This window comes from Phocoena phocoena, chromosome 19, assembly GCF_963924675.1.
Source record: "Phocoena phocoena chromosome 19, mPhoPho1.1, whole genome shotgun sequence".
NCBI lineage: Eukaryota > Metazoa > Chordata > Mammalia > Artiodactyla > Phocoenidae > Phocoena > Phocoena phocoena.
In genome coordinates, this window is record NC_089237.1 from 40157393 (window position 1) to 40443244 (window position 285852).

General features: G+C 46.0%; 8 protein-coding genes, 1 non-coding gene and 2 pseudogenes across 11 annotated transcripts; 3 read left to right on the plus strand and 8 right to left on the minus strand.

Moving 5' to 3' along the window:
* Positions 1-37029: 37029 nt before the first annotated feature.
* On the minus strand, positions 37030-48042 carry LOC136139128 (fibroblast growth factor 11-like). The gene is made up of 6 exons (XM_065898025.1): positions 47859-48042; positions 46072-46182; positions 45745-45866; positions 44941-45139; positions 41186-41218; positions 37030-37082 (listed from the first exon to the last, which is right to left on the minus strand). The coding sequence occupies exons 1-6, from the start codon at positions 48040-48042 to the stop codon at positions 37030-37032; spliced, it is 702 nt and encodes a 233-aa protein (XP_065754097.1).
* Positions 48043-50160: 2118 nt separating this feature from the next.
* Positions 50161-51798, minus strand: LOC136138191 (transmembrane protein 102-like). Its single transcript, XM_065896805.1, is given in 3 exon segments — positions 50161-50199; positions 50201-51483; positions 51585-51798. Coding segments are annotated over 3 exon segments (1536 nt in total).
* Positions 51799-61392: 9594 nt separating this feature from the next.
* On the minus strand, positions 61393-62773 carry LOC136139129 (spermatid maturation protein 1-like; annotated as a pseudogene).
* A 3513-nt stretch (positions 62774-66286) lies between these two features.
* On the minus strand, positions 66287-69890 carry LOC136139130 (neuroligin-2-like). Its single transcript, XM_065898026.1, is given in 8 exon segments — positions 66287-66504; positions 66507-66654; positions 66657-66887; positions 66889-67180; positions 67981-68577; positions 68946-69138; positions 69261-69446; positions 69620-69890. Coding segments are annotated over 8 exon segments (2136 nt in total).
* A 9954-nt stretch (positions 69891-79844) lies between these two features.
* On the plus strand, positions 79845-79941 carry LOC136139579 (Z30 small nucleolar RNA). The gene has a single exon (XR_010657100.1). It is a non-coding gene; the product is annotated as a Z30 small nucleolar RNA (small nucleolar RNA).
* Positions 79942-82104: 2163 nt separating this feature from the next.
* LOC136137979 (peroxisome assembly protein 12-like) lies at positions 82105-84301 on the minus strand (annotated as a pseudogene).
* An 11905-nt stretch (positions 84302-96206) lies between these two features.
* On the plus strand, positions 96207-142001 carry LOC136139131 (AP-2 complex subunit beta-like). The gene is given in 15 exon segments (XM_065898027.1): positions 96207-96243; positions 100385-100490; positions 103623-103758; positions 105665-105873; positions 105875-105908; positions 118429-118619; positions 120888-120990; positions 120992-121110; positions 121640-121760; positions 121893-121988; positions 129916-129994; positions 129997-130025; positions 132023-132178; positions 133714-133812; positions 141738-142001. Coding segments are annotated over 15 exon segments (1779 nt in total).
* Positions 142002-169307: 27306 nt separating this feature from the next.
* On the plus strand, positions 169308-171857 carry CCL1 (C-C motif chemokine ligand 1). Its single transcript, XM_065898029.1, has 3 exons — positions 169308-169383; positions 170543-170657; positions 171767-171857. The coding sequence occupies exons 1-3, from the start codon at positions 169308-169310 to the stop codon at positions 171855-171857; spliced, it is 282 nt and encodes a 93-aa protein (XP_065754101.1).
* Positions 171858-188620: 16763 nt separating this feature from the next.
* Positions 188621-190659, minus strand: LOC136138867 (C-C motif chemokine 8-like). Of its 2 annotated transcripts, none has more exons than XM_065897730.1 (3): positions 190514-190659; positions 189585-189702; positions 188621-189179 (listed from the first exon to the last, which is right to left on the minus strand). In XM_065897730.1, the coding sequence occupies exons 1-3, from the start codon at positions 190587-190589 to the stop codon at positions 189074-189076; spliced, it is 300 nt and encodes a 99-aa protein (XP_065753802.1). In that variant the 5' UTR covers positions 190590-190659; the 3' UTR covers positions 188621-189073. The 2 variants fall into 2 exon arrangements, with proteins under 2 accessions (XP_065753802.1, XP_065753803.1); XM_065897731.1 differs by having other exon boundaries at positions 189074-189179; positions 189585-189696; positions 190514-190589.
* Positions 190660-224934: 34275 nt separating this feature from the next.
* LOC136138868 (eotaxin-like) lies at positions 224935-226828 on the minus strand. Of its 2 annotated transcripts, none has more exons than XM_065897733.1 (3): positions 226753-226828; positions 225438-225549; positions 224935-225040 (listed from the first exon to the last, which is right to left on the minus strand). In XM_065897733.1, the coding sequence occupies exons 1-3, from the start codon at positions 226826-226828 to the stop codon at positions 224935-224937; spliced, it is 294 nt and encodes a 97-aa protein (XP_065753805.1). The 2 variants fall into 2 exon arrangements, with proteins under 2 accessions (XP_065753805.1, XP_065753804.1); XM_065897732.1 differs by having other exon boundaries at positions 225438-225555.
* A 25801-nt stretch (positions 226829-252629) lies between these two features.
* LOC136138040 (C-C motif chemokine 2) lies at positions 252630-254407 on the minus strand. The gene is made up of 3 exons (XM_065896557.1): positions 254256-254407; positions 253366-253483; positions 252630-252983 (listed from the first exon to the last, which is right to left on the minus strand). The coding sequence occupies exons 1-3, from the start codon at positions 254329-254331 to the stop codon at positions 252878-252880; spliced, it is 300 nt and encodes a 99-aa protein (XP_065752629.1). The 5' UTR covers positions 254332-254407; the 3' UTR covers positions 252630-252877.
* Between the last annotated feature and the right edge of the window lie 31445 nt (positions 254408-285852).

The following is a 285852-nucleotide window of genomic DNA, read 5'->3' on the forward strand; positions in this document are numbered from 1 at the left end:
CGCCACCGCGGCCATGGAAGCACCCGGTTTAGACAGAGCAGATTCATTTTCTCCCCAGAAGCAATCTAACAGGGTTTACTGGCCTGTGAAGAGCAGGGAAGGTCAGGCAGCTTCAACGCAGCATGAATGCAGCCTTCAAAAGGGGAAAGCAAGGCTAGTTCCAGCAGGCCGCCTTTTCCACAGGCACACTCAGCATGCACCGCTGTGCTTTCTAACAAGTCCAAAGAGACACAGGTTACCCTGTGTTTCCCTCCCTGAATCAGTTTCTCGAAGTAGGCTCTTCTGCATCAAGCACACTGCCTCAACCGAGGAACGCCGTTGGTGCTCCTCAGCGCCCGTGGCTATTCAAAAGCCCGCAGTGCCACAGGAAGAAAAGGACTTAAATTGCAGTAAGAACGCAAGCCGACTTCCTCCAGGAGGCACGGTGACTTCAGGCAGGAGGTTCTAGATGGAATGAGAAGCCGAGGGATTCTCTGACTGCGGCTCAGACTAGGGCAACGCGTAAGACTTCGACGCCATGTGGGACGTGCCAGGACGTTGTTCGTGAACGTGTGCGAGTGCTGAGGAAATTTAGCTGCTCCAGAAGAGAGTGCAGTGCGTTTCCCTACGCTCGGCATGCACAGAGGGGCTCTAAGGGTCTAAGGGACTGGATGTTGCTTACCAGACCCAGGTGCGTCTGGGGTTACTCAGTGTTCCTGCCGGGAACAGGGTGCCCACGCTAGCCTCCTAGGTGTCCGGAAAACTGTGCCGCCGTTAATGATACGCAGAGCAGAGACCACCGGCTCTTGGAAACTGCTGCACGCCTCCGCTTTTGCACGGCAAATCGGGGCCATACTTTCAGGCATGTGTGAATGCTGGGTGTGCCGGTAGCGACACCGCATAGTAAGATGCTGACCTTCTCCTCGAGCAGGGTGACTTCAGTTGTGAGGTCCTGGGAGTATTCAAAGTAGAGTGTCTTCTCATGGCAGCTCACACAAGGGCCGTGACAAAGTCCTCCTGGGCACTTCGGACTCACCAGCACTGTTGTCCTGAGGTCGTTCGAGGACTCTGGACATGTAGCTCTCCTCAAGGAACCTACACTGTGTTGCCCGTCACTCGGCACGCACAGAGGGCCTCTGAGGGATGAACAAATGGGCCTCGAATTTGCTTAGACGGCTAACAGGGGTGTCGAGGCACTCAGTGAACTGGACGGAAAATGATGCATTCCCGAGAGGCCTAGGAGTAGTCAGACGTGTACTTCCTTGAAAATGAAACATATAAGCGTCTAAGAGCTCATGGAGACAGCTGCATGCCTCCGTATCTACACGGCTACCAAGGGCGTACACTGGAGGCATGTTCCCACGTTGAGATTCCTTTTAGCTCTAGAGTTTGTCAGGCTGACCGCCACCGCGGCCATGGAAGCACCCGGTTTAGACAGAGCAGATTCATTTTCTCCCCAGAAGCAATCTAACAGGGTTTACTGGCCTGTGAAGAGCAGGGAAGGTCAGGCAGCTTCAACGCAGCATGAATGCAGCCTTCAAAAGGGGAAAGCAAGGCTAGTTCCAGCAGGCCGCCTTTTCCACAGGCACACTCAGCATGCACCGCTATGCTTTCTAACAAGTCCAAAGAGACACAGGTTACCCTGTGTTTCCCTCCCTGAATCAGTTTCTCGAAGTAGGCTCTTCTGCATCAAGCACACTGCCTCAACCGAGGAACGCCGTTGGTGCTCCTCAGCGCCCGTGGCTATTCAAAAGCCTGCAGTGCCACAGGAAGAAAAGGACTTAAATTGCAGTAAGAACGCAAGCCGACTTCCTCCAGGAGGCACGGTGACTTCAGGCAGGAGGTTCTAGATGGAATGAGAAGCCGACGGATTCTCTGACTGCGGCTCAGACTAGGGCAACGCGTAAGACTTCGACGCCATGTGGGACGTGCCAGGACGTTGTTCGTGAACGTGTGCGAGTGCTTAGGAAATTAAGCTGCTCCAAAAGAGAGTGCAGTGCGTTTCCCTACGCTCGGCATGCACAGAGGGGCTCTAAGGGTCTAAGGGACTGGATGTTGCTTACCAGACCCAGGTGCGTCTGGGGTTACTCAGTGTTCCTGCCGGGAACAGGGTGCCCACGCTAGCCTCCTAGGTGTCCAGAAAACTGTGCCGCCGTTAAAGGTACGCAGAACAGAGGCCACCGGCACTTGGAAACTGCTGCACGCTTCCGCTTCTGCAAGGCAAATCGGGGCCATACTTTCAGGCATGTGTGAATGCTGGGTGTGCCGGTAGCAACACCGCATAGTAAGATGCTGACTTTCTCCTCGAGCAGGGTGACGTCAGGTACGAGGGCCTCGGAATATTCAAAGCAGTGTGTTTTCTCAGGGCAGCTCACACAAGGGCCGTGACAAAGTCCTCCTGGGCACTTCGGACTCACCAGCAGTGTTGTCCTGAGGTCGTTCGAGGGCTCTGGACATGTAGCTCTCCTCAAGGAACCTACAGTGGGTTGCCCGTCACTCGGCACGCACAGAGGGCCTCTGAGGGATGAACAAATGGGCCTCGAATTTGCTTAGACGGCTAACAGGGGTGTCGAGGCACTCAGTGAACTGGACGGAAAATGATGCATTCCCGAGAGGCCTAGGAGTAGTCAGACGTGTACTTCCTTGAAAATGAAACATATAAGCGTCTAAGAGCTCATGGAGACAGCTGCATGCCTCCGTATCTACACGGCTACCAAGGGCGTACACTGGAGGCATGTTCCCACGTTGAGATTCCTTTTAGCTCTAGAGTTTGTCAGGCTGACCGCCACCGCGGCCATGGAAGCACCCGGTTTAGACAGAGCAGATTCATTTTCTCCCCAGAAGCAATCTAACAGGGTTTACTGGCCTGTGAAGAGCAGGGAAGGTCAGGCAGCTTCAACGCAGCATGAATGCAGCCTTCAAAAGGGGAAAGCAAGGCTAGTTCCAGCAGGCCGCCTTTTCCACAGGCACACTCAGCATGCACCGCCGTGCTTTCTAACAAGTCCAAAGAGACACAGGTTACTCTGTGTTTCCCTCCCTGAATCAGTTTCTCGAAGTAGGCTCTTCTGCATCAAGCACACTGCCTCAACCGAGGAACGCCGTTGGTGCTCCTCAGCGCCCGTGGCTATTCAAAAGCCCGCAGTGCCACAGGAAGAAAAGGACTTAAATTGCAGTAAGAACGCAAGCCGACTTCCTCCAGGAGGCACGGTGACTTCAGGCAGGAGGTTCTAGATGGAATGAGAAGCCGAGGGATTCTCTGACTGCGGCTCAGACTAGGGCAACGCGTAAGACTTCGACGCCATGTGGGACGTGCCAGGACGTTGTTCGTGAACGTGTGCGAGTGCTGAGGAAATTAAGCTGCTCCAGAAGAGAGTGCAGTGCGTTTCCCTACGCTCGGCATGCACAGAGGGGCTCTAAGGGTCTAAGGGACTGGATGTTGCTTACCAGACCCAGGTGCGTCTGGGGTTACTCAGTGTTCCTGCCGGGAACAGGGTGCCCACGCTAGCCTCCTAGGTGTCCAGAAAACTGTGCCGCCGTTAATGATACGCAGAGCAGAGACCACCGGCTCTTGGAAACTGCTGCACGCCTCCGCTTTTGCACGGCAAATCGGGGCCATACTTTCAGGCATGTGTGAATGCTGGGTGTGCCGGTAGCGACACCGCATAGTAAGATGCTGACCTTCTCCTCGAGCAGGGTGACTTCAGTTGTGAGGTCCTGGGAGTATTCAAAGTAGAGTGTCTTCTCATGGCAGCTCACACAAGGGCCGTGACAAAGTCCTCCTGGGCACTTCGGACTCACCAGCACTGTTGTCCTGAGGTCGTTCGAGGACTCTGGACATGTAGCTCTCCTCAAGGAACCTACACTGTGTTGCCCGTCACTCGGCACGCACAGAGGGCCTCTGAGGGATGAACAAATGGGCCTCGAATTTGCTTAGACGGCTAACAGGGGTGTCGAGGCACTCAGTGAACTGGACGGAAAATGATGCATTCCCGAGAGGCCTAGGAGTAGTCAGACGTGTACTTCCTTGAAAATGAAACATATAAGCGTCTAAGAGCTCATGGAGACAGCTGCATGCCTCCGTATCTACACGGCTACCAAGGGCGTACACTGGAGGCATGTTCCCACGTTGAGATTCCTTTTAGCTCTAGAGTTTGTCAGGCTGACCGCCACCGCGGCCATGGAAGCACCCGGTTTAGACAGAGCAGATTCATTTTCTCCCCAGAAGCAATCTAACAGGGTTTACTGGCCTGTCAAGAGCAGGGAAAGTCAGGCAGCTTCAACGCAGCATGAATGCAGCCTTCAAAAGGGGAAAGCATGGCTAGTTCCAGCAGGCCGCCGTTTCCACGGGCACACCCAGCATGCACCGCTGTGGTTTCTAACAAGTCCAAAGAGACACCGGTTACCCTGTGTTTCCCTCCCTGAATCAGCTTCTCGAAGTAGGCTCTTCTGCATCAAGCACACTGCCTCAACCGAGGAACGCCGTTGGTGCTCCTCAGCGCCCGTGGCTATTCAAAAGCCCGCAGTGCCACAGGAAGAATAGGACTTAAATTGCAGTGAGAACGCAAGCCGACTTCCTCCAGGAGGCACGGTGACTTCAGGCAGGAGGTTCTAGATGGAATGAGAAGCCGAGGGATTCTCTGACTGCGGCTCAGACTAGGGCAACGCGTAAGACTCCGACGCCATGTGGGACGTGCCAGAACGTTGTTCGTGAACGTGTGCGAGTGCTGAGGAAATTAAGCTGCTCCAGAAGAGAGTGCAGTGCGTTTCCCTACGCTCGGCATGCACAGAGGGGCTCTAAGGGTCTAAGGGACTGGATGTTGCTTACCAGACCCAGGTGCGTCTGGGGTTACTCAGTGTTCCTGCCGGGAACAGGGTGCCCACGCTAGCCTCCTAGGTGTCCGGAAAACTGTGCCGCCGTTAATGATACGCAGAGCAGAGACCACCGGCTCTTGGAAACTGCTGCACGCCTCCGCTTTTGCACGGCAAATCGGGGCCATACTTTCAGGCATGTGTGAATGCTGGGTGTGCCGGTAGCGACACCGCATAGTAAGATGCTGACCTTCTCCTCGAGCAGGGTGACTTCAGTTGTGAGGTCCTGGGAGTATTCAAAGTAGAGTGTCTTCTCATGGCAGCTCACACAAGGGCCGTGACAAAGTCCTCCTGGGCACTTCGGACTCACCAGCACTGTTGTCCTGAGGTCGTTCGAGGACTCTGGACATGTAGCTCTCCTCAAGGAACCTACACTGTGTTGCCCGTCACTCGGCACGCACAGAGGGCCTCTGAGGGATGAACAAATGGGCCTCGAATTTGCTTAGACGGCTAACAGGGGTGTCGAGGCACTCAGTGAACTGGACGGAAAATGATGCATTCCCGAGAGGCCTAGGAGTAGTCAGACGTGTACTTCCTTGAAAATGAAACATATAAGCGTCTAAGAGCTCATGGAGACAGCTGCATGCCTCCGTATCTACACGGCTACCAAGGGCGTACACTGGAGGCATGTTCCCACGTTGAGATTCCTTTTAGCTCTAGAGTTTGTCAGGCTGACCGCCACCGCGGCCATGGAAGCACCCGGTTTAGACAGAGCAGATTCATTTTCTCCCCAGAAGCAATCTAACAGGGTTTACTGGCCTGTGAAGAGCAGGGAAGGTCAGGCAGCTTCAACGCAGCATGAATGCAGCCTTCAAAAGGGGAAAGCAAGGCTAGTTCCAGCAGGCCGCCTTTTCCACAGGCACACTCAGCATGCACCGCTGTGCTTTCTAACAAGTCCAAAGAGACACAGGTTACCCTGTGTTTCCCTCCCTGAATCAGTTTCTCGAAGTAGGCTCTTCTGCATCAAGCACACTGCCTCAACCGAGGAACGCCGTTGGTGCTCCTCAGCGCCCGTGGCTATTCAAAAGCCTGCAGTGCCACAGGAAGAAAAGGACTTAAATTGCAGTAAGAACGCAAGCCGACTTCCTCCTGGAGGCACGGTGACTTCAGGCAGGAGGTTCTAGATGGAATGAGAAGCCGAGGGATTCTCTGACTGCGGCTCAGACTAGGGCAACGCGTAAGACTTCGACGCCATGTGGGACGTGCCAGGACGTTGTTCGTGAACGTGTGCGAGTGCTGAGGAAATTTAGCTGCTCCAGAAGAGAGTGCAGTGCGTTTCCCTACGCTCGGCATGCACAGAGGGGCTCTAAGGGTCTAAGGGACTGGATGTTGCTTACCAGACCCAGGTGCGTCTGGGGTTACTCAGCGTTCCTGCCGGGAACAGGGTGCCCACGCTAGCCTCCTAGGTGTCCGGAAAACTGTGCCGCCGTTAATGATACGCAGAGCAGAGACCACCGGCTCTTGGAAACTACTGCACGCCTCCGCTTTTGCACGGCAAATCGGGGCCATACTTTCAGGCATGTGTGAATGCTGGGTGTGCCGGTAGCGACACCGCATAGTAAGATGCTGACCTTCTCCTCGAGCAGGGTGACTTCAGTTGTGAGGTCCTGGGAGTATTCAAAGTAGAGTGTCTTCTCATGGCAGCTCACACAAGGGCCGTGACAAAGTCCTCCTGGGCACTTCGGACTCACCAGCACTGTTGTCCTGAGGTCGTTCGAGGACTCTGGACATGTAGCTCTCCTCAAGGAACCTACACTGTGTTGCCCGTCACTCGGCACGCACAGAGGGCCTCTGAGGGATGATCAAATGGGCCTCGAATTTGCTTAGACGGCTAACAGGGGTGTCGAGGCACTCAGTGAACTGGACGGAAAATGATGCATTCCCGAGAGGCCTAGGAGTAGTCAGACGTGTACTTCCTTGAAAATGAAACATATAAGCGTCTAAGAGCTCATGGAGACAGCTGCATGCCTCCGTATCTACACGGCTACCAAGGGCGTACACTGGAGGCATGTTCCCACGTTGAGATTCCTTTTAGCTCTAGAGTTTGTCAGGCTGACCGCCACCGCGGCCATGGAAGCACCCGGTTTAGACAGAGCAGATTCATTTTCTCCCCAGAAGCAATCTAACAGGGTTTACTGGCCTGTGAAGAGCAGGGAAGGTCAGGCAGCTTCAACGCAGCATGAATGCAGCCTTCAAAAGGGGAAAGCAAGGCTAGTTCCAGCAGGCCGCCTTTTCCACAGGCACACTCAGCATGCACCGCTGTGCTTTCTAACAAGTCCAAAGAGACACAGGTTACCCTGTGTCTCCCTCCCTGAATCAGTTTCTCGAAGTAGGCTCTTCTGCATCAAGCACACTGCCTCAACCGAGGAACGCCGTAGGTGCTCCTCAGCGCCCGTGGCTATTCAAAAGCCCGCAGTGCCACAGGAAGAACAGGACTTAAATTGCAGTGAGAACGCAAGCCGACTTCCTCCAGGAGGCACGGTGACTTCAGGCAAGAGGTCCTAGATGGAATGAGAAGCCGAGGGTTTCTCTGAGTGCAGCTCAGACTAGGGCAACGCGTAAGACTCCAACGCCATGTGGGACGTGCCAGGACGTTGTTCGTGAACGTGTGCGAGTGCTTAGGAAATTAAGCTGCTCCAAAAGAGAGTGCAGTGCGTTTCCCTACGCTCGGCATGCACAGAGGGGCTCTAAGGGTCTAAGGGACTGGATGTTGCTTACCAGACCCAGGTGCGTCTGGGGTTACTCAGTGTTCCTGCCGGGAACAGGGTGCCCACGCTAGCCTCCTAGGTGTCCGGAAAACTGTGCCGCCGTTAAAGGTACGCAGAACAGAGGCCACCGGCACTTGGAAACTGCTGCACGCTTCCGCTTCTGCAAGGCAAATCGGGGCCATACTTTCAGGCATGTGTGAATGCTGGGTGTGCCGGTAGCAACACCGCATAGTAAGATGCTGACTTTCTCCTCGAGCAGGGTGACGTCAGGTACGAGGGCCTCGGAATATTCAAAGCAGTGTGTTTTCTCAGGGCAGCTCACACAAGGGCCGTGACAAAGTCCTCCTGGGCACTTCGGACTCACCAGCACTGTTGTCCTGAGGTCGTTCGAGGGCTCTGGACATGTAGCTCTCCTCAAGGAACCTACAGTGTGTTGCCCGTCACTCGGCACGCACAGAGGGCCTCTGAGGGATGAACAAATGGGCCTCGAATTTGTTTAGACGGCTAACAGGGGTGTCGAGGCACTCAGTGAACTGGACGGAAAATGATGCATTCCCGAGAGGCCTAGGAGTAGTCAGACGTGTACTTCCTTGAAAATGAAACATATAAGCGTCTAAGAGCTCATGGAGACAGCTGCATGCCTCCGTATCTACACGGCTACCAAGGGCGTACACTGGAGGCACGTTCCCACGTTGAGATTCCTTTTAGCTCTAGAGTTTGTCAGGCTGACCGCCACCACGGCCATGGAAGCACCCGGTTTAGACAGAGCAGATTCATTTTCTCCCCAGAAGCAATCTAACAGGTTTTACTGGCTTGTGAAGAGCAGGGAAGGTCAGGCCGCTTCAACGCAGCATGAATGCAGCCTTCAAAAGGGGAAAGCAAGGCTAGTTCCAGCAGGCCGCCTTTTCCACGGGCACACTCAGCATGCACCGCTGTGCTTTCTAACAAGTCCAAAGAGACACAGGTTACCCTGTGTTTCCCTCCCTGAATCAGTTTCTCGAAGTAGGCTCTTCTGCATGAAGCACACTGCCTCAACCGAGGAACGCCGTAGGTGCTCCTCAGCGCCCGTGGCTATTCAAAAGCCCTCAGTGCCACAGGAAGAATAGGACTTAAATTGCAGTGAGAATGCAAGCCGACTTCCTCCAGGAGGCACGGTGACTTCAGGGAGGAGGTCCTAGATGGAATGAGAAGCCGAGGGTTTCTCTGAGTGCAGCTCAGACTAGGGCAACGCGTAAGACTTCGACGCCATGTGGGACGTGCCAGGACGTTGTTCGTGAACGTGTGCGAGTGCTGAGGAAATTAAGCTGCTCCCAAAGAGAGTGCAGTGCGTTTCCCTACGCTCGGCATGCACAGAGGGGCGCTAACGGTCTAAGGGACTGGATGTTGCTTACCAGACCCAGGTGCGTCTGGGGTTACTCAGTGTTCCTGCCGGGAACAGGGTGCCCACGCTAGCCTCCTAGGTGTCCGGAAAACTGTGCCGCCGTTAATGATACGCAGAGCAGAGACCACCGGCTCTTGGAAACTGCTGCACGCCTCCGCTTTTGCACGGCAAATCGGGGCCATACTTTCAGGCATGTGTGAATGCTGGGTGTGCCGGTAGCGACACCGCATAGTAAGATGCTGACCTTCTCCTCGAGCAGGGTGACTTCAGTTGTGAGGTCCTGGGAGTATTCAAAGTAGAGTGTCTTCTCATGGCAGCTCACACAAGGGCCGTGACAAAGTCCTCCTGGGCACTTCGGACTCACCAGCACTGTTGTCCTGAGGTCGTTCGAGGACTCTGGACATGTAGCTCTCCTCAAGGAACCTACACTGTGTTGTCCGTCACTCGGCACGCACAGAGGGCCTCTGAGGGATGAACAAATGGGCCTCGAATTTGCTTAGACGGCTAACAGGGGTGTCGAGGCACTCAGTGAACTGGACGGAAAATGATGCATTCCCGAGAGGCCTAGGAGTAGTCAGACGTGTACTTCCTTGAAAATGAAACATATAAGCGTCTAAGAGCTCATGGAGACAGCTGCATGCCTCCGTATCTACACGGCTACCAAGGGCGTACACTGGAGGCATGTTCCCACGTTGAGATTCCTTTTAGCTCTAGAGTTTGTCAGGCTGACCGCCACCGCGGCCATGGAAGCACCCGGTTTAGACAGAGCAGATTCATTTTCTCCCCAGAAGCAATCTAACAGGGTTTACTGGCCTGTGAAGAGCAGGGAAGGTCAGGCAGCTTCAACGCAGCATGAATGCAGCCTTCAAAAGGGGAAAGCAAGGCTAGTTCCAGCAGGCCGCCTTTTCCACAGGCACACTCAGCATGCACCGCTGTGCTTTCTAACAAGTCCAAAGAGACACAGGTTACCCTGTGTTTCCCTCCCTGAATCAGTTTCTCGAAGTAGGCTCTTCTGCATCAAGCACACTGCCTCAACCGAGGAACGCCGTAGGTGCTCCTCAGCGCCCGTGGCTATTCAAAAGCCCGCAGTGCCACAGGAAGAACAGGACTTAAATTGCAGTGAGAACGCAAGCCGACTTCCTCCAGGAGGCACGGTGACTTAAGGGAGGAGGTCCTAGATGGAATGAGAAGCCGAGGGTTTCTCTGAGTGCAGCTCAGACTAGGGCAACGCGTAAGACTTCGACGCCATGTGGGACGTGCCAGGACGTTGTTCGTGAACGTGTGCGAGTGCTGAGGAAATTAAGCTGCTTCCAAAGAGAGTGCAGTGCGTTTCCCTACGCTCGGCATGCACAGAGGGGCGCTAACGGTCTAAGGGACTGGATGTTGCTTACCAGACCCAGGTGCGTCTGGGGTTACTCAGTGTTCCTGCCGGGAACAGGGTGCCCACGCTAGCCTCCTAGGTGTCCGGAAAACTGTGCCGCCGTTAATGATACGCAGAGCAGAGACCACCGGCTCTTGGAAACTGCTGCACGCCTCCGCTTTTGCACGGCAAATCGGGGCCATACTTTCAGGCATGTGTGAATGCTGGGTGTGCCGGTAGCGACACCGCATAGTAAGATGCTGACCTTCTCCTCGAGCAGGGTGACTTCAGTTGTGAGGTCCTGGGAGTATTCAAAGTAGAGTGTCTTCTCATGGCAGCTCACACAAGGGCCGTGACAAAGTCCTCCTGGGCACTTCGGACTCACCAGCACTGTTGTCCTGAGGTCGTTCGAGGACTCTGGACATGTAGCTCTCCTCAAGGAACCTACACTGTGTTGCCCGTCACTCGGCACGCACAGAGGGCCTCTGAGGGATGAACAAATGGGCCTCGAATTTGCTTAGACGGCTAACAGGGGTGTCGAGGCACTCAGTGAACTGGACGGAAAATGATGCATTCCCGAGAGGCCTAGGAGTAGTCAGACGTGTACTTCCTTGAAAATGAAACATATAAGCGTCTAAGAGCTCATGGAGACAGCTGCATGCCTCCGTATCTACACGGCTACCAAGGGCGTACACTGGAGGCATGTTCCCACGTTGAGATTCCTTTTAGCTCTAGAGTTTGTCAGGCTGACCGCCACCGCGGCCATGGAAGCACCCGGTTTAGACAGAGCAGATTCATTTTCTCCCCAGAAGCAATCTAACAGGGTTTACTGGCCTGTGAAGAGCAGGGAAGGTCAGGCAGCTTCAACACAGCATGAATGCAGCCTTCAAAAGGGGAAAGCAAGGCTAGTTCCAGCAGGCCGCCTTTTCCACAGGCACACTCAGCATGCACCGCTGTGCTTTCTAACAAGTCCAAAGAGACACAGGTTACTCTGTGTTTCCCTCCCTGAATCAGTTTCTCGAAGTAGGCTCTTCTGCATCAAGCACACTGCCTCAACCGAGGAACGCCGTTGGTGCTCCTCAGCGCCCGTGGCTATTCAAAAGCCCGCAGTGCCACAGGAAGAAAAGGACTTAAATTGCAGTAAGAACGCAAGCCGAATTCCTCCAGGAGGCACGGTGACTTCAGGCAGGAGGTTCTAGATGGAATGAGAAGCCGAGGGATTCTCTGACTGCGGCTCAGACTAGGGCAACGCGTAAGACTTCGACGCCATGTGGGACGTGCCAGGACGTTGTTCGTGAACGTGTGCGAGTGCTGAGGAAATTAAGCTGCTCCAGAAGAGAGTGCAGTGCGTTTCCCTACGCTCGGCATGCACAGAGGGGCTCTAAGGGTCTAAGGGACTGGATGTTGCTTACCAGACCCAGGTGCGTCTGGGGTTACTCAGTGTTCCTGCCGGGAACAGGGTGCCCACGCTAGCCTCCTAGGTGTCCAGAAAACTGTGCCGCCGTTAAAGGTACGCAGAACAGAGGCCACCGGCCCTTGGAAACTGCTGCACGCCTCCGCTTCTGCACGGCAAATCGGGGCCATACTTTCAGGCATGTGTGAATGCTGGGTGGGCCGGTAGCGACACCGCATAGTAAGATGCTGACCTTCTCCTCGAGCAGGGTGACTTCAGTTGTGAGGTCCTGGGAGTATTCAAAGTAGAGTGTCTTCTCATGGCAGCTCAAACAAGGGCCGTGACAAAGTCCTCCTGGGCACTTCGGACTCACCAGCACTGTTGTCCTGAGGTCGTTCGAGGACTCTGGACATGTAGCTCTCCTCAAGGAACCTACACTGTGTTGCCCATCACTCGGCACGCACAGAGGGCCTCTGAGGGATGAACAAATGGGCCTCGAATTTGCTTAGATGGCCCACAGGGGTGTGGAGGTACTCAGTGAACTGGACGGAAAATGATGCATTCCCGAGAGGCCTAGGAGTCGTCAGACGTGTACTTCCTTGAAAATGAAACATATAAGCGTCTAAGAGCTCATGGAGACAGCTGCATGCCTCTGTATCTACACGGCTACCAAGGGCGTACACTGGAGGCATGTTCCCACGTTGAGATTCCTTTTAGCTCTAGAGTTTGTCAGGCTGATCGGCACCACGGCCATGGAAGTACCGGGTTTAGACAGAGCAGATTCATTTTCTCCCCAGAAGCAATCTAACAAGGTTTACTGGCCTGTCAAGAGCAGGGAAAGTCAGGCAGCTTCAACGCAGCATGAATGCAGCCTTCAAAAGGGGAAAGCATGGCTAGTTCCAGCAGGCCGCCGTTTCCACGGGCACACCCAGCATGCACCGCTGTGGTTTCTAACAAGTCCAAAGAGACACCGGTTACCCTGTGTTTCCCTCCCTGAATCAGCTTCTCGAAGTAGGCTCTTCTGCATCAAGCGCACTGCCTCAACCGAGGAACGCCGTAGGTGCTCCTCTGCTCCTGTGGCTATTCAAAAGCCCGCAGTGCCACAGGAAGAATAGGACTTAAATTGCAGTGAGAACGCAAGCCGACTTCCTCCAGGAGGCACGGTGACTTCAGGCAGGAGGTTCTAGATGGAATGAGAAGCCGAGGGATTCTCTGACTGCGGCTCAGACTAGGGCAACGCGTAAGACTTCGACGCCATGTGGGACGTGCCAGGACGTTGTTCGTGAACGTGTGCGAGTGCTGAGGAAATTAAGCTGCTCCAGAAGAGAGTGCAGTGCGTTTCCCTACGCTCGGCATGCACAGAGGGGCTCTAAGGGTCTAAGGGACTGGATGTTGCTTACCAGACCCAGGTGCGTCTGGGGTTACTCAGTGTTCCTGACGGGAACAGGGTGCCCACGCTAGCCTCATAGGTGTCCAGAAAACTGTGCCGCCGTTAAAGGTACGCAGATCAGAGGCCACCGGCACTTGGAAGCTGCTGCACGCCTCCGCTTCTGCACGGCAAATCGGGGCCATACTTTCAGGCATGTGTGAATGCTGGGTGTGCCGGTAGCGACACCGCATAGTAAGATGCTGACCTTCTCCTCGAGCAGGGTGACTTCACTTGTGAGGTCCTGGGAGTATTCAAAGTAGAGTGTCTTCTCATGGCAGCTCACACAAGGGCCGTGACAAAGTCCTCCTGGGCACTTCGTTCTCACCAGCACTGTTGTCCTGAGGTCGTTCGAGGACTCTGGACATGTAGCTCTCCTCAAGGAACCTACACTGTGTTGCCCGTCACTCGGCACGCACAGAGGGCCTCTGAGGGATGAACAAATGGGCCTCGAATTTGCTTAGATGGCCCACAGGGGTGTGGAGGTACTCAGTGAACTGGCCGGAAAATGATGCATTCCCGAGAGGCCTAGGAGTCGTCAGACGTGTACTTCCTTGAAAATGAAACATATAAGCGTCTAAGAGCTCATGGAGACAGCTGCATGCCTCTGTATCTACACGGCTACCAAGGGCGTACACTGGAGGCATGTTCCCACGTTGAGATTCCTTTTAGCTCTAGAGTTTGTCAGGCTGATCGGCACCACGGCCATGGAAGTACCGGGTTTAGACAGAGCAGATTCATTTTCTCCCCAGAAGCAATCTAACAAGGTTTACTGGCCTGTCAAGAGCAGGGAAAGTCAGGCAGCTTCAACGCAGCATGAATGCAGCCTTCAAAAGGGGAAAGCATGGCTAGTTCCAGCAGGCCGCCGTTTCCACGGGCACACCCAGCATGCACCGCTGTGGTTTCTAACAAGTCCAAAGAGACACCGGTTACCCTGTGTTTCCCTCCCTGAATCAGCTTCTCGAAGTAGGCTCTTCTGCATCAAGCGCACTGCCTCAACCGAGGAACGCCGTAGGTGCTCCTCTGCTCCTGTGGCTATTCAAAAGCCCGCAGTGCCACAGGAAGAATAGGACTTAAATTGCAGTGAGAACGCAAGCCGACTTCCTCCAGGAGGCACGGTGACTTCAGGCAGGAGGTTCTAGATGGAATGAGAAGCCGAGGGATTCTCTGACTGCGGCTCAGACTAGGGCAACGCGTAAGACTTCGACGCCATGTGGGACGTGCCAGGACGTTGTTCGTGAACGTGTGCGAGTGCTGAGGAAATTAAGCTGCTCCAGAAGAGAGTGCAGTGCGTTTCCCTACGCTCGGCATGCACAGAGGGGCTCTAAGGGTCTAAGGGACTGGATGTTGCTTACCAGACCCAGGTGCGTCTGGGGTTACTCAGTGTTCCTGACGGGAACAGGGTGCCCACGCTAGCCTCATAGGTGTCCAGAAAACTGTGCCGCCGTTAAAGGTACGCAGATCAGAGGCCACCGGCACTTGGAAGCTGCTGCACGCCTCCGCTTCTGCACGGCAAATCGGGGCCATACTTTCAGGCATGTGTGAATGCTGGGTGTGCCGGTAGCGACACCGCATAGTAAGATGCTGACCTTCTCCTCGAGCAGGGTGACTTCACTTGTGAGGTCCTGGGAGTATTCAAAGTAGAGTGTCTTCTCATGGCAGCTCACACAAGGGCCGTGACAAAGTCCTCCTGGGCACTTCGTTCTCACCAGCACTGTTGTCCTGAGGTCGTTCGAGGACTCTGGACATGTAGCTCTCCTCAAGGAACCTACACTGTGTTGCCCGTCACTCGGCACGCACAGAGGGCCTCTGAGGGATGAACAAATGGGCCTCGAATTTGCTTAGACGGCTAACAGGGGTGTCGAGGCACTCAGTGAACTGGACGGAAAATGATGCATTCCCGAGAGGCCTAGGAGTAGTCAGACGTGTACTTCCTTGAAAATGAAACATATAAGCGTCTAAGAGCTCATGGAGACAGCTGCATGCCTCCGTATCTACACGGCTACCAAGGGCGTACACTGGAGGCATGTTCCCACGTTGAGATTCCTTTTAGCTCTAGAGTTTGTCAGGCTGACCGCCACCGCGGCCATGGAAGCACCCGGTTTAGACAGAGCAGATTCATTTTCTCCCCAGAAGCAATCTAACAGGGTTTACTGGCCTGTGAAGAGCAGGGAAGGTCAGGCAGCTTCAACACAGCATGAATGCAGCCTTCAAAAGGGGAAAGCAAGGCTAGTTCCAGCAGGCCGCCTTTTCCACAGGCACACTCAGCATGCACCGCTGTGCTTTCTAACAAGTCCAAAGAGACACAGGTTACTCTGTGTTTCCCTCCCTGAATCAGTTTCTCGAAGTAGGCTCTTCTGCATCAAGCACACTGCCTCAACCGAGGAACGCCGTTGGTGCTCCTCAGCGCCCGTGGCTATTCAAAAGCCCGCAGTGCCACAGGAAGAAAAGGACTTAAATTGCAGTAAGAACGCAAGCCGACTTCCTCCAGGAGGCACGGTGACTTCAGGCAGGAGGTTCTAGATGGAATGAGAAGCCGAGGGATTCTCTGACTGCGGCTCAGACTAGGGCAACGCGTAAGACTTTGACGCCATGTGGGACGTGCCAGGACGTTGTTCGTGAACGTGTGCGAGTGCTGAGGAAATTAAGCTGCTCCAGAAGAGAGTGCAGTGCGTTTCCCTACGCTCGGCATGCACAGAGGGGCTCTAAGGGTCTAAGGGACTGGATGTTTCTTACCAGACCCAGGTGCGTCTGGGGTTACTCAGTGTTCCTGCCGGGAACAGGGTGCCCACGCTAGCCTCCTAGGTGTCCAGAAAACTGTGCCGCCGTTAATGATACGCAGAGCAGAGACCACCGGCTCTTGGAAACTGCTGCACGCCTCCGCTTTTGCACGGCAAATCGGGGCCATACTTTCAGGCATGTGTGAATGCTGGGTGTGCCGGTAGCGACACCGCATAGTAAGATGCTGACCTTCTCCTCGAGCAGGGTGACTTCAGTTGTGAGGTCCTGGGAGTATTCAAAGTAGAGTGTCTTCTCATGGCAGCTCACACAAGGGCCGTGACAAAGTCCTCCTGGGCACTTCGGACTCACCAGCACTGTTGTCCTGAGGTCGTTCGAGGACTCTGGACATGTAGCTCTCCTCAAGGAACCTACACTGTGTTGCCCGTCACTCGGCACGCACAGAGGGCCTCTGAGGGATGAACAAATGGGCCTCGAATTTGCTTAGACGGCTAACAGGGGTGTCGAGGCACTCAGTGAACTGGACGGAAAATGATGCATTCCCGAGAGGCCTAGGAGTAGTCAGACGTGTACTTCCTTGAAAATGAAACATATAAGCGTCTAAGAGCTCATGGAGACAGCTGCATGCCTCCGTATCTACACGGCTACCAAGGGCGTACACTGGAGGCATGTTCCCACGTTGAGATTCCTTTTAGCTCTAGAGTTTGTCAGGCTGACCGCCACCGCGGCCATGGAAGCACCCGGTTTAGACAGAGCAGATTCATTTTCTCCCCAGAAGCAATCTAACAGGGTTTACTGGCCTGTCAAGAGCAGGGAAAGTCAGGCAGCTTCAACGCAGCATGAATGCAGCCTTCAAAAGGGGAAAGCATGGCTAGTTCCAGCAGGCCGCCGTTTCCACGGGCACACCCAGCATGCACCGCTGTGGTTTCTAACAAGTCCAAAGAGACACCGGTTACCCTGTGTTTCCCTCCCTGAATCAGCTTCTCGAAGTAGGCTCCTCTGCATCAAGCGCACTGCCTCAACCGAAGAACGCCGTAGGTGCTCCTCTGCTCCTGTGGCTATTCAAAAGCCCGCAGTGCCACAGGAAGAATAGGACTTAAATTGCAGTGAGAACGCAAGCCGACTTCCTCCAGGAGGCACGGTGACTTCAGGCAGGAGGTTCTAGATGGAATGAGAAGCCGAGGGATTCTCTGACTGCGGCTCAGACTAGGGCAACGCGTAAGACTCCGACGCCATGTGGGACGTGCCAGAACGTTGTTCGTGAACGTGTGCGAGTGCTGAGGAAATTAAGCTGCTCCAGAAGAGAGTGCAGTGCGTTTCCCTACGCTCGGCATGCACAGAGGGGCTCTAAGGGTCTAAGGGACTGGATGTTGCTTACCAGACCCAGGTGCGTCTGGGGTTACTCAGTGTTCCTGACGGGAACAAGGTGCCCACGCTAGCCTCATAGGTGTCCAGAAAACTGTGCCGCCGTTAAAGGTACGCAGATCAGAGGCCACCGGCACTTGGAAGCTGCTGCACGCCTCCGCTTCTGCACGGCAAATCGGGGCCATACTTTCAGGCATGTGTGAATGCTGGGTGTGCCGGTAGCGACACCGCATAGTAAGATGCTGACCTTCTCCTCGAGCAGGGTGACTTCAGTTGTGAGGTCCTGGGAGTATTCAAAGTAGAGTGTCTTCTCATGGCAGCTCACACAAGGGCCGTGACAAAGTCCTCCTGGGCACTTCGGACTCACCAGCACTGTTGTCCTGAGGTCGTTCGAGGACTCTGGACATGTAGCTCTCCTCAAGGAACCTACACTGTGTTGCCCGTCACTCGGCACGCACAGAGGGCCTCTGAGGGATGAACAAATGGGCCTCGAATTTGCTTAGACGGCTAACAGGGGTGTCGAGGCACTCAGTGAACTGGACGGAAAATGATGCATTCCCGAGAGGCCTAGGAGTAGTCAGACGTGTACTTCCTTGAAAATGAAACATATAAGCGTCTAAGAGCTCATGGAGACAGCTGCATGCCTCCGTATCTACACGGCTACCAAGGGCGTACACTGGAGGCATGTTCCCACGTTGAGATTCCTTTTAGCTCTAGAGTTTGTCAGGCTGACCGCCACCGCGGCCATGGAAGCACCCGGTTTAGACAGAGCAGATTCATTTTCTCCCCAGAAGCAATCTAACAGGGTTTACTGGCCTGTGAAGAGCAGGGAAGGTCAGGCAGCTTCAACACAGCATGAATGCAGCCTTCAAAAGGGGAAAGCAAGGCTAGTTCCAGCAGGCCGCCTTTTCCACAGGCACACTCAGCATGCACCGCTGTGCTTTCTAACAAGTCCAAAGAGACACAGGTTACTCTGTGTTTCCCTCCCTGAATCAGTTTCTCGAAGTAGGCTCTTCTGCATCAAGCACACTGCCTCAACCGAGGAACGCCGTTGGTGCTCCTCAGCGCCCGTGGCTATTCAAAAGCCCGCAGTGCCACAGGAAGAAAAGGACTTAAATTGCAGTAAGAACGCAAGCCGACTTCCTCCAGGAGGCACGGTGACTTCAGGCAGGAGGTTCTAGATGGAATGAGAAGCCGAGGGATTCTCTGACTGCGGTTCAGACTAGGGCAACGCGTAAGACTTCGACGCCATGTGGGACATGCCAGGACGTTGTTCGTGAACGTGTGCGAGTGCTGAGGAAATTAAGCTGCTCCAGAAGAGAGTGCAGTGCGTTTCCCTACGCTCGGCATGCACAGAGGGGCTCTAAGGGTCTAAGGGACTGGATGTTGCTTACCAGACCCAGGTGCGTCTGGGGTTACTCAGTGTTCCTGCCGGGAACAGGGTGCCCACGCTAGCCTCCTAGGTGTCCAGAAAACTGTGCCGCCGTTAAAGGTACGCAGAACAGAGGCCACCGGCCCTTGGAAACTGCTGCACGCCTCCGCTTCTGCACGGCAAATCGGGGCCATACTTTCAGGCATGTGTGAATGCTGGGTGTGCCGGTAGCGACACCGCATAGTAAGATGCTGACCTTCTCCTCGAGCAGGGTGACTTCAGTTGTGAGGTCCTGGGAGTATTCAAAGTAGAGTGTCTTCTCATGGCAGCTCACACAAGGGCCGTGACAAAGTCCTCCTGGGCACTTCGGACTCACCAGCACTGTTGTCCTGAGGTCGTTCGAGGACTCTGGACATGTAGCTCTCCTCAAGGAACCTACACTGTGTTGCCCGTCACTCGGCACGCACAGAGGGCCTCTGAGGGATGAACAAATGGGCCTCGAATTTGCTTAGATGGCCCACAGGGGTGTGGAGGTACTCAGTGAACTGGACGGAAAATGATGCATTCCCGAGAGGCCTAGGAGTCGTCAGACGTGTACTTCCTTGAAAATGAAACATATAAGCGTCTAAGAGCTCATGGAGACAGCTGCATGCCTCTGTATCTACACGGCTACCAAGGGCGTACACTGGAGGCATGTTCCCACGTTGAGATTCCTTTTAGCTCTAGAGTTTGTCAGGCTGATCGGCACCACGGCCATGGAAGTACCGGGTTTAGACAGAGCAGATTCATTTTCTCCCCAGAAGCAATCTAACAGGGTTTACTGGCCTGTCAAGAGCAGGGAAATTCAGGCAGCTTCAACGCAGCATGAATGCAGCCTTCAAAAGGGGAAAGCATGGCTAGTTCCAGCAGGCCGCCGTTTCCACGGGCACACCCAGCATGCACCGCTGTGGTTTCTAACAAGTCCAAAGAGACACCGGTTACCCTGTGTTTCCCTCCCTGAATCAGCTTCTCGAAGTAGGCTCTTCTGCATCAAGCGCACTGCCTCAACCGAGGAACGCCGTAGGTGCTCCTCTGCTCCTGTGGCTATTCAAAAGCCCGCAGTGCCACAGGAAGAATAGGACTTAAATTGCAGTGAGAACGCAAGCCGACTTCCTGCAGGAGGCACGGTGACTTCAGGCAGGAGGTTCTAGATGGAATGAGAAGCCGAGGGATTCTCTGACTGCGGCTCAGACTAGGGCAACGCGTAAGACTCCGACGCCATGTGGGACGTGCCAGAACGTTGTTCGTGAACGTGTGCGAGTGCTGAGGAAATTAAGCTGCTCCAGAAGAGAGTGCAGTGCGTTTCCCTACGCTCGGCATGCACAGAGGGGCTCTAAGGGTCTAAGGGACTGGATGTTGCTTACCAGACCCAGGTGCGTCTGGGGTTACTCAGTGTTCCTGACGGGAACAGGGTGCCCACGCTAGCCTCATAGGTGTCCAGAAAACTGTGCCGCCGTTAAAGGTACGCAGATCAGAGGCCACCGGCACTTGGAAGCTGCTGCACGCCTCCGCTTCTGCACGGCAAATCGGGGCCATACTTTCAGGCATGTGTGAATGCTGGGTGTGCCGGTAGCGACACCGCATAGTAAGATGCTGACCTTCTCCTCGAGCAGGGTGACTTCACTTGTGAGGTCCTGGGAGTATTCAAAGTAGAGTGTCTTCTCATGGCAGCTCACACAAGGGCCGTGACAAAGTCCTCCTGGGCACTTCGTTCTCACCAGCACTGTTGTCCTGAGGTCGTTCGAGGACTCTGGACATGTAGCTCTCCTCAAGGAACCTACACTGTGTTGCCCGTCACTCGGCACGCACAGAGGGCCTCTGAGGGATGAACAAATGGGCCTCGAATTTGCTTAGACGGCTAACAGGGGTGTCGAGGCACTCAGTGAACTGGACGGAAAATGATGCATTCCCGAGAGGCCTAGGAGTAGTCAGACGTGTACTTCCTTGAAAATGAAACATATAAGCGTCTAAGAGCTCATGGAGACAGCTGCATGCCTCCGTATCTACACGGCTACCAAGGGCGTACACTGGAGGCATGTTCCCACGTTGAGATTCCTTTTAGCTCTAGAGTTTGTCAGGCTGACCGCCACCGCGGCCATGGAAGCACCCGGTTTAGACAGAGCAGATTCATTTTCTCCCCAGAAGCAATCTAACAGGGTTTACTGGCCTGTGAAGAGCAGGGAAGGTCAGGCAGCTTCAACACAGCATGAATGCAGCCTTCAAAAGGGGAAAGCAAGGCTAGTTCCAGCAGGCCGCCTTTTCCACAGGCACACTCAGCATGCACCGCTGTGCTTTCTAACAAGTCCAAAGAGACACAGGTTACTCTGTGTTTCCCTCCCTGAATCAGTTTCTCGAAGTAGGCTCTTCTGCATCAAGCACACTGCCTCAACCGAGGAACGCCGTTGGTGCTCCTCAGCGCCCGTGGCTATTCAAAAGCCCGCAGTGCCACAGGAAGAAAAGGACTTAAATTGCAGTAAGAACGCAAGCCGACTTCCTCCAGGAGGCACGGTGACTTCAGGCAGGAGGTTCTAGATGGAATGAGAAGCCGAGGGATTCTCTGACTGCGGCTCAGACTAGGGCAACGCGTAAGACTTCGACGCCATGTGGGACGTGCCAGGACGTTGTTCGTGAACGTGTGCGAGTGCTGAGGAAATTAAGCTGCTCCAGAAGAGAGTGCAGTGCGTTTCCCTACGCTCGGCATGCACAGAGGGGCTCTAAGGGTCTAAGGGACTGGATGTTGCTTACCAGACCCAGGTGCGTCTGGGGTTACTCAGTGTTCCTGCCGGGAACAGGGTGCCCACGCTAGCCTCCTAGGTGTCCAGAAAACTGTGCCGCCGTTAATGATGCGCAGAGCAGAGACCACCGGCTCTTGGAAACTGCTGCACGCCTCCGCTTTTGCACGGCAAATCGGGGCCATACTTTCAGGCATGTGTGAATGCTGGGTGTGCCGGTAGCGACACCGCATAGTAAGATGCTGACCTTCTCCTCGAGCAGGGTGACTTCAGTTGTGAGGTCCTGGGAGTATTCAAAGTAGAGTGTCTTCTCATGGCAGCTCACACAAGGGCCGTGACAAAGTCCTCCTGGGCACTTCGGACTCACCAGCACTGTTGTCCTGAGGTCGTTCGAGGACTCTGGACATGTAGCTCTCCTCAAGGAACCTACACTGTGTTGCCCGTCACTCGGCACGCACAGAGGGCCTCTGAGGGATGAACAAATGGGCCTCGAATTTGCTTAGATGGCCCACAGGGGTGTGGAGGTACTCAGTGAACTGGACGGAAAATGATGCATTCCCGAGAGGCCTAGGAGTCGTCAGACGTGTACTTCCTTGAAAATGAAACATATAAGCGTCTAAGAGCTCATGGAGACAGCTGCATGCCTCTGTATCTACACGGCTACCAAGGGCGTACACTGGAGGCATGTTCCCACGTTGAGATTCCTTTTAGCTCTAGAGTTTGTCAGGCTGATCGGCACCACGGCCATGGAAGTACCGGGTTTAGACAGAGCAGATTCATTTTCTCCCCAGAAGCAATCTAACAGGGTTTACTGGCCTGTCAAGAGCAGGGAAATTCAGGCAGCTTCAACGCAGCATGAATGCAGCCTTCAAAAGGGGAAAGCATGGCTAGTTCCAGCAGGCCGCCGTTTCCACGGGCACACCCAGCATGCACCGCTGTGGTTTCTAACAAGTCCAAAGAGACACCGGTTACCCTGTGTTTCCCTCCCTGAATCAGCTTCTCGAAGTAGGCTCTTCTGCATCAAGCGCACTGCCTCAACCGAGGAACGCCGTAGGTGCTCCTCTGCTCCTGTGGCTATTCAAAAGCCCGCAGTGCCACAGGAAGAATAGGACTTAAATTGCAGTGAGAACGCAAGCCGACTTCCTCCAGGAGGCACGGTGACTTCAGGCAGGAGGTTCTAGATGGAATGAGAAGCCGAGGGATTCTCTGACTGCGGCTCAGACTAGGGCAACGCGTAAGACTCCGACGCCATGTGGGACGTGCCAGAACGTTGTTCGTGAACGTGTGCGAGTGCTGAGGAAATTAAGCTGCTCCAGAAGAGAGTGCAGTGCGTTTCCCTACGCTCGGCATGCACAGAGGGGCTCTAAGGGTCTAAGGGACTGGATGTTGCTTACCAGACCCAGGTGCGTCTGGGGTTACTCAGTGTTCCTGACGGGAACAGGGTGCCCACGCTAGCCTCATAGGTGTCCAGAAAACTGTGCCGCCGTTAAAGGTACGCAGATCAGAGGCCACCGGCACTTGGAAGCTGCTGCACGCCTCCGCTTCTGCACGGCAAATCGGGGCCATACTTTCAGGCATGTGTGAATGCTGGGTGTGCCGGTAGCGACACCGCATAGTAAGATGCTGACCTTCTCCTCGAGCAGGGTGACTTCACTTGTGAGGTCCTGGGAGTATTCAAAGTAGAGTGTCTTCTCATGGCAGCTCACACAAGGGCCGTGACAAAGTCCTCCTGGGCACTTCGTTCTCACCAGCACTGTTGTCCTGAGGTCGTTCGAGGACTCTGGACATGTAGCTCTCCTCAAGGAACCTACACTGTGTTGCCCGTCACTCGGCACGCACAGAGGGCCTCTGAGGGATGAACAAATGGGCCTCGAATTTGCTTAGACGGCTAACAGGGGTGTCGAGGCACTCAGTGAACTGGACGGAAAATGATGCATTCCCGAGAGGCCTAGGAGTAGTCAGACGTGTACTTCCTTGAAAATGAAACATATAAGCGTCTAAGAGCTCATGGAGACAGCTGCATGCCTCCGTATCTACACGGCTACCAAGGGCGTACACTGGAGGCATGTTCCCACGTTGAGATTCCTTTTAGCTCTAGAGTTTGTCAGGCTGACCGCCACCGCGGCCATGGAAGCACCCGGTTTAGACAGAGCAGATTCATTTTCTCCCCAGAAGCAATCTAACAGGGTTTACTGGCCTGTGAAGAGCAGGGAAGGTCAGGCAGCTTCAACACAGCATGAATGCAGCCTTCAAAAGGGGAAAGCAAGGCTAGTTCCAGCAGGCCGCCTTTTCCACAGGCACACTCAGCATGCACCGCTGTGCTTTCTAACAAGTCCAAAGAGACACAGGTTACTCTGTGTTTCCCTCCCTGAATCAGTTTCTCGAAGTAGGCTCTTCTGCATCAAGCACACTGCCTCAACCGAGGAACGCCGTTGGTGCTCCTCAGCGCCCGTGGCTATTCAAAAGCCCGCAGTGCCACAGGAAGAAAAGGACTTAAATTGCAGTAAGAACGCAAGCCGACTTCCTCCAGGAGGCACGGTGACTTCAGGCAGGAGGTTCTAGATGGAATGAGAAGCCGAGGGATTCTCTGACTGCGGCTCAGACTAGGGCAACGCGTAAGACTTCGACGCCATGTGGGACGTGCCAGGACGTTGTTCGTGAACGTGTGCGAGTGCTGAGGAAATTAAGCTGCTCCAGAAGAGAGTGCAGTGCGTTTCCCTACGCTCGGCATGCACAGAGGGGCTCTAAGGGTCTAAGGGACTGGATGTTGCTTACCAGACCCAGGTGCGTCTGGGGTTACTCAGTGTTCCTGCCGGGAACAGGGTGCCCACGCTAGCCTCATAGGTGTCCAGAAAACTGTGCCGCCGTTAAAGGTACGCAGATCAGAGGCCACCGGCACTTGGAAGCTGCTGCACGCCTCCGCTTCTGCACGGCAAATCGGGGCCATACTTTCAGGCATGTGTGAATGCTGGGTGTGCCGGTAGCGACACCGCATAGTAAGATGCTGACCTTCTCCTCGAGCAGGGTGACTTCACTTGTGAGGTCCTCGGAGTATTCAAAGTAGAGTGTCTTCTCATGGCAGCTCACACAAGGGCCGTGACAAAGTCCTCCTGGGCACTTCGGACTCACCAGCACTGTTGTCCTGAGGTCGTTCGAGGACTCTGGACATGTAGCTCTCCTCAAGGAACCTACACTGTGTTGCCCGTCACTCGGCACGCACAGAGGGCCTCTGAGGGATGAACAAATGGGCCTCGAATTTGCTTAGACGGCTAACAGGGGTGTCGAGGCACTCAGTGAACTGGACGGAAAATGATGCATTCCCGAGAGGCCTAGGAGTAGTCAGACGTGTACTTCCTTGAAAATGAAACATATAAGCGTCTAAGAGCTCATGGAGACAGCTGCATGCCTCCGTATCTACACGGCTACCAAGGGCGTACACTGGAGGCATGTTCCCACGTTGAGATTCCTTTTAGCTCTAGAGTTTGTCAGGCTGACCGCCACCGCGGCCATGGAAGCACCCGGTTTAGACAGAGCAGATTCATTTTCTCCCCAGAAGCAATCTAACAGGGTTTACTGGCCTGTGAAGAGCAGGGAAGGTCAGGCAGCTTCAACGCAGCATGAATGCAGCCTTCAAAAGGGGAAAGCAAGGCTAGTTCCAGCAGGCCGCCGTTTCCACGGGCACACTCAGCATGCACCGCTGTGGTTTCTAACAAGTCCAAAGAGACACCGGTTACCCTGTGTTTCCCTCCCTGAATCAGCTTCTCGAAGTAGGCTCTTCTGCATCAAGCGCACTGCCTCAACCGAGGAACGCCGTAGGTGCTCCTCTGCTCCTGTGGCTATTCAAAAGCCCGCAGTGCCACAGGAAGAATAGGACTTAAATTGCAGTGAGAACGCAAGCCGACTTCCTCCAGGAGGCACGGTGACTTCAGGCAGGAGATCCTAGATGGAATGAGAAGCCGAGGGTTTCTCTCACTGCGGCTCAGACTAGGGCAACGCGTAAGACTTCGACGCCATGTGGGACGTGCCAGGACGTTGTTCATGAACGTGTGCGAGTGCTGAGGAAATTAAGCTGCTCCCAAAGAGAGTGCAGTGCGTTTCCCTACGCTCGGCATGCACAGAGGGGCTCTAAGGGTCTAAGGGACTGGATGTTGCTTACCAGACCCAGGTGCGTCTGGGGTTACTCAGTGTTCCTGCCGGGAACAGGGTGCCCACGCTAGCCTCCTAGGTGTCCAGAAAACTGTGCCGCCGTTAAAGGTCCGCAGATCAGAGGCCACCGGCACTTGGAAACTGCTGCACGCCTCCGCTTCTGCACGGCAAATCGGGGCCATACTTTCAGGCATGTGTGAATGCTGGGTGTGCCGGTAGCGACACCGCATAGTAAGATGCTGACCTTCTCCTCGAGCAGGGTGACTTCACTTGTGAGGTCCTCGGAGTATTCAAAGTAGAGTGTCTTCTCATGGCAGCTCACACAAGGGCCGTGACAAAGTCCTCCTGGGCACTTCGGACTCACCAGCACTGTTGTCCTGAGGTCGTTCGAGGACTCTGGACATGTAGCTCTCCTCAAGGAACCTACAGTGGGTTGCCCGTCACTCGGCACGCACAGAGGGCCTCTGAGGGATGAACAAATGGGCCTCGAATTTGCTTAGACGGCTAACAGGGGTGTCGAGGCACTCAGTGAACTGGACGGAAAATGATGCATTCCCGAGAGGCCTAGGAGTAGTCAGACGTGTACTTCCTTGAAAATGAAACATATAAGCGTCTAAGAGCTCATGGAGACAGCTGCATGCCTCCGTATCTACACGGCTACCAAGGGCGTACACTGGAGGCATGTTCCCACGTTGAGATTCCTTTTAGCTCTAGAGTTTGTCAGGCTGACCGCCACCGCGGCCATGCAAGCACCCGGTTTAGACAGAGCAGATTCATTTTCTCCCCAGAAGCAATCTAACAGGGTTTACTGGCCTGTGAAGAGCAGGGAAAGTCAGGCAGCTTCAACGCAGCATGAATGCAGCCTTCAAAAGGGGAAAGCAAGGCTAGTTCCAGCAGGCCGCCGTTTCCACGGGCACACTCAGCATGCACCGCTGTGGTTTCTAACAAGTCCAAAGAGACACCGGTTACCCTGTGTTTCCCTCCCTGAATCAGTTTCTCGAAGTAGGCTCTTCTGCATCAAGCACACTGCCTCAACCGAGGAACGCCGTAGGTGCTCCTCAGCGCCCGTGGCTATTCAAAAGCCCGCAGTGCCACAGGAAGAACAGGACTTAAATTGCAGTGAGAACGCAAGCCGACTTCCTCCAGGAGGCACGGTGACTTCAGGCAGGAGGTCCTAGATGGAATGAGAAGCCGAGGGTTTCTCTGAGTGCAGCTCAGACTAGGGCAACGCGTAAGACTCCGACGCCATGTGGGACGTGCCAGGACGTTGTTCGTGAACGTGTGCGAGTGCTGAGGAAATTAAGCTGCTCCAGAAGAGAGTGCAGTGCGTTTCCCTACGCTCGGCATGCACAGAGGGGCTCTAAGGGTCTAAGGGACTGGATGTTGCTTACCAGACCCAGGTGCGTCTGGGGTTACTCAGTGTTCCTGCCGGGAACAGGGTGCCCACGCTAGCCTCCTAGGTGTCCGGAAAACTGTGCCGCCGTTAATGATATGCAGAGCAGAGACCACCGGCTCTTGGAAACTGCTGCACGCCTCCGCTTTTGCACGGCAAATCGGGGCCATACTTTCAGGCATGTAGGCCAGAGAGAAGTTTCCCTGTTGGTCAGTCACCCTGATAGACCATGCGGGTAGACTTCCTATTTAAGAAGCAAAAGTAGCAAACCAAACTGGTTGTTATCTAAACAAGAAGAGAGATGACTGGGGGCGGGGGAAGGGATAAATTAGGAGACTGAGATTAACATATACACACAACTATATATAAAATATATAATCAATAAAGACCTAGTGTACAGCATAGGAAACTCTATTCAATATTTTTTATAATGTATATGGGAAAGGAATTTTAAAAAGAATGGATACATGTACGTATAACTGAATCACTTTGCTGTACACCTGAAACTAACACAACATTGTAAATCAACTATACTCCAGCATAAAATAAAAATTAAAAAACAAGAGAGGTGATTTATTACCTTTTACCCAAAGGACCGACTGTTAAAGGGAACATATAAGTGAGAATAACGGAAATAACAAGCAATCTTTATTGAGTACTAGGTAAGTGTCAGGAGCTGTTTAAACTCATTGTGCTCTTACCACAACAGGATGACTTAGGGGCACTTCTCATCCCTGTTCTTCAAAAGACGGAGTAGAAGTCAGAGAGGTTAAGTGACTGGGTCAAGTTCACACAACCAGGAAGTGACTTGAACCTGAACGTATAAGACCTCAGGTCTAGCTTAAAATCCCAGTGATATAATTTGTAAATTGGATGTCCTTCAGTAAGCCACTTGGCCACTCTGAGCCTCAGCTTCTCATGGTTAAGTGGTAGCCGCAAATCTTATTTCAAAGGATAGAGGTTAGCATTAAGCAAGATGATTTATGTAGCAGCTTATCTAGTACCTGCCACAAGATATGTGCTCAGTAACGGTACCAGCCCCTTTTCCTCCCCTTCCCACAATGCTGGGATCTCAGTCCCCTGCCCAGCCTTGGCCTCTGGTCCCAGAAAGACAACTCTATTTCCTATTGAAATATCTGTGTTTCTCAATTGTTTTGTTATTTTGGCTTCTGGGAATGTAGGCAACGCCTTTGGGCAATGCTTGTAGTGAGAGGCCAGACCGCTCTGTTCCAATTTCAATGAGTTCAACGTATAGGGGGAGGTGAGCCTTAGGGTTGGGAGCCCCAGGCATGAGAAAACAACCACCCCCCACCAACAGCTCCATGATGAGGTCTTAATGCTTTGCTGGCAGGAAGAGGCAGCTTTAGGGGGACACAATCCTTACAATGTAATTTCACAGCCCTGGAGGTTCAGACAGGGCAGGAGAGGAAGTAACTGCCAATAGTTGGTGGCTCCATCTTCTTGCCTCAGCCTCTCCTAAGCACAGGACTCCAGCAAAGCTCTGATTTTACTCCTGAGGATACCTAGATCAGAGGGTTGAGTCTCCATAGGTTTTTCCCAAAGCTATGACTGGGAAGAAGTAAGACCAGAATTCCTAATATTTCCCCCTCTCTTTTATATTTCCACTGCTGTGCTGGGCTGCCTTCTGCCCAGGCCAAAGACACTATGACCTTCTACCCTACCCACCAGTTCAAAATAGCACCCCGCCTCCAGAAGTTTCTCCTGGTTCTTAGTTTTTCCTTTCTAATTCCTTTGGGCTCCTTTGGAGATGATCTTGGGTAGGGGTTGAGCAGCTGGGTTTGTTCCAAATCTTGATTGGAACTGGAACCTCTATTGTTTCATCCCTTTTAGCTTTGACATCTCATATAACCATTCCACGAGGCCTTAACATTCCAAATGTGTGTGCACACACACACACACACACACGTGCACACACCCCAGGCCACTCCCCAGGCAGGGTCGGGGAGAGGTGTGTTAGGAGGAGCTGGTAGACCCAGTTTTTGCCCTTACTCTGTCGTGCACTCCTCCTTCTGGGATCGCCAGACCTGCCTATGATTTTTGATCTTCCCGGGCTTTGATGTCCAGGTTTCTCTTTGATGCTATGAGATGCCCCAGTATCTTTCTGATACATTTCCTGTTTTCTTAAGATACTCATTCATGCGTTTAACACATATTTATGGAGCTTCGACTATTCACCAAGCACTGTGCTAAGTGAAAAGTTGAACTGGCTTCTGTTTCTGTCATTTACAACCAAAACTGTCTTAGCTAAGACACCCAGGTATTATTAAGTTTATTTTACAGGTATAAATGTGGGGAACAAGAGGGCATGAATGAGCCTAAACTAAGAGCCTTAGCCAAGAAGGGTAGATATAGAAAATATACCCTTGCCTGGGCTCTTTCCACTGCACTTCACTGCCTCGGGGAGATACTTGTCAAACTTTCTCTGCATTCTACTAAGATCGGAAGGTGAATGTGTGTTATCCCAAGAGGGAGGCACTAACGACCTCCTGGGTAAAGCTGAAGAATTTGATGACATTCTTAACTTTTAAGGCAGTACAACATGATAATTATAAAAATGAATTTGCGGACCAATAAATCTGGGTTCAAATTCTCACCTTGCTGGGCAGATGACCTTGATTAACTTACTGGGTCTCAGTATCCTTCTCTGTAAAATGCGGATCACTGTAACTACCACCGTGTTTGTCATGAAGCTTCGCTGAGATAATGATGCCTGTAAGCACTGAATGCTGCATGCCTGGCATAGATCAGGCACTTGGTACCATTTGTTAAGATGGTGACGATGATGATGATGTTGATGCTGACCTACCAAATTATTCATCTTGGCAGAAGCACTGTGGCCCTCAGGTGGTTAATATTAAGCAATTCTATTCAACAGGTTAGCCTGTATAGTTTCCTAGCAGCTATATTTTAAGGCTGGTATTGGTGTGTGCTGTGGGGTCGGTGAGTCGTTGGCCCTGGGTGTCTTTACGTTATCCAGGTAAGGTTGCCTTTGCTATTGTTCATGCTGAAGACCTTTGGGGAGCTCCAGCCAGGTATGTCATCGGGCCCTGGAGAGCATCTAGAGTGGCTTTGCATTGGAATTTGTACAAGGTGTTCTGCCGCCCAGCTGAGTCAGAATTAGTGGTGTTCTAGATAAGGCAGAGACTCCGCTCAGACTCTTAGAGTCTCTTCAAAGCCTCTTTGCAAAAAGGTCATTGGTCTTCTTTCATCCAACAGCTCCCAGCCCACTGGGTTCATTTTGGAAGCTGTGGTGGGCTTGTCTGTCATGCAGTTGCTATTAAAATCTCAGTAACGGGGGAAAGTCATCTTCCCATGTTCCTTGGTGCTCGCTTGGCACTGAGGATGGTAGTACGAGGAGAGAGTCCCCACCCGAGGAATGAAGCAAAGCCCAAGCCCTGGAGGTAAATCCCTAGCAGGTCCCAGGGCAGGCAAATCATTAAATGTCTGTAAGGGGGCTGTGAATTAGAACCGTCCCTCAGGCTGGACCACAATGCCACAAACCCTTCAAGGACAGCTACAAAGGGAATTTTTAAAATCTCAAGGTTATTGTATAATTTTAGAAGTTTAAGGTCGTGTATAATAAAAATCATATATTATTTAAATGCCACTCTTTTATTTTCCCCTATAAAGTATCTGGGGGAGCAGAGAGAGAGAGAGAGAGAGAGAGAGAGAGAGAAGAGAGAGAAAGGGACAAAGATAGAGACCAAAGCAGAGTGACAGAGCTTTTAAATATCATTTAATGCCTAAATGTCATAGGCTTAAAAAATTCAACAGAATTCTCATGCATTCTTTCCCACAGGGGGCTACCCTTTAATCAATGACCTTTAAAAAAACCCAAGCAAAGAAACAGCCCTGATACTGATGACGTGTGTACATTCTGCTGTTGACAGGATGAATTTCATCAGCCCAAATGGTCAGTATTTGGGGTGGTAGATCTTAGGATCTAACAGATTTTTATGGCCCACATCTGTCTGGGGTGATTGAGTTCCTGGTTCTTTCAAGATGGGATGATTTAAATAATTGTTCTTTACTGCGGTTGTAAAAATTCCATTCTGCCTTTCTAGCTGCGGTGATTTATTTGAAGACCCCAGGGACAGGCAGGGTTGGAGCACAGAGTAAGCTATAGGTAAACATATCAATGACATTGCAGGTATTACTTCCCCAAAGATTTCAAAAAATGACTCAAAAAGCAGTGTTTCACAATGGAAAGGGCATGGTTCTTGAAGTCTGAAGGCCTGGGCTCATGCCTTGGCAACATTAATAAGCTCCCAGAGGGAGCTACAGTGCGGCTACACAGAGAAGCCTTTCCAGGTAATTGCAGATGTTTTGCAAGGCTACTGGAGACAGCAACTCTCTCGAGAAAATAATTAATAAGAACCCTGCTTAAAGTCAGCACTTTGAACAATTGCACACTGAGAGACTGATAAATCTCTATAATTAATATTAAACATGTTGATACGTGGAAGTGACCTTCCCAGCTCAGACCGGTGTGGAATGAGACCAGTCCGGTCAAGTTAAGCAGGTCCTGGGTGATACAGAATAGGGATCCAGGTAGGCTCTACACATAGAAATTCTTTTCCTAGCTAAGGGGTCCACTAACTGTTAGCGGGGAGGATTGGAAGTTGCGTCTGAATTTCGCTCTATGTAGTATGATTACGAATCTTCTCAGTCCTTTGCCAGTCCTCAAATACAGCAGCCCTTTCAGGCATTAAGAGAAAAGTAGGCTCTGTAAATAGTTGTCTATACTCACTGTCTTCAATTCTTTTCTTCCATCCTCTCTTGAATCCGTTGTAATAAGGCTTGTCAAGGTCCCCAGGGACCAATGATGAAGCTAGTTGTCAGTTATTCTCCTTGAACTCTCAAAAGCATTTGACTCGGTTGATCACCCCTTCCTTCCTGAAATACTTCCTTATTTTGGCTTCCAGGAGACCATAGTCTCCTGGTTTTCCTATTGTTCCTCCTTCACCACCACCCCTCCATTCCTTCTTAGTGTTCTTTCCTGACTTCTGTTAACCTTCCTGACATTCTAACCATAGAGAATGCCAGGGATCAGTCAATGAACCTTGCCTCCTCTTTGCCTACATCCAATCCTTGGTGATCGGATCCAATACGATGGTTTTAACAACCATCTCTAGGCTGATGCATAAGAAGTCACCATTTTATGGGTCCAAGGGGTTGACTATCAGTACTTTCATATGGTTAAACCTAATAACTCCCAAACATCATTGCCCATGAGCTCCAGGTACCTCCATCTACTTGTATATGGGGCTTGATATTTTCTCTGGGATGTCTAAGATGCATTACAAGCATAATATTTTTGCTTATTTCAGTTAATGACAAGTTCATTTTTCCAGTTGTTCAGCTAAAAATCCTTGAATCCTCTATTCCTCTGACAACCAACATCCAATCCATCTGCAAATCCTTTTGACTCTAACTTCAAAATATATCCAACCCTGACAACAGTTACCGTCCCCTCTACATGTTGGCTCCTGGTATTATAATCTCTCACCTGGCATATGCAATGCTTTCTAACTGGATCCTTGCTCTTTCCTTGCCCCATAAAGCAGCAGGGGAACTCCTGTTAAAACACAATTTAGATCATGTCAATTCTTTGCTTAAAATCTCTGACTTACTCTGAGTTAAAGTCAAAGGTCTTGCAATGGCTTCCCAGTCTCTGTAGAGATCTGGTTGCTGTTTCTTCCGTAGACTTAACACTGAACTTCTCCCTCTTGCCCACTCCAGGCACACTGACTCTTTGTTGTTCTTCTAGTCATGTTTCTGCCTCAGGACCTTTGCACTGGCTAGTTTTTCCGCCTGGAATTCTTCTCCCCTGGATAGCCTTATGGTTCAGTTTCTTATTGTTCTGCTTTGGAACCCACTATTTCCACTACCTGCCACTATGTGCCAGTCCGTGTGCCAAGTGCTATGGATACAGCGATGGCAAAACTATAGCTCCTTGTGGAGCTTCTATTTAGTGTCTGTGGGAGGACATATACTAACTGAATAATTGCACAAACTTGCAGAAGCGGAGCTCAGATGAGTGCTGTAAAAGAGAGATACTCCTGCAATGAGAGCTTAATGGAAGGATCTGGGGAGGCTTCTCAGAGGAGGTGATCTCTCGGTGCACTGATTAGTGCACACGTGGACCTGTGACTCTTGCTAGGTCAATGACTGTCACCAGGCCTCCATGCCCTGGGGGTTTTCTATCAGGATGTGGGAGAAAGTGATCCCTTTTTTCCAGGTAGCTGAGCTATTGGTTGTGAGCCCAGAGCTGCTGGTAGTTACATCTCCATAGTTGGAAGGATCTTACCTGATGGAAGAAAGAAACAAGACCGCATTAGGAAAAAATTAGATGGGCTGGATGGAGAGTTCTGACAGTAGGGGAGGCTCCTGATCCAGTGTCCCCAAATCCAATTCTTTCCCTGGGTTATATGAGCCATTAAACTATTTGGGCAGTTTTAGCAAGTTCAGTTTAGAGATTTCTGTCCCTTGGGATATGTGCATCCTGACCAATCTTCTTCCCTCCATAAGAGGAGCAGAAGGGTGCATCTCTGGGAGAAAGAGCTCAGCTTGACAAGACCCAGAGCCTCCTTCTCAGGTTCTCCCCTCTTCCCCAGCATCTTCAGTCTCTTCCTCACAAGAGCCGCATCAAAAGGGAGGAAGGTCATGGATTCTGGTGGATTTGAGGGCAGCCGTGACAATGATCATGGACAGAGCTGAACCAGGTGGGGCCTCAGCTGCTTTATCAAGTGTTCTCACCTTTTCTAAAAGTTAAGGTCTAGAGAAAAAAACTCTCTGAGCCCAAGATTAAATACTTATCATGAAATGTTTCCTTTCTCTTTCTTATCTCTTACGGTAGATGCTTCGTGGTGTAAAATGTAAGAAGCCCTTAGGGTTAAAAGTAAGCCTCTCTTTGTCTTCTCCAGTCATAAGTTCCTCTCCTGAGACAGCTTCTGGAGTATCCTTCCAGAGGAATTTTACACACAGACAAGGGAGTATGTAACTCTGAGTGCATATGGTTTCACACAAATGGTTTCCTGCTATGCATGCTGTTCTGTCTCTGGATCTTAGTACTTACTGTATTTTTGGTTATTGTTTCATATAAGCGCGCATAAAGTGATCTCTTATAAGTTCCAGAACATTCTATTGTGTAGAGGTATAAGCGCTTAACCAGCTCCCAATTAAATGATTGTTTCCAGTCTTTTGCCATTATCAAAACTTTCCCGAGTGCTCAAAAGATGATACACACATCTTTGGGTCTATGGACAGGGTTCTTGGTAGGGTAAATTGGGTGATGTTTTCCCTTTAATTTCATTTTGTCCTCCTCTGGATCTGAAATGCACTCTCTTTCTTAGTCCAGAGAGGGGGTATAATTAGAAGAAGATCATAGAATAAGTGATGAGCTAAGTCAGAATTAGAACTCGGATGCCGGGCCTCCTAATCCATCCAGCATTGCCTCTGCCCACCTCCACGTGGTCCCCTGGCTCACCAGAGAAGCAGGCAACAGCAGCTGAGCTGGGGAAGGTGCAAGAGTGGGGCTGGGGGAGGGAGGGTGATTATACCCCAAGCTGTTGATAAGGCAAGGCAACAAGGGAGGGCTCCATCCAGGGTGTTTAGGACCTGGGGAAGGAGAGGCTGAAGGTGCACGGCCCAGAAAATGAACTTAGAAGAGAAAACAAAAGGCAAGTATCCATTTCCCCCTTTTTCCATTGTCACAGAACTTTTAGCTGGGCTTATGGCCACCCAGAATAAAAATTATTTTCCAGGGCTTCCCTGGTGGCGCAGTGGTTGAGAGTCCTCCTGCCAATGCAGGGGACACGGGTTTGCACCCCGGTCCAGGAAGATCCCACATGCCGCGGAGCGGCTAGGCCCTTGAGCCATGGCCGCTGAGCCTGCGCATCCAGAGCCTGTGCTCCGCAACGGGAGAAGCCACAACAGTGAGAGGCCTGCATACTACACACACAAAAAAAGAAATTATTTTCCAGCCACCCACTGGAGGCTGTAAAGTGATGTGTCATGTGACAGCCTCCAGGAACCCTTGTTAAAAGACAAGGTCTGCCCCCTCTTCTTCCTCATCCTGCCCTGCTGCCTGGAGTGCAGGTGCCCTCACTCGAGGCTGTAGGACCAAGGCCATAACTTAGGGATGGAAAGAGGGTGCTGGAGTGAGCCTGGGTCCCTGGCAACCTTGTGGATCAGAGCTCTCTTATAGCCTGGACCTCAGGCCTCCAGACTTTCGCCTGAGAGATTAAAAACTAGGGTGCAAAAGCTCGGAATGTTTCGGGTTTCTTTGTGCAGCTGAATTGAATCTTACCTGAAGCTGAAGCCATGGTTGAGTATGTTGAGTTCTTACGGTTCTGACAATGGATTTGTCCTGGGCTGCCTGAGCTCCGTTTGCTAGATCACCTGTCAGCCTTGGTCAGGGGTGTAAATGGAACCATGATAGTGCTGGGGATGGGCCTGAGGAGTCAGGATACCTAGGTCCTCAGCTGGCTCTGCTGATGCCAGTACGTTACATGACTTCATGCAAAGAATGCCCTTTCCCCGGGTCTCAGTTTCCTAATCTGGAAACTGAGACGTTTGAATCAGAAAACCTCTAAGGTCCTTTCCAACTGTGATGCTCATAGCTCTGGCTCAGCTGGTTGACCTGGATCTCTCTCCCTTCCCAGCTGTCCTCTGAACTCCTCATGGCATTTCACTGGTCTCACCCTTGGACCATGGTCAGCTTCTGCCTTGCATCTCTCTTCTCCTTGAAGTTCTCTGAGGTCAGGCCCTTGGGCTTCTTCCTGTCATACCCTTGTCTAGCTTCTAGAATAGTGCCTTGGGTATAAAGAGTATTCAGTACACCTTTGTCAAGTAGACGATCTCACACAGACACAGCTGGAATATGATCCCGGATCTTTCATGCCCTACTCGCCCGGCCCGCCCCCCAGCCCCAGCCCATGCTGGTTCCACTTTGACCCTGTGGAAGCTGGGAGGGAACAGCAGTCCACACCCACCTTCCCCTGCTGGAGCTTTGCCTCCCTCAGAGCTGCACCCACACAGGGTTTCCCTGCCCCAACTTGTTGCTAATTTTGGTCTCTGTGGCTTGGTCCTCCTCTGCCACACCTTCCTGTGATGTCCTCAGGCCCCTATCTCCCAGCCAGGGAGCGAAGGAAGGGAGATACCACTGAATGCCCTGGCGGGGGTGGGGAGGGGTTCTTTGCTGAGGTCTTCTACCTCTTTCCTTTCCAGTAGTTTATTCCTCCTAATTCTCATCCCTCCCAATTACGAGCTTTGTGAACATCATTCTCCTATCGCAGACACCAAAAAAAGAAGGAACAGAGTGGGTGAGCAACTTCCCCTGGGTTACACAGCAGGAAGGTCTCTGTGGACAATAAGTTTCTTGGTGGCCACCGTCAGCAGAAGATGACAGAAAACGGTAAAGACCCCAGTCCTGTAATGTTCCCATCCATCTTTGCTCCGTGAATATCATAATCTCTCTCTGTGGCTGGGAAATGCCCACCTTGGTTTGGCAGTAGGGTTTGGATATTTTGGGGCATCTGAACCTTCCTCCATGTCCCTTCCCCTCTCTTTCTTACTCCCCACAGCTCATCAGTCTCCACCACAGGGCAATTCCAGTCCCTGCCTCCTGGTCTCTGCTCTCCTCTGGACCATGCTAGGGGCTGTCACCTACCCGGCGTGACACCATTGCCCTGCACAGTTGGTAGCCTCACTATCCTCGTTCTAGAGGTGAGGACACTGAAGTTCAGAGACGTCCAGTGACTTGTCCAAGGTAACACCCCAGGTAACGTGTAGGGCTGGGCTCTGATATCATGTCCTTAGCCCCCATGTCCAGGGCTCTCTCCTTTGCAGCCTACATGGAGTGGGGGCAGCCGTGCTTTCTTCCACTTTCCTGGGGAGTGGCTTTATTGGAGAAGAACACAAACTCCACAGTCGACATAAATGGAGCATTGACTCTGTACCAGGCTTGGCTTGAACTCCTTCAATCCTCACCACACCCTAAGCAGTGGGTACCACTACTCTCTTTGGTTTATAGCCAGGGAAACTGAGGCCCAGAGAGATGAGTGACTGATCCGAGTTAACATATCTAGTAGTTGACAGAAGTGTCAACTTGAACCCAGGACCGACAGCTTCAGTGCTGAAGAACGGTGCTGCCTTTCTGAAAGGAAAAGCACAGGTTTGAGAGAGCCATATAGGTCTGGGTTTGAAGCCCCGCTTTGCCACGTCTAGCTGGTGCCGTCTCTCTCACCTGGGCCCCTAGATATGCAACGGGGGTGCTGCCCTGCAGTGTTGGGTTGTGTGGACACAAGAGAAGCATCTAGAGATAAAGCTCATTATAAAGTTCTGGCCCTGGGCGCAGGGTAGGGGCTCAGTCAACCCGAGTTCCTTTCTTCTCTTTCTAGGCTTCAGCTAAGGTTCTCCGGTCTCAGCCCACGAAGGAAGGATCTTAGATTACAGGAAAGAGGGTGTCCTACTGAAGTTGGAGCCGGCTTCTTCCTGGTCCCAGGCAGCTTGCCCTTTTCATCTTCCTGGACCTCGCTCCGAGGGGCTGTGGGAGAGACTGTGCCCTGTGTCTCCCTCTCTGTTTTACAGCCTGAAGTTTAATCTTCTCCCCTCCCTCCCCACCCTGGTGTCCCCTTTCCACCTCCCTAGCACACTGCCCGTGGGTTTCTACCATGGAAAGGCCCTACTGCCTGAACTCCTATCTGCTTCCTGTGGTTAGTATTGGGGCAGGTTCTTTGAGTGGGAACATCTGTCTGAGTCACTGTGCCCTCCGCAGCTCCCACTGACTCAGCATTGGGCTTCCCTTCCTGTCCCCATCCCCCCCTCCCACAGGTGAGCTTCTCCCTGCTCCACTCTGACCACCGGCTCCTCCTTTACCAGCCGCTCAGAGCCTCTGAGAGAGGGCAGGGCTCAATTTCAAGGCTCCACTCCTTTTGAGCACCTGCTCTGAACCAAGCCCTGAGCTAAGCATTTTCTGTGCATTATCTTATTTGACTCTCAAAACGTCACTGTGTGGTCACGGTTAGTTACTAACTGTTTCCTCTTGGAGACTCAGGGAGGTTAAGGAGGTTAATTTACCCCAAATCGCAGAGCTAGGCAGAGCCATGACTCAAACCCATGTCTGGTGGACTCCAGATCCCAGGTTCTTAAACACACTGTCCTGTGTGATATTTGGTCCTGAAGCAGAGGGAAAGACAGACAAGCGTCCTTCTAGCTGGGAGTATTTGAATACCCCATCACAAGCTCAACTTTTGGGGAAAATTTGGCTCCTGGGCACCCACTTAGAAGTCAGAAGTTGCCCTGGGATTTCCCAGAGACCAAAGAAGGCCACCATGGGTGGGAGGGAGGAAGTGTGAATTTCCAGGGGCCGGAGGGGTTCTGAGTGCTTGGAGTCCAGTGGTGCTGGGCAGTCCAGTGGTGCTTTCCTGTAATCTAAGATCCTTCCTTCGTGGAGGGGTGGTTCTCATCTCCTCGGAGGTCTGGGTTACTTGGACTGGGCTGTTCATTCCCTAGCAGACCTTCACAGAGGGCCCTGTGTGTACTCACACTCTACCACCAAGGCTCTCTGGGTAGTAGAAGAGGCAGAAGTGGCAACAAGTATTGGCATGGCTGGTGACAAGGGCTGTGGTGGAAGCAGGCAAAGAAGGAAGGCTTTGAGGAAGGCTCTGAAGAAGGGCAAGGACCCACTCTCCCCAAGGTCTCGTGTAGAGTGATGAAAGGTCAGAGAGTGCTGGGTTCAAATCCAGGCTCTGACGCTTCTGACCTAGGGGATCTCCAGCAGATTTTCTCTGAGCTTCAGTTTTGCCATCATGAAATGGGGATGGTCCTGTCTACTTCACTGGAGTGTAGTGCCTGGTAAATAAGCCGGTTTTTTTTTTTTAATTGATTGATTGATTTGGGGCTGCGTTGGGTCTTCATTGCTGCATGCGAGCGGGGGCTACACTTCATTGAGTTCTGTGGACTTCTTATTGCAGTGGCTTCACTCGTTGCAGAGCATGGACTCTAGGCACATGGGCTTCAGTAGTTGCAGCACGTGGGCTCAGCAGTTTTGGCTCGCGGGCTCTAGAGCGTAGGCTCAGTAGTTGTGGTGCATGGGCTTAGTTGCTCCGTGGCATGTGGGATCTTCCCGGACCAGCTTGAAACCGTGTCCCCTACATTGGCAGGCGGATTCTTAACCACTGTGCCACCAGGGGAGTCCAATAAGGTGGGTTTTAAAGCCCTGAGAGGTATTGGATGCTAGTCTCTGTTTCCGTTCCCACCTTGTCCTGTCATCAAAAAATACTTGCAGGAAAAATCTTCCCAGCAGCCATGGTTGCTGTCAAAGTCAATGGCTTGATCCTCAAGTTAGACAGTAACTCTGAGCTCTACTCTTTTGGCCTGATCACAGAGGGTTTTAGATAAGAGATTGAGGTGAATTGGGGGTCACTCCCATACCTCTTCTTAAAAACAAAGCAAAAGAAAACAAAACAAGCAAACCAAAAAACCCCAAAACTAAAAATGTTGTTACAATGTCAGTTGATGGGGAATTGGGAACTTTAACTTGTAAAGATGCTACTTAACCCTCAAAACTGGGAGGCTTTACAGGCTGGGTTAAGAACACAGATTCGAGACCCAGACTATCTAGGTTTGCTTCTTGGCTCCATGATATTCAAGCTGAATGAACTTGGACACTTTTCTTATAATGCCCAGTATCCTTGCATCGGGCCTTATCTTCCTCAGCTGAGAATGGGGATCCTAAGAGTACTACTAGGGTCTTCCTCCTGGAGAACATGTGAGGCCAAAATAAGATAGCATGTGTCAGGAGCTAAGCACAGAACCTGGAGTATAGGAAGCTCTCAGAAAACATTAGCTGGTCTGTTACTGCTTGGAAACTGCAGTTTAGCCTTAGAGAGTGGCAGTGCTGGCCGGGACTCTGGGGTTATCTAGATGCATGGTTTTCACCTGGGGGGCTCCAGGGTGTGTGGATGTGCCACAGGAGCCCCTCGTCAGATTCCAGAGAGAAGTAGGCAGGCCCACATATCCTCTGCCTCTGCCCCTGCCCCCATCTCTTTCATAGCTTGGGGTTCCCTGTAAAAGTTGTTTGGATAAAAGTGTGTGTGTGTGTGTTGACAGGGTTGGGGGGTGGGTGGTTCTATTGGGATTTTTTAGAAGTTTGAAATCTACAGATTTGTGTCAGTGATTTCCAGCTCCCTCTACCCCATGTGGACCTTTGACAATCTTTTCATCATAAACCCCATGGTTTGAAGAATTTGGTCTACCTCCAAACTACATGTATTTAGCAATGATGTGTAAGATTTTTAGCTCTGGTTAAGGTGTTTTGGGAAGACCTTTGGCAACACTTACAATTAGGAATCGTCATTGTCTATTTCAGAGTCTGAGAAGAGACTGGGGCCCTAGGCCTGGGACTTGGGTCCCCTCCACTCCTTTTCCTACAGGGGACCACGTCTTCTGAGCACCTTCTATAGCATCATCTTATTTAACTTTCACAAGCATCCTTTGCTCCGATCTTCATTTTAGACTCAGAGAACAGAGCACGAAGGCATGTGTGGGCGTTGTTGTTGGTGGTATGTATCACTGCCCAGTATCACTCATTTGATAAATGGTTTTAAAAGTCCCAGCCCACTGAAGCTTTATTTATTTTCTGTATGAAAACTAGAGGCTTGTAGGATCTGTCCACTTTTTCCCAAATCGTCCCATCTCTTCTATACATTTCACTGTTATTTGGAATTCATTAATTGGTTCCCTATGTTAGCAGAGCTATGCAGGAAGGTACAGATGAGAGAACTGTGTTAAGCCACAAGTGGTCTGTGTTTGATTTCATTACTTGCATTTTCTCCACGATTCCACGCTACAGTTTATTCACACATACACATGAGCATACTCTAAGGAATACATGCTCAGAAACAAGGTGTCTGCAGCAGAACCCCAGACATATACACTCCACAACACGTCTGTTCTTTGAGGCATAAACATGGAAGCGGATGCACACACAGAGATGGTCAGATACTCGGACTCTTATATGTATCCAGATACAAAGAGCCATAGCTACACAGCATGCACACACATACACGTACACCCTAATTGAAATGAATTCTCTCTGAAGCCCGTTTGACCAGATGTCTTTGGAAGGAAGTAGGGATATAGGATTTACAAAAAGGAAAATTGCAACGATAACAGGGTAAACTTACATGCTCACTAAACTGGAAAAAGAAAAAGTTGGAGGGGAGTTGAATAATGACACCCAATGCTGAGGACTACTTTTTATAAAACAAGTGTCTTTATACATTGCCACTAACAAAGAAATGGTCGCTTTTTTGGGAAACATCTTTCTTATCGCTCCAGTAGTCAGATGTGTTTATACTCTCTTTTGCTGTAATTCCACTTCTAGGAAGTTAATCTAAAGAAGAACATCGACAAGAAGAAAATTTGACTTATAGAAAAGTAGCCACAACACTGTTACTTAGGAAATAGTGGTAGCCAGATAAATATCTACAATTAAATCCTGTCATCTCAGTTTGAGGCAATCTTTTCCAGCCACATCACAATGACAATTATGAAGACTAGGGAACATCACAGAAAATATTTATGATAAAGTCAGTGAAAAGAGCACAAAACTGGGAGTTCACTGTGGATGGGATGAGATGAAGATTTGTCTACAAAGAGCTAAACAATGGAAAGTGAGAAACGAACAGCTCTTTGAGAGAGATATGACTATTATTGATTTGGTTTTTTGTTTGTTTACTTTAATGTTGGTATAATAAAGATCTCTGTTCCCAAAGCTATCTGTAATATAAAAATCCCAATGTAAGCCAGCCTGACAGCTGCAGTAAAGATTTAACCCACTCGCGGATAATGGACCCTTAGCAACTCCTGTGTTCGAGGGGCTGTATACACAGACATGTACATCTCTAAGAATGCCATGCGTACATTGGACTTGGTCAGCCTCCCAGTCTCAACCTACAAGAGTCTTAAATGACAAGCTAAGAATTGTCCATGGTGCTTCACAAGCCTAAAGCTCACCTCTGTTATTCTTCCAAGTCCTAAACTTGAATATTTTCAGGTGATCTATTTAATACCAATATCTGACCTTGCAGCTCTTGATCCTTGGAGATAAGACTCCAGTTGGTGAAAAAAGTTATTCAGTAGGGCCAGAGACCAAATAAGGTCTAGCCTTTCCATGAACTAGCTCTGTGACCTTTGACCAAACTTGTTAGCATTCACTGAAAATTGACCGCTTTGGGTGCTGTGGTGGATGCCCTACACCAGAGGTCCTCAACCTTCAGGAGCGCCAGAATCACCTGGAGGGGGTTTCTTGTTGATACAGAGGTTACTGGGCCTCACACCCTGTGATAAGACTCAGTAGGACTGGAGTGGGGCCCAGGAATTTGCATTTCTAACAAGCTGCCAAGTGATGTTGAAGCTGCTGACCCAGTATGGAGGGCCACTTGCTCTACATATATTTTACTCAAAATAACCTTGCAAATGAAGTGCCTTAAATATTACTCCCATGAACTAAGAGGATAGAGAACTTGAGTGACTTGGAAAGTCATTTAATCTTCTTGGTAATGAGATTACCTCCTTCTCTTTCAAGAACTGAAATATGGAATTGATGAAACAATCCAGATACTAGTCATTTGCTCTGATGTGAATACCAATACACACACACACACACACACACACACACACACACACATCTTCCCCTCTATTATGGAGACCCACTGCCAGCCTGCCTTCTCAATATGAACTATCTCCAGGGGTCAGTTTCCTGTTTGTTTTTTGTTTTGTTTTTCAGTCAATGAGAATGAACTGACTTAGATGGTCAACTTAGAAACTTAGATGGTCAACTTAGAAACCTGCATGGTTTCTGCTGTCACCAGGGATCCTCAGCAAAGTGACAGCATGCACTGCTAGTGACTGCAGATGACCCAGGCTTTGTGGTCTCAGGCTTATCAGTGTATCCACTGTGCTGCCTGGGTGAGCTGGGTGCTGGGGCATGCAGAAGAGCTACTGCTTTGCAGCTGTGTGCCAGCAGTCCATCTCTGTGCATCTCAGCTGTAGTATGAGGAAAATAACACTGACCTTCATCAGGTAGTGGTGAGGGCTCAGTGAGCTGGCTGTGTAAAGAGCACAGACGGGTACCCAACAGAGATTTTCCTGGGACTTGATGAAATGGCTCCAGACTTGACATAAAAGAGTAAAAGGGTGAAAATAGCCAGAACACTTCTGGTTGAAACACAAAAAAACAACAAAAACAAGAGAGGGGAGCCTTACTTAACCAAATACCATGGCTCATTATGGCCAATGCAGTGATAAAGTAGGTGACCAATAAAAAGAAAGTCCATGAACAGAACCACGTATGTATGATGCTATGGTATGTGATATGGCTTGTATGTCACATCAATTCAAAAATTAGGCCTGGAAAAATGGCAGTCCATATGGAAGAAAAGATTAAATTGGATCCTTACGTTACACCATATGCAAGAATCAACTGCAGATGGTTAAATGTTAAAAATACGCCCCTGGGGCTTCCCTGGTGGCACAGTGGTTGAGAATCTGCCTGCTAATGCAGGGGACACGGGTTCGAGCCCTGGTCTGGGAGGATCCCACGTGCCGCGGAGCAACTAGGCCCGTGAGCCACAACTACTGAGCCTGTACGTGTGGAGCCTGTGCTCCGCAACAAGAGAGGCCGCGACAGTGAGAGGCCCGCACACTGCTGTGAAGAGTGGTCCCCGATTGCCCCAACTAGTGAAAGCCCTCGCACAGAAATGAAGACCCAACACAGCCAAAATAAATAAATTAATTAATAAACTCCTACCCCCATCATCTTCTTAAAAAAAATATGCCCCTGAAAATTTTAATAGAAAATTTTAATAGAAATATCTTTTGAACTTTGGAGAAGGGAAAGATTTCTTAAACAAGACACAAAAATGTTGACTCTAAAAGAAAAGAATGATACATTTTCTGTATTACAATTAAGAGTTTTCTTTCTTAAAAACACAACTTGAAAATAAGCTACAGGTACTTCCCTGGTGGTTCAGTGGTTAAGACTCCGTGCTCCCAGTGCAGGGGGCCTGGGCTCGATCCCTGGTCAGGGAACTAGATCCTGCATGCTGCAACTAAGACCGGCGCAGCCAAAGAAAGAAAGAAAGAAAAAAGAAAATAAGGTACAAATCGTAGAGTATATGGCAATCCACATCCTAACAAAGGATTATATAAGAATGTATCAAGAGCTCCTTGATATCTGTGAGAGACTCTGTTCTTCTTTAAAATGATTCAGAATATATTGCCCTACATCATTGGCTTTGTGCTTGGCCATGTAACTTCCTTGAGCCAACAGAATGTGAGCAGACAGGACATGTGTCATAGCTTAGCAGAAGCTTTAAAAGCATTGCAAGTTTCTTTTTCCTGGATGCTCTGCCAGGAGAATGACATATCCTAAACAAGAGCTGTTCCTTTAGCCTGAGCCCAGGAGTGGGAAGACGTGGGGCAAGGAGCTGACCCACAGGTTGGAGCAGAGATGCAACTGACCTGCAGACTTGAGAGCAAAAAGGAATGTTTCTTGTTATAAGCCACCGATTTGGAGGATGATGTGGGGGGGTTGTTATGGTAGCGAAAGCTGACCAATACGGAAACTAGTACCTAGCAGTGGGGTGCTGTGCTACCCAAAGAATAAAATGTGTGGTTTTGGTTTTGGGGCTGAGTGGCAGGCAGGGATGTAACTACTACAGGGGGCTGGAAAACCAGCAAGCTATGTAATGTAATAGGTAAACATTTGGAAAAACTCTCACATGTGATCATTCGGAAGGGCTCCCTTCCCCTACACTGCTCCTCTGGGAACCCACAGAAAGAGAGCTTCCCAAACCTCCAAAGACCAAAGCCTTCCTGGCTTGACCTGTCATAGCATGTGTCCTCTTAAAACACTTATAGTCCCTTAGCTGTGTGTCACTAAATGTCCATGTCAAGGTCAATACCGTCCAATGTGGTCCACCTCTTCCCTGGGGGTCCATACTCACCCTCCAGGAGCTTGGGCACAAAGTGGGCGGCTGCCTTGGTCTTCTTGACTCGATTTCCCTTCATGACTCGGCCCTCCTTGTCCAGGCCCATGTACCAGGCCCGGCCAGAACGACGCTGGCGATAGAGAGCACAGGCGTACAGGACGTAGTAATTCTCAAAGACGCACTCCTTAAAGTGACAGTCAGCTGTGAAATGTGGCTGAGGAGACAAAGACCCAGAAAGGCACACACAGACAGAAAGACAAAAAGACACATCACTGAACAGAAGGGAGCCCTGGGAAGAACAAGGCAGGATATAATCCATACGTTTGAGACTGGGGAGAGCCAACTTCTGAGTCCACGCAGGAACTGGGAGAAAGGGAGCATGAGGAAGAGTCTGATGGCCCCTCGAGGGCCGGGAACTAGACTTCTGGGGGCCTGGGATAAGAAGATAACTTCTCTCTGCTCTACTCCCAACCTCTCACCATCCAGGGCACCTGGAGGGAATTTCTGCTTGGAGGAGTTCCTGAATCCTTCCCCAGCATCCTGAATGACTCTGGGGAAGTGAGTAATAATGAGGTCTAGAGGAGGTTGGAGAAGACACAGGGGTCCTAAAAGGTTGAAAGAGTTGGACATTCAAAGAGCCTGGGTGTATTTAGGAGGCTATTGGAGGAGAAGGGATTGGAGGGACGCTAGAGGAGGTGCTTGGGAGCGGGCAGTGAGGACAGGGTGTCGCCAAGAGCTGGAGGGAGAGGAAGCCCTGAGCTGCAAAATATCTGTAGTTGGGAAGGCTGTAGCTAGGGGAGTTCCCTGACTCCAAGCCACTCTGCCCCCTTGTCTCAATGAGTTGTAGAGCAGCCCCTCAGCATTCATGGCCATGTAGTTACCCAGCTTGGCGCTCTCGATGGTGATTACACGGAGCCCCACAGGGATCAAGTTGAACTGGGCTAGGGGTGGGGAGAAGGGGTATCAGTACCCCAAGCATCCAATCCCCATCTGAGCCCCCCACTCAATTCTGATCCCAGTTCTACTTCTTCCTTTGCGGGGTCAAAGAGCCAGGCTGAAAACAACAGAACCTGAAGCCACAATAGGACTGTCATCTCCTATGCCTGCGCTCCCCCTTCCCACCCAGCAGCTGGATTCCCCTCTCACTGAAAGAGCTGGTGTCCTCTGGGGTGCCCTGGATGCTCCCGTCTGGATTCACCTGGAGGTAGAAACCCTGGCGGCAGAACAGTTTGGTGACGATGCCTTTGAGCTGAGGCTCTGGAGAGAGAGACATTCATCTTGGAACATGACATCTCTGTTCCCAGAAACATTGCTACACTTGGCGGGATCAGAGGAGAGAAAGAAAGGAGGATGGAGGGAAGGAAGAGGGTCCCAGGGCCCCAGCTCCCTGACCCTCTAAGCAAGCTCTCTCCCACCTCTCTTTGACTCCAGAGGAAGCTGGGGTGTGGGTCCCTTCTGCTTCCTCTTACCAGCTTTCAGTTTAATTGACTGAAATTTATTTAAAGGTTTAATTCCTACTCTACAGCTCAACCAGGATGGGGGGAGGGGAGAAGAAGGAAGAGGAAAGGGAGAGATACATGGAAACGCAGAGGACAGAGGGAGACAGGCAGAGCTGCTGAAAGTGCAGTGTGTTTGGGAATGTGGGGGGCATTAAGGTGACCCCAGGGTAGGGTCGCACCCTCAGGAGTGGGGGTGGGACTGGACCTGATGCTGATTCAGCACCTGCTGCTCCAGCTGCCGCTCGCTTCGCGCGGGCCTCGCCTTGGCCCACCGCCGGCCTGTCTGACACCGACCCATCTGTCTGTCTGTCTGTCTGTCAGTCTGCTGGCTCACGGGGGCCCAGCCCTCCCTGAGGCTCAGCCTCTCCCCTTCAGCCAGGTAACCCACCTGGGATGGGGGATATTCGGTACTAAACCAAGGAAATGGGGGAGGGGCCAGGGAGCTGGTGAGGCTGGCTGACTCACGTGGGGGCTGGGTCCCACTCAAAGGGTGGGCTGCTGACCATACCACTGCGGAGGGCCGGCGGCGGGGGGAGGAGGACGCCAGCGAGGGGGTGGGGGGTCTCCCCATAGGGGAGCTTAGAGTGGGCGGGAGCGAGGCCAGAGGGACTTCCCGCCTGTCGCACCGGGACGGGGACCACAGGCTAACCCTCACAACTCTCCCCACCTGGTGCTTGTGGCCAAGTTCCTGGTACCCCTTCGTAGACGGTACAACCCCCAGTTTCCGTGCGGGTATCCAGCCCTGTAGTGTGTCTGACTTCCTCGCGGCAGAGGGTCTCCTGAGCCTGTGGGGCCCGATTTCTGAGCCGTGTAGGCGGTCGTGGGGGATTGCCCATCTCCCTTCTTGAAGTGCAGGTCACGGGAGGGGTTCGCACAGAGGGAAGGACTGGCGAGGTAGTTGCAAGGACACCCAGGGGAGAGCTGGGGAGATTGGTACCGAGCCAGGCAAGCTCGACGAGGAGGAACGGATCCAAGGCTTGGAGGAGCGGGAGAACCGGGACAGGGATGGGGCTACCGGAGCCACAGAAACCCTTGGGGTGACCCAGGAGTCTGGAACCCCCAGGCCCCTCCACTGGGCATTGAAAGTATCGCGAGAGACGGCACATAGGCAGAGGATGGTGGGGGTGGGGACTCCTGTGTTGGGAGGGGTTGGCGAGCGGGAGCTTCCAGGCTTCGGGGCACCTGGCTTAGCCGCTCAAACCTTCCCCTTGTCCTCGAAAGCGAGGAGACTCGGAGTTATGGGCACGAGACAAGGGAAACTGAGGCATCGTCTGGCCGAGAGTTTGTGGTCCAGGCCCACCTCCTTAAACTTTCGGGGAGTCCCCGTCAGTCGGGCACTGCTATTCCGAGTCCCTGGCCTCAACCTCCTAGGCGGAGAGGCCCCCGGCCCAGAGACCCCTCCCCAGCCACTCACACGGGCAGTGGTTCGGTCACGTGGGCCGCCCCCCCCCCCCCCCCCGCACAGTCGCACCTTGGACAGCAGGATGAGGAGCTGCTTCTGGCAAAGGGACTTGGTGCTGCGGGGACACACGCGCCGCTGCGCCAACACGGGCCGGCTGCCCCCGGGCTCGTGGACCTCCCGCTTCTGCCGGATCAGGCTGCTGGCCAGTGCCGCCATGGCGCCCCGGGAGGAGACACCCCAAAACCGGCAGGCTCCCGGAGCACACTAGTCCCCCCCCCGGAGAAGCCCGCTAGCTCACCAGGACATGCTCTTGACTCTCCGGTCCGACTCGCCGCCTCACCCACGGGACCTGAGGATAAGCCCTAGACGACCCCATCCCAGGCACCAGCTCCCACCCTTGGGCCTCGTGGTAGCTTCGCCAGACCCAGCAGCCTATGTACCTCTCAGTTGACTCAACCCTCGACCTTTGCTCCCCACAGAAATCTCCCCCTTCTCTGATCTGCAATGTCCCTGTCCCCCACTAACACTATCCCAAAGCCAAGACCCTCAAATTTTCCAGGATGTGGTTCCAATATCCCCAGGCACCTTTCCACCCTATTTCCGGGCCCTGCACTCCTGCCAAAGCCATTCTTGTAATTTTAAGGGTGTGGGTCCTTAGCTTTGGGGATATTAGCTCACCCCACCCCTGCTGGGGTGCTGCCAGTGTCTAGGAAGAACCCAACCTTGGTGTCTTTTCTTTTGCCACCCTCGAAGTGAAGAATCCCCCACTGTTTTTCACTGAAATCCCCCAAAAACTATGCCTTGAAATATCCAGACTGTCGCCAATCAGCAAGAAGAGGTTCCCAGACCCTGTCTCTAGACGATACCGCTTTTTACCAGGTCACCCCCATTTCTAGTGGCACAGCATTCCAGCTGCTGAGCCCCTTTCCTCACCTTGTTACCATCCACTCCTTTTGAAGTCACCTCCAAATGCGCCCTTCCTAGTGGTTACACCAGGTGGTTGTCTGAAGGGCCCTGTGTCACCTCGGAATAAGGAGCATAGGTTTTTAGCTTTTTTCTTTTTTACTGGCAGCCCCTAATTTCCTCGGGGACAGCTGGTGCTGTTTAGATCCCACGCCCTCCAATCCAGCAAGCCCCCCGAGAGAGGAGGGCACCCACGTTGTCACAGGTCCCCAAATGTGAACAGACCCGCTATAAGTCAGAGCGCATCAGAGCTTTCTGTGACACGGTTTCCTTGTCCTCCCCGGGACTGCCTATAGCGCCCCCTCTTCCTTCCCCGACGCCCCTCAACCTGTCTGGTCTTGTCGATCCGGGCACGGCTGGCGCTGGCTCTGGTTCCAGGTTCCTCTCTCCCCGTAGCCCGCAAGCGGAGCTTCCCCCCACGCCCGGCTAGGCATCCCAGAACCCAGGAAGGAGTGAGGGTGCCTCCGCAGACCGCCCTCGTCTGACGAAGTGAGCGCTGGGCCTGGCGGCTGGACCAAGCGGAGCGGCGGCAGCGGCGGCAGCGGTAGCGGCTGTGGGAAGCTGAGGCGGCGGCGGCGGCGACAGCGGCTTCCCCCTCTCCCGAGAGCCGGTCCAGGGGCGGGGCAGGGGGCGGCGACGCCGGGAAAGAGGGGGAGGTGAAGCTGGGCCGGCAGAACCCCGGGGTTCCTTGGAGGCAGGGAGTGGAGATGGTCTTAGAGACAGGAGGAGCCGAGGCAAAGCCGCATATCTCGCATGTCTCCGGGTTCAGAGGAGGAGGGACAAGGAGGCGACTTCACTGAATGGAACTCTGGATGGGGAGAGAGGTTGGGCTTAGATAGATGGAATGGCGGATGCCCCGAGAATGGAGAAAGGGACCCTACTGCCCGGGATGGAGGACAGAACTGGATGAGGAAGGTGGGGGGAATAACTGAAGAGATAGAGGTGGTGGTGAGGTCTATCCTGGGGTGAAATCCGGCCTCCTTAATGTCTCTGCTTTTTGTGAGACAAGTTTGTCAGTCCCTGGTCTCCATACCTTTCTCCTTTACACGTTTTTTCAGCAAATATATTACCCCCACCCCTATTGACTCCTAAGAGAAAAGACCATAAGAACTGGAGGGAGATGGATGCCAGAGGCTGCACCGGAGTGGGAGGGGTGCTGGCCACAGATTTGGAAAGTGGAGAGGCCAGAATGGAACGACCTGTGCCAGGGATGGGGCGGGAGGAGGGTAGGAGGAACCGGCAAGGAGTCCTTCTAGAACGGGCTCTTTGCGCCCAAAGCGCTCAGCCGGTCTCCCAGGTGAGGGGAGAACAGTCCCCTCCACATCCCGCTGGCCAACAGAAGCACATTCCAGGTTAGTAGGAACAGCGTCTTTAATTGGCCCCGCCTCCCACGCCGGCTAAGCCACCCCTCCTTGCCTGCAGCCTTGGCCTCTTCCACAGCCGCGCGCAGGGCGCGGGCAGGGTCCCTGCGAAGCAGGGCCAACGCCCCGAGCAGCGAAGCGGCGCCGTCCCCCGCACGGAGCTTTTGGCCACTCAGAAAATAGTGGGGCAGCGCCCCGGCCTTGAGCACCCGGCCCGGCTCATCCAGCAGCCCTAGGCAGCAGGCGCCCGCATTCTCGGCTCGCACCAGATAGAGCGCGGGCAGCCGCTCACACGCCCAGTAGAGCAACGTCCACAGGAGGTAGGGCGCTGCGACCCTAGTCCTGGCCACCAGAGGGCGCAGCAGCGCCTGGGCCGCCGCGTGCGCTTGCAGCAGGGGAACGGATATGCGCGTCTTGAGCGCCAGCTCTTGGTGGGCGAAGCAGAACTGCCAGCCGGAGGCATACGGCTGTTCTGTGTCGCTCCCGCCGCCGCCGGGCACCAGGTAGAAGGAAGACGACGCTGAGGCCAGCGGGCCAGCCCACGAGTGGCTCTGAGCCCCCTGGGGCCAGCCGGCCATGGACACCACGGGGGTCAAGTCGAAAAGCAGGAGGCGGCGCGGGGGCCCGGGCGTAGCCAGGAGGATGGTGGTGACCCCCGCGTGGCGGGCTGCGTGGACCAAGCGCGGGGCACCCGGAACCGGAAACGGGGACTCAGTGACCGCAGCCAGCGAAGCAGAGAACCAGGCAGCCACCTGGGCGGGGCACAATGTGGGCCACGCCTCCGGAGCCTCCAATGGCTGTGGCACTGGGCTAACGTCGGTTGCTTTGGTGACGTCAACATTCGTTTTCTTCAGTGGTGAGGGAAAGTCAACATCGGTTACGTCTTGTTGAGGCAACTCTGGCACTGAAACATTACTAGGTGAGTTTTCCAAAGACTCGTGTGCTTCAGGCTCAGTGAGGTGTCGGTGGTCCATGGAGATTTGCGGATCCTTGGGAGATTCTTTGCTTCGGGCTGGGTGGATCGAATCACCTCCTCCTGGGACTGGGGGTCCTAGGCAGTCCTGCCATGCCTCCCCGACCAAGGTTCCACGTAGCTGCTCTGGGAGGAAGAGCCATGTGTAACAGGATCCCACGTCTGGTTGCAGCTCCTGCCCAGTGCTATCTAGACAAAGCACGGGCACCAGGAGTGTGAAGCCGGCCTCGTAATGAGGTCCCCGAGCATCAGGACCTAGAGGTGCAGGCCCCAGATCCAGGGAACCCTCGCGAAGCCCACAACGAAGCAGCAGGAGCTCTGCATGAGGAGGAAAGCAAAGGTCCCGGCGGTGAACGAGACGTAAGGAAAGTTAAGGGATCGTAAAGTCGTGATCCAGAGCCGGGGCGGGGTGAGGCGGAGCTGAGAGCTGCAAGTTCCCGAAGGTTGGGAGGGTGACTTACCAAGCAAAGAGAAAACAAAGTCCTTGGCCAGGAAGAGATTTGGTCCTGGCTTGAGACCTTCACTCCAGCTTGCCTGCACACCCAGCTCCTGGATCAGCTGGGTTAGTTCCTGCAGCTGTGCCCCAGAGCAGAAGTCGATGTCCGTGAGCGGCTGGGCTGGGGCTTGGGGCGGTGGGCCCCACCAGGGAGCACTCCCCCAGACCGCAGAAGCCATATGGCTCTGTCGATTGAGGGCTAGGAAATACACAGACGGGAGGAAGCCAAGACGGGCCGTACCTTTTGCTGCAGAAAACTGACCCCAGTTCTTTTCTCTCCCAGAGGCCAAGAGGGTTCCCAAGACACAGTCTACCAATGGGTCTGCATATGAAGGGCCCTAAATTTAGTCTTGAAAGAGAACAAATAAATACATCCTCCGTCCTTGCCCTTTTCTCATATGCTAGTCCCCACCCCCATGAAACGGTTCACCTGACTCAGCAGGTAGAAAGTAACGGTTTGGGTCCTCCTAACGAATGCAGTAACCTCCTTCGCTGCCCCTTGTCTACGTCCCCCTTACCGCTTTTCAGAAGAGGCTAGTGGTTTGCAACTTCCCTCTTAGGTTAGCTACAAAGGCTGGGAAGAGAATGGATAGGAAGATTGAACAGGTAACTACTTCCTGCTGCCTGTAAGGCCACGCTCCTAAATTATAACCACGCTGCTTTCTGGAGACTGTCTGGGTGGTTCTGGACCAGCCCGGCCTCCCGTCAGAGTTCAGTCACTCCTTTCGCTCTGCAGAGATCTCGCAGCTATCCTGGGAGTGGTAGTTTGTCTTCAAAGCTACCAGGGCATTGGGGCCACGCCCCCACATCCTTCCCTGTTCCCTTGAAGTAGTGCCTGATGGAAGTTGTAGTTTCTATGGAGATATGCTATTCTGTGTCTTTATGATAAACTATTCTGTGTCTGTACAAGGCCAGGTGAACCGCACAAACACTCCTTGGGGTTAGAACAGAGGCCTAATAGGATGGATCTGAATAGCAAACCATAATGAGGGACATACCCCCTAGGGCATGTGGAGAAATAAGGGACTCTATATCTCACTTGGGAGTAGAGGAGCCCTGGTCATTTAAATCTAGAATGGTTCTTGCATGCAATTATAACTTCACTTTAGAGATGAGACCGCAAGCCTAGAGAGGTTGCACATGACTTGTCCAAGGTCAGAGCTCAGCCAGAGAGCTGTTGGAAATGGGCTCTCCAGCTGGGACATAACTCCTTGGAAGGGGTGGTGGTAACGTTAGACAAGAACACACTGATAGTGTGCATGTAGTGACCCAGGGCTGAACATCTGACTCAGGGAAGGGACATGTTAGTGTTGCCGACCTCAGACACACAAGTGGTGGCAGGGAAATCACTTTGGAATCTCGTAGCTTACGTGTGTATACAGAAGAGTTATCAGGACTGAAAATCAAGTCCAGAGGAGAGACCAGATGGGCTAGGGCAGGGCAATGAAAAATTATCAGGGGAAGGAAATGGCTTTCAGCGACCAGTGCTATCATGGACACAGCTTACGTCCAGGATGAAACTAGGAGCCAGAATAATAGGACAGAAAGATAGGACACCAGAGACACGCTCACAGATTAGACCAATGCATACTGGACCAGGAATTCTTACATGCCTTTTCCCCAGGGGTCTGTCTCCACAGTGAACTAGGCCAAGTCCATGGGCAAGAAAATTTAGCGGAGACACCTGGAAAAATTGAGAGGCCTATGAAGGAGGGGACCCTCAGAATCCAGGGCTCAATTTGGGGAGCCTAAAACACAAGGTTTCCTAGTCTCTGACAAAGAGAGGTCTTCTCCCTCAGTAACCAAGAGCCCCAAACGCAGTCCAGAACGGGGGAGGCAAGTTTCCATACATCTGGTCGTGACCCAAGAGACCAGATGAGGAAAACTGAAGCCTGGACCGTTTCTCACATTCTGGGGAAATCAGGCATTGGCTGTCCAGCCCCACATCTTACCTCCTCCCCAGAGGGTGGCTTCTGAGCCACCCTAAAAAGAGCTAAGTTCTCTGGGCTCTGGGGGAGCTTTAAGATGCTGGGGGTGGGTGACAGGGAAAGGAAAACTGCTCTAAACTCTAAAGCACTGTTCTCCAATACCATGTTCCATGATGATGGAAATGTTCTAAATCTGTGCCGTCCAATGCAGTAGCCGCTAGCTCCATGTGCCTACTGAGCACTTAGAAGGTCGTGGCACTGAGGAACAGAATTTTTTTTTTTTTTTTTTTTGGCCAAACCATGAAGCTTGCGGGGTCTGAGTTCCCAGACCAGGGACTGAAACCCAGCCACAGCAGTGAAAGCGCTAGGTCCCAACACCTGGACCGCCAGGGAACAGAATTGGATGCCAGGGAAATTCCGTTCCCTGAGGAAGAGAATTTTTAACTTAATTTTTAACAGCATTAAATTTCCTTAAGTTTAACTAATTTACATTCTAATAGGCATTTGGCTAGCGGCTACTGTAATTGACAATGCAGCTCTAGGGCCTTGGGGATGACAGATTCAGCTAGACAGCGATGGACGGAAAGCAGGGATAGCTTAGGTCCTCATCAGGCCCTGTGGGATGGATGTCCTCAAACAACCGCAGAACACTTCTCTTGTCTCTTTATTCCTCATGCATATCTGTCCCCTCTTTTGCTAAGTTGCTCATCACACACTGATATCCCCACTCCTTGATGGTCTCCGGTGAGCTGTTGGATGTCTCTCGGTGAAGGCGCCTGGGAGACAGAGCTTCTCACTTGTCCCTGCCTGCTCTGAACTGTCTCTGGCGAGCGTCAAAGACCACATGCCCGAGCTGGGTGCCTGACCCAGGACAGTAGGGCTTCCAGCTGGTTTTGGGAGGCATAGACATCTGGCAATAATTCTGGCAGGCTGGAGGAACTGTATCCATGGGGTGGTACACCCGTTCTTGGCTGCCTACTTGCCGGGAGTGTGATTGCAGCGCAATCAGCACAGGTACCTCTGAGAAGGTTAGCAGGTCATTGTAGGCCACCTGAGTCTTGGGAGAGTAGGAGTTCTGACTGGGTGGAATAGAAGTCCATGGTATGTGCTGCCCTGCATCCTTGTGGAGGCCAGGATTTGGGATAAGGCATGAGTTGTTATGGAGGCCTGATCTCTGGGATAAGCCAGAGTATTGAGTAAGGGCTGGACTCTTATGGGGGCCAGGAAGCTTGTGGCGGCCTGGATGTTGAGCAAGGCCTGTGTTCTTGGGGAGGCCTGGGTCTTGGATGAGACCTGGACTGTTGTGGATGCCTGGGTTTGTGGTAAGGCTTGGGTTTCTGGAAACTATGCAGACTTTGGAAGGGCCTGGGGTCCTTGGGAGGACAGAGCCTTGGTTGAGGCCTAGACTCTCATGAAGTTCAGGGGGTTGGGCCTGGCTTGGGGTTTGGGAAGTAGTGGATAACTGGGGAGGGATGGGGCCCTGGGAAGACAGGTCAGACTGAGAAGACTTGGAGGTTGGGGGAAAGGTGGGGGATCGTATTAAGGTGGAGGGCTTCTGGTGGATGCTGTGTTGATGAAGGACCCAGCATCCGGGAGAAACAAGCGGTAGATAAACAGTGTATGGTGGAGGCATGTTGCATGGTGAGTTCTGGGCACTGTTTGGAGAATGGAAGCAAGGTTGAGAAGGTAAAGCTGGGTAGACTGGAGTCTGGTGGTCCGTGTTTCTCTTCTCAGACCTGCAAGCAAGGAAGCTGCAGTAAGGGACTGTCCTGGACTGTACAGATTTGTCTTTGGCATCATTTGAGATCTTCCATTCCATATTCCCCAACTCCAGGTAACCCAGTATGGATGCTGTGGAGGGCTAGTACATTTCTTGAGTGCTCAGCTGTACCAGAGCTCACCAGACCATGCCCCTCTTGGAGCCTGGAGAGGGTACCCAAGTCCTTTCTGGAATACCCAGAGTTCTGAGGGGGACACACATGGAATGAGTTCTGCTTTACCCTGCGGACATCGCAGACCACACGGCCGGAGGAGAGGCCTTGGCTGAAGGCAGACATGGTAGAGAGAATAGTATCTAGGATGTGGGTAGGGGTGGTGGAAGGGACTGGAGTGGTCCTGAGGACCATGACCAGCGCTGGGACAGAGGTTGTGGCAGAGGTCAGGACAGGGGCTGCTGTAGGGGCTAGGGCAGGAGTAGTAGCATGGGCAGAAGGTTGGGGAGGGACCAGAGTGCTGGCATGGGTAAAGGTCAGATGAGCATGGGTCAGGGTGCAGACAGATGTTTGGCCCAGGGACTGGGCTGAGGCATGTGAGGGGGCCTGGGCTTGGGCCTGGGCTGGGGTATGGGCTGAGGTATGCTCAGGGCCCTGGACCTGGGCAGGGCTGTGCTCAGGGGTGAGGGCTGGGGAGGGGGTCTGGGCCTGGGGGGGGTGTGCTCAGGGGGGTGGAATGTGGAGCAAGTCTGGGCCTGAGGTGGGGTGTGCTCAGAGTGGTGGGTGGAGGAGAAGGTGTGGGCTTTGGCAGGAGTGTTCCCAGTGGGGTGCACTAGGGAGAAGGCCTGGGCCCAGGCGTGGCCTCGGGAGCAGGTCTCTGACGGGGTGGGGGTGCTCAGTGGGGAGGGCTGAGGAGAAGGTCTGCGCCTTAGCAGGACCATGCGCAGTGGCCTGAACTGGGGGGCGGGTCTGGGCCCGGGCTGGGGCCTGGGCTGTGTCAGAGTGTGTGGTCTTTGTCTTGCTCTCTTGGGGCAGGTGGAGTGGAAGCACGTCCACCTTGCTCATCCTGCGGAGCTTGGAAGATGTCTCTTACCTGGTGTAAAAGTTGGCTTGGGACTTTAAGGCTGTGACAGGAGGGGCCTTCCCAGCTCCCACTACCCGCTCCTTCCACAGTCTCCGTGGAGCCTCCGTGGAAGCCCCAGCCCGTCCACACTGAGGCGGCATCCAGCAGCACTTAGAAGCCTTCTCATCTTTTTTGTCTGCTTTCCGGGAGTCAAGGTGGTTTGTGTGCCCGAGCGGGAAGCGTGGGCGATGGCGGAAGCGGGAAGAAACTCTTGAGCACAGGTTCTTGGGCTCCACGGGGCAGCGCCTGCGCGTGCGACGGCTGCCTGCACGGCTGGCTTGCTTGTCTGCGGGGAAAGGCGAGATGGGTCAGGTCCAGGGTTTCTGAGGGGCTGAGAATCAAGGCAGGGATAGAAGAAAGGGGACAGGCCCACATCCCCTGAGCTCACGCTGGCGCCCACTCACCTTTGGGGAAAAGATGATTGAAAAGTGCCCGCAAGAATCTCTTCAGATGCCTCCAGAGCTGAGGAAAGAAGGGGAGGGGGGAGGCCGGGAGCAGGGTGAGCCCTGAAATCCAACCCTTGTGCGGCCACACCCCAGCAGCCCTCCCACCTCAGCCCCTTCAAGGCCCCATGGCTCCCCCAACCCCGCTGCCCAGATCCTGCCCTTACCATAGTCACCACGTGGATCCCCACGATGAGGAAGATCAAGCTGACGAGGGGCAGAAGAACTGAGTCTTCTTGCTCCTGGCATTTCCTGGGGATGGGGCCAGGGCACGGCTCGGCTCCATAGTAGGTTCTCTCACCCATGGCCGGGGGTCCCAGGACTGCCTGGGGCCCCTGCCCTCCGCTTTTAACTCGGAGAGAGGCTGGGTCATAATGGGGCAGGTAGTGAGGTCACAGTGAGGGAGGGGCATTCCCTGGTAACCAGAGTGGCATTCCCTGGTAACCAGGGTCAGGTAAGCTGAGCCTGGACAGTCAAACAGGGCCCGAAGGCCGGCACACGTCCCCTCGAGCGGTCAATCATTCGCTCACCGCCCGCTGACTCACTTGTTCAAATGACACATTCCGTCTCTTGGCCCCTCTTTAGACTAGGAAGACCTTGGCCTCAGAGCCCTGCGGAAGGCCTGGCTGGAGTCCAGAGCCTCAGCCTTCTTCATGCCCTTCACTGGGCCTGGAGCTGGACCTGCCCAGATGTGGAACCTCCCAGTTTGGAAGCAGCTTCTTGTACGAGACTCTTTGGGGACAGGGCAAGCTGACACACAGAGGAGGTGCCCAGAGACCAGAGGTTTGGAGTCTGCAGCTGCAGATGTACTTAGTGCATGGTATAGGACCAGGAGGGGCCTGCTGGCAGAACTGTGGCCACTAAACCAAGGGGACCCTCAGGCCAAGAAGGGGACACTGGCTTCTTATTGCAGGAAGCCAGGGGCAGAGACCCAGGCTGGCAGAAGGAGTGGTGCTTCCAAGCCACAGACCACCAATGTTTCCTGGACTCTGGCGCTCTTTATTCCTCTCTCCATGCCCTTCCCCCCCCAACCCCCACGCCCGCCCCCATTTGCCGCCGGTCAGTTCATTTTCCCAGTCTGGCTCCTGTGCAGAGAGGGCCTCGAGGCCGAAGTGGAAGGTAGCAGCGAGTCGGCCCGTGCTTGGCTCTCCTGCGGTTGCCGCTTCAGCTCCAGGCCGTCATACACCTGGTAGTTGGCATTGCCCCCCGGGTTCCGGCTGAGTGGCATGAAGGTGGGCGGGGGTGGAGGGTGCTCGGTAGCCTGGACGTCGGGCAGGGGCTGGGAGGGGCGGAGGAGCAGCGCTGAGCTGGGAGCCGGGGCCCGCTTGTACGAGGCCTCGGCCAGCACCGTGAGGGAGGCGGACGTGGCCAGAGGGCGCCGCACGGGCAGCATCTCGGCCCATTCTGCCGCCCGGCGCCACACCTCGTGGGGATCCCGGGAGTAGTTCAAGTGTCCCGTGGAGGGCTGCGGGCTGCGGTTGGGCTGGCTGTGAGCACAGCTGGGGCGGCTCCGTCCTTGGACCGGGGGGCGGGAGTTGCACTGCCAGGTTTCGGGCCGGCAGCCCAGGAATTCTTACATTCCTTTTTCCCAGGAGTCTGTCTCCACAGTGAACTAGGCCATGTCCATGGGCAAGAAAATTTAGTGGAGACACCTGGAAAAATTGAGAGGCCTATGAAGGAGGGGACCCTCAGAATCCAGGGCTCAATTTGGGGAGCCTAAAACACAAGGTTTCCTAGTCTCTGACAAAGAGAGGTCTTCTCCCTCAGTAACCAAGAGCCCCAAACGCAGTCCAGAACGGGGGAGGCAAGTTTCCATACATCTGGTCGTGACCCAAGAGACCAGATGAGGAAAACTGAAGCCTGGACCGTTTCTCACATTCTGGGGAAATCAGGCATTGGCTGTCCAGCCCCACATCTTACCTCCTCCCCAGAGGGTGGCTTCTGAGCCACCCTAAAAAGAGCTAAGTTCTCTGGGCTCTGGGGGAGCTTTAAGATGCTGGGGGTGGGTGACAGGGAAAGGAAAACTGCTCTAAACTCTAAAGCACTGTTCTCCAATACCATGTTCCATGATGATGGAAATGTTCTAAATCTGTGCCGTCCAATGCAGTAGCCGCTAGCTCCATGTGCCTACTGAGCACTTAGAAGGTCGTGGCACTGAGGAACAGAATTTTTTTTTTTTTTTTGGCCAAACCATGAAGCTTGCGGGGTCTGAGTTCCCCGACCAGGGATTGAACCCCAGCCACAGCAGTGTAAATGCCAGGTCCCACAACTGGACTGCCCGGGAACAGAATTGAATGCCAGGAAATTCCGTTCCCTGAGGAAGAAAATTTTTTACTTAATTTTTAACAGAATTAAATTTCGTTAATTTTAAGTAATTTACATTCTAATAGGCATTTGGCTAGTGGCTACTGTAATTGACAATGCAGCTCTAGGGCCTTGGGTATAACGGATTTAACTAGACAGCGATGGAGGGAAAGCAGGGATAGTTTAGGTCCTCATCAGGCCCTGTGGGATGGGGCTGGGGTGAATGTCCTCAAACAACCGCAGAACACTTCTCTTGCCTCTTTATTCCTCATGCATATCTGTCCCCTCTTTTTTAAGTTGCTCATCACACACTGATATCCCCACTCCTTGATGGTCTCCGGTGAGTTGTTGGATGTCTCTCGGTGAAGGCGCCTGGGAGACAGAGCTTCTCACTTGTCCCTGCCTGCTCTGAACTGTCTCTGGTGGGCGTCAAAGACCACATGCCCGAGCCGGGTGCCTGACCCAGGACAGTAGGGCTTCCAGCTGGTTTTGGGAGGCGTAGACATCTGGCGATAGTTTTGGCAGGCTGGAGGAACTGTATCCATGGGGTGGTACACCCAGTCTTGGCTGCCTGCTCGCTGGGAGGATGATTGCAGCTCAATCAGTACAGGTACTTCTGAGAAGGTTTGCAGGTCATTGTAGGCCACCTGAGCCTTGGGAGAGCAGGAGTTCTGACTGGGTGGGACAGAAGTCCATGGTATGTGCTGCCCAGCACCCTCCTTTCGAGGAACTGCCTCAGATATAAATGACTTTCTGGTCTGATGTGGGCCCAAAACTTGGACAGATTCAGTTCCTAGAGGGTTCTGGTGGAGGCCAGGGTTTGGGATAAGGCATGAGTTGTTATGGAGGCCTGATCTCTTGGATAAGCCAGAGTCTTGAGTAAGGGCTGGACACTTATGGGGGCCAGGATCTCGATTACTTCCTGAGTACTTGTGGAAGTTAGGGTCATGGGTATGTTCTGAGCTCCTGTAATTTCCAGCATCTTGGGTAAGGCCACATCTCCTTTTGACTTCAGTGGCTTGGGTAAGGCCTGGATTCTTACGGAGGTCAGAATCTTGAGTAAGGCCTTGGCTCCTGCAGACTCCAGAATCTTGGGTAAGACCTGGATTCTTGTAGTCTCCTGAGTCTTGGATAAGGCTTGAGCCCTTATGGAGCCGAAGGGTTTCAACAAGGCCTGGGCTCTTCAGGTTCCTGGCAAAGGTCTGAGCTCTTGTTGACTCCAGAGTCTTGGGCAAGGTATGGATGCTTCTCTGGCCCAGAATCTTGGGTAAAGTCTGGACTCCTAGAGACTCCTGAATCTTGGGCATTACCTGTACTCTTGTAACATCCAGAATGTTGAGAAAGGTGTGGGCTATTATGGAAGCCAGTTTTTTGGGAGAGCTCTTGACTTTTATACAGTACAGTCTCTTGCTTTCGTTCCAGATTCCTATAGACTCGAGAACCATGCATAAAGCCTGAGCTCCTCTGAATGTCAGAAGTTTGGAGAAATGGTGTGTTTTTGTGGAGACCAGAGGGTTGGGTGAGATATGGGCGTGTAAAGAAATGTCTATCTTGAGTAGAACCTAAGCTCTTCTGGGAGCCAGAATCTTGGGTAATGACTGTATTCTTCTGAAGGTCAGAGTCGTGGGAAAGGCTTGGATTCTTGCAGAGGTAAGGGTCTTGGGTAAGGCCCGGAAGCTTGTGGAGGCCTGGATCTTGAGCAAGGCCTGGGTTCTTGGGGAGGCCTGGGTCTCCGTAAGGCCTGGGTTCTTGTGGAGGCCGTCCTGGGATCATTGCTGGGGTCTGTGAAAGTGGTACCTGGCGATCCTCAAGTCATTTTGTTTGCACAATGAACATCTCAACAGATATAGAGGAATATAGACCTCACCTTCCATACCAGCTGGGTTCCTGGAATGTGAGCAGATAGGTCTTTTATGAATCACCCTGCTTCTCTGTTCATTTTCATTTGACTAACGTTATCGATCATTTTAAGCTGATTCCATTAAGTGGGTCTATATTGAGCACCTGCTATGTGTTTGGAGTCTTGATGGAAAATGCCCACTGGCTGTTTCTATTTCTTTCTCTCCTTTTTTTCCTTTTTGGCCATGCAGTGTGGTTTGCAGGATCTTAGTTCCCCGACCAGGGATTGAACTGGGGCCGTCAGCAATGAAAGTGTGTAGTCCTAATCACTGGATATCCCGGGAATTCCCTGTGGCTATGTGGGCCCTGGCACCCCGCACACCACCACAAACCACCTCCTTTCTTCTTTTTATTCTTCTCCCAGTCACCTCTCTGTCAGGGAACGGTATACCTAGGCCTTTCCCGTCCCCTCAGCCATGCTGGATCCAGAGACTGGGAGGTAACAGTGGGACAGGGCCTCCACCTCCCTGGTCAGCTCCCGCAGCTGCCGTCTCACGTCTCTGGCATTATAGGCTACGCGCCCTGAGGAGTGGCGCCGGGGGATGTCTGGGACGTGGGCCGGGCCCAGGATGGGTGGCTGGGCTGGCGAGCACTGCTCCTGTTCTGCTTGGGGCACCCCCCCAACCGTTCTTGTGGCTCAGGGCCTGAGGGCTGTGGGGCGGGGGTTCACAGGGTACAGGTAGGCCTGTAGGCCCAGCTCTGACTGCCTCTCTTTTGAGCAGCCTTCCCTCTACAGTTTGCTGGAAGCAGATGGTCTGGGTAGGTGGCTCCACAGCATCCTGGGCCCAGGGAGTCCAGAACCCCTGGGTGGACTGAAAGCCTTCCTAGTCCTTGGGGCAGTTCCAGTTGTGGGAGCAGATTGTTGTGTGCTGACGTGGGGGCTTCTCGTCATTGCTGTCAGTTGTCAGGGGCCCAGGCTACGGGGCGGTGGGCGCGGCTTGCTGAAGAGTCTCGACGGCGATGCGGCGAGTGGGTGGGGGGGACACGATCATTTTCACAGGGTCCATGGTGCACCGAAGGCAGACTGCAGGGGTGCTCTGCTTCGGGGGCTGGGTCTGCTTCCCAGGTGAGCGTAACTTAGAAGCTTCTGTGGATCGGGGACAGGTGAGAGGCTGTGGATGGGGGACAGGTGGGGAGCCTGGCTCCTCCAGGGATGGAGAGGCAGGTTGCAGGAAGAGAAGCTGCATAGTTATGGTGTCTGAGCAGGGAGAGCGGGAGGGGAAGGGGCCCATTTAAGGTCAGGGCTAGAACACCTGGTTTCTGCCTTTCCTATTCCCCAACCTCCCCATCCTCCACTTACCTTTCTCACAAATAACACGAAACACTTGGTGTAAGAAGCCACAGAGTCTGCACCAGAGCTAGGTGGGGGAGGACACAGTGACTGAGTGGCCGTGGCCATGGGGGTCCCTAGGGCCCCAACCTACTGTGCCCACAGTACTACCGGCTGCCTTCCTGTCCCACAGGTTCCTGGGGGTAAGTGGGCCACAATGATGTGGGGCTTTCCCTCAGTGTGCCAAGAGGGAGAGTCCTGGGCCTGTGTTTGACCTTCCAGCCTGGGCCAGGGCTTAGCAGAGGCCAAACCCTTCACCTTGCATGTCTCTCCTGTAGCCAGCCACCTGCACCAGCCCATAGGCCCTCTGGCCTGTTTGGTGTCTGTCCCCATCAGGCCCTGCCTGGTCCTCTACGCCAGGCTCTGACCTCTGCACAATCACTGGTCCTGATCTTAACTCCCCGAACAACCCCATTACCAATGACCACCTCACCCCAGCACTCACTCCCCCTTTCTCTCTGACCTCAGAGCTGTTCACTGGAAAGGGCTGTGGGCTCGGACCCCCTCCTCCTCCCTCACTGGCAGAGTCACTTCTCCAGGGTTTGTTTCTTCAGAGCCCCACCCCTACCACCCAACATAACAGCAGGCAAAACCAACAGTTCAACTTTTATATTTACAATATTCCATCCTGGAGTCCCTGCGCAGTGACAAAGTCATGATGCAATCAAAGGCAGGACTGCAAAGCAGCACTGTGCCAGGACGGTGGACTACATCTCTATTGATTTGTTTGGTTGTGTTAAGCTTATATATGGAAACAGCACAAGGGGGATTTGCGCCCAGGGTTAGGAAAATGAGAAAAACTACTACCCCCGCTACTATTGTTATTACAAAATGGAAAGTACCTATTTCGGCCCCAGGAAACTGGGAATGCAATACACAAATGGAAATATAGGGATGTTCCTATGGAAAACACCCCCAATTGAACAACAGTGGCCCTACAAAGGGGTTGTTGATGATTTTGCTTTCATATGGGTCCACTATAAAGAAAGGTTAATACTCTGGCAACAATTGCCAGGTGATAAACAGGAGCGTAGGAGGTATTGTAAGTGCTACTAGTGGAGTCAGGTACACAGGAAATGTAGGATATATTGTAAATATTTTTAAGGCACTATTCAAAAAACTTGCCCATGCATTTAAGAAAAAAAAGTGTCATGAAGAACCTAGGGGTAAGAGAGGAATAAAGACACAGACCTGCTGGAGAACGGACTTGAGGATATGGGGAGGGGGAAGGGTGAGCTGTGACAAAGCGAGAGAGAGGCACGGACGTATATATATATATATATATATATATATATACGCTACCAAACGTAAGGAAGATAGCTAGTGGGAAGCATCCGCGTAGCACAGGGAGATCAGCTCCGTGCTTTGTGACCGCCTGGAGGGGTGGGAGGGAGGGAGACGCAACAGGGAAGAGATATGGGAACATATGTATATGTATAACTGATTCACTCTGTTATAAAGCAGAAACTAACCCACCATTGTAAAGCAATTATACCCCAATAAAGATGTTAAAAAAAAAAACTTGCCCATGCAGAAAGAACACGAAGATTGCACTTCTGTATTAAAGACTTACATAATAGCTTGGCTTAACTATTAGAAAATAACCTGCAACTAATGAGAACTTGGGGAATTATCTTGTTAGTACATCTAGAAACTGGGGACATTTTCAGAAAACTGACAAAAATATTTTGAGGTTAGAACATGTTGAGATGTTTTGATTTTGTACATGATGATGAAACCTGCCTATATATAAATACCCGCTCTGAAAAATAAATCTGTGCTTGACATGCTGACATCTACCAAGGGTGTCAGGTCTTGTTTCCTTCGCCGACGCCGTCCATCCCTCAGGTTTACCTGGACTCGTTGGAGCTGGACTCCGACAATTTACAATATTCTCTTCATCTTTCGCCAGGTTTAAAAATGTGTACAGAGCCACGAAGGGTTGGGGTGGGGACATGGGATTGTCAAGGAATTGTTCTGGGGACAGGGGCTGGGCATTGGAGTCCGTGGTTGAATCATGGGGTCCCCCAGCCCCACTCCCATGCCCCAGTTTGGGGGGCATCTGTCTACAGGGTTCAGGGCCCAGGTCCCTAGCATTTAGAAGGCAGGGCTGTTTGGAAAGGAGCTAGACCAGGCAGGGGAAGGGGTGGGAAAAGAACTAAGTTTCCATGGGTGGAGGTGGGGGCAGAAGGGACAGTCAGGAGGCAAAGTTCTGGGGAGTCAAGACAGGGATTTGGGGGTCAGTGGAAGACAGCACTCCACCCCTATTCAAATTTGGTGCTAATGAACCCACAAAATGCCAGCAGACGAGGATTGGCTCCTTCTCCGCTGGTGTCCCTTGAAACCCTTCCCGACATTGTTCCTTTCCCCAGAGGCCCAAACCGTTTCTCTTTGGGCAGTCCCCTTACACACATCCTTTCAAATCAAATTCTTCCTGCTGGTGTTTGCCCAAGCGCCGTCCCCCACTGCCCCCTCCATCTGTTCCTCAGTACAGCTGACCCCGTTCTCTCCCCCAACCTGTCCGGGGAAGACTTTCTCCCCTGCTCTCCCCCCCTCCCCCCTCCACTGCTCCTTTCCTTCAGCCCTGGGGGCGCAGGGGAGAGGGGGCAGGTCAAAGGAGGGGGTGGGCAGCTGAGGGGAGAAGCTGGCTTGAGACCAGGAAGGGATGGCTTCAGAGGGGGACGGTGAAGGGGGGAGGGAAAACGGGGGCAGAGAGGGAGGGATGAGACATGGCGAGAAGAGGGACGCAGGCAGCACCCTTTTAGCTGCCACCTCCCCCTCTCCTGTATCTTACCTGCCCTGGCCCAGGGCTGAGGAATCCTTGGCACGTTTTGGGGGGTCTTCGCCCCTCAAACCCACCTCACCAGTTTGGCACGGATGAGCGACGGTCTGAGGACTGAGGGAAGAAGGGCTGCCCTCAGACCGTGGTGAGGGCTTTGGTCAAACATGCACGGCCTCTGTGGGTGGCAGGTGCCACGCAGCCCCCCACCCCACGAACTCTAGGGAAAGGAAGGGCAGGGCTTAGGGTCTGTTCATCTCCTCAGGGTTTGTCCCTCCCCCTCAGCTTCTGTCAGTTTGAAGTCCTTTCACACCTGCTGTGTGAGAAGTTAAGTGCTGGGCCTGAGGCCCTAAGATGCAGGGCAGTGCTGCAGAGAAAGGGGTCGTCTGCATGGGAAAACGTACATCCACATGCAAGAACATGTTTCCACTCAGAAATGCATCCTGGACCCAGGGGAAGACAAGTTCCCAGGCAGCACAGGGATGCAAGATCTCCTCTCTTCCCCGTGGCAGGGAATGTGTGTCTGTCATCTGTGGAAGGCGAGGTCTGCCCCGGGGAGACCGTGCTTCACCTCACTTGTGCCACGGGGGATACACATGCTTCGCTAGGGCGGGAGGGCTGGGGGCAGGGCAGGGGGGCTGTGATTTCCTCGCTACTTCCCAGGCACCACCCTGCGTCGTCCGGTGGCCAAGAGTCGCTGTTTGTGAACACACCACTTCCAGGGTCTCCAGGGGGTGGGAGGAGGGAGGAGGTGGGGGCACAAATCCCCATAGAAATTCTTTGAGGGAGCCAACATGTGTCCAGGGCGGCAAAAAAAACCCTCACCCTGCACATGGTTTCTCACCCCCTCGTGAGAAAGCACACCTCCACGTGGGAAAATACTTCCACGTCTCCACACACCGAAGACGGGTGTCCAGACGACGGAGGGGAAAAAACACCCTCCTAGTTGTTCAAAGGCCCGGGTCCGGAGAAGAGAACGGGCCACTCCACGCGGGAGAAGCGCACACATCCCGGCGAGGAAACCCATGTCCACCTAAAGCTCCTCGATGTGTCACAGCTCCACACGACAAAAGCCTGTCGCCAAGTCCTCCTCCCTGCCTTCTGAGCTGGCCGGGAGGGCCGGGGAGGGGGGCATCCCCGAGCTGCCCCCTATACCCGAGTGGTGGAGTGGGGATGGGGGAGCGTGTTGCTGTGGCTGGTAGCGGTGGGGGGAGGCGGGGGGAAGGGCCCAAAGGGATGGAGGGAGGGGGACGGCGGGGGAGGGGGTGGCCCCAGGCCGCAGGGCAGCAGGGTCAGGGCCCCGGGGGCCAAGAGTGGCAAATCGTCCGGCGCCCGGCGCAGGGCCAGGGTGTAGTCGGGCGGGCAGGCGGGCGCAGGGCCTCCGCAGGTTCCGCCCCGACGTCCCCGCCCCGCTTCAGCTGCAGCGACACCAGCTCCTCCTCGGGTGGCAGCTCACGGCCGGCAGCAGGGAGCAGGGTGCCCCCGCCGGGCACGCCGGTGCCCGAGCCGCCGGGGCGGGGGCGGGGGTGGGGGGGAGGCTGAGCCGCCTTCACCGCAGCTCCTGCCGCCGGTCCCGCTTGTAGTAGAGGGCGGCGAAGGCAAGGATGCTGAGGAAGAGGAGGGAGGCGCCCACGGCCACGGTGACGCTGAGCTCCGTGGAGTAGTCTCGGGAGTCCCCGGGGAAGCGGTCGTAGGCCCGGGGGCCCGGCTCGGGCTTGGGCTCGGGCGGCAGGGTGGCCGGAGGCGGGGGGGCGGCGAGTGCCGGGGGCACCAGGGGGCGGGCGCGGCGGCCGGCGCGTGGCGTAGGGAGGGAGGCGCGTGCTGGTGGTGAAGAGCTCCGTGTGCAGGCTGTGCAGGTGCGGCACGAGCTCCAGCCAGAAGGCCACCTTGTTGGCGCGGTAGCTGGCGCGCACGCGCGGCTTCAAGCCGATGTGCAGGTACTGCTTCTCCTTGCTGTTGAACTCGCTCCACACCACCTCCTCGAAGCGGTTGCGCTTGGTGTGGATGAACTTGGTGTCCTGTGGCACCGGCTGGTTGGGGTCGCTGTGGACACAGCGGGGCAGGGAAAGGAGGAGTAAGGGTGAGGCTCCCATGAAAGGCAGGGGTGGGGGCGTGCTATGGGAGGAATGGGGAGAGAGATGGACAGAGATGCAGAGAGCTGGGGAGACGGGAAGAGAGACAGAGACGGATACGAAGAGACAGAGAAACTGCCAGAGAGGGACGGACAGACAGACAAATAGGGATGGAGCCAGACAGCCAGAGACAGTCTGAAATGAGGACAGAGGGGCAGAGAGGGAAGAGACAGACCACCAGTGACAGAGGCAGAGTCTGAGAATGAATGAGATAGAGACATATGGAAACAGAGACACAAAAGGACATGAGAGACATCCAGGGGGAAACCAGGGAGTACAGAGTAACCAGATCAAAGCAAGCAGAGATATCAATAGATTTCAAGAGAGAGAGGCAGAGACAGCAATAGACAGACAGACACAAACCCTCACACACACTCAGATACACAGATGGCAGCACTCAGACAGCGGGCCGAGCTCTGGGAGGAGAAGGAGAGAGCTGGGTGGGCAAGGGAGGGAAGGAGAGACAGACACGGAGCCAAAGGCACCAAGTGAGCCCGCCCCCCAGAAAAGACAGGGACCTCCCTGTCCAACTCTTCTGAGTCTTCAAAACACACAGAAGAGCTGTCCGGCAGGAGTCTGAGTCGAGAAGGCAAGAGTGCCTTGATGGAGGAATGATGGCCATGTGAAGGAGAGGGAGAGAAGGGGCTGAGGATGGAGGCGGTGTGTGCCCTGACCTGCAGGGATGCCCGACCCAGCCCCTCTGGCCCTCACCCGGTCTTGGCGAAGTTGGTCCAGTAGGTCATGACCACAGCGCTGAGCATGACATCATTCTTGGAGAAGTTGCAGGGGAAGAGGTTGGTGGCACCCACCATGGGCACACCAAAGACGTAGGGTAGCTCATCCCCGTGTGCTGCATCTGCCCACTCGGGCTGGCCCTCAGCCTGGCAGTGGTGGCAGAAGGTGTAAAAGTAGACAGGGGTCTGGTAGTCAGCGTGCAACTTGGCGGTGGCCACAGCCGGTGCCACCCACTGGTGGCCGGTAAAGAGCGCCAGCTGGGTCTTGTGCCACATCTCGCCATTGTCCCTGTCGGCCCAGTCCGTGTACATAAACTTGATGGTCTCCTGCAGCACATCCTTGCCCTCCGGGTAGCCATACAGGTTGTCCACAAAGTTGGAGACGGTGAAGTCGAAGGCTCTGGCGGACACGCTGTCCTCGCTCTCCGCCGAGTCCTCCACGAACTTGAGGCCCTCTCCCTGGTTGACACCGATGAGCATGTCGTAGTTGGGGAATTCTCCCTGCTGCATGAGGATCTCAGGGTCATCGGGGACTATGTCACCGTCCACCACGGGCCCAAAGGCGATATGGTAGCTGGGGAGAAGGGGTCAAGGTCGCATCACCTGTTCACCGGCCTCCTCTCAGCTCACAGCCTGCTGACTCCTCTGCTCAGAAGACCCCTCTCCCCTAGTTAAAACCTTCTGAGCCCTTCAGGGTACTTGACCTCTCAGGAGGAAGTCCTCCCTCAAGCACTTCATGGAGCCTCGTGCACACTGGCTCTCTTTAGGCACCTCCACCTAGGGAAGGCTTCTGGGAGAAGGCAGGGCCCCGGGAGGGCCTTGAAGTCCACCTCTCCTGGCTAAATGGAATGCTTGTGGCCTGTGGGCACCTCTCACCCTCAACCTCCTTGGAACCAGCAAGGAGAATGGAGGCCTGGACCTGGCCCTCTCCCACCCCCATACTGGGCGGGCTGTACGTCCTGGTCCACCAGCTCCCGAGAAGGCTTCCGGCACAGACACTCCACGGCCTCGGCGCTGTCCTCCCGGTCACAGCCCACCTTGGCCGCCAGCAATCGTGTGTACTTGAGCGGCTGGTAGTTGACAGACCAGCTAGAAATAGCAGTGCCACTCTGGGCGATGGCCTTCTGGAACAGCCCTGGTGGGACAGGCAGGCTTTAGGCTGGGCTGTATCAGCCTGAGGGAGGAGAAAGGGACCCTGGTGGGGTTGGGGGTGTGAGAAAGGGGAGAAGAGGGACAGGCTAAGGAGGTGGCTGGTACCTTCCGAATGGTGGGAGAGGATCAGAAGGTTGACACAGGAGACCCCTGCCCCAGATCCAAAGATGGTGATGCGCTCGGGGTCGCCCCCAAAGTGGGCAGTGTTCTCACTGAGCCAGCACAGGGCCTGGATCTGGTCCACGAGCCCGTAGTTGCCTTTTGCAGCCTGGTCCCCAGTGCTGAGAAAACCTGGGGGTAGAGGAAGAAAGGGGGCTTCCTTGGGGTGTCACAGCACGCTTGCCCTCTTTCTGGGCAGCTCAGTCCAACCCAGAAGCCATTCTGCTTCTGCTGGGTTTAGAGGAACCCTGCCAGCAGGCCCTCCTCCCAGACTCCAGCCCCTAGAGTTGGCTACCCACCCTCACCAGGCACCCCAAGCCGGTAGTTGAGTGTGGCTACAATGACGTTGCCGTAGGTGGCCAGGACAGAGCCATCCAACATGTTCCCCGTGCCCTCCATGTAGGAGCCACCATGCAGAAACAGCATCACCGGCTTCTTCCCAGAGTCCCGGATATCTGCGTGGGGAGGGGGCGGGTAGGTGGGCCGGGGGGTGGGGGACAAGGACACAGTCAGACCAGAAGCAGCACCGCCCAGCTCCCAGGCCTGCTGAGTTCCAGCCCAGAGCTCAGGGGACATGTCACTCCCATACCTGGGGGGCAAGACCGGATTCCCCTCCCTCCCTCCCCAGCTAGCCCTGGCGGAAGATCCCTCCCCACCTCCTGCCGGTGTGCCCTACAGCACTTCTCCCCATGCCTGGCAGACCTGCCAAGAAGCCTAGCAGAGGCAGGGCTGGGGGCTGGCCCTCCTCAGGGCATCTGCTGGACCCAGGGGAACCCCTCCCCCCACACACACAGCAAATCTCCTTCCTGCTCCTAGGAAGAGCGAGCTCCCAAGGCTGCCACTGGAGCTAGAGATCCTGGGAGGGTCCTGGCGTTTCCTTCGACTCAGGCCGTGGGCCTCAGCTCCACATGGTAGCCTGTTCTGTGGGTGAGGGGGTGCCAGGCCCTAGGGTCCCTGGGGGCTTGGTCTCCTCCCCAGTTACCATGGCAACCCCCAGCTTAATTACTGTGGCCGGAGGCAGCAGGGTGGGAAAGAGCCTGCCTAATGAAGCCAGGGTGCAGCTCTAGTCTCGGACCCCCCAAACTGGCCTAAGTCCTGAGCTCTGGACCCTTCTCTTGCCATGTCCCCAAAGGATCCCATGATCACTCCCATATGTAGAAGGCCCCTTGAGCGGTAATTCTGGCAGAGGGTGGGAGTCTGAGAGGGCTTGCCAGGGTCCCTGCCCCTGCAGCTCCTCCACGATGCAGCCACAGTGCCTGTGCTGGCGTCACCCCTGGCCTCCAGGCCCTCCTCTTTCTTGACACCTGCAATCTCTGACCAGCCTGGGCACTCGGGCAAATAAGATCCAGGCCTGGGCCTCCACAGCTGGTTCCCAGTGCCTCTGCCCGCCTCCCTCAGGCCGCTAGGAACTTCCCTCCTGGCAGAAGGTCAACCAACAGGTCACTGAGACACTCCCCTCCATCCCCCCACAGACAGCTTCCTGCCTCCTGTCTCTTAGGACCTTCTATGACACCTCCTTCCACCTGACTTTGGCCAGGAGCTCCTAGGTAGGCAGTGCCCTCTCTGTGTCCTCCCCCAATCCTATTCTTCCCTTTGTTCCTGAACCTCCAGTGGCCTTCCAACAGTTCAGGCTTGTCTCCTTCCCTCCGAGGTCCTGTCCGAAATGTCCTCACTCCTCCCCACTCCTCCCCACCCAGCACCTCCACTCCCAGTGAGGGGGGAGGGGGAGTCAGAAAGGGGAGGAGCAGGAAAGGGGGCTGGGGCAACAAGAATTCAAAACCAACAACAAAAAAGCGGATCGAGAAAGAAGAAAGAAAAAAACAACAACCAAAAAACAAGAAGCTCTCGGGGCAGATTCAACAAGAAAAGAAAAAAAACCCAAAAAAACAAGAAACCAAAAAGATCCGTTTTTGGAGAAAAAGAAAAAAAGAAAAAAGTTCTTTGCACTTTTTCAAAATTTTGTGGTGAAACTTCAAGATATTGGGCCCTGCTTTCAAAAATGTCCAAATTCTTTAATTTGCTTCAAATGTGCATTTTCTGCATCGGACAGGCTTTTTTTTGGAAACTGTAGCAGGTTTCTGCTGTCTCGATTGTGTCATCAATTTGCCAACTTAAACTTGTTTTTTTAAATGTTATTTTGCTCCAGATTAAAATTGTTTTTTCAAATGTTATATTACCCAAGTTTCAAAACAGTTCAAATGTTTTGGGCTTCCCTGGTGGTGCAGTGGTTGAGAGTCCACCTGCCGATGCAGGGGACTCAAGTTCGTGCCCCGGTCCGGGAAGATCCCACATGCCGCAGAGCTGCTGGGCCTGTGAGCCGTGGCCGTTGGGCCTGCGCGTCCGGAGCCTGTGCTCCACAACGGGATTGCGGGGCCACAGCAGTGAGAGGCCGGTGTACTGCAAAAAAAAGAAAGAAAGAAAGAAATAGCTTCCTTATTTTCAGCTATAATTTGTCTCCCTATAACTTCCACCTGCTGGGACTCACAAACAAATCTAATTGCTTTTGTACTAGCAGAACTATACTCTCATGACTCCCAAGGCTCATTGATGTTACTTGGTTGCTGATGACAACCACGATAGATACAAAGTTTTCTGAGAGTCTAGCTCCATATGAACATCTGCTCCACATTTCCCCAAACTTCTCACTCATTCTCCTTTACAAGTTGCTCCTGAGCTATGATTTTACTAAGCTCTTCATGCTCTCAGACATAAACTGAGAGGAATGAGATTTAAAAAAAATTTTTTTTTTTTTTTTTTACCTGATGCTCTTGCTTTTCCTCTTGTTGCTTCAGTTCCACATCTGGCTTTGGTCTGAATGTTTGCCTTCTGTCACAGCCCCTGTTGCCCTTTGATATCAGCCTGGGAGGAGCAGGAACTGTGCCAGACTCCCCTAGTCTTCATAACATTGACCCCTGAGGAAGGCTGATAAGGACTCAAGAAAAGCCTATGACAGGGCAGATTGGCAGGCCAGGGTCAGACCTCTGGGAGAGAATGAAGTATTAGTGGGGAAATTCAGGGGTTTTCAAGTGAGGGGCCAAAGCTAAAACGTCCCTCCTCTAAAGGGCTGAGTGTTATTTCTATATATCATACAAGCATCTCCTGTCACGGTTAATTTCATTTCAAAACTCTACGTTTATTTTAGATTAAGCTGTCCTGTACATATCTATTATGAGCAATATTAACCTATTCTATCACCTTCCAAATCGTTTGTCCTATTCTGTTCACTTTTATTCTCTTTTTCCTACTTTTCCTCTTTATTGGACACAAGACCCAGCCTAGAAAAATACTCTTTGGTGAAGATTTGGCTACCCCTGGGTGAGAGGATTACAGATGATTTTTCATTGAATTTCTTTTCCTTTCCTTTTTTTTCTTTAACTTTTCTGTATTTCCTAAATGGTCTACAATGAACATCAATTGTTTGCGTAATTAAAAGAAAACAATTAAGTGAAAAAAAAATAAACAGGTAAGAGACAATTATCTCTTGTGGAGATGCTGGTTAAACTGGAACAAGTGAATATTGGCCAGCAATTATTGATGATGATGATGATGATGAACCTATAAACGTTAACTTACAAGGACAAAGGGTCTTTGCAGATGTGATTAAGAAAGGATGTTGAGATGAGGAAATTATTCTGGATTATCCTTGTGGGTCCTAAATCCAATCACAAGTGTTCTCATAAGAATTCAGTAGAGGGACTTCCCTGGTGGCCCAGTGGTTAAGACTTCGCCTTCCAGTGCAGGGGGTGTGGGTTCGATCTCTGGTCAGGGAGCTAAGACCCCACATGCCTCGCGGCCAGAAAACCAAAAACATAAAACAGAAGCAATAGTGTAACAAATTCATAAAGACTTGAAAAAGTGGTCCACATCAAAAAAATCTTAAAAAAAAAGAGAATGAGGTAGAGAGAGATTTGATACCTACAAAAGAGGAGGGGGCAATGTGACCACAGAGGCAGAGACTGGAGTGATGTGGCCACAAGTGAGGGAATGCCGGCAGGCACAGGAAGCTGGAAGAGCACAAAATGGATTCTCCCCTGGAGCGTCTGAGGGGAGCACAGCCCATGCTGACACCTTGATTTCTGCCCTCATATGTCAAACTTCTGGCTGTGAGAGAATAAAGTGTTATTGTTTTAAACAACCAAAGTTGTGGCAATTTGTTACTGCAGCCACAGGAAACTAACATACTTCTCTCGAGTAACTCAAACCATCAAAAAACTCTTTGTTTCTACTCCAATTTGCTTATGCTGAAATGGCATTCTGAAATAGGTTTCTGAATACCCCCTCAGGTTTTTTGTTTTTTTTTTTAACTAAGGTTACTCTTCCTATGGAGTTCTGCTTTGTTGGCACGACACTTTGTACCTGTCTAGCTCAAAAGTTATTTCCAGGATAGGAGGCAGAATACATACCATGACGAATAATCAGCACAGCAACATAGTAAACTGCAGACGTCTGCTCTCAGCTTCAACTTTAACCCTTTTTCACTCACATCATTTCCAAATTCAGTCTCACTTTTATTTCATTTTAAAATTTATTGGCCATGCCACGCGGCATTTGGGATCCTGGTTCCCCAACCAGGGATCGAACCCGCGCCCCCTGTAGTGGAAGCACGGAGTCTCAACTACTGGACCGCCAGGGAAGTCCCCAGTCTCATTTTTAGTTCTACTACCTACCTTAATTCTCAGCTTCACTCTCACACTGAAATCCTTCTGATATCACTTACTTCTAGAAAGATAAAAAGGACTGTCATTTACTGCACATATGCATTTGGGCACAAGGGACCAAGCTGGGAGTGTGGCACATAATACGGAACCTGAGATTACATGGCCAGTTAAGTGGAAGAGATGGCATGCACAGCCAGGTCTGTTTAATACAAATGCCCCTATTCCTTCCACTGCCTTTCAAGTTTGGGATTCTGGATTGCTTCGGAGTCTTCAAAATCTGAAATCTACCTAAGTACCTCCTTTTTCCTTCCCAATCAACAGGAAGGACATTTTTTGGGCAGAAGAACTAGGAACTGTACTGTTTTCTCCTTCTTATTCTTTAATGCACTATTAGGGACCAAATCAGGAGAAGGAAGGATAATGTGAAAGATGAGCAAAGAGGGTTTCTCTTCCTTCTTCAGAGTTCCTTAGTTAAGTCCTCTGGCTATGAATAGTATGTTATCAGGCCAGCGAGGAGCTCACATTCTGGCTCTGATACCTCAAAGCAATTGTTCATGATAAAAAGCAACTTGAAATCAGTAGCTTGTACAGTGATTTTTTTCTAGGTCTTGGGAAAATGATCTGGACACACTGCTGACAGTTGGCGAAGAACTAGAGCTCCCAATTTATTTGTGTTTATTCACCGAGCACTTCAATTTATCAGCCGAGATAGGTGTAGCACAGCTTTCCTGGTCAGTAGACACAAACTGCCAAATACCAGCGTCCATCTCACTCTCAATTCATTTGTCAAGATGATTCGGCTGGAATAGCAGACTAGATAGCATGGTGACCAAGAGTAACAGTGCTGGTTCTACCACGCCACCACCTGACTCTGGGTAAGTCTCCTTTCATTCATTCTCTCATTCAGTCAGCTGTTTTTTAAAGCACCAAGGGCCTTGAAATCCTAGCTCTAGCACTTTTTAGCTTAGAAAGCCTTGTTAAGATAATCTAAACCTCACATTCCTTCTTTGTAAAGTGGAGATAATAATAGTGCCTTCTCCATACAGTTCTTGTGAGAATGAAGTGCGATGATGTATATAAAAAGGTTAGCATGGTGCCTGGCATATAACGTCAGCTTTTCATTCAATAATCAGTTACTAAGCATTTACTGTGTTCTGTACATGGTACTATGCCCTGGGGCCACCCATCATTTGCACCGTTTAGTGACTGCCTTCTTTGGGCCAGATCTGCAACTTTGATGATCTCAAATTGTCCTCGTAACAACTTATAAGACATGCATTATTTTCACTATCTTATAAATGAAGAAACTGAGTTCAGGGAAGTAAAGTTGAAGATCACACACCTAGTAAGTAGCAGAGCTGGGATTTGGACTCCTATCTATCTGATTCCAAAACCCATTTACTATCATTCTGCCATGCAGCCTTTACTGTTAGCAAGAAGAATGAGACACATGTCCTGTTCACAATCTAGAGGGGGAACACATGTATTAAAGAACTCATTGCAATACAACGTATGTGATAACACCAGGTGTTATTGCATTGTTCTCATTCAGTTCTCGTAACAGCTCTGTGAGGTAGGTACTGTCATTATTCCCTTTTCACAGATGGGGAAACTGAGGAACAGAGAGTTTATGGTGCTTGCAAATACTATAGTCCATATACATGACCACTACAGTCTAGTGCCATTCTGGAGAGCTAGAAACATATGAACAGTGTGCTTGGGGTGTTCTAAGGAGTGTCAGTGACTATGCTTGTGAGAACAAGATAAGATTTCATAAATGAGATGGTATGTGAGCTGAAACCTGCAAGTAATACACCAAGTTGAGGGCTTCTGTGGTGGCTCAGTGGTTAAGAATACGCCTGCCAATGCAGGGGACATGGGTTCAAGCCCTGGTCCGGGAAGATCCTAAATGCCGTGGAGCAACTAAGCCCGTGTGCCACGACTACTGAGCCTGCGCTCTAGAGCACGCAAGCCACAACTATTGAGCCCGCGTGCTGCAACTACTGAAGCCTGCGCGCCTAGAGCCCATGCTCCACAACAAGAGAAGCCACGACAATGAGAAGCCCGCGCACCGCAACGAAGAGTAGCCCCCACTCGTCGCAACTAGAAAGGCTGCGCATGGCAACGCAGCCAAAAATAAAATAAATAAAAAAACATAAAAAATGACTAACCTCATTTCCATAAAGACAAGCAAAAAAACTTACCTTAAAAAAAAAAAGAGGGCTTCCCTGGTGGCGCAGTGGTTGAGAGTCCGCCTGCCGATGCAGGGGACACGGGTTTGTGCCCTGGTCCGGGAAGATCCCACATGCCGCGGAGCGGCTGGGCCCATGAGCTATGGCCGCTGAGCCTGCGCGTCCGGAGCCTGTGCTCCGCAATGGGAGAGGCCACAGCAGTGAGAGGCCCGCGTGCCGGAAAAAAAAAAAAAAAAAGAATGCACCAGGTTGAGAAAGGGCGATGGAGAAGGAAGGGGAAAACCAGGCAGAGGAAACAGCACTTGCAAAGGCCCATTCTCTTCACTGTCTAAAGTCTATCCTTAAAGTACAATGGAGGTCCTTCATAGGCCTGGTACAGAGGACATTCCATTTCTCTCCATTTATTTCCTCATATCTTTCTCCCCATCCCTATCTGACACTCATCACATTCCTCCTGCTGTCCTTCATATACCTCTCCATTTCTTACTAGCTCTCACCTGGACCATTGCAATCACTTGGCAATAGCTTCCCCTTCTTTCACTCTGTCTTCCTTCAATCTATTTTTATTTTTATTTATTTATTTTTGCGGTATGCGGGCCTGTGTGATCACCCATCTCCTCAGACTCTGAAATCTTTAATTCTCCCACTTTCTCCAGAGTAGTCTAAACTACACAGCCAGCAAGCCACTATCTTTAACAAAGTCTTGCCCTGTCTTTCAAATCTCTTATCACCCCCTTTCTTTACGCTAACACTGGTCCTGAAACTTTGGTGTGAATCAGAATCTCCCCTGGGGTACTTATTAAAAATATAGACGCCTGGGTTCCAACTCCAGATTCAACCTTAACGATTCTGTAAGTCTGGATTGTGGGAGTTTGTCGTTTGGTTTTAATACTGGGGGACATCTATGTTGTTGTTTCCTCCTGGTATTTCCAACTCACTGAATTTTGGAAAACACTACACCAGTTTCAACTTTACCTAAATTTGGTAAGCTCCCCTATGCTTTCTCATTTAATTCGGGAGTTAAATTATTTTCTCCCAGGATCTCCAAATCCAACGCATCTTTCAAAACCCAGATCAAATGCCACCTCTCCCAGGAAGACTTTCTTGCTCTCTTTCGCAGTTCTTTGATATTTAGTGGCACCTCTTGCTTATTCAGGAAGCGTCCAAGCCCCTGACAAGCCAATGAGTTTCTCCTGGTCGGGGAGAGAGGGACACATTCATCGAAGTCCGCCCCAACCCCTAGCCCTCAGGCGGGAATTCGGCGCAAGTACTGTCGAACACTGAATCGATAGTTCTTCCTGGAAAGCCAGGGCACACACGCCCTCTACAGCCCGCCTCAGATGCCCTTCCCCAGTTGGGCACCAGCAAAACCACTCCGGATGTCAGTCTCCCCAAGGTCGGAGATCAGGGAATTGGAGGGCGGGCAGGGACAACTCAGGGTCTTGCTTTCAACTTTGAGCATGTAGCCCGCCACGCCAAGAAGAGACTGCAAAGACGCCTGCGCTTTCCGGCCCTCCCTCCCCACCCCAACCCCGGCGTTCGCCTAGCCCTCCGATTGGCAGCTCCTCGCACCAGCCGAGCCTCAGGGCTGCGGCTCACGTGGCCCACTGGTCGTCGCGGGATTGGTTGTCCGGATCGGGCTGCTACGGCAGCCGGCGGGGTAGCGAGGTGGAGCAATGTGGGAAGCCCCAAGCCCGTACTTCTGGGACTGAACGGCGGCGGGTGGGCTGCGGTCAGCCTCTGCAGGCCTGGGCAGGCCTCCTGAGAGTCTAGGGCGTAAGAGTTTTGGGGGGTTCGGAAAGCGGGCTGCGGACCCCCTGCCTGAGGCTTTGGTTTGAGCCCTGGATCCGGCCTTGTGTTTCCCCGGAAGGATGGCGTCTCAGTCTTTCCTGAAGTTGGTGGGGTTTGGATGTTATCATTATTATTATCAGCAGTAGTATTGTTATTGTTGTTATTATTATCGTTTTGAGGATACACCGTGTATAAGAATTGGTGATCCTGCGCAGGGTGCCATGCAGAATGCCATGAGTTAGAAGTTGGAGGTCGGAGGGCTTAGAGATGCTTGAGGGACGTCCTTAACCTACGTGAAATGTTGGAGCTAAGTCGGCTTTATAAACCGTGCTGATGCCTGTATAATCCAGGCGCTTAGGGTTTAGTAGGGAGGGTCGTTCACTGACTGAATTAAACCGTCGCTTATTGAGCCGCCTTCTGTGTCCCAGGCATCATTCTGAGTGTAATGGATGCAAAGGCCAGTAAGAGGAAGTCCTGGTTCTTTAGGAGCTCTGCGTAATGGGGCTGGTGGGAGAGACGGGAGGTGGGGGACGTGAATGGGTGAATAATTGGCGTGTGATGCGTACTGTGGTGGGAAAAAGTGCTGTGGGAGTCAGAGGAGGGGATGACTGAGGGAGTTAGGGACCACTTAACAGAGAAGGTGACGTTTGAACAAGGTTTTAGAACTACAGACTTTCTCCAGATTGAAAGGGGTAGGGAAGGCGCTCCAGACAGAGGAAAGCGTACTGAGGAAGAGAACAAGGAAAGTGTGCCCTCTGTGGCTGGAGCACACTTGGAGCTCTGCTCACAAGTTTCATGCTTTTAGACAAGGTTATTTAAGTTCTCTTAGCCTGTTTGCTTTTTGTAACGTGTACTTACTTCTGCACAGGTTGATGGGATAAAGGTTCGAGCCTCTAAACAGGCACTTTACTAGTTTCCCTCTCTTTGTGGAATTCAGTTGCTGAATGGAGAACACAGACCATAGCTGTACGTTTTTAACTATGGAGTATCAAGCTATTGACATTTATAAATGGCTGAAGGAGGCATGCTGTGTCTCCAGAATTGTTATTTAGATACAATGCTGAAAAGCTGGAGAGGTTGACATTGTTTGTGTTCCTAGTACTTTAGCATAGCATGTCAGCGACAGTAAACTATGAGAAGGTGTCATTTAGAATAAATAAAATGCAGGCAGCCTTCTCATTCAGAAATTGATCATCCATGTTGTGAATTACCCAGGCTTTGCATTGTTTCCTTTATCTTGCCCATGGCCTGGAGAAAAATGATATTAAACCTTGTATTTAGCTGGTAGTGGAAAAATATAAATCTGGTAATCAGATCTCAGTTTCTCTTTCCAGCATTGCTGTTATTTTGCTATGGACCTTTATCAAATCCTAGCCTCCCTGGGTCTTGGACTCTTTAGCAGATTCTTGTATAAAATTTTTTATGACTATACTTTTCATCTTTGTTGGCAGCAGAATTGTAAATCAAACTGTATGTCAAATGAACTGGAGTTTACTTTATAAAGGATTTTAGGAGAAAATCTTTTCTAAAGATTTTGCTTTAGAACTAGATTATAAATCCCTTCACAGACATATCTGAGATTTTATCATGCATGGTGTTTGGATTCACTAAAACAAGAAATGTTTTTTTGAACTGTAAATGCTTCTCCACTCTACTCTGTATTACAAAAATTTTTAAAAAGCACCTCCAAAACAAAACTTGTTCAAGTTTGCATTTTTGTACAGCAGAGTTGCTTGAGGTGAATAGTAGAAGATCAAATATTGAAAGCCCACGGTTGCAACTTACCTGAAAAGAAGTCTTTTTTTCTCATGGGTAAACCTAAGTTTTCTTGGATGTGAAAATAGGGTGTTGGGCTGCTCTTAGATAATACAAGGAGGTGAAAAGCAATGATGCAATGATGAGTGAAGTATAGTCTGACCTGGTATTGCCATTGCTTCAGTGTTGGCATTGACCAGGGTATGACCCCTTAATCTTCTCTCTGAGCTGATTCTGGTTGTGGTTTTTCCACATTGGTATGTTCTAGCCTATTTGGATACTGGTTTTATTATGTGTAAGAGTGTTTAATATTCTTTTGAATTACTGATACTTTCCTGTTTTTCTTTGTAGGTTGAGGTGAAAAATATGGCTTTGATATCTTCATGGAAAACTGCATTATTTCAGTCCTGAATCTGGTTCGGTTCCCTTATTGACTCATTACTATATTAAAAATGTTTATTTAGCAGTGATTATAAAATGAAAGTAACTAACATGTACATGTTTTTTGGGGGGAGACTAAGGGGAAACAGGTGTTCAGCCTAGAAAAACATTTCTCATTGGATTTCCTGTGAAGTCAGTGTGTCTTGGGTTTAACTTTGAAACAAATTAAAAAATTTTTAAATTAAAAAAAAAGTTTACTTAACTATGGTATTTGTTCTGGTAAAACCTTGTGGTTTAATAAGAATTTTTGCAAATATCCATTCTACTCTTCTCATGGTACATAAAAGTGTTAATATTTTAAAATCTATAGGATATTCTATTTCAAAATTTAGTTCTATTATCTTAGTGCTATCAGAAAATGTGCTTTGAATTGCTGAAATTAGTTGTATTGGACAACACCTGTCTCAGCAGAGGCACTTAAAAATAATTTTCATCCTTCCTCTTGTAGTAATGATTTTTTTTTTTTTAACCCGTATGTTTTTAACCTGTATGTTTAACCCTGCCAATCCGGTGGCAACTTAAGTGTTTGTGCAGTATTTCACTTGAGAAATAAGGTATTTCACTCAAGACTGAATTCTTGCTGTTGGAGGAGAGGATTTCTCTCCAATATTGGATTAGCAAAAAAAGCAAAATGTTAATACAGAATGCCTCAAAAAATCAAAGGTAGGGGCTTCCCTGGTGGCGCAGTGGTTGCGAGTCCGCCTGCCGATGCAGGGGACACGGGTTCGTGCCCCAGTCCGGGAAGATCCCACATGCCGCGGAGCGGCTGGGCCCATGAGCCATGGCCGCTGAACCTGCGCGTCCCGAGCCTGTGCTCCGCAACGGGAGAGGCCACAAACAGTGAGAGGCTCGCGTACCACAAAAAAAAAAAAAAAAAAAGACGCAAAGGTGGCCTGAATGAAAAATTTACTCTAAATACCTCGACTAATCTTTCAGTTTCCACATAATCATGACATGGAACAGCTCTTTGCCAAAAAACATTTATTCTTAAAATTTACTTAAGCGTTTCATAGAAACTTTAGTAATAGCCAGAATAATTCATGTCAGCTTAGCAAACTCTTAACAGCAAGCACAAAGAGCTTATGAAAAGATGACTGTCTTTACACAGTCATAGTTAGGGCAGTATTTTACTTCATCTCTTCATTAATAGCTTTGCTTTCACACTGAAGTCTTCAGACTATTCTGTATATACATTCAACCCCTATTTTCCTGTAACCAGTTTCCCAAGGAAGATATGTGTGGTTCACAAAGGGATCTTTAAAAGGTGATAAACTATAGCAAATGTTACTTAACAAATGAGTCTCAGCATATGGAAGGAGAAAGTGTTTCTAAGTATTTCTATAAAAAGCATGTCCGTGGGGGGGTGGTGGGGGGATGAACTGGGAGACTGGGATTGACTGTATACACTGATGTGTGTAAAAGTGATAATTAATAAGAACCTGCTGTATTAAAAAAAATAAATAAAATAAAAATTTAAAAAGCAGGTCCATATTTCATACTGTTTGCAAACCGATAAAACCTATTCCTCATAGGCAGATAAATGCTTTCCTTTCTCAAAAGGCCTGCTTCCCCTTCACTACCCACTCTACGAGGTCTAACTTGGGTTTTTCCTGAGAGCTTCTATACCTCTTGTCCTTTAAGGAAGGGGACAGGAAAAGCTTGTGTGCCGAGTACCCTCTTTGATCACCTTCTCTATGCTGACCCTCACATCCCCTGCCAGTCCTGATTCTCTCACTCTGACCAGCTCGGTCAACTCTAAGTAGAGGTGTCTAGGGAGCAAGCTAAAAGGTTAAGATCAACGAGTACATCCTTTTAAAGAAATCCATGTGGCTGTTTAAAGTTCATACAATTATTAATTGAGGATGATCAAACAATGCTATTTACCGTGCGGAAAACCAGCCCTCTGGCCTTATAGCGCAGTCATTTCGTTGTGAGACAAGGTGCTAATCCCTTTCAGTTCTCAGGGGAGTACAGTTTAATCAGATGCTGTACTTGTGTTGGATAACCTGTGATGGGACAAGCTCGGTGACTCCTCACGTAATTAAACACACAGCGATAACAAAACACATAGCCAGAGGTGGCGAGAACGGTGTCATTCACCCGGTTTTTACGACACAGTGGGCACACAGTCTTCATTTGGGGCAACAGGGGAGAATCAGAATTGTAGTCTAGAGGTACCGGTGGTGGTGGAGTAGGCAGGGCAGTCAATGACTTGATGGTTTCTTGGTTTCCGGATGAATACCACCACTCAAGGAACTGCAGGAAGAATACACCCACCGAAAGGCCAGTAGAGAGGCATGAGGTGGCACCTCCCACGGCTTGCTTCAGAGCTGACTTCATCTTCTCGCCAACGCCGTTTGGAGAACAGAACAAGGAGGCAAAAGGAGAAACTGTTTATTTAGGTACAATCACAGAACAACTAATACGCATGCAATTCTTACACTTTTCATTAGAATCGTTGATTCAGCTTGGGGATTGAATAGTTGCTGGACTGGCGTTTTCACTTGTAAGTGTCCATTCGAAACAATTCCCTCTTTCTGACCTACCGTAGTTTAGGAGTTCTAGGAGCTAAGCTTTGTTTTTAATGACTAGGGCTTTGTTTGCTTTGTGTTTTGAGAAAGAAATTAATGAGCCATTGATTATATAGACCTTTATGGGGGTGGAAGATAGTATATCCAGAAAAAGAAATAACTCACTTAAAAAACAACTCAGCATTACTGAGGAATATATTTGAACTTGTCAGAGAACAGAGACACTAGGAGCGGGATAGCACCATGGTTAAGAGCAGTCTTTAGAATTGTACTGATCTGGCTTGAATCTCAGCTCTGCCGCCTATTAGCTGTGTAGCCTTGGCAAGGTACTCAAATGTTAGAACTTAGTTTCCTCAACTGTTAAGTGGTGCTAATGCATTTATTTCATTGAGCTGTGATGAGGATTGAGATAATATACGTAAACACCTAGCAAAGGGCCTGGTACATAGCAAGTGTGTGCAAAAATGTAGCCAGTATGATGAGGAAGGTTACCAGGATGGCAATCCTTGTTTTATGGACACAAGAATTTTTCGATGATTTTATGAAATACCCCGAAGTGGACTGAGGTGGGTAAATTTCATAAAATTGGGATAAGATTTTAGGATTTATTAATCAAATATGTTGGGGAAATGTTAAGGCCTCACCTCCCAGCTGGTTGCTGCACCATGCTGGCTCCAGCTGGTTTGTGCTCCAGAGCTTGTATATCCTGAACTGTAAGTCGACCTAGCCGAACCCCAGCCGGACTCAGCAGTGGTGAGTGATGCTGAGCCTTTCCTAGGATGTATCGAAGCTGCTGTACAAGAAACCAGCCTTCCCAGGCCATGTTAACAAATGGGTAGGCTGCCAAAAAGGCTCTGTAAAATTGTTTCCAGCGGGAAGTAGGGGGATGGATGGAATATTCATCCTCTTCTCTCAGGCTAGAAATCAGCTTCTCCAGCTTCACTTTCAGACTGGGAAGAAGAACCAGGAAAATAACTGACTTCCAAAGCTGCTTCTTTGGGAGACCAGCACTGGCCAATCTCTGAAGCTTGTGTGTGTCTCCCATTACGATCCTCTTTAAGCCATAAAAGTTTTCAGAAAACGAGGCGCTGGTTTTAGACAGATAATGTTGCTGGAGCAGAAGACCTCGCAGGGTGAAGATTTCATCAAACCACTTCCACAAGAAGCCCTAGCGGGCAGGATTTGATTCTGCAAGAACCTAAAGCAAAATAAATAAATGAAATTCATTCCATTACACAGCTACTATGCCTTGTATTTATATTTCCTTTTTTTCCCTCTGAATTTCCACACTTTTCTTTCTGGGTCTACCTTAACCTCCCTTTAGTGCTGGGTATTCAGTACACATAACAAGAGACTCCATAACCATTAAATCATGTGATGTGCATTATATGCTAATTGGTTATTTCAAAACTTAGGCCAACAAATAAATTCAGATTATTGGCTTGGTTTTTACCCGGACGTTCCTAAAACTTTTCAGAGAATTAAATCCTTACCTTGACCACATGATGAAGAGCAGGTCTCACTGCTGTCATTAAACTCTCCTGTGCTACCACCTCAAAGATGGCTGGCTGGTCATCCACTGCAGAAGCAGTTGTGATGTGAGCCCCGTGCTCAGCCATAGTTTCGTGTGTGCACTGGGTTTTACTTTGCCCACAACCTCTCTAGTAAGCATGAACTTTCTGGGGGTGCCAGATGGGTGCTATTTTACAGGAACTGGGCAAAAAAGACCTCTTCCGGAGGCAGAGGGGAGGGGTCTCAAGGGAAGGTGAAGAATGAAGTAACGCGGACACCCACGTTAGGGAAGCAGTGTGTGGGAGAGGTGAGTTGATTAATGCTACACCTCACAGGGAAAAGCGTGACTATGGGGGGACAGGTACGGCGAAGGAGCGCTGGCCTCTCGAGCGGCAGTCCTGGAGGCGGCCAACCACGGACTCCCAATCCGGAGGGCTCAAAAGCCAGGCGGCTCTGAGGGATCGAAGGTGCCAGTGCAGGCCGGCCCCAACGGCCTGGCTCAGCTGTGGGCTGTGCAATCCCCCCGCCCGCGCCAGTCCTCGCGAGCTGACCCCAGGCGAGGGGCGAGGAACCCGCGACGCCGCGTTTAAAAGGAGGTCTCGGCTTTATGTCAGAAGCCGCAACCGGAAATAGAAGCCGCTTGGAGCCCGGTGGCCGTGGAGAGGCGCTCTAGCCCCGAACGCGGGCCCGCGACCGGAACTAGAGAACTCTATGATCTCACAGGGACTTCCGCTTCCGCCCCCAGCGGGCTCGTTTGGAGAGGTGTTTTCCGCTGCTAGGTTTTACTTTTCTTAAATGGTTTGGCATCGCTGTGTTGTTGGAAAGCCACGGCTCTGATATCTCTCTACAGAGTCTTTTTGGCAAGGTGTTGGGTCGCCGCACTGACGTCTGGCGCCCGGAGCCAGAGCTCGGCCTGTTGCTGAGGCCTTTGTTCCCTGGGGCGATAGAGAGAGGCGAGGGACCCAAGGGAACGTGGAGATGGAAGGCTCACTTTGCTTGCGGCGGGGGTGGTGGCTCACTATTTTTGCCGCCTTCGGGAAGGATTTGAAGCGACAAAGCCGAGATAGAAGGCTTAGCCTTATGGCTGCCAATTATTAACAACAAAAAAAATTTCCTGCTGTTGTTCAGAATTTGGGACGATTATTTTTCATTCAAGCTGGTACCTTAATTGTCTTCTAGGTTAGGTTACGTTCAAGCAGAACTCTGGGCACTTGCTACACTAAGTGAAAATGGTTCCTGCCCTCGAACACGGTAGGATGCGTCACATTAGCGATACGAATACAGTGCTAAAACGGAGTGATGCTGTTGAATTCTAACTAGCATGAATTGGGGAGGCTTGGCAGAGAAGGTACTTTTCATTGTATACCAAAGTTAATGTAATTAACTTGACCTTTTGCAAACTGCTTTTACATCGTATGCAGTTGCCTTGAGTAGCTGCAGGTTTACTGAATTTGGATAATAAAGTTCATCTCCTCTCTCTCCAACCTCTCCCCTCAACCCCTGGGCTAAATAGCTAGAAATAGAAGTTTGCTTACTTTATACCATAGAGGACGTTATGGTATAAAGATAGTTAATTGTTTCACATAATGAGAACGCTGGAACAAGGTTTGGGTTTAGTTGTTTCAATAGGAGAAATAAAATCTTGCAAATTAACCTTAATTGTGGTTCCAAAAAGTGTTTCAGGGAATTCCCTGGCGGTCCAGTGGTTAGGACACTGTGCTTCCACTGCAGGATGCATGGCTTGGATCCCTGGCCAGGGGAACTAAGATCCTGCATGCAGCGTGGCCAAAAAAAAAAAAAAAAAAAAAAAAAAAGGTTTTATAGTCTGATTGGATACCTGCTGGAGAAAGTCACATTGATGGAAGATTTTACCTTACAGAGTTTTAAGGAGTAGAGATAATGTATCTATATAAAACACCTAGCTTTAGGTTCTTGGTCAGTGGTAGCTCTTACAGAGAGGCTTTTCTTAAGTGAACAGCAAGAAGACAAAGTTGAGAAATAGCATCACCTAAGACGAGTGGGAAGTTAGTTAAACATTGGTATCAGTTAGGGTTCTTTGGTTACAAGCAACAGAAAACAGGCTAATTTAAACTAAAAAATTTATTAGAAAAATATGGAGTAGCTAACAAAATAAGGAAAACCAACTCTGAGGGAACAGGAATTACACAGTCCTACTGGATGTTTCTAGCAAGAATTAGCAAAGTGTCATACAGGCATCACTGTTGCAATGAACGAGCTTCAACAAATTTCTGTCACTGTACTTATGATTCAGATCCCTATTGACTGACCTTGGTTCAGATTTCATCTCCACTCGCTGTTTCACTCTTAGCCCGAAGAGTGCAAGACACCTTAATAGTCCTTTGAGAATATTCCAAAAGTAAACTGATGTTGTTATGTGAGAAAAAAGGCAGTCAAAAATAACAATGTCGGGCTTCCCTGGTGGCGCAGTGGTTGAGAGTCCGCCTGCCGATGCAGGGGACGCGGGTTCGTGCCCCGGTCTGGGAGGATCCCACATGCCGCGGAGCGGCTGGGCCCGTGAGCCATGGCCGCTGAGCCTGCGCGTCCGGAGCCTGTCCTCCGCAACGGGAGAGGCCACAACAGTGAGAGGCCCGCGTAACGCATAAAAAAAAAAAAAAAATAACTGTCAATTATTACAGCCAATAAATAATAAACACCTCATCACAAATCCCACTCCCAGGTTTATGGTGTAATAAGCAAGACACAGAAATTGATTGCACTTATGTTAAAAGGTGTGAAGAGCCATCAGATAGGTTAATATGGTGAGTTTAGAGGAAGAGACAATAAGAGCTGGGAGAAATGAGGCCGTTCAAACTAGCTTAAACAGAAGCTATATTGGCCTTTGTAACCAAGGAGAAGATCGTTTCTAACCTCACGTTTTATCTCAGCTTCTTTCTGCCAGTTGCTTTCTAATACAGCGATGTAACCTGGTATCTCCTGCATCTTATATCAGGACCAGATGTCCACTGAGAAAGTTTTGTGGATTAGGTGGACCTCAAAAGATGAGTACATTTGGGGAAAGGCACAGTCATGGTGACAGGGTTTTCCAGGCTAAGGGATCAACGTGGATTGTGTTTGAGGAGGAAATTGTTTGCTTTAAATATAGAGAGGAAAATAGACCAATAATACATAGTCTATACTGTTGACCATAGTATAGAGGCTCTTAAATGCTAGTTTTAGTACTTTGCTTGTGGACATTCATTCATTTATTCCTGAATAATTTACTTATTCATTTATTACTGAATACATGCTGTGCGCCAAGCATTATGCTAGGTGCTGGGTAGACAGTAGTAATAAAAACAGACTTGGTATCTGCCCTCATGGAATCTACAGTCTAGTTGGGGAGAGAAATAATAAGTAAAGAGACTAATATATAATTTACAAATGGAATAAGAGGGCTATGATGGGGGTGGCAGTGGGGCCTGGAAGAGAAGAACCTTTTAGACTGGGTAATCAGGGAGTGCCTTTATGAGATTACAATTAAAGTGAGACCTAAATTATAAGCCAGCCAGCCCTGTGTGGAGTTGGGGAAAATGAATATTAGGTAGGAGGAGTGGTAGTTGTGAAGGCCCTAGGATGGGAAAGAGCTTGGCCTATTTGAGAGCTGCAAAAGCTAGCAAGAGGTGAAATGAAGAGGAAATGAGGAGTGACTGAAAAGGATAAAATGATATTAAGAGAGGTAGACAGGAGCCTAACCACTCATAGGCCATGGGAAGGAAACTGGATTTTAGTCAAAGTATAATGGGAGGTCATTGAAGGATTTATACACCGGAGTCATGACCAGGTTTATATTTTTAAGATGACCCCATAGTGGTTATGTGGTTACATTTACTTTGTGAAAATTCATCAAGCTTTATATTTTTGGTGTGCACTTTTTGGAATGTTCGTTTATACTTCAAAAAAAAAGTGAAACAAAAATCTGGCTGCTGTATGAATAATGGTTGGGAGGAGAGTTGAGGTTTCTAGTAGTTGAGGCAAGAGGCGATGGTGGCTTGGAATAATGAGGTGAATAGAAGGGATTGGATGAATTTGAAATATATTTTGAAGGTAGGATTGACAACTTGGAGATGGAATGAATGTGGCAGTTAAGAGAGAGAGAAATCAAGAATGACCCCCAGATTTCTGGCTAGTAATTTCTGGCAGTGTAATTTGTTCAAATAATTGCAATCATAGCAAATATTTACATAGTCCATACTATGTGCAGGCATAGTTCTAAGTGCTTTACATACACGAATTCATTTCATCCTTGTAATAATATTATGATTGGATATTAGTATTTCTCCCATTTTGTAGATGAGAAAACTAAAGAGCAAAGAAATGGGGAAAACTGGGAGAAGGATAGGTTCTGTACAAATTAGGAAATGAGGAGCTGTTGAAAGGTTTTGAACCGGGGAGAGGTATGAATCAAAGATTTTTCTGGTTGCATCTCTTTACAAAATCCACCTCTGTCTTCTGTGAGTTGTACCTGGAACCACAGTTTTTAAACACCGCTCCCCCCCAATACTCTTATGATTTGCTTAATTTGGGTGGGCCATATGTGCAGACTTAACGATCAGTGTGGTTAGCAATTTGGTGGTGAAGTTTGGGGACTAGGTCAAGGCTAGAGATAGATATTTTGGAATCATATGGGTAGGAAAAATGATTGAACCCATGGTGTTGCTAAAGGGTTAGTGTAAAGAAAATGTATGAATATAGAACTTAAAAATAAAATGCTTGCTACTTTCTCCCTCAGACACCATCCTATATCTCTTCTCTTTCAGCTATACTTTCTTATGGAGTTATCTGTTTTCATTTCCTTACCTCCCATTTATCTTCAAACTTCTTCAGCATGGCTTTTGCCTTCATTATCTCTGCTGATGGTCTCAGCAATGACATCGAAGACCTTTGTGCTGCTAAATCCTTGGACACTTTTCGGCACTTCCTCCTTTTCTCTCTAGCAACTGTTGTTGTTGACCACTCACTCATACATTTATCCATTCAACAAATTTTGGGGAGGGGGCGGCTAGGCCTCAGAGATATAGTATATAGTTCCTATACTTTCTTAGAACTCTAAAAACGTCCTAATGATTATGACCACCTGCTTTTCCTTCTACTTCTCAGTCCCCTTTGCACTTTGGTTTCCCAACTTCTGCCTCAGGCTCTTATTCTTCACATTCCTCTTCTTTTCTTGGTTAAAGACTTTATTATTACTTAGAGCAGTTTTAAGTGGGAAGTCTTCGTTTTGAGGGGAAGGTACAGAGATATCTAGGTCTTGGTTTCTGAAAGGAACTTACTTTTGTGTAAGCACGCCTATTACATGCTGGGCGCCTTACCTACTTTAAGCTTCACAAGCTGGAGAGAGTTATATCACTGGATTTATTTCACAAGTAAGACCAAGGTTGAGGAGACGTTAAGTAACGTTCCTAATCACATTCAGGACAGGGATTCGATCTCAGATGGATTCAAACTCAGATCTGAGGCCATGTCAACCTCTTTTCCTTGCACCACTCTCCTCCAGTCCCACTGCCCTTGTATGGTCTTGGGCTGGCTCACCATTGTCCACATTCCTGAACTGGCCAGGGAAATTAGCTGGGTTTTTGTTTTTTTTTTTTTTTTAAGAAAACAGGATGTTTCACTATCCCTATGTGTAAGTTTTTAGAGAACTCCTGTGCGAGGAAACAAATCCAGGGAATGTCAGCTTGTTTAATAGATCCATTACGATAGTCAGTGAACTTCCTAGGAGGCCCGGACCTCAGGTCGCTTCCCGACTGCGCAAAATTTTTCCGTCTCCAAGGCTACCGAGATGACCGCCTTTCTGGTTCTCCGGCGCGCCTGGATGACGTCACACGGCGAGGCTATCTGACGTCAGAATTTCCTGTCCACCATGTTTGTCTCTGGCAAAGTGGGTTTTGCGCAGTGGCTTAGACCTGGAGAAGGAGTCATGGCGTGCAGGAAACCATTACAACACCGCTCGGGCCGTGCTCTCTGGCTGCTGTTGCCAGCCCTGCCCTTGCCTCCGGTGAGTTCAGGGCGGCTAACTTTGGGGTGTGTCCCTCTTTTGGGGAAGGGGGCCAGGCTTGGTTGGGGACGGGCGGAGGAGAGCAATCTTAGGAGCGTGACCGTTGAAGATGGAGTGAGCCGTCGGGTGTGACCGTTGTGAGGAAGAGGGTTGGAGAAAGGGACTCCACCGCTGGAGCGGGGTGAGGGAATCCGCGGGGTGGCAACTGGGAGTTGGGGGGCACTGGGGAAAAGATATGTTCGAAGTGGGGGGTTAGGCGGGCCAGAGGCCAGGGGTGTGGCCGGTAGAGACTGGAGGCCGAGGGGAGAACTTTCTTCCCGCTTTGGCGTCATTCACTGAGAGGCTGGGACGTGTCCAGGTACCAGAAGGGGAAAGGGGTTCCCCCAGAGTTTTGCTCATAGATGGGCAGACCTCACCCGTCTTCTGTAATTTGAGGTTGAGACACCTCTCCCTCACCTCGTAATGGAGGAACATATCCCTAGAATCTTGACCACCTGGGGAAAGAAGAGGAATTCCTGACATTGGAGAACGGGAAGAGAAACCTCCAGAATTGACCCGATGTGAGAGAGGGGGAAGCAGGTGGGAGTAAATCTTAGCCCGGAGTTTTTTCTTTCTGGTCTTAGAAGGAGCGGTCTGGTTTGAGGAAAGACTGTAGATTAAGACAGAGGTAAAGAAACTGGAACTTCCTGTTATTCCATATTCTTTGAATCCAAAGAATTGATTCATGCTCTTTGTTTTCAGAGCATGAAAACAGTGCCCATTTGCAGGGCAGACTTTTTTTCAACTCACCTGGCTGCTTCATTATGAAGCAGTGTGAATAAAGTGTGAATGCTTCATTAAGCTTTGACTTTTAAGAAGTGTTTTTTAAATGCCAAACACTGTTACAATCATGTGGTTTAAAAGAGAAAGTAAAGAAAACTCAGTAAGTTTAGAAAAGGAAGAGTGACAAAGGAAGTGGTCTCAGTGAGGAACGATTTAAATTATTAATCACCTCCCTGGTAGAATTCTGTCGCTTAGCCTCAGGGTACACTTACAGAGTCATAATAGAAAGCAGCAGATGAAGGAGATGCAGCTGTACAAGAAAACGTGTGACACATTCCAATGATGACTAAGCGTGGTGGTAAGATGAGAACTGTTTGCAGGTACCTTAGTAGTTTTAAACTCCCAAAGAAGCAGAAAGTATAGTGTGTTCTGAAATAGCCTCACTGAAAATTGGGTGGTAAAGGTAATACAAAGCTAACGTTCTGTGACTTAAGAGACTCAAGAAAGTCCAGTTCTTCCATCTTTTCTTTTTCTTCTTTGACACACCCATATTTTAAAATATTACGAACCAAGCTGAACAGGGAACGAATCAGGTAGGACGCATTTTCCTTTCTTCCTTCTTTTCTCTCCTTCCAGGCGTAAGTTTTCCAGAGTTTATTTCAGTTAAGAATTGGATGTAAAACTTTTGAGCTTTTTTCTTACCGGATAATATTAACATATTATTTTGTGGTCATTTTTAAATGGAAATTTCAGGTGTGTCTGTTGTAATGAGTTGTCTGCTGTCATTTCTTAGGCAATAAATGATACCTGAAGATGCCATTGTCTTTGCATTATTGAAATATCTGATTAGCACCTCTCACCCTTATAATGAAAGATTGCTGAGATGACCTTTCTGCTTTATAATTTGGTCAACTGTTCACTTTTTCCCTACTAGCACCAACTGTGTAAAGTCCTACTTTATGCGAAGAGGGGATTTAGTGGCCTCGCCAACTCTAATTTAGCTGCCATTTCCCAGAGAGCCATTTGAAATTAAGACCCTATTAATTTTTTTCTGGCCTTAGTCTCTTTACGGGCACCGGAAGGAGGGAGGAATAGTTGAGAAGGGACTTTTACAAGCTATATTTAGTAGAAACTAGGTTATGTTAAATCTAGATGTATAATCCTGTACAGGGAGACCTTTTCTGAAATGCAGTGACATCATAGTCTGGGCTAGGAAAGTTAGACTGATTGTGCTTTTGACTGTGGCAGCATTATTATTATTTTTTAACAATGTCCTGAGGTCATACCTCAGGTCCTCAGAACAGCCGATGACTTCTCTAGTTTGATCTGGTAAAAAGGTAGTGTGAATTCCAGCTCCATGATGGCTTGGCTTTGCCCTGGGACTCTCCTGAGGAATAAATTCCCCCCCAGCTCCCAGAAGGAACTTGATTTTTGAGGCTCCTTCAGCAAATACTTGACTTATTCTTTGAACTCTGTCTTGGCTGCTTTTTCTTTGGCTTCTAAAGCAGACGACAGGTTTTTTTTGTTTTTTTGGGTTTTTTTTGCGGTACACAGACCTCTCACTGTTGTGGCCTCTCCCGTTGCGGAGCACAGGCTCCGGATGTGCAGGCTCAGCGGCCATGGCTCACGGGCCCAGCCGCTCCGCGGCATGTGGGATCCTCCCGGACCGGGGCACGAACCCGTGTCCCCTGCATAGGCAGGCGGACTCTCAACCACTGCGCCACCAGGGAAGCCCCAGACAACAGTTTTCACCATCCTATGTTTTAGAGAATCTGACCATATTCATCTCTGGTGTGTGATTAAGAGTGTCTCATTAAAAAACAACAACAACAAAAACAAAGAAACAGTGTCTCATTTAAAAATATATACAGGGACTTCCCTGGTGGTGCAGTGGTTAAGAATCCGCCTGCCAGTGCAGGGGACATGGGGTTTGATCCCTGGTCTGGGAAGATTCCACATGCCACGGAGCAACTAAGCCCGTGCGCCACAACTACTGACCCCACGCGTTGCAGCTGTTGAAGCCCACGTGCTCTGGGGCCCATGTGCTGCAACTGCTGAGCCTGCATCCTGCAACTAATGAAGCCCACGCACAGCAACGCAGAGTAGCCCCCGCTCGCCACAACTGGAGAAAGCCCACGTGCAGCAATGAAGACTCAACGCAGCCAAAAAATGCATATACAATTTTTTGAGGTGAAATTCACATGACATAAAATTAACCATTTTAGAGTGAGCAGTTTGGTGGCGTTTGGTACATTCACAGTGTTGTGCAACCCCGACTCTTCTCATTTGTTTTTGTTTAGGCTGGTTTATTTTTATTTGGGGGGAGTTTCTTTTGGCTTAAGTCAGGAACTGACATGATAAAATGTTGCTCTGCCAATATGTATAAGGGATATTTCATTACTGTTGTGTAGGACAGTGCGAGATAAGAGAGTGGTGTGTTTCTCCTTTCTCTTGAAAAGCAGGGGTTCTTAATTTAGGGTCTAAGATCATGTACTTGACTCTCTCCTCTTCCCTGAAATTTTGTAGGCTGGTACATTATTCTCTAGTTAAGAACTTAGTGCTCACAATGTAAAAGGACAGAAATCTAGTCCTCGATGATGAAATTTGTTAGGGGAAGTAATGAAATGTGTGGGTCACTAATAAAGGTACGATTTAAGACGAGGTTAATTTAATGTTTAACAGATTGTGCTGAAATTTTCTGTTAAAAATTTAATATATGTGAATGTGTATGAGAGCTTTAGAAAACAGAACGATTTGGGGGCTCTTTTTCAAAGAAACAGTGAGAAATTCCAAGCAGCTTTTGTCTTTAAATGTTAAGCAAGTTTTAACTTTTGATGATCCCAAAGGATTAGAGTGGTGTAACAACATCCTGGATAGACCATAATGGCCTTGAGCTGTGGCCCTCCTGTCAGGCTCTAGTACTGTAATCATTTCTGTATACTGGTTTTCCTCTTTGTATATATAAGTTCTTAGATGATAACTTCACATTTATTCCAGGTCTTTTTTTTTTATTAATTAATTAATTAATTTATGGCTGTGTTGGGTCTTCGTTGTTGTGCGTGGGCTTTCTCTAGTTGCGGTGTGTGTGGGCTTCTCATTGCAGTGGCTTCTCTTGTTGCGGAGCACGGGCTCTAGGCTTGTGGGCTTCAGTAGTTGTGGCATGTGGGCTCAGTAGTTGTGGCTCACAGGCTCAGTAGTTGTGGCACACGGGCTTAATTGCTCCGTGGCATGTGGAATCTTCCTGGACCAGGGCTCAAACCCACATTCCCTGCATTGGCAGGCGGATCCTTAACCACTGCACCACCAGGGAAGTCCCTATTCCAGGTCTTTTATGTGAAGGACTCCTTTCTTCAGTTTGCCTACTTCACGTTTAGTTTACACTGTGAATGGATTAAGTGATGAAATGAATTAAAAGATTATAATTCTTTGAATTTTAGCTAGAAAAGACATTATGAAAATACTACATAAGACAAGCCTCTGTTACAGGCTCACTTTAAGTTATAACAAATAGTGTCAAATCAGAAATTTCTGTATTCTATAATGATTTGTGTGAGTTCTAGCTCACTTCTTCTAACAAGGTAAATTCAGTGAAATTCTTGTACAACCTAAAAGCACTATTGTATAAGGATCAGTACTATAAACATTAAGCAGCTCCTTGGAAAGATAACAGATGAGTCTAATTTCCCTTAAATAGTCCAAGTAGTACATTTTAGAGAACAAATTTGAGCCAACCTTTTTTCATTATTTTATGATTTTCTGGCTTTTTTCCTTAACTGCATTGATTTGTTGAGTGCTTAGGTCTTTTTTCTCAGATCCATAATTACCATTGTTTGTGGAGGTATTATCGCTCAAGTTTGCCAAATACATTATCACTCATGTTGTTTTGACCAGAAAATAATGAGTAGGTGCCAGGGCATCTGTCCAAAATTTGGTGATAAGTATTATTAATGATGGTGGTCAGTAAGAAGATAATCATTTTTTTAAAAATTTATTTATTTGGTTGTGTCAGGTCTTAGTTGTGGCAGGCGGGCTCCTTAGTTGAGGCTCGCTGGCTCCTTAGTTGTGTCATGCGAACTCTTAGTTGCGGCACACATGTGGGATCTAGTCAGACCAGGGATCGAACCTGGGCCACCTGCTTTGGGAGCGCAGAGTCTTAACCACTGTGCCACCAGGGAAATCCCAGAAGATACTCATTTTTGAGTGCAGCAGGAATATTATTAAAAGAAAGTTTTAATGTATTTAAAGAAGTCAAGTACATTGGACAAAATCTTAGGGTTTCTCAAATCAGAAAACATTGTCTCATTATTTGGGGAGAAATGTGATCAGTCCATGCTGTTTTCGTTTTACCAATGGAGCCTTATGTCAACTGGATTAATTCTGGAAATTGGAACAGAAAAGTTAAATTGAAGCTGGGATCCATGTTCTTTTAAGTTTTAACACCAGTTCTGATCCTCTTTAGCACTCAGTGTGACTGAACAAATAACTCAGTTTTTTGCATTGTTTTTAACTGTAAACTGATATTTTTTATTTTGGGGAATACTTGGGGGAATTGTAGGTTGTTGGAAATATGAAAACCATAATTAAAAAAAAATCCATGCATAACACCTCTCTAGATGTTTGCCTCTAGGTGTTTGTCATGAAAGAGTATTGTCCTACTAATCTAGGCTTTTCTCTTTTTTCTGAAAGAAATTCCTTTTATTGACAGTTGCATGTAATGGTGAAGAGGTTGATAAAATGTTTTTCTCTTTCAGTTTTACTCTGTTTCAGAATATATGTCTTAGAGTGACTCCCTCTTGAGGCAGGGAAGTAAATCAGATTTGCTTTAACGGAAAGTAATGGGGAGATCTTTTGAAACAAACTTTTCCTTATTTTAAATATTGGAGTGACTAACTGAAGACGTATTTGTAAAAAGATGTAGCTTTAGGTCTTGGAGGCTCTGAGGAGATAATTGTGGATAAAATCATAAAACTATGATAGGTTCAGATTATCACTCTATTCCATTAGGCCTTTGGATTTTGTTCCAATTAGCTTTTGAGGCAAGGATTACATTCTTAATTATCCTTGCGTCTCTTTGGATCACCAGTGATGGTGGTAAGGATGAAGATACTTTCTGAATGCAGAACTTCTTGTATATAAATGATCTTAAAATTAGTTGAATGCCTTGCTGGACATAAATAACTTGGTTAAAGGAATTGTCTTCTCTTGCTGTAGGTGCACATGAAAGATCCACAACCATGACTGCCTCCAAATACTTCACAACCAATAAAAAAGGTAAGTAAGAGAACCTGATCACAGCCCTTTTTGAAGATTCTTCAAAAGTTGTGGTGTAAGGTTGTTCCATAGAATGCTCCTGACCTCTTCAGACATGTATGTCTTGGGCCATCTCATTGGGGATATCCTACAGAAAAGTGTATTGAGTAAATTATTAAAGTATGGGTTTTTAAAGATACGGCTGTGGTGCACATCATTTTGACTTGAAGGTTTTAGTGAAAGGAAGAGATCCAAGATTGATCCATTGAAGATTGATAGATCTGAGGAGGGTAAAGGGAAGAAGCACATTTCTTTTCTCTTTTTTAAAAAAATCGAGTGTAATTGGTTTACAATGTTGTGTTCATTTCTGGTGCACAGCAAAGTGATTCACGTGTGTGTGTGTGTCTATATGTGTGTCTGTGTGTGTGTCTATGTATACATATATATATTCTTTTTCAGATTCTTTCCCATTATAGGTTATTACAAGATATTGAATATAGTTCCCTGTGCTATACAGTAGGACCTTGTCGTTTATTTAATACATACTAGTTTGTATCTGCTAATCCCAAGGTCCTGATTTATCCCTTCCTCCCCTCCTGTTTGGTAACCATAAGTTTATTTTCTGTGTCTGTGAGTGTTTCTGTTTTGTAAATAAGTCCATTTGTATCATTTTTTAGATTCCACGTATAAGTGATACCATATATTTGTCTTTCTTTGTCTGACTTACTTCACTTAGTATGGTAATCTCTGGGTCCATCCATGTTCCTGAAAATGGCAGTATTTCATTCTTTTTTATGGCTGAATAATACTCCATAGTATATGTAAACCATATCTTCTTTATCCATTCATCTGTGGATGGACAATTAGGTTGCTTCCATGTCCTGACTATTGTAAATAGTGCTGCTGTGAACGTTGGGGTGCATGTATCTTTTCGAATTAGAATTTTCTCTGGATATATACCCAAGAGTGGGTTTGTTGGATCATATGGTAACTCTAGTTTTTTAAGGAACCTCCATACTGTTTTCCATAGTAGTTGCGCCAAATTCTTTTATTTTTTACTTGGAAATAAACATTTTATTACAAGGAGTAATACTAAAGCAATACAGCAATAAAAAGTCAAAATGAAAGTTCCCTCCCTCCCTATTCCTGTTCCTGATGGGAACTCGGTATGTATCCTCAGTCTTTTCTATGCATGTATTAATACATGATTTTTAAAATTTTTAACAAAAAATGATTATGCAAAACAATGCATGGAAATTTGATATTTTCTTACCCTTCCACACACGATGATTTCATACCATCATTTCTGAATTATGGCTGCCAAAAGGCATAATCTCAGTGTAATCATGAGGGAACACCCATGACAGCTGAGGGTGTTCTATAAAATGACTGGCCTGTACTTTTAAAAAATGTCATTATCATGAAAGACAAAGGCTGAGCAGCTGTTTCAGATTAAAGGAGACTAAAGAGACATGACAGTAAGCGTAATGCATGATCCTGCATTGGATCCTGGCCCAAGGAGGATGGGGGTAAAAGTACTATAAAAGACTTTATCAAGATCTTTGAATAAGGTTTATAGATTAGATAATGACAGTATATCACTGTTAAACTTCCTGATTTTCATCATTGTATTATAGCTATGTAACATAATTCCTTGTTCTTAGAAGTTATACACTGACATATTTAGAGCTAAAGAGACATGATGTCTACAGTTTACTTCTTCGATGAATCAGAAAAAAATGTATAAATATATAAAAAGTACGATAAAGCAAATGTGGCATAATGTTAGCAGATGGGGAATTTTGCAACTTTTCTTTAAGATTAAAATGATTTCAAAAGGAAAAGAAAATGGGAGGGCACACATAGTGGCCTGGAGCACCAGAAAATTTTCTAGAAAGCACAAGCATATTTCTGTCGTTTGGAGTTATTTAAGGGTAAACTTCTATTATAATACAGAAAACACCATAGAGAGTTGCTTAATTACATTAGCTACTAGTCCATGGCTTTCAGCCTTGCCTGCACATTGGAATTGCCCAGTGAAGTAAAAGACAATAGGTGATGTCCAGTCCTACCCCTGCAGATATCCTGATTTCTTTGGTGTGGGATATGGCCTAGACGTGGGGTTTTTTTAAAAGCTCCCCAGAATTTTCTGATGTGTAGCCGAGATTGAGAACTCTTGCTAGCTGCTAGCAATGCTTGGTAGATTTGAGTCAGGGGAAAAGGAGGGGGAAAAGATAAGAATTTAATAAAGCTGTAGTATGTATGAGATACCTTGCCTCCGTGCTCCTCCTTGGCTCCACCCAACTTCTTGCTGTTTTTACTGCTTATAGCGTACAAAAGCATTTAGCCCCTTGTCATTCATTTTCAGCTTTTTTTCTTACTCTCTTATCATTCTGAAATGTATTTATTTCTTCTGTTAACATTTTGTGTTACAAACATCTTTGATGACCAAGATGTTTCTATAATAACACAAAAAGATGTAATTTTAAAACTCACCTGATTTTTCAAACCTTCACTTATAATGAGTCCTGGTAACCTTTTTTTAATTCAGGGATTTTTATAAAGGTTTGAGACTTACAGATGAATCATGGCTGGGTAAATACCACATTTTAAAAAATGGATAGACTGTGTTCCTTTTACTTCCTGTAACACCCACCAGAACTGCCACTGGTGCATATTCTTTAAATTTATGCTGTTGGAGTTGGAATAATTTCAGTTATATCCTGTTTTGATTCTTCAGCTCCTGCTGCTATGCACAATTCAGATTTTCTGAAACCGTGCTGCTTGTCCTTTACTGTTTTCAGAAGTAAATGATGGGAACCGTAAGAGCTGGATTTGGCAGCAGAGGACTTGGAGAAGAGGAGAGTGACTCTTTAAAGGGCCCAGCTTTTCTGTCTGTGCTATTTTTGCAGCTGTCAAATAAAAGGGTGATTTTTGTAACAGTTTGTTTGCTTTGTTAGCGATGGATTTTGATGTAACAGGCTTTTTTAGTGCTCAACTTCAGTGCTTCTTGCCAGTTCATCCTTCCCATTAGAGGCTTCAGCAGATCACCTAGTTTGCTGCCCCCAGTATTTCTATACTGGTGAACGAGGTTAAAGTGAACATCAAGAACAGTCATAAAGGTGGAAGAAAATGAGGCAGTTCTGTGGATTGAAAGTTGACGTGACAGTAGTCAACTTCTTTTTCGTGGTCTTATAGTATATTTTCTTCTTTCTTTTAAAACCAGTTGAGGGTGGTTAACCTTTTTTCTTATTTCAGCTACAGCTTTCTGAAGATAGGTGAGCCTGAGCCTTAAAATAGTGGTGACAGTCCTGGCATTTCACGGTGCAGGGCCTGAGCAGTCAGTCATTTAAGATTATACCTTTAGAAATGACTCTGGTTTGTACCATTCTTGAAGCTTCAGGATTATTATTTCTGTTCTTAGATTGATTGAACAGGATAGGGCCTTAAAGCCCATTATCATCTTAAAGTACTAATTAGAGCAGTGATTCTCAACCCTGATTATACATTAGAATCACTTGAGGAAACTTTAAAAAATATGAACGTAGGAGTTCTACTCCTTGACACTCTGATTTATTTGGTCCAGAGTGGAGCCTGAGCATTGGCATTTCTAGATACTTCCCGGGTAATAGTGTGTAGCCAACGTTGAGAAACACTGGATTAAAGAGTCGGGAGAAACAGTTCTAAGGCCAGCTCTGTCACTCGCTCACTTAGTGACCTTTGAGCCTCAGTTGTTTGTGGAGTTGAGAGTAGGTGAATGAGGAGTCTCTTCTGGTTTGAAAACATTGATTTGTGAACCTGTTTGCTGCCTGCATTTATTTTTTTCCCAGGACTTAGAAATTCTGACAGGAGATCATCCCTCAGATGCCGTTCTCTCCCCATCGTAGTAAGATATCATGAGATATCTTTCCTTTTTCCCACTTCTGTGCTTCCTGAGATCTGGCTTACACCTTCCTCTCTGGCGATAACCCCAAAATAGCATCCTTGTCAATGGGTTGGTTAATATTCTAGGGATTTGAACTGTACCTATCCTGTAATTTTTAAATAATCTTATTTCAGTTGCAGCCCTGCCACTGGTCATCTGTTGTGTTGCTTGCTATATAGTACAGTGTTCTGCTCTAGTTCTCTGATCCTGGGACCTCACCCGTTTGTTGTCTTTTAGGAGAAATCTTTGAATTAAAGGCTGAACTCAACAATGAAAAGAAAGAAAAGAGGAAGGAGGCTGTGAAGAAAGTGATTGCTGCTATGACTGTGGGGAAAGATGTTAGGTAAGGGTAATCTCTTCTGCTTTGCTCATTTTAGACTCTTACTCTATGGCTTTTACTGCCTTTTTTTTTTTTTTTTTTTAAAGCAGAGGTCTTCTTAGAAGCCCACATGATTTAAATCTATTTATTTATTTATGGCTGTGTTGGGTCTTCGTTTCTGTGCGAGGGCTTTCTCTAGTTGTGGCAAGCGGGGGCCACTCTTCACCACGGTGCGCGGGCCTCTCACTCTCACAGCCTTTCTTGTTGTGGAGCACAGGCTCCAGACGCGCAGGCTCAGTAGTTGTGACGCATGGGCCCAGTTGCTCCGCGACATGTGGGATCTTCCCAGACCAGGGCTCGAACCCGTGTCCCCTGCCTTGGCAGGCAGATTCTCAACCACTGCGCCACCAGGGAAGCCCTACTGCTTTTTATTTAAAGCTATTACAGTCAGAACGTATAAGAATGAGTTTGTCCCACTGGAAACATCGGGAAGTGTAGTTGCTTTTATATTAACTCTGTGACTTAGTTTTTTTTTTTTTGAGTGAAACGAGTTTGATTTCACTTGCATACAAATCTAGCATAAAACCTCCTGAGAGCTGACACAGTTACAAATCTGTTGCTGAGGTAGTTTTAGAAGATGATAAAAATATACTGAGAGGCAGAAGCCCATGTATACTTTAATTGGCTCAAGCCAGTGCCCTCAACTTTACAACTCTGCCTTTAACTGCCGAATTCAAGATGAAAATCAGTGGTAACAAAATCCAAAGGGTCTTTTTTGTTTTTCCTCCCTTTTTTCCTGTAATTTAGGAAGGCCATTTGGAAATAAATAAGGATTGTCTGCAGGCCCCTGAGGATTCCCGAGATCCTTTCCATGAAATCCATGAAGTCAAAGCTATTCTTGTAATAATACTTAGGTGTTGTTTACCCTTTTCACTGTGTTGACATTTGCATGGCTGGTGCCTTAGTGTGAATTAAGGCAGTGGTGCCAAACTGTAAAAGTAGTCATTGTATTCTTCACCGTCATGTGCTTGCAGGAAAAAAGGGCAGTTTCACTTAGGACTGTCCTGCATGAAGCACTAAAAATTTATTTCAGTAAACCTTGAACCTTGAGTTCAGGTCTTTTTAATATTCTGTGTGATGAAATAGGAATTAGGCATAAAGTACTTCTGCATAGCAAAGTGTGACGGTTGACTTGAAAAAAAAGCCCTTGCACAATTGTTTGACTTGGGAACACCATTTCTTTGTGAAAGAAAGATTGACAGACAGAACTATAGTTAATCAGACTTCAGTATTTGGGAGACATTTTATAAAAAATGAACAAAGTGAACCTGTCACTTCAAGGGAAAAAATTTGACAGTAGATAAATTCCGACTTTAAAGTAAAAATTAGAGTATTGGAAAACTTGTATCTCCCATCGTGAGCTTGATAGCTTCCCAATACTTAGAGATTTTTCTGATGAGATTGGTGGTGAAATTAATGACTGTGATTACTTGCTGCTGTATAATGAAATATGCCACCATAGAGAAGATCTGCATAACTCATTGAACCAATATTTTCCAAATGACCAGTGCATACATCACAAAATTATGCATGGGTAAAATATCCATTCAAAATAAGTGATAAATGAATGGATTTTAATGCAACCAAGTACAGAAAGTTTATTGATATGGTTTCAGATTCCATATTGTACCTAACTTTTAAGAAACTACCATTTGTGGACTAAAAACAAAAAGAAAAACAACCATTTGTCTAGCTTTAATGTATCAAAGAAGAACATCCAGTTATATGAAAAAGCTATTAAAATACTCCTCCATTTTCCAATTTATATACATGTATGCAAATGGATTTTCTTCTTACACTTCAGCTAAACAACATTCTACAACAGGTTGAATGCAGGAACATGTGTGAGAATCCAGCTGTTTTTGTTTAAAGTAGACATTAAAGAGATTGGCAAAAATTAAAACAATGTCATCTTAATTTAAGAAAATAAGTAAAATAGGTAGATTTTTACTTTAAAATATTTATGTTAATATGAAATGCATTGATTTTCCATTTATTAGTTGGGTCAAATGCTGCTGATAAGAAATGGATGAGTGCAAGAATGCCAAGTAAATTTCAGCATCTAGTGGTGGATGTAAGGTGTAGGAACTCAAACATCTGAGAAGGTCCTAAGGCTAATGATGACCTTCCTAATGTCATTAAGAAAAGGGAAGTTTAAATTTAAGTGCACTCTGTGTCAGGCACAGGGACAGATGCTTTTACTTACAATGATTTTTATAGTCCTCATATCTTCTGAACTAGAGGTTATTCTGAATCAGAAGTTATTTCATGTTAGAGATCAAGCAGTGTATACTTGGAGAGGCTAAAGAATAATCCCGAAGTCATACAGCTAGTGGTAATGTAGCCAGGATTCTAACCTAGGATCTGAGTCCCAATACCTGTTACTGGTCACTTCCTTCATGGGTGTATATATACAATAGAATCTAAATGTGTACATGGCACACACGTTTAGAACTGTTTCATTTTCTGAAAATGGTTAAAATTTTGAACAAAGGTCCTAATTATCTGAGAACTGTTTTAATAAGGAAACTAATCAAATAAGTTCCCACTGGTCAGGGATGGAAGAATATGTGCATTAAAAAGCATAACAACTGTAGTGCTTCGAACTGCAAAGAATTGATATGAAAAATTATGGTTAATTTTTTTGTGTGACAGTGATTTTTTAAAAAAGTTTGTAAAGATATACACTAAAATATTATATATGAAATCTATGTGCAGGATTTGTTTAGAAATTGTTTAGAGCAACTAGATGGGGTAGGGACTGGGGGAAGGCGAGTAGGTTGAGGTTGTGTATGAAACAAGATCGGGTATGTATCAATATTTGTTTGCAGCTGGGTGATGGATACATGGGTTCATTAAACTGCTGTCTCTAATCTGAAAATTTTCATAGTAAAATGTTTTTTTAAAATCTATTTTTAGACATCTTCTTGGGACTATTATTATAAATTCTTTAGTAATTCATTTCTGTGGTAAGTATTATCACTAGTGGACATTTGTGCTCACATCGAATCACTTTTTAAATTAAGGCTGTTTCTTTGTGTTCTGTCCAACAGCCTGGCACCAACATCTGTTCGCTTTCCCTTCCTCTTTTCTCAGCTGTCTCTTTCCAGATATAGTGAATTGTATGCAGACTGACAACCTGGAACTAAAGAAGCTCGTGTATCTCTACTTGATGAACTATGCCAAGAGTCAGCCAGACATGGCCATCATGGATGTCAGCAGCTTTGTGAAGGTAACTTTTTCCCAAGGACTCAAGAACAGTCTCTTCTACCTCAGAAAACCTTTTCAGAAGTGTCTCTTGATGTGGTTAGTGTCTGCATTGCAAATAAGCAACCTCTGTTCCAAAAGAGGGCCTCTAGAGAAGTATTGGCCATTGAGTAGGAATATTCATGATTTAAGCATTCTGTATGCCAGAGTTTGTCTTCCAGTTCAGACCATATGGTGAGCCTTCTGTCAGCTGGGCTTGGTGCATCCTTGCCATGTGGGAGAAGAAAGCCAGGTGAAACCTGTTTTATCTTCCAAGGCTGACAAAGGTTGGGCATATCATTGTAGTGTCAGTAACCTGGGGTTTTACCTCTTTTATCTTTGTAGAAATTATGCTTATGGTTCAGACGTGGTGGAAACTACAGGAGCTGCCTTTTAATTTTGTTTTATTGAATAGGTCTTACAATAGTTGATTAACTTTTTTGTTATTGTGGAAATTTTCAAACATTTTCAGGTTGAGGGAATAGTATAATAAATTCCTAAATATCTACCTTGTAGTTTCAGTAGTTACCAACCTATGGCCAGTTTTGTTTAATTTAACTCTCCATACATGCTTTCCTGACCCCCACCTCCTCTCCTCCTGGATGATTTTAAAGCAAATCCCAAACATCTTAAGAATGAAAAACTCATTTAATCAGCTGATCATTAAAGAAAGTCCTTAATATTATTGGATATCCAGTCAGAAATCTCCTATCATTAGATTTGATGAACACAGTAATAAGGTTGTTCTTATTAGGATTTTTGTTTTGTTTTGTTTACTTCTTTTTCCTCTGCCTGGAATTTAGTCTACATTAAAAGCAAAAATCAGACAGCATTTCTAAAATTAGCTTCTATTAAATTGTTTTGGAAAATAAACATGCTTTCTTCCTTCTCATGGAATTTTTGTTTTTTTCTGTGTTTAGCTACAATGTACAGGATCATTGTGACATTACATTCTTTCTGTCTGGTGATTCATAGATGGATGATATCATTGGAAAGAATTTAGTTTACATTTTTTGGAAGTTAGCATGTGCATAGGTTTATAATGTTTAAAGAAATTTTTTAATATAGGGCAACTTAAGGGGTGTTCTTTCTTGGTAAGTGTTCTATTTGTACTGTATTTGGAGGCACTTGCTAGGAAAGGAGAATGTATGTTAATCAGGATTTCAGAGGGCCCTCTCTGCTGCTTCGTGCAAGGAACTTACGTTGGGCCCAAACCAGCTTCTAGATTCTCCTTTGCTTTCTTGGCTGTAGGCCCCAGATATCCAGCCCTCTTTTCTCCCTGCTTAATATTTGTGGAGTGGGACGTATCTTTCCAATTCCTGATTTTTTGTGGTGGTTGTTGTTGTTTTTGCGGTACGCGGGCCTCTCATCTGTGGCCTCTCCCGTTGCGGAGCACAGGCTCCGGATGCGCAGGCTCAGCGGCCATGGCTCACGGGCCCAGCCGCTCCGCGGCATGTGGGATCTTCCCGGACCGGGGCACGAACCTGTGTCCCCTGCATCGGCAGGCGGACTCTCAACCACTGCGCCACCAGGGAAGCCCCAATTTCTGATTTTATCCTGTACCAGAATACAAGCCCAAAGCCCTTTTCTGCTTTTAATGCAGGTCCAACAACAGCCATGGGGATGGTAGCACCAGCTATCAGCTCTGGAATGAATCCTATAGGGCATTTCTTCATTGTGTATGTAAAGCAGTTAAATGAATTCCTAGCCTAAACTCTTAAATAGGCAACTGTTGTACTTAGGAAAGGAATCGTATGGGAGATGTGGGTTCTGATGTGAAATGAAACTGGAAGCCTACATTAATTAAATATTCTTTTGTTGCTTATATAAACCAGACTGTTTAGTTTTCTGGTTTATGTACACCTGTAGTTGTCAATGATTGTTTTTTATAGCACTGTGAAGATCCCAATCCTCTGATTCGGGCCTTGGCAGTCAGAACCATGGGTTGCATCCAGGTGGACAAGATTACAGAATATCTCTGTGAGTCCCTCCGCAAGTGCATAAAGGATGAAGATCCCTATGTTCGGAAGAGAGCAGCAGTCTGTGTGGCAAAACTCCATGACATCAATGCCCAAATGGTGGAAGATCAGGGATTTCTGGACTCTGCGGGATCTCATAGCAGATTCAAATCCAATGGTAATATGTTCCTGCGTTTGTAAGAGAGCAGTACTTAAAATGGGTCCCTTTAAAAAGCACGTTTGAAATAAATTTTATCTTTGGGACATTGAGCCATAGGTTAGCTATGTGAAGCATGACTTACGTGTGTCCCACAGATTGTCTGTCTCACACCCTACATGTTTCTGAGCTGAAAACCAAGTACTAAAATACAAGGGTGTTTTTTTTTTTAATTGAAGTATAGTTGATTTACAATATTGTGTTAGTTTCACATGCACAGCAAAGTGATTCTGTTTTTTATATATATGTATTTTCAGACTATTTTCCATTATAGATTATTACAAGATATTGAATATTGTCCCCGTGTTATACAGTAAATCCTGTTGCTTTTCTGTTTTATTTTTTAATTTTTCTAGGTTAATTTTTTTTTTTTGTGCGGTACGCGGGCCTCTCACTGTTGTGGCCTCTCCCGTTGCGGAGCACAGGCTCCAGACGCGTAGGCTCAGCGGCCATGGCTCACGGTCCCAGCCGCTCTGCGGCATGTGGAATCTTCCCGGACCGGGGCACAAACCCGTGTCCCCTGCATCGGCAGGCGGACTCTCAACCACTGCGCCACCAGGGAAGCCCAATATTTTTATTTTTTAATAAAAATTTTTTTAAATTCTTTTTCCTCATAGGTTATTATAAAATATTGAGTATAGTTCTCTGTGCTATACAGTAGGTCCTTGTTGGTTATCTCTCTTTTATATAGTAGCGTGTATATGTTAACTTTAGTTAAAACTGACTTTCCGTGAAATACTATTTGAAAGAGAAAAGATAGTTTGAAGTAAAAAAATTCTCACTGTTAAGTCCTAGGTTAACCTCCCTGAGTCTGTTTCCTCTTCTGTAGAGTGAGAGGTACCAACTTAGAGAGTCGTTAGGAGTATTAATTGAGCTCTTGCATAAAAAGCATCTGTGAAAGTGCCTGGCTTATGAGAGTTCATGAAGTGATGGCTGCTGCTGCCGTGATTATGAAGTAGACATTAGGAAAAGGTTAACATTATTGCTACAATATTAATTTAAAGGGTTCTGACCCCTTTGATAGCTATACAGGTTCATATGGTAAAATCTTTCTGAGGGAATGAAAGCTAAACTTATTTCCAGACACAGATTTATTAGTCCATTATTTTGAACGTAAACGTATTCTGAATGAGGAAGCACTTTGGCACGAGAGGAAAATAGCTATGATTTCTTCACAAATAATCAGAGTTTTGAAAATTCTGTCTCACTAAATTGACATTTGCAAGAAAGATACACTTTTGGGTGATAGTGATAATTCACTAGCTTTTGCCCATGCATTAGGATTTTCCCTCCTTACTGCAGTTTTCCTTTTCTCTCATAGAGGCATTTTGAGGTATTCCAACTTCAGTTAATGTTTACACCAGAATCTGCCACTCCAGAGACTCTCTTGACAGCCCCACCACACGTACCTTGCTTTTTGTTTGTGAGCTCAGGTCTCCTAAATCCTTTGGCTCAGTGCCTTAGCCCCTTTGATCTTGTCTTCTAAGCCTTCTGAGTTCTACCATCTCTCCGAGAACTGCCCCTGGGAATGCCCTTCTTCCATTGCTCTGTCCTGTCTGCCAAAGCACAGACTACTGAATTAGTTAAAAAAACAAAACAAAAAAAACCCCAGAAACATATTTCGTTTATTGAGGGTTTTTCTGCACAAGCAGCATGCTCTCAGAACTTGGCCCGGTGTGGCCTTTAGCAACGGTTCTAGTTACTGCCAGCTTCTTTTAATACGAACTTATTTTGGAGAGCTGTTTTATGAAAAGTAACATTTTTTTCTCAGAAAAAGTATGTATTTTTTTTTTAAAACATCTTTATTGGGGTATAATTGCTTTACAATGGTGTGTTAGTTTCTGCTTTATAACAAAGTGAATCAGCTATACATATACATATGTTCCCATATGTCTTCCCTCTTGCGTCTCCCTCCCTCCCACTCTCCCCATCCCACCCCTCCAGGCTGTCACAAAGCACCGAGCTAATATCCCTGTGCCTTGCGGCTGCTTCCCCCCAGCTATCTACCTTACTACGTTTGTTAGTGTGTATATGTCCATGACTCTCTCTCGCCCTGTCAAAACTCACCCTTCCCCCTCCCCATATCCTCAAGTCCGTTCTCCAGTAGGTCTGCGTCTTTATTCCTGTCTTACCCCTAGGTTCTTCATGACATTTTTTTTCCCTTAAATTCCATATATATGTGTTAGCATACGGTATTTGTCTTTTTCTTTCTGACTTACTTCACTCTGTATGACAGACTCTAGGTCTATCCGTCTCATTACAAATAGCTCAATTTCATTTCTTTTTAAGGCTGAGCAATATTCCATTGTGTATATGTGCCACATCTTCTTTATCCATTCATCCGATGATGGGCGCTTAGGTTGTTTCCATCTCCGGGCTATTGTAAATAGAGCTGCAATGAACATTTTGGTACATGACTCTTTTTGAATTTTGGTTTTCTCAGGGTATATGCCCAGTAGTGGGATTGCTGGGTCATATGGTAATTCTATTTGTAGTTTTTTAAGGAACCTCCATACTGTTCTCCATAGTGGCTGAACCAATTCACAAAAGTATGTATTTTATCCATGTGCTAGCCAGCATGTAGAAGCCACAGTGGTTCTCAACTGGGGGCGATTTTGCTTCCTGGGAGACAGTTGGCATTGTCAGGAAACACTTTTGGTTGTCACAACTGATGGGAAGGTTGCTACTGGCATCTAGTAGGTAGAGTTCAAGGATACTTTAAACATCCTGCAGTGCACAGGGAGCCCCCTACAACAACATGAAGGACTAATTTGTTTTAAAAACTTAAATAATGCCTGACATATAGTAAATGCTTAATAAATGACAGCTATTCTTGAGAAACAAATCTAACGTGACGTACTTTATGATTATTGTTATTTCTATTTAGGCTTTAGAAGGTTTGTGGTGGTTTGCTGTCAGTCTGAGATGATAAATGCTGGAAAACTGAAGTCTCTCTAGATCACTTTGTAAATTTGAGAAGGATTTTTGTCAGAATATGTTTGTTCTCGTGGGCAACGTTAGATCATCTATTAACGACTTCATTTAATTTAGTACTTTAATTATATGAATTCTGTTATCCCTAAATATATATCAGTAAATAGAAGAAGTTATAAAATTAAAATATTATACAGAAGTGAAATTAAAAATGCGTGATGTTCTTCATGCCCAGCGTCCGTAAAGGAGTACCAGAGCTGGTAGAATTTTAGGCATGTGTGAGAGTGTCAGTATGTGGTAGGCACTGGGTAAGAATGATGTAGGAGGTAACATGTTCACTCAGTCTGTGTCTGGTTGCCCCAAGTAAGTAATGTTGTATTTGGTACTAAAAGATGAGTTGCTGGTAATTTCTGCAGGATCAGAGTGTTGAGTAAGTGGAATCGTTGGAGGCTGCTCTGTTATAAGGGCAAGTGCCCATCTCAGTGCTTTTTGGTTTTTAAATTCTTGCAGAGGAAGGAAACAATTTTTGTTTTCCTTTATGATAAACTTTGTGGAGATCTTTTAATGTGTATTCTCACCTTAGGAATTTTAATCATCAGTTTTCATTTTATCAGTTATTACTAACTTAGGTGTTTTTTTTTTTTTTAATCTCATTTTGGGGGCGGGTTTTTAGATTTAGAGAAAAGTTGCACAAACCGTACAGAAAGTTCTCATATACCTATCTTCACACAGTTTTACTTGATGTTAACATCTTACATAACCATGGTACCTTTGTCAAAACTAAGAAATTGGCGTTGGTACATCACTATAAACTGAAGTACAGACTTTATTTCACCTGTTTCAACACAAATATCCTTTTGCTATTCCAGGATTCAATCCAGCATACCAAATTGCATTTAATCACTTCCTTTTATAAAGAGTTGACTCACTCTTTATGAAAGTATCTCAAAAACAGAAAAGCGCTTTGTAACTGTGAACTTTTTTTTTTTTTCACTCCAGTACTAACACATGAGGGTTAAAACTCAGGCTCTGAAACCAACCAGACTTGGATTTGTATCCTGGTCTGCCATTCTTAGCTTGGTGGTCTCCCTAAACGTCTCAGTATCCTCGTCTACAAAATGGAGATTATAAACAGTGCCTCTATCATTGGATCGTTGTGAAAAATAAAAGAGGGCTTGCAAAGCACTTAATAGTGAACCTGGTATAGAGTAAGCCCTTAATAATAACAAACGTTTCTTTATTGTATAGTGATCGTGGTGCTGGTTATTAATGATTTTAGAAGGGTTAATATTTCAACGGCAAATTTATTTTTTAAAAGTATTTAATTCTTTTTTAACTAAAGCTGTTTTTATTTTTTATAATTTTATTTATTTATTTTTCACTGTGTGTGTCTTCGTTGCTGTGTGCGGGCTCTCTCTAGTTGCGGTGAGCAGGGGCTACTCTTCCTTGCGGTGTGCGGGTTTCTCATTGCATTGGCTTCTCTTGTTGCAGAGCACGGGCTCTGGTCTCACGGGTTTCAGTAGTTATGGCACGCAGGCTCTAGAGCGTAGGCTCAGTAGTTGTGTCACACGGGCTTAGTTGCTCCGCGGCATGTGGGACCTTCCCGAACCAGGGGTCAAACCCATGTCCCCTGCATTGGCAGGCAGATTCTTAACCACTGTGTCACCAGGGAAGTCCCAAAGATATTTAATTCTTTTGTATACATTATTTAAAGCCAGACATTATTTTTTAGGGTGATTCTGAGGGCAGCTTATCTACAAATGAAGTAAATCTATTTACAATATTACTTAACACATCATTGCAGGATTACTTTTAAAAGAGAATTGTTCAAGGATATGCCTAAAGCAGTTTTCGTAGGCAACTTCCTGAAAACTGGACCTGTTGTACATAGTAATTCAGTAGTGTACCGAAAGATCACGGCTTATTCATTTCTTAGTGTCCCTTTTAAAATGATCTCAAGGCTCTAATCTGGCAGGGGATTACTTACTCTCAAAAGGGAGATAATGGTGTAATAATAAAATTTTTGTTTTGTTCATTTTGCAGCATGCTGTTGTGTGATTTTAGGGCTGGTGGGCCAAGTAACTCTTGGCTTCTTAGGAGTGCCTTTTGTCCATTTGTAGATATTTATTTGTAGTGTTTTAGCTTTGTGAATATTCGCATTTCATCAAAACATCTTAAGCTACTTATGTAAGCCCCTTAACTAAGTAATGAGTTTTATTGAGTCTAATTTTTAAATCTTACTTGTTACCAGATATTCAGACTCTCTTGCTGTTAACGGTATGTGTTGACTCCACTAGGTAGATGCGTTCACTTAGCTTCCTCATTCTGGGAAAGAAGATGGGGAAAAAAACGGAACATTACAGAATGTCGTATGTAGTCAGTATATTATTAGTTGGCAGTCTGGACAGTGTCTTGGATTAAAGCATGACTGTAAAATTAACTGGTACTGTATAGTCATTGTATTCTTTCTTTTTTTAACAATGCATTTTAAAATTTTTATTTATATATATTGGCTGCGTTAGGTCTTCGTTGCTGCACGCAGGCCTTCTCTAGTTGCGGTGAGCGGGGGCTACTCTTTGTTGCAGTGCGTGGGCTTCCCATTGCGGTGGCTTCTCTTTTTTTTTTTTTTATTAATTAATTTATTTTTGCTGTGTTGGGTCTTTGTTTCTGTGCGAGGGCTTTCTCTAGTTGTGGCAAGTGGGGGCCACTCTTCATCGCGGTGCGCGGGCCTCTCACCATCGTGGCCTCTCCTGTTGCAGAGCACAAGCTCCAGACGTGCAGGCTCAGTAGTTGTGGTTCACGGGCCCAGTTGCCCCGCGGCATGTGGGATCCTCCCAGACCAGGGCTCGAACCCGTGTCCCCTGCATTAGCAGGCAGACTCCCAACCACTGCGCCACCAGGGAAGCCCGCGGTGGCTTCTCTCGTTGCGGAGCATGGGCTCTAGGCACGGGGGCTTCAGCAGTTGTGGCATGTGGGCTCAGTAGTTGTGGTGTGTGGGCTTCAGTAGTTGCAGCACACGGGCTCAATAGTTGTGGCTCGAGGGCTCTAGAGCACAAGCTCAGTAGTTGTGGCGCATGGGCTTAGTTGCTCCGCGGCATGTGGAGTCTTCCTGGACCAGGGATCGAACCCGTGTCCCCTGCATTGGCAGGCGGATTCTTAACCACTGTGCCACCAGGGAAGTCCAGTCATTTTGTTCTTAAGGAGATGATAATGACTGAAACATGCTTAGAATAAATGCCCTGTGCTTTAACGTGTTATTTGAGGCAACTCCATAAAGAAGAAAGTGAGATTCTGAACTGTTGCTGATTTTCAAGAGGATGAAAGTATGCAAATCACCTTTATTTTCCATTATAAGAGTTTTGGTCAGTTATTCTACTGCATTCAATTTATTCAAGTCTTCAGGGGCAGCAGCCAAAAGGATTGTAAATTGAGCGGGAAAATTGAAGTGTTTGTTCAGAGTGTTTGACCTTGAAGGTCGTTGCTAGAAATGAAAGTCTTCTAAATATAGTTAATAGGAGGAAGTCACTATATTGGGAAGTGCTATCTTTCTTGGGTTCTGAGGCTATGAAAATGAGTGAAATTGGAGAGATCATTCAAAAGAACAGGGAAATGTGTGAGAGATTTCTCCTAAAGGAGCTTCTCTCTGTGATACTCCACTCCCAATGTATATCTAGATTTCCTTCTAGAGTTCTTTTTTTACAGGATCATTTTTATTTTTTTTTTATTTATTTTTTTTTTTTTGTGGTACGTGGGCCTCTCACTGTTGTGGCCTCTCCCGTTGCGGAGCACAGGCTCCGGACGCGCAGGCTCAGCGGCCATGGCTCACGGGCCCAGCCGCTCCGCGGCATGTGGGATCTTCCCAGACCGGGTCACGAACCCGTGTCCCCTGCATCGGCAGGCAGCCTCCCAACCACTGCGCCACCAAGGAAGCCCCGCAGGATCATTTTTTTTTTTTTTTTGGGTGTGTTGGGTCTTCGTTTCTGTGCGAGGGCTTTCTCTAGTTGCGGCAAGCGGGGGCCACTCTTCATCACGGTGCGCGGGCCTCTCACTATCACAGCCTCTCTTGTTGAGGAGCACAGGCTCCAGACACGCAGGCTCAGTAGTTGTGGCTCATGGGCCTAGTTGCTCCACGGCATGTGGGATCTTCCCAGACCAGGGCTCGAACCCGTGTCCCCTGCATTGGCAGACAGATTCTCAACCACTGCACCACTAGGGAAGCCCAGGATCATTTTTATTTTAATCATACCCACCACTCCAGCTTGCTCCTTAAAAAAAAAAAAAAAAAGAGGTCTGGGATGTCCCTGGTGGTCCAGTGGTTAAGACTCCACTTGCAGGGAAGAAGATCCCGCAAGCTGCAGGGCACAGCCAAAAAATAAAAAAAGTAATGTCAAATTTATGTCCTCAGAATTGCTGCATATGAGACGGGTAGCTTATAAATCAGATTTTGTAGCTGGATAGTAAATCTTGCCTCTTTGAAGTGCTGCTAGGATGTGATTATCTCTGAAATATATAAAGTAGGAGAATGCATTTTTCTCCTTGTATAAATCTGCCTAGAAATAATGTTTTGATTATATTATTCTCCCCAGCTCCGATTTTTCTTTCCCTTTCCCCCATTTGATGTTCACAACTCTTGGAACTTCTATAAATGCAGGGGGCAGAGTGATTAGCACTCAGACATTAGAATCAGATACAGGCCTTGAGTTTGTTTTTTTTTTTTTTTATTTTTTGCGGTACGCGAGCCTCTCACTGTTGTGGCCTCTCCCGTTGCAGTCCCGTTGCAGAGCACAGGCTCCGGACGCGCAGGCCCAGCGACCATGGCTCACTGGCCCAGCCACTCCGCGGCATGTGGGATCCTCCCGGACCGGGGCACGAACCCATGTCCCCTGCATCGGCAGGCGGACTCCCAACCACCGCGCCACCAGGGAAGCCCCAGGCCTTGAGTTTGTATTCAAGCATTTTCCCTTTCCAGCTTTGTTGGCTAAGCAAGTCACTGAATTTCTCTAATCCTATTTATAAATTCATTTTTAAAGCCTATTTCCTTATCTGTAATAGGTGGATTTTGATAGCAACTACCTTAGAGTTGCTGGGAAGGTAAATGGCATAGTAAGTGTTCAGTAAGTTTTAGCTATTATTCTCTTTTATCTCTTTGTCCAATTCTATTAGGTATAGTATAAAGTAAGCCAAAACACAAATTGCTTACGTTAAAAAAAAATTCAGCAGACTCCAAGGGTCCACAATGAACTGTCATATTGAAGGGAAATCTGTAGTTAAAGCAGAGAAAAATTTGTCTAGTATTGAGTGTGATTTTACACACACACGTGCACGCATACTTCTGTATGTATGTATATGTTTGTGTTTAATATCTGTATCTGTAAAGTATACATATTAGGTCTACAGGGGGTAGGGGTGGGATGGGGAGGAGGAATGTTTTATTGCAGTCTTCCAAAGAACAGAATTTACCATAATTGGGAGGCAAGATGAATTAAAAAAAAAATTTCTTTTGATGCTATGGGATATGTTCCTTTGTAGCTTAGATGCCAACTCTTTGTAAATCAACCAGTGTGCTGAGAAAACTCACTTAAACCCTATTTATAAATCCATTTTTAAAGCAGAACTTCCTTTAGAAACCCCTTTCTTTCTTGGGAACTCCAGTTTTTCTGAGATTATAATTAAAAGGCCATTGTTCTTTTCATGGCACTGTTTCCTAAAAGAACTGCCAGTTTTCTGGGGGGAAAATGTTATGCATGTTAGTCTTAGTTCACATTCAAAGTGATGGTACAAGAGAAAGAGACATAACCTTTGTTTTAATACACTAGTAAACCAGGGCAGTTACTGCAAGAGTCAGATTTTTTCTTTTGATAATGAATTATTGTATGGAGAAGGCTCTCTGGGAAGAGGAAGTAAATCATGTTTCAATCCATTATTTTTTTTTTTTTTTTTTTTTTTGCGGTACGCGGGCCTCTCACTGCTGTGGCCTCTCTCTTTGCGGAGCACAGGCTCCGGACGTGCAGGCTCAGCGGCCATGGCTCACGGGCCTAGCCGCTCCGCGGCATGTGGGATCCTCCCGGACCGGGGCACGAACCCGCGTCCCCTGCATCGGCAGGTGGACTCCCAACCACTGCGCCACCAGGGAAGCCCTCAATCCATTATTTTTAAAGTTTATTTTTACAAACAGATAATATATGTACTACATTCTATACAAAATTCCAAAGAAACACAGAGACACGGGAGTTGTCCTGTATACCCCAGCTACCCAGCTGCTGTCTTGAAGTCAGTCTTTGCCTGCTTGAGATTCGATGCTCATTTTAAGTTTCCATTAGAGTGAGAGAAGCATGGCTTGCTGACCAGGAGAACTCTGAGCAGCTCTTATGGGCCCACCTCAGTATATTTCTGAAAACTTAGCAGTATGAATGTGAAGATTAGGAGATGAAAGCGGAAAGGTAGAACAGAAAGAATTTTAGAGGAATAGCAGTAGAGTTTTGTTAATGGGGGTGTATCTCATCTGGTCAGTCATTGGCTCAGTGACCATTTGGCAGTGATCTTTTTTCGCCATGCAGGCTTTTCTAAACATAATCATATAATCTGATCTCTCTGGATCTTTTAATTAGATTTACGTTTCCCTGTTTCTTTTCTTGTTTTAATGTGATAATAAGTGAAAATTGCCTGTTTTACCACCAGAACATATACTTCATTAGCTGCATTATATACTTGGTTTAATTTCCAGTTACCTGTGATGGTAGCAGAGGAGTTCTAATTGTTCATTCTGTTCATTTCCTGTTAACAGACCTCATATTTAATTTTTTTTAACATTAAAAAAATTTGACTGGCAGAAATGGTAAGTTGTGACAGGACATTTGTTTTGGACGAACTGGTAACCAAGACTGGGCATGTGTTGGCAGCAAGAGAGGAAAACAGGCATTTGTTCTTCCAGTGTGACATTTTGATCCTTTATCCTGTAATCCAGTGTATTAAGTGTATTATACAGGGGAAACACAGTACCTTTTCCCTGCATGTAAAGCACTGAGATGATGGAGATTATTGTTTCCCTTTTCATGCTTTTAATTTTTACTAAAGGCCATGCTTGATGGTGTGGTTGGCAAACAAAAATTAAGTCAGGAAAGAACCTCATGCATGCCATCATGTGATAGGTGAACTAGATAATCCTTCTCGAGTTGTCTTAATAACAATAAAATATTACATCCATAATCATACTTACCAAGTGAACCTTTGAATTTTTTTCATCTTGGAATTTTTTGTCCTGATCACTAAGTTATAACTGAAGGTGATTCCATTTGTGGCATCATTATCTTAGTTAATGGATACTGTCATGAGTGTATTATTTGATTTAAAAAGCCATATTCTCTAGAATTTATCTTCTAGGTAAAATCATATACTGGGATAATCTGCAGAGTACCCAAGTGATATGGATATTAAAATCAATAGCTAAACTGTGACCATTATGTTTCTTCTCTTGCTAGCAAAAGGATAATCATACAACTCTTAGTTTCTCAAGCTTTTAACAGGGACTTCAGTCAGAACTAAAAACGAGTTGACATTTTTGAGAATCTTTTCAATATATGTAATTAATGAAGCTGCTACCTATTGCATCTCACTTATGCCTACAGAATATTTATATATAGCCTTACTGTGCTAATATTTAGCGACAGCTGAGAGCCTCACTGCAAAATGTTGTTTTAAATTCATTTTTACAGAGCTATAGTTTTTTGACTGTTTTGTTTATTTTGGGGTGTTTTTATAATCTTAAAATTACTTTAAACATTCATTGGTTGTAGATTTCTTAGTTAAATTAGACATACTCTGTAATTTTGATAAAATGTCCACTGTTTTTTCTTGCAGCTAGTATGGATTTCTGGGTCTGTTAAGTCAGGATACAAGTGTACTTTCTTAAATTTATTTATTTTATTTAGGGCTGCGTTGGGTCTTCGTTGCGGTGCGGGCTTCTCATTGTGGTGGCTTCTCCTGCTGCGGGGCACGGGCTCTAGGCGCACGGGCTTCCGTAGTTGTGACACACGGGCTCAGTAGTTGTGGCTTGAGGACTCTAGAGCGCAGGCTCAGTAGTTGTGGCGCACGGGCCTAGCTGCTCCCTGGCATGTGGGATCCTACCGATCCAGGGCTCGAACCCGTGTTCCCTGCATTTACAGGCGGATTTCTAACCACTGTGCCACCTGGGAAGCCCTCAACAGAAACTTTTTTTTTTTTTTTTTTTTTTTTTGCGGTACGTGGGCCTCTCACTGTTGTGGCCTCTCCCATTGCAGAGCACAGGCTCCGGACGCAACAAGTGTACTTTCTTATATTTGGTAGCAATTTTTCATTTATCATACTGCCTGAGTTAAGGATACATTTGAGGTACCATATTTCATTGATTCTAAGATGCATTATTATTTCCTGTATTACGTAGAAAGAAAAATACCTCCTATTAAACTGACATGCCGTTGATTATTAAATATATCCCAACTTCGGAGATGTTAATATGAAAAACTGTGCAACTTAGTCTTGATGAATTATGGTAATATTGCCACCTTAACTTTGTATAAGGCTTTGTAGAAAGCACTTATACATAAGCCATCTGATTTTATCCTCAAACTAAAGCTAATCTGTGAGGGGGATTAAATTATCCCATTTTCAGATGAGGAAATTGAATTTCACGGAGATTATGTGCTTTCCCAACATCATGTTACAGTGAACTATGGTTTCAGGGTCACATTTTCTTACTCTGAGACTTAAGGTGTGATTGACACCTGAAGTATCACCTCCCCACCCCCCAGTACATGCACGCCCATACACCTATAAAATTGTTTCGCCTAGATTTTTCTTTCCATTGCCTAATGTACACGTTTCATATTTAAACTTCACTGTTTTGTGTTTTTTTTTTTTTTTTTTGCGGTACGCGGGCCTCTCAGTGTTGTGGCCTCTCCCGTTGCAGAGCACAGGCTCCGGACACGCAGGCTCAGCGTCCATGGCTCACGGGCCCAGCCGCTCCGCGGCATGTGGGATCTTCCCAGACCGGGGCACGAACCCGTGTCCCCTGCATTGGCAGGCAGACTCTCAACCACTGCGCCACCAGGGAAGCCCTGTTTTGTGTTTTTTGTTTTGTTTTGGCTGCGAGGCATGTGGGATCTTAGTTCTCCAACCAGGGATCGAACCCATGCCCCCCTGCAGTGGAACCACGAGTCTTAACCACTGGACCGCCAGGGAAGTCCCTAACCTTCACTTCTTTTACAGCTGTTCATGTGTCTTAATTCTACTGATAGTGTTGACTACTATTAAAATTATTATTGTTTTAATAGTAAATCATGAGGGACTCTCTGCTAATATGTGAATTGTTTTAATTCTGTGTTGCCTGACCATGAGGAAGCTATATATGCCATCATTGGTGGTTTATTATACGTTTTGAAAGCAGTATATCTCTTTCTAGCTGACTGCGTAAAACGTTCAGGAACGGTTATGGGTTGAGATCTATGAAGTGATCCAGAGAAATAGTTGTACTGTTCTTGACAAATCAAGGTCATATCTGCTTCTTTCCCAGGTGGTGGCTAATGCTGTAGCAGCATTATCTGAAATCAGTGAATCTCACCCAAACAGCAACTTACTCGATCTGAATCCACAGAACATTAATAAGCTACTGACAGCCCTGAATGAGTGCACCGAACGGGGCCAGATTTTCATCCTGGACTGCCTGTCTAATTACAACCCTAAAGATGACCGGGAGGCTCAGAGGTCAGTCTGTTTTTCTGGATAGTATCTAGGAGTCTTGCCCGGTTCAATAATTTCTAGTAAGTCTGTATTAGAATAAGGGTCTGTTACGTGGGGAAAATCAGTGGCTTATGGGATATATATTGCTATCCTGTGGTATTTTCTCAGTGTATTTAGGAACATTTTAGGTGGTAGAGTAAACCATGCAAAAAATAGCTCTTCCTAAGAGGAGATGTGTATTTTTCATTTCTTCTTTGAACAGTATAGTTACAGTCCTCTGAAGAACTCTGCCTCATCATGGTCTCACATCTCCCATACAGCAATTCCTAGCCATTTGGCAAACAAAGGTTTTTTGAGCGTCTCTCACTGTAGTAACAAAATTTTCGTTCTTTTACATACATAGTAAGTGGCTTGGCTTGTTACTAGTTATTGAGCTGCCTTATACCTATAATTAATACTAGAGAAACTGTGTTGGAGCCAGCAAAATGTATGGTGTCTTCCGTTAGATACAGGAATCTCATGAGTCTGAATTTGGAGAAGATTTTGGAAGACACACCTGGATTGTTCTGCTCAGCTCTCTACCACTTTAGTGTTGCAGATTTTCTTTGACTATCAGATACTGACTACTAAATTTCATATACACATACATACATTTTAGTTTACAGAATTGGAGGTATCATCAGTTTTTATTGAGCATTTTGTGTATATAGGCACTGTACTAGGCAAAACAATTCTGAAGAATTGTTGGCTCTTCATTTTATTTTATTTATTATTATTATTTTCTTTTGCGGTACGTCGGCCTCCCATCGCTGTGGCCTCTCCCGTTGTGGAGCACAGGCTCCGGACGCGCAGGCTCAGCGGCCATAGCTCATGGGCCCAGCCGCTCCGCGGCATGTGGGATCTTCCCGGACCGGGGCACGAACCCATGTCCCCTGCGTCAGTAGGCGGACTCTCAACCACTGCGCCACCAGGGAAGCCCTGGCTCTTCATTTTAATTATTGTAGATAGGAACCTTCCTTGCCCGGCTAAAGCTTGAGCTACTATAATGTAAGTGCTCTTCACTTGTCTGGGAAATTGTTCCTTCTGGATTTAACCAAAGCTCACCCTGATAGTTTCTTTCCATCACTGAAAGTACAAATATCTTCTGGAAAGGACTTTACATACAATTTTATTTTCTCTTGGTCATTGACATCTCACACTTACTCATTCACTCAGCAAATATTTATTGAGCCCGTGCTGTATGCCAGGCATTGTTCTAGGCTCTGAGGATATAGCAGTGGACAGACAAAAATCATAGCTCTTATGGAACACTTATTCTGAGGGATAGGGCAGAAGTATATATAAAATGTATACGTAATACAGCATATAATAGGTCAGATGATGATAAGTGCTAACAAGAAAGATAAAGTAAGGAGGAGATCTAACAAATGCTGGGTGGTCAGGAAAGGTCTCCCTGAGAAGGTAGCATTTGTATAAATACCTAAAGGAGGTCAGGGAGTCAGCCAAGTAGATACAGGAGGAAGGGAGAAAAACACAGCTTACTTACCTTGTGTCCTTAATTGAGTCAGCTAGAAATCACGTTGCCTAAGAGCTATCAAAATTAGGTTAATTTCTGAAGAACCCTCAGTGGATAACTAAATATTCTATATTTCATGAGACATTTAAGTGTAGGTGGCAGGGACTAGGAGAAGGGGATGAGGTTGAGAGAGTATTGCAGTGGTGTCGTGTTGTTAAAAGCAAACAAACAAACAAACACCCTTCCCGAGATTCCCTTATTATGCTGAATGCAAGAGGTTGGGTGGTTTTCCCTGTCAGCCCATCTCCTTCCGCATCTTACAGTGAAACTTCAGCCACAGTTGGTTGATATCTCTCACTGTGAAATAACTCTCAGAATGCTTAATTTGACTTCCTATAGGCTGAGGAGAAATGGGCTGTGAGGCAGGGAGCCCTTACATAGTATGGGGAGACAGAGAGGACTATAAAATAGGAAGGTAAATGGTGTGAGCTTCAGGTGTTTGGGGTATTGGCTAGTTCCCTTCCAGTTTGAACATCCCTTATTGCTGGTTTCCTAAAGTCTTCTGATATCCCTGCTCTGTTTGTAGTTTGCTGGGATTGAGGTGTCCGCAGTGTTGGATCCCAAATTTACCTATGTATGGAGTTTTGACTTTTCTAACTGATTTTCTAATTTCTTTATACCTGGGCCATGGGAACCTCTGACAACATTACCCTTATAGATTGGATTGAGCAAAGAAATTATAATTTAAGGTACTAATTTTCATTTTCTGTCCTCAATATCTGTGAGCAGGTAACTCCTTGGCTATCTCACGCCAACTCAGCAGTGGTGCTTTCAGCAGTAAAAGTCCTAATGAAATTTCTAGAGTTGTTACCCAAGGACTCTTGACTACTACAATATGCTGCTGAAGAAGTTGGCCCCTCCACTTGTCACTTTGCTGTCTGGGGAGCCAGAGGTGCAGTACGTCGCCCTGAGGAACATCAACCTGATCGTCCAGAAAAGGTTGGGAAAAAATGAATTGGTGATTAAAGTGTTTGTAATTTTGAATTAAACTTATTTAATAACATCATTATTAAAGAGGACTGTGTTAAAACTCTGTTTAATGTATGGAAATGAAAATACTGTATGGTAGAGCAACTTGCCCAGGGTCAGGAGGCTAACAGTTGATTTTAGAGTGTTCCTACAATGAATGCCTGGTGTTGCTCTACAATTTAGTTTCTTTTCTGAAGGAACTCTTAGTTGTATGATAGCTAGTGTCTGCTTAATATGGTTCAGGCTGTAATTTAGATCAGGTGGTTGTCCTTCCAGTGGTTCTTCTTGGCAATATATACTTTACTCCTTAAAAGGATAAAAATAGTCTGCCAGATGGATCTGGTTAGAGGGATGTAGAGGAAGTTTGTGAGTTTTTTCCCCCTGGAGTGGAGTGTGTGAATGGAGAGCAGAGAAGCACAGGTTAGGTATTAATGCAGACTCAGAAGGATATATCAATATATGCCTCACCTTCCTTATCTTGTGTTTCTGTGTACCACAGGCCTGAAATCTTGAAGCAGGAGATCAGAGTTTTCTTTGTGAAGTACAATGATCCCATCTGTGTGAAACTAGAGAAATTGGACATCATGATTCGTTTGGCATCCCAAGCCAACATTGCTCAGGTCAGACTTAAAGTAGATTCAAGTTAAGATCTAATAACTTAGATCTTAAGATCTGGCCTTCAGAAAAACCTAGGCCATGAAATTGCTGTTGGAGAATCCTTAATGATTGTTCACTTCGTGGATTTTTAACAGGTTCTGGCAGAACTGAAGGAATATGCCACAGAGGTGGATATCGACTTTGTGCGCAAAGCTGTGCGGGCCATTGGACGGTGTGCCATCAGGGTGGAGGCAAGTGTCCCGTGGTAGTTGTGATCACGTTGTGGGACTCTGGGTATTCTCTTCACCTCTTTCCTTACATTTTTAAGTTTAAATTAAAAAATACATTTTTAAGTTTATCAAAATAATAAAGCACATTGTTAAAATATTAAAAAATTTTTAATGAAAAACAGCTGTCCCTGGTCCCTCTCTTTCCTGAGGGAATCATGTTTAACTGTTCCTAGTTTTAGTTATTTTGATTACTTCCATATCTCTAATATCCTTATGCTACTATTTATTGATTTACCAATTGTAGACATTGTCTGTTAACTTTCCACTATGAGAGAGGCAACTTGGTTCATATACTCCATCACTCCTACTTCTACCGTTCTGTATAGATCCCCTGTATAGTTATATCATGAGGTTTTTGTCCTATATTATCTTTGTAAATTGAGATAATATACTTTTGTTTCTTGTTCTATCAACTAGAGTCTTGCAAAGCTTGCTGTGCGTATTATGCCTGTAAATATGTAGAGCCTACACAATCAAATGATTGCGTTTTCTTTCTCATAAAGGCTTTTGTTTTTTCTGTAGTTTATAATGGCCTTTGTCTTTTTTTTTTAATTTCATTGTGCCTTCATTGCACTCCTATCTTCTTCCAGCTTTTCAAGCATAATATCAAATTAATAAAACTTTTCTTTTGTTCTAGACCCTTCTCTCTTCCAGTCCTCTGTCCTTGCAGTCCTTACTCCAGTCTGGGTGGTTGCTTTCTTGTCTTCTGCACAACTGTCTTTCCATACAGCCTCCCTTCATTGCTGTTTCTTGTTATGGGTACTTTTTCGTAGCATTCCTTTTTTTGTGGTTGCAGTAGTTTCTTAAATCTCTTGTGATGTGAATTACAGTTTTTGGTTTTGTTTCTGCAGTTTGAATTTAATTATCTGGAGTATTTTATGGTGATGGTTGCATGTCTATTTATGATTTTTTAATCGAAGTGTATACCATACTTACAGTAAATTGCTGCCTATTTATACTAAAAATGAGACGACAGAAAAGTTGTCAGGACTTCTGTGCACATAGGCAGGGCTGTTGACTAGCAGGTCTCTGCTTTAGGGAAGGGAGTTGATCTTTACTTGGAAGTCCTCTTGAAGAGCTTCTCTGTGGTCTTAGAGGGCAGATTGGTTCTAGCTTGGTTGCAGCCTTCCAGTAGGTATTAAGGGCTACAACTTACAATGCACTGCTTCATCAGTCACCAAGCCTCTGTTGTTTTTCCTCATTCAGAAGTTTGTTGCAATTAAGGATGGCTTCTGTGCACAACAGTATTGTGGATTCAGAGCTCCATATTTGTTCTTACTACTTGACTATGTGCAATTCTGCTTTTTTTCTCTTTTGACATTTTATTTAATTATTTATTTATTTATTGGCTGCGTTGGGTCTTCATTGCTGCGCGTGGGCTTTCTCTAGTCATGGCGAGTGGGGGCTACTCTTCGTTGAGGTGCATGGGGGCTTCTCATTTCGGTGGCTTCTCTTGTGGCAGAGCACGGGCTCTAGGCGCACAAGCCTCAGTAGTTGCAGCACGCGGCCTCAGTAGTTGTGGCTTGTGGGCTCTAGAGCACAGGCTCAGTAGTGGTGCACAGGCTTATTTGCTTCGCCGTATGTGGGATCTTCCTGGACCAGGGCTCCAACCCGTGTCCCCTGCATTGGCAGGCGGATTCTTAACCACTGTACCACCAGGGAAATCCCTACAGTTCTACTTTGAGTCAGATTGGACCATATGATTTCACAAGGATAGTTACTAAAATAATTTGTACAGTATGACCAGTGCTTCACAGGAACAGAAGGAAACAGATGCTGTGTCAGAGAAGTGTCTCTGAAAGCCAAATTCCTAATTGGCCTTCCTTGTTTTTATTTACTGAATGCTGCTTCATACAGTTACCACTGATAAGTCGTTTAGTAGACTAGTTGTTATACCAAGAAGTCAATTAATCCTGGTTTCTACTTCTGGTTCTGCCAGCTCAGTTGCTTCACATACTTAATATATACTTGTGTTGCTCCATTTGAGAAATGGGGAAATCTGTTTATTGGATCTTGATGTGTTACATCTTTTTTTTTTTTTTACTACCACACTTCTTAACTTACCACCACTACTTAACTTTTTTCTTTTTCTTTTCTCATTGTGGAATAGCCACCTGCTTGTGGTATTAATGCAGACAATTTTCAGAGCTATTTTGGGTAGCAGAAGAGTCATTTTGTGCTTTTCACTGCCAGAATGTCATTGTCTTACTAACCTCTCTGACAGTGCTCTTGCAAAGAGTTTCATTCCAAAGTTAAAGAGATTTTTCTATCCCTGGAATTACTAGAAAGTGTTCTCAAAGCATCTAGATTCCTAGCGGCTGTTAATACCGTCTATTGTGACTAAATGGAAAAGTTATCCATCATCTTCTGGAAGAGATGAACTTCTGGTGGCTCTCACTTCTTCCTTTGATTCAGGGTGCCCTGGTGGGAATATGAGTGTGTGAGGAATGAACTTCCTTTGGAAGCTTAAGATCAGCCTTCAAGAATTCCTGCCTTTTAGATAGTGTTCTCTTATTTCCAGTTACCTGGATTTGCCTAAGAACTTTTCTTAGAACTGGTTAAATCATGAAAGTTATTAGTTGGAAAGAGTTGCCTAGTCCAGACACAGTTGTTGGGGCAGGAGAGGCAGTGATTGCCTGTTTTTAACTAACCTATCCATGGGACAAGGGCAAGAACCAGTGAGGGAATTGTAATAGCCTTTCTCTGTAGCTTCCAGACTGAGCTGCTGCTTTTCTCTCAGGGCACCTGACCCTTTTTTAATGTGTAGTTGGTTTCAAAGATACGACAGATGAGAAAAAAAGAATTTTAGTTTAGTGCTTAGCTAAGATAACAGGGCCTGTTGTAAAATTTGGGTGTTAAGAGTTGGAGTTGTTTTTTAGCATGACTGTAAGTACAGGTGTTTCCTTGTTGCTTTAAGTACCCTGAGGTGAAAAAAATGTAGAATTTTATCATATTAAGTTGGTTAGGTTAAAGATTAAGCATAAGCCATTGAGTCAATAAATAACACTGAAAAAGCAATTTCATAGTACTGTTTTTTCAGTAACTTTTGCCTGTTCTTTTTTGTTTGGTTGTTTTTTTAAATAGATTTTACTCTCCACCCCACCTCCAGCTTTATTGAGGTATGATTGACAGATTTAAAGCTGTATATATTACAGTGTATACCTGTTTCTTTAAGGAGGAAATAAACCCCTGCCCTCCTTTTCTTACAAATAAAATGATTTTGTTTGCGAGATTTATTTATATGTTTGGTTTTGTTTGAGAGAGATTAAGTCACTAAGTTAAGGTATTCCTCACTTCCCACTCTTCTGTTCTTTGGTGTTTACCATTTCTTATTTTTGTAGCTCAAGATAAGGTACTGACTTACGTCTTATGCAAACAAAAAGCATATGTATTTACTACATAAAATCATAAAAAAAAGACAAGTTAAAAGTAGAACACTCTGCTTTCTCCTACCCCTGTTCTACCCTTCCAGAGATGATGTGGACATGATTTTAAGTCTTTGTTTACATAGTCCTCCATCAACAGGTGTGCTTTTTACAAAAACGAGATCATTCTACAAATGCTATTTATTTATGTTTTTGTAGTCTGCTTTTTTTGCTTATTATACATGGACATTTTCCCATGTTACTGATAATATTTTACATCATTTTTAGTGGTTTGTAGACATACTGTGTGATTGCTTCATAATTATTTAGCCTTTCCCTTCCTGTATGGACCTTAAAGTTGTTTCTGCTCTTTTTCCAAATAATGATTATAAGGAGGATCCTTGTAGCTAAATCTTTGATCTCTAGTTGAGGTGACATTTTTTTCATTATGCTTAGCCATTTGGAATTGCTTTTTCACGGCATGTGTATCTTGTTTCAATGTGTTATCTTTTCCACATTGATTTTTTAAAGTTTTTTATAATTAATTAAAGGTATTAATTCATTTAATACCCCTTCATTTCATTAATAGTTATTTTCCCAATTATTTTCCTTTTGATTTCATTTGACTTCTTGATGCATAGGCGTTTGCATTTCCTTACGTAGTGAGTTCTATCCATTTTCTCTCAATGGTATCTTTTTGTAAAAAATAATAAATTTATTTATTTTGGGCTGCATTGGATCTTTGTTGCTGTGTGTGGGCTTTCTCTAGTTGCGGAGAGCGGGGGCTACTCTTCGTCGCAGTGCACGGGCTTCTCCTTGCGGTGGCTTCTCTTGTTGCGGAGCATAGGCTCTAGGTGCTCGGGCTTCAGTAGTTGTGGCATGCAGGCTCAGTAGTTTTGGCTCGCGGGCTCTAGAGCACAGGCTCAGTAGTTGTGGTCACGGGCTTAGTTGCTCTGTGGCATGTGTTATCTTCCTGGAGCAGGGCTCGAACCCGTGTCCCCTGAATTGGCAGCCGGATTCTTAACCACTGAGCCACCAGGGAAGTCCCTCTCCCAATGATATCTTTAGTGGACCACCTAGAAAATTGTGCTTCACTTCAAAATTATATAAAATTCACTTTTATTTTCTACTTTAATGGCAATGGTTTGGTTAAAGATAAGAGTGTGGGGATCAAACACAAGAACAATTCATCCTTTCCTTACTGTTATGAAATGTTGCCTTTATCATGTACTAAATTTTATATGTCTGTATGCCTTTCTCTGTTTCTGGACTTACTTTGTATATACAATGATTGGATATTTACTTTTGTTCCTCTGCCATACTGCTTTAATGGTGTTTTTAAAATTTAATCAAAAGCAATATAGGTGAGATGACAATTTGCTTGAAAATTACTATCCTAGACTTAATTGTTTTTGAATATTGATGCATCATGGGAGATGACCTTTTGTTTATTATAATCATGAAACTAAGGATTCAGTAGACGTTAGCTTTCTATCAAGCCTTATGCTGAGTACTTTATTTGTACTATCTAATTTGATAATTTAACCCTTACATGCTTTATAATTTATCATAACTTTTATATTTAAAATTTCCCAACTGTTTTGCTGTTGTAATAACAGCACAGGAAATAACTAGTTGAAAATGAATAAAATAGAATTCAAAAATGGGAAAACTACAATAATAAAAGAGAACAGAATCATCATATATATGACCTCATATAAATAACCGCAAGATGCAATTTTGTTTTCGTTATGTTGCTTGGAATGGTTTAAATTATAGTACCTTTAAAAGATTTTATTACGGAAATTTTTAGGTATACACTAAGGTAAAATTGATTAATGAGCTCTCATATACCCACCATCCATCTTGAACAAATACCAACACATTGCTCTTCCCATTTGATCTTCTCCCTCTCCCTCCCCCTTCAAGGGAGTGGGTTACTGTTATATTTTAATGCAGATCTCAGATATGATCTTATTAGAGTAGTCCAATGTGTATATCTAATAGATAAGGTCCTCTAAAAAAAATTTGTAATGATATCGTTACCGTACTCAACAAACAGTAACTCTTAATCTCATTAAATACCTAGTCCATGTTCAGTTTTCCCTAATTGTGTCTAAGTGTCTTCTTACAGTTGCCTTGTTCAAATCAAAAGCTAAACGAGAGCTAGCTATACATTGCATTTGGTTAATATGTCTCTTAAGTCTTTACTTATTTATTTGGGTGCCATTTGTTGAAAGGACTAGATCATTAGGCTTGTAGAATTTTCCAGAGTCTAGATTCGGCTGATAGTATTTTAGTGATGTTGTTTATCTCATTCCTTCATCCCCTTTAGAAAATGAAATCTAGAGGCTTGGTAATATTCATATTCAGTGTTCTTGGCAAGAATACCTCTTAGATGCTGCTGTGAATTTCCTATTGCATCTTATCAGGAGGCATATAATGGAATGACCCATCATACTACATTGTAATATATGATACATCAGTCCTTGGTTTTTAGGATCTCTCTTCTGGAACCCTTCTTTTAAAAACTATGACTTATTGTTTAAATACATTAGTTTTGTCACTTGTATTCTTCCATATTCCCTTCATTAATAAAAGACTAATAGATTAAATTCTACTTTATAGATGAACCATAGGCTGTGGAAAATTGCAGTTTATCTAAGGCCATAGACTTGCAGTTATATAGCCCAGAAGATGGCAAATTTTTCTTAGAGTGTTTTGAGTCACAGAGAACTTTGAAAATATAATGAAAACTGTAAACCTTCTCCCAGGAAAATATGCTTGTGTGCACAAATGAAATTTGGCAGTTTCATTTCAAGAGGTTTAAAGATGCCTTCTGTCTGTGCTCATTCATGAACTGCAGATAAAGACCTCTTCGCTTGGCTTATTCTTTCATTCTTATTCTTTCCTTCTACCTTGACTTATGCTTTCTTCTCATTTCTGTCATCCTGGCTATCCAAGATGATTTTTTTCACTTGAACTGTTTCTTGTAATGAGTAAAATTTGGAGTATATCTAGAACTTCTGTGTATCTCCATCAGATAACCCAGCCTCTAGTATAGCGTGGTCAAATTAAATGCCTCATCTTTTTTTTATTTTTTATTTTTTTTTATTTTTTTAAACATCTTTATTGGGGTATAATTGCTTTACAATGGTGTGTTAGTTTCTGCTTTACAACAAAGTGAATCAGCTATACATATACATATGTTCCCATATGTCTTCCCTCTTGCGTCTCCCTCCCTCCCACTCTCCCCATCCCACCCCTCCAGGCTGTCACAAAGCACCGAGCTAATATCCCTGTGCCTTGCGGCTGCTTCCCCCCAGCTATCTACCTTACTACGTTTGTTAGTGTGTATATGTCCATGACTCTCTCTCGCCCTGTCAAAACTCACCCTTCCCCCTCCCCATATCCTCAAGTCCGTTCTCCAGTAGGTCTGCGTCTTTATTCCTGTCTTACCCCTAGGTTCTTCATGACATTTTTTTTCCCTTAAATTCCATATATATGTGTTAGCATACGGTATTTGTCTTTTTCTTTCTGACTTACTTCACTCTGTATGACAGACTCTAGGTCTATCCATCTCATTACAAATAGCTCAATTTCATTTCTTTTTAAGGCTGAGTAATATTCCATTGTGTATATGTGCCACATCTTCTTTATCCATTCATCCGATGATGGGCGCTTAGGTTGTTTCCATCTCCGGGCTATTGTAAATAGAGCTGCAATGAACATTTTGGTACATGACTCTTTTTGAATTTTGGTTTTCTCAGGGTATATGCCCAGTAGTGGGATTGCTGGATCATATGGCAATTCTATTTGTAGCTTTTTAAGGAACCTCCATACTGTTCTCCATAGTGGCTGAACCAATTGACATTCCCACCAGCAGTGCAAGAGTGTCCCCTTTTCTCCACACCCTCTCCAGCATTTATTGTTTCTAGATTTTTTGATGATGGCCATTCTGACTGGTGTGAGATGATATCTCATTGTAGTTTTGATTTGCATTTCTCTAATGATTAATGATGTTGAGCATTCTTTCATGTGCTTGTTGGCATTCTGTATATCTTCTTTGGTGAAATGTCTATTTAGGTCTTCTGCCCATTTTTGGATGGGGTTGTTTGTTTTTTTGTTATTGAGCTGCATGAGCTGCTTGTAAATTTTGGAGATTAATCCTTTGTCAGTTGCTTCATTTGCAAATGTTTTCTCCCATTCTGAGGGTTGTCTTTTGGTCTTGGTTATGGTTTCCTTTGCTGTGCAAAAGCTTTGAAGTTTCATTAGATCCCATTTGTTTATTTTTGTTTTTATTTCCATTACTCTAGGAGGTGGGTCTGAAAGGATCTTGCTGTGATTTATGTCATAGAATGTTCTTCCTATGTTTTCCTCTAAGAGTTTGATAGTTTCTGAATGCCTCATCTTTTAGTCTAGTTTAGTTGATAACACCTGAATGTTCCAAAAAAAATATTTTTTATGTTGAGGTTGTGTTATTGGATAGATCATCTGACTTCTCATTATGTTCCTCTTTGCAGCAATCTGCAGAGCGCTGTGTAAGCATATTGCTTGATCTCATCCAAACCAAAGTAAATTATGTGGTCCAAGAGGCGATTGTTATATCTTCCGCAAATACCGCAACAAGTACGTCCAGATACTTCTGCCCCTCTTCCTCAGATCATTTAGGAAATGTTTAAGTAAGGCACTTTGAGGTTGGCTAGGTAAGAATTAGTCTTTGTAATTGAATACTTTATTAAAAATCAGAAACATATAAGTTGGTTAGCACAAAGATTAAAATCTGATTTTTCACTCTGCTTTATCACTTTTAGAAGAATTGAAGCTCTGTCTGAATATGCATTGTCAATTGGCATATATTAAAGTTAGCCAGATTCTTTGGTGATGAAGTTACTATTAAATAAGGATACCCATATATTCCACGTTGTCTGGGCATAATCCATTTTATGCCTCTTACCAGGCATAATTAATAATTGTGCCCCTTTTCACTCTCAGAAACGTCTCAGTTTGAATAATAAATTACATGGTCACCTTATTGTAAAAGCCAGGGAGGTGACAGCTTCACTATTCACTTAGTATGTTACCTAGTACTTGTAGAAAATTATAGAACATGCAACAATGAACTGTCAGAGTTCCAGGCCTTTTCTGAAGTATTGTAGCTGCTTCCATTAAGATATACAAAATCTACATTTTCACTCCATAAAAATTTTCACATTGAGGCCTCTTAGTTATGAAACAAAAATACTTTTTCAGATTTGCTTTTGAAGGCAAACAATTAAGGAACCTGAAAAGAGTGAAATAAGAGCAGATCTTATAAGCATCCTAAATCTCATTTTACCTTATAATCATAGAGATGAACTGTGCTAAGGCTTCTGATTATCCTTAAAGATAATGTGAAATGAAGTGACTTACAGTTAGTTAGCTTAGTGGTGGACTCAGAATTAGAAGAAATATTTTAATAAGGTAGTGGTTTATTAAGCATTATATATACTATATATATATATATATATTTTTTTTTTTTTTTTTTTCAATTCTAGAAATGGTATTTTTGGAAAAAGGATCATATACTTCTACCACTCTCCCAGGAAAGAGGAGGGTTGGGTTTCTAAACTTCTTGATTAAGTGGGGAGGTGTATATCTTAATATGCTTGGTAAAGAAATGTGTCCATTTCTGGTTTGTATTACTGAGGGATTATGATAGTTTAATTTTAAGAAAGCATTATCGAGAACCTGGTTTAATCAGTGGAAATGGGGCAAATAATTAAGTGTATTATTCAGTTGTCCATATCTCATTTATTATACAATTTTATTCTGATGTTTAAAACTACATTAGCCGGGCTTCCCTGGTGGCACAGTAGTTGAGAGTCTGCCTGCCGATGCAGGGGACACGGGTTTGTGCTCCGGTCCGGGAAGATCCCACATGCCGCGGAGCGGCTGGGCCCGTGAGCCATGGCCGCTGAGCCTGCGTGTCTGGAGCCTGTGCTCCGCAACGGGAGCGGCCCACATACCGCAAAAAAAAAAAAAAACACATTAGCCAAGGAGATGGATTTAACATGGTAAAGAATGAGAGCTATAGACCTGTGAAAATAAATACTTGAATTGCTTATTTCTTTAGAAAAACAGGTCATTAGTGTGGGTGCCTTGGGAGGGAAGAACATAAAGATCTCTGTAGAACGCAGAGATAGGTGGATAAGAGACAAAATTACTGTTTCTGTATGCCATTGCTGTCTGACTCCATTTTCCTAATAGTAAAGTGGAATTTCTGTTCCTCTACGATGAAGGTAAAATTAAGTAATAGGAAAATTCTCTGATCTAGTTATGAGAAAGACTGTGAGAAATGTAAGGTAGTGGTATTATCTTAAACCATAGGTTAGTTTTTCCTTGTAAAAAGAATATCTGATAAACTTTTATAAAGATTTATGGTCTAGTTATTAAAACATAATTGAAGGAAAATTGAAGACATTTATAATTTTCTGGCTTTAAAGCCTGTACATTCTCTTGGCTAAAAGTCTTTGTAGTTTGGTGGTGGTTTAGGGTACCTTGTCCATGTTTTTTTGCTTTTTAGGCTTCATTGTTAAATACACTTCTCAGTTTTGCCTTCAGTAACCATAGTCCATTTTGTTATATCAGATCATTGCCACTTTGTGTGAGAACTTAGACTCACTGGATGAGCCAGACACTCGAGCAGCTATGAGTTGGATTGTGGGAGAATATGCTGAAAGAATTGACAATGCAGATGAGTTACTAGAGAGCTTCCTGGAAGGTTTTCATGATGAAAGCACCCAGGTAAGTTCCCATCTATATCTTATGTATTAGATATTTTGGGGACGATTTCAGGAAAGGTAAAGGTTAGGCAGTTTCATGTGTGTGAATTTATATACACATATAGTATGTTCATTTTTCTCCCAGAAAGGGGTGACCTTTTTCAGTTGTGCTGACTTCTGTTGGAACAAGCCTGCCTAATTTAGACAGTGGTTCTCAACTTTAATGAGCCTTAGAAGCACCTAAGCACTGGTGTTTAACCTGTGTTAAAGGACAGGTTGCTGGGCCCCACCCCTAAAGTTTCTGAGTCAGTAGGTCTGAGATGGGCCTAAGCATGTTCATTTCTTACAAGGTTGAGGGTGGTGATGCTATTGCTGCTGCTGGTCCAGAACCACACTTTGACAACTACTGACTTAGAGCAGTAGTTATTACTTTTTCATTTTCTGTCACCTAAAGATGATTACCCATTGCTGTTAGTAATGGTTGTGGCTCAGTTGCAGCTGGGTTTTTGTCTGGGGTGAAGGCTGGCATGTGCAGTTTGAAAAGGTTCTTTGTGGATGGTTAGACTCCTTCCCATCTTCTGTCTGTCTTCTACCAAAACTGAGAGACCTTCGAGTCAAAGGCCCAGAGAAGCAGATAAATTATTCTTTTTCCCTGGCATTTGTACTCACTGCAAATTGAAGTTCATGTATGTAATCTATCATAGTAATTTTAACAGGCCCTACAAGGAACATATACCAGCCAGTAGTTTCATGGTTCAGCAGGCGACTTTTTTTTTTTTAATTTTTATTTTTAAAATTTTACTCTTTTTTTGTTTTGTTTTTAATAGATTTGTTTCATTTATTTATTTTTGGCTGCATTGGGTCTTTCGTTGCTGTGCGCGGGCTTTCTCTAGTTGCCGCCAGCGGGGGCCACTCTTCATTGCGGTGCGAGGGCTTCTCATTGTGGCTTCTCTTGTTGCGGAGCACAGACTCTAGGCGCGCAGGCTTCAGTAGTTGTGGCGCATGGGCTTAGTTGCTCTGCGGCACGTGGGATCTTCCTAGACCAGGGCTCAAACCCGTGTCCCCTGCATTGGCAGGCGGATTCTTAACCACTGCGCCACCAGGGAAGCCCTAGCATGCCACTCTTAATTGGTTGTGATCTGGCATAATTCTACTGTCTTGGCTCTTGCCTCAGTATGATAAATGATTCTCTAATTCCCTGGAAGTTGTAGCTTTTGGTGGAAGTAAATAATAAAGAATTTGGTCAGGAACCAGTTTTATTGCCATCAGTATGTTAGCATGTACTTTAAGAAATACAGGTGATTATCTGGGCCAGAAACAAACCAGCAGTTTTTGATGCCAAGAAATGCAATTTGGAGATAGGAGGCTAGTGCGTTTTCAGTTGATGAAAACCTTTGACTGCTATTGTGGATATTGGCTGAGTTTTTACCTTTGTTTCTTAATCAAAATCAGAAAGACCTCATAGTAAGTCATATTTGGGAAAATATCACTTTGGAATTCATGGTGTGGAATAATGCAAATGTCTTTCACTTCACCTATTAAATTACATTTGCTTAGGTACAGCTCACTCTGCTTACTGCCATAGTGAAGCTGTTTCTCAAGAAACCATCAGAAACGCAGGAGCTGGTACAGCAGGTCTTGAGTTTGGCAACACAGGTAAGAAGTCTGAAGAAAGCATGGAGTTGATTTGTCTTGTTTTGAATTCTAGGAAATTGCAAAACTTCTTCCAAGAAGGTTCATTTGCAGAGATTTTAAATGGAAGGAGTGCAGTCTTTAGATTCTGTTAAAAAATAAACACAGTGCCTCTTTTACATATTCTGCTGAATTAGAACTGGTTGTATGGGTTCTAAATGAATTGACTGACTCCAGTTTTAATGATAATTCATGAAAATTGAACTTAGACCCTTTAGTGTTAATGAAGGACTGACTTTGTGAAAAGGACATTGAGTCTCACACTATCTCCTTCTGGGGGACTTAATTTCAGCTTTCAAATGAAAGTACCCTGTAGAGATGGTAAATGCTTTGACAGATATCTCGCGTGCTGTTCTGCCTTCTAGATAAGTTGCCTTTCTCTTCAAGTAATTTTAAAGTGCTAATGCTGCTTCCTTAATTATTTAGTATTTTTGGTCCTTTTAGGGAGGGTTCTGATTTCAGGAATGTGGCAACCAGCTGGATACACAGAAATCAAAGTAATTACTTTTTCTGACGTAACTAGTATAATGATCAGTCCGTCATGATCCAGTAATGTTCTTAATTGAATTTGAGAACAGGCTGGCTTTAGCAGGCTGTCAAGAGTTATGATGTGTGTTTACACATGGAATCTGATTCAGATATTCAATTTACCATTTTCCTCTTTCATCTCTTTATAGTTGTATATTAACAGCATTTGAACTCTTTTATAGTTCTTTAACCTAGCTCTGAGCTGTCATCTTTCCTTTTTTTTTTTTGCTCTGAGGAGCTTTATTTCATATCAATAATGAACACAATTGGAGGACTAAATATGGTAAATCCTGTAATTAATTAGTACGGTTGGGGTGTGCACTTAGTACACTTTTTGAAACCCAGTTCCAAACTGAGGCCACAAATGTGAACCTTGAATAGTTGCCAATACATCATCTGTTAAGTGGTCAAAGCGCATCATTTGATACATGATAAATGCAAAGTTCTTCTTTCCTCTGACAGTATTTAATTTTAGAAATACCAGGAATCCATTTTAAGGAAAAGAAGTTCGACGGGCAGATAAGGCATTTGAATACTTAATGGAATACTATAAAGCAGACAACGTTATTAAATAAGTTGTTTATGGAATATGCTATATAACTCTGAAAAAAATACAGCCAAGAAAACTGCTAGAGTCAAAGGCTACTTTCTGACACTTGATTCAAGTACAGATGTTTTACAATCAATGAACTCAAACGTGAAGAAGACCTGAACTAAAAATTAAGATAATTGTCTTGTCTGATTACTGATGCATGTAAACATTACTGAGAATTATCGCTTGATTATCTTTTAAGGAGCAGTTGACCAACAGTAGTTGAGTTAAAGGATGTCAGAAAATGCACTTCACAGAAAATAGAGGTGTCCCACTCCACCCCTTGTACCTCTCAGTTTTCTCCAACAAATTATGAATGAACTTTTTAATGTGCTGTTTCCCCAAGTCTCTAAACGTTCACTTGACCCCATTATGGTTAGTGTGAAGAAGCATCCATATGAGTATGTGGAGTCAAGGGCAGGCCATGGCTCACCATCTGTCCATGAAAAGTGGACTGGGAGGTTGTCCATCACTGATGAGGCATGTCTTGGCACTAAGAGCAGAAATTGGTCATCTTCTGGATCAAAGTAGTTTAGGTTAGACGTTAATTTTTGCGTTAGTGTTTAATAGGTCATCCACAGGAGGCCATTTTGAATAGAAATTGCCCCTTCTTAATCATGTAGTGCTTATTACAGACTCTGTAGGGTGATTGCCATTAAATTAGCCATGTATTTGACTTCATCTTAGGGCCTTGAAGTTCATTTCTGTCTTTTGCTATAGGCCCTGGAGCCTCTCTCCTTTGTACGGAAGAAAGAGCTCTGTATAAATTAACCAGATTCAAAGAAGTCTTGTGTTTATTCTAGATGGTAATATAGTAAACTTGACTTTAATGAGGCCTGTGTACTAACACTTCAGAAAACTCCCTAAACACAGATAAATACACATTTATACAGTCTCTTAGCTTTCTCAGAAATCTCATTTTCTTCAAGAATCATGGGATTTCTGTTTATTAAAGTATCTCAAGTTTTAACTCTCCCCTGACGGCCACATTTCAAAGCATCAGCAATATCTGGCTCTCCATGAAAGTTACCACAAGAAGTAGAAAGTAAGGAAAGAGAAAATGTAGAGATGGGAGTGCTGGGTGGTGACCTAGAATCGCTCGGCAGGTAAGAGACTGTCTCGGCTTACATTGTGTGACAGATTCATGCCTCAGCCAAATTGAAGATTCTGTGTTTATGTATGTGTGGAATAGTCAAAATCATCTTAACTGCTGAGAGGCCACTTGACATTCATCCACCTTGGAAAATAGGTACACCTTTCCTATTATTAATTTTACATCTTTTAAAATTTATTTGTTAGAGCTCTTTGAAGTGTTTTTTTCTAAAACTTCCTTTTGCCTGAAGCAAAGCAATTTCCATAACCGTCAAGGCAATGGTTATTTAATATTATCTATATTGAGCATTCTAGATTTCCTAGTCTAGACCCTTTATTACCCATTTGTATCTCTGTTAAGATGGAGTTAGAACAATTTTCTAAAAAGAATTTTGGCTTTGCTCCTTGTCTACTCACTTTTTAAATTTAATTATTTATTTACTTTTGGCTGCACACGGGCCTTTTCTACTTGCAGCGAGTAGGGGCTACTCTTCGTTGTGGTGCGCAGGCTTCTCATTGCGGTGGCTTCTCTTGTTGCGGAGCACAGGCTCCAGTAGTTGTGGCACGTGGGCTTCAGTAGTTGTGGCACACGGGCTTAGTTGCTCTGTGGCATGTGGGATTTTCCCAGACCAGGGCTCGAACCTGTGTCCCCTGCATTGGCAGGCAGATTCTTAACCACTGTGCCACCAGGGAATCCTGTCTACTCACTTCAGAATAGATAAGGCTAGCCTCATAATCAAGTGAGTGTCTTTGGTAGATTCTATTGTATTCACAAGTTCTGAACCCTGCCTTCACCTCCATTGTCTCTTAAGGCCTCTGTATCTGTAACAGGCAGCATAGGAGAGCTGTGTTTTAGGTTCTCGTCAGAGTTCAAACTCACTCTTATTACAGTATTTGCCTGAGATAAAGTGTTTAGGGAGGATTCCCTATGTTCTTATAGATGTTGAAATTTACCACTGAATCAAGCCAGATTAGTAGAGAGCTGGGGATCTAGACTGCATTGTATTTGACCCTTATTAGAATTGTTTTTACTGAATTACACTAATATCATCATCCTGTAGTAAGGGTTGTCATGAGAAACTATCCTCTTTAGATCTGTTATCAAAGTATTTATTCCATTATATATTTTTTTCTCTATGAAACCCCATAAAAAAATTCCTAACCAGTTTTGGATTCTCTTATGCATTAGTGTGTAATTAACTGCCCCTCTGAATGGCTTATCTGACTAGACTTGTTTTTCATATCAGATGTTTGAAACCTTAGAATCAGATTTAAGGATCTCCCATAGAAAATGTGTGGGTCATCGTGGCTTGCATTTTTCTGCCTTTGCTTCTAGTTTATGTTCTCTAGCCTTAGATGTATTTTATAAGATTTGCTAAATCCATTTCTAGAACAGGGCAGGGTATAAATAAACCATCAGATGTTCCTAATTCTAGATTTTCTGTACAAGGACTAGTAGAGAATCTTAGTAACAACAGTCATCTGTATAGTGCTTACTATGTGCCAGGCTTTCAGTAAGGGTTAATACTGTTACTCTTCCCATTTTATAGGTGAGGAAACTGAGACATAGAGAGGCCGGCCCAGTTAGTATGGGGTGGAACTAGGACTCAAACCCAAGTAGCCTGGCTCCAGAGTCTTTGCCCTTTTCTACTCTGTTAATGCTGCTTCTCAAGTCTGAAAGTTGAGAATGACTTTTGAGAATACGCATTTCCTGTCTTGCCTGCCTGAAGCATTGTTGTGCATAAGCCAGTATAAATAAGTGAATTTAGAGGTTTTAAGATTATTGTGGATGATTATTTCATATTTGGCTATAAATAATTAATAAACAGTTTCTCTAGACTTGCCTTTTCTGTCCAGTTAATGAAATCTGAGGCATTAGCATAATAGAGTAAGCACATTTATATAAGTCTTTTCCACTGGAATTTTCCTCTGGAATTTTTTTCTCAAGTTCGTGAAATAAGAACCTAATTTAATATTTATGTTCCCAGCCGTACATTTTTAAGTTGAGGGCAGCATGATCTGCTGAGTTACGTTAGTTTGAATTGGGTGGTGGGGTTCTGTTTCTGCTACATCCACTGGTTCAGGACGTGACTGGGCAAATTTCTCTGTCATACTACTGTTCTGTCTTTATAGTAGACTTAATCGTATTGTTTATCTGTGCTGAGGATTCAGTGAAGTATATGTGAAATCTTTGTGCTTCTAATTTTAAATAAAATGGTGGTATGATTAGAAATATTATGGGACTTCCCTGGTGGTGCAGTGGATGAGAGTCCGCCTGCCAATGCAGGGCACACGAGTTCAAGCCCTGGTCCAGGAGGATCCCACACGCCACGGAGCAACTAAGCCCGTGTGCCACAACTGCTGAGTGCTCTGAAGCCCGTGGGCCACAACTACTGAAGCCTATGCACCTAGAGCCCAAGCTCTGCAACGGGAGAAGCCACGGCAATGAGAAGCCCACGCACCACAACGAAGAGTAGCCCCCGCTCGCGGCAACTAGAGAAAGCCCACACACAGCAATGAAGACCCAACAACGAAGACTCAATGCACCAAAAAATAAATAAATTTATAAAAACAACAACAATAAAGAAAAAAGAATAAAAGGGGAGCAGAGAACAGATAAGACAAATAAAAAAGAAATGACAACAGTTCCAAACCTAACCATATCAATAAGTACATTAAATGTGTCTGAACACCCCAGTTAAACGACAGAGATCAACAGGTTAGGGAAAAAAAAAAAAAAAATATATATATGTATATATATATATATATATATATATATATAATTAGAGGAAAAGAAAACCAACCCTTGAATCCGTGGCTTTATTTCAAAGATTTGTCTTTTCGCTTTGATAGTTTTAGAGGAATTAGTAAAGAATACTCATAGAAGTGTCCAAACTTTAGTAATTACTATTTTTAGTACATGGAAAAGAAGTCTTCACCTTAGTTTTTCCATCTGTGAACTAGAGACCGTCATCATCAAAATCACCTGTGCTGCTTGTTAAAAATAAAAGTTCCTGGGCCCCACTTCTGACACAATGAATCAGAAAGTATGGAATCTGCACTTTCAGTGGCTTTCCTGGTGCGTTAAAATGTTGATGCACATTATAGTTTAAGAATTACTGTTTCAGAGCTTGCCTGGTAAGAATTGTTTAGGAAGCTCTCAAATTTTGGGAAATACACTATTTTCTCGAGATCCTTACGGGGGCCTATCAGACTAGCAGTACAGTAGATCCGAAACCAAATTTTCTGAGTCACCAAACACATAATGGCACCTTAAAATCATAAAAAGTTTCTATTGTCATTAGCCTTGACTGGGCCTGATTTATCGTGGTCTCCATGTGAATTAGTGAGGCAGTGAAGGCCAGCTGATAGTAGTCCTAAGAGATCACCCCTCAGGATAACTGAGTTTGGACAGTGGAGATCCTTGCCCACTCTTCACTTCTAGTCCTGGAAAATTTGCACTCATTTTCTCATTTCTCATAGGACTAAATTTTTCTGTTAAGATTTACAGTACGTATACCCTTTGATCCAGTGATTCTGTCTCCAGAAGTTTGTCCTGTTGCAGTGTTTTGAATTTGTGGGGGGACTCAAGCTATTTTCACAGAAGTATATATTTTGCGAATCTCGACAGGAATTTTTTTTTTTTTGGCCATTTGGTTAAATATGTACCAGCTATATGAGAGAAATAGTTTGAAGTAAAAAAAAATTATTTTGATAAGTATATTATTAAGCTGTATTATGTAGTTTATTTTAATATGTTTAACAACTTTACTACTATATAAAGGCAAATTAAGTTTTCCCAGTTAAGTGATGTGTAGTGTTCATTGTGTAATAAAAAGCATAGTCTACAAATTTTAAATCACATGCTTTGGGGACTGAATATACAGATTAAAATTTAACTTTTAATTTAAATATCAATAAAAGCTGGACAGGGGATTGCTTTCCTGATGTGATACTTGGAGAAAGTTGTATTCTGCTCTTTTAAAAAATCAACTTGTTTATGTTTCATAATATTCACACTTTGTTTCCAAATGAAAATCTAAGTGAGGAGGTTTCAGGCTGCTATTTATAAACACTTCCTCAGGAGCAAATTAGCCCCCCTCCCAACAAGCAACAAAACAAACTCATTTAAATTGGATAGTATCACTGTTTCCTTTTTTTAACCCTGGCATTTCAAATACTACAAACACTTTGATATGAATAATACATGTATATATGTGCATTTCTATTAGAATAATGCAACCTATGAATGTGATAAAGATTATCTTGAGGTAAAATTTACCATTTTTATGCTGTATTAACTTGTATCTCAGTGTTCTTTATGCTTTTTTGTTTTTAACCAGCACTCCATTTTGAGTGCAAATTAAATAATACATGATTAAGAAAATGTATATAAAGCCATCAGGGTCACTTGAGGTGTTGAGCTGAATGATACGTGCCTTAAATGGCTAAATTATAAACCAGTTCATCTGCTTATGTAGAAACTCATGGGAAAAACCCTGGCCTAGTTTAAAGAAAATATTTTTGTATGTGTTTTAAATACAGAAATTGAAATGGGACCGATTGTTGCCTTTAATAACATGATACCACTAGAACAATTCATGCGTAAATGAATGCCACTATATAGACATTCTGAGAGGTGGATACCAGGATATTTATTGCCACTTTATAATGATTGCAAAAATAAATAGTAGGAAGGAGGGAGAAAGGCAACAGCCTAAATGTTCATCAATAGGACACTAGTAAATAATGATGCAGTGCTGCGTATACAGTGGAAAAATGACAGCTGTATGTGCCAATATGGAAAGCAGCTTGAGGAGCAGTATATATACTATGAAACTGGTTTTGTAGAAAATAAATATATATGTGTGGGAGCTCTCTGGTAAGATATATGGTGCACTGTTAATATGGCTATTTTGGGGATGGGGAGTTAAGGTGGGGTAGGGTTGGATGATAGGGGGAGACTTATTTTTATATTATACATTTCTAAATTGTGACGTGTCATTGATAATAAATTTTTCTTAGCCATGACCATGTATAAAATTATTTTTAAACAGCCACAAAAAAAAACGAGACCACTGAATTCACGTGTCACCCCTTTTAGAAGCACTTCGTTATGTTCTCTCTTGAACAGTTTTTTTTATTATTTAGGTAATAGTACCTCTCATACTATATTGTAATAATTAATATTCTTTGAGCTCATTGAAGTCAGGCACTGTGTTGTTGTCTCTTTGTTTCCAGGGCCTGGCCAGTGTCTCCATAGGAGATAGTTAATAAATATTTAAATGAAGAAAGAAGGTATGGGTGAAATATATGTAAGCTGTGTTTCATGAATAATCCTGCTAATATTAAAGCAGTTATAAAAACATTATTTTTATGTCCTGAGGCCATCATAAGCAGTTGATTTTTACCGGCTTAAACTTTATTTTCCTTTTCCCAATTTCATTTTGAATTTGAGTCTTAGAACTAACCCACTTCAATTTATATTTAAATTCTTGGAAACATTAGAGATTACAGAATTATGGCTCTGTTAACAATATATTGAGTCTAAATATCTTCTTAACGGCCAACTCTGCATAAATCGCTTCAGCATTGCCTTGATAATAAATCCAGCAGTTTGGCTTTCTGTATGGAGAAAGGTTACATTTAAACCTTCTTGCCATTGCCTTTTCATTAGGATTCTGATAATCCTGACCTTCGAGACCGGGGCTTTATTTATTGGTGCCTTCTCTCAACTGATCCTGTCATAGCCAAAGAAGTAGTCTTGTCTGAGAAGCCACTGATCTCTGAGGAGACAGATCTTATTGAACCAACTCTGTTGGATGAGCTCATCTGCCACATTGATTCTTTGGCCTCAGTGTACCATAAGCCGCCCAATGCTTCTGTGGAAGGAAGTCATGGAATCCATCGCAAACACTTGCCAGTACATCATGGGAGGTAAGCAGGTAAACTAGGTTTGAGTGAAAAGTGATTCTCTGTTTAGACGAAGTTGGTCTTCCTCAAGCTTTTATAGCCTAGAAAAATTTGCTATGCATTTGGCAAACCTACTCTACTGCCCTGGAGGCTTCATCTGAATACTAGTGACCACACACAAACAATGGGTTAAAAGGCCCCTCTGTGTTCTAACCTCAGGGTAGGTAAGGTTGTGCCTTTAGAAAATTGTGGTGAAGATTTTCTAAATGGATAAAGTTTGAAAGTTGCTTAAGTCTCCAGAAAGATGAGGCTAGAAATTTTCCCAGAGTTGAAAACTTGGTAAAAAGCCTGTACAGGCGTACCACAGAGATAGTGCACTTCAGTTCCAGACCACTGCGATGAAGTGTCATGAATTCTTTTGTTGTTGTGTTTTCAGTGCATATAAAAGTTATGTCTATACTATACTGTAGTCTATTAAATGTGCAATAGTATTATGTCTAAAAAAATAGTCTACATACCTTAATTTAAAAATACTGTATTGCTGGGGCTTCCCTGGTGGTGCAGTGGTTGAGAGTCCGCCTGCCGATGCAGGGGACGCGGGCTCGTGCCCCGGTCCGGGAGGATCCCACATGCCGCGGAGTGGCTGGGCCCGTGAGCCGTGGCCGCTGAGCCTGCGTGTCCGGAGCCTGTGCTCCGCAACAGGAGAGGCCACAACAGTGAGAGGCCCGCGTACCGCAAAAATAAATAAAAAATAAAAATAAAAATACTGTATTGCTAAAAAATGCTTATCATCATCTGACGATGCAGGGTTGCCACAAACTTTGAATTTGTAGAGACTGCAGTATCTGCAAAGTGCAATAAAATGAGGTCCGCCCATGTATACATTTAGCTATTTTTATCCTTTACTGTAACTTTGGTTCAAGCTTATGGATGAAGTTAGCAGATACTGCTTCTCTTATGCTGTAAAGCTAGCTGTTAGTGAAATAATGTTTGCAGCATTGTTTTATAAGAACAGCCTAGATTCTGTGTAGACATAGTTGTTCAGTTGCCTGTACCTTTTTTTACCAAAATAAATTGCTCCATATCAGTAAGGAAATGCTATTATGAACAGACTGTCAGGTAACACGGAACTCTTGCTTTATAGATAACCTTAAAATTTTAATTTGGGAGCGGCAGTACTCTCATAAACTCTTATAATGGGTATCTTGGAATCTTTTCAGAATCTCCCTTCATTAATTATAATAAACCTCAAATATAAGTAGAATTTGATCTCTGAGTGGTTAGAGTATCTGCACTTGCACCGTTTCTGAGTGTCTCGTATTGTCTAATATATATTGCTGTTTCAGTGGTTCATGAATAGCCAGAGTGTAGGATTTATTGCTTTACAAATTAGTGTAGTCAACGTTTACAATACTGTAGCTCTGTTTTAACAGACTATGGGCACAGATAAACAAAAAGAAAAGGGCAGTACCCAAGAAAATGATTATTAATCTTTCATTAGCCTTTGAGTGAATCTTTGGTTTTAGGGCAGTGCTGTGATTTTCACCCAAAGGAAACTTGTGGTTTCATGAGGATCAGGCCTCGTTACAGGGTGTTTGACCTCGTAGGCAAGCATATTTAACATTCGCTAGATATGACCATTTAACTTCTAAGTACATCTCCCAGTCTGTGCTTCAAGTTTTGATAAATAGATACGGACTTTCTGTTGTTTGCCATTTAAATTACCTTTCTCCTGATAACTTTGACCCTCAAATGGGATGGGGAAAATGAATGAAACAAATCAACAAACAAAAACAACTCTTCCTAGAACACAAAGAGAGAACCAATATGTAAAAAGAAGCACAGTCTCTTACATAAGGTCTTTATCAGATAAATAGCCTTTAATTTGTTACCTTCACAATTCCTTATGTGGTTCCTTTTTGGATGACCTTTTTGTCCATTTGTGCTTGTTTTGTGTTGTTGGTTTTTTTTTTTGTGCTACACGGGCCTCTCACTGCTGTGGCCTCTCCCGGTGCGGAGCACAGGCTCCGGATGCGCAGGCTCAGCGGCCATGGCTCACGGGTCCAGCCGCTCCGCGGAACGTGGGATCTTCCCGGACCGGGGCACGAACCCGTGTCCCCTGCATCGGCAGGCGGACTCTCAACCACTGCGCCACCAGGGAAGCCCTGTTTTGTGTTTTTAAAAAAGAAACACAAGTGCAGAAAAATCCCCTTTGAAATAAATATGGGTATGTTGCTGCAAATGGCATGTCTGTAAGAGTACGTACTGTTCATCACCTAGCTTCTGCGTCCTAAGGGTAATAAGTGATATGCCTCTGACGTGAAATACATTTGCACCATAAAACCTTAGAGGCTTAAAAATGCTTACTTCGTGAGGTCTTTTAAAATCACTTGGGAAAGGGAAAAGTGCTTTTTAGTTGAGTATTGCTTACTATACTTTTCAGCTGCTCTGTGGGCAGGAGATGGTAAATAGTTGTCTAACTTGAAAATATCTCACCTTTTAAAAATACTGCCGATGCAAGGGACACGGGTTCGTGTCCCGGTCCGGGAAGATCCCACATGCTGCGGAGCAGCTAGGCCCGTGAGCTATGGCCGCTGAGCCTGCGCGTCCGGAGCCTGTGCTCCGCCACGGGAGAGGCCGCAACAGTGAGAGGCCCACGTACCACAAAAAAAAAAAATTATTTTCCAGCCTCCCACTGGAGGCTGTAAAGTGATGTGTCATGTGACAGCCTCCAGGAACCCTTGTTAAAAGACAAGGTCTGCCCCCTCTTCTTCCTCATCCTGCCCTGCTGCCTGGAGTGCAGGTGCCCTCACTCGAGGCTGTAGGACCAAGGCCGTAACTTAGGGATGGAAAGAGGGTGCTGGAGTGAGCCTGGGTCCCTGGCAACCTTGTGGATCAGAGCTCTCTCATAGCCTGGACCTCAGGCCTCCAGACTTTCGCCTGAGAGATTAAAAACTAGGGTGCAAAAGCTCGGAATGTTTCGGGTTTCTTTGTGCAGCTGAATTGAATCTTACCTGAAGCTGAAGCCATGGTTGAGTATGTTGAGTTCTTACGGTTCTGACAATGGATTTGTCCTGGGCTGCCTGAGCTCCGTTTGCTAGATCACCTGTCAGCCTTGGTCAGGGGTGTAAATGGAACCATGATAGTGCTGGGGATGGGCCTGAGGAGTCAGGATACCTAGGTCCTCAGCTGGCTCTGCTGATGCCAGTACGTTACATGACTTCATGCAAAGAATGCCCTTTCCCCGGGTCTCAGTTTCCTAATCTGGAAACTGAGACGTTTGAATCAGAAAACCTCTAAGGTCCTTTCCAACTGTGATGCTCATAGCTCTGGCTCAGCTGGTTGACCTGGATCTCTCTCCCTTCCCAGCTGTCCTCTGAACTCCTCATGGCATTTCACTGGTCTCACCCTTGGACCATGGTCAGCTTCTGCCTTGCATCTCTCTTCTCCTTGAAGTTCTCTGAGGTCAGGCCCTTGGGCTTCTTCCTGTCATACCCTTGTCTAGCTTCTAGAATAGTGCCTTGGGTATAAAGAGTATTCAGTACACCTTTGTCAAGTAGACGATCTCACACAGACACAGCTGGAATATGATCCCGGATCTTTCATGCCCTACTCGCCCGGCCCGCCCCCCAGCCCCAGCCCATGCTGGTTCCACTTTGACCCTGTGGAAGCTGGGAGGGAACAGCAGTCCACACCCACCTTCCCCTGCTGGAGCTTTGCCTCCCTCAGAGCTGCACCCACACAGGGTTTCCCTGCCCCAACTTGTTGCTAATTTTGGTCTCTGTGGCTTGGTCCTCCTCTGCCACACCTTCCTGTGATGTCCTCAGGCCCCTATCTCCCAGCCAGGGAGCGAAGGAAGGGAGATACCACTGAATGCCCTGGCGGGGGTGGGGAGGGGTTCTTTGCTGAGGTCTTCTACCTCTTTCCTTTCCAGTAGTTTATTCCTCCTCATTCTCATCCCTCCCAATAAGGAGCTTTGTGAACATCATTCTCCTAGACACCAAAAAGAGAAGGAACAGAGTGGGTGAGCAACTTCCCCTGGGTTACACAGCGGGAAGGTCTCTGTGGACAGTAAGTTTCTTGGTGGCCACCTTCAACAGAAGATGACAGAAAAGGGTAAAGACCCCAGTCCTGTAATGTTCCCATCCATCTTTGCTCCGTGAATATCATAATCTCTCTCTGTGGCTGGGAAATGCCCACCTTGGTTTGGCAGTAGGGTTTGGATCTTTTTGGGCATCTGAACCTTCCTCCACACCCCTTCCCCTCTCTTTCTTACTGCCCACAGCTCATCAGTCTCCACCACAGGGCAATTCCAGTCCCTGCCTCCTGGTCTCTGCTCTCCTCTGGACCGTGCTAGGGGCTGTCACCTACCCGGCGTGACACCATTGCCCTGCACAGTTGGTAGCCTCACTATCCTCATTCTAGAGGTGAGGACACTGAACTTCAGAGACGTCCAGTGACTTGTCCAAGGTAACACCCCGGGTAACGTGTAGGGCTGGGCTCTGAAATCATGTCCTTAGCCCCCAAGCCCAGGGCTCTCTCCTTTGCAGCCTACATGGGGTGGGGGCAGCCATGCTTTCTTCCACTCTCCTGGGGAGTGGCTTTATTGGAGAAGAGCACAAACTCCACAGTCGACATAAATGGAGCACTGACTCTGTACCAGGCTTGGCTTGAGCTCCTTCAATCCTCACCACACCCTATGCAGTGGGTACCACTACTCTTTTTGGTTTATAACCAGGGAAACTGAGGCCCAGAGAGATGAGTGACTGATCCGAGTTAACATATCTAGTAGTTGACAGAAGTGTCAACTTGAACCCAGGACCGACAGCTTCAGTGCTTAAGAATGGTGCTGCCTTTCTGAAAGGAAAAGCACAGGTTTGAGAGAGCCATATAGGTCTGGGTTTGAAGCCCCGCTTTGCCACGTCTAGCTGGTGCCGTCTCTCTCACCTGGGCCCCTAGATATGCAACGGGGGTGCTGCCCTGCAGTGTTGGGTTGTGTGGACACAAGAGAGGCATCTAGAGATAAAGCTCATTATAAAGTTCTGGCCCTGGGCGCAGGGTAGGGGCTCAGTCAACCCGAGTTCCTTTCTTCTCTTTCTAGGCTTCAGCTAAGGTTCTCCGGTCTCAGCCCACGAAGGAAGGATCTTAGATTACAGGAAAGAGGGTGTCCTACTGAAGTTGGAGCCGGCTTCTTCCTGGTCCCAGGCAGCTTGCCCTTTTCATCTTCCTGGACCTCGCTCCGAGGGGCTGTGGGAGAGACTGTGCCCTGTGTCTCCCTCTCTGTTTTACAGCCTGAAGTTTAATCTTCTCCCCTCCCTCCCCACCCTGGTGTCCCCTTTCCACCTCCCTAGCACACTGCCCGTGGGTTTCTACCATGGAAAGGCCCTACTGCCTGAACTCCTATCTGCTTCCTGTGGTTAGTATTGGGGCAGGTTCTTTGAGTGGGAACATCTGTCTGAGTCACTGTGCCCTCCGCAGCTCCCACTGACTCAGCATTGGGCTTCCCTTCCTGTCCCCATCCCCGCCTCCCACAGGTGAGCTGGTCCCTGCTCCACTCTGACCACCGGCTCCTCCTTTACCAGCCGCTCAGAGCCTCTGAGAGAGGGCAGGGCTCAATTTCAAGGCTCCACTCCTTTTGAGCACCTGCTCTGAACCAGGCCCTGTGCATTATCTTATTTGACTCTCAAAACGTCACTGTGTGGTCACGGTTAGTTACTAACTGTTTCCTCTTGGAGGCTCAGGGAGGTTAAGGAGGTTAATTTACCCCAAATCGCAGAGCTAGGCAGAGCCATGACTCAAACCCATGTCTGGTGGACTCCAGATCCCAGGTACTTAAACACACTGTCCTGTGCGATATTTGGTCCTGAAGCAGAGGGAAAGACAGACAAGCGTCCTTCTAGCTGGGAGTATTTGAATACCCAATCACACACTCAACTTTGGGGGAAAATTTGGCTCCTGGGCACCCACTTAGAAGTCAGAAGTTGCCCTGGGATTTCCCAGAGACCAAAGAAGGCCACCATGTGTGGGAGGGAGGAAGTGTGAATTTCCAGGGGCCGGAGGGGTTCTGAGTGCTTGGAGTCCAGTGGTGCTGGGCAGTCCAGTGGTGCTTTCCTGTAATCTAAGATCCTTCCTTCGTGGAGGGGTGGTTCTCATCTCCTCGGAGGTCTGGGTTACTTGGACTGGGCTGTTCATTCCCTAGCAGACCTTCACAGAGGGCCCTGTGTGTACTCACACTCTACCACCAAGGCTCTCTGGGTAGTAGAAGAGGCAGAAGTGGCAACAAGTATTGGCATGGCTGGTGACAAGGGCTGTGGTGGAAGCAGGCAAAGAAGGAAGGCTTTGAGGAAGGCTCTGAAGAAGGGCAAGGACCCACTCTCCCCAAGGTCTCGTGTAGAGTGATGGAAGGTCAGAGAGTGCTGGGTTCAAATCCAGGCTCTGACGCTTCTGACCTAGGGCATCTCCAGCAGATTTTCTCTGAGCTTCAGTTTTGCCATCATGAAATGGGGATAGTCCTGTCTACTTCACTGGAGTGTAGTGCCTGGTAAATAAGGCGGGTTTTTTTTTTTTATTATTGATTGATTGATTTGGGGCTGCGTTGAGTCTTCATTGCTGCATGCAAGCGGGGGCTACATTTTGTTGTGTTGCACGGGCTTCTTATTGCCGTGGCCTCTCTCGTTATAGAGCATGGGCTCTAGGCGCATGGGCTTCAGTAGTTGCAGCACGTGGGCTCAGCAGTCGTGGCTCACGGGCTCTAGAGCGTAGGCTCAGTAGTTGTGGTTCACAGGCTTAGTTGCTCCGCGGTGTGTGGGATCTTCCCAGACCAGGGCTCGAACCCGTGTCCCCTACATTGGCAGGCGGATTCTTAACCACTGTGCCACCAGGGGAGTCCAATAAGGCGGGTTTTAAAGCCCTGAGAGGTATTGGATGCTACTCTCTGTTTCCGTTCCTACCTTGTCCTGTCATCAAAAAATACTTGGAGGAACAATCTTCCCAGCAGCCATGGTTGCTGTCAAAGTCAATGGTTTGATCCTCAAGTTAGACAGTAACTCTGAGCTCTACTCTTTTGTCCTGATCACAGAGGGTTTTAGATAAGAGATTGAGGAGAATTGGGGGTCACTCCCATACCGCTTCTTAAAAACAAAGCAAAAGAAAACAAAACAAGCAAACAAAAAAAACCCCAAAACTAAAACTGGTGTTATAATGTCAATTGATGGGGAATTGGGAACTTTAACTCGCAAAGATGCTACTTAACCCTCAAAACTGGGAGGCTTTACAGGCTGGGTTAAGAACACAGATTCGAGACCCAGACTATCTAGGTTTGCTTCTTGGCTCCATGATATTCAAGCTGAATGAACTTGGACACTTTTCTTATAATGCCCAGTATCCTTGCATCGGGCCTTATCTTCCTCAGCTGAGAATGGGGATCCTAAGAGTACTACTAGGGTCTTCCTCCTGGAGAACATGTGAGGCCAAAATAAGATAGCATGTGTCAGGAGCTAAGCACAGAACCTGGAGTATGGGAAACTATCAGAAAACATTAGCTGGTCTGTTACTGCTTGGAAACTGCGGTTTAGCCTTAGAGAGTGGCAGTGCTGGCCGGGACTCTGGGGTTATCTAGATGCATGGTTTCCACCTGGGGAGCTCCAGGGTGTGTGGACGTGCCCCAGGAGCCCCTCGTCAGATTCCAGAGAGGATTAGGCAGGCCCACCCATATTCTGCCTCTGCCCCTGCCCCCATCTCTTTCATAGCTTGGGGTTCCCTGTAAAAGTTGTTTGGATAAAAGTGTGTGTGTGTGTGTGTTGACAGGGTTGGGGGGTGGGTGGTTCTATTGGTTTTTTTAAAAAGTTTGAAATCTACAGATTTGTGTCAGTGATTTCCAGCTCCCTCTACCCCATGAGGACCTTTGACTATCTTTTCATTATAAACCCCATGGTTTGAAGAGTTTGGTCTACCTCCAAACTACATGTATTTAGCAACGACGTGTAAGATTTTTAGCTCTGGTTAAGGTATTTTGGAAAGACCTTTGGCAACACTTACAATTAGGAATCGTCATTGTCTATTTCAGAGTCTGAGAAGAGACTGGGGCCCTAGGCCTGGGACTTGGGTCCCCTCCACTCCTTTTCCTACAGGGGACCACGTCTTCTGAGCACCTTCTATGAACATCATCTTATTTAACTTTCACAAGCATCCTTTGTTCTGATCTTCATTTTAGACTCAGAGAACAGAGCACGGAGGCATGGGCAAGGGTTGTTGATGGTGGTATGTATCACTGCCCAGTATCACTCATTTGATAAATGGTTTTAAAAGTCCCAGCCCACTGAAGCTTTATTTATTTTCTGTATGAAAACTAGAGGCTTGTAGGATCTGTCCACTTTTTTCCAAATCGTCCCAACTCTTCTAAACATTTCACTGTTATTTGGAATTCATTAATTGGTTCCCTGTGTTAGCAGAGCTATGCAGGAAGGTACAGATGAGAGAACTGTGTTAAGCCACAAGTGGTCTGTGTTTGATTTCTTTCTTTACATCTCCTCCACGATTCCACACTACAGTTTATTCACACATACACATGAGCATACTCTAAGGAATACATGCTCAGAAACAAGGTGTCTGCAGCAGAAGCCCAGACATATACACTCCACAACACGTCTGTTCTTTGAGGCATAAACATGGAAGCGGATGCACACACAGAGACGGTCAGATACTCGGACTCTTATATGTATCCAGATACAAAGAGCCATAGCTACACAGCATGCACACACATACACGTACACCCTAATTGAAATGAATTCTCTCTGAAGCCCGTTTGACCAGATGTCTTTGGAAGGAAGTAGGGATATAGGATTTACAAAAAGGAAAATTGCAACGATAACAGGGTAAACTTACATGCTCACTAAACTGGAAAAAGAAAAAGTTGGAGGGGAGTTGAATAATGACACCCAATGCTGAGGACTACTTTTTATAAAACAAGTGTCTTTATACATTGCCACTAACAAAGTAATGGTCGCTTTTTTGGGAAACATCTTTCTTATCGCTCCAGTAGTCAGATGTGTTTATACTCTCTTTTGTTGTAATTCCACTTCTAGGAAGTTAATCTAAAGAAGAACATCGACAAGAAGAAAATTTGACTTATAGAAAAGTAGCCACAACACTGTTACTTAGGAAATAGTGGTAGCCAGATAAATATCTACAATTAAATCCTGTCATCTCAGTTTGAGGCAATCTTTTCCAGCCACATCACAATGACAATTATGAAGACTAGGGAACATCACAGAAAATATTTATGATAAAGTCAGTGAAAAAGAAGAGCACAAAACTGGGAGTTCACTGTGGATGGGATGAGATGAAGATTTGTCTACAAAGAGCTAAACAATGGAAAGTGAGAAACGAACAGCTCTTTGAGAGAGATATGACTATTATTGATTTGGTTTTTTGTTTGTTTACTTTAATGTTGGTATAATAAAGATTTCTGTTCCCAAAGCTATCTGTAATATAAAAATCCCAATGTAAGCCAGCCTGACAACTGAAGTAAAGATTTAACCCACTCGCGGATAATGGACCCTTAGCAACTCCTGTGTTCGAGGGGCTGTATACACAGACATGTGCATCTCTAAGAATGTCATTGTGTACATTGGACTTGGTCAGCCTTCCAGCCTCAACATACAAGAGTCTTAAATGACAAGCTAAGAATTGTCCATGGTGCTTCACAGGCCTAAGGCTCACCTCTGTTATTCTTCCAAGCCCTAAACTTGAATATTTTCAGGTGATCTAGTTAATACCAATATCTGACCTTGCAGCTCTTGATCCTTGGAGATAAGACTCCAGTTGGTGAAAAAAGTTATTCAGTAGGGCCAGAGACCAAGTAAGGTCTAGGCTTTCCATGAACTAGCTCTGTGACCTTTGACCAAACTTGTTAGCATTCACTGAAAATTGACCGCTTTGGGTGCTGTGGTGGATGCCCTACACCAGAGGTCCTCAACCTTCAGGAGCGCCAGAATCACCTGGAGGGGGTTTCTTGTTGATACAGAGGTTACTGGGCCTCACACCCTGTGATAAGACTCAGTAGGACTGGAGTGGGGCCCAGGAATTTGCATTTCTAACAAGCTGCCAAGTGATGTTGAAGCTGCTGACCCAGTATGGAGGGCCACTTGCTCTACATATATTTTGCTCAAAATAACCTTGCAAATGAAGTGCCTTAAATATTACTCCCATGAACTAAGAGGATAGAGAACTTGAGTGACTTGGAAAGTCATTTAATCTTCTTGGTAATAAGATTACCTCCTTCTCTTTCAAGAACTGAAATATGGAATTGATGAGACAATCCAGATACTAGTCATTTGCTCTGATGTGAATACACATACACACACACACACACACACACACACACACACACACACACACACACACACACACATCTTCCCCTCTAATATGGAGACCCACTGCCAGCCTGCCTTCTCAATATGAACTATCTCCAGGGGTCAGTTTCCTGTTTGTTTTTTGTTTTGTTTTTCAGTCAGTGAGAATGAACTGACCTAGATGGTCAACTTAGAAACTTAGATGGTCAACTTAGAAACCTGCATGGTTTCTGCTGTCACCAGGGATCCTCAGCAAAGTGACAGCATGCACTGCTAGTGACTCTGCAGATGACCCAGGCTTTGTGGTCTCAGGCTTATCAGTGTATCCACTGTGCTGCCTGGGTGAGCTGGGTGCTGGGGCATGCAGAAGAGCTACTGCTTTGCAGCTGTGTGCCAGCAGTCCATCTCTGTGCATCTCAGCTGTAGTATGAGGAAAATAACACTGACCTTCATCAGGTAGTGGTGAGGGTTCAGTGAGCTGGCTGTGTAAAGAGCACAGACGGGTACCCAACAGAGATTTTCCTGGGACTTGATGAAATGGCTCCAGACTTGACATAAAAGAGTAAAAGGGTGAAAATAGCCAGAACACTTCTGGTTGAAACACAAAAAAACAACAAAAGAAAGAGAGGGGAGCCTTACTTAACCAGATACCATGGCTCATTATGGTCAATGCAGTGATAAAGTAGGTGACCAATAAAAAGAAAGTCCATAAACAGAACCACATATGTATGATGCTACGGTATGTGATATGGCTTGTATGTCACATCAATTCAAAAATTAGGCCTGGAAAAATGGCAGTCCATATGGAAGAAAAGATTAAATTGGATCCTTACGTTACACCATATGCAAAAATCAACTGCAGATGGTTAAATGTTAAAAATACGCCCCTGGGGCTTCCCTGGTGGCACAGTGGTTGAGAGTCTGCCTGCTAATGCAGGGGACACGGGTTCGAGCCCTGGTCTGGGAGGATCCCACGTGCCTTGGAGCAACTAGGCCCATGAGCCACAACTACTGAGCCTGTACGTGTGGAGCCTGTGCTCCGCAACAAGAGAGGCCGCGACAGTGAGAGGCCCGCGCACCGCGGTGAAGAGTGGCCCCTGCTTGCCACAACTAGAGAAAGCCCTCGCACAGAAACGAAGACCCAACACAGCCAAAATAAGTTAATTAATAAACTCCCCCCAACATCTTGTTAAAAAATACGCACCTGAAAATTTTAATAGAAAACCTTAATAGAAATATCTTTTGAACTTTGGAGAAGGGAAAGATTTCTTAAGATACGAAAATGTTGACTCTAAAAGAAAAGAATGATACATTTTCTGTATTACGATTAAGAGTTTTCTTTCTTAAAAAGACAACTTGAAAATAAGCTACAGGTACTTCCCTGGTGGTTCAGTGGTTAAGACTCCACGCTCCCAGTGCAGGGGTCCTGGGTTCGATCCCTGGTCAGGGAACTAGATCCTGCATGCTGCAACTAAGACCGGCGCAGCCAAAGAAAGAAAGAAAAAAGAAAATAAGCTACAAATCGTAGACTATATGGCAATCCACATCCTAACAAAGGATTATATAAGAATGTATCAAGAGCTCCTTGATATCTGTGAGAGACTCTGTTCTTTAAAATGATTCAGAATATATTGCCCTACATCATTGGCTTTGTGCTTGGCCATGTAACTTCCTTGAGCCAACAGAATGTGAGCAGACAGGACATGTGTCATAGCTTAGCAGAAGCTTTAAAAGCATTGCAAGTTTCTTTTTCCTGGATCCTCTGCCAGGAGAATGACATATCCTAAACAAGAGCTGTTCCTTTAGCCTGAACCCAGGAGTGGGAAGACGTGGGGCAAGGAGCTGACCCACAGGTTGGAGCAGAGATGCAACTGACCTGCAGACTTGAGAGCAAAAAGGAATGTTTCTTGTTATAAGCCACCGATTTGGGGGATGAGGTGGGGGGGGGGTTGTTATGGTAGCGAAAGCTGACCAATATGGAAACTAGTACCTAGCAGTGGGGTGCTGTGCTACCCAAAGAATAAAATGTGTGGTTTTGGCTTTGGGGCTGAGTGGCAGACAGGGAAGTAACTACTACAGGGGGCTGGAAAACCAGCAAGCTATGTAATGTAATAGGTAAACATTTGGGAAAACTGTCACGTGATCATTCGGAAGGCAGAAAATATACCTACCGAATTTATGGCTTTGGGAGAGGAAGTTTTGGGACAGAATGTTGTTGGTGTGAGTTACTTGTTACTAAGTACATTTCATCAGATACAAGAAAGAGGTGACAGCAGATAAGACTGGCTCATTTGCAAGCAGAATTGAAAGAGAACAGAAAGTGTAGAAATTGTAGGGTTTGAATGATGGAAAGGTGCAATCATCTGTTATGTCAACCTCTGCAGCCTGCAAAATATTCTCAAAATAGAAACTAGCTTTAGGGGCAATATCAAAACAAAGGCATGACCTGGGGTCAAAACCAAATCAAGAACATGACTGTTACTCCCTTTGTTAAGACCTCTGAGGAGATTTAGATAGTCCCAGGGAATCCTGCCAGTTGGACAACATCACTTCTTAGAAAAGAAACTGAATCTCATTAATCCTGATAGTGTCCAAATACTTGGAGTTATGTCTAGAGAAGGACGGAGAGGCGTGTCTCAAAGCGCATGTTGTGGCCACTGACACTTGAATTGGCTACTGACCTTTCACAAAAAGTTTTTGAGAGTTCCATCACCAAAAGTGCTGCTGGTCTGGATTGAATAAGACTGACGCTTCAGGACATAAAACGGTCTCGAGCCCCAGACTTTACAGGCAGGAAGCAGACTGATGATATTGATAAGAAAAACACAGATACCCAGAAGAGAAATGATGAAAAACAGGAACAGATATTTCACAGAAGAGGACACACTTAATGATTGATGTGATGGACAAGCGAAGAAATGTTTAACCTCGTTACTGTTCAGGGCAATGCAAATCCAGACAAGAAAGAGATCTCAATTCAAAGTAATTTGACTAGCAAAAAGGGGAAACTCAGATGATATCAAGTATTGGAGAGAACATGGATCTACATGATCTCTTACACATGGCTGGTATCTTCAGGCAGCTACTTTAGAAAATGATTGAAACTGTACTCAAAACAGTGATTATCCTAAACCAGCAATTGCACTTTTTCATATAGACATAGTAGAAGTCTTGCTCGTACAAAAATGTTCATAGCTGGACTGTTTACAATGGCGAAAATCTGGGAAAAACCTCAAATGCCCATCAAGAGAGAGTGGATGAATAAATAGGAGCATACTTAACCAATGGAATATTATACAGCAGTTAAAACAAAATGAACTGCATTGGCACAGTCTGTAATATGGATATATATTAATAGAATACTACTGGCCAAAAAGTAAGTCCCTACAATTATAAACACTATGATACTCTTTATAAAGTAAAAATATATACACTTTAGAAACACACAGAGATTAAGATAAGCAAGGGAATTTGGGTTGTTGGTTACCTTGGGTTGAAGGAGTCAGGAAAAATAATATAGAGGGAAAATATGATTAGAAGCAGGTTATTGTCAAGGTTCTAGCTTTTGTTTGGAGTGGTGGTTCACATGGGTTTGTGGCATTATCAAGAAGAGCTAGAACTTTAAAAAAGGGATTGTTTTGATTGCTTTTTTAAACATTTATTTATTTAATTAATTTCTTTGGCTGTGTCAGGTCTTAGTTGCGGCATGCGGGATCTTCACTGTGGCATGAGGGATCTTTTGTTGTGGCGTATGGGCTCTTCATTGCAGTTCACGGGCTTCTCTCTAGTTGTTTTGCATGGGCTCCAGAACACGTGGGCTCAGTAGTTGCGATACATGGGCTTAGTTGCCCCATGGCAAGTGGGATCTTAGTTCCCCGTCCAGGGATTGAACCTGCGTTCTCTGCACTGGAAGACGGATTCTTAACTACTGGCCCACCAGGGAAGTCCCTTGATTGCTCTTTTTTATCTTATTTTGTTTTTAATTGAAGTATAGTTGATTTATAATGTTGTGTTAGTTTCAAGTGTACAGCAAAGTGATTCAGTTATACATTTATATAAATGTGTGTGTGTATGTATATATGATTGTTTTTATTTAAGTCATAGACTGTTAGAGTTAAAAGCATCCTTAGAAGTCAGTTAGTTCTACTTCCTTATTTCCCAAATGAGAAAACTGAGGACCAGATTGGAGAAGTGACTGACCCAAGTTACACAATTCCTGAGCGATGCAACCCAGCCTGCTCCTCTTGTAATCCTCCTACCTCAGTACTGACACGCTCAAGCCAAGGCTTCATCCTCTTTTACTCTGCCCCACATCTAACCCATCCATCAGTTCTGCTCTGCTCTGACACACCTGGGTCCATCTGCTTTGCACAGTGCCCACCCCACCCCACCCCCAGGAGCCAAAGCCAGCCTCATCTCCCACCTGGACTTCAGCCAGTGCCTCCTGACTGATCCTCCTACATTCTCTCTTACTCTCCAAAACACCTGTTTCCCATACAACTAAGGGAGGAATCTTCTTCTTCTTTTTTTTTTTTTTTTTAAAAAGTCAGTTCTTATCTCTGAATTTCTCAGCTGTCTTCCCAAAGCACTTAGAATAAAATTCAGACTCATCATGGCCTCCCAGGCTTCACCTGAGCTGGTCCCTGCCTTCCTCTCAGGCTTCATTTCCTACCATTGCGCCCCAGCCCCTGCCCAAGTTTAATATGCCACTCTCACTGACTTTCTTTCTGGAATATTCCAGGCTGCTCTCTGCATGTAGCAGATGCTGCCAGTAGCCAGCTCACATGCCTTAGCTAGGCCTTCCGTCTCAGTGCACATAAGCTGCCTTCAGCCATGGAAGATCACTCTGTCCATGAGCAGGACAGGACAGAAGTGCCAGGGAGCAGGCCTCACCAGTGAGAGACAGGAAGTGGAGTATAAATACCCCAACTCCCTTGCTCCTAGGTGAGATAACTCAGCTGTGTCTCAGCTGTGTGCTCTGTACTGTTTCCCAAAGTGTCCCTGGGGAGCCAGCCCCACGACTCACAAAGGAGCTGGCCTGATAACAGGTTCTTTATCAAGTCCTTGTTTTGCTCTCCTGTTCCCTTACTCATCTTTCCTGCACCTCCCCAATAGATTACTTTCTTTAAATCTTTGTCTTGGGTCTTATTCAGAGGGTAGTGTTAAGATACCACATTAGGCCTTTGCACTCACCATTCTCTCTGCCTAGAATATTCTACCCCTCCAGGTCTCAGCTCAAATGCCAACTCTTTAATCTCCCTTCTGGTCATATCCCATTGTTATATGTCTTCATTGACTTATCCTATTAGAAATTATCTTGTTTATATAATTAACTGAAAAATTATGTCTCTCCCAGGGGGTTAGCTCTACAAGGCAAGTGCCTTGTGTATCTTGGTTCCCAGCACATGGGAGAGTGATTGGCACATAGTAGGCACCCTTTAAATATCTGTTGACTTAGTTAATGAGTATTTTTTGCCGGGAGGGATGTCAAATACTGCATCAAGAGTAAGATTTACAGTAGCTGTTTGAATTTATGCATTTCTAATTGGGAGACAAATTGCTGGCATGTAAATGGATACTGCAATTGTGTTTTTGAGTGGTTGATTCTCTTTAGTGAGTTACCCTGTTTCCAACTACTTTAAAGTGCTCTCAGTTGTTGTGCTAATTACAAATCCTGATAAACTCTCCATTAACGTGTATCTTCAAAGTACCTTCAACGCCATAATACTGTTAGAAGGATTTATATATGGTTGCTGTTAGAAGGATTTATATATGGTTGGAAGTAAGAGAACCACATTTATTTAATAACAGTCTTAAATTCATCTTGCCTTTCCACTGATGTACCTGAATAAGTGAAACTGGACTACATTTACCTGCTTGCTTATTTACACAGGGGGGATGTTGGCAGAGGCTTGCCCTGGGGAAGTAGAGATGTGGAGGCCAGAAAGAAATTCCATACACAGTCTTGGAGAAAACTCATTTCTTATGTGGCCTGGGCCCATCTCATGCTCACCTGGCATAAACCTGCTTCAGCATGGGACAAGCAGTCTTTGGACCCACAGGGCCCAACCCTTTCCTGGGGGCATTTGGGTGGAGGCGTGTGTGTGTGTGTGTGTGTGTGTGTGTGTGTGTGTGTGTGTAGTATTTCTATGCGCCTTGATTTCCTCATTTGTCAAATATATAGATTTATAGCAACTATTCCATACCTTGTTGTGAAGCTTAAATGAACACATGGGTGTAAGGGACCAAAGAAGCCACAAATAGTTGTGAACACATGAGGGACTATTTTTGTAACTATTGTTGGAGACAGTCCTGTCTATGTGGGACATGACTCAGTAGTCAAGTTGTAGCTGCTAGGCCCCATGAAACGGCCTGAACATTATGGAAGAATGCAAAACTCAGTCTCAGAGTTGGGATGAGACATTGTGGAAAGGCAGGATTTTCAGACTCCTGGAAGGTTGTACAGTTAGGAAAATGGCCTGAGGGGGCTGGGACTGCCTAAGGGAACTTCTGAGCCCGGTGTGTGTGTGTGTGTGTGTGTGTGTGTGTCATTGTATGCACATGAGAGTGTGAGTGGATCTGAATGTGAAGGCTTAGATTTTAGGTAAAAACACAGGGTAGATGAGGTTAAAGTCTCAGGATAATGAAGCAGGACCTGATTGGGGCTTCCTGGGACAGACCTCCCCATGTCCTGGCCTGCCTCTTGTTTGTGGAAAAGCTTTCGTCTCCCAGGCCTCTGTTGGTCACAAAAGGGTGGCTCAAGAGTTAATGATTGGAAGAATGTGAACATGTATAACAAAAGACAGCAGTTGGGTCAGGAGAACAGGTAATAATTTAAACAATAGATCAGCCATACAGTAGAGTCACAGAATCTTTAGTTCTTCCCTGAAGAACATAAATGACAGTACCTGACACACATTCCTGAGCTGTTTCACAGATACTAAAACCCCCACCAGATGGAAGGAGTTAACTGCATGATGACCATGTACATGTAGCCCCCAGACCAGTTGGAACCAGAAGGTTGATGATGTTGACTCCAGAATGCATCACCACCAATCAATCAGAAGAATGTCTACAAGCTGATCAAGCACCTCACAACTCTCTCCCTTACCCTGTCTTTGAAAACCTTTCCCCAAAAGCCAGTGGGGACTTCAGGCCTTTTGAGCATTAGCCGCCCATACTCTGCTTGGCCTTGCAATAAATGCTGCACTGTCCTTCACCACAGCCCAGCATCGATAGATTGGCTTTACTGCATTTGGATGAATGGACCCAAGTTTGGTTCGGTAGCATCAGGTTCCACTGAGACATGGGTCAGCTCATTAGTTCACCTACACATTCTCCAGCGGGATCATATGCCTGTGTTAAACCGGGAACTCAGAGTCTAGACAGGAAGGCAGTCTCAGGAACAGACAAACTACATTATAAAGCAGTCCGTGCAAGCACAGAGGGAAAAGCACGGTGCCTGGGATCCAGGGAAGACAGAGGATTGGGAGGAACCAGAGAAGGGTTCACAGAGGAGGTGATTTTGAACAAGAGTGGAACTTACCACGGGAAAAAACAGTTGAAGTTTATTCCCCTTAAAGAAAGGAGCGTGTGCAAAGACCAGGGTGTGTCTGGCAGAAGGGTGTGGAACCCAGTCTAGGGGCACAGAGTGTATATATGGGGTTACAGGTGCTGTAGGTTGTGGCCAGATCAGGAGGCAGATTGCAGGACAAGGTAAGATGTTGGGCAGCACCCAGGGGTGAGTCTCTACCAAGAGGTGGTGCAGAGTACTGTTTCAGGATTGAAGCCAGACTGTCTGCATTGGAATCCCACCTTCCCAGCGACTAGCTGAGTAATCTTGGACAACTTCTCTGTGCCTTGGTTTCCTCAGCTGTATAATGGGTGTTAATAATAATGACTACTTCCAGGACCATGAGGAAGACTAGACAGCTGAACACACATGAAGTGCTTAGAGTAGCTTGACACACGTGAAGTGCACAACGTAACGTTAGCTAATAGCCGCTGTTATTCCACGGAGGGCCGGGGGAACATCAAGATTAAGGGATGAACAGAGAACCAGGAACCTCTAACCAAGTCTAGAAGTAACAGCAGAGTGCTTGGAGGAAAACCATGAGGGCCACCTGTCATAGAAGCCATGGCAAGAGGATGTTTCCAGAAGGAAGGGTCAACAGGGTCAAGGGTGCCAAAATGTCAGGCAAGGTGACAGCCAAGGATGCCATGGATTTAGCAACAAGGAGGTCACCGTTGACTTTAGCCATTGCAGTTTTGGTGACGTGGTAGAGACAGAGGCCAGTTTGCAGTATATTGAACACATGGGTTGGGAGGAACCAGGGAGAGTGGTGCCAACTCTTCCAGCTGTTTGGCTGGGAAGGGAAGCAAGTGAGAGGCAGCAGAGGTAGAGGGACGGTGAGGTCGATAACCATGTGCTTTGCCAAATACCCACTGCATCCTGCCATTGTCTCCTATGAGGTTCACAATCTCTGGTCAGCTAAGCAGGAGAAAGAGCAGAAAATATAAGTCATAAATGAGGACACGTGTATAGACAGATGAAGAATGGCAGAGCTGGGAGAAAGGCCAGCTACCCATTTCCTCTCCCTTTTCATGATGTGATTGCGGGCAAGGGGGGACTGGGCAAGAGGGTGGAGGATGCTCAGTGCCGTCTACCTGCTTTACCACACCTGGATGTAAAGGACCCATCTCTTGAAGGTGGATGGAGGAGGTGGCAGAAGAGGTTGGTGACAGATTCCTTTAAACTAATATACACTGGGTGCCCAATATGTCCCATCCTACTGAATCACATCATATCCAGGTGGTGGGAGAAATCTTTGGTTGAAATTGGTTCCAGCTAGAAACGGGAGGCAAGATGGATCCCACATCAGCAGAGGCAACACTGTCTATTTTTCACTGCTGCCCCTCTCTGCAATCCCTTCTCTGACATTTTAGATAGGTCTGGTCTTTCTTTGACTCTGCAGCTGGGGATTTGTGGGTGGGAGTGGCTTGGAGGTTGATGTGTCACTTAAAGCAGCAATGCTTGTGGGAAGTAAAATGCATCCTTCTGATTTGTTTGGGAAATGTCTTTATGTCAAGAACTTTAGAACGATAAAACCATAATGGTGGGATTTTGGAAAATCATTTTCCAAACCAGGGCACAGGAGACCCAAAGTGGGATATTTCAAGGAGAAAACCAGTGGATGCCTGTCCAACATGAAGCAGAAACATGGCAGGAGGGCTGAGAGGTGCAGGGCAGCCTTCATGGCATATGATTTGTGCAGACTCTGCTGTTGCATGCTTGAAATTTTTAGTTTTTAAACAAGACCCCTCATTTTATTTTGCACTGGACCCTGCAAATTATGTGAACCTCCTGGTCAGGGCCGCAGGCTTGGTGGAACACATGGACTGCAGACTTCAGCTAGGTCTGGCAGGCAGCAGCCCTGACTTCAGATGCTCCCCACGTGAACCTGAAACTCACCCACCCTTGGGAAAGCTGGGCCAGCCAGCGGGAGTTGAGAAAGAGAACCTGGCCAATTTGCAGTCAGCTCTTAAGAGCAGCTGTAAAGATGTCTCAGACAAACCGAGCAGGGAGGGAGGAAACACAGAACACTCTTAGAAACCACGATAATGAGCAGGGCTCTGTGCTGCAAGCCTTCTGACACATTTCCATATTAAGTCCTCACAATGGTCCTAGTACAGAGGCACTGGGATCCCAGTTTTAGGGATAATGACCCAGAGGTTCAGGAAGATGATCAGAATTGATGGTGCTGGTAAGCGGTGACCTGGATTAAAATGCAGGTGTCTGGATCCCAAGTCCAGTGCTTTTCCTATTACACTAGAGGATAGAGGTGAAGGCCAGGGGACCCGGATGTCCAGGCTATGCTGGCTAGCATATCCCAGGCCCGGCTCCAGTTCTGAGCTAAATGCACTCTCTGTGACCAGTTCAGCTCACTCCAGAGCCCGTGAAGCCAGACCTGGCAGTGGAGGTGTCTCTTTGGGTGGCCAGCTCTGAGCTGAGCCTGAGAGCCAGGCCTAAAGGGCAATGAAGGAAGAGCATCCCTGCTCAGGCTCCCCTGGGCTCCCAGAGCTGTGGCCCCAAGATGAACTGGGAAATTGGTGGTGAGCAGAGGTGGGACCCAGGCGTCCACCTACTACCTCAGGGGGAGAGGGCTCCTCAGGGGACTTTCCTAGCAGCATGTGGGCATGTTTGCCCACATGGGTAAATCATGGGTGACCTTGTTGGTGTTGGTGGGTATATTTTGGGGTCAAACTGTTGCCACTTCCTGCCCCTGCGTCCTTGCTCTGTTGGGTGGAAAAGATGGGGCTTTTTTCCCTTACCATTCCCTGCAAAGTTGGCATTGTGCCCTGGCCTCCAGGTGGGCTGCAGGAACCCTGCAGGGCTTTCCAGCATCCCAGGGGCCCCGATCATGCCCAGCTTCTCTCTCTGACCACAGCCCAGCTCTCTGGTCCTGAGCATAAAGCCAGAAAATCACAGAGAAGGAGCCTATCTGGGAGTTAAGGTGGGTTATCTTCAGGGCTCTCACGGGGTCCCCATGTGACAGCTCTCTTTTCCTTTCTCGGCTTCCGGCTCCTCAGCTGTAACATGAGATGGTCCACCCCAGTTGTCCTGAGTGTCCTCCTGAGCGCTGGGGGGATGTGGCACACACCTGACCCACGCTGACTCCCCGAATATACCCACAGAGACTTTGCAATGTGGCTATTTTTGGTCCAGGGCCGAATGTCTCAAGAACCACAAAACTGAGGCTACAAAACATGCTGAATCTAAGCCTATGAGTTGCCTATCAGGCTTCTTTGAGTTTCTGTCTTCCTGGGAGCTTTCTAAGTTTCAGATGACCCTGGCTCCTAGGGTGGGTGGGATCTAAATGCCTCAGGGACTTGGATCAGCCCTCTTAGGCTCTTTGCCCTCTATCCCCATCAGAAAGGGCAGGGAGCCCTCCCCAGCAGGCTCTCTCAGTACAACAGGCCTGATCCGAAAGGCCAGTTCCACCTCGGATGGACGAGGGAGCTGTTTAGGGTGTAGATTGTAGGCAGGGCTCTGTCTGCCCTTAGGGACCCAGAATATTATTTCATGCCAAACCAGAGAGGGTCTCAGTAGCCATCCAGGCTAGAGGGAAGTGGTGGGATTGGATTATCTGGGGAGCCCTTTCGAGATACTCCAACTACCTTGAACTCAGAATACAAAGGTCCATAGTGAGGTTCAAGCACGTGTCTTTGGATAAAAGCTTCCCAAATGATCCTAATATGAATCCGATTTCCAGGTAAAGAGTCACTGATTTAGGCCAACTTGCCCACGTTTTAGGTGGGAGAACTGATGCCCAGAGGCAGGAAGTAGCCTGCTCAAGGTCCCACAGACAATGAGCGGCAGAGCTCAGAAATCCTGATTTTTCACCCTCTTTCTACAGAACCCCACCTCCGTCACTTCTCCTGGATTCCTTCAAACTTCCCAGTCTGACTGCCTTCTTCCAGTCACTGTGTCCTGCAGCCTCTAGCACAAGCCCTCAGCACAAACCACAAATCTGGCTGCATCCCTGTCCCAAGCAAAAGATTGGCCTTCCCTCCACTGACAGCAAGCTTAAGTCCCAAGGGCTGAGCCCAGTAAACAGGATCTTGTGAAACCCAGCCCAGGTCCTCCTGGCTCCATTTCCAGCCCCTCTCTGCAGGCCTTCCTCACCCGCCCCATGCCCTGAAGACATCAGCCTCCACACCAGCTATTAGCATGCCATCAAACAATTGTTTGATTTTCCTTAAGAGATACAGCACGTTTAATTTTCACACAAGCCTATGAGCAGGTATCATTATTATCCCTGTTTGGAGATGAGGCTGGGAGGTTAAGAAAGGGAAAGAAGTCACACCAGTGGTGTACAGAGGAGCTGGGCCTGGGGGCCAGGCAGAGCCCACCCTTATAACCACACACAATGTGCCATCCAGGCCCCTGCCCAGGGGAAATTCCACCTTCATCCTTCCAGGCCCAGCCAGTATTCCACATTGCACCCCAGTGAGCTCTCCGCTCCCCTAGAATGGGCATGTGCAGAGTCTAGTCTGCATATTATAGCAGCCTTGACCATCTGTGCCCACTTACTGGTTTGCGTATCTGTTTCCCTCTGAAGGCCCTGACTCTGTGGTCAGCTCTCCTCTCTCACCTGACTGCCCATGCACAAAGTGGGCTCTCAGAAGATGTTTCCTGAGTGAATGAATGAATGAATGACCACATTCAGGAACTGAGACCTGTCACCAGCATCCTGTGTGTGGAATGGTGCCCATCAGCACAGTCGGAAGATGGTCCATCCATGCTAGAGGGTCCAGGGGGGTATAAACAAGCACAGGGTTTGGGCCAGAGCTTCTCATCCTAATTCTGTCACTTGCTACTTGTATGACTCCTGTCATCTCCAGGACCTCTGTTTCTCATCTGCGGCAGGGGGATGACGAGAATGATGTGAAGGCCTCTCCTTCCGCCTGCTTTAGCAACAGTCACTACGCACCCATCCTGGGTGGGGCGCTGGGACATGAAATGAGGACCACGACAGGGACTGCTGCTCCCCGGGAGCTTCCAGATGAGGGAGGGGTGTGGACCACCAGGCAATCACAAGATTGGCTTGGCTGCTATGGGGCGTGAGCCTGCTTCATGCTGGGAGCTCAGATGGGGCAGCCTGCAGGAGGTCTTCCAGGTAAAGCTGGAGCAGGCGTCCCAGGCAGAAGGGGCAGTGACGCCCCAGCACAGGTGCGCCGAGCAGTAACAGCGCCGTGCAGCTAGAGCTCTGTGGGCCACATTGTGCGGGACTACGTAAGCCGAGCCCAGACATTTGTACTTCACCTCCGAACAGCAGGCTGAGTTGTCACTCTGGAGCTCCACGGCTGTGGACGCGAATTGAAAAACTGGTGACTGTCACTGCTGTGACATTCTTTGGGCACCCCCAGGGTCTGCTGTTGCTACAAGAGATGCTTGCTGTCTCGTTCACTTTGTTGCTGAGAGCTGGATAACAGAGGCCTCCTGAAAAGAACAAAAAGTGCTGAATGTTAGAAGACAGTGTACAAGGGAACCCAGGAGGAGGGTAAGAGTCGCTGGAAAACAGAAGAAAGGGTTTTTAATTCAAAGATGTTTGGGTGCTGGAGGCACTGTGGCTGGACTTGCACTTATAGGAGGCAGCTGGGGAGGGGTGCGGAGGTGGGGATGGAAGAGAACACTGCGCTCCTGTGGGTGACAATAGAAAGCCTGGCCTGGGCGTTGGGCATCACAGGATTGGAGAGGAAAGAGACCAGGAAGGGGGTCCCGGCTAGGGAGGTGGCAGCACTGCCTGGTTCCTGGATTAATGGGTAGAGGGGGGAGGGGGTGCAGTTTTATTGAGCACCTACTATGTGCCAGGCCCCATGGTAAGCGCTTCCGTATACTCTGCAGCTCATAGGACACGAGGTCTCTTCTCGAGCACTAAACACAGTTCCCAGTACCTGCCTCCTGCGGCGAGCTATAAGCCCCACAGGGGCAGGACCAGTGTCTGTTTTGTGTCTGCTGTGTCCTCAGGACCTGTAATATTTTAGGTGCTCCACAGTGATTTTGAATGATCCAACTTTCTTTTCCTCTCCCTCCTTCCTGCCCTCTTTAGTTTTCTCCCTCCCTTCCCTTCCTCTTCCCCTGTTCCAAGATAAGGTGAGACATCTCATTTAATCCTTCAAATAGCCCAAAGTTAGGCTGTGGTTTGGGGAGTTTATTTTGAAAACACTGGGGAGAGTTTTACCAGATCCAGTCGGTAGTGGATTTTACAACGAAGGAACTAAAGTTCACAAGTGTTAAGTTACTTGCCTAAGGTCACACAGCTAAAAAGTAGTGGGGCTGAAATCTGACACAGTTACCTCTGAGGGCAAACACACTTCCTCCCTAAATGAGGAACTAAGAAAACTTGGCCCCAGAGATGGACAAAGCGAGGCCAGTATTGCTGTAGCTGTGCGATGCTGGGAAAATGACTCCTCCCTCCACCCCCATGGGTTTCTGTGTCCTGGTCTGAAGAATCAGGCTGAGATGTAACTGGAGGGGAAGCAGGCAGGACCAGGCTCCAGGACCCCCAGGCCATCAGGGCTGAGGCAAGAACCTGGGGCCACTCCAGGAGGAGATGATCTTAAGATGAACCCGCACCAGTTGAGCTCTGTCTGACCTCTACCTATCTGTAGTAAATTGGTCCCTACTTCACAAAAGATGACTAATAAGAAAACCTCTCGAGGTGTGGGATAGGGAGGGTGGGAGGGAGGAAGACGCAAGAGGGAAGAGATATGGGAACATATGTATATGTATAACTGATTCACTTTGTTATAAAGCAGAAACTAACACACCATTGTAAAGCAATTATAGTCCAATAAAGATGTAAAAAAAAAAAAAGAAAACTTCTCTACAGGCCCATACTGGTTTTCAAACTTCTAACTAAGAAAAGGGTAGTTCACATGAGAAACTGGTTCAGTGTCAATGCTGGGAGCTTTTCTTACCTTTCCCTCAACTACGCAGTTCTGATCCATCACATTCAAGGCCATGCAGATCTTATTGAGTTATTACTTGGCCAGGCTTAGAGAAGCCTGGCCAAGTAATAACTTTGTGCCAGGCTTAGCGAAGAAGAGTTGGAGTGGGGCTGGGGGCGGGACCCTGTGGGACGCTGGGTTTCCATGTAATTGGAGCCTCTGGCCAGTTCCTTCTGGGGCTGCGGCAGCTGGGGAGAGGGAGGCATGACTAAGTGAGGCATGACTAAGTCTTTCTGTCGCCTCCTTTCCTGTCCTGGGCTCATGGTAGCCACAGTGAGGGGGAGCATGGGAAGTGAGCAGCTGGAGGGGGAGCCCTGTCCTGGTCTCGAGTGGGCCAGGCAGCATCCCCGGGAGGAGGGGAGAGCAAAGTATTTCCTGGGTGGCGACCTGGCCCCTCTCTGTGTCCCAAGTGAGTCTAAAGGATCTAAGGTGACATTTGACCAACTGGCCACATCCCTTTAATCTCCTTCCTCTTTGAGACCCCACTAAAATGACAACCAAGGAATAAAAAAGTATCAGTCTGCGAGGACAAAGAAAATAGGAGAGTGACAACAGTGTCTTAGTGATTTCAACTGCTTTAAGTACTTTTTGGGCGGCAGGAAGCAGCTGGCCAGATGAAGGAATTGATGGAGCAGGTCCTTACTGAAAGTGTGTGGTCCTTACTGACAGTGTGTTCCCAGAGGTGGCCGCACGTGGTGGTCAGATGACCAGATGCCTTGGCATCCACTGTTCATCTGTGCAACGAAGTCTCGGTATGACCTTGGCAAAGTCGGTTTCTGCTTTCTGAGGCTCGTTTGTTCCCCATCTGTAATAGAAAGAGACCGTACTAGATTCTTATCTGCCGGTGCCTGAATTACCTGGAGTTTTCCTCCCCTGCCCCTCAACACGTACGGGCACATGTGTCTTGATGTTGCTTCAGAAATGGGGCAAAGGTATTTTTGCATTTTTTGCTCTCCCAGGACACTTTCAGAGCCACTGCTGCAGATTGTCTCCAAGGGAGCTTTCAACTCCGACACGCCAGGACCCCCACGCAGGTGTTAGGATGAAGAATACACGGAATGGAGGGGTTGTAAGGATGAAAGACCTTCATGTGGGAGATCCAGGCACAGAGGGGCTTCAAAGGAGGCTGAAGGCCTATCTGTGGGGACAGCAGAAGGGCCTTTACAGAGACAACGACATTTGCGATGGGTAGAATTGACAGAGGGAGACAAGGAGGAGGGCCCTGCAGGTGGAGGTTACGGTGGCAGCAAATCCTGGAGATAAGAAAGCATGTGACCTGTTCAGAGACTTGCAAATATTGCAACATGCGGGAATCCATGGAGACATCACGTGAGCCACGAATGGCCAGCAGCTTGCACTTCATCCCATTGACCATGGGAAGCTATCATGTTGGCCTTGTGATTTTAACACACGGATATGGCCCAGCTACTTTTTCTTGAGCACCTGCTAGTGTTACTTATTCCACGCACTGCACACCATGTCTTCCTGACCTGGCCACTTGGTCGCTGGACAGTCACACATCTCTCCAGCCATTTCCTCACTCCGGGCACTGTCCTCCACGCTTCGCTGTCCTTACACAAGCTCCTTCCTCTGTGGAGAGGCTGCTTTCCAATTCAGCCTTCCTGCAGAAGACTCTGCTTGAAGAACATTCCCCTGGGAGGCCTCTCTCCTGTGGGCAGCTCCCAGCCTCCCCTGCGCCCTCCATATGGCACATCCACTGCTGTCCTTACACCAACTGGCTTTTCCTTATTTAGCTGTGATGCAATGGCTTGCATGTCATCGGTAGCTGTCTTCCCTGGGACTAACCAAGGACCAAGAACAGGGCAAGTGATTGAAAGGTGTTGAGTGATTGAAAAAATAGAAATTGCAACTATCTGGGCCAGGCCCTTGACAGAATGGATCTTACTGAATGCTCCTCGGTCACCTGTGAGATACGAGTTACTCTTTCCGTCTTCCACAGGAGATGTGACTCGGGCGAGTTTATGTATCCGCTGATTTGCAGAACTGGGATTCAAACCCATGTGTGTCTCAGTGCTGGTGCAGAGCTCTTCTGCTCTACCATGTTCCTGGGACAGTAGCTCCATCCCTGGATGGAAAAACGTGACATCAGAGGAGCCACAGACAGGCCACTTCCTCTCATTCACCTTTTTCCACGTTCCATTCAGCTGGGACAGCTTCTACTCAGCCTCTCAAGATCCGTATCTGTTCCTGCGCTTAGGGAAGTTTCCTTACACCTCTCACACCACCCAGGGGAGGTAAGGAAAGGAGTTTTCCATGTGGTCACTGGACGCAAGTAACCACCTCTTCTTCCTGTGACTTCCCCACCTCTGCACTGGGGCTTGGAAAACCCCACCCAGGTCTTCTAATAAAAGCTCTGGGTACTGCAGGATGGGCCAGAGGACAGCTCTTCACTCCACCAGACTCCTTGAGGGACTCCTTCCAGGGAGGCCTGAGCTGGACGTCCCGAGATGAAGGTCATCACCACTGCTCTGGTGTGCCTGCTGCTGGCCAGGGCGTGGCTACAGGATGTGGATGCCAAGAGCAGTGAGTTTGGCTGGAGTCACTTTGCTCCTCTTTGGGGAGGGTGGAGACGCAGGCAGGTGCTCTGGGGCTGGGGGCAGGCTCACCCCTTCATCTCCACTCCTCCAGAAAGAATTCTCCCTGAAGAGGAGGAAGGGAGGACTTGCTCGGGGGCAGGGGGACAGCAGGAGAGCCATAAGCCTGGGGCCAACACAGACCGCTGAGCAGCTGGCTTCAGCCAAAGGAGGCCAGCCTCGTCCAGATCCTGCGGACTGATGGAGGGCAGCTGTGAGGTCATTGAGGCCAAGCTGGAGGCCTGAGGTCCAGAGGAGGGACTGACTGGGGTCTCACCTCCACTGTGTAACAGATAACAGGCAGAGTCTGAGGTCAGGATCTGGGGCTTTAACAGTTGGCTAACCTTGGGCAAGTTACTATACCTCCCAAACTCTGGTTTCGCTATCAGGAAGATGGGTTTGATCATGCCTACCCTCTAAGGCTGATGAGAGAATACTGACCTAACAGCAGACATATGGAAGGGGCTTTGCAAATGGTCAAACTAGGAGGAAGGAGCCAGGATTGAAATGCAAGTCTTTTGAAGGTGGGGTGTGTGTAGGGGGGGTTACAAACCGGCAGAATGGGAGTTGTGGGTCAGAGCTGAGAGGACCAGGGTGGAGGGTGAGGTTGGGATTGCGTGGAGCTGATCAGTTCCTGGAAGCTCTTGCCTGGTCATTTCATCAGTCTGAGCTCCTAAAACAGTCCCTAATCCTGCCCCAAATAGTGGACTGCTGTTGAATCATACTCACAGGGTCTCAGGGCCCTTGAACCCAAATGTAAGGGCAGAACCATACCCTAGTGGTGGGATGTCAGAACTAGAATAGCCTTTAGAAATCAGTCTAAAGAGTCTTGCTTTTCAGCTGGGAAGTCTGGGGCCCAGGGGAGGGCTCATCGTGACCAAAGCCACACAGCTGTTTTGTGGGGAGCTGGGATCTGAACCCCAGTGTCCTGACTGCCTAAATACAGAACTGGGTGGCTGATGAGACACTAGTGCCCTTTGGGTGTGATCCCAGAGCCTGAGCCTGTTCTGGAAGGGTTTTTTGTTTTTGCTTTTTTCCCCATCCTGGATGAAAGGAACTCAGTCCAGCTTGAGAAATGGATGCAAACCATTTTTGCGCTTCTCTTCCAGTGCATGTGTCATCCTCCAATTGTTGTTTCACACTGGTAGAGAGAAAGATGTCCCTGCAGAGAATCCAGTGTTACAAGAACACCAGCTCCACCTGCTCCTACAAAAACCATCTAATGTGAGTAGTTGTATCCTCTTCCATCCTTGACTCCCTTCTCCAGAGGACAGAAAGCGGCCGCCCTGGAATTAGAATAGCAGACGCTAGATGGCGATGTTCCACCGGATTAAGGTTTTTTAACCAAACTAGTGAGGAGGCCAAAACCTGGGCGCAGAGCTGAGAGTGGGCGCTAGGACGAACACCTGTGTTCCTGCAGTGACATGGGTTTCTTGGAGCTGCAAGGTGCCAAGTGTTATATCTTAATATTTTATGCCCAGAGCTTAAAAGCTCCAGGTACTACTGGGTGATGGTAAGAGTGAGGGGCTCTCAGATAGTTCCTGCTTCTGGATTTGCCAACCTATAGTCTTGAGTGACTCTGGACAGGTAAGTCTTCTGAACTTCCTTATCTGGGTAGCCCCTCTGCACTCCTGATCTGTGAAGTGGTGTAAACACGATAGCTGCATCACAGGGTCGTTATGAAGCTCCAGGGAGGTAGCTTACACTTGCCACTCAGTGTCTATAAGGCACTTTTGTGTATATTATTATCTCATCTAACTCTTGGTGCACACATTTTCATTATCGTGAAAACTGAGGTTCAGGGAATTGGAGAGATTTGTCTAAGGTCTTGCAGATAATTAGAGGCAGAATTGATCTACGGTTTTGGACAATAGCCAAGTTTGGGAGGTGGGTAGATCAGAAAAGAAACACATGCACGCGCGCACGCACACACACACACACACACACACATCCAAGGCAATGACTAGGGGTCCCGGATGGGCACAGACACATGAAAAGATGGAGCAGGTGGGCCCTCAGAGATGTTCTAGGAGGGGAATTTTCCATGTTAGCAGATCCTCAGAATGTCTGCAGCCTTCGCTCTACCCTGATACAATGAATCCGCAAAAGGGGTCCACGAAATGCAATTTTGAAAGCCCCCCATCCCTTGCCCCTGAAGCTTGGGTGTTCCTCCCAGTGTACAAACTGTAGGTCTTAGGCAATGACTTCATTTTATAGGCCCTGGGAGAAAAGCTTAGGGGCACCCAGGAGCAATGAGGGGGTGATGGGACTTGTGTGTGGCACCCAGGGCGTGGCTCAGGTGACTTAGCCCTTCCTTTGTTTTCTGCCTACAGATTGAAGCTGAACGGAGGCCGAGAGGCCTGTGTCTCACAGACAAAATCGTGGGTTCGGGCTTATTTAAAAAGGATAAACCCCTGCCAGTGAAAGGGAATATGAGCTGATCCCTTTCCATCCTGGACTCTGGACACCGTGTGGCTTTACCTGTCCCCTCAACGCCCAACCCTACACCAGTCCTTCTGTCCCAGCTTTGCCGGGTCACGCCAGAGGGTCTGCTGGGTCCTGATAAGATACGTTGTCGCACTTTATATAGTTAAATTCTAGACTCTTCAACTTCTGCCTCCCTGTGCCTCTTGGACCCCACAGGGATTTCAGGGTGCAAAGCTGATTGACATTGAGGGGCTGGGGTCAGGGGCTGGAGAAAAGGAAACATGTTGGACCAGGTGCCAGGAGAACCGACTTCTCATCATAGGAGCCAATAAATGACTTACATCTCTCAGCTGACTGCCTTTGTCCCGGGGCATAAGTGTGGGCTCTGGGTTGTGATGTAGATTCTCTGTGGGGCTGGGTCCCCATTTGGATGCAGGATGTTCCCCATCACCCCCGCCCACTCTGCACTGCCCAGAGGGTTCAGAGGCTGATGATATCCAAAAGCTGCCCTAGCTGGAAGGGATCTTGGGCATCGTCTGCCTGTAAGACGATGCTAGCCCCATTGTATAGATGAGGTGACTGAGGGCTGGAGAGGGACACCCACAGGCCTGAGGACACGCAGAAAGTCAGGATTAGATCTGGCGCTAGAGCCCAGGGTTCCTGCTGCTCGGCTGCTTACAAAACCAAACTCAACAAGTGTTGCTAGAAAGGAAAGTTCCCGTTAATCAGAATGCTGGCAATCTGGGGAGATGGTGGACTCAGTGTCCCCCCAAAGCCACCTCCGAAGATTCTCCTCGGCCATGAAAGTTTTTTTTTTTAATTAATTAATTTATTTTTGGCTGCGTTGGGTCTTTGTTGCTGCACGCGGGCTTTCTCTAGTTGCGGTGAGCGGTGGCTGCTCTTCGTTGCGGAGCACGGGCTGCAGGGTGCACGGGCTTCAGTAGTTGTAGCATGCAGGCTCAGTAGTTGTGGCGCACAGGCTTCGTTGCTCCGCAGCATGTGAGATCTTCCCGGACCAGGGCTCCAACTCGTGTCCCCTGCAGTGGCAGGCGGATTCTTAACCACTGCACCACCAGGGAAGTACAGCCATGAACGTTTTTAAGGGGAAACAGGGAAGTAATCTCAGTTAATCACTGAAATAGGGGGTCAGAGTCGTCACCATCCCCCACTGTGTGCAGGCTTGTGGACTCCTTGTGATCTTTTTTTAGATGCTCTCTTGCTAGCAGTTTTTTCGAGAGATTACTGAACGGGAAGCTGGGGAAGAGATCTGGCACTCCGTTAATTACTTACTCTTCATTTCTGCTTCTTTGATCTATGTAAAGAACCAACAAGTTAGGCAAAGTATTTTGTGATCAAAAGGTTTGAAAAGTGTGCTAGGGCCAGAGACAAGTAGAGCATGGGGGTGCCTGGTTTAAGTTTAGCAACAAGACAAAAGGGACCTCCTGCAGAGAGCGCTTTCCAGCCCAAAGCTGCTTACAATGCCTCCCAGGGTAGAACTCTTCCCCGAGTCCCCAGATGCCACGTGACTGTGTGGTACAGCAGGATACCCGGACCCTGTCTCAACCGGAAGCAGCCTGCAGAGTTGGTTAGCAGGGCCTTCTCCTGGGAAGGGCCCTGGGGAGGGTCCAGGCGTCGGTGGGTCCACGTCTGATGAAGATGCCAACACGTCATCCAGGGGAGGGAGGCAGTCTCGGGAAGAACAGGGGGCCCCTCAGGGGATAGAGAGGAAGAGGAGGTCCTGTCCCTTTAAGAGGGACAATCACAAGCTCCAAGTTGTGTAACGTGAGACTCTAGGGAGACTAGCAAAGGAGGGCAGTGAATTCTGGGTCTCTGGGTTTGGTGACTTAAGGGGAGACAGTCTCCTGTCCTGTGTCTCAGGGCTTTTCCCTCTTACCCCGGCATTCAACACGCGGCGTATCCGGCTCATTCTTCTTAGGCCATCTCTTCCCTCCGCCCCCCATGACTGCCCTGCTTCTCTGGCTACCCCTCACCTGGACCACTGCAGTAGGCTGCTCTCCGTGCCCCCCTGCCAACCCGATCCTGCCCTCCGCCCGATCCCAGGCTACTCTTCCTGGCGCCCCACACCCTGCCCTCCCTATCGCTCCAAAGACTTCAGAGCTGACTCCAAACTCCCACCTTGATATTCCGATTCCTCTATAACTATGCCTCAACCTTCCTTTCCAAAAGTCTCTGGCTTTTCCATTCTGGATCCCTTACTCTGACTATTTGGGGATATTCCCTGCAGGCCCTCTCCCCTCTTTTCCATCCTGCATCTTCTCCGGTAGAGTCTTTGCTGTGACGGTGCTACACCATCTGTCCAAGTCCCATCTTTGCTGTCAAGTCTGATGCTAATCAGGACAGGGCCACCTGTTTCCTCCCCCTTCCCCGTCCCCGCCAGTGGGTGTGTCAAGTGCACTTACTGGCTGTATTACTCCAGGGTGGAGGACGAGGGAAGGGAGACCCACTGGAAGCTAATGCTGGGGACTGGAGCAATCGTTCTAGAATATCCTGGGCTGATGAGCCAGGCCCTCCCTGACACTCAGATGGGCCCAGGTTAGCCACACAGCCAGGCCCTGGCTACATCCGCATTCCTCTAGCACCCTCTGCCATCCACCTGCCCCTGAGAGCACCCCCTACTTGTTGGGAGTTATCCCTGAAGAAAACACCATTACTGTATTAGAGATTTTAAACAAAATGTATTTTCTGCAAAAAGTCAGCCGTCCTACAATTGCATTCATGTTTCCATAATAACACATTTAGCAACACGTCACATTCACCAGGCGCCGTCCTCCCTAGATTGCAGTAGCCCTTCATCGCCATGGCTCTCATAGGCATGCTCATCACCCCTGGGGAGTTAGGCAGGAGAAAGACGCACTGCCCACAGCTTACAGGAGAAGGAACTGGGGCTCATGACAGGAACCAAGTGGCTCAAGGCCTTGCTTTAAAAAAAGAGATCACCAATATTCAAAATAACTCCCCAACCAGCCACAATTCAAATAATACGAAATATTACTTAAGACATAGTACATTTTGCATCAGGAAACAGAAAGCACCCTATTTGAAAATTCAGGTCAATTTAGTCCAGGATAGAGACAGGAAGCCTGGGGGAGAAGAATCATTTCTCAGCCTCTGGCTTGGTCTTAGTGTGGCCGAAAGAGTCCAAGTCTTCAGGGTGTGAGGTTTCTGACCCAGGTGTTTCATGTAATTCCAGACCCATTTCTCCTTTGGGTCGGCACCGATGTCCTTGGCCAGTTTGGTTCTGAAGCTGTGGATGAAAGTGGGCTGGCAGGGTTAGGTGAAATGTTGGAGGGTTTTATCCAAGGGATGACTCGTTAGGGATGACCAGGCCCACCTGCTACAGGTGAGGGGCTGCCCTAGGACAGGAAGTCAGAGGGGTGTGGAAAGGAGAGGCCCTCTGGGGGTAGTTGCTGTTCTTGCCACGCCCTGGGAGAAGCTGACCTGGCATCCAGCAAAGCAACCACCCGAGTGTGAGCTGGTACCCATTCAGCAAGGAGGGTGTGGGATGTTACCGGCCCTCTCTGGGCCTGTCCCTGATGTAATAATAGGAGGCTTTGGATTACATAGTCTGGTTGGATCTTATCCCCTGAGTAGGACATCTCAAATTAGTCTATGTCTGTCTTGTGGGGCAGAACTTAGGATGGGGGGGATGGAAGAAAGGGAAGGGGTGAGATGAGGTGGGGGGCTGGAGGGGAGCAGGGTTTTTCTAGCTACAGGACAGCTGCCTGCGGACACTGGCTACTGGTGATTCCATAGCTCTTCAGCCTCTGCAAGGGGATCTTCTTATGGTTAAATGTGAAACAGCAGTTGAACAGGTCGCGGAGTGCATCTGGAAATAAAGTCACTGAGAAACATCTGAGATGTCAGGCTTTTCTCAGCTTGAACGCAGCAGGGGAAGGAAAGCTAAGAGGTAGAAGTGTGTCTTCTCCACACAGGTCCAGTGCTCCTGACAGCCGCCCCGAGAGGGGGTGGGACCAGGAACATGTGGCTCAAGATTTTGAGGTTCATTCTGCACGGTGAGGACACATCTTTGCTGACTGAGGGAGGCCAGTGTGACAGGTCCTGGATATGGCCCCCCAACCTGCAGGGTTTGGGGCGATCATCTGGGGTCAAAGAAAAGGCCCTGGATTTTCAGTAGAGTTTAGGCTTTATTCTGGCTCTGCGGTGTCCTGGAGCGGGGAGGGGGCCGGTAGGATGCCTGCTGTCCCCAACCTGGGCTTCTGCTTTCTGTCTCCAAAGTTAGATGTTACAACTCCAAGGACCCCGGGTGCTCTGATAGTCTCTGAAGTGGGTCACTTTGTCTTAGGCCTTCCTAGAAGATGAGAAACAGAGGGAAGGAGAGAGAGGAAGGGAAGGGGGGAGAAAGATTGAATTTACTTGGCTGAGTGAGCACCTGGGTGCTGATGGCAGCTGCCGTGAGCAGCAGACACAGAGGCGCTGTGGACACCTTCCTGTTGGAAGGGGAAGATGTGAGCTTCAGCCTAAGAGCTGTTGGTTTCTGGGTTTATCTCAGCCTCTTGGCAGCTCTGGCTGCCCTGCCTGCCTTTGTAGAGAGGCAGAGAGGATGGGGGCCCCCAGAGGGATCATTGCCTGGCCAGGGTACAGTCAAGTCAAGATGAATCTACTAAGATTCTGAATTCTTACTGTGTATCCTGAATCTACTAAGCTGGAGGCTGGGTTGCCAAAGAGTTTTCCAGGAAATGCAAGGCAAAAGCTGTGGCCTGTAGCAGGGTAGGCACCGTTTCCCTCCAGCCGCCCAGACCACAGAAATGAAGACAGAACACAGATGTGCTGGCACTCACCCTAGTAAGTGATCCGAGGAGCTGCTTTCTCCAAAATGAAAAAGAAACCATAGAAAAGAACTCCTATGCTAAGGACTTTCCCCTATTACATATTTAGTCCTGACAAGGTAAGCGCTATTATTATCATGCCTATTTACAGATGGGGACACCGAGGGGCAGAGAGATTAAATAACTTGCCCAACGTCTCATGGGGAGTGAGGGGTGACACTGGGAGAAAAAAACAGTCTGTTTACATATAATCACCAAGAGAGTTTCATGTAGCTGATGTCTTTTTCCAAGGCAAGTTTTAGGTGGAAGTCTCATACTGGAGACAAATTAAAGCCAGCTTCTGGTGACCAGGCTCCTCCCATCACATCTAGGTGCTCCCTTCTGCTACTCAGGCCCAGAGGGATACGGTTTGAAAACCACTGATTTGTCTAAGCCCCTTGTTTTCAGGAAGGATCATTGATAGGACGGGGTGGGGAACAGAGCAATGAAGTGGGCTCTTTGTTCCTGAACCTGGCTCCCTCCTGCGAGGGGTCTGAGCTAGGAGCTTGGGGTGGTGGGGGGGAGAGCCAATGAGCATGGTGGCAAGGAGGGAACAGCTTGGACTATGACAGAATACCTGGCAAGGCCCTTCACCTGAGTGTTCCTATCCCCATGCTCATTCTTGGCTCCCAGACTTCGCTTACTTTTTGCACCTGCTTGGAATATTCTCCTGTCCACTTTCCATCCTTGCAAGTTTTTCTACTCTAGCAAAACAAGCCCAATGATGGTAAAAGAAATGAAATAAAGAGCTATGTTTTGTGAAATAGAAAAGAATATATAGACAAAGGGCTAAAGAGTCTCAAATTTGGTTCTTTGACAAGCCTACAAAGAAGCTGAAACTCTCCTGAACTGACCATGAAAAAAGGAAAAAAGGCACCACTAGGGAACATCACTACAGAGCCTGCAGACACCAAGAGGAAAATAAGAACCTTATGCCAGCAACTTTAATTTAGAAGAAGTGGACGGATTTCTTAAAATCCAACTTACCAGATTGCAAGAAAAAAAAATTTTTTAATCCTCAAACTATTTAAAAAATTGAGTCAGTAATGGAAAACCTTCCCACAACACATCCTCCAGTCTCCAGAAGCTTTAACAGCTCTTCCTCCAAGCATTCCAAGAACAAATAATTCTGATCTTACACAATCGCTTCCAGGAAATATCAAAGGTGTTCACTCTTCGACTCATTTTATAAGTCTTTGACATAAAAACTTCTCAGGAACCACAAAAGAAAAGATTTCAAGTTTGTCCCTGCAGATACACATGCCATTCTTTTGTGGATCACGTCAATGAGATTGCAGGTCTTCTGGCTTTGGGTTGGGTTTGGACATGAGGGAACCCTGCAGGGTGTTGGAAAGAGGGAGTAGTTAGGGTGAAGTACTGATTTCTCTGTTGCCTCCTTATACCTCTGCCTGGATGCAGCCCTCAACCAATGGTTTTCACTTCCTTTCCAGGTGGCCCTCTCTATGACTCTCTCCGTCCAGTTTTGGGGAACCACACTCTGTCCTTGCTCCTTCAGGTCCAAGGGTGGTCACCATGCTGTCACTAGCCTCAGAGTACCAAAGCAGCCCTATGGTTTCTCCACACCCAGCCCACTTCTTGGTAAATAGCATTTTTATTAAACCCTCCTCAAATCATTCCAATTTCAGTGTTATCTATTTCTTCCTCACTGACAGAGGTTTAGGTACCAGAAGTGGCTTCTGGTAATAGACCTTCTAAATGGGATTCTGGAATTGGGTTGCTCATATATTTTAGGAGCATAATAATGGCAGCTGCTGGCATCATGATTACTTAAATTGTCACCAATAGTAGGATGGCAGACTGTGTTGTATCAAGCCCTCCAGGTGATTCTTAATGGGAACTAAAATTTGAGAACCGCGGGATTCCAGCATATCCCGTGGCCATCTCTGACCTGTAGTGAATAGCCACCAGAGAGCTCTTAAGGACGCTGGCCTCCTCTCACGGCCCCATCAAAGCATGCCTTGGTAAAGGAAGTGTCCTCTGGCCTTGCCCGGGAGTGCAGTTAGGGATGGCTAGGCAGCTTGCACATAATAGATCCTTTTCAATAGACCCACTTCCCTGAGCCTTTAGACACCTTCCTAATGTCCCAGGGGAGTTCTGGCATTTCAACTTCATCAACTGCAGGCCTGTTTTAAAGCCTAGATTCCAATCAGCCAATCTAGCTAAATATTCATCATCCCCAAGTACTTGTGCTAGTGCATTGAATCCTGAATTCTGGATAAGCACATTCATGCCAGTGAATTTAACCAACTGAGTCTTGTATGTTATCATCCTCTTACAATCCACTCCTACACATGCACCCCAAACTCTTCTCCAAATTGAGTGAGTGGGGGGACATTCAAACACTTCCAGCTGAAGGGACTCCTGTCTGTCCTTCCCTCTGCTTCAGGACCTATTATCTTGTAAGAAAACATGTTTAGGAGCCTGGGGTCTGGAGTCAACCAGACATGGATTTAAGTACTGTATTTGTCGTTTACTGGTTATATGATTTGGAGCAAATTGCTTACCTCTCTGAGCCTCTAAGAGGAACTGATTGCTAATTATTACCTCATTGTGATGTTCTGAGAACCCAATAAGATAATGAGTGCATGCAAAGTGCTCAGTCCTGTGCCAATAATTTCAATTTTGAAAAATTTTTATGTTCATTGAAATATAGTTAATTTACAATGTTGTGTTAGTTTCTGGTATATATCAAAGTGATTCAGTTATATATATATATATGTTATTTTACATATTCTTTCCCGTTACGGTTTATTACAGGATATTGAATATAATTCCTTGTGCTGTACAGTAGGACCTTGTTTATTTATTTTACATATAGTAGTTTGTATCTGCTAATCCCAAACTCCTAATTTATCCTTCCCCCACCCCCTTTCCCCTTTGGTAACAATGTTTGTTTTCTATGTCTGAGTCTGTTTCTGTTCTGTAAATAAGTTCATTTGTATCATATTTTAGATTCTACATATAAGTGATGTCATATGGTATTTGTCTTTCTCTTTCTGACTTACTTCACTTAGTATAATCTCTAGGTCCATCCATGTTGCTGCAAATGGCATTATTTCATTGTTTTTTATGGCTGAGTAAAAAAACATTATATATATATATTTATATATATATATAAAGGAGGAAGAGAGCAACCAAATCAATAAACAAATCTACCAATGATAATAAACTCTAAATACTAAACTAACTTAAACATAAAACCAGAAACAAATTAGATGCAGAAAGCAAACCCCAAGTCTACAGTTGCTCCCAAAGTCCACCTCCTCAATTTGGGAAGATTCGGTGTCTATTCAGTGTCTAAATAGTCTAAATATTCGGTGTCTAAATCTCGGAGAGATTTCCCTTTCTCTTTGCTCGCACAGCTCCTGGGGCTCAGCTTTGGATTTGGCCCCGCCTGTGCGTGTAGGTCGCCTGAGGGCAACTGTTCTTCGCTGAGACAGGACGGGGTTAAAGGAGCAGCTGATCGGGGGCTCTGGCTCACTCAGGCCGGGGGGAGGGAGGGGCACGGAGTACGGGGCGAGCCTGCGGCGGCAGAGGCCGGCGTGACATTGCACCAGCCTGAGGCGCGCCGTGCGTTCTCCCGGGGAAGTCGTCCCTGGATCCCGGGAACCTGGCAGTGGCGGGCTGCACAGGCTCCCCGGAAGGGGTGTGTGGATAGTGACCTGTGCTCGCTCACAGGCTTCTTGGTGGCGGCAGCAGCAGCCTTAGCGTCTCATGCCCGTCTCTGGGGTCCGCGCTTTTAGCCGCGGCTCGCGCCCGTCTCTGGAGCTCGTTTAGGCGGTGCTCTGAATCCCCTCTCCTCGCGCTCTCCAAGACAATGATCTCTTGCCTCTTCGGCATCTCCAGACTTTTCCCGGACTCCCTCCCGGCTAGCTGTGGCGCACTAGTCCCTTCAGGCAGTGTTCATGCAGCCAACCCCAGTCCTCTCCCTGAGCTCTGACTGAAGCCCGAGCCTCAGCTCGCAGCCCCGCCCGCCCCGGCGGGGAGCAGACAAGCCTCTCGGGCTGGTGAGTGCCGGTCGGCACCGATCCTCTGTGCGGGAATCTCTCCGCTTTGCCTCCTGCACCCCTGTGGCTGCGCTGTCCTCCGCGGGCCCGAAGCTTCCCCCCTCTGCCACCAGCAGTCTCCGCCCGCGAAGGGGTCTAGTGTGTGGAAACTTTTCCTCCTTCACAGCTCCCTCCCACTCGTGCAGGTCTCGTCCCTATTCTTTGTCTCTGTTTTTTCTTTTTTCTTTTGCCCTACCCAGGTACGTGGGGGAGTTTCTTGCCTTTTGGGAAGTCTGAGGTCTCCTGCCAGCTTTCAGTGGGTATTCTGTAGGAGGTGTTCCACGTGTAGATGTATTTCTGATGAATCTGTGGGGAGGAAGGTGATCTCCACGTCTTACTCTTCTGCCATCTTGAAGGTCATATATATATACACACACATATACACACACACACACCACATCTTCTTTATCTCTTCATCTATTGATGGACACTTACGTTGTTTCCGTATCTTGGCTATTGTAAATAGTGCTGCTATGAGCATTGGGGTACATGTATCTTTTCGAATTGGAGTTTCTTTCCAGATATATGCCCAGGAGTGGGATTGCTGGATCATATGGCAACTGTATTTTTAGTTTTTTAAGGAATCTCCATACTGTTCTCTATAGTGGCTGTATCAGTTTACATTCCCACCAACAGTGTAGGAGGGTTCCCTTATTCTCCACACCCTCTCCAGCATTTGTTATTTGTAGACTTTTAAACTATGGACGTTCTCACCAGTGTGAGGTGATACCTCACTGTGGTTTTGATTTGCGTTTCTCTGATAATTAGCGCTGTTCATCATCTTTTCATGTGCCTATTGGCCATCTGGATATCCTATTTGGAGAAATGTCTATTTAGGTCTTCCACCCATCTTTTATTTTTTATTTATTTATTTTTTTTGAGCTCTATCCCTTGATCTGTATTCTGAGGTTGCACTGTTTTACAAGAATGTTTATTTCAGGGCTTCCCTGGTGGCGCAATGGTTGGGAGTCCGCCTGCCGATGCAGGGGATACGGGTTCGTGCCCCGGTCCAGAAAGATCCCACATGCGGAGCGGCTGGGCCCGTGAGCCATGGGCGCTGAGCCTGCGCGTCCGGAGCCTGTGCTCCGCAACGGGAGAGGCCACAGCAGTGAGAGGCCTGCGTACCGCAAAAAAAAATTAGCATTTTCCAACAGGTAAAGAAGGGGAGGGATGAAGGCCCTCAGGCAGCAAAGCTCAGAAGGTGTTGGCACACGGTAAGCCCTTTGCTGTGTGACTTAGGAGAGGGTACAAGAGGAGAAGGAGGAAGAGAAAATATTTTGGATTCAGATGGGAGGGTCGTGAGTGCCATGCTAGGGAGCATGGATATTCTGGGGAGATGGGGAGCCATCCACAGAGGGTCTCTGAGCACAGAGGTACCATGATGAGATCTATCTAGACTTTCCTAGAGACGGCAGCCATCAGGGTATTAGCTAATGACTTTTTTTTCTCTTCCTCCTATTGGGAACTCCTAGTCTTCAAGAACATATTTATTTTCTTTCTACCCTGGGGTTTATAATCAAACATCAATTTAATCTGCCTAAACACACATACCACAGAAGCAAAGTTTCTGTTTTATCTAAAGAAGACTGTAATCAGGCATTCACACTCCTTCAGCTCTCTGGGTGTTTCTTTTTATCCTCTTTGAAATAAACATTCTTTTTTTCTTTTTTTTTTTTTTATGTGAGGTCTGGCTTACATTGGGTCTGGCTTCACAGATTTCATAGGGAACCAAACTTGCTCTGAAATAGATGGCTGATGACCTTCCAGCTCAAGCCCTCCTACTTCTACTCTAGAAAACAGATTCATCTTTCTGGTCATGCTCTGGACCAGCATATAGTAAAAAATGAATACTTACCAATGATCCAAGGAGCCTAAAAAGACATAAGGGTTCTCCTCTGTGGGAAGATTCTCATGTAATTGATTTTCCAAGCCAGACAGGGGTGAGGCAGAATTGTCCTGGGCAAACTGAGGTGTGCAGTCTCCCTACCCACTGGGGTCTTAGCATTTTGCCTGTTGTTGCATTGCTAATTCAGGTGTTTATAGTTTTTAGTTTCTGCTGTCCTCTCTTTGGGGGAGACTCCCAGGATGAATGCCTGAGGCTGCCCCTTCCCACGACTAAATAAAAAATGCAGGCAGAAAAAGCTTTGTATTTGGCACGCCCTGGTGCAGTGGCCAAAGAAACGGAAGTTCTTCTGTCCACAGGCGAGTGGACCCAAATTTGATTCGGTAACAGATTTTCCTCCTAATTCAATGTAATCCCAATTAAAATCCAAGCAAGAATTTTGTGGAGATTGACAAGCTGATTCCTTTTAAAGGAGAAATAAGAAACCAAAAATAGTTAAGACGACTTTTAAAGAAGAACAAAGTTGTAGGACTTACACTCCCAGATGTTAACAGTTTTTAGAAAGCAATAGTCATTATGACATGGTGCCATTGTTCCAAGAATGGATGATATGCCAAGGGAACAGATTAAAGAGTGCAGAAGTAGAACCATACATATGTTGATGTTGGATATAACCTAAGTTTGCACTGTGGAGTAGTTAAGAAAAAGAACTCTTTTGAATAACTGATGCTGAATCAATTGGATATTTATATGGAAAAATAAAATCTTGATCGCTAACTTTCAGCATACCCGAAAATCAAGTTAAGGTGGATTGTAGTTCTAAGTGTGAACAACAAAAAAATAACGCTTTTTGAAGATAATGTAAAAGAATAACTTTGTGATGTCTGGTTAAAAAAAGTTTTCTTTAGCAGAAAACAAAAGCACTAACCATAAAGGAACTTATTGATAAATGGACTATTTTAAAATTAGGAAGCTGTATTTCCTGTTAAGAAGGTCAACAAGATGGGGGTTCCCCATCCTAGCCTCTCCCTATCCACATACACAATGCAAAGCCTGAAACTAACTCTAGCACTGAGGTCTCTTTGCCATTCCCCAGTCCCTCTGGACTTTTCCTTATTTGAGGCCTTTGCTCTAAGTATCCCCCTCCTTGGATGCTCTTAACCCCACCTCTTTCTGGTAAATCAGCAAAGGCCTATCTTGGGCCGACTATCCTCTGGCCTCTGCCCAGTGATACTCATTAGTGCATGATGAGGAAGTCCTGATGGGGGTGCTGAGTCTCTTTTACCACCGTAATGGCACCCTCAACAGTGCCAGCATTGCACCAAGCACACAGTGGCACTCAGTAGGCGATGCTGAATTGAAATACATTTCTCTCCCAAGAGATATATACAGAGAAGCTCCAACTCAATGGGGTTAAAAACTAGGCTCTGATCTACTTACTCGCTGAAGAGTGAGACAGAAATTTCTCTTAGGCCAATTAATTACATTTGAACCTGTTGCCCAAGAACAATTCAGCACATGTGTACAGCACCCTGATCCTGTATCTCTCTAGTTACCTACATCTTGGTCTTTGTAAGCCCTTCCATGGAAATCAATCAATCAATCAAATCAAATCAAATCAGGGAGCTGTATCATCAAAAGGCAAAACAGGAGTGAAAAATAAAATAACAGATTATGAGAAGATATTTCAATTCACATGTCTGTCAAAAGATTCCTATTCAGAATATAGAAAATACTTCTCCAAATTCATAATACAAAGACAGGCAATCTAAAAATAGACAAGATCCAAATCTAAACAATCTAAAAATGGGCAAAGGATATGAAGTGGACCTTCATAAAAGAAGATATCTAATAAACATTTAAATAGATGTTCAACCTCATCTGTCAGGAGTAAAATGCAAATTTAAACCATAAGTATGTGGAATTATACACATAATCATCATGGCTAACTTAAAAAGAATGACAGTACCAAGTGTGGAAATACCAAATATGGAATAACTCAAACTCTCATACATTGCTGGTAGGAGTGAGTGTAAACTGGTGACAAAACTCTGGAAAATATTTAGCCATATCTGGAAGGGTGTTTGGTGGTTGAGTATATGCTTAATATATGCATGTCCTGTCATCCATGTGTGTATATCTATCTATCTATCTATCTATCTATCTCTATCAATCTATCCATCTATCTGTCTACCATCTATCTATCCATCTATCTTTATCTGTCTATCTATCTATCTATAGGTACCATCTACCTGTAAAACCTCAAGTTCACACTGATACCTCCAATTGCAGTCCAACACCACAGGGTTTTTCTAGCTTCCAACATTCCATATTTTTCTATGGAAGCTTCTCCAACAGTAAGGGAGATGGCTTCCATTATCTTCAATACATTTACTTATTTGCTAAATCCTTCTTTAGGTCACCATTCTGCTAGCTATGTGGCTAACTCAGTCCTCGTCCGGTTGACCCTGACTTGTGGGCTGACCTCTTGAACCCAGTTCTACCAAACATGCTGGTTGAGTCCACAGTCTTGGCCCCAGCCCTGGTCCCAAAGAACATACTGGGTGAGTCCCTGATCTTGACCCCAGCCCCAGCCTTGGTAAACACACCAAACAAATGCCCAGCTAAATCCCTGGCCCTGAGCCAGCAAACTTGCCTGTTGAAATCCAGGCATTGGCTGGGAGAAGGAGAACAAATATTGACTGCATAAAACAATGAATCAATAAGGCAGAGCCTGAGATGAGAACTTCTCTCATACATAGCTCCTTTGGGAAGTGACCCCAGAGATCATGACTGAGAGGCAGCCGAGTGAGACGGAAAAGGAGGAGGAACGAACAGAAGCATGCAGAATCAAGATCGGTATAGGGCGATGGGGATAGCTTCTCCTGAACTGACTGACATGCCTGCAGAATGGCTCCCAGAATCAGCCGCTGGAAGGAAGGGTGGCAGAAGCATTTAAACATCTGCCTTCCACCCTGCATTGGTGGAAAGTTGTCACCCAGAGTGTTCACTGCCCCGCACTTGTGAGCCTCAGGCAAATGTGCAGGCTGAGCCAACCCCTGACCTGAGATGACACCCAAGGAGGAGCCTATGTGCAGAAAGCAAGAAGTGAGGAGACACAGAGCAGTTGCTGAGAGAGTGAAATGAGTCCAAGCCCACAGCAAGCTCCCTGCCCGAGCCCAGGGTGAAATCAGAGGAGAGCCCTAGAGGATTCTTGTCAGCTTCAAGTGACCTCACCAGTTCTTTGCCCCCAGTTGACAAGGGAATGAATTGTGCTCACTGGTATGAACCCATTCGTGGAAGGATGTGTTTTTCTTTTTTTAAAAAAACTTTTAAATTTATATTGGGGTATAGCCAATTAACAATATTGTGATAATTTCAGGGGCACAGCAAAGCGACTCAGCCATACAGATACATGTAACCATTCTCCCCAAACTCCCCTGCCATCCAGGCTGCCACATAACATTGAGCAGAGTTCCCTGTGCTATACAGTAGGTCCTTGTTGGTTATCCATTTTAAATGTAGCAGTGTGTACATGTCAGTCCCAAACTCCCTAACTATCCTTTCCGCCCCACCCTTCCCTCTGGTAACCATAAGTTCATTCTCTAAGGTCTGTGAGTCTGTTTCTGTTTTGTAAATACGTTCATTTGTATCATTTCTTTTTAGATTCCGCATACAAGGCATACCATATGATATTTCTCTTTCTCTGCCTAACTTACTTCACTCAGTATGACAATCTCTAGGTCTATCCATGTTGCTGCAAATGGCATTGTTTCATTCTTTTTAGTGGCTGAGTAATATTCCATTGTATATATGTACCACATCTTCTTTATCCATTCCTTTGTCAATGGACATTTAGGTCGCTTCCGTGTCTTGGCTTGTAAACAGTGCTGGCGTGCATGTATCCTTTCAGACAATGTTTTTCTCTGGATATACGCCCAGGAGTGGGATTGCAAGGTCATATGCTAGCTCTATTTTTATGGGGATTTTCAAAATATTAATATTCAAGTTAAGGCACATAAAACATCAACAACTTAAATAAGATGACATATCACTTAACACATTTATGTTTAATGTCATTAATAAAGTTCATTGTGATTTGAAATACAATGACATAATCCCAGAGTGCCTCTGGGTAATGCTCGGGGAAAACAAATGGATTGTGTCTTGTGCTGTGGCCTGGTGCCAGTTTAGGGTGAGTCTCTTGCCTTTGGAATTTAGGATTTGTGTCTAGGTAGTTCATGAAACCCTGGGCCCAGATCTCCGGAGCCAGCTTGACCTTGAGGCTGTGGAAGAGAGGGGTTAGAACTGGATGGAGCCTACTGTGGTTGGAAAGCACTCCTTTTGCCCAGCTGACATTTAGGTGCCTTATTTAGATGCCTGGGGTTTAGGTGTGCTACCTTGGACTTCAATGGAAAGCTCATCTTCAGACAGGTTATATACCTGACTTGCAGGTGTTTGCCATTAGGCTGGGCTCCTGGCTGGCTCAGTGGTTTTAATTCTAGGCACTTTCTTCCTGGCCCTACCCTAGCCAACAGATGTAGCCAAGCTCCCAGGAGACATGGCTCCTAGAGCAGGAGAGAGTTTATGAGGCTGTCTGCCAGATCCTCTCACTTCCTGCCTGTGACACAGAACAACTGCCACTTTTGTATGGGGCATCTTAATGCCAGAGAGAGAAACTGACTTGCTGTAAGTGACTCAGAGAGTCAGGGTCAGTTCTGGGATCAGAGCCCAGAAACATTGCCTTGCTATGTTTCCATGTTTGTACTGGAATCATGGTATTTCTCCAACCAATGACAGCCCCCCTGGACTTGGGTCAGCAGGACAATAATCTTCTTTCCCTTAATGAGGAGTCTGGTCTTTGTGCCTTGGTGCTGTGGGTCTCCTGTCTGAAAAAGGAGCCAGATATGCTCACGAAGTACAAGAGAATCTTCTTGACCTTAAGAGGCTATTAAGGAAAGGAGATTCCATGGCTTCAAATGGATTTTGCAAATTATTGAGATTGGGGGCTGAGGGTATAGTGACAGAGATGAATCATTCTGTGTCTCAAGGGTGCAAGCCCTGTAGATATCGGTTTGCAAGATTATAAGAGAAGGGTCTGTGTCTTGGTCAATTATTCTCAACCTTCTACAACATTTAACCTATCACTCTTTCTGGCCCATTCTTCCTCACTTCATCTCCACTCCCACCCTGTACCATTTATGTCCCCATCATTTCCCCTGCACCATGGCAGCAGCCTGCTCTCAGGCCTCTATCTCTCACACTCCATCCTGTACTCAGATACTAGGTTATTCTTCCTGATGCTCGCCTCTGAATGTGATATTCTCCTTCTCTCCTGTTTCAAAACTTTCGGTGCATCTTTATTACCTGCTGACTTCCCAATCTGAAATTCAAGAGCCCCTACAACCTGGCTCCAACCTGCATTTCTAAAACTCTGACTCTCTTTCTTCCCAGAGCCCAGCCAGATGGGATTCCTTCCTCTGGCCCCCTCCCCTCATCTCCCTCCTGTATCAGTTCTGAAGAATCCTTTCATTTCCCATCATATTCCAATCTCTCAAGACCGGTCCTGTTGAAGGCTCATCTCCAGTAAAGAACCTTACGTGGACCTCTAAGTTATAGACATCTAGTTTCCTGTTAGACTCAGTTTCATTTCTGGGACATTACTCTGGGTTTGAGAATTAATTAGATGGAGAAAACCTGGGGCTATGGAGAAACGTTTGCAGACTGTTGCAAGAGATCAAGAGAGAGACCAGGCAAAGGTAAGTGTGGAGAGAAAAGCAATAGGAATCTAGATTCTATTAAATAAGGGCAGGTGATTTAGGGACTGGAGCCACAGGGCTGGAACAGTCTGGTCTGGTCCTTCTAGGTTCTCCGTAATCCTCAGCTGAGTCCAAAAAACTCAATTTAGAGGATGATCCTCACACCCCCAATTGTCACTCATTGCTGCCATTTTCTCCCTTCCTGCCAAATGTTACCCCATGAAAAATAAGGCCAAGTAGTTTAAAATTATATAGATTTTTTTCTTTGAAAACACCATAGTCATTTAATAACATTAATTTCCATCACAATACTACATAGCACACATTGACTTCCAGGAGCACTGATTTCCTAAGAATCCAAAGGTGTTTCACTCTGATGATCAGTGGAAGGACCTCAGGATACTACAGGCAGGTAGGAGGGAGAACAGTGCCATCTTACCATGAGCTTAATTGAGCTCACAAAGGAAAACTCGTCACCAGATGTTGTGTTTTTACATTCATTAGGATTTATGGCAGATAAAGTTAAAACATCAATAACTTAAATATAATTATTGTTTAAGAAACTATGTGTTTTAAATTATTAAACAAAGAACCTCTTTTTGGACATTATAATAAAATAATACAGCTGGGGAAGGTTGGGGGGAAATAAATAAGATTTTCCAGGGCTCTGACTGTCTCTCAGCCCAGGTACGAAGGTTCAAGCCTTCAGGGCTTGGGGCTTTCGATCCAGGAGCTTTATGGAATTCTGGACCCACTTCTGCTTGGGGTCAGCACAGACCTCCTTGTCCGCTTTGGTCTTGAAGCTGTGGGGAAAAGAGGGCACAGTTAAATCGAGTGTCTTGAGGATTTTGCCCAGGAGCTTGGCCCATTGGCCCCTGGACATGATTAGCCCTTGCTCCCTGGGTGAGGAGCCTGGATGGGAACAGGAAGAAGGGGAAAAGGGAGGAAGAGGCCTCTGTTCCAGAAAGGAAGTTCTGTTGCTACTGCTCCAGGGGAAGCCTTCCTTTAGCTCCTGGCTAAAGGAACTTGGATGATCTGACCAAGCTTCCAGAAGAGCCTGGAGTGAGTATGGATTCCTTCTCATGGGCTTCATTTGTCTATGGGGTAAAGGGTCCTTTGGATTAGATGGCATATTTATCTGACTCATTTGGAAGTATAGAACTCAGATAGAATGTTTGGCTGACGGTGCCCGGGCATGGTCCACTCACATCACAGCTTCCTGGGGACACCAGCTGTTGGTGATTCTTGTGTAGCTGTCCAGCTTCTTGAAGGGGATCTTCTTACTGGTCACAATAAAGCAGCAAGTGATTGGGGTGGAAACTGAATCTGAAAAACATTCTGCAAAGCATCAGAGTTATAATGTATTGTCAGCCTGCATTTGTAAGAGAAGAAGGAGAAGGTAGAAGACAAAGCAAATACACAAGTTCTAACTAAGACCTACCATTCCCTAGTTCAGAGCTTTAGTCCAGATCCCATAGATAAAATGTTATCTGTGAGTCAGTTTCCTCTGCTGAACTATGGGGCCCCTCATTGTTGACTGCAGATGGCAAAATCTTGAGTAACAAGATTAATCCTTGTAGCGTGACTCAGGGTCTACATATCCAAAACCTCTGACCCTGGGAAGATAAGTTCTAAGACCTTGCTTCCCAGCTATTTGTCCCCACGGGCTTAGAGCCAACCTAAGTCACATGCTGAGATGCCTCTGGGTCCTTATCCTCCTTACACAGCCACCCTTCTGGGAGCTACCCTGGACTGTAATCCAACATTTGAATCCTCAGGAAGAGTTTCTTCCTCTCTACTACTGCCCAAAATGTCCTTCCTATCCACAATGAGAAATGGTTCTTCCTTCTGTGCCACATCTCCAAACAAGGTGAGGATTGTTGAGATAGCAGCTGCATTTAATGTCCCAAAGCTGGTGTTGAGAAAGATCGTGGAGCCTGGCTCCAGTGGCCTGGGCTTCTAGTTCTGGTTCTGCCTCTGACCAGTTGTGACATGCCAGCTCTTCTTAATTCCCCTCTGGATTTCATTCTCTCCATCTTTTTAATGTAGGCTATGCAGCAAGCATGGGATGACTCATGCCAGGTGTTAGTACCTGGGGTAGTTAAAATGTTAAGGCTTAAGAAGAGAGGAGGCTTACCTGACTGAGCCAGCACCTGGGTGCTGAAGGCAGCTGCTGTGAGCAGCAGACACAGAAGTGCTGCAGAGACCTTCATACCGGAGGGTGAGCACGGGAGCTTCAGCCTGAGAGCTGGAGGTTTCTGAGTTGGTCTAAGCTTCTCTGCAACTCTGGCTCCTCTGGCTGATCTGCCTGCCTTTTATAGGGAGCAGAGCACACGGGCAGGGTCATGTCTAAGGAAGGATAAACTAGGCCCCTAAATGTGGTGAGTAGGTACCAGATCCTGGTGGTGATTTCCAAACACCGAGAAAGGGAAGTCGTGCAATTTCCATCATTTGTTTAGATGGTGGGGCAGTGGTGGAAGGGGAATGCGGTTATACCCAGTAAAGTGTAGGAAGTGACCTTATTGGCCTATGAAGGGCTCTGATTTCTTTGAAATGGAACATGATCTGTTGGAAAGGAAGAGTAGAAGCTGAGTTCCTAACAGAGTGAAGAGAACCAAGTGCCTGACCCTCCCCATGTCCCGGGAGGTCTGGGATGGGGCCCTAAGGCTTTGCCTGGTCTCTTTATCAGATTCGTGTCCCTGCCGTCCTAAATCAGTCAGGCTCCTTTAGAATCTCATACAGGTAGCTTGATAGAACCTTAGCAGAATGATAGAATCCAGGAATCTTCAAGTCTTAATGCCCTGGAATGTTCTGTTGTGGAGCCTAAGAACTGGGCGGCAAATACCGATCTTTTAGGGTGGTGATTTCCAAATATTTTATCTAGACACTAAAGTTTCTTTCCAAGTGAAATGATATGCGGAAGCCCAATATATCATGCAGATTCAGGTGGAATGGGTCTGTTTGAAAAGGGTCTTTTGCTTTTGGTGTCAAATCTTTTGCCCATTAAAAAAATTTTTTTTTTCTTCCAGTTGACTTTAAGAAGTTCTTTGTATATTTTGCATTCAAGTCCTTTACCAGATATGTGCATTGCAAATATTTTCTCCACAGGCTGTAGCTTATATTCTTAACAATGGCTTTCATAGAGCAGAAGTTTTAAATTTTAATAAAGTCCAATTTATCAATTTTTTTCCTTTCATAGATGTTGCTTTTGGTATTATAGCTAAAATCTCATCATCAAACCCAAGTTTGCATATCACCTTTTCAATGAATATTTCCAGATTTTCCACAAATCATTCAATATTCTCCAATAATCTTGAATGTTAAAGACTCCACAGGAGGCCAAGGCACCATAATTAATTGAAGAATTTCAGTTGGGAATTATATAATTTCCATTTTTTCACAATCATAAACAATAATTATGAGAAAACTGATGTAATATTATCATTAATGTCTCCATTCAATTCCATAGCTAAAGAATTAATCAATCAAAATGTGTGGATAGAGATACACCAGAAATACATCTACACGTGGAACAACTCCTGCAGAACACCTACTGAACGCTGGCAGAAGACCTCAGACCTCCCAAAAGGCAAGAAACTCCCCACGTACCTGGGTAGGGCAAAAGAAAAAAGAAAAAACAGAGACAAAAGAATACGGACAGGACCTGCACCAGTGGGAGGGAGCTGTGAAGGAGGAAAGGTTTCCACACACTAGCAGCCCCTTCGCGGGCGGAGACTGCAGGTGGCGGAGGGGGGAAGCTTCGGAGCCGCAGAGGAGAGCGCAGCCACAGGGGTGTGGAGGGCAAAGCGGGGAGATTCCCGCACAGAGGATGGGTGCCGACCGGCACTCCAGCCGAGAGGCTTGTCTGCTCACCCGCCGGGGCGGGCGGGGCTGGGAGCTGAGGCTCGGGCTTCGGTCGGTCGGAGTGCCGGGAGAGGACTGGGGTTGGCGGCGTGATCACAGCCTGCAGGGGGTTAGTGCACCACGGCTAGCCGGGAGGGAGTCTGGGAAAAAGTCTGGCCTAAGACACAAGAGATCATTGTCTTGGGGTGCGCGAGGAGAGGGGATTCACAGCACCACCTAAATGAGCTGCAGAGATGGGCGCGAGCCACGGCTATCAGCGCGGACCCCAGAGACGGGCATGGGACCCTAAGGCTGCTGCTGCCGCCACCAAGAAGCCCGTGTGCGAGCACAGGTCACTCTCCACACCTCCCCTCCCGGGAGCCTGTGCAGCCCGCCACTGCCAGGGTCCCGTGATGCAGGGACAACCTCCCCGGGAGAACGCACAGCGCGCCTCAGGCTGGTGCAACGTCCCACCGGCCTCTGCCGCTGCAGGCTCGCCCCGCATCTGCACACCTCCTTCCCCGCAGCTTGAGTGAGCCAGAGCCCCCGAGTCAGCTGCTACTTTAACTCCGTCCTGTCTGAGGTGGGAACAGATGCCCTCAGGCGACCTACACGCAGAGGCAGGTCCAAATCCAAAGCTGAACCCTGGGAGCTGTGCGAACAAAGAATAGAAAGGGAAATCTCTCCCAGCAGCCTCAAGAGCAGCAGATTAAATCTCCACAATCAACTTGATGTACCCTGCATCTGTGGAATACCTGAATAGACAAGGAATCACCCCAAAATTGAGGAGGTGGAATTTGGGAGCAACTGTAGACTTGGGGTTTGCTTTCTGTGTCTAATTTGTTTCTGGTTTGATGTTTATCTTAGTTTAGTATTTAGACTTTATTATCATTGGTAGATTTGTTTATTGATTTGGTTACTCTCTTCCTTTTGTTTTTTTTAAAAATATATATATATATATTTTTTTCTTTCCTTTTTCTCTTTTTGTGAGTGTGTATGTGTATGCTTCCTTGTGTGATTTTGTCTGTATAGCTTTGCTTTTATCATTTGTCCTAGGGTCCTATCTGTCCATTATTTTTTTTCTTTTTTTCTTTTTTTCACTTTTTAATATTTTAAATTTGTAGTAATTTAAATTTATTTTATTTTAATAACTTTATTTTCTTTCTTTCTTTCTTCCTTCCTTCCTTTTTTCTTTTTCTTTCTTTCTTTCTTTCTTTCTTTCTTTCTTTCTTTCTTTCTTTCTTTCTTTCTTTCTTTCTCCTTTCTCCTTGAGCCATGTGGCTAACAGGATCTTGGTGCTTCAGCCGGGTGCCTCTGAGGTGGGAGAGCCAATTTCAGGACACTCATCCACCAGAGACCTCCTGGCTCCATGTAATATCAAACGGCAAAAGCTCTCCCAGAGATCTCCATCTCATCGCTAAGACCCAGCTCCACTCAACGACCAGCAAGGTACAGTGCTGGACACCCCATACCAAACAACTAGCAAAAGAACACAACCCTACGCATTAGCAGAGAGGCTGCCTCAAATCATAATAAGGTCACAGGCACCCCAAAACACACCACCAGACGTGGTCCTGCCCACCAGAAAGACAAGATCCAGCCTTATCCACCAGAACACAGGCACTAGTCCCCTCCACCAGCAAGCCTACACAACCCACTGAACCAACCTTAGCCACTGGTGGCAGACACCAAAGACAACGGGAACTATGAACCTGAAGCCTGTGAAAAGGAGACCCCAAAAACAGTAAGTTAAGCAAAATGAGAAGACAGAGAAGCACACAGCAGATGAAGGAGCAAGATAAAAACCCACCAGACCAAACAAATGAAGAGGAAATAGGCAGTCTACCTGAAAAAGAATTCAGAGGAATGATAGTAAAGATGATCCAAAGTCTTGGAAATAGAATGGAGAAAATACAAGAAGCATTTAACAAGGAACTAGAAGAACTAAAGAGCAAACAAACAATGATGAACAACACAATAAATGAAATTAAAAGTTCTCTAGAAGGAATCAAAAGCAGAATAACTGAGGCAGAAGAATGGATAAGTGACCTGGAAGATAAAATAGTGGAAATAACTACCGCAGAGCAGAATAAAGAAAAAAGAATGGAAAGAATTGAGGACCATCTCAGAGACCGCTGGGACAACATTAAATGCACCAACATTCAAATGATAGGGGTCCCAGAAGAGGAAAAGAAAAAGAAAGGGACTGAGAAAATATTTGAAGAGATTACAGTTGAAAACTTCCCTAGTATAAGAAAGGAAATAATTAATCAAGTCCTGGAAGCTCAGAGAGTCCCATACAGGATAAATCCAAGGAGAAACACGCCAAGACACATATTAATCAAGGTATCAAGAATTAAATAGAAAGAAAAATACTAAAAGCAGCAAGGGAAAAACAACAAATAACACACAAGGGAATCCCCATAAGGTTAGCAGCTGACCTTTCAGCAGAAACTCTGCAATCCAGAAGGAAGTGGCAGGACATACTTAAAGTGATGAAAGGGGAAAACTACAACCAAAATTACTCTACCCAGCAAGGATCTCATTCAGACTCGACAGAGAAATTAAAAGCTTTACAGACAAGCAAAAACTGAGAGAGTTCAGCACCACCAAACCAGCTTTACAACAAATGCTGAAGGAACTTCTCTAGGAAAGAAACACAAGAGAAGGAAAAGACCTACAATAACAAACCCAAAACAATTAAGAAAATGGTAATAGGAACATACATATTGATAACTACTTTAAATGTAAATGGATTAAGTGCTCCCACCAAAAGACATAGACTGGCTGAATGGATACAGAAACAAGACCCGTATATATGCTGTCTACAAGAGACCCACTTCAGACCTAGGGGCACACACAGAGTGAAAGTGAGGGATGGAGAAAGATATTCCATGCAAATGGAAATCAAAAGAAAGCTGGAGTACCAATTCTCATATCACACAAAATAGATTTTAAAATAAAGACTATTACAAGAGACAAAGGACACTATATAGTGATCAAGGGATCAAGATATAACAATTGTAAATATTGATGCACTCAACATAGGAGCACCTCAATACATAAGGCAAATGCTAACAGCCATAAAAGGGGAAATCGACAGTAACACAATCATAGTAGGGGACTTTAACACCCCACTTTCGCCAATGGGCAGGTCATCCAAAATGAAAATAAATAAGGAAGCACAAGCTTTAAATGATACATTAAACAACATGGACTTAATTGATATTTATAGGACATTCCATGTAAAAACAACAGAATACACTTTCTTCTCAAATGCTCATGGAACATTCTCCAGGATCGATCATATCTTGGGTCACAAATCAAGCCTTGGTAAATTTAAGAAAATTGAAATCATATCAAGTATCTTTTCTGACCACAACGCTATGAGACTAGATATCAATTACAGGAAAGAAGTGTAAAAAATACAAACACATGGAGGCTAAACAATACACTATTGGTTTAGATTTTTTATCTTGTGAATTGATAGTCTCCTTAGCTTAAGAATTCACTTATTTTTCTTCTTTATTTATAAGAGGCTTTAAAACATCTACCTCTTGTATATATCATTTTTTGAAAACACTGTATCACCTCTTAACAATACAGAAGTTACAGAACATGAACCATAGTTCTGACCTCAGGATTTCCTCTTAGAAGAAGAAGGAACTTAAGCCCTTCCAGGACGGCAGCTTTTTTAAACTCGGGGACTCTCCCCACCAATTGCATCATGTCTGATACACATGGTCCAGCATGGTTTAGGGACCAAGTTTGTACTTAGCTGCAGTGCACATGCAAGGTCACTAAATAAGCCCAGGACATTTTTATTCTCCAGTGAGATGACATGATACAGAGGTGCATCTGGAAGCAAGAACTAGAAATAAGACTAAAAGTCTATTATGAGGACAAGTGGGTTCATCGAAATGCAAGGGATTAAGGTCCAGCAGGCATAATCCTGGCTTGCCTGCCAAGTAGCTCTGTGACCCACCCAGATTCCATTAGGCCCACCTGCTTCATCTATGAAATGTGGGGATGCACAAGATCAGGGATGACAAGTGAGTTTCAGTGCAAGTGTCAACCCAAGAGGATGGTTGGAAGGATAGCAAGGTCTTATACTGGGCTATGAGAAATAGTGATGAGGCTCTTTACTGATGTCCTCCATGGGCAGAGTGTTAGGGAGGACCCCAGTTTTGTGACATGGCCATTTCTGGGCCAAGAGATACCTATGCTCCCCTCCATTTTATTCTCCCAAGATCATCTGGAACCGGGTCCAGTCTGAGACTGGACATTTAGGACATTAGGAATCGCCTGGGAAGTGTTCTTTCCTGCTTAGCTCCATCTAGGAGGAAGGAGAGTGGTTAAGCTAATCAACTCCAGGATTTGGATGCTTGGATGCTTATTTCGGCTCTCTGTACCTCAGTTTCCCTATCAGTAAAATGAGTGAATGAAAAGAGTTGACACAGGAGAGCATTGAACAGTGTGTTATTAGCATATAGTAAGTATTTATTAAGTTAGCAGTTATGGATATTCATAATGAGGGGGATGCAGTGACCAGAGGCTGCTAGGGAAGTACCTGGGGTGTGGACTACTGTACCAGGGTGTGGACTAGCTGTCTTCATGTTTCTTGGTAAAGATGTAGTAGGACCTTCTGGAAGACCTGTGCTATAGATGAGGAAATAGAAAGAGTCTCCTGGAAACAGTGGAGCATGGGGTCCTCAGACCCTCACACAAACCAGAGGTACAGAAGGCTCTGGTCCCCCAGAAGGAATGGGAGACAGATCCCAGGTAGGACAGACACAGAGAGGCACCTCGCTCAGGTTCTGCGGGGAGTTCAAAGACTGCTGTCAGCAAATCCCTTTGATTTCTCAATTTCCCTCCTTTCGTTGTGGTTTTCATCTGGATTTGGGAAATCTTAGTGTGAAAGCTGAAACGAAACTCGAGACTGCTCAAGTTCTGTAGCTGTTCTGGCCAGCTGCCAGACTGCCCTCCCCAGGGAGGGGTTCTTTCTACCTTCTCTCTCTCTCTCCTCTCCCGGGGGCTTCTCAACGTGCTTGTCATTTAGGAGCCAGTGGATGGCAAGCCTGTGGTCTAGACAATAAGCTGGTAGAGGGCAGGGTTAAGTTAGCACTGGGAAAGAAATGAGGCTGCTGCCGTGGAAGCTGGTCTCCATCTTCTTAAGTGACTCTCAAGGAACATCAGGGTCAGGTGGAAGAATAGCCTGGGAATCCCAAGCCCGGGCTACATTTTACAGCTTTGCCCCAGGTTTATTCAGAGATCACAGAATCATGGAAACAATGGAAAGAGGCTGACCATTTAGTGCAGAAGAATCTGACAGGGTGGTGCTCAATTACACATCATGCATCCGTGTTTTGTCCCTGGTCCCTGGTGGGAACTTTTCTCTATCAGAGGTCCCAGAGTCTCCAGTGCTTTGAGTTTACAGGTTCATGGACAGGAGTGAGAGGACAAATGGGCTGAGGACCACTTCAAAATGAAGAGCGATATCTTTAAGGAGGGAGTGCAAGCAGATTCTATTTGAGGTTGTGCACTTGTGGCATTTGGTGGCAGTGCATCTCTACCTATGGACCCCAAGGATATAGCAGCAGAGGGTGGTCCAAAAACAGCAAAAGCCCACCTCATGCCTCTTACCATTCCCCACCTTCTGCCCAAGACTTGCCTAGTGCCAGAGGGGCTTCTGAGTGTGGATCATATGGCGGCATCTTAGTCATCTGTACTCTGACTCACTCTGTGCCCCTCCACTCCATTGGAGGTTTAGGGGTCACTCTTGATGGGCGTTTGGAGATAGGATCTTGGTGTCTGAAGAGGCACACGGGACTACTGGACCCAGTCCGAGGATGAATGAAGATGTTAATTTCTCCCAGGACTTTGGGGGCCTCCTTGGGGGCTTTGATGAAAACTCTGTACCTAGGCAGGCAATGGCTGAGCCAGGAGTGGGTTTATAGTAACCCAGGCCCCTGGCTGGCCCCAAGTGCGGATTTGAAGCTCGGTGCCTTCCAGCTTCTCCCAAGACATGGCTCCTTGAACTGAGGGAAATGGTGAGGTCACTTACCAGACTCTCTCCCTTCCTGCCTGTGATACAGTATTATCCCCATTGAATGGAGAGGGAAACTGAGGCCCAGAAAGAGAAGTTGATATGCCTGAGTGCACAGGGAGTCAGTGCCACGTCTGCAATCAGCACTGACATCTCCTGCCTCCCAGGACTGGACTCTTCCAGCACCCCACGCTCCCAAGTACACTGTTATGTACAGCAGCCATCTCTCCCTGAAACTGGCAAGTGTGAGTCCCGATAGTTGGTCTTTAACTTTGGTGGGGAGGCTGGTTTCCGTACAAGTGGGTCCCCTTTTTGAAAGAACAGCAAGCCAAGCTCATATACTGCAGGGGGATCTTAGGGGACCATCCAGGAAGAGGAGACCCTGTCTCTTTAAATGCTTGTTCCTAAACCTCTAGAGTTTGGCTTAAGGGGATAGTGATAAAGGGAAGAAAATTTCGGGCATAGGGTGGACATGCCTGTAAATACCAGCTTGTGGTGTTTGGGGAGCTGGTTCTAGAACCTGCATCACTGGCCCTCCTCTCTGTCCTCATGACTGAATATCTTCAGTAAATCCCCTACAAGCTGCCTCCTCTCCCCAACCCTTGCCATTACTTCTTGCCTGGATCATCGCAGAGACCAGCTCTCAGGTCCTCCCTTCCATACCCCATCCTGCCCACAGCTTTCTCCTCTGAGAGCACACTTCTGATTATGGCACTTTGGCTTCCCTGCTGGTCAAATATCCTCAGTATCTCCCTATCACTTTCAGAATTGAACCCCAGCTGTCCACCTTGACATTCAAGACCCTCTAAAACAAGACTCCAAGCTCGCATTCTAAAATTTCTGAACTTTCCTCCTATTCCTGGATGAAATTCCAGCCAGATGAAATTTCTGCTTCTTGCCTACTCATCTGCCCATCCTGAACTAATTCTGTAGAATCCTCTGCTCTAATCTCGCCCCATCCTTTAAGGCAGGTCCTGCTTATGTTTCTTCTTCACTGAAAAGTGTCACCTGACTATTAAGTCTGTTGTCACCAGCATTCCTCTGAGGTCTCAGTTCACATAAGATCTCTGGGGCTGAGGATAGATGGATGGGAATGGTGAGAGGCAGGGAGAAATCCCAAAGGCTATTTCAATAGATCTCCCACCCACGAGATTTCACTGTGTAGGAGGAAGGGTTTGGTGGGCACGTGAGGAAGGGAATGTCTATGGCTGGTGCTGGACAGGCGACTGAAGTCCTGGAGTCCCAGCAAGCTGCAGTGGGGCACCAGAACCCCAGTGCTGGGATGGCCCTGTCTGTCTTGAACCTCGGCATGGAGAGCAGCCAAGTCAAAAGGCCATTCATTGGGGGCATATGCCCCCCACTTCCTAAAACCATGGATTTTTCTGGGTTTCTCTCAGCTTCTCTGCTCCTCTGGCTGCTCTGCTTGATTTTTATAGAGTTGTGATCCGTTATTTTATAGGAGGTAGAAAGTTAGGAGAATGCAAGGGAAGCCTTTCTCTTAGTAGGGTCACGGTCAAGGAATGATGAAATGAGATCCAAAATCTGCAGAGTAAGCAGTGGGGTCCTGGGGAGGCTTCCTGGAAGAAAAAAAGGGAACCAGTGGAGTGGGACTGGACACATCTTCCATCTGGTGGCAAGACTAACGGGGCTGAGATAGGAAGAGGAGCTACAGTTATGCCCAATCTAAGAACAGGAAAGGCTCTGAGCTGGATCAGCATAGGGGCTCCACTTCCTTTTCATTGAAAATCCTTTTGTAGAAAAGGGAAGAAGAAATGAAACTGGTCATAAGAAAGATGAGCAGATCCAAAGTTCCCCCTGTTGGGCTGAATGAAGGACTCCAGGAATCCTAGTTATAAAGCTCTTGGATCTTAACACCAGCAGAGATCAAAGCTGGCAGATAAAGATCTTGTAGTGCTGTGGTTTTCAAACCTCAGCTTAGTTGTCATATTCTTTCACCAAGTGAGATCATGGGCAGAATCCCAATGATCAACCAGGGCAAGTGGAGCCGTCTGTATGAGGCAGAAGCTGGAGGCCCTGGTCCCTCATGCCAGGCCTCCAGGGAACTGCTCACAGTGAGATGCACTGATGAGACATCCCCCTCCCCGCTCCCACACACACTAGGGGTAAGACAGGAATAAAGACGCAGACCTACTGGAGAACGGACTTGAGGATATGGGGAGGGGGAAGGGTGAGCTTTGACAGGGCGAGAGAGAGTCATGGACATATACACACTAACAACCGTAGTAAGGTAGATAGCTGGGGGGAAGCAGCCGCAAGGCACAGGGATATTAGCTCGGTGCTTTGTGACAGCCTGGAGGAGTGGGATAGGGAGAGTGGGAGGGAGGGAGACGCAAGAGGGAAGACATATGGGAACATATGTATATGTATAACTGATTCACTTTGTTATAAAGCAGAAACTAACACACCATTGTAAAGCAATTATACCCCAATAAAGATGTTTAAAAAAAAAAAAAAGAAGAACTAATGGGCAGGGGTGAACACAGCGTACACGTGTTCTACCTGCTGAGGATTGGCTCCCTCTAGTGGACAGTTGGTGCAGAGGTACGCAGGGCATCAGAGAAAAACACTGCATCCAATATTGGCTTGGAAGTATTTTAGAGACATTTGTCCAGCTACCCCTGAACTCTGTGCTCATCCCTGCTTCCGAATAGGCTCCATCTGCCCAAGTAGAACGTCCTCTTTGAAGATCTATGGATGATTCACGGGTGTGGAGGATGGCACGGGGGCCCTGTCCAGAGGCGACTGAACACCTTTTGTGGATGTCAGAGCAATAGGTCAAGGGCTATGGCCTTCAACTGATGAAGCCCCTTACCTCTAGGAACTTCCTCAAGGTGAAGGCCTGAGTGTCCCTGTCCTGGGACCAGGGAAAATGCCTGATTGTGTCCACCAGATAAAAGCCCTGTGCTTATCAACATGGGATGTGGAAATAGGGGAGGAGTCAGAAGCTGAACCTTAATTTCCATGTCTGGAATTGGGCTAATACAACTTGTCAGGCTTAAATGCACTGAGGTACACAAAGTGTTTTCAAAAGTGGCTACTGGCATATGGTGAATTCTCCATAAGTTTAACAGTCATTACTTTTAGGGACTTCAGACGAAGTATGGTCCGGTGTCTGTGGGCAGAGACTCAAAAGTGTAAGACAATGGAATTCTCATAATTTCTCCCCCAAATTGACCTGTGGCTCCAAACTGAGACATGTTGCAGTGGGGATGGTTTTTCAGGAATACCTGTGTTATGGAAAAAGAAATAGGATGAATACCAGCTAGAGGGGCAATGTCCCAGATATTGTGCCGAGGATTAGGTGGGTTTTTTTTTTCTTTTTGCTCTCCCACAACCTGTGAAATTTATTGAGATTTCTGGCCTATAAAACTGGAGAATAGGGCTTCCCTGGTTGCGCAGTTGTTGAGAGTCCGCCTGCCGATGCAGGGGACACAGGTTCGTGCCCCAGTCCGAGAGAATCCCACATGCCGCGGAGCGTCTGGGTCCGTGAGCCATGGCCACTGAGCCTGCGCATACGGAGCCTGTGCTCAGTGGCGGGAGAGGCCACGGCAGTGAGAGGCCCGCGTACCGCAAAAAACAAACAAAAAAAAACCCTGGAGAATGTAACAACCTCCCTGCACTAGCCTCCTTCCTTTTTCAAGTGGTAGCAAGTGCTTCAATCTGTTCTTAGTTTCATTTATTTATTTTTTAACAGCTTTATTGGAGTATAATTGCTTTACAGTGGTGTTTTAGTTTCTGCTTTATAATAAAGTGAATCAGCTATATGTATACATATATCCCCATATCCCCATATCCCCTCCCTCTTGCGTCTCCCTCTCACCCTCCCTATCCCACCCCTCTAGGTGGTCACAAAGCAGTGAGCTGATGTCCTTCTGCTATGCGGCTGCTTCCTACTAGCTATCTATTTTACATTTCGTAGTATATATAAGTCCATGCCACTCTCTCACTTCGTCCCAGCTTACCCTTCCCCCTCCCCATATCCTCCAGTCCATTCTCTACGTTAACATCTTTGTTCCTGTCCTGCCCCTAGGTTCTTCATAAATATATTTTTTTAGATACCATATATATGTGTTAGCATACAGTATTTATTTTTCTCTTTCTGACTTACTTCACTCTGTATGACAGACTCTAGGTCCATCCACCTCACTACAAATAACTTTGTTTCTTTTTATGGCTGAGTAATATTCCATTGTATGTAAGTGCCAAATCTTCTTTATCCATTTATCTGTCGATGGACACTTGGGTTGCTTCCATGTCCTGGCTATTGTAAATAGTGCTGCAATGAACATTGTGGTACGTGACTCATGTTGAACTATGGTTTTCTCAGGGTATATGCCCAGAAGTGGGATTGCTGGGTCGTATGGTAGTTCTCTTTTTAGTTTTTTAAGGAACCTCCATACTGTTCTCCATAGTGGCTGTATCAATTTACATTCCCACCAACATTGCAGGAGGGTTCCCTTTTCTCCACACCCTCTCCCGCATTTACTGTTTGTAGATTATTATTTTTTTTTTGGTACATGGGGTTCTCACTGTTGTGGCCTCTCCCATTGCGGAGCACAGGCTCCGGACATGCGGGCTCAGCGGCCATGGCTCACGGGCCTAGCCGCTCCGCGGCATGTGGGATCTTCCCGGACCAGGGCACAAACCCGTGTCCCCTGCATCGGCAGGCGGACTCTCAACCATGCGCCACCAGGGAAGCCCCTGTTTGTAGATTTTTTGATGGTAACCATTCTGACAGTGTGAGGTAATACCTCATTGTAGTTTTGGTTTTTTGTTTTTGTTTTTCCTTGCTGTACACGGGCCTCTCACTCTTGTGGCCTTTCCCATTGCAGAGCACAGGGTCCGGACACACGGGCTCAGCAGCCATGGCTCACGGGCCTAGCCGCTCCGCGGCATGTGGGATCTTCCCGGACTGGGGCACGAACCTGTGTCCCCTGCATTGGCAGATGGACCCCCAACCACGGTGCCACCAGGGAAGCCCCTCATTGTAGTTCTGATTTTCATTTCTCTAATGATTAGTGATGTTGAGCATCCTTTCATGTGTTTGTTGGCAATCTGTATATCTTCTTTGGAGAAATGTCTATTTAGTTCTGCTGACCATTTTCGGATTGGGTTGTTTGTTTTTTTGATATTGAGCTGCATGAGCTGCTTGTATATTTTGGAGATTAATCCTTTGTCAGTTGCTTCGTTTCCAAATATTTTCTGAGTCTGAGAGCTGTCTTTTCATCTTGTTTATGGTTCCCTTTGCTGTGCAAAATCTTTTAAGTTTCATCATGTCCCATTTGTTTAGTTTTGTTTTTATCTCCATTTCTCTAGGAGGTGGGTCAAAAAGGATCTTCCTGTGATTTATGTCATAGAGTGTTCTGTTTATGTTTTCCTCTAAAAGTTTCATAGTGTCTGCTCTTACATTTAGGTCTTTAATCCGTCTTGAGTTTATTTTTGCATATGGTGTTAGGGAGTGTTCTAATTTCATTCTTTTACATGTAGCTGTCCAGTTTTCCCGGCACCACTTATTGAAGAGGCTGTCTTTTCTCCACTGTATATCCTTGCCTCCTTTATCAAAGGTAAGGTGACCATATGTGCGTGGGTTTATCTCTGGGCTTTCTATCCTGTTCCATTGATCTATATTTCTGTTTTTGTGCCAGTACCATACTGTCTTGATTACTGTAGCTTTGTATAGTCTGAAGTCAGAGAGCCTGATTCCTCCAGCTCCATTTTGCTTTCCCAAGATTGCTTTGGCTATTCGGGGTCTTTAGTGTTTCCATACAAATTGTGAAATTTTTTCTTCTAGTTCTGTGAAAAATGCCAGTGGTAGTTTGATAGGGATTGCATTGAATCTGTAGATTGCTTTGGGTAGTAGAGTCATTTTCACAGTGTTGATTATTTCAATCCAAGAACATGGTATATCTCTCCATCTATTTGTACCGTCTTTAATTTCTTTCATCAGTGTCTTATAGTTTTCTGCATACAGGTCTTTTGTCTCCTTAGGTAGGTTTATTCCTAGGTATTTTATTCTTTGTCTTGTAATGGTAAATGGGAGTGTTTCCTTAATTTTTCTTTCAGATTTTTCATCATTAGTGTAGAGAAATGCAAGAGATTTCTTTGCATTAATTTCGTATCTTGCTACTTTACCAAATTCATTGATTAGCTCTAGTAGTTTTCTTGTAGCACCTTTAGGATTCTCTATGTATAGTATCATGTCATCTGCAAACAATGACAGTTTTACTTCCTCTCTTCTGATTTGGATTTATTTTATTTCTTTTTCTTCTCTGATTGCTGTGGCTAAAACTTCCAAAACTATGTTGAATAATAGTGGTGAGAGTGGGCAACCTTGTCTTGTTCCCGATCTTAGTGGAAATGGTTTCAGCATTTCACCATTGAGAATGATATTGGCTGTGGATTCGTCATATATGGCCTTTATTATGTTGACGTAAGTTCCCTCTATGCCCAATTTCTGGAGGGTTTTTATCATAAATCAGTGTTGAATTTTGTCGAAAGCTTTTTCTCCATCTATTGAGATGATCATATGGTTTTTTCTCCCTCAGTTTGTTAATATGGTTTATCACATTGATTAATGTGCATATATTGAAGAGTCCTTGCATTCCTGGGATAAACCCCACTTGATCATGGTGTATGATCCTTTTAATGTGCTGTTGGATTCTGTTTGCTAGTATCTTGTTGAGGATTTTTACACCTATGTTCATCAGTGATATTGGCCTGTAGTTTTCTCTTTTTTGTGACATCTTTGTCTGGTTTTGGTATCAGGGTGATGGTGGCTTCATAGAATGAGTTTGGAAGTGTTCCTCCCTCTGCTATATTTTGGAAGAGTTTGAGAAGGATAGGTGTTAGCTCTTCTCTAAATGTTTGATCGAATTCGCCTGTGAAGCCATCTGGTCCTGGGCTTTTGTTTGCTGGAAGTTTTTAATCACAGTTTCAGTTTCAGTGCTTGTGATTGTTCTGTTTATATTTTCTATTTCTTCCTGGTTCAGTCTCAGGAGGTTGTGCTTTCCAAAGAATCTGTCCATTCCTTCCAGGTTGTTCATTTTATTGGCATCTAGTTGCTTGTAGTAATCTCTCATGATCCTTTGCATTTCTGCACTGTCAGTTGTTACTTCTTTTTCATTTCTAATTCTATTGATTTCAGTCTTCTTCATTTTTTTCTTGATGAGTCTGGCTAATGGTCTATCAAATTCGTTTATCTTTTCAAAGAACCAGCTTTTAGTTTTATTGATCTTTGTGATTGTTTCCTTCATTTCTTTTCCATTTATTTTGGATCCGATCTTTATGATTTCTTTCCTTCTGCTAACTTTGGGGGTTTCTTTGTTCTTCTTTCTCAAATTGCTTTAGGTATAAGGTTAGTCTGTTTATTTGAGATGTTTCTTGGGTTAGGATTGTATTGCTATAAAATTCCTTGTTAGAACTGCCTTTGCTGCATCCCATAAGTTTTGGGTCATTGTGTTTTCATTGTCATTTGTTTCTAGATATTTTTTTATTTCCTCTTTGATTTCTTCAGTGATCTCTTGGTTATTCAGTAGTGCACTGTTTATCCTCCACATGTTTGTATCATTTACAGTTTTTTTCCTGTAATTGATATGTAATCTCACAGTGTTGTGGTTGGAAAAGACACTTGATATGATTTCAATATTCTTAAATTTACCAAGGCTTGATTTGTGATCCAAGATATGATCTATCATGGAAAATGTTCCATTAGTACTTGAGAAGAAAGTGTACTCTGTTGTTTTTGGATGGAATGTCCTATAAATATCAATTAAGTCCATGTTGTTTAATGTATCATTTAAAGCTTGTGCTTCCTTATTTATTTTCATTTTGGATGACCTGTCCATTGGCGAAAGTGGGGTGTTAAAGTCCCCTACTATGATTGTGTTACTGTCGATTTCCCCTTTTATGGCTGTTAGCATTTGCCTTATGTATTGAGGTGCTCCTATGTTGGGTGCATCAATATTTACAATTGTTATATCTTGATCCCTTGATCACTATATAGTGTCCTTCTTTGTCTCTTGTAATAGTCTTTATTTTAAAGTCTATTTTGTCTGATATGAGAATTGGTACTCCAGCTTTCTTTTGATTTCCATTTGCATGGAATATCTTTCTCCATCCCTCACTTTCACTCTGTGTGTGCCCCTAGGTCTGAAGTGGGTCTCTTGTAGACAGCATATATACGGGTCTTGTTTCTGTATCCATTCAGCCAGTCTATGTCTTTTGGTGGGAGCACTTAATCCATTTACATTTAAAGTAGTTATCAATATGTATGTTCCTATTACCATTTTCTTAATTGTTTTGGGTTTGTTATTGTAGGTCTTTTCCTTCTCTTGTGTTTCTTTCCTAGAGAAGTTCCTTCAGCATTTGTTGTAAAGCTGGTTTGGTGGTGCTGAACTCTCTCAGTTTTTGCTTGTCTGTAAAGCTTTTAATTTCTCTGTCGAGTCTGAATGAGATCCTTGCTGGGTAGAGTAATTTTGGTTGTAGTTTTCCCCTTTCATCACTTTAAGTATGTCCTGCCACTTCCTTCTGGATTGCAGAGTTTCTGCTGAAAGGTCAGCCGTTAACCTTATGGGGATTCCCTTGTGTGTTATTTGTTGTTTTTCCCTTGCTGCTTTTAATATTTTTTCTTTCTATTTAATGTTTGATAGTTTGCTTAATATGTGTCTTGGTACGTTTCTCCTTGGATTTGTGCTGTATGGGACTCTCTGCCTTTCCTGGACTTGATTGTTTCCTTTCCTATATTAGGGAAGTTTTCAACTATAATCTCTTCAAATATTTTCTCAGTCCCTTTCTTTTTCTCTTCTTTTTCTGGGACCCCTATAATTTGAATGTTGGTGCATTTAATGTTGTCCCAGAAGTCTCTGAGACGGTCCTCAATTCTTTTCATTCTTTTTTCTTTATTCCACTCTGTGGTAGTTATTTCCACTATTTTATCTTCAAGATCACTTATTCATTCTTCTGCCTCTGTTATTCTGCTATTGATTCCTTGTAGAGAATTTTTAATTTCATTTATGGTGTTGTTCATCATTGTTTGTTTGCTCTTTAGTTCTTCCAAGTCCTTGTTAAACGTTTCTTGTATTTTCTCCATTCTATTTCCAAGATTTTGGACCATCTTTACTATCATTCCTCTGAATTCTTTTTCAGGTAGACTGCCTATTTCCTCTTCATTTATTTGGTCTGGTGGGTTTTTACTTTGCTCCTTCATCTGCTGTGTGCTTCTCTGTCTTCTCATTTTGCTTAACTTGCTGTGTTTGGGGTCTCCTTTTCACAGGCTGCAGGTTTGTAGTTCCCTTTGTTTTTGGTGTCTGCCCCTAGTGGCTAAGGTTGGTTCAGTGGGTTGTGTAGCCTTCCTAGTGGAGGGGACTAGTGCCTGTGTTCTGTTGGATGAGGCTGGATCTTGTCTTTCGGTGGGCAAGACCAAGTCCTGTGGTGTGTTTTGGGGTGTGTGTGATGTTATTCTGATTTTGGTCAGCGACTCTGCTAATGGGTGGTGTTGTGATCCTGTCTTGCTAGTTGTTTGGCATGGGGTGTCCAGCACTGTACCTTGCTGGTCGTTGAGTGGAGCTGGGTCTTAGCTTTGAGATGGAGATCTCTGGGAGAGCTCTCACCAATTGATATTACGTGGGGCTGGGAGGTCTCTGGTGGTTCAATGTCCTGAACTTGGCTCTCCCACCTCAGAGGCTCAGGCCTGACACCCAGCTGGAGCACCAAGACCCTGTCATCCACACAGCTCAGAATAAAAGGCAGAAAAAAAAGAATGAAAGGAAAAAAAAATTATTAGAATAAAAATTTTTTTAAATTATTAAAATAAAATATTTTAAAAAGCAATTAAAAAAAGAAGATAGCAACCCAACCAATAAACAAGTCCACCACTGATAACAAGCACTAAAAACTATACTAAGATAAACATAAAAATCAGAAAATAGTCAGTCGTATACAGCAAACCCCAAGTCTACAGTTGCTCCCAAAGTCTACCAGCTCAATTTTGGGGTGATTCCTTGTCTATTCAGGTATTCCACAGATGCAGGGTACATCAAGTTGATTGTGGAGATTTAATCTGCTGCTCCTGAGGCTGCTGGGAGAGATTTCCCTTTCTCTTCTTTTTTCACACAGCTCCCGGGGTTCAGCTTTGGGGTTCTGCATGTAGGTCGCCTGAGGACATCTGTTCTTCGCCCAGACAGGAGGGGGTAAAGGAGCAGCTGATTAGGGGGCTCTGGCACACTCAGGTTGTGGGGAGGGAGGTGTACAGAAAGCAGGGTAAGCCTGTGGCAGCAGAGGCTGGTGTGACGTTGCACCAGCCTGAGGCGAACTTTGCGTTCTCCCTGGGAAGTTGTCCCTGGATCCCGGGAACCTGGCAGTGGCGGGCTGCACAGGCTCCCGGGAGGGGAGGTGGGGATAGTGACCTGTGCTTGCACACAGGCTTCTTGGTGGTGGCAGCAGCAGCCTTAGCGTTTCATGCCCGTCTCTGGGGTCCGCGCTGATAGCCGCGGCTTGCGCCTGTCTCTGGAGCTCGTTTAGGCGGTGCTCTGAATCCCCTGTCCTCACGCTCCCCAGAACAATGGTCTTTTGCATCTTCAGCAGGTCCAGTCTTTTCCCGGACTCCCTCCCGGCTAGCTGTGGCGCACTAACCCCCTTCAGGCTGTGTTCACCCTGCCAACCCCAGTCCTCTCCCGGCGCTCTGACCGAAGCCCGAGCCTCAGCTCCCAGCCCCACCCACCCACCCACCCGACGGGTGAGCAGACAAGCCTCTAGGGCTGGTGAGTGCCGGTCGGCACCGATCCTCTGTGCGGGAATCTCTCCACTTTGCCCTCCGCACCCCTGTGGCTGCGCTCTCCTCTGCGGCTCCAAAGCTCCCCCCTCCGCCACCTACAGTCTCTGCCCGCGAAGGGGCTCCTAGTGTGTGGAAACCTTTCCTCCTTCACAGCTCCCTCCCACTGGTGCAGGTCCCATCCCTATTCTTTTGTCTCTGTTTTTTCTGTTTTTCTTTTGCCCTACCTAGGTACATGGTGGAGTTTCTTGCCTTTTGGGAGGTCTGAGGTCTTCTGCCATCATCCAGTAGGTGTTCTGTAGGAGGTGTTCCACATGTAGATGTATTTCTGATGTATTTGTGGGGAGGAAGGTGATTGCCACGTCTTACCCTTACGCCATCTTGAAGGTCCTCCTGTTCTTAGTTTTATGTTTGATATTTAAATATTCTTTATGGAGAGTAGCTGTTCCTACAAGAAAATAGGTTTGGAAGTCTTCACTCTTGAGTACATTTACTTTCATGTGACGGCAAACGTTCCCAGGAGCCGTCTTCACATTTCTTCCTGAACTGGTCAAAGGGGAGTCTTAAGTCCTTGCTCCAGCTGGGGTTGGGGAGAGCACGATCCTTAGAATTGACTTTCTCAGTGGAAAACAACCTCCGTGCAAGTCCCGGGTCCCTCGCCGGCCAGGGTGCACCTTCCCGGCGGTCGGGCAGTAACCGGAGCGTGCGCGGTCTCGCGGTGCAGATCCTCAGCATGGCTCTGGGCACACGTGGGGCTCCAGCCGCTGGAAGCACAGTGGCTGCGTCAAAGACTGACTCTCCCACACCAGATGAGATGCTTTGATTGCTCCAGGCCTCAGGCAATGTGACTGATGTGCTCCAGGGACGACAGCCTCTGAGTGATGCCAGCGTCATAGCTGGCGAGTGTTCAGTGACGCCAGGCTGCTATTTTCATTTTGTAGTTTTCCACCCCAGACTTCAGCTGTGCTACCTGGGGAACTCAGTGTGAAATATTAACCCACTCATTCCCGCCATCCAGGTTCAGCAGCTGTTCTGTCTGGCTCAGCTGCCTTCTGCAGCAAGGTGGGTGCTCTCTGACTTTTTTCTGTGACCTCCCAGCCAGCACTCACCCAAGGCAGATTCAATTCACATTCGCTCTTGCTGGTGCCTGGGGAGTCTATGATCAGGATTAACTCTGATGGGGGCAGGATATGAGTACCCTGTTATGGAAACTGATGTCCTGACTTCTTACCTGGTCCCTAAGAAATAAGAATGGTCAGGTAGAAGTGCAAACTGGGAATCCAGACTCCCAGCTTTGTTTTATAGCTTGGCTGCAGAATTCATTTGATACCACACAACTAGAGAAAGAAGTGAATAGGACCCGAGAATTCATTGTCTTCTATGCTCTCCTTTCTTGGATAGAAAAACCAAGGCCCAAGGATGGACAAAATCCATCAGGCCATGCAGGGTATTAGAGGCCTATGTGTCCCAGTGCCCAGGTACCCTGACATGTCCCATGAGGTTCCTACTATATTGTACCCTATCAAGCCCAGGGCCTCAACTGTCCCTTTTATAAAAGAGAACCAGCTGAGATTTGGGATCAGCCTTTCCCAAAATTTCTTGGAACTTTTTGGAAGAAGCAGTCTATAAAGTCATTTTCATATAAGAGCTCAGCATTGCAACTGACACACAGTAAAAACTCAATAATAATGGCTGCTTTTTTGAGTTTGTTCTCCATGCCAGGGACTATAGAATTTGTGCATGTTATCTAATTTAATCCTCCTGGCCAACATCTGAGGTAAGTGATTTTATGATGCTCATTATAAAGATAAAAGAAGTACAGCTTAGAGAAGCCAAAAGCCTTCCTCATATGGGACAGAGCCCATAAAAGGGAGAGCTGCCTCTCTGTGCAGACCTGCCCTTGAACTATGCTGAGCACACACCCACGTGCCTTTGTTCTAGTGCTATTTGCCTGTTGTTTCACATAATCCTCTAGTAGCAGGTGTCTTGATCCCCACTTTACCGGGGAGATTAAATGATTTCCACAGAATGCAGAGCTGGTTCAGGCAAACCAGAGCTGAAGCAAGTCTAGCAGGTAGAATAGGGTCCCCAAGCCTCACTCCCACTCTAATACATTAGGCAGAGTCTTTGGGAAAGATAACTTAGAACCTGTGCTTTCAGACATAGAGAACAGACTTATGGTTGCCAAGGGGGAGGGTAGGTGGAGGAGGGAAGGATTGGGAGTTTGGGATTAGCAGATGCAAGCTATTATATATAAAATGGATAAACAACAAGGTCCTACTGTATAGCACAGGGAACTATATTCAATATCCTGTAATAAACCATAATGGAAAAGAATATGATAAAGAATGCATATATATGTATAACTGAATCACTTTTCTGTACAGCAGAAATTAACACAACATTTTATGTCAACTATACTTCAATGAAATAAAATTTTTAAAAAGTACCTGTGCTTTTAGACATGTCTGTGGTAGTTTTAATGCACAGTCAATGAGAAGTCATATATCTAGTTCAAGGATCCATTTTATGGTTGGGTACACCAAAGCCCAGTGAGAAAATGTAAATTTCCAAGAGTTACCTTCCAGGCTAGCTACAGAACCCATCCAGGGATCAGACATGCCTTAGGTCCAGGCCTGCATCCTTATAGCAGCTCCCATGTTGCTCTGCCTAGAGCTCCATTCACACCTCAGGACCAAGGTAATCATTCCCCCAGCTTCAGCCAACAGGTCTGCACTGAGTGCCTCTCTAGGAATTGCCTTGGGCTGTAGGGAGAGCTGCCTCCCTCAAAGTCACATCCCCTTTTCTGGGGACTGCCCACACCCAATGATGGGTGATATAGACAGATAAAGGCCCGCTGCTTTTTCCTTATATGGGATAATTCTAAAGGAGCATCCCTGCTGCAGAGCACCTCATAGGATTAGTCTGGGAGCTCACTGGGATATACCCTCCAAAGTCAGAGAATAATTGTAGCATCCCTTGCCTCCCACCATTGAGAAAAGAGGCACAGTGCCTGGCAGTCAGCTTCTCTGTACTCGGGAAGACTGCTCTGACCACGCATACAAAAGTCTTCCAGTTGTGACTTCCAGGCTTCCAGGGGTGCAGAGCATGAGTGAGTTCCACCAGGTCTGGATGTGGGGCAAGTGATCCTGCAGCTTGTGCCATACAACAAGCTAGACGCAGGTATTAGAGGTAATGTGGTGGGGAAAGAAGCCCACTGTGCCCCGTGGAGTCTATGACTGTTGGAGAATCACAAAATGGACCCCTGGGCTTCTGGACCAAGGCCATGCCATCTAAAGAGGAGAATTTATATCTTCTGAAAAAAGAGTTCCCAGTGTGTTTACTGCCCCTGGCAGAGACAAAGAGCCTGGCCAGAGGAATTCAAGTAGACTTGCAGCCAGAACTGCCCGTCAGGAGCTGGGTTTAGTGAAACCCACCAAGTTATAAAGCCAGGTGGGCCCAGCAACAATCCATTGTGAGATTAAATCAGCACCTTGGAACTGGGCACAAGCAGGGCCAGAGGGCGCCCATCCTTAGGCACTTTCCAAAAGTAACCTCGTTAACATAACAGATCATATTAGCTCTCATCACTGGAAATTCCAGTTTTAGGAGCTCTGTGCCAGGAACATGTGTTTCTTATTATTAATTTCAACACCATAGTATCATTTACAGCCTCAAGACCAGCTGCAGCAGTGGATTAGGTTTTTCATCTAAGAGTTTGTTTCCCAGAGAAACCTTTTGATGACATCCCTGGTCCCTGGTTGGGGTCTGTGTGTAACTGAGCAGGACCCTATGGGACATCCGCACAACAGACACCACCCCCACAATGTCTTCTGCCTGCTTTTCGTCTGTAGAAAAACTTTAGTCAAAGAATAATTGTAATCAGAGGAGTGAGAAAAATGCAGAAAGAAAGGAAAGCAGTCAAGCAAGACAAAATAATAACAGTTTAGCCATTAAACAAAGTCAAGGACTTTTAGTTCCTCCTCAAAGGCTATAGAGAAGGTTCTGAGCCATATCCTTGGACTGTTATGCAGATACTGAAATCCCCACCAGACTGGAAGAAGTTAACTGCATGCTGACCATGAGCACACAGACCCCAGACCGATTGGAACCAGAAGGTTAATGATGTTGACTCCTGATGACCTCACCACCAACCAGTCAGAAGAATGTCTACGAGCTGATCACACACCCCACACCCCACAACCCCCTCCCTCACCCTATCTTTAAAAACCTTTCCCTGAAAGCCTCTAGGGAGTTCAGACCTTTTAAGCACTAGCTGTCTGGACTCTTTGCTTGTTGCCCTGCAATAAATGCTACACTTTCAGCCATGTACCACAATGTTCATTGCGGCTCTATTTACAATAGCCAGGAGATGGAAGCAACCTAAGTGTCCATCGACAGATGAACGGATAAAGAAGATATGGCACATATATACAATGGAATATTACTCAGCCATAAAAAGAAATGTAATTGAGTTATTTGTAGTGAGATGGGTGGACCTAGAGTCTGTCATACAGAGTGAAGTAAGTCAGAAAGAGAAAAACAAATACTGCATGCTAACACATATATATGGAACCTAAAAGAAAAAAAAATGATTCTGATGAACCTAGGGGCAGCACAGGAATAAAGACGCAGACGTAGAGAATGGACTTGAGGACACGGGGAGGGGGAAGGGTAAGCTGGGACGAAGTGAGAGAGTGGCATGGACATATATACACTACCAAATGTAAAATAGACAGCTAGTGGGAAGCAGCCGCATAGCACAGGGGGATCAGCTCCATGCTTTGTGACCACCTAGAGGGGTGGGATAGGGAGGGTGGGAGGGAGGGAGATGCAAGAGGGAAGAGATATGGGAACATATGTGTATGTATAACTGATTCACTTTGTTATAAAGCAGAAACTAACACACCACTGTAAAGCAATTATACTCCAATAAATATGTTAAAAAGTAAAAAAAAAAACAGTCAAAAAAAAAAATGCTACACTTTCTTTCACCACAACCCGGTGTCAGTAGATTGGCTTTACTGCGAGGGCAAGCAAGTGCAGGTTGAGTTCGGTAATAATGTGTGCCATCAGAAGCTTTAACTACCTCCAATGTTTTGTGCCCACCATTTCAAACTCCAGGGACAGATGATGCTGTGCCTTGTTAGAGGTGAATTGGGGTCAGGATTCCTTGAATGAGGAGAGAGAAAGCTTGGCAGTAGTGATGTGAGCAAACTCTGCTTAGTCTTTCACAAATGGAAGACATTCCCCGCTGCCACTCTCTTTTCTTGATCCCATCTTCAAGATCTTCCTGGCACCAGCGGGTCTGCTGATCCCAGTAAGCTGTCCTGTGGCCACCACACTGTTGGTCTGCTGGTGCCTGCCTCTGGATATGCTAACGTTTGGAGGTGCCTCTCTGATTGGCATTTAGGGCTGAAGTCTGCTGGGCTGCAGGAAAGGCAGGGAGGTTTGTTGTCCTTGGAGTGAGGTCCAGTGATTACTCTAAATGGGAGACTTTCTGTGGAAAGCCACTAGGAGCTGTCTGGTGGCTCCTGGGGTCCATGCTTCTACTTGAGGCTCTGATAGAAAGGCTTCCCAGAAAGGCAGTCTGAATGCACGGGTGTGCCAGTTAGCTTGACCCTTGTGTGGTTGTGGGAGTGTGAGTAAGAACCCTCACCCAAACTTCCCCGCCCCTGTGGGTAGAGACAGTGATATTTTCCAAGAGAAAGTGCTCTCAGAGCAGAAGATCTTGTAGGACCATTTATTTGATCCCTTAGATCCTTCCCTGTACAAACAAAAAGAACAAGAATCTCGCTCACCATCCAGTTATACAAGGGGTTAAGTCACAACTCACAGACAGTGCACCCTGAGGGGAATTCAAGATGCAGAAAAACAGAGAAGCATTCTGAGTTTTGGAAATATAACCCCTAGATATATCTAAGGAAGAATTTCAATGAGCCCAGATTCTTGCATATTCCCATGCACAGAAAAGCACTAAAATCATTACCTTGAGATATGTGTTTTTTTGTTCGTTTGTTTTTGTTTTTTTGCTGATTAGCACTAATCTTTTACCAAGACGTATGCTTGACTACATGTATTTCTCAGCCAAAACATTTATATATATCCTGGCTCCTTCCCTACCTCTTCGGAGCAGTCCTTCAGAACTATCTGAGGGGCTGTCTCCCAGGATCTAGTTCTCAGTAAGGTCCCTGAATAAACCTGAAACTCACTGCTCTTATGTCGTGTGTGTTCTTTCAGTCAACACCTAACACATCATTATCCTCAGATTATGGATGGGGTAATCAAAACCAAAGTAACTTAGTGAGAGAGACCATTTCTAAGGGCTAAAATGGAAGTCACCTGCCTCCCGGGTAAGTGTGCTTCCTGATGTCTCATGCAGCCATTTATATTGCCTTGTGCCATGGTCACCACATATAGTGGCCCAAGGGGACTTTGGTGTGAATGGTGCCCCTTGGAGGTATGCAATGCAGTGACACTGCTGTATGTAACAAGATGTTGGGGACCATCGGCTCTCCAGATTGGCAGCACCAGGCTGGGTGGAGTTATACCAGCAGAGCACCAGTGACCCTTTTCTACCCTAGAGGACACAGTGGGTCTTTGTGTCCAGGGGTCACGTGACTGACAGAAATGTGATTTCATATGCTGCAGGGGAATCCCGATTGGAGTTGCTGATACAGGAGGTGGGGGGTCCTGTCCACGTGATTGGAAGCTCTTGAGCTTGGAAATTTGGGGTGTAATGGGAGGAGTGATGGAGGGAAGTGAGTTTTCTGGGTCTAAGAAGCCACCTTTAGTTGCAGCTTTGTGGAGTTTGGAAAGTTTCCACATCACTAATCCTGCTTCTCCATCCACAACATTCAACATTTCACCTGACCTAGTCCCGTTCTTCTTACAATTGCCCTCTCCCCCCTTCCCATCTACAAGTTCCCTGGCTCTGTCCCCCATTACCTTGTGAAAAGGAGACAGCAGGCCCAAATGGAGTCACTTGTGCTAAACCCCATGTCAGCAAACCAAGACTTAATATCTAACCTAATTGCAGTTTCAATCTCCCAAGAATATAACCTTTTACCAGGCAACATGAAATTATCTGGTCAGCAATAGTGAGATGATCCCCCCGATAGGCCCTCTGTACCCCCTAGAAAGGCGACCTTGCCTGAAATAATCCATTCTTTGCTAATAATTTCCTTTTTCCACCCCTCTTCTGCCTTTAAAAACTATTCCTTTTCTATAGCTTGGGGGAGTTCTTTTCTATTGATAGAAGGGATGCTGATTCATGAATCATTGAAAAAAGCCAATTTGATCTTTAAATTCACTCAGTTGAATTTTTGTTGTTTAATAGGTTTAGTGGCAATGGTGGAATTGAAGGAGAATTCTGACAGCTTCAGGATAATGAGAAACATAGGTACTCCATGAACCCTTTGAGTTCACTGTCTTTTTCACCAATTCTGAGGGTAGGTTTCCTCTTGATTTTGGGCATCACTCTCTTTGCATCAAGCTCAATTTAATTAGCTTTCCAGGGACTTCCCTGGTGGTCCAGTGGGTAAGACTCCATGCTCCCAATGCAGGAGGCCCGGGTTCGATTCCTGGTTGAAGAACTAGATCCCGCATGCATGCCACAACTAAGAATCTACATGCCACAACTGAGAAGCCCACATGCCGCAACCAAGATCCCCTGTGCTGCAACTAAGACTCAGAGCAGCCGAAATAAATAATATTTTTTTAAAAAGATTTTTTTAAAAATTAGCTTTCCAGTTAGCTCCCCGTTTGTCTGGAGTCACTGGTTCCAAGTTGGGAGCTGCTGGTATCTTAAACCACAGTTCCCTGCTTGATTGGAAACCCCAGCTCTTGGTTCTGTCCCCAGATTCCACGTTGGGAGTTGCTGGCGGTTTAGTCTGCATTTCCATATTTGTTTTGAATCAGCCTAAAGTCTCCATTCTTTGGGGTTTGCTGGTTCAATCCTTTCCCCAATCCCCAGTTCCACACTGGGAATTGCTGGTGGTGTGCACAAGGCCTTTTCTTGGCCAGGGTGCAGTAACATCTGTTGGTTATTGCTGATATATTAAGGTGCACATGGTTGTTTGTCTTGTTTTGTATAGATAAAGGCTACAGCTAATGGTAATCTGGGAGGCCAAAAAGCTAAAAAAATTGGTGGGTACAGATCAAGCACATAAGAGCTGTTAAAACACTTGCCACCAAAGCCAAAGACCTCTGAGTTAGGATAAATTGGCCATGGGGTGGGTCAAATTGACACTAGGTCACTCACCAACCTCAAGGAATTTTCCGTGCAACAATGTGCGCCGTAAACTACCACATAATTCCCAACTCAGTGGCACATCCCTTATAGGTATCAGACCAGCTTCGAGAAACTCAAAGCCTTAGCTAATGGGATCCTTAAACTCTAAAGAGTCAAGGGTACCACCTTTTGGCACAACTGCTTATTTTATGTCTGAAAAATATGATCCTGAAAGCTACAAATATCTACAAAGGTGGTGAAATCTTACCCAAAACAGCCTAGAATTACAACAGTCATCATGGAGAACATTTTAATTAGACATGATCGTTCATTTAAGAAGAGCACTTGAAAGTCAGGATTCCCGAATTAAACAAGCAGAATGGGGTACCTATTTTACCTGGTATGCAGAGGCCTCCAAAAGCCTTCAAGATTCCAAAATGGCCTCATTGAACATTGCAACAGGATAGAAAGCCCAGAAATAAACCCACACACCCATGGTCAATTAATCTTTGACAAAGGAGGCGAGAATATACAATGGAGAAAAGAGAGTCTCTTAAGCAAGTAATGGACAGACACATGTAAATCAATGAAGTTAGAACACACCCTCACACCATACACAAAAATAAACTCAAAATGGCTTAAAGACTTAAATATAAGACACGACACCATAAAACTCCTAGAAGAGAACATAGGCAAAACATTCTCTGACATAAATTTTAGCCATGTTTCCTTAGGTCAGTCTCCCAAGGCCACAGAAATAAATGCAAAAATAAACAAATGGGGCCTCATGAAGCTTATAAGCTTTTTCATGGCAAAGGAAATGATAAACAAAACAAAAAGACAGTCTACAGAATGGGAGAAAATATTTACAAACAATGTGACAAGGGCTTAATTTCCAAAATACACAAACTGCTCATACAACTCCATAACAAAAAACCAAACAACCCAATCAAAAAATGGGCAGAAGGCCTAAATAGACATTTATCCAAAGAAGACATCCAGATGGCCAATAGACACATGAAAAGATGCTCAACATCGCTAATTATTAGAGAAATGCAAATCAAAACCACAATGAGGTATCACCTCACACCAGTCAGAATGGCCATAATTTAAAAATCTACAAATAACAAATGCTGGAGAGGGTGTGGAGAAAAGGGAACCCTTGTATACTGTTGGTGAGAATGTAAATTGGTGGCTACTATGGAGGTTCCTCAGAAAACTAAAAATAGAGTTGCCATATGATCCAGCAATCTCACTCCTGGGCATATGTCTGGAAAAAAACTCCAATTCGAAAAGATACATGTACCCCAATGCTCATAACAGCACCATTTACAATAGCCAAGACCTGAAAACATCCCAAGTGCTCATCAACAGACAATTGGCTTAAGAAGATGTGGTACATACGTGCAATGGAATATTGCTCAGCCACAAGAAAGAATGAAATAATGTCATTCGCAGCAATATGGATGGACCTAAACATTATCAAACTATGGGAAGTAAGTCAGACAAATACCATGTGATATCACTTATATGTGGAATCTAAAATATGATACAAATGAACTTATTTACAAAACAGAAACAGACTCACAGACATAGAAATCAGACTTACGGTTACCAAAGGGGAAAGAGGGTGGGGGAGGGATAAATTAGGAGTTTGGAATTAGCAGATACAAATTACTATATACAAAATAGATAAACAATAAGGTCCTACTATATAGCACAGGGAACTATATCCAATATCTTCTAATAAACAATAAAGAAAAATAATCTGAAAAAGAATATATGTGTGTGTGTGTGTGTGTGTGTGTGTGTGTATATATATATGCACACATATATATTACTGAATCACTTTGCTGTACACCAGAAATTAACACAATGTAAATCAACTATACTTCAATAAAAAAAATTAAAAATAAACAACTCAGGGACTTCCCTGGTGGTCCAGTGACTAAGACTCTGCACTCCCAATGCAGGGGGCCCAGGTTCATCCCTGGTCAGGGAACTAGATCCCGCATGCCACAGCTAAAGATCCCTTGTGCTGCAACTAAGACCCCATGCAGCCGAATAAATAAATAAATAATTGTTTTTTAAAAACTCAATTTAAAAATGGGGAGAGGGGCTTCCCTGGTGGCGCAGTGGTTGAGAGTCCACCTGCCGATGCAGGGGACGCGGGTCCGTGCCCCGGTCCGGGAGGATCCCCCATGCTGCGGAGCGGCTGGGCCCGTGAGCCATGGCCACTGGGCCTGTGCGTCCGGAGCCTGTGCTCCGCAACGGGAGAGGCCACAGCAGCGAGAGGCCCGCATGCCGGGAGAAAAAAAAAAAAAAAAAGAAAAAAAACGAGGAGAAAAATAGAAAGATTCATTGCAAAAGGCCAATAAAAAATTAAGGATACTGGAGATGCCTAAAACAAAAGGTAATGGGACTAGCATGACCCCTCCTGCCCCCCTCTATCCTTCTTTACCTGGGTACTCACATTTTACTAATTCTCCGAACTGCCTTTTTATTCTAAGAGACTAGTAAACAGTTATTTTTTTTTAATTTATTTTTGTCTGCGTTGAGTCTTTGTTGTTGCGCGTGGGCTTTCCCTTGTTGCGGCAAGCAGGGGCCACTCTTCGCTGCGGTGCGTGAGCTTCTCATTGCGGTGGCTTCTCTTGTTGCAGAGCACGGGCTCTGGGTGTGCAGGCTTCAGTATCTGTGGCACGTGGGCTCAGTAGTTGTGGCTCGCGGGCTCTAGACCTTAGACTCAATAGTTGTGGCACATGGGCTTCACTGCTCTGCAGCATGTGGGATCTTCCTGGACCAGGGCTGGAACCCATGTCCCCTGCACCGGCAGGCAGATTCTTAACCAGTGCACCACGAGGGAAGCCCAACAGTTATTTTTAAAAATAAAAATTGCCCAAGATTGCAGGCCATCCTCTTCAGGTATCTTCTACTCCTTAGTCAAAGACTGAACTAGGGGCCATAGCTAAAGTGTTTCCTAAACCCAGGGAGGATTCCAAGAGTTTTTTGAAGAGTTTAGAATCCTTACTGGGGCCTATGACCCGGGGCTGCCAGATCTTTATCAGCTTGTGCCCGGCATGGTGGGACCTGGGGAAACCCAAAAATGGATACAGAAAGCAGAATGGCAAAACACCGAGGATGATACTTGAGATCCTCAACCAAAAAAAAGCTCCCAAAAGAGCCACCAACCTGTTACAAGCCATTCCTAGAGTCTCCCCTGCACTAATTGTTCTACTTTTCAAACATTCAAACAAAAGAAAGAATGCTTGTCCTGAGGCATTCCGGATTTCATATAATAAATGATGTCGCCTAACTTGCTCCAGCTGTCCTATTTGTAAACAGAATATCTCTTGAGATTAGTGGATTAATCAAGGCAGAAAATTAAATGGGAGGCCACTGACCTGACTGAACTCGTGACCATAGCTGAGCGCTTTGAAACAAGATGGTAAACGAAGATCTGATGCATTATTGGCTTTATAACTACGACAGCACCAAGACCAGACCTCAGATAATACTTGGGCCTCCCACATCGCATCCTGCTAGGTCCATCATTAGAACGCCCACCCAAGAAGCAATGTCTCATTGGTCATCAGTTGGAACACTGGAAAAGAAAAGTTGTCCTCAAAAGTCCTAAACAAATTCCTCAATATCCACGCAAATGTCCCTAAGAGAGAACACCCATCTGGGCCTCTTCCAAAATTGATGGGGGGCTCTGAGGGACCCGCCAGTAACTGCTACCAGCACTACCCTTAAACAGCCCAGGGGAAACAAAAATTAAAATTGATGGAAACCTTGCCAAATTCTGGTAGATCCTGAGCTGCAGTCTCCACTTTAAACCCCACTCTCACAGGACAACAAATCCTGTGAAAAAAAGGTTTCCATCTAATAACGTTCAGGGAGAATTTCTATCTCAAGCAATGCAAAATGATCACGGGTAAAGCATTCTTTTTTGCTGTGTGACACAGCCCCAGTTGATGTATTAGGTAGAGATCTCTTTTCTAAATGAAAAGGACTGATATGTTTTGCTTCCCATGGAGACTCCACCTTAGAATTTCCTGACCAACTTGAACCTGATCTTATATGTTCTTTCCAATTTGTCCTTGGTTTGCAAGAAGAATTCCAACAAAAGTCCCCTAATTTAATCGAGGTGCTCAAAAATCTGTGGGCTGCTTCTAATACTGATGTTGGTAGAATAAAAAGTATAAAGCCTGTACATATTCAGATAGATATGGCTAAACTTCTTCCTAAATTGCCTCACTGTCCATTAAAGCCTGAGGCTGTACAAGGCCCCTCAACTTGTCACATAGCAAAAGACTTAATCACGCTGAGGCTGGTCATTTCTGTACCGGCCCCTGCGACACGCAGATCCTCCCAGTACAGCTAATGGGCGGGAAGATGATTTGTCCAGGACTTGAGAACTATTAACAAGATAGTGGTTCCCTGTTTCCTGGTGGTTCTGATCCTGAACTTCCTTTTATCACAAGTTCCAACAGACTCAAAAGGGTTCACTGCTGTGGACCTTTGCTCAGCCTTTGTCAGCATCCCTGTGGACCCCAGCAGCCGATATCTATTCATCTTGACTTGGAACCATCAACGATATACCCGGACAGTCACGCTTCAAGGGTTCACTGAGGCCCCCTCCTGTTCCTCCCAAGTTCTCCACCAAGATGTAAGACTCTCCAGTGTCAGGAAATCAACCTTCTACAGCATGGAGATGACATCTTGCTGTGCTCAGTTACCAAAGAGGCATCCATAAAGCATTCCACTTATTTGCTGTAAGTAAAAGTTACAATTATCTCTAGACACTGTTCATTACTGAGTCGTAATGTAAGCTCTTGGTGAATCCAGCTATCTCCAAAAATGATTAAACTAAACCAAGGACTTCCTAGGCCCACAACTAAGTGACAGCTTTGTGGCTTTGTAGGCCTAGCTGACTATTTATTGCCTTAGTTTCCTAATTTTTCCCTATTAGCTTCCCCTTTCTATGAACTTACTAAAATTTCTGTCCCTGAACCCCTTCCATGGGAAGATAAACATGGGTAGGCCTTTCTAAGACTAAAACAAGAACCGCCTGTCCTAGGGCTACCTCACTACTCAAAACCTTTCACCTTATCTGCACAGGAGAGAGAGAACTAGGCCCTGGGAGCATCGAGAGCCTGGTAATGAACACAGGCCTGTCACAGCATCAGCTTGATTCCGTTGTTCCTGCACAGACCATTCTGGGTTGTTTCCTGTGCATCTGGAGCCTGTGCTCCGCAATGGGAGAGACCACAACAGTGAGAGGCCCGCGTACCGCAAAAAAAAAAAAATCATGAACCTGAAACCATGACCTATGGACATCAGAGAGATGAAGGAAAAAATGGTCCTGACCTGTGAATACCACACAGAGGATGGACAAAAGCTGTGAGAACTACAGAGCAGTAGCTAAGAGTGGTGCTAATGCCTTAAATTTTGATCTCATGTCTCAGTTATTCTGATCAAAAGTGGAGGGGGGCGGGATAGTTTTAAAAAGGAGACAGAAAAAATAAAACAGAATAAGTAAAACAAAATAAAAAGGAGACAGCAGGCCCCAAATAGAGTCACTTGTGCTAAACCCCATATCAGCAGACCAAGACTTATTACCTGAACTAACTTCAGTTCAACCGCCCAGGATTGTGACCTTTAACCAGTCAACCTGGAAATATCCGGTCAGCACTAGTGAGCTGACCCAACTGCCAGGCCCTTCCATTCTCCTTAGGAAGGTGACCTTGCCTGAAACAATGCATCCTTTGCTAATAACTTCCTTTTTCCATCGCCTTTCTGCCTTTTAAAACCATTCCTTTCTACAGCTTGGGGAAGCTCTTTTTTATTGCTAGATGGGCTGCTGCCTGATTCATGAATTGTTGAATAAAGCCAATTTGACCTTTAAACTTTTTCAGTAGAATTTGTGTTATTTAACAACCTCATGCCTATACATTGCCAGAGTGTACCGGCTGTTCCCCCTTACCCCTCCCACTCCAGCCCATAGAGGTGTTTACTGAAGAAGCCCCACCGATCATGGCACTCCCCTTCCCCACTAAATCAAAACTTTCGATGTCTGTTAGCACTAGGGTGACCAGATGCTCTGATTTGCCAGGGTCGGTGTTAATTTATATCTGTTGTCCCAGCATAATTATTAACGGTGCCTCCTTTTATTCTCAAACGTGCCCTAATTTGGGTGATAAAAATGACATGTTCATCTTACTTATGACTATCTGAATGGAGCATAAACTCCCCACCTTCACAGACTGGCCTCAAGCTTCCTTCTCAAATTTCCCCATCACTTCACACAGACTCCAATCTAACATCTTCCCAGTGGGCCTCCACCCAACTTGATAAACACATTATAATCCCACCCCCCGCTTCTAGGCATTCACTCAAACTATACCTGTCTCCTTTCTGCCTGGCCTGAAAGAGCTTTCAAAGAGCGCCTGCACTTGTCCATCCATGAAGACCTGGTTTAAGTTCCAGGATGAAGCCTCCTTAAGTGCTGCTAAAGTCTTAGTCTAAATAAACCTCTTGTCAAGGGTTATCTAGGCTTCCTCTGACTTCCTAATGTCTCTTTTCTGTTTATCCTGGGTTGGAGGCTGATCAGAGGAATTATGTCAGGCAAAGGGAGAATATCACAGGCTGTTGCAATGGGTCATGGGAGAGATTTGGGGCAAGCATGGCGCTGGCCAGGCAAGGAATAGCGGTGAGAGTCCTGCTGAATAAGAGACTGAGGCACCTGGGGTCTGGGAAACCTCTCTTGGGGACTGGAATTAGAGGGATGGAAAGGTTTTGTCTGGTCTTGTCAGTTTTACCCTGAATCTCATTGAAGACCAGCAGAACTAAAAGGCCATTTCTCAGGAACACAGTTCCTGCCCCCATAACCATACCTCTCACCCCTACTTCCATCTTTCTCCCTCCCAGCTCAATGTAGATTCCCCACAAAATATACAAAATATACGACTGCTGACTGTAAGAAAAAAAATTTTTTCTGAATTCCTAAAATAACATGTATTTCCATTTAACATTATGAGCCACACCTTTGGTTCACAAGAGCAATTATCTTCTTAAAAATACAAAACATTTTTCGGGGCTTCCCTGGTGGCGCAGTGGTTGAGAGTCCGCCTGCCGATGCAGGGGACACGAGTTCATGCCCCGGTCTGGGAAGATCCCACGTGCTGCGGAGCGGCTGGGCCCGTGAGCCATGGCGGCCGAGCCTGCGCGTCCGGAGCCTGTGCTCCGCAGCGGGAGAGGCCACAGCAGTGAGAGGCCCGCGTACCGCAAAAAAAAAAAAAATAAAATAAATACAAAACATTTTTGTATCGATGATCCTTGCCAGGACCCTTAGAAGATTCCAGGGAATTAAAGAGGAGAGAGACAACATTACTCATATGTTGCAGGGGATTGAATTGGGGCTCACAGAGGGGGAGGGACCCAACCAAAGCTTTACATTTTAAAAGTAACAAAAATTCATGGCAGAGAATTTTTTAAAAAGTCAGTAACTTATATGCAATATTTTTTTTAATTATTAAATAAAAGCCATTCCTTTTGGAATGAGGTTATCTCAGAATACATCTTAGGAAGACCGGGAGAATGAATCAAGCATTTTGAGGCTCTGGTTTGGTTTTAAAAGGTGAATATTTATGGCTTTAAAGTTTGGGCTTTTTGGTCCAGGTACTTCATGGCATCCTGGACCCATTTCTCCTGGGGAGCAACACAGATCTTCTTGTCCTGCTTGGTGCTGAAGCTGTGGGAGAGAGGGAAAGAACTTATTAAGGATCCTCTTTGAAACTTGTGCCAATTTAATCCTGAACCTTCCAGGACCATCTGCCATGGGATGAAGGAGTTGCCATGAGAGCAGAAGAAGGAGATAGAGGAAGGGTGGGATGCTGAGGGTCAGTGGCTGCTCTTGATGGCTCAGTAAAGCCATTCTTGCTCTTCACTCGAAGGGACTGGTATGACCTGAACAAACTTCTAGGCAGGGAGCTAGAGGGAAAATTTCCTGTTGTGAAAACTCATGGATTGGATTATAGAAATGGAACTCTCTAAGTGTAAGGCTCCAGTTAACTCTAATGCAGTTTCAAGAGCTCTATCCCCGAGAAATGAAATTTGGGGCTGGGAGAAGGTAGGTTTTGTCTACTTACATCACAGCTTTCTGGGGACATCTGCTGTTGGTGATTCTTCTGTAGCTCTGCAGTCGCTGAATGGGGATCTTCCTTCTGGCCATATTAAAGCAGCAGACAGTTGGGACAGAAGCTGAATTGGGGAGAAATGAATAGAAAGACTGAGCACTAATGATATGTAGATAATTTTTAAGCATGACTTTGTAAGGAAAGAAATTTCAGGAAGGCAAGGAAATGTAAGAGATAGAGGCAGAATCCATCTGCTCCAAGGTCCTGTACCTCTGCCTTTGATTTGGTGTCCCCAGCTGTACAGTAGGGACCCATCGCTACAGGCAAGGATATGGAAAAAGCTTGGTCAATGCAATAAGCTCCAACTTTGTCATTATGAAGAGCTATGTCACTAAGGGATAGTCATAATACTGCTCATCAAATACTCTCCATTCTCTGCTTTCTGGACGCATGGTAGACTTGCAAGTCTTGGCCACTTTTGGTTGATTGGAACCATTAACTGGTTTTGAGCAATAAGTGAGAAGACAAAGTGACAAGTATCATTTCTAAGGTAGCGTTTGTAATTGTCAGTGCAAGACCCTTGAGAGCTTTCTTTTCCTTCATTTACAGTAAGCGGCAATGTTCCCAATCAATTGCCCCATCAATCTGAGTGTATGAAGAATCCTGAGTGTATGAAGTCAAAGCTCTAGCCAATACATTATAAATATTTAGCATGAGTAAGAAATTAACCTTTGTTGTTTTAAGCCCTTGATAATTTAGGATTGTTTGTTACCACAGCATGCATTGTCTTATCCAGACTGCTACATGCAGAAAATCTAAGTCATCAGAAGATGAAAACATGATTTATGATACAAACATATAGATACAATCACAACACTTCATCTTGATAGATTCCCCTGGGACCTCATTCCCTTCCTCTAACCACTGTTTCTGAAAACTGTCTTGGGATCCAGTAAAATTTTGGGGTGTACAGTCAAAGCATTTTTTTTCTCTCCACCACTGACAAAAATGCCCCCTGTGCCTGCAATAAGAGAGGGTCTTTCTTTTGTGTGCCCCCATCCCCAAACATGTGAAGGCAGCCGGATTATGGATGGACACAACATCACTCTCAATATTCATGTCAGGAAAGAACGTGGGGACTGACCTCAGTAGCCTGGGTTTCTAGTTCTGGCTCTTTCTCTGATTGTGAGGTCGGGGCTCTTCTTGTCCACTCATGGGACCCGTTTTCCCGTCTTTAAAATGACGGGGTCTGCAGCAAGTCTCTGCAGATTCTTGCTGATCTGACAGTTCTGGTGGTGATCAGCTTTGCCTTAGAGAAGGGACTTACCTGGCTGAGCCAGCACCTGGGTGCTGAAGACGGCTGCTGTGAGCAGCAGACACAGAAGTGCTGCAGAGACCTTCATGTTGAGCAGGGAGGTTACCAGCTTCAGCCTGAGAGCTGTTGGTTTCTGGGTTTGTCTCAGCCTCTCTGAGCTCTGCAGCCCTGCCTGCTCTACATGCCTTTTAAAGACAGCACAGGATGTGGGAGCTTCCAGGGAAACCTTCGCTTGGCCAGGGTCATGAATAAATCATGACAAAGGCAGGTCCTGAATTGCTGTTCCAGATCCCAGCAAATTAACAGGACATAAGAGGCAAACGCATTTTTTCATGCTCGCATGTTTTTAGAATGACTGAGCACAAATGGTAACCTAGAGGGTCATTTTTACAAGCTCTGCTTTCTCTGACATGAACCACCTGCTGTGGGGGAAGAGTCAGGGAGACCAAGGGCATGAAGAGATGAGGAGATTCAAGTACCTTCCCTGGTCCCTGTGTTCACATGGTGGTCTTTAGGATTTTAGAGGCCGGAAAGGGACCCTAATACTTCTGCTAGGCTCCCATCCAAAAAGAGAGAGATCTCAGCAGCTCTGAACATTGCTCGGTCTCTGGGAACCCAGGAATTGTAGCATATGAGAAACTCACCCCATAATTCAACCTAGTGGTCACAGAATCTTAGTGCCCTGAAATTTTAGTGTTATAGGACATCAGAACTGAATATTTCTTATTTATCTTGACTTCCTGTGCATTCTTTACTCAGTTTTGTTAAGGAAATTTGACAAATAAACATTGTATATATTGAACGTGTACAGCATGATGGTTTGATATTCACATGCATTATGAAATGATTATTGCAATTAAGTTAGCTCACACATCCATCACCTCCATCACCACACATAGTTAACTTTTTGAGGGGTGTGCATGGTGAGAACACTTCAGATCTATTCTATTAGCAAATTTCAAGTATATAATATGGTATTATTAACTAGAGTCACCTTGCTGTACATTAGACCCCCAGAACTCATTCATCTTATAACTGAATGTTTGTACACTTTGACGAACATCTCCCCAGAAATACAAATCAAAACCATAATGAGGTATCACTTTTATAAAAAATAAAAGGCACAGTAAGTGTTGGCGAGGATGTGGAGAAAAGGGAACCCCTGTAAGCTATTGGTGGGAGTGGAAATTGGTGCATCCCCTATGGAAAACAGTATGGAGGTTCCTGGGCATTTCTAAACTATTTGCTTAGCCGCTAAAGCATTTTCCAAATGGAATCAAATAGCCAAAGCTTGTTCACCAAATACACTGTAGTGGATCGGGTCTGTTTGAAGCATAATAGTTGGCCCACATGCCCTCACACCCCAAGGATTCAAGGAACACATTTGGAAAACCAGCAATCTAGTTCAACCTCACTCCCAATGGCTAAAAATATCAAAGAGAAAGAGACAAGGACCTACATGTATCCTCTTCATGCAGAACACTAGGCCCCCTAGTAGGAGATAGTGCAAGGGGAGGTCATGATTAACGGGGTCTTTTAAAGAGGTCCTTAGTTAAAGTCTTTAATGGGGTCACTGCGGTGAATACAGAATTGAATACTGGTATGGAGGCACTGCAAGGCCATTTCCGGGCTTTTCCTTTACACTCCCATATCAAATTGGTACAGGTGGCACAGAGAGGTGTGTTGAGAAGGACTCTGAGGCCTTGCCTTGCATTAGCAGACGACAGTGATGTGGCTGACTGGTCATGTCCATCATGGGCACGAGATTAAGAGAGTCCACTTACTGGCCTACATGCTCCCTCAGCTCCCATCTAGAGTAACTAGTCTACAAGTACCTAAAAAGGAATTAAGTAGAGACCAGGAAATCTGGATTTTCCTTACTCTTTCCTGCTCAGCTCCAGATGAAGTGGTCTAGCGTGGTCTCTGGAATCAGGATCCTGAGTTCCGGTGATGGTTCTGCCACTAATTAGCTTGGATACCATGGACAACTTACTAGCCAGTCTCTGCTAGGTTAAGATGGGAATAATAATCATGCCTACCTTAGAGAATTGTTGGGTGAAATAAATGAGTTAATATATATATAAAGTGCTCAGTGAAGTGATCACTCTGTTACTCTGTAAGTGGAAATTCCTATATATTTGTGTTTAGAAATGGGGCAGATTTTGTGGGCCAGGGGATGCTAGAAAAGGACCCTGAGTCTGATCATATGGTTTCGTCAACATCTTCTCCTGAATTTTCCCAACTGCTTCCAAATAAAAGCATGTTATGCTAGGGACATTCTCCAAGAATGCCTGAGTTACACTAGGGGAGGAACCAAGCTCTTCAAAGCTGTGTCAATACAACAAGTTTGGAACATTCAAACATGTTTGGCTGACAAGGTTGAGTGATTATGTCCTCTTAGGAGGAATAATTCATTAACTCTCCTGGGTTTTTAGAGGGCCCTATCAGCAAGGAACTTTACTTTCTTGTGTTTCCCTTCAAAGCGCTGGATTTCTTCTGGAGCAGAGAAACCTCAGTAGGTAGAAATAAATTAAATCTTTAAACATTTAAGTTCAGTAGCTGTTTTGTCCAGTTGCCTGGCTGTCTCTTACAAGTGGGGACAGCTTCACTGGCTGTCACGTCTCTCTTCCTTGGAAGTTTGTCACTCAGTGGTGATGTGAGCTGGATCCATTACTTGCCTCTGGCCTGGAGCCTGATAAATGTGGGGCTTTGGTCAGGAATGACTCTGAGTGATGGGCAGAACGTGGGTCCCCACCCTGTGAAATCTGACCTTCCTGAGTGTTTCCCAAAGAATGACTGATGATCCGTGGACAAGGATCCCAGGAAGCCGGACTCCTTGTTTGTTTTGCAGCTCTGCTCCAGATTTCCTCTAATAATGCAAAGTTATACATAGAATTGAAAGAGACATTAACATTCATTTTATTCCAATCCTTTCTTAAAAAAAAAAAAAAGAAGAGAGACCTTAAGCTTGGGGACCACTGACAAAATCCCTAAGGCAACATGGTGTGTTTTATTTTTATTATTTTTTTAACATCTTTATTGGAGTATAATTGCTTTACAATGGTGTGTTAGTTTCTGCTTTATAACAAAGTGAATCAGTTATACATATACATATATCCCCATATCTCCTCCCTCTTGCATCTCCCTCCCATCCTCCCTATCCCACCCCTCTAGGTGGTCACAAAGCACAGAGCTGATCTCCCTGTTCTGTGCGGCTGCTTCCCACTAGCTATCTATTATACATTTGGTAGTATATATAAATTCATGCCAACCTCTCACTACATTCCAGCTTACCCTTCCCCATCCCCGTGTCCTCAAGTCCATTCTCTACATCTGCATCTTTATTCCTGTCCTGCCCCTAGGTTCTTCAGAAACATTTCTTTTTTTTTTTTTTTAGAATCCACATACATGTGTTAGCATATGGCATTTGTTTTTCTCTTTCTGACTTACTTCACTCTGTATGACAGACTCTAGGTCTATCCAACTCACTACAAATAACTTAATTTCGTTCCTTTTTATGGCTGAGTAATATTCCATTGTATATATATGGCCACATCTTCTTTATCCATTCATCTGTTGATGGACATTTTGGTTGCTTCCATGTCCTGGCTATTGTAAATAGAGCTGCAATGAACATTGTAGTACATGAGTCTTTTTGAATTATGGTTTTCTCAGAGAATATGTCCAGTAGTGGGCTTGCTGGGTCATATGGTAGTTCCATTTTTAGTTCTTTAAGGAACCTCCTTACTATTCTCCATAGCGACTGTATCAATTTACATTCCCACCAACATTGCAGGAAGGTTCCCTTTTCTCCACACCCTCTCCCACATTTACTGTTTGTAGATTTTTTTGTAATGGCCACTCTGACCAGTGTGAGGTGACACCTCATTGTAATTTTGATTTGCATTTTTCTAATGATTAGTGATGTTGAGCATCTTTTCATGTGTTTGTTGGCAATCTGTATGTCTTTGGAGAAATTCTGTTTAGGTCTTCTGCCCATTTTTGGATTGGGTTGTTTGTTCTTTTGATATTGAGCTGCATGACCTGCTTGTATATTTTAGAGATTAATCCTTTGTCAGTTGCTTCGTCTGCAAATATTTTCTCCCCTTCTGAAGGTTGTCTTTTCGTCTTGTTTAAGGTTTCCTTTGCTGTGCAAAAGCTTTTAAGTTTCATTAGGTCCCATTTGTTCATTTTTGATTTTATTTCCATTACTCTAAAAGGTGAGTCAAAAAAGATCTTGCTGAGATTTATGTCAAAGAGTGTTCTGCCTATGTTTTCCTCTAAAAGTTTCATAGTGTCTGCTCTTGCATTTAGGTCTTTAATCCATTTTGAGTTTAGTTTTGTGTATGGTGTTAGGGAGTGTTCTAATTTCGTTCTTTTACATGTAGCTGTCCAGTTTTCCCGGCACCACTTATTGAAGAGGCTGTCTTTTCTCCACTGTATATCCTTGCCTCCTTTATCAAAGATAAGGTGACCATATGTGCGTGGGTTTATCTCTGGGCTTTCTATCCTGTTCCATTGATCTATATTTCTGTTTTTGTGCCAGTACCACACTGTCTTGATTACTGTAGGTTTGTAGTATAGTCTGAAGACAGGGAGCCTGATTCCTCCAGCTCTATTTTGCTTTCTCAAGATTGCTTTGGCTATTCGGGGTCTTTTGTGTTTCCATACAAATTGTGAAATTTTTTTCTTCTAGTTCTGTGAAAAATGCCAGTGGTAGTTTGATAGGGATTGCAATGAATCTGTAGATTGCTTTGTGTAGTAGAGTCATTTTCACAATGTTGATTCTTCCAATCCAAGAACATGGTACATCTTTTCATCTGTTTGTATCATCTTTAATTTCTTTCATCAGTGTCTTATAGTTTTCTGCATACAGGTCTTTTGTCTCCTTAGGTAGGTTTATTCCTAGGTATTTTATTCTTTTTGTTGCAATACGAAATGGAAGTATTTCCTTAATTTCTCTTTCAGATTTTTCATTATTAGTGTATAGGAATACAAGAGACGTCTGTGCATTGATTTTGTATCCTACTACTTTACCAAATTCATTGATTAGCTCTAGTAGTTTTCTGGTAGCATCTTTAGCATTCTCTGTGTATAGTACCATGTCACCTGCAAACAGTGACAGCTTTACTTCTTCTTTTCTGATTTGGATTTATTTTATTTCTTTTTCTTCTCTGATTGCTGTGGCTAAAACTTCCAAAACTATGTTGAATAATAGTGGTGAGAGTGGGCAACCTTGTCTTGTTCCTGATCTTAGTGGAAATGCTTTCAGTTTTTCACCATTGAGAACGATGTTGGCTGTGAGTTTGTCATATATGGCTTTTAGTATGTTGAGGTAAGTTCCCTCTATGCCTAATTTCTGGAGGGTTTTTATCATAAATGGGTGTTGAATTTTGTCAAAGGTTTTTTCTGCATCTATTGAGATGATCATATGGTTTTTCTCCTTCAGTTTGTTAATATGGTGTATCACATTGGTTGATTTGTATATATTGAAGAGTCCTTGCATTCCTGGGATAAACCCCACTTGATCATGGTGTATGATCCTTTTAATGTGCTGTTGGACTCTGTTTCCTAGTATTTTGTTGAGGATTTTTACACCTATGTTCATCAGTGATATTGGCCTGTAGTTTTCTTTCTTTGTGACATCCTTGTCTGGTTTTGGTATCAGGGTGATGGTGGTCTTGTAGAATGAGTTTGGGAGTGTTCCTCCCTCTGCCATATTTTGGAAAAGTTTGAGAAGGATAGGTGTTGGCTTTTCTATAAATGTTTGATTCACCTGTGAAGCCATCTGGTCCTGGGCTTTTGTTTGTTGGAAGATTTTTTATCACAGTCTCAATTTCAGTGCTTGTGATTGGTCTGTTTATATTTTCTATTTTTTCCTGGTTCAGTCTTGGAAAGTTGTGCTTTTCTAAGAGTTTGTCCAATTCTTCCAGGTTGTGAATTTATTGGCATATTGTCGCTTGTAGTAATCTCTCATGGTCCTTTGTATTTCTGCAGTGTCAGTGGTTACTTCTCCTTTTCTATTTCTAATTCTATTGATTTGAGTCTTCTCTCTTTTTTTCCTGATGATTCTGGCTAATGGTTTATCAATTTTGTTTATCTTCTCAAAGAACCAGCATTTAGTTTTATGATCTTTGCTATCTTTTCCTTCATTTCTTTTCCATTTTTTTCGGATCTGATCTTTATGATTTCTTTCCCTCTGCTAAATTTGGGGGTTTTTTTGTTCTTCTTTCTCTAATTGCTTTAGGTGTAAGGTTAGGTTGTTTATTTGAGATGTTTCTTGTTTCTTGAGGTAGGATTGTATTGCTATAAGCTTCCCTCATAGAACTGCTTTTGCTGCATCCCATAGATTTTGGGTCATCGTGTTTTCATTTTCATTTGTTTCTAGGTATTTTTTGATTTCCTCTTTGAGTTCTTCAGTGATATCTTGGTAACTAAGTAGTGTATGTTTAGCCTCCATGTGTTTGTATTTTTTACAGATTTTTTTCATGTAATTGATATCTAGTCTCATAGCGTTGTGGTCAGAAAAGATACTTGATATGATTTCAATTTTCTTAAATTTACCAAGGCTTTATTTGTGACCCAAGATATGATTTATCCTGAAGAATGTTCCATGAGCACTTGAGAAAGTGTATTCTGTTGTTTTGGGATGGAATGTCCTATAAATATCAATTAAATCCATGTTGTTTAATGTATCATTTAAAGCTTGTGTTTCCTTATTTATTTTCATTTTGGATGATCTGTCCATTGGTGAAAGTGGGGTGTTAAAGTCCCCTACTATGATTGTGTTACTGTCGATTTCCCCTTTTATGGCTGTTAGCATTTGCCTTATGTATTAATGTGCTCCTTTGTTAGGTGCATAAATATTTACAATTGTTTTATCTTCTTCTTGGATTGATCCATTTATCATTATGTAGTGTCCTTGTCTCTTGTAATAGTCTTTATTTCAAAGTCTATTTTGTCTGATATGAGAATTGTTACCCCAGCTTTCTTTTGATTTCCATTTGCATGGAATGTCTTTTTCTATCCCTCACTTTCAGTCTGTATGTGTTCCTAGGTCTGATGTGGTCTCTTGTAGATAGCATGTATATGGGTCTTGTTTTTGTATCCATTCAGCCAGTCTATGTCTTTTGGTGTGAGCATTTATTCCATTTATATTTAAGGTAATTATTGATATGTATGTTCCTATTACCATTTTCTTAATTGTTTTGGGTTTGTCATTGTAGGTCTTTTCCTTCTCTTCTGTTTCCTGCCTAGAGAAGTTCCTTCAGCATTTGTTGTAAAGCTGGTTTGGTGGTGCTGAATTCTCTTACCTTTTGCTTGTTGTAAAGGTTTTAATTTCTCTGTCAAATCTGAATGAGATCCTTGCTGGGTAGAGTAATCTGGGTTGTAGGTTTTTCCCTTTCATCACTTTAAATATGCCCTGCCACTCCCTTCTGGCTTGCAGAGTGTCTGCTGAAAGATCAGCTGTTAACCTTATGGGGATTCCCTTGTATGTTATTTGTTGTTTTTCCCTTGCTGCTTTTAATATTTTTTCTTTCTATTTAGTTTTTGATAGTTTGATTAATATGTGTCTTGGCGTGTTTCTTCTTGGATTTATCTTGTATGGGACTTTGTTTTCTTCTTGGACTTGATTAACTATATCCTTTCCCATATTAGGGAAGTTTTCAACTATTATCTCTTCAAATATTTTCTCTGTGCCTTTCTGTATCTCTTCTTCTTCTGGCACCCCTATAATTCGAATGTTGGTGGGTTTAGTGTTGTCCCAGAGGTCTCTGAGACGGTCCTCAATTCTTCTTTTTTTTTTTTTTTTTTGTGTGTGTGTGTGTGGTACACGGGCCTCTCACTGTTGTGGCCTCTCCCGTTTCGGAGCATAGGCTCCAGACGCGCAGGCTCAGCGGCCATGGCTCACGGGCCTAGCCGCTCCGCAGCATGTGGGATCCTCCTGGACTGGGGCATGAACCCGTGTCCCCTGCATTGGCAGGCAGACTCTCAACCACTGCACCACCAGGGAAGCCTGCGGTCCTCAATTCTTTTCATTCTTTTTTCTTTATTCTGCTCTGCAGTCGTTATTTCCACTATTTTATCTTCCAAGTCACTTATCCGTTCTTCTGCCTCAGTTACTCTGCCATTGATTCCTTGTAGAGAAGTTTTAATTTCATTTATTGTGTTGTTTATCATTGTTTGTTTGCTCTTTAGTTCTTCTAGGTCCTTGTTAAACGTTTCTTGTATTTTCTCCATTCTATTTCCAAGATTTTGGATCATCTTTACTATCATTCCTCTGAATTCTTTTTCAGGTAGACTGCTTATTTCCTATTCATTTATTTAGTCTGGTGGGTTTTTACTTTGCTCCTTCATCTGCTGTATGTTTCTCTGTCTTCTCATTTTGCTTAACTTACTCTGTTTGTGGTCTCCTTTTTGCAGGGTGCAGGTTCATAGTTCCCCTTGTTTTTCGTGTCTGCTCCCAGTGGGTAAGGGTGGTTCAGTGGATTGTGTAGGCTTCCTGGTGCAAGGGACTGGTGCCTGTATTCTGGTGGATGAGGCTGGATCTTGTCCTTCTGGTGGGCAGGACCACATCCGGTATTGTGTTTTAGGGTGTTGTGAACTTATGATTTTTGGCAGCCTTTCTGATAATGGGTGGGGTTGTGTTCCTGTCTTGCTAGTTGTTTGGCATGGGGTGTCTAGCATTGTAGATTGCTGGTTGTTGAGTGGAGCTGGGTCTTAGCCTTGAGATGGAGATCTCTGGGAGAGCTTTCGGCATTTGATATTACATGGAGCCGGGAGGTCTCTGGTGGACCAATGTCCTGAACTCGGCTCTCCCACCTCAGAGGCACAGGCGTGACAGCTGGCCAGAGCACCAAGACCCTGTCAGCCACACGGCTCAGAATAAAAGGGAGAAAATGGAAAGAAAGAAAGAAAACAGAATAAAATAAAGTTATTAAAATAAAAAATAAATATTAAAAATAAAAGAATTAAAAAGTAATTTAAAAAAAGAAAGAGAGAGCAACCAAACCAAGAAAACAAATCCACCAATGATAACAAGCGCTAAAAACTATACTAAAAAAACAAACAAACAAAAAAAACGGACAGACAGAACCCTAGGACAAATGGTAAAAGCAAAGTTACACAGACAAAATCACAGAAAGAAGCATACTCATACACACTCGCAAGAAGAGAAAAAGGAAAAAATATATATATAGTTGCTCCCAAAGTCCACTGCCTCAATTTTGGGATGATTTGTTGTCTATTCAGGTATACCACAGATGCAGGGTACATCAAGTTGATTGTGGAGATTTAATCCACTGCTCCTGAGGCTGCCGGTAGAGATTTCCCTTTCTCTTCTTTGTTTGCACAGCTCCCTGGGCTCAGCTTTGGATTTGGCCCCGCCTCTGCGTGGACGTCGCCTGAGGGCATCTGTTCCCCACCCAGACAGGACGGGGTTAGAGGAGCAGCTGATTCGGGGGCTCTGGCTCACTCAGGCTGGGGGGAAGGAGGGGCACGGAAAGCAGGGTGAACCTGTGGCGGCAGAGGTCAGCGTGACGTTGCACCAGCCTGAGGTGCCCCGTGCGTTCTCCCGGGGAAGTTGTCCCTGGATCCCGGGACCCTGGCAGTGGCGGGCTGCACAGGCTCTCCTGAAGGGGGGTGTGGAGAGTGACCTGTGCTCGCACACAGGCTTCTTGGTGGCTGCAGCAGCAGCTTTAGCGTCCCATGCCCGTCTCTGGGGTCTGCGCTGATAGCCGCGGCTCGCGCCTGTCTCTGGAGCTCGTTTAGGCGGTGCTCTGAATCCCCTCTCCTCACGCACCCCGAAACAATTGTCTGTTGCCTCTTCGGCAGGTCGAGACTTTTTCCCAGACTCCCTCCCGGCTAGCTGTGGTGCACTAATCCCTTCAGGCTGTGTTCACCCCGCCAGTCCTCCCCCTGAGATCCGACCGAAGCCCAAGCCTCAGCTCCCAGCCCCCGCCTGCCCCGGCGGGTGAGCAGACAAGCCTCTCGGGCTGGTGAGTGCTGGTCGGCACCGATCCTCTGTGCGGGAATCTCTCCACTTTGCCCTCCGCACCCCTGTTACTGTGCTCTCCTCCGTGGCTCTGAAGCTCTCCCTCCTCCCACCCCCCGTCTCCACCAATGAAGGGGCTTCCTAGTGTGTGGAAACCTTTCCTCCTTCACAGCTCCCTCCCAGAGTGCAGGTCCTATCCCTCTTCTTTTGTCTCTGCTCTTCTTTTTTCTTTTGCCTTATCCGGGTATGTGGGGAGTTTCTTGCCTTTTGGGAAGTCTGAGGTCTTCTGCCAGCGTTCAGTAGGTGTTCTGTAGGAGGTGTTCCACATGTAGATGTATTTCTGGTGTATTTGTTGGGAGGAAGGTGATCGCCACATCTTACTCTTCTGCCATCTTGAAGGTCTCTCCTCACGTGGTGTGTTTTAGGGTAAGCTGATTCTAGAATGTCCATCTTGTGAAAATTTTAGCACAATGAAGTCCCTGGACCTGGTTTTCCCTCATGCAAAATAAGGTCTGTTACCTCTCTTTCTCAAGGGTCACTGAGACCAAGTGTGTAGTTCTTGTTACTTTTGGAGGAAAATTACCTTCCAATATATGTTAGTAGAAAAGTTCTAACATGTCTATGGGCTTCCTGGGGGGCACAGTGGTTAAGAATCCACCTGCCAATGCAGGGGACACGGGTTCGAGCCCTGGTCTGGGAAGATCCCACATGCTGCAGAGCAACCAAGCCCATGCACCACAACTACTGAGCCTATGCTCTAGAGCCTGCGTGCCACAACTACTGAAGCCCTTGCACCTAGAGCCCATGCTCTGCAACAAGAGAAGCCAATGAAATGAGAAACCCATGCACCGCAGCAAAGAGTAGCCCCTGCTCAACGCAACTAAAGAAAGCCCACATGCAGCAACAAAGACCCAACACAGTCAAAAATTAATTAATTAATTTTTAAAAATTCTAACATGTGTAGCATATAGCAAGTTCTCAATAACAATGCTTTCAGTAATCTATGCAAGCTACCATATTATTTCACTTCAAATGTGTTGACTCATTGAATCTTCCCCAAACACCTACGAAGTAGGTATTCTAATTAAGCCCATTTTAAAGATGAGAAAACAGAGGCTTAGGGAATTTAAGTGACTTCCTCTCCTGTGAAATCATTTATGAAAGTGAAGCCTGCTTCTCAGAGTTGCTCTGAAAAAATCCCTTATATTTAAAAGACATTGTTTTTTATTTGCATTTCTCTAACAATTAGTAACGTTGAGCATATTTTCATGTGCTTTTAAACCATCTGTATGTCTTCTTTGGAGAAATGTCTATTTAGCTTTTCCACGCATTTTTTTATTGGGTTGTTGTTTTTTTGATATTGAACTGCATGAGCTGTTTGTATATTTTGGAGATTAATCCCTTGTCGATTGCTTCATTTGCAAATATTTTCTCGCACTCTGAGGGCTGTCTTTTCATGTTGTTTATGGTTTCCTTTGCTGTGAAAAAGCTTTTAAGTTTCATTAGGCCCCATTTGTTTAGTTTTATTTTTATTACTCTAGGAGGTGGATTGAAAAAGATCTTGCTGTGATTTATGTCAACGAGTGTTCTGCCTATATTTTCATCTAAGAGTTTTATGGTATCTGGCTTTACACTTAGGTCTTTAATCCATTTTGAGTTTATTTTTTGTGTATGGTGTTAGAGTGTGTTCTAATTTCATTCTCTTACATGTAGCTGTCCAGTTTTCCCCAAACCATTTATTGAAGAGACTCTCTTTTCTCCATTGTATATTCTTGCCTTCTTTGTCATAGATTAGGTGACCATAGGGGCATGAGTTTATCTCTGGGCTTTCTATTCTGTTCCACTGATCTATATTTCTGTTTTTGTGCCAGTACCATACTGTTTTGATGACTGTGGCTTTGTAGTATAGTCTGAAGTCCAGGAGCCTGATTCCTCCAGCTCCATTTTTCTTTCTCAAGATTTTGACTATTCATGATCTTTTGTGTTTCCATACAAACTGTAAAATTTTTTGTCCTAATTCTGCGAAAAATACTATTGGTAATTTGATAAGGATTGCATTGAATCTGTAGATTGCTGTGAATAGTATAGTCATTTTAACAATATTGATTCTTCCAATCCAAGAACATGGATATATCTCTCCATCTGTTTGTGTCATCTCTTATTTCTTTCATCAATATCTTATAGTTTTCTGGGTATAGGTCTTTTGCCTCCTTAGATAGGTTTATTCCTAGGTAATTTATTCTTTTTGATGTGATAGTAAATGGGATTGTCTCCTTAATGAGGTATCACCTCACACTGGTCAGAATGGCCATCATCGAAAAAATCTACAAACAAATGCTGGAAAGGGGGTGGAGAAAAGGGAACACTCCTACACTGTTGGTGGGAATATAAACTGGTACAGTCACTATGGAGAACAGTCTGGAGATTCCTTAAAAACTAAAAATAGAGCTACCATATGATCTAGCAATCCTACTCCTGGGCATATAACCAGAGAAAACCATAATTTGAAAGGATACATGCACCCCAATATTTACTGCAGTACTGTTTACAATAGCAGGGACATGGAGGCAAGCTAAATGTCCATCAACAGAGGAATGGATAAAGAAATTGTGGTGCATATATACAATGGAATATTACTCAGCCATAAAAAGGACAAAATAATGCCATTTGCAGGGACATGGATGGACCTAGAGATTGTCATACTGAGTGAAGTAAGTCAGACAGAGAAAGGCAAATATCATATGATATCACTTATATGTGGAATCTAAAAAAAGGCTATAAATGAACTTATCTACAAAACAGAAATAGAGTTACAGATGTAGAAAATAAACTTATGGCTACCAGGAGTGTAAGAGAGGGAGGGATAAATTGGAAGATTGGGATTGACACATACACACTACTATATATAAAATAGATAACTGATAAGGACCTACTGTATAGCACAGGGAGGGATGTCTACTCAATACTCTGTAATGGCCTATATGGGGAAAGAAGCTAAAAAAGAGTGGATATATGTATATGTATAACAGATTCGTTTTGATGTACACCTGAAACTAACACAGCATTGTAAATCAACTATACCCCACTAAAAATTATAAAAATAAATAGATAAATAAAAGACCTTATATTTAAAAGTCTTGTATTTAAAAGACTCTTATTGTTTGTTATTTTATCTCATATAGTCCTTTTGGAGCAATCAACTTCAATCTTTCATACAAAGGGTAAAACTGAGGCACAGAATGCTGGAAGTATTTTCCTGAGCCATTGCTCACAGCATAGCTAGCCTATGCTTCAGCAATAACAACCATGAAAATCTCAGTAGCTTATTGCAACATTTATTTTCTGTTTATGTCACAGCCTGATATTGGTCAGTTTGCCTTGTCAAGAGTGCTGTCTTCTGAGGAGTGACTAAGATCCAGCTTGCTTGTAAATTACAGCCACCACCTGGAACATGTGGCCTCCAAGTTCACTGAGGCAGGGAGAGAGAGAGTGGATAGATTGTGTAGGATGTTTTAAAGAACCAGGCGTGGAAGCGGTTTATATCACACCTGTCTACGTCCTGTTGACCTTCATGCATCACGTGACTAGTCTAAGTGCAAAGGAGGCTGAGAAATGCAGAGGAGCACATGAATTTTGATTAGGGCCAATAGTTTCTATCATAGTCTGTCCTTTGCTCACTTCCTTCTCAACATAGGTTAACACAATTAACCTATCCCCGAGAGAGACAACCCAAGGTCCTATGTAGTCATTGCATCAACCTAGATGTCCAGGATCTCTGGATGGCAGGTGGTCCTCTCTGTCAGGTGAAGATACGGATATATTATGTCCAGTGACCTGTGAACTAAAAAGACAAACTGTTTGCCCCTAATGTAATCTATCAAGTTTGCAGAGGACAGGCTACTTGCCATCAACACCCTCATTCATGGAGGGGAAGATGGTAGACCCCCGTGGACAGTACTCTGTAGCAATCCTTCAGTCCTTCAGGAAGAGTTTGGAAAAGTCTCTCACCCTTGATGAGGCTTGATTCTGCAATCTGGGGAGTCTCTTCTTTTGACTTTCTGATCCTGGCTCCTGATTGCCTTTGTGAGGACCCTCCTTTCACATTATTCCCCTTGGCCACCTTTGAAGTGGGTGTGGAAGAGAGACATGATCTTCTATGGGGGCTCAGCAGCCTTTGAAGACTGCTTGCTGCACTGTGGTATTTGGAGTTTGTTTTCATCTTGAACTGTCAATGGCTTCTCTCTTTGTTTTTTTTTTTCCAGTCCAAGCTCATTCATTCACTGTTTTAATGGCAATATAGTATAATTCTCTTGATAACTTAGTAGGCTGATACCTTTCCACTCAGTCAATTTCATATGCCAACAGCCACAGCCCAAGTTTATTTCTGGATAAACTTCTCAAATGGTTTCTGCTTCTTCTTCTCCCTCTCTCTCTTTCTCTTTCTCTCCCTCTTCTTAATGGGGCTTGAAATGGCAAGGCAACAACTTCAATCTGATTTTGCCCTAAGTCACTTCATCCAACTAAGAGTTCTTTTTCTGAATTTTATTACTAAAATCCTTTTACTTTTCCCCCTTAAATTCCTTCTTTTAAAGTTTGGGACCCAGAAACAGATGGCTTTCCCAACAATCTCAGGTCCTGGATCTGGAGACTGTATTCTATTTCATTTCTACTTTAAAACTTGTCCATTCTTTTCTGAGCTCATCTCTTTCTTGCAGTGCTTTAACAAATGAAGACAAAAACAACCAATATATGACTAATGTATATTTTTCATACTCTCTCCTAGAGATTGTCTAGGAGAGATTGTCAGTGCACCCATGAGTGTCAAAGCTTTGGTGTTTGAGTTTTCTTGTCCTGACATCCTGGACCCATTTCTGCTTGGGGTCAGCACAGAGCTCCTTGGCCAGTTTGGGCTTGAAGCTGTGGAGCTACAGTTTCAGCAGACAGGACCTCACAGCTTTGACCCTTTGTAACATGAACCTCCATCTCTTCACCCTGAGATATTAGCTTCCTTGCTGCTGCTGCTGAATGTCTAATCAATACCACATATTTTAGGTTTTTAATGGCAAATCAGTGAGGTAGAGGGGAGAGGAGCACCCTATAGTTTTTAGGGTACTCATGTGATGTGATGTGTCCAAGGGTCTGCATTTAAATCCCACTTTTATTAAATTAATTAACTGAATTAATTCCATGTCACATTAAATTAGAATATTACTTTTAAAAATATAAAATATTACGGAAGAAAAACTATGATTCAAATTATTACGCAACGCTCACATTCTTTAGAATTATAATAAAATTACCTCAGAATGCATCTTGGGAAGGATAGGAATATAAATTAATTGTTTCTCAGGTGCCAGCTTGGCTTCAGTGCACCCATGAGTGTCAAAGCTTTGGTGTTTGAGTTTTCTTGTCCTGACATCCTGGACCCATTTCTGCTTGGAGTCAGCACAGACCTCCTTGGCCAGTTTGGGCTTGAAGCTGTGGAGGAGAGACGGCACAGTTAGATGGGGAGCCTTGAGTATTCAGGCGTGGGAGTGTAACCTACTGTATAGGAAACATGCCTGGCCCGATAGTCTGGATGATGGAGCTGCCCCAGGGATGGAGGGGGAAGAAGGGGCCTCAGGAGAAGCAGCTGCCTTTGCTGGTCCAGGGGAAGCCATCCTGGCTCCTGGATGAAGGAACTGTAGAGCTGAACCAATGACTGGACAGGACTCGGGAGGGAGAAGTCTCTTTATTTTCTTGAATTCAGTTTTCCCAACGGAAATTTTCTACGATTGGATTAGAGATGGTTTAAAGCATCTCCAACTCAGTCTGATAATAACCCTATCCACTGCCCCAGGGGAAGAACTCAGGACGGAGGGTTGAACGTGGGTGGTCGTGTTTCACTCACATCACAGCTTCCTGGGGACACTGGCTGCTGATAATTCTTTTGTAGCTCTTCATCTTCTGGATGGGGATCTACTTATCAGTGAGTCTATAGTAGCAGGTGGTTGAATGATTAATTCCTTCTGAGTGAAACAACAAGAGAAAGGCTACTTAGATTGTGTTCTGGGGCTTTCTGTTTATAAAGTAGAGAACCATAGAAGGAGGAGTCAAAGAAAAGGGAAACTGCCCATCCTAAACCCAGTGATCTGCCCTTTGAAGTGTTCCTTAAACTCTCCGTCTCACTTGCATGTGCTGTGAAGTGGGAGGGCACCATCACCAAATGAGAGGAGAAGAACTGACGGCAACTCTGGGCTGACATGCTTGGAGGGGCGAATAGAATATTACAGTTCCTTAGGGCAAGAAGACCTCAGGTAGGGGTCCTCTATTAGGCTCCAGCCAATCTATGCCCAGTCATGAGTTCTCCTGATACCCACTGCCTCTGCAGAGCTACGTCACTGGAGTCCAGATTCTGGGTCTCCTCCTTTGCCCTCCACCATATCTGGAAATATTCTGCACACCCACTGGTACAGACCCTCTCTCTTTGATATCTTGGTCCCCAAACACTGCTGAAAGGAACCAGGGTAGTAACTGCACTGGGATCATGTTTCCAGAGCTGGAGTTCTGGAAGGAGCTGAATTTGGTGTCCACAGCTGGAATCCCCATCCTGGCTTTGCCCAGGAGCAGCCATGCAGTCAGGCTTATTCCTTCTTCTTCTCAGACTTTTCGGATCTTGTAAAAACAGTTGTTAAAGTGAGAGTGTGGGTACCCTTCTGCTCTGAAGGCCCATCATGACCTAGAGATGGGGTGATGTGCTTCAAAGGGAAGAAGAGGGGGGTTTGCATGGCTGAGGGAGCACCTGGGTGCTGAAGGCAGCTGTTGTGAGCAGTAGACCCAGAAGGACTACTGAGACCCCTATGTTGGGGGGTGAGGATTTCAGCTTCACCATGGCAGTTGCTGGTTTCTGAGTTGATCTCAGCCTCTCTTCCCCTCTGGTGGCTCTGCCTACATTTTATAGAGAGCACACAGGAATAGGGAGAAAGTCAGTGGGTGAGAGGCTCTCATTCTTCTGGATGAATCACAGCATGGAGTAATAAATCGCGGAGCCATCAACCTGCCCTGAGGAAGCTGTTAGCAGATGAAAGAGAAAATTGTGAGTTGATACAGGCCTGTTTTCCTTCTAAGATAAGGAGCAGTAGGGGAGGTAGGGGCTATACCCAGTCAGACCACAGGATGTGACCTCTGGCTATTATTAAGGGTCCTGCTTTTTGAAATAAAACACTTTCTGTAGAACAAGGAAGGAGGTAGGGATACCAAGGCCAAGGAGATGAAAGGAATTTCCCCATTTTCCTTTTAGGCTCCCAGGTGCAAGGCTAGGGAACATAGACCATGTATCTTAATGTAAGGAGTGTAAAAGAATTTGCAGACACGTTTTGTTTTTTTTTTTTTTTTTTTTTTGGTGGTACGCGGGCCTCTCATTGTTGTGGCCTCTCCCGTTGCGGACCACAGGCTCTGGATGCGACGGCTCAGTGGCCATGGCTCACGGGCCCAGCCGCTCCACGGCATGTGGGATCTTCCTGGACCGGGGCACGAACCCGTGTCCCCTGCATCGGCAGGCGGACTCTCAACCACTGCGCCACCAGGGAAGCCCCAGACACGTTTTAAAACCATTGTTTTAGCTTACAGCCTTACACTGTTGGGTGTATGTTAGCTGTGGGCTTGTCATCTATGGCTTCTATTACGTTGAGGTATGTTCCTCTTATACCCCTATTGTTGAAAGTTTTTATCATGAAAGGATGTTGTATTTCATCAAATGCTTTTTCTGCATCTGCTGAGAAAATCGTGGTTTCTATCTTTCATTCTATTAATGTGGTGTGTCACATTTATTGATTTGTGTATGTTGAACCCTAGTAACGTCTCAGGGATAAATCCACTTGATCGTAGTATAAAATCCTCTTAATGTGGTCTTGAATTCAGCTTGGGATATTTTGAGGATTTTTACATTTATATTCATCAGGAACGTGGGCTGTAGGTTTCTTTTCTTGTAGTGTCTAGCTTTGATATCGGGTAACGCTGGCCTCGTAAAATTAGTTTGAGAGTGTTTCCTCCTCTTCAAATTTTTGGAAGACTGTGAAATATTGGCATTAATTCTTCTTTAAATGTTTGGTAGAATTCATCAGGGAAACCTTTTAGTCCTGGGCTTTTCTTTGTTAGAAGATTTTCGATTGCCTATTCAATCTCCTTATTATTGGTCTGTTCAGATTTTCTATTTCTTCATGATTTGGTTTTGTTAGGTTGTAAGTTTCTAGGAATTTATCCATTACTTCTAGGTTATCTAATTTGTTGGTGTAAATTGTTCATGTAGTCCTTTATGATCCTTTGTATTTCTGTGGTATTTGTTGTAATGTCTTCTTTTTAATTTCTGATTTTATATTTATTTGAGTCTTCTATTTATTTGAGCCTTCTTTCTTCTTTTTCTTAGTTTTCTCAGTGTAACTAACTGTCAACTTTTGTTTATCTTTTCAAAAAAAAAAAGGCAACAGCTCTTAGTTTTGTTGATCTTTTCTGTTGTTTTTCTGGACTCAGTTTAATTTATTTCTGTTCTGATCTTTGTTATTTCCTTTCTTCTGCTAGCTTTGGGCTGAGTTCGTTCCTCTTTTCTCTAGTTTCTTAAGGTGTACAGTTAGGTTGTTTATTTGAGATTTTTCTTTTCTTGATGAAGGCATTTATCACTATAAACTTCCCTCTTAGAGTGTTTTTGCTGCATCCTATAAGTTCTGGTATGTTGTTTTTCCATTTCCACTTGTTTCAAGATTTTTTTTTGATCTCCCTTTTGATTCTTCATTGACCCATTGTTCACGAGTGTGTTGTTTCATTTTCATATTTGTGAATTGTGAATTTTCCAGTTTTTCTCCTGTTATTGATTTATGGTTTCATACCATTGTGTTCAGAAAAAATACTTGGCATAATTTCAATCTTTTTAAATTTGCTAAGACTTATTTTGTTATCTATAATATGATCTGTCCTGGAGAATGTTTTGTGTGTGATTGAGAAGAATGTGTATTCTGCTGCTGTTGGAGGAAATGTTTTGTATATGTCTGTCAGGTGCATTTGGTCTAAAGTATAGTTCAAGTCTAATATTTTCTTATTGATTTTCTGTCTGGATGATCTAGCCATTATTGAAAATGAGGTATTTAAGTCCCCTACTAATATTGTTGTCTATTTCTCCCCTTAGATCTGTTAGTATTTGCTTAACATATTTAGTTGCTTCAATATTGGGTGCATATGTATTTATTATTGTTATATTCTCTTGATGAACTGACACCGTTATCCTTGTATAATGACCTTCTTTGTTTCTTCTTACAGTTTTTGGCTTAAAGTCTATTCTGTCTGATATAAGTATAGCTACTTCTGCTCCCTTTTTGTTTCTACTTGCATCAAATATCTTTTTTCACCCCTTCACTTTGAGCCTGTGTGTGTCCTTAAAACTGAAGTGAGTCTCTTGTAGGAAGCATACAGTTGGGTCTTATCTTTTTAATCCATTCAGCCACACTATGCCTTTTTTGGAGAATTTAATCCATTCACATTTAGAGTAATAGTTGGTAGGTAAGGACTTAGGACTGCCTTCTTATTGTTTTCTTAATATTTTGTAGTTCCCTTGAAACTTTCTTCCTCTCTCACTGCCTTCCTTTGTGAACTGATGCTTTTTCATAGTGGTATGCTTTGATTCCCTTTTCTTTATCTTTTACGCATCTATAGTTTTTTGCTTTGTGTTTATCATGAGGCTTACATAATACATCTTATAGATACAACAGTCTATTTTACACTGTTAACAACTTTACTTTGATTGCATACAAAAACTCTACTCATTTATCCCCCTTTTATGTTACAATTAACCTTTTTGTGTATCATGTAACCATTAACATATTATTGTAGCTATTTTTATTTTTAATACTTTTTTCCTTTAACCTTTGTACTAGAGTTAAGTGTAAAATCATATTACAGTATTAGAGTACTCTGAATTTGACGATATGCGTACATTTACCAGTGTATTGTATATTTTCATATAACTAATTAATGTCCTTTCATTTCAGCTTGGAGAACTCCTTTCACCATTTCTTGTAGGGCAGGTCTAGAGGTGATAAACTGCCTCAGTTTTTGTTTATCTGGGAAAATCTTTATCTTTTCTTCACTTCTGAAGGACAACTTTTCCAGGTAGAGTGTTCTTGGTTGGCAGCTGTTTTTTGTTTTTTTTTTTTCTTTCACTATAACACCCTACTCTCTTCTGACTACAAGGTTTTTGCTGAGAAATCCACTGACAACCTTATGGGAGTTGCTTTTTTAAGTTACAAGCTTCTTTTCTCTTGCACTTTTAAGATTCTCTCTGTCTTTGATTTTTGACTGTTTTATTACAATGTGTCTTGGAGAAGATCTCTTTGAGTTTGTTTGGGAACCTATGAACTTCATGAACTTGAATATCCAAATCTCTCTGCAGATTTGTGAAGTTCTTAGCCATTGTTTCTTTAAATAAGCTTTCTGCCCCCTTCTCCCTCTCTTCTCCTTCTGGGACTCCAATAATTCACAGATTGTTTCTTTTGACGGTATTCAATAGACCACAAAGTCTTTCTTCACTCTTTTTACTTCTTTTTTCTTTGTTCTCCCCTGACTAATAATTTCAAAGGTCTTGTCTTCTATTTCACAAATTCTTCTTGGTCCATTCTGCTGTTGATGGCATCTATTGTATTTTTCATTTCATTCATTGTATCTCCAGCCACAGAATTTTTAAAAGTGATTTTCTATTTTCTATCTCCCTGTTAAACTTCTTATTTTGTTTGTGTATATATTTTTTTGACTAATTTTGTTGAATTGTCTTTCTCCATTTTCTTGTAGCTCTTTGAGATTCCTTTCAAAGGATATTTAAAATTCTTTTTCAGGTAAATAATACATCTCAGTGTCTTTGGGTCACAGTTACTGGAAGACTATTGTGATCCTTTGATGGTGTCATGTTTCCTTGACTTTTCATGTTCCTTGAAGTCTTGTGTTGCTTTGTTTGTTTTTTTGTTTTTTGTGGTACACGGGCCTCTCACCGCTGTGGCCTCTCCCGTTGCGGAGCAACAGGCTCTGGACGCACAGACTCAGCGGCCATGGCTCACGGGCACAGCCTCTCCGCGGCACGTGGGATCCTCCCGGACCGGGGCACGAACCCATCTCCCCTGCATCGGCAGGCGGACTCTCAACCACTGCGCCACCAGGGAAGTCCTGTGTTGCTTTCTTTGAATCTGAAGTAGCAGTCACTCCCTCCGGTCTTTACTGAGTGACTTCAGGAGAGAAATACCTCCTGTCAACCCTGCTAGGGATTTTGAGGTTCTCTCAGAACTTCTAAAAATATGCTTGCTCCATGCTTTAAGCTCCCACTTGTGGCAGAATTCTTTAACTTGCATGCCTTCTCTCAAGCCTGCCAAGTGCTTGGCAGCCTCCTTTGCTTTCTCAAGGGCGGGGCTAAAGCCCAAGTAGATCTCTCCGTGAGGCACAGATTCAGGCCGGCTTTCTGCACGTGCTCTCTAGCTGTCTGCCAAAGCTCGCTCTTGCCATTGTTGGGAACACTCAGAGGGAGCCAGCCACAGGTTGGGTGTGTGTGTATGTGTGAGGTTCATGGAGTGCCGGGTGCCCGTGGGCCACTTAGGGGGATCTGTAGCTGAGATCCTGCAGGCTTCTCAGAGTCTGTAATGCAATTACTAGGATCTGCATCCTTCTAATGCCTCCCCAAAGTTCTATCTGCTGCTCTCCCAGCCTCTTCCTGGCCCCTAGTCATGTATGTAGTTTGGAATCAAGACTCTGTGAGGAGCAGGGAAAAAATGGGTCTCTGGGGCAGTGTCCACATAGCTGGGGAGCTGGGGAAGTTCACACACACAATCTCACTCCCCACCCCCCAACGTCTCAGGAGAAAGCACAGCAGCCCAGAATGTCCTTCTTGGCACTGAGCTGTACCAGTTTGGGGGAGGGGTAATGCAGGTAACGTGAAACTGGTCCTGTTACGCTCTCCAATGCATCCAAACTTGATTTTCTTGCTCCAACTGTGTGGTGTGCTGGAACTTCTCCACTAGAAACCCGGACTTCCACAAAGGCTCTGTCATCTGTAGGTAATTGGCTAAGACACTGTTCTCCAGGGGCTTCCAAACCACAGACAGGAGGGGCTGGTGCCAATTCATGGACTACTGCCGATCTCACAGCTAGGACTTCGATCTATATGCTTTTGACCTGATGAATGGGTGGCAAGACTCCTCCCAGGTCCCGTGCCATACAGTGCTTGATCCCACAGCTCCAAAAAGGCACTTTTGTTCATGGACAGCTGAAAACTTGTTGTTGTTGATGGGGAGATATGAGCAAGGGACATCTCATTTGGTCATCTTACTGACTTCACTCTTCTTTCCATTACTTTAAAAATTTTTTTGTGCTCCATAGTTTCTAGTGTACCATTTTATTTCCTCTTCTCTTTTATTTTTTTGCGGTAGGCGGGCCTCTCACTGTTGTGGCCTCTCCCGTTGCAGAGCACAGGCTCCGGACACGCAGGCTCAGCGGCCATGGCTCACGGGCCCAGCCGCTCCGCGGCATGTGGGATCTTCCCAGACCGGGGCACGAACCCGCGTCCCCTGCATCGGCAGGTGGACTCTCAACCACTGCGCTTCCAGGGAAGCCCTCCTCTTCTCTTTTATCGTATATTTTTGAGTTATTTTCTTCGTGGGCACTATGAGGATTACTGCTATTATTGTAATTTGTAACAATCTAGTTCAGGTTAATATCATCTTAATTTCAATAGTATATGTGAACTTTGATCCTATATAGCTCTCCTGCTATACGCAGGGAAGATGAATGAAGAATCACAGAATCTGGCTGATGCCTATCACCTGCCCCTTCTCTCTCTCTCTCTCTCTGGCTTATTTTTTTTGCCCCAGTCTCTTATTCACCATTATCAGGTGTGTGGAGAGAAGGTGGAAAGGGTGGTGGGGGCAGAGGAAAAAAAAGCTGCTATGAATGGAGGAGGGGGCCAGGAACTAAGGGATGCAGAAAGCCTCTAGAAATTGGAAAAGGTAAGAAAACTGATTCTCCCGTAGAGTCTCCAGAAGGAATGCAGCCCTACAGACCCATTTTAAACATCTCCAGAACTTTAAGATAATATATTTGTATTGTTTTAAGGCATTAAGTTTATGATAATTTGTTACAGTGGCAATAAGGAATGAATACAGATTTTGGTACCGGGAAGAGGGGTGCTGCTATTACAAATACTAAAACATGTAGAAGTGACTTTAGAATGGGGCAATGAGAAGAGGCTGGAAGAATTTTCAGCATGATAGGAAAAGCCTAGCTTTCCCAGAACAGACTGTTGGCAGTGACAGGATATGAATACACTTGGCGTTCCCTCCTAAAACAGGGCCTCTTGCCAGTGCTATGTGCTCAGAGATTCGTCATGCAGGGAGCAAGGAATCCCATGCTTAGCTGGAACAACAGCAACAACAAAAATGGATTCAAGGTTTCCTGAAAGTGAGTAGATATGTGTTGCAAAGGAAATGTGAGTAGATAATTTTGGGGACTTGAGCACACGCATTGCCCCGCCCCTAAGTCTCCCTTCTTTCCAGACCCTCCACTTCAAATCAGCCTGGCATTAGAGGGTCTGATGCTCAGTAAGCTGTATGGTGATGCCCCATTTGCTTGCACTTCATTCTGTTTTTGCCTCCTGGCATCCACTGCAATTTGAGCGGTCAGGGCTGAGGATTGGAGGAGTGAAGGACAGGCAGGGGGTACTGTTGGGCCTGGCACGAGGGTCAGTGAGTTCCATTAACAGCTGCTAGTGAACTGTCTGCTGACCGATGTACAGGGCACTTTGGGAGTGTTCCTTGGAGTTTTGATGGAATCCCTCAGCCAGAATCAGGGACTCCGGATGGGCTCAGGAATCTGGAAGCAGAATACCTTCTCTTCCTCTTCAGCTCTAGGTGGTAGAAATGAAAGTTTTCCAAAAGACATACACCCAGATCCCAAAACCTAGGGTCTGCTGGGTTCCTACATGTAATACAATATCATCCCCATTTTATTGATGGAGACTCAGAATACTCAACCTGCCCTAGGTAACAGAGTGAGTCAGTGCCAGTTCCGGGATTAGAACCTAAGTGTCCTTCTGCCAACCAGGGTTCTCCCCTACTGCCAAAGGCACTGCCTGATCTAGCTTGATACAGCAGCCCTCTCCCCACCAGAGTGGCCTTGGTATCTGCAAACTCACCATGCAGAATTTATTCATAGGGCAAGTTATTTGCTTTCCTTAGTGGAGGAGCTGTCTGGGTCTAGGTGGGTCAAATGCCTCACAGGTAGGTCAAAAGCCATGCAAAGGAATAGACAACTTAGGTGGACATTCTGGAAAAAGAGGCCTATCCATCTAAAATATGATCTCAGACTCCTGGGGTTGGGATTAGGAGACAGTGATGGAGAAAAGTGCATTCTGGTTTCAGGGAAAGCTGACCCCTTAGAATGTAGGTTGTAGAAGGAGCTTCCTCTGTATCTTAAGTCACAGGTCTTCTCCTCCATCTACGATACCCAGCATTTCACTTTGCCCAGCTAATTTTTCTCCGATGTTACCTCTTATACTCCATATTCAGACACTCATAATCTCTTGCCTGGACCATGGCAGTAGCCTCTTCCTTGTCCCTACTTGTCCAGGTCTGCAGGAAGCCAGTAAGTTACAGTTACTGAAACTCATCTATGAACCTCTGAACATGGACATGTCCTTCCTCACTGGCCCAAACATTTCCAACATCTCCTGTTAACCTATGAGGCTGAGTATTAACTTTCCACCTTGACATTTATAACCCTTTACTCGGGACTTCCCTGGTGGCGCAGTGGTTAAGAATTCGTCTGCCAATGCTGGGAACAAGGATTCGAGCCCTGGTGCAGGAAGATCCCACATGCCACGGAGCAACTAAGCCTGTGTGCCACAACTACTGAGCCTTCGCTCTAGAGCCTGCGAGCCACAACTACTGAGACCTCATGCCACAACTACTGAAGCCTGCATGCCTAGAACCCGTGCTCCGCAACAAGAGAAGCCACCGCAATAAGAAGCCCGCACACTGCAATGAAGGGTAGCCCCCGCTCACTGCAACTAGAGAAGGCACGTGCACAGCAACGGAGACCCAATGCAGCCAAAATATAAATAAATAAATAAAACCCTCTACTCAACCTTCCTTCCTAATCTTCCCCGTCACTTGACACAGACATGGAGCCCAATTCTCATCTAATTGGTTCTCTCCCTCTTTGATGGACATGTCATCATCATTTTTACCTCTAGATATTTGGTCCCACTCTTCTCGTTTTGTTTTCTTTTTTCTTTTTTCTTTTTTGGCCATGCCACATGGCTTGTGGGATTTTAGTTTCCTGACCAGGGATTGAAACTTGGCCCCCAGCAGTGAGATCACAGAGTCCTAAGCACTGGGCTGCCAGGGAATTCCCTCTCCTTTTCTTAATGATCTTGTAATTTGTCTAGAAAAATCTCATACATTCATCAAAGATAAGTTCAAGTCATATATTCTTTTTTTTTTTTTTTGCGGTACACGGGCCTCTCACTGTTGTGGTCTCTCCCATTGCGGAGCACAGGCTCCAGACGCATAGGCTCAGTGGCCATGGCTCACGGGCCCAGCCGCTCAGCGGCATGTGGGATCCTCCCGGACCAGGGCACGAACCCGTCTCCCCTGCATCGGCAGGCGGACTCTCAACCACTGCGCCACCAGGGAAGCCCTATACTCAGCTTTTTAATTTCCTTCAAGAAAATGTCAAAAGACAGGTTTTGTACAAAAATATATATATTTTGTTCAATAGTTACATAATATACATTTCCACAATAGCACTTTCAGCAATGACTTAGAAGGTAAAACAAAAAGGTTTTTCATTAATCATCCTTGCAAGCACCCTCCCGCCATCCCAGGGATAGAATTGGGATTCACAGAGGAAAGCAATTTGCCCAAGTCTCCATTTAAAAAAAGAAACAAAACACTAGTAGTCATGGAAGATAAACTTAAAACATCAATAACTTAAATAAGATTAATATTACTTAAGGCATCAGGTTTCATATCAATAAAGTGCACACTCTTTAAAATTATAATAAGATAACATCATAGGGCAGTTAGGGAAAGCCAGAAGAAAACAAACTGTCTTCAGATTCTCGGGTTGTGGAGGGAGTGCTCAAGGCTTTGGAGTTTGCCTTTTCTTGTCCAGATGTCTCATGGACTCCTGGACCCACTTCTGCTTGGGGTCTGCACAGATGTCCTTGCCCAGTATGGTCTTGAAGCTGTGGAGAAGAGAGGGGACGGTTAGATGGAGTTCCGTTGAGATTTCAGCCTATGAATGCAGCCTATTTACCCCAAGACGCTGCCATGGGAAGTTGAGGAGGAAAGCAGGTGGAAGAAGGGAGCCCAGGGCAAGCCAGTCCTGTAGATGGCGCAGTTAAAGCCATCCTGATTTCAGGCTAAAGAAACTGGGATGGTCTGAATAAGCACCCAGATGGAGAGTGATGTTAGGAGTAACTTTTTCCCTTGTGGCTGCAGTTTTTCCATTGGGCACCTTTGGATATTGGATTAGGTCATGTAACTCTCTGACTTTACGTTTGTGAGCCATGCCCCTAGCGCCCCGAGGAAGAACTGGACCACGGAGGCCTGAAGTGTTAAACTCACATCACAGCTTCTTTGGGACACTTGCTGCTGGTGACTCTTCCATAGCTCATCAGCCTCTGATTCGAGATCTTCTTATTGGCGAATGTATAACAGCAGGTGACTGGGGAGTTAATTGCATCTGGAAATAGAACCACAAAGAAAAAGCACTTTAGGATGGACTAGGTTCTTTCTGATCTCAATCAGAGCAGAAAAGAGGAGTAAGGAGAAGACAAAAGGGAGTCAGGAGTGGAGGTAGAACCGCTTAAATCCCAATACTTCTGCCTATGCTAGAATAGCATACAAACTCAGTTTCCTATGCTCTAAAATGGGTATACAGCATCGATAATGAACTGAGGGAAGGGAGCTCTGTTAAAACTAAATAACTTTAAAAAAAAACTAAATAACTTTTGCAAGTGCTCTTAGGAGGAGCTAATAATCCAAGTTATCAGGGTCAGGGACACAGCTGTGGGTCCCCTTTAGGCTCCAAGTAATCGATGCTTGGTTGTGAGTTTCCCTGGTACCCACTGCCTCTGCAAAACTGAGTCTCTGGAGTCCAGATTCCAGGTCTCCTCCTCTGCCCTCCACAGTATCTGGAAATACCCTGCCAGAGAACCCCCTCTCTTTATATCCCAGTCCCCAAATTTTGCTGAAAGGAGCCAGGGCAGTAACTGCTCTGGGTTCAGGCTTCCAGAGCTGGAGTCCTGGAAGGAGCTGGATTTGGGGTCTGCAGCTGGAATTCTCATCCAGGCTCTGCCCAAGGGAAGCTCTGTGATCAAGCTCACTCCTATGCCTCTCTGACTTTCCTGATCTTGTAGTTAAAGCGAGAGTGTGGGTACCCTTCTGCTCTGATGGCCCATCATAACCCAGGGATGGGGTGATGTGCTTCAAAGGGAAAGAGACAGGGGGCTTACCTGGCTGAGCGAGCACCTGGGTGCTGAAGGCGGCTGTTGTGAGCAGCAGACACAGGAGGGCTGCGGACACCTTCATGTTGGAAGGAGAGGATTCAAGATTCAGCGTGGGAGCTGTTCGTTTCTGGATTGGTCTCAGCCTCTCTGCTCCTGCAGTGGCTTTGCCTGCCTTTTATTGAAAACCAAGAGGGTGGAGCAGTGGGAGAGAGGTTGGTCCAGGGCAGCATCATCCTCAATGAATGACGAAGTGCAATCTTGAAAGTGCTGAGCAAGTGAAGCACCCGAAGACATTTCCAGGAAGTAGGAGAGAGGAGTGGTAGGTCAGGGCTGGACACTTTTTCCATTCGAAGCTGAGATAAAAAGGAATGGGAGGAGCAGGGTACAGTTATATCCTGAGAGACCACAGACGTAAACCAAACGGTTTATTCTTAAGGATTCTGCTTTGTCCGAAGTGAAAACTGCAGAAAGGAAAGGAAGCAAGAGAAAGAGAGGTCACAAGGACGATGAAAGCATCTCTGAGCTTAACCCTGGTTTAACCCTGGTCCACCTTCAAGCAACATCCCAGGGGACCTTCAAGCCAAGAAACGGTTCTGAAGTCTTGGTAGCCTCCCCCAACAGCGTATTAAATCCCCTTGCTCTTTAAAATGTAGGATGGTGGCACAATTGAAGCTTAGCTGAACTATAGGGTTTTTTTTAACTATAAAAGTGAATTCTAGAATCACCGGATTTAAGACTTGGAAGAAGCCATCTAAATCATGTAGTGCTGCAAAAGAAATTTTCATGTAATACTAATGCAGTACTTACTCTGTGCCAGGAATATTCTAAGCCCTTTACAAATGCCAAGTCTTTCAATTCTCCAACCCCATCTAGTAGGTATTGTTCATTCCAATTTTATAGCCGGGCAACGAAGATACAGAGAAGTTAAGTAACCTGCTTGAGTTCCCCCAAGAAGAACCCAGTGTCTTGTGCTGTCATGACTAGGACATATGAAAGGGGCACATTCTCCAGCTGGCTGTCTGGTCATTTACCTGGGTGCCCTCTGTCCTCAGCCTCTGCCAAACTAGCCGACATCTAAAGGGGAGTCGGGGATGTTCCTTGTCCTTAAGTCATTATGGGATTTGGAACCTGTGATTAGCACAGCAGGCAGACAAGACAAGAAGCGTGTCCTTTGCTACGGCGGCTGTTATCCCAGCTTCTTTCTGGATTCCTAGGTAGCAGGGGTGAGCAAAGGAACAGTATTACTGGAATTAGAACACTTGCCTTCATGCTGCAGCTCTGTCTTAGATTTCCTCAGAAACCCCAGAAGCAGTCATAATACCTAAGACCTTAGCATTCATTTCAGTGAACTCTTTTCTTTTACAAATATGATAGGATTCCTTGAGGCATGTTGGTGGCTAAGCCGAGCCTCGAATTCAGGTCTCTACTCCCCCATTCCACTGCCTCGTGCTTTTGAGCTTGCTTGGTCTTTGCCCAGTGGGCATGGAAGGAGCTGGTGACCTTTCTTTCTTAGAGAGTCTTTGAGACAAGGTCTATGAAATACATGGAACTTTTTGGAAGAACCATCTGACATTTGTAACCACTACTACATTTGTAAGAAGAAATGGGTTCTATTGAACAAATGACTGTATCTGGTCCATATTAGTGGTCAGTAATGGCGAAGAAGAGGACTAGCTTGTGTCACTGAGTGTTTCCCAGGAGCCAGGCCCTGTGCTTGGGTGATTTCCAGCATTGTCTCATTGGTCCTCCAAACAAGCCAACTTGCCTTACATCGCAACTGAAGTGAACTCACTTGTCGAGGATCTCACAGGTAATAGCAGGTGGGGCTGAGATTCCCACCCAGGACACTGATTCCAGAATCCCTACACACAGGCACTAGGCTTAATGTCTCAGGATGGATATTGGTTTCCTAGAGAATCTAAGAGCAGAGAATCTATGGAGAGGCCATGCCAGGCTCTTGGGTGTGATTCCAAAAGGGCAGGACAAAGAGAACAAATTAACTTGGGCACTGCTCTGCTTGTGCCCCTCTAGGAGCCTTAACTGCATTCTGTCTGACTCCTTTTAACCCCCCTACCACCTCCTCACCCCCGACTTGGGCTGTTTTGCTCAGTGCTCTGCCAACGGCTCTATCCATTCTTACTGAATGAGTCAATTATTTTCAGGAATGGAGACTGTGTAACGTCATGTATGTCTTCCCAGACCGTCTCACCTGAACTTCCAAGACATTTTTCCTCATATTAATGGAAACTCCTCTCTAGTCTATTAGTGTCCTTTTCTGTGGACTTGGTGGATTGCATCCCGTTTCCTTCCAGAATCCGGTCGTTCCTTGGATTTTTGTCTAGGTTAACAAATTTAAAGATGTTGAGATCTTGAGAAATGTAAGTCTATAAGAAAAAAACCCCACAAAACCCCCATAATATTGAAAAGTAATAGAACATCTGGGTCTGAAGGTTTTATCTGGAAAGTTTTTAACTGGATCGATATCAGGCTTTTGTATATGATTATTCAGGTTGGGTAATTTGTTTCTTGTGATGTATTGGTTGATTTTATGTAGCATGTTGAGTTTATGGACATATATTTGTCCACAATATTCTTTTATTACCTCTTTATTGTCTAAAGGTTAAACGCTGATTCATCATCTTTCATTCATGACATTGATAATTTGTCTTTATAAATAAAAATATAATTCCCCTAAAAAAATCAAGATGTTGAGATCTTGAAACTGCTCTCTCTTGATTCTGCTAGGTAGCTATCATTCCTCGTCTCCTAGAGCCAATGCACCTGTAGAGATCTTACAGTCCATCTCCTCTTCTTATGTAAGGAAACCATATTCTTGATATGGACAGGGAGAGCAGCTGGCCCCTGGTCACCCACAGTCACACAGAGGAGTTTTCTGGGTTTTTTTTTCTGAGTTTTCAGGCAGACTTCTGAGTATTTGAAGCCATGTCTCTGCTTCAGGAAGCGATCACCATTTTTGGAAAGTGACTCAGTCACTGCAAGTGTCAGGCAACAAACAGATCAAAGGTGAAAGATGAGTCAGAAGAGAAAGTCTTCAGGAAGATGGTAGCCGTCTCCCTGACACTTCTGCTCAGTCAAGAAGAGCTGCTCTCCCCAGCTGGAGGGTCAATCACAGGATGGGAGAAACAAGTGGAAATTCCCACTCTGAGGCAGCTCTGGAAGTCCCCAGATTCCTTGGAGAAGAATGCACTTGGCTGGAGCCTGCATTCCAGATGCTGGGTTTGGAGCCAGAGACGTCTCACGTGGGGCATATGCTGCGAACATCCCAGTGCAAGGTCCGGGTTGGCGCCCTGCTTGAGGGCATGCAAGGGAAAGGCCCCGGGGAGAGTTGTGGCGAGAAGGCAGGGTTCGGGTTTTGCTGTTCCCCAGAATCCCCAGTCCCCCTGGGACCCCTCCTCAACAACACACAGATGAGGAATGGAAAAGTTCCTCTTGGTGAATAATCTTTCCTTCCTTCCTCCCTGTGGGCTGATCCCACCCCCCGCCCCAACCCGGATCTTCCGCGTGGGCCTTGATCATTGGCCCAGACTCCCACTCAGTGTCAGGGGCAAAGGAAAGAGGAACTGAGAGTGAGCTTTCTAGATGTATCATAAGCCAGCACCTCGTCCCTGCCTTGGTCCCTTCCACAGTTCGCTTGCTTCCCCCTCTGCATCTAGCACGGGGCGCACTTACCTTTGCATGCATCCGGTTCAGGCCTTAGAGTGAGATACACAGTGGGCCTTACACCCATTAGGTCCTTTCTAGACACTTCCCCGGGACTCTCCTCCAGCTGCTACCTTCCGTTCTCCTCCACGTTATCTCTGAATTCTAGGGAGGACAGAGCTTATTTTCCTGGGGCCCCAACTCTAAGATCCCTTGCCTTTCAAGGACGAGAAATCCATTCTTTATTCTTGCACAGAATGTCAGATAAAAACAGAACCTTGGAGATTATCTTCCTGTTTCACGGATGGGGAGATTGAGGCCAAGAAAGAGGCTGTGACAGGCCTGGGGTGACATAGTAGACGAACAGCAGAGTTTGTGGGGATTTTTCCATTTCTGGGTTCTCAGCGTAGCACCCTTCCTCAGATGCTGCACTAGCTCCTTGTTATAACACACAAGCAGTTAGCATCTTTTCGGTGCACAGCACCAGGTAGGGGACTGGGGTTGGAGGATGGGAAAAGCGAGCCTGCTTTCCAGATGAGATGATTAAGTACCCACAGGAAGTCAGGCTGAGTTTATAAATAAACCTAAGCAGTGCTCACCCCCAAGCTTCAGCATCCAGGCATTTCCTGTGTTCCAGGTGGATCTGCCCCAAGTTTATATGTGTGAAAGAGCCGAGGATGTTTAGGGGGAGGGAGCAGGTGGGGATAGCTTATGGGAAAAGAAAGGAAAGATTCACCTGCAACAGCCAGCTCTTGTTGGTTGGGGATGGAGAGAATGGGTCTCAGCCAGTGGGGGGCTTGTCACTTAGACTGCCTTGTGGGCCAGTCCTCAGGGACCAGCACCTACAGCAGCCCTACAGTGAGGGGCTGCTCTGGGCAAGGGGGTCACGTCTAAGAAAATCGTTAGGGTAATGACAATGTAAGACTCGATACTGCTCCCCAGATAGACTGTAACCAGGGGTAGCACCGCGTGGGAGAAGCCACTTTCTTGGGATTGCCCTGCCCAAGGTGCCCCAGGCAGTGTCAAGGGGGCTGGCGAGCACATTTGAGGTACCCCTGTGACAGCCCTGAACTTGGGGCATCGTAGGGAAACAGAGCTCATGAAGAGCAGGTGGAGTGGAGACAGAGAAACACTGCTTTGACAGCCTTCTATGGCATCCGTGGTTTTTTGGGTTTTGGTTTTTGGTTTTTGTTTTTGCGGTACGCCGGCCTCTCACTCTTGTGGCCTCTCCCGTTGCAGAGCACAGGCTCCGGACGCGCAGGCTCAGCGGCCATGGCTCACGGGCCCAGCTGCTCCGTGGCATGTGGGATCTTCCCAGACCGGGGCACGAATCTGTGTCCCCTGCATTGGCAGGCGGACTCTCAACCACTGCGCCACCAGGGAAGCCTGGCATCCGTGTTTTAACACCTGTGTTGGGGTCCTCTGAAGGAAACATAAGTGACACACAGAATCACTGCAATAACCAGAGAGATGCAGAGCTGTGAGAGCCCCAGCTACGGGGCTCAGGAAAGCTTCATGGTGGTTATTTTAAGATGGGCTCAGGGGTTGGCAGGTTTTGAACCTTGGGTGATTACTGGATGGAGGAGGGGTGCATTCTGGAGCGAACTTAGAGAGATCAGAGGTTTAAAGTGCTCACATAGCTTCTTGGGATATTGTTAGATTCTGATTCTGATTCCGTAGGTCTTGGGTGGGCCTGAGATCCTGCATTTCTAACCAGCTCCCAGGTGAGGCTTATGATACTGGCCTATCGTCCCATTAGAAGAACCTTAAAAGGGCTCAGCAGGGGCTTCTCTGGTGGCGCAGTGGTTGAGAGTCCGCCTGCCGATGCAGGGGACACAGGTTCGTGCCCCGGTCCAGGAAGATCCCACGTGTCGCAGAGCGGCTGGGCCTGTGAGCCATGGCCGCTGAGCCTGCGCGTCCGGAGCCTGTGCTCCGCAACGGGAGAGGCCACAACAGTGAGAGGCCCGTGTACCAAAAAAAAAAAAAAAAAAGGGCTCATCAGGGGAAATTGTGGTCAGGGGTGGGAAACATGAGCAGTTCATCGTGTCTAGACAAGGGTTCTTACCTGTGGCTCTTGGCTAGGCTTCGAGAATCATCTGTAATTGTGTCCCACATTTATGTGATTGTGTATTTTTCTGGAGAGCAGGTCCGTAGCTGCCATCAGATTAGCAAAGGCATCCATGACCTCCAGATAGTTAAGGACCACTGAACCTAACAAAAATAGAGTTCTGGTCTTCACCTCTGACCTGCTGAATCGCAGTCTGTAATTTTATTATTTAAAGATTATTTTTTCTTTCTTTCCCCCTTTTTTAAATTGAAGTATACTTGATTTACAATGTTGTGTTAGTTTCTGCTATACAGCAAAGTGATTCAGTTATACATATATATTGATATTCTTTTCCATTGTGGTTTATCACAGGATATTGACTATAGTTCCCTGTGCTCTACAGTAGGACCTTGTTGTTTATCTATTCTCTATATAATAGTTTGCATCTGCTAACCCCAAACTCCCAGTCCATCCCTCCCCCACCCCCCTAAAGCTGTATTTTTTCTAAGCTCTCCTCCTACCCTCAGATGATTGCTGGTCTATATTTGGGCACCCCTGAGCTGAGCATAGGGTACATGGGGTAGAGGCTGTGCTGGCGGGCTGGGTGGCACAAACAGGAGAAAGGCACAGGCAGAAAAAAGAAAACAGGGAGACGGAAAGTGTAAGAGAAGAGAGGGGGTAAAGAAGAGGGAAACTTGAATCATGGAAAGAGCCCCAGGCAATGTCAGGCCACTAGGGCCAGAGGCCTGGCTCTGCTTCTGTCTAGCTGGATGGCTTTGCACAAGTCACTTGACTTCTCTGGGCCTCTTCTGTAACGTATGATTAGTAAGACAGCGTTTCTAACATTGTCATGAGACTCCTGTGAAATAATAAGCCAAAGGTGTTTTGTAAGCAACGTGTAAAAAGCTGTGTCACTCTGAGGGTCTGGGCAATACAACCTCGGACAGTCTCTGGGTACAAGGCCAAGCCCAGGAAGCCCTGATGCCTTTTTTTTTTTTGACTGCACCACATGGCATGTGGGATCTTAGTTCACCGGCCAAGGATCCAACCCGTGCCTCCTGCAGTTGGAAGTGTGGATTCTTAACCGCTGGACCACTGGGGAAGTCCCCAAGCCTCCACTCTTATTTCTTGCTCTGAAAGTGGATTGGGCATCTATATCATGCAGTCAGGTTTCGATTTCCCAGGTTCTTTTTTATCACTGCTTTCTTGTCTGTGTGTGGACAGGGAGAGAGCATTTAGGGGCTGACAAAAACTGAGGGTCAGAGAGCAGCAGCTCCCAAATCGAGTTAGGGTATCAGCTCCCTCACCCAGCAGCCAGCTCTCACTGGAAGTTCATATTCTGACAGGTCCTTGTCTGCCTTTAACCTCCTGTGGCCCCCAGAGTCATTCTTGGCTTCTAGAACGCTCCGTGCTCCATCCCACCTCAAGGCCCTTGCCCAGGCCAGACCGCAGCTCCTGGTACAGTGTCTTTCCTATAATGGGTTCTCAACAAATATTGTTTGAACTAACGAACAGCCCAAGAATCTCACAGCATGTCTCCCAGATATCTGAATTATGGGATGATTTAGTATCAGGCAGGGAAATGAGTAGGGAAGCAAGACTTTTTTTACCGAGTTCCCCACTTCTTTTATTTGGGTACGAGATCATGGCAGGGCTGGGGAAACAGTGCCAGGACCACTACCAAATGGTGGCTTTCGGGGGCCCCATAAATCCCTCATGGGGATGGGCTGTTTCTCCCTTTTGGTTGCAAAACGTGCATGTTGAGAAAGGGAAAGTTCAACCCAAGGAAAGCTCCTTCTTTGTTATTAGTTTCAGGTGGCTCGCTGGTGGAACCTGCGGTTGCAAAGCACTGGCTACACTCCAAAGTTCTCCCGGCATTTACGTAAATTGGAGTCTGAGAGAGGGTCTGAATGAGGATGCTGAAGGCATTTGTGCAGGGGAGAGAGTGAACTTGGGGGAAATTGTTCTGCAAAACACATGCAACTTTTCTAGCTTAGATGCAGGGACTTGAGAACAAAGCATTATTAAATAATCCACCTAATGGTGTAGGAATGTCAGGCATGCAGGTGGGCAGGGATTTTTGTCCTGTATCCCCAGCACCAGCACCCAGCATTAGGGGTTTGACATATATGTGATAGTGAATGAATTAGGGGAAGATAACTAGAGCTGGAAGGTGCCAAAGAGGTCCTAGAGTTGACAATCCCTGCCCTGATTAAATCAAGATGGGGAAAAGAATGTTTCCCAGGATTTTAGTGCACTCGTAAGTCAGTGCAGACAAGCCGTGTGTGTGTGTGTGTGTGTGTGTGTGTGTGTGTGTGTGTGTGTGTGTTGTGGGAAGTGCCTGGTCAGGGATCTTAACATTTTCCAGTGAGACTGCCAGCTATTTTTTCTCTAGGAGAAACACTTCTTTGTTTATAGAGAAATTTTACTGAGGCCATAGAATTAGGCACTCATTGTAAATAGGCACTCATTGCCCTGGAGGGAGGGAGGAAAGAAACTTTGGTGGCCAAAGAGAAAGGCTGCCCCTTCGAGCACCCCTTGCGATGCAGAGCTGGCCACAGGGGGAGCAAATGGACCAAATAGACATTTGCTTAAGGACCAGGTGACCTTCTAAAAGGAGAGGAATCGAGACCCTGTCTTTCAAGTCCAAAATGACTAGACACTTTCTGAGAGTCTGAAGAGGTTCCAAGTGGATTGGTTAACTCGAGTTCTGAGTCCGGGCTGAGAATTCAGGGGGTGAGGGCGGAGGTGGGAAGACCTTCTGACCCGCCCCCCACCATGTGTATGCAGTAGTCACGCTTTGGGGGCAAGCTGATGATGCTGTTGCCTTGGAAGCCCAAGGGTGGCACTGTGGTCAAGACAAGAGGAGGCATAGTTAGAGCAAGGAGCAGGGAACCGCTTTGGGTGGTTGGGGGTCAGCTGTCCACAGTTCCCCCCAGGGGCTGTGATGGAATCAATGGTAGCCAAGAGCCCTGGCTACTGATTGGTGGGTCAGATCACCCAGCTCTCACTTTGCTTGCCCTTTAGCAGCAGGACTGATCCGTTGGACCGAATAGGTCTCCATGGTCCTCAGGCAACATGAGGAGGTTGGGAGGGGGCACTTAAGCATGAACTATTACATTTCCTCCTAATCTGGACAACTTGGGGCTCTAGGGATTAACTGAACATAGTAAAAGAGACATGAACCTTTTGTGCCTTGAGATGACAGAAAGACTTATGTCAGTTACACACACACACACACACACACACACACACAGTTCTTTACTGTGGACAATTCACTGCTCCAGTCCATCATGTGCCCACTTGCTTTTCCCCACTCCCCTCCCATTGCAATTAGGAGGTACTTATATTTCAAAATCGTGAAAAGCTTTTCCCTCATACAATTTTGATTTCATGATGATGATAAACATTAATTGTAGTATTTACTGAACGCCTTCTAGAACTTGTGTGCCGTTCATGATGTGTGCTTTATGACTCATTTAACCATGTGAGCCTAAGAAGGGCACTGTAAATGTGAGTGAGACTGGGATCATCATCCCCATTTCACAGGTGGGACAACTGAAGCTTAGAAGTTGACTTGCTCAAGGGCAAGGGGTCTAGGAAATAGAAGCGCTGGGATTGAAGTCTACGTGTTCCCCGTCCAAGGTCATTCTTCTTTATGTTCCAACAGTCATTTCCTTCTCCTGGTTATTTTCCTTTCCCTTCATCCTAAAGCTCACCTTTGGAGATCACCTCCATCTACTGTGTAAATGGAAGGCTTGGTGAGTAGGTAGAAGGAAGGAAAAAGTTAGGTGATGTAAACCAGCTAACAGGGACGTTCTCCAGTGTACTCTGGGTCTCTCTTCAAGTGACTTCATTGCCACCTCACTTCAGCCGCTGCCCCACATGGCCACCCTCTGGACTCTGTCATCTCCCTGAACTTCTCCATTTCATGGTGTTGGACTGAGTAATACATTTCTTTGACCACAGTCTTCCACTTCCTTCCCCTTCAGCAACTCTGTGTCACTGTGTCATCTCCTCCTGGCCCCTCGGCCCCTACCTGGCTTCCCTTCCTCCCCAGCCCAGCCTGGGGTCGGTCACACTCTCACCAGCATACCGATTCCCTCATTTCTACCATTCTGTCCCCCCACTCACCAGTGCCCAAACCCAGGTCATCTGATCATGTCCCCAATTCCTGACCACTCCCAGGCTGTCAGGCTTGCTGGAAGCCTCGCTCTCCTCGACGGCTACACCAGCAATGCTTTCACGTATCCCTAGATATTTCTTTCTGCCCCGCTCCACGGCAGTGCTCCAAACCTTCACCATTCTCTTACATCTCTTGCTCCAGCCTCAGAGCTCTCAGGAAACAATATACTCCCCAGTATAAGCAGAGACTATGAGATGAGAATTCCCTCAATGCTTGCCTCCATGCCCCTATCAAAACTTAATCCCATCTTCATGTTATGACATCTCTTCTCTCCTGCCTTAGAAGAGATGGTCCCCCTTTTTGAGGGTCACAGATCAATCCATATCCTTAATCTCCTGCAGCCTTTTCCAGAACCTGGCATTCTCCATTAGCTCCATGCCTTTTCGATCTCCCTCGTTCCAATCCCCTTCCTTTCTTCCAACCAACATGCTCAAGTCTTCTTCATTATTAAAAAAAAAAAAAAAAAGTACTGCCCTTAACTCCATCTTCCCTCAAGCCACTCCCTTGCTTTTCTTTCTTTCCATGGCAAAAAGTCTTGAATGATTGACCTCTACTTGTGGCCTCTACATTCTCAATTAATTCCTTGACTGTGGCCATTTACTTCCTATATCTGTTGCTCAACTGCAATTCTTATGGTCTCATCAGCAACCTCCTCATTACTTAATTAAAGGAATTATTCACAACTCTGATCCATTGTGAAACCACCGTCTACCACTCCCTCTTTCAGGAAATCCTGTCCTCCTTTTGTGTCTGGGGCTCTGTTCTTTTCTTGTGTTACTCTCTGCTGCTTCTTTTTTGATATTGCGTTCACTGGCTTTTTCTGTCTGTTCATCCCTAAATACTGATCTTCACGACGGAGTCATACCTGTATTCTCACTCTTTTTTTGTTTTAGTTTTTTAAATAAATTTATTTATTTATTTAGGCTGCATTGGGTCTTTGTGGCTGCACGTGGGCTTTCTCTAGTTGCAGCGAGTGGGAGCTATTCTTCATTGCGGTGCGCGGGCTTCTCATTGTGGTGGCTTCTCTTTGCTGCGGAGCACGGGCTCTAGGTGCACGGGCTTCCGTAGTGGTGGCTCGCAGGCTCTAGAGCGCAGGCTCAGTAGTTGTGGCGCACCAGTTTAGTTGCTCCGCGGCATGTGGGATCTTCCCGGACCAGGGTTGGAGCCTGTGTCCCCTGCATTGACAGGCAGATTCTTAACCACTGTGCCACATGGAGACCATGTCTCCATGTCTGTGAGTCTGTTTCTGTTTCATAGATAGGTTTATTTTGTCATCGTTTAGATTCCACATATAAGTGATATCATATGGTATTTGTCTTTCTCTTTCTGACTTACTTCACTTAGCATCATAATCTCTACTTCTATCTCTGTTGCTGCAAATGACAAACTTTCATTCCTTCTTATGGCTGAGTTGTGTTCCATTGTATGTATGTCATCTGTTGCACTTCTGAAGCATCTCTTGCATTCACCTCCTCTTCTTTGTCCCAGATGACCCTGCCTCAGTCTGAGTTCTATTAAAACAGTTTAATGTGATTTCCTGCCAAGAGAAATCTACCACCCAGTCCATCCTTTTTACTGAAGGCAAAGGTATCTATCCTAAACTACCAATCTGATCTGCTAAAAATATTTCAGCAACTCTCCATATCTACTTGATGGCCTTAGAATGGCCATCAAGAGGGCTGACCTGGGCCCAGCATACCTTTAAGGGCACATGTCATGAGTCAATACTTTCAAATACCCTAGGCTGGGTACTTGAATACCAAAACCAATTAGATCACCTTTCCCAGAACATGGCCCTCACGTGCGTTATTTCCTCTGCTTGGAAAAGTAGCTGGACCTTCTCTAAGAAGTCTTTCCAGACTCCTTAAGACACATGATCCATTGTGTTCTTTCCTTTTTACAACACTTGATTGTACCCTGTATTTTAAAGGTTTTTTATATGTATGTCTTCTGCACCACACTCTGAGCAAAGATAGGCAGGATCTACCTGTTCTCTTTTGAATTTATCTTAGCACTTAGAACAGAGCCTGGCATTCATTCATTCACTCATTCATTTAACAAGCAGTAATTAAGAGCCTCCTATTCTCTGCTGGACAGGGACTCTACATTAGGCATATATTTGCTGAATGAATGGAGAGCCTGGGGATAGAAAGACCTCAACTCAATAAAAGGGTCAAAATCTGAAAAAAATCTAACCTGTGTTTTGACTGTATTTTAAATGGGTCTTAGCTACACTGGGCATCCACTCATCAGATTCACCTCTCCCACTGACTCACTTTATTACCTTGGCTGAGTGTTTAGCTATCATGGGTCCTCATGGGCAGAAGGGAAATGATAAATCTTTGAATTTCCTTAAAATTCTGAGTTTCATTTGTCCCATTACTTCTTCATTTCTGAGGCAGCTGCAGAGAAAGGAAATATCTCAGTTCTGGAAATTCCCTATTGGATGGGATGCCTGGCTTCCTGCCCACAGACCCAGCATTAGTATCATTTCACTTGATATTTGTAACAACGAGCAGGTCGGGGATGATCGTGCCATTATATAAGGAGGTCACATGACCTGCCAAGGTCAAGTGCGAGAAGGTGGTGGAACAAGTATTGGAAAGCAGGTCTTCTGCATCTACAACCAGCCCAGTTTGGGACTCTCCAATACAGCTTTGCTGGGCATCTTGGCAAGAAAGTGGGTCTGGATACCCAAATTTGAAACCAGTTTGGTCTGCAGTGGGGTCTGCTCTAACATCTTGGCCTAAACCACATCCTCTTTAGCCCTGTTTCTTGGATATGTTTTGCAATGTAATTCTTATCTTCACTGTTCTGGGCCAAACATCAAGCCTCTGGTTCCCTTTCTGGTCCTCAGCTTCTGCAGCTCAATTTTCCTTACAGCTGTTTCTCTAGTTCTCCATTCTTCTTTCTCTCATTTCATTTCATCTCCTTGGGACTTGTCATCCTCCCAACTGGCTGTCTCGGTGACATCAGACATCCCATTTTGAAGGATGGCACTGATTTTTCCAGGGGTGATATTAGTCTCCAGACCTTCTAGGAAAAAGTCAAGTCAGAAAGCCCCTGTCTCCTCCATTATTTGCATCTTGCTAAACAAGCAACAACCTTGCTGGGGGCTGCTGGGTTCTTAGCCGGGCCTTTGCGGAAATCAAAAGGCAACTCTGACTCTAGACCCTCAACATTCGCTGTGGCCTTTTTCTCCAGGTTCACCAGAGATCAGGGTTACTAACACCCTATCAGCTCAAGAGACCATCCTTCTATCAGTGGGTACAGCCACAGGTAAGAGGGTTGATTGACATGAACATTGCATGTCTAGGTTGAGAATGGAAAGGCACCAAAGAGATCATGGCGCCCATGCCACATTTTGCATATTGAGGTTCCTAGAGCACAGAGCAAGCAGTGGCTTGCCCAAGGTCACACAGCAAATTGGTGACCCGGGTTTGGGCTGAAACTTTGGTCTCTGGTAACTTTTCTGGGAAGAAGTCATTCCTCTACCACAAGGTTCTTGGAGCATCAGAGGCCTCCGGTAAGTGACTTGCAAAATCTCCAAGCATGGATTCTGGATAAATCTCTTGCAGTCATTCCTACCTGATACCTTTAAACCTGAAGAAGTTGCCTGGAGGGGGTCAAATCGCTCTGTCACAGGCTGACCACAGAGCTCTTTGCTGACATGGCTCTCCAAAGCCTTGATGAAGGAAGTTGAGGCAGGGACTGTTGGTCATTCCCATGCCTGAAGAACTCTCCAAGGCCGCCAAATGATCTGTTCCCAGAAAAGAGCCATCTTCCAGTCGCCTTTCCCATTATGATTATAGTAATGACAATTACGATCCCTTAGAGGTAGCTTGCATTTTACGGTTGATTAAGCTCATTTGCATAATGTGTCTCACTTCTGGTCTCTATACCAGTCTGTTCTAGAGACACTCTATCTTCTGAACCTAAGGTTCAGAGAAGTTAAACAACTGGGCCAGGGCCGCGTAAATAGAAAACAACAGAACCGAAGCTCTAAATCTGGGGTTTTTTGCTATATTGCTCTCACACAGAAACTCATAATAAGTTCAGTTGTAATAAGCACCTTCAACAGCTTTGACTTTTTTTTTTCCTTACAGCAATCTTCTGAAGTCACCTGTATTGAAATTCAGTGATTAAGTGACTGCATCAGAAATTCAGGGCCCCTCCCACTGCCCGGCCTTGTCTTCCATGCCCAGGCCCCAACCCCATGGCGAAACCCCCAACTGGGACCCCCCCCCCCCCCTGGCGAGCCTCACAGGCAGATGGCCAAGGTCAGGCCAGCGGCCAGGACCTGGCTTCCTGCCCAGAGCTCTCTCTCCACTGACTCCAGTTGGGCCTTTCCAGGAGAAGGTGGGGGGCTTTCTCATCTGAGCTGACTGAAGTTTCCTGTCACCCTCATCTCTTCGGGTCATCCACTGTCCCTAAAGAGAAGATAAGACAAAAAAAAAAAGCAACCAGTGTTGATTAGATTAGCAGTGACCTTGAGAGAGGTATTAGTGGAAGATTTCATTCATTCATTCATTCACTCACTCATTCATTCCCCCTCCTTTAACAACATTTTATCAAAGATCTATTCTGGGGACTTCCCTGGTGGTTCAGTGGTTGAGAGTCCGCCTGCCAATGCAGGGGACACTGGTTCAATCCCTGGTCCGGGAAAATCCCACATGCCGTGGAGCAACTAAGCCCGTGCACCACAACTACTGAGCCTGTGCTCTAGAGCCCGTGAGCCACGACTACTGAGCCCATGTGCCACAACTACTGAAGCCCACGTGCCTAGAGTCTGTGCTCCGCAACAAGAGAAGGCACCGCAATGAGAAGCCTGTGCACTGCAACGAAGAGTAGCTCACTCTCACCGCAACTAGAGAAAGCCCGTGCACAGCAATGAAGACCCAGAGCAGCCAAAAATAAAAAACTTTTAAAATTTAAAAAAAAGAGATCTATTCTGTGCAAGGCATCATGCTAGCTGCTTAGGAGGCTGGAAGTTGACATAACATTGTACATGACTTCAAGGAGTTAAATTTTGGTTCAGCAGATTGAATAGAAAACTAGAAGTCACCCTGGGCTCTTCAATCTACTTTACACTCCACGTCCAGCTTTCTCCTCGTCATCATCATTGGCATTGCACTTCTTCGGGTTCTTAAAATATTTTTTTCCTGGATACTGCAAGGCTCCCAGCTGGGCTCTTAGCCCACAATCTCACACCTGTAATCCATCCTCCACCCTGATGCCAAAAGCTTGAAATGCCAATCCCACTGTGTCTCTTCCCTGCTGAAAATCCTTTATGGCTCCCTCCTGTCCTCAGGATAAACTCTAAGTCCCTCAGTGTGTCTGCCTGGACTTTGGTGATGGCTTGGTCCTTTCCTCTTGTTCCATTTTCATTTCTCCTCTCTTGCCTCTGGCACCCTGATTATTACAGGACCAGAAACCAAGCAGTTTGCAGGGGCTCCACCTCTCCCTCCCATCCACCAAAGGCACACTTCTGGGTTTTTGTATAAGCTGTTAAATTTTCCTGGAGGATCTTACCCTTCTCCATTAACAAACCAACTTCTACCCTGTGGGGCTCCTGGGGAAGCCTTTCCATGTCCCCCATTTCTCGTAGGGAATAGACTCCAGCCTCCATGACCTTCCTTGAGTTCCAAAGGGCAGATTCAAGCAGTTGCTAATCCGGGAAGGGAGGGAATGCAGAGACAAGGGAGGGGCAGCCAAGAAACAATAGTACAGCCTTGGGGCAGAGTCCTAGTTCCACCTCAAGGGATACACATAACAATATCTTTGAGCTCTTTACAGAAGTAAACCCCCAACAAATGGAAGATGTTAGCATTCTTTATTCCAGATTAAATTCCAGATTAAAGCTCTTCAAGAGACCATTTGAGGCCAGATTAAAGGAATGCAGGCCCTGCATACTCCCTAATCCTTATCAGCAACCCCATCCTTGAACCACTGCTATAAAACTCACAAAATCCCTCCAGGTTGGCACACACAGTTACACAGTTTTGAGGGGCGAGAGCCTGCTGTGTTCCCCTTTGCCTGAAAGCAATACATCTATTCTTTCCTACCTCACCCAAAACTCTGTCTCTGAGATTCGGTTTGGCACTGATGCACAGAGGCCAAGTTTTCGGCATCACTCATCCTGCAAAACCCAGCTCAGAGGCTCTTTCCTCCTGGAAGCCAAGGCTGGAAAAGATGCTTTTCTTCTACATTTCTACAGCATCCATGTTCACCCCAAACAAGAATTCATGTATTCTATTGCATTATTGGTCTTGCCTGTCTCCCGTTTATCTGTGGGATCCTGGATCCTTGTTACATAGAGAATGTCTAGACCAAGAAGGTGCTTAGTCATGTTCTATTGAATGAACTCAGGAAACATTTCAAAGAAAGAAGCTATTTATCCTCTCTGCTCTAAAGCAGCTTGCAAAATGTCGTCAACTTTGTCCTCCCTCGTGGGTGGTTGGAGCTCAGAAGGCAGGAATGTGTCTGTGCCTGTTTTTCTGGAAAACAAATGGATCGCTTTCAAGCCCCATTTCAAGATGCTTCAAAAAGCAGGAGCAGCACAGTCATTGTAACTGGGAAAGTCCACATGTTTTCCTGTGGCTTTTGCCTGTAGCATAGGTCCTCGGGCGGTTTTCAAGAGGAGAATAAAAAGCCATTTGATTTTTTCCCTTTTGCTAGTCGGAGTTTCTTTCCCTCTGCTCCATGGTCAGCGTTTCTGCCCAGTGTCTTTCTGCTCTTCCCACTCAGGGCCAAACTGCCAAAGCTGGAGCTTGGAGAAGGAGCTCGGTACACAGGTGCCTTGCTGCACCTGGGAACTGGGACCCATGCATCTGCTCATGTTTAAGTCTCCTGAAATCCACGGGGAACCGCTGAACCCAACTGGCTTCCCTCATTGTTGTCCTGCTGTGGATTCATCCTCGTTGCAGAAAAATGCTGGTGCTAGGAGTAGAGGGAACGACTGTATCATCAGACCTACCATTTTCAAGACCCTGCAACAGGTAGAACATTACTGCTGGACAGTTTACATATTAATTCATGAAGATAATTAGAACTTAATATGGGACAGATACTGGGTCTACATTAACTCATTAAACAGGCATGGTTCCTGCCTTGGTGAAGCTCACATTTAATCTTTCTTTTTTAATTGAAGTATGGTTGATTTACAATATTGTGTTAGTTTCAGGTATACAGCAAAATAATTTTGTGATATATATTCTTTTTCTGATTCTTTTCCATTGTAGGTTATTACAAGATATTGAAAATTTTTCCCTGTGCTATCCAGTAAATCCTTGTTGTTTATCTAAAGCTCACTTTTAAGTCTCCCAATAGCTCTGTGAGCTAAGAGGTAGTACCCATCCCTGTCCTTTTGCAAGTGAGAAAACTGAGGTCTGGGGAGGTAAAGTGACTCGCTCAAGGTCATACAATCAGCAGAAATCAGAATTGAAGTCAGAGTTCAGGGCTTCTGACTCCTATCATGACACAATTTAAATAAGTGACACCTGTGACCTCCCCAGCTAGCCTCCAACACTGGTGCAGACCTGTCTGGGTTCATCACCTGACTCACATATGTCCCATGTACAGCAGAAGCAGCTGGCCACCGTCACCCAGAGCTCACCTCCACTCAGGCCTGGTCTCACCTGATTGAGGAACCCAGACCTCGCCAGCCCACCTGTAATGCCGATTTTGCCTGCCAGCCCCATCTCCCCTCTCCCCAGCTTCATCTCCCAGAGCTCATACTTGGTGCTGGATGGGGCTCTCTGCTCAGCAAATTTTGGTCTTTTAGTCTTTTTTTTTTTTTTTAACATACCTACTGGCTGAATGAATGAATGGACAGGGGGGAAAAGGTGGAGTTCATCCTAAGGGTGCATGAAACTCACCCTCAAAGCTGAGACTCAAGGGCACATTAAGAAAGTCTGGGATCCAGACACCTTCCCCACCAGCTGGTCCAAAGGGTCTGGAATTGTCACTGTTACAGTGTGTGTGTCTTTCAGCTAAAGCATGTCCCCAGTTCTGGCGTTCTACTTTTGTGATTTTTCACAAGTCTTTGTAACACCGTTTTCTCATATACTTGGTGATTTTCTTTAAGATGATTCATTTTTCATCTTAAAGAAATTCATTTTGGAAGGAAACAATTTATAACTGCTATACATTTAAAACCAACATTAATGCTCTATATACAATCAAAACAAACATTGTTTTTCAGTTTGTACGTGATGCAGCTGCCTGCCTGCTCTTCTGAGTCCTGAGCTAACTCTCTGGTTGAAGAAAAATAGCAGAGAGAGAAGGAAGGGGGATTGGCAAGTACTGAGACTTCCTTATTAATTGAATCAGAAAAATTAAAAGAATATACTTAGTGAAGCAAGACACGCAGAGAAAGACAAATACTATGTGCTATCACCTGTATGTAGAATCTAAAAAATAATACAAATGAATCTATATACCAAGCAGAAACAGACACACAGACCTAGAAGACAAACTTATGCTTACCAAAGGGGAGAGGGAAGGAGACAGGGACAAATAAGGAGTATGGGATTAGCAGATACAAACTACTATACATAAAATAGATAAGCCACAAGAATTTACTGTATAATGCAAGGAATTACATCCTTATAATACACTTATAATAACCTATAAAGAAATATAGTCTGCAACAAAACTGAATCACTTTGCTGTACACCTGAAACTAACATACTGTAAATCGATTATACTTCAATAAAAAAAGGTAACAGAAAAGGGAATGCTTTTCTGTACTAGTGCTTCATTGCTGTTTAATGTCCTGGTCTTGGATAACCATGGACTAGGTTATCACGTCTTACACATTTGTCACCAGTGGGCAGTTAACAGAGTGATTCTCACTTATTAACACACCATGGGGCTCCGTGGAGCTGAAGCCCGACAAAAAGAACAGACACATTTTGCTGAGGGCAGCTGGGGTAGAGCCAGATGGCATGGGCCGTGCCAGGGCAAGTGGGCCAGGCAGAGTTCTGGGGAAAGTGGGCTGAGGGCAGGTATTCTTGGAGTGCCAAGGTCATAATAATGGGTGATGGGGAAGCCCCCCAAAAAAGTTGGCTCACTCCCATTCTGCCCAGCTGTGGCTCTGGGCAGACCCTGGGGGACTGGGGCAGAGGGAGTTGACTGCTGTCCCTGCGAAGAACTTGAGAAAAGAGAATCCGTGTTAGAGGCCCTCTGGGTAGCTGAGCATAGGTCCTCACATAAAGCTGGGGAAAGGCTCTGGGGCTGGAGGACTTCCTCTTATAAGGGCAGGGGAGTCCCTATTTGCTGCATTTCACAAAAGAGAAGGGAAACTTCTCAGAAAACCACATGAGATGTGCTGATGGTGGGCAGAGGAGGTGATGAAAGCGGGTTGAGAGTAGTGAGTGGACTAAGGGATCAGTGTCCAGGGCAGGGACCCCACCTGTCAGGCACAGACGTGGGCACCTGACAGACATTAGCTGCTTTAAATGTGACAGTTTAATCATCACCGGTTAACACATGAGGAGATGGAGGCCCAGAGAGGCTAATCATCGATGAAGATTGCACAGCCGGGGAGAGGTAGAGCCAGGAGGCAGCCCCGCCCTTCTGATGCCGGGCTGGGGGAGCAGACCTGGTCTGGTTGCCCACATGGCCTGGCCCTCCTTCTGCAGGTGAGACAGGCTGCTGCCTCCAGCAAGTTTGAGTTCACAGTCAACCCCATTCCCCAGACCTCCTGCTCTGCACTGTTTTATTCATCGTCACCATAATTCTGGGAGGTCACCCCTGTCTCCCTTTCAGGGATGTGGAAACAAAGGCTGCTCATGACCTGAAGTCACTTTGGCCTCCCTCTGATTCTAACAAGTGTCCAGACCACCAGAGCACCTGCTATGGCTTCCTGCATCCCTGAGGGTAGGAAGAAGTCCCAATGTACCAGCGCGATGGATGCAGGCTGGGCTCACACTCACCGCTGGAAAGAGCCCCCCACCCCCCGCCCCCTGGCAGTGACCTGCCTTCAGGGCTGGGAGGACAGGCCTGTCAATGGGGTTTCACCTGCCTTTTGGAGACAATCAACGTAGCTGGGACTTTCCCAATTTCAGAGTCTGGGAGGAAACTCCAGGCTTTCTTTTCTTTCTTTTTTTTTTTTAAATTCTTTTTCTGCTGCCTGTTGGGCTCCTGGGGGCCAGGCGGGGAAGTGGGGGTGTTCCCGAGGCCTCCAGGGCCAGGCTGGAGCATCCATCCGTAGCACATGGAGCAGGTGGGGCCTGCAGGGCAGGTCGGGGCAGCTGTGTCTGCCTCCAAGTCCTTTTGGAAACAGGACCCCAGGGGAAGCTGGGCGGGGCTTCGGCAGAGGAATCAGGCTTTAGCGGTGCAAGGCTGGCTCCAGCTTTTTTGGTGACTCGTGAGGACGGCGCCACGAGGCAGGGGCCTTCAGGGAGCCTTAGTCACGGGCTTTGGGTGGGGGTGGGGAGGTGATGAGTGGGTGGATGTGTCTGGCCCTGATGTTGCCTCATTTTGTCCCCTTGGATCTCCCCCTGCAGGGAATCTAGCCATGGATGTTTGTAATACATGACTTGAGAAGATAAGAGTCCTGCAGCACTGGTCCCATGACCTTCCCAGGGGGCACACCCTCGCTGGATTTTGCATCCCTCTGATGGCAGCCCTGACCCAGTCAGCAGTGTGCAGTGTGCCCGGGGGTTCTGATTGTAGAAAAAGAGTGTGGTCCTTTATAAGATGGGGCTGTAAGAATGTTAGCACCAGCTCCTTCACTTACAGAGGAGGAAACAGTGTGTGTGTGTGTGTGTGTGTGTGTGTGTGTGTGTGAGAGAGAGAGAGAGAGAGAGAGAGAGAAAGGAAGGAAGGAAGGAAGGAGAAAGAGAGAGAAAGAGGGAGAGGAGAGAGAGAAGGAGAGAGGAGAGAGAGAAGGAGAGAGAGAAAGAAAAAAAAGAAAAGAAAGAAAGAAGGAAAAAGAAAGAAAGAAAGAAAGAGAGGAAGGAAGGAAGAACCAAAGTCTCACAGTTGGCAGGTGGTGGGTGTGGACCCCAGGACATCCTAGCAGTGCATCCAGTACACGGGGAGTCACACTGCTAAAAGCCTGAACAAGACGTTTCTGAATCAGGTGGGAAGCTGAGGGAGGGAGCAGGAAGCTAGGGATCCTGGGGGACAGGAACAGAATCACAACCCCTGGAAGCTAACAGTCCTGAGACCAGTCTAGGGGGAGGGCATCGTACAGCCAGGGCAGCCCCTGTGTTGGGTGGCTGAAGGGATTCTGGTTCAGAGGAGGGGACAAGGTGCCCTTCAGGGATAGTGTGAGCAAGTCAGCACCAATCCCACGTGGAGGTCTTTTCAAGACAGGGCTCCCCATCCCACAGGCTGAGGGAGAATGCTCCAGACTCAGTTCCCAGTGCCGGGGTCCGTGGCTAGGAGATGCAATGGTGCATAAGAAAGGACAGAAATGCGCACAATTTTGTTTTTGCTCCTCCCAATACCTGCAAGAAACCCAATCTGCATACTATGAAATTGAAGCTGGTTCAGAAAGGGTGTTTGCTATTGGTATTGTTCAAATTTGCACAGTTAGGGAAGGCAGATAGATCCAGGGTCAGATACCTGAAGTATCCGTCTTAGGGCAGCTGTCACCTTCGTGTGGGGGGTGGGGGAGGGGAAAATGAGAGAAAAAATAAGACAAATTCGCTAATACCTATCATCTGAACAGGATGTGAATAGTGGCGCAAAGGAAGTGCTGGGCCCCATGTGTTCTTCAGGGAAACCTCCTGTCCGTGTGCAGTGGTCAATATGGAGAGCTGGATGGAGCGTGTTAGGGAATTATACCCATTGCAGGAGGAAGGAAGTTTACAGCACAGAAAACACTGAGAAGATCTGCTTAGGCATCTCTCTCCTTCCCTAAACCTTCTCCAGGTTGTCAGCAACCAGGTGGGACCAGCCACTCTCCATGCTTCCTGAGTCCCTGGGCCAGGGCTTGTAAACATTGAACTGAACTGAAAGGAAGAAGGTCGGAGACAAGGTTTCAAGAGGAAGAACCAGAAAAGGTGGTTCATTTGCTTGTATTCGACTGGATGCTCCTTTCATGAGTGTCTACAAGATACCCAGCACTGTGCTGGCCTCTGGAAGGCAGGTGAAATATTCGATAAGGGATGAAGAGAAGAAAGAACAAGGGAGATGTGGAGGCTTTTGGATGAAAAGAAGGGAAGAGAGCGGGGCTCAAGTTTATTGACCTATGTCAGAGGTGTGAGGCATTTTACATGGGATATATCATTTAATCCGTGCGATACCCGTATTAAATATACTGCTATTGTTAAAAATACTATTGTGATTACAGACATATTTGAGGTGTGATCCCGAGGCTGCCTGAATGCAAATTCCATAGCTCTCTGCCACACTTCCTCCCAAGACATTGTACAGATTAATCCCTTAACTGACCCCTATACAGCCCAATGCCAATTCTATTTCAGTGATAGGAACCTCGAAACCGTAGAAGTGTTGATAATAATTCTTTCAATGTATTCAGTATTGGGAGATGGGGGCATGCACAGCAAAAGGAATTAGACTCTGCCATTGGGAACAGAGGCTGGAGGAACAAGTGTTGACAGTCCTATCTCATGCTTTGTTTATTACACTCAACCTCAGAAATGTGGCTGCAACTTGAATCCTAGATTTTTTTTTCCTTTTGACTTTGTAATGCAAGTTCTAAGGCCGCGGCAACCTTTCATCCAATGCACACATCTATTTATTCACTTTTCCATTTTTCCCAGATGCTGGATGTGGCTTGGTTTACTTAGTTCCAGGTGCCTGAGACTACTTAAAATAATCAGGTCACAGGAATAAATTTAACCTCAAACCAGATCATTGGGTCTGTAGGACATAACCCCTTTTACACTGATGATTCATGCATTTAGCTAAAACTGGGGCCTTCAGCATCCATGTGATTTAGTTCCTATATCTTCTCACATCTTGGAGATAGTTCTTTATGATGGAGTCAGGTCTTGCAAAAAAAAGCCTGTGGAATATCGAGCCCTTAATGTTGAGTCTTTCATTCATTCACCCACTTATTTAGCAAGTATTTCACTGAGTGTCTATTATGTGCTTGGCATTACGGTGATGAATAAAGTCCCTGCCCTCCAGATGCTCAGGGTCTGTGGACCCACAACACCCTGTTATATTCCAACATTACGGCAGCTGCAAGGGAAAGTTTGTATAGCACAGAGCATCCAGATTTTCCAAGGAGGGAAACTTCAGTTTTGAATTATCAGAACCTGGAGATTGGTTCTGCTTTGCTAGGTAAGAGAGGTTTACCTTGGATTCTGTTTCTTTCCTTTTGAGCCAGGAAGACCTCAGGGTACCACCGTATCCCTAGCTTGCTGGAAACAGGTAGGGGGTTAAGACAGGTGTGCGTGTGAGTTAGGAGGGGGGATCGTCCTTCTTGTGACTTTGAAGATAGATTCCTTTGGATTCAGAACAGGAAGGGGGCCAATTACTTTCGGTCCGGAGCACCAGGTACAGCAGGCTTCCTGCCTCACCTTTGAAGGTAACCTAGAGGCTGTCTGGTTCACAGTCTCTTTCACCTGTTTGATGCTGTGATTTGTTTTTACCGAACAGGGACCATCCCTTCTCCACCCCCTGTCCTTTCCGTGCCAGTGTCTGATAGTCTCAGGCAGTTCTGGAAAAAGGGTAACTCACCGTAGTGGCCATTCACCCATAACTAAGAGAAACAGTGAATGATTAACAGAGAAGGAGCCCTTTACAGGCTCCGTGAAGATGACAAGGGAGACTAATTTCACCTTAACAGGAACTGCTCTCCACCCACAGCCTTCAACCCAGCTGGTAGCCATGCCAGCCAAATGCAGAGGGAAGCGGACTCTATCCCTCAGGGGGCTCTAAGCGTGTGTATGTGTGTTGAGGGTGGAGAGAACTGCCACACGATTGTGTCCCTAGAGCCCTACGAGAGGCAGAGATGCAAGAGTCACTTGAGAGCCAGCCCTTTGGGCTGGCCGTTGAAATATACTTCCAGACCCACACACACTTTCCCAACCCCTGCCCTGCCCCAGGGCTTGACCCCTAGCTCTGAAGTGACAGACAAGATGGTAGATAGGAAAGTAAAGATGAATCATCTTCACAGGTTTTTTGTTTAGCATCTTTATTGGAGTATAATTGCTTTACAATGGTGTGTTAGTTTCTGCTGTATAACAAAGTGAATCAGCTATATACATACATATATCCCCATGTCTCTTCCCTCTTGCATCTCCCTCCGTCCCACCCTCCCTAGCCCAGCCCTCTAGGGGGACACAAAACACCGAGCTGATCTCCCTGTGCCATGCGGCTGCTTCCCACTAGCTATCTATTTTACATTTGGTAGTGTATATATGTCCATGCCACTCTCTCACTTCATCTCGGCTTCCCCTTCCCCCTCCCCATGTCCTCAAGTCCATTTTCTAGTAGGTCTGCGTCTTTATTCCCATCCTGCCCCTAGTTTCTTCAGAACCTTTTTTTTTTTTTAGATTCCATATCTATGTGTTAGCATACAGTATTTGTTTTTCTCTTTCTGACTTACTTCACTCTGTAGGACACACTCTAGGTCCATCTACCTCACTACAAATAACTCAATTTTGTTTCTTTTTATGGCTGAGTAATATTCCATTGTATATATGTGCCACATCTTCTTCATCCATTCATCTGTCGATGGACACTTAGGTTGCTTCCATGTCCTGGCTATTGTAAATAGAGCTGCAATGAACATTGTGGTACATGATTCTTTTTGAATTATGGTTTTCTCAACGTATATGCCCAGTAGTTTTGATAGATAAAATACCTGATATGCATCCAGGTTCTGTGACTTCTGTTTTCGGTCATCTTATTAGAGTGTTGTGAGATTGAACTCACTTTCCAGAAATTAACTTTTCCAACAGCAAGGAATGACATGCTACCAGGGCAGTCTCTAAATGGTGGGCTGAGGGAATTCCCTGGTGGTCCAGTGGTTAGGACTGCCGAGGGCCCGGGTTTGAGCCCTGGTCGGGGACCTAAAATCCCACAAGCCAAGTGGTGCAGCCTAAAAAATAAAGGTGGGCTGAGACTTCAATCTTCCAGGCCATGAGAGGGAATGGTGTTGGGGGAGACGTCAGGATCATGCATGATGCGAAAACATTATTGCCGTTTGTTGCCTTTTATACAACTCTTTGGGCCACGCAAATATACTTCCACCCCATGTCCCAGGCCTGACGCTTTTCATGAAATTCCAGTTTTTCAGGACTAGCTGCAGGCTTTCTAAAAATGCAGATTTCTGGGGTCCTTCTATCAAGATCCATTAGATCTTTGTACTCATCAGGGAAGACAAACTTTGCACCAAATCACCCCACAGTTTCAATGGCTGAACACAGTAAAGATATGTTTTTCATGCCACAGTCCAGTATGGGTCAGTGGGGGAGAGTTTCCTATTTCACTTGGTCATTCTGGGACTCTATCTAGCGGTTTTACCATTCCCTATGACCTCAGTCCTTTACCAGCTCTTCTGTGTCCATACCACAAAGAAGGGAATGAAGCGGTAGGTGTGGGGAAGACACAACTGCTCTTAACTGCTGCAGCAAAGAGGTGATTGTCTCACTTCTACTCACATCCAAGCAGCAAGAACTAGTCTCGTGGCCCCATGCAGAGGTCTATATAGTCCAGCTGTGTGCCCAGCAGGGAAAGTGAACTTGGTGAAGTCTCAGTCATGACCTTGGATGGGGACATAAATCTGCATTTATTATAAGCACCATCCTTGGTAACTCTAACAAAGATGGCTTGGAGTCTACTTTCTTGAGAAATACCTATCTACAGGCACCTGTGTGGGTTATAGCAAGTGGGTGCTAATCCATTTTCAGATCCTGGAGACTGGTTTTTAACAGCAGAAATGTAGATACACAAAGCAAACACCCACTTGTGCTCTAGTATTGTCAGGAGGGTGTGTCTTGTCTGCAGCCATAGTGTCCCCAGCTGCAACTCAAGCTCATAATTCCACACCTCAGGGACCAAAAGACCCCGTACATCTCTCTGGGATTCAAGTTCTTCATCTATAAAGTGGGAATGTGAACACATTACAGCAAATAAGCTAGCTGAAGTGCCTAATACACAGCCTGACATACAGTCCTGTACAACAACTGTTAAAAAGTCTTTAGCAGAGGGTGGTCAAAAGGTACAAAATTACAGCTATAAGACTGATAAGACTGATAATACATGGGCATGTAATGGTGGCTATCATCAACAATACTGTATGGTTTACTTGAAAGATGCTAAAAGAGTCGATCTTAAATGTTCTCATCACAAATAAAAAAATTACTTGTAGTTATGTGAGGTGATGGATGTTAACTAGACTTTTGTGGTAATTGTTTTGCAGTGATATGCATATATAAATATATGCATAAATCATTTTGCAGTTATATGCATATATAAGTATATGCAAATATAAAATCATTATTTTGTACACCTTAAACTAATACAAGGTTATATGTCAATTCTATCTCAATAAAATGGGGGAAAAACTGGAGTGAAAGTTAGAATTTTGGAAAACTTGCATCTACCACCAAGAGCATGAGTTTCCCAATACTTAAGGACTTTGCTAATGGGATTTATGGTGATATTAGTGAATATAATTGTTGACATAGAATGATATATGTCGACATTTAGAAGATCTGCATAACTTGGTGAAACAATACTTTCCAAATACCTAATGTTTTTAAAAAGTTTTTATTTGGTGAATGTGTTGATCACAATTCAACATATCTGTGAAAGAAGTTTTAGTCTGTTTGACACTGTTGAGAAGATTATGCTTATTTTACTATAAAGTGTCAGAACTAGAAAAAGCAGTCAAACAAAGTTATAGACCCAGATAAGCAAATGCCAAAAGGATTGATTTGGCCCCTAGAAGGCAGATAGACATTCCTGGTGTTTCTTCTTGCTATTAAATTAGTTCCGCTCAGGACAGGAACAACTTTTGGAAGCTCAATCCTACAATAATTTCATACTGCTTTTCTAAAGTGTGGAAAAAAGTTTTCATGGATATAATTCTGGCCATCTGTCCACAAAGAAAATAAGATTTTTTTAAAGTTAATTTTAAATTTTATATTAATATTTCTTAAAAGGGTCTGTGGTAATTAGGCAGACATCCAAAGAGTGTTTGGATTTCTTGTACTTTTTGAATTTTTTAAAATTAAAACCTGTTCTTGTGTTTCTTGAATTTCTTTTATTTTTTGAATTTTTAAAAAATTTACCAGCCCTGGACTTCCCTGAGCTCTATATAGATATAATTGACAAATAAAATAAGAAAAAAATTTAAAGTATTTAGTTGAGGACTGGACCTCTAAGGTACCAGGAGAATGATGGGATCCATAGTCCAGGGATAGCGTAGAAGCCTTGCTGCTCAAAGTGTGGTCCACAGACCAAGAAAATTTCATTACCTGGAGTTTATGAGGAATGCAGAATCCCAGGCCCAACCATAAATCTACTGACTCAAAATCCACCATTTAACAAGCACTAAAGGCAATTCTGCTATTTAATAAGATGTGGGATAGAGGTCATCTCCAGCCTCTTTAGCCTGAGTCCCTGCATTTGAGAGAGACAGAGTGAGGGCTGAGTGTGAGGCGTGAGAGCCAGCTCAGCTGGCCTGAGAAACAGATGATGATAATCTTGCTGGGGAAGTACAGGCTCCATGACCTAATAAGCCTTTTCTGTTGCCCTGGACCCCCTAATTAAGAGCCACATTTTGGAGCTAGCCTTCTCCTATATTCTACATCCAGGTGTTTGGACCATATCCTGTCAGAACCTCTCTTATATTGTTTCTTAGAAAAGACACCTCTTCTGGGCATTTTTTTACATTCAAGTATAGTTAATTTATGATATTGTGTTAGTTTCAGGTGTACAGCAAAATGATTCAGTGCCATATATATATATATATATATATATATATATTCTTTTTCAGATTCTTTTCCCTTATTGGTTATTATAAAATATTGAGTATGGTTCCCTTTGCTATACAGTAGGTCCTTGTTGGTTATCTATTTTATATATAGTAATGTATATATGTTAATCCCAGACTCCTCATTTATCCCTCCCCCGCTTTTCCCCTTTGGTAAACATAAATTTGTTTTCTATGTCTTGTGGGCATTTTTGAGATTGGAGGATAATCAAAGACAGACATGGGCTCCTGGAAGTTGGACATGGACTGAGTATTGGAGCTTTTACAGCCTAATTGGTGATGCCAAAGGCTCTAGAGGAAATTGTGGTTCAAAATTGTTATTATGTATGGAGGTGCAGGTTGTTATGGTGATAGAAGATGGTAAACAGATTGGACAAATGTCGAAATAACGGGAGAAAAAACCCAGAGTATACATTCTTTGAACTGTGTATGAGGAAGTCATAGCTGGCTTCCATGTAAGACAGCATAAGTCAGCAATCGCAATAATAATAAATTTGTGATCTCAGTTTCTCTCTCAAGGCATCTAAACCCTGATCATTAAAGTAAAACCAAACAAAATAGCAAGCTTTTATTTGTACGGAGCTTTACAATTTACATAACACTTTTTAAGCGTTCATTTACTTAACAAATATTTATTGAGCATATGCTGTGTATCAGAAACTGGGCCAGATACTGGGATGATAATGGGGAACAACAGAGACATAGGTGCTTCTCTCTGTGGAATTTACACCAAAGTGGGTTTACACTGTACTAGGTTTGGCTAAGTTTTATTGAGCATTTACTATGTGCCAGTCACTGTGCTAAACAAATAGCCTGAAAGAATCCTCATAACAATTCTCTGAAGTTGGGACCTTTATCATCTCCTTTACCCAGATAGGGTTGGTGGGAGTACCCAAGGCTCAAAGTTCAGGTGACTTGCCCAAAGAGATTTAGGAAGCTGTTGGTGGGCCAAGGAAGAACCCAAGTTCTTGACTCTGAGATGCTCATCCATCGTGAGCTTGACGTGCCCATATTCTGACAATGGCGATGAAGCTGAGCCTTGAAGGCTGAGCAGAGTTTTGGAGACAGAGAAGAATATTCCAGGAAGTAGAGCTTGAATAAGTTGGAGAAGGTGATGAAAAGACAGTGCCCCTTGGGGAAGGGATCACTTCTGGAATTAAGAGTTGAGACCTGCAAGTGAGGACTGCCTTTGGAAGATGACAGACATTGCCCATGTTGGCTAGAGTAAGATTGGGAAGGGACTTGAATGCCATTCCAAGGAGTAAGTCCTTTATCCTTTAGGCAACAGGGAACCGTCAATACACAGGAGAGTGATGAGGCCAGAGTTCTGTTTAAGTGAGATCACTACCCCAGGAAGATGCAAGATGAATATGGCACAGTTTGGCAGGGATGGTGAGCAGTACAAAAGAGATGAAAATGTTGCTTAGAGGGCTTCCCTGGTGGCGCAGTGGTTGAGAGTCTGCCTGCCGATGCAGGGGACATGGGTTCGTGCCCCGGTCCGGGAGGATCCCACATGCCGCTGAGCGGCTGGGTCCGTGAGCCATGGCTGCTGAGCCCACGCGTCTGGAGCCTGTGCTCCGCAACGGGAGAGGCCACAGCAGTGAGAGGCCCGCGTACCGCAAAAAAAAAGAGAAAATGTTGCTTAGAAAGCTGTTGTTGTACACATCCCCAGCCTCCCTACCCTGTTGGATAGTGAGTTCATCACTACTTCTCAAAGTTTAATATAATTTGAATCTTCAGGAAACATGTTAAGATACACATTCTGATTGAATAGGTCTGGGGTGACGTATAAGATCCTGCATTTCTAGCAAGATCTCAGGTGATGTAGATGCTGCTTCTCTGGGGACCACACTGTGTAGCAAGATGTGAATGATGACAACGTACAAGGGTACCCAGAGCCCCTACTACACACTGACCCCTTTGAACTACATGTTCATTCCGCTCTCTTAACCAAGAGGCAGGACTGTTATCCCTATTTTACTGATAAAGGAACTGGATCTCAGAGAGGTTAGGTAGCTTGTTCAAAGTCACACAGGCGTTTTAACCCGGTCTCTCTGAATCTTTTCTGCCATAGAGAACACACAGAATGCAGTCAGAGAGTCCAGGAACTTCTCATTAAATTTAGATTCTTTCTGCAGAAACGGTCACCACATAGTGACCACGAGAAAGAGTCAATCATTACTCATATCCAGAAAGGAAGGAAGAAGCAGTTTTCTCTTTTTATCTTGTGACCAAGAGGGGTGCCTTTAAGGAACAGGCCTGAGTGATAGCAGGTGAAGATAGGGAAGTCCACGAGATGCCACCCATGAAGCAAGCCTCTTGAAATGCTAACATTTGACGCAGTGTCTTGGTGCCGTGGGCATGGGGGTAGGAAGGAATCAGCCAGATGGGCCATGGAGGGCAAAGAGCCATTTGTTTCTCGCATAAATGCTTGTGATTGTGGACAAGGCCTGGCGGGCAGCCCAAGAATGTCTCATTTTCCAGTGTGGGGATCTCAGGAGGCAGGGAGGACTCCAGTCATGTAAAACAATCTACTATTGCAACATCCATGCCTGGGTTTTCCCGCTTCCTCTGGTCAGATCTGGAAAGTGAAACAAAGAATCACAGGAAGAGGCAATATTTAAGGTCCAGGCCAAAAAATCCTATGGAAGCAACAAGAGGCAGTGGCTGAGGAGGCTTCTTACAGTCTCCCCTCTCCCCTCCAGGAGAGGCTGGCTGTCATTATTTGTGCTGGCCTGGGCGGGAAGCAGCCGAAGCTGCCACAGGGCAATGCTTGAAAACTGACTTTGAGAATTAGTAGCTGGGGCAGCAGGGCAGGCTGTTGTGTGTGAACCACTAGGCCTCAGAATTACCTAGCGCTGCTTTGTAGTCTTCTTTTTTTAATTTTTATTGGAGTATAGTTGGTTTACAATGTTGTGTTAGTTTCTGCTGTACAGCAAAGTGAATCAGTTATACATATATCCACTCTTTTTTTGTTTCTTTTCCCATATAGGACATTACAGAGTATTGAGTAGAGTTCCCTGTGCTATACAGCAGGTCCTTATTAGTTATCTATTTTATATAGAGTAATGTGTATATGTCAATCCGGTGTCCAAGCCTCGCTCTGGACTTAGTGAATCAGAATTCGGGGAGTGAGGGTGGATCTTATTCTTAACAATTCTTCCAGCTGATTTCTACCCACTTTGAAGTTTAGGAAGTACTCATAAACGCCATTAGCAAAATGGGGAACATGGACAACATCAGGAAAAGAATATAGGTTTCAGAGTCAGATAAACCCAGATTTCTGCCCAATCCCTGTAGCTATTAGCTGTGTGAATTTCTGCGTATCTCTTGACCTCATCAACGCCCACCTGTCAGTGGGTTTATGATGTCCTCTGCTGAGGGCTGTTGAGGGTCACATAGCATTGAGTCTGCAAGTGCCTGCTATATGCCAGGTGACCAATGAACACCCATGGACTTTTAAATTTAGCATCTCTTAGGGCCCCCAGTCTTGTTTCTTGTTGAAATAGCCTCAGGTGCTCATCTACCCAAGACATCCGCAGTTGGTGAGTAGAAGGCTATGGAGAGATTTGGGGTAGGAGGGATTCAGATAATTTATTCAGATTTATTCCCATCAACTTTGCCAATTAGTAGGCTTTGAGATGGATGTGAAAATCAGGCCCCCAGCAGCCTGGGACATGTGCTGACTCTAATAAGATGCATTTTAACAGAGATGGGAAAGATATGGACCTTGTACTCCACAAATTTAAATGCAAACTAGAAGGCCTGGATAGTCTCA

Excerpts from the sequence above, each read along its gene's own strand:
- CCL1 (XM_065898029.1), top strand. The coding sequence starts at position 169,308 with ATGAAGGTCATCACCACTGCTCTGGTGTGCCTGCTGCTGGCCAGGGCG. Across the intron at positions 169,384-170,542 it reads GGATGTGGATGCCAAGAGCA|TGCATGTGTCATCCTCCAAT; the intron begins GTGAGTTTGGCT and ends CTTCTCTTCCAG. Across the intron at positions 170,658-171,766 it reads TCCTACAAAAACCATCTAAT|ATTGAAGCTGAACGGAGGCC; the intron begins GTGAGTAGTTGT and ends TTCTGCCTACAG.
- LOC136138040 (XM_065896557.1), bottom strand. The coding sequence starts at position 254,331 with ATGAAGGTGTCCGCAGCCCTCCTGTGTCTGCTGCTCACAACAGCCGCC. Across the intron at positions 253,484-254,255 it reads CCAGGTGCTCGCTCAGCCAG|ATGCAATTAACTCCCCAGTC; the intron begins GTAAGCCCCCTG and ends TTCTATTTCCAG. Across the intron at positions 252,984-253,365 it reads TGTCCCAAAGAAGCTGTGAT|CTTCAAGACCATACTGGGCA; the intron begins GTGAGTTTAACA and ends TCTTCTCCACAG.
- LOC136139128 (XM_065898025.1), bottom strand. The coding sequence starts at position 48,042 with ATGGCGGCACTGGCCAGCAGCCTGATCCGGCAGAAGCGGGAGGTCCAC. Across the intron at positions 46,183-47,858 it reads GGGGGGGGGGGGCGGCCCAC|AGCCTCAGCTCAAAGGCATC; the intron begins GTGACCGAACCA and ends CTCTCTCTCCAG. Across the intron at positions 41,219-44,940 it reads TGTGCCCAAGCTCCTGGAGG|TGGCAATGTATAAAGACACT; the intron begins GTGAGTATGGAC and ends TTTCTTTGTTAG.
- LOC136138868 (XM_065897732.1), bottom strand. The coding sequence starts at position 226,828 with ATGAAGGTCTCTGCAGCACTTCTGTGTCTGCTGCTCACAGCAGCCGTC. Across the intron at positions 225,556-226,752 it reads CCAGGTGCTGGCTCAGCCAG|ATTCAGCTTCTGTCCCAACT; the intron begins GTAAGTCCCTTC and ends CATTTCTCCCCA. Across the intron at positions 225,041-225,437 it reads TGTCCCCAGAAAGCTGTGAT|CTTCAGCACCAAGCAGGACA; the intron begins GTAAGTAGACAA and ends TCTCTCCCACAG.
- LOC136138867 (XM_065897730.1), bottom strand. The coding sequence starts at position 190,589 with ATGAAGGTCTCTGCAGCACTTCTGTGTCTGCTGCTCACAGCAGCTGCC. Across the intron at positions 189,703-190,513 it reads CCAGGTGCTGGCTCAGTCAG|ATTCAGTTTCCACCCCAATC; the intron begins GTAAGCCTCCTC and ends AATGTTTTTCAG. Across the intron at positions 189,180-189,584 it reads TGTCCCCAGGAAGCTGTGAT|CTTCAAGACCAAAGCGGACA; the intron begins GTGAGTGGACCA and ends TTTTCCCCACAG.